This window comes from Lagopus muta, chromosome 16, assembly GCF_023343835.1.
Source record: "Lagopus muta isolate bLagMut1 chromosome 16, bLagMut1 primary, whole genome shotgun sequence".
Classification (NCBI taxonomy): Eukaryota; Metazoa; Chordata; class Aves; order Galliformes; family Phasianidae; genus Lagopus; species Lagopus muta.
The window spans coordinates 666653-879518 of NC_064448.1; the positions used below are offsets into that span (position 1 = coordinate 666653).

Consider the following 212866-nt stretch of genomic DNA (forward strand, 5'->3'; position numbering starts at 1 on the left):
GAAAGGTCCTGTCTGACCAGGTGAATGCTCTACCTGTAACTGGGTCACACAAAGTGGGAGCACGAGGGAGGGGTGTCCCTCTGCCATGAGTGGGGGAGTGGAAGGCGGTTCCTCACTGAGGTCACACAATGGCTGCGTGGGTGCCAGATGTGCCAGAGACAGGAGATTCAGTAGTTCAAAGTTTCAGCTGCCATAAAATGATGCTTCAGAGAACCCCAAAGGCTTCCTATAGTGGGAAAGACCTCCCTTATAAATGTAGTGAGTGTGGTCTTCTGCAAGGTAGTTATAACTGGAGTGACTTTTCAGAAGTGGATGTTGAAGCACGTGTCTGAATTGGCTTCCAGTAGCACCCAAAAGTCTGTGTTAGAAAAATGATTCTGCTCTGAACTGTGATGATTTTCAGGTATCATCCCTTAAAATTTTCTTCATTACTTTTCCCCATTCTTTGTTGCAGTTTTTAATTTGATCCCTGGTGGATACAACTGACTTGATTTACTATCAAAACAAGCAACAAAGGAATTCACTTTAGCAAGGAAATCAGTGCCTTAAAAAAAAAAAGGAGTAAAAAATTCTGAAGACCACAATTTTTGGAGCATAAATGACAATGGAAGTTAACATAGGCCTTTGGGTTAAACCAAAAGCCAGCTCCATTGAACCAAGCAGAGCATTCCTAATCTGATATGTTGACAGGGACACCCCTGCCTATTCCAAAAGAGAGTTTCGGATGAAGCCAGATTGATTGCATGTTCCCAACAGGGGCTGGGCTGACTCTAAAGGAAGCTATGCAGGCCAAAAATAAACAAGATACACATGAAGTAGTTTGTGCCATCAGGAAATCTTCCAGGGGATATGTGGAGAGGAGAAGGAAAGCCAGCAGAAAAGTGGCTTAAGCTGTCTTTCCCCTCTCCTCGCTATGCCCTATCTCTGTATCTTCAGAGAAGGTAAATCGAGGTTTCCTCCCCAAGAGATCTCTCGCCCTTATCTGCACTGTCTTCAGCCCTGGTTCCCCCGGAAGGTGACTCTGTGTGCTGCTCCTTCCCTACACAGCAACCCCCTCCGTGGCAGGGAAGTGCCTCCGGAGATGCTCAGTGCCGAAGTGCTGCTCCTGCAGCTGCTGGCGTTCACGCTTGGATATGGACTCCTGTGAGAGCAGGCTGGGGCTGGACAGCCATGCTTTTCCCAGGAGCATGTGTGAACGATTTGAATTATGTTTTTCTGAAAGCAAATGTAGCCTTTTCCAGCTGCGTTTACTGCAAGCAGACACACAGTCACAGTAATTTCAAATATCAGGACAAGAAACTTTTGCATTTACATTCTGGCAAACTGGAGCCAACATTTTAATCTGCTAAGAGACCCCAGGAGAGCTGTGCTGGTGGCACACGTTGTTCACTGCTCCGTGTCTGACCAAAGTCTGACTTGAACTTTGTAATTTGCTGGAGTGGAGTCACTAAATTACACACTGCTATGAGATATACAATCCCACATGAGACACAGAGCAGCTCCTTAATACGACAGCCTTCAAACAGGCATGAGCTCAAATACCACTGCAGAGAACAAAGCTTCCCAGTGTTAGATACAGCATTAGAGGTTCTACCTCGTGAAACATTATGGACTATATTGTCAAAGGAAATCCAAGTTTGTGCCCGTAATAATAGCGTGCCTGGAACTCCCTGCCAAAGAAAAAGTCTGTGCAGCTACATATAGACAAGCAACAGCGCACACAAAAAGGAAAGCTGTAGAGTGTCTGCTTCACAAATGCAGCCCTGGGATTTCAGAAGTGCAACATATACATATGCAGAATGGAGACAGTTATAGGCTGCTTGGCAGCGCAGACCGGAGTATAAAATATGGGTCTCGGAAGGTTGCTTTATGGCCTGAACCGAAGATTTTGCAGCAGCCTTAGCATTGTGTTCGCCGTAGTTTGGAAATCAGAAATCTGCAGTTCCAGGGATGTGTGCTGCCTTCCAACTCGTATTAACATTTACATTTTCTGTGAATCTCTCATCATCAGAGTGACGGCTGTCCGGCTCACCCAGCGCTGTGTTACTGGTGGTGACAGTGGGATCACAGTGCCGTGCATTGCGGTGGCTGCGCATTACCGGTGTCTCTTGCAGCAATGACAGCTTGTGCCAAAGCAAGACACAGAACACTTCTATCTTACAGAAAACTGTTAGCACATGAAATTGGCAAGAGATGATCAATAATTGTACGTGCACATTCACCACAGTCACACTGGCTTTAATAGCAGTTGCATGTACTCATCCAAGAAAGAGGTTTTCATTAGATACGTATAAACAGATATAAATAGACATATCTGTATCTATGTAGGAATAGACAGATATGTGCATGTGTGTATAAAATGTACAAAAATCACAGCTACTTGATCTTGTCCTTTTGCCATAATGTCTGACAGAGATTTGTCCCAATAGTAATTACAGTATTTGTGTACCAAATTATTTACTCATTTTTATTTTAGGCATCAGGAAGGAGCAAAGGCAAAAATCTGAGGCCAATCAGATCCAGATTTCATCCTGAGAAGTGCAAAATATACGGCCGGGTCACTCCAACAGCTCCAGTGCAATCACTGCTCTCATCTGTTTGTAAATGTCCTTTGACTTGCTCTTGATCTTGGCAAGAAGCCTCCTAGTTGAGGCTTTGGCTCTCCACCCGAGAAGGAATATTTAGGCTAATGCGGACACTCGAATCTCTCAGTCCTCAAAGAAACTGATAAATTTATGGACAAGTTCCATTAAACAATTCTGTTTTGTGCTTATTTACTTAGAACGAGGCTGTGCATGAGGCTCTTTGTCTCCAAGGGGAGTGAGAAATGTGCAGCAGGGAGCAGAGGCGCAGAGCTGGACGTGGTGTCACCACCCACCTCTCCCCAAGCCCAGGGCTGACAGCGGTACTCGCTCTGGCCAGCAGCAATGAGGCCTCTCCAGGGAGGGAGCGTGACTCAGAGGGGTGTCTGAATCATCAGGGCTTCCCCTGGGCGAGGCTGGGCTTGTGCAGACTGCCTGTCCACGTGTCTGGGCATGGAGATGGGGAAGGAGACGTGCTTGAGGGAACGGCCCGGTTAGGGACCTTCAGCTGCAGAGCAGCCACGGATGGGAAGCAGCATGGAGGTGAGATGTGGCACCAGCAAACATTGCTCCTACGACAGTTTGGTGTTTGCATTCGGGGGCTGTTTTCACTTCACTGGTGCTGCAACCCATGGCTGCTTCCCTGCTAAGTTAACAGTGATGTGAGGACAGAAATGAGGGACTGCTGCAGACGACATTGGTCTTCTGACATTTTCGGCTGTTTTCCACCCACCCTTGATAAATCATCTCAGGCCCCAAATGGATCTGTGATCTGCACCACATGCTTGGAATGAAGTGCTAATTAAATACTTCTACTTGATGCAGACAACATTTCTTTGAGAAGACGGTAATGTGCTACAGATGCCATGCATTCCCATAGGGACAGAGGAAGCGAGCAGTGCTGGTAGGTCACCCTGCTCGAGAAGAGTGGGATGTAACACGGGCAGCTCCTGGCTGGTAAGGTTCATGCTGACACTGTGCTCATCTGGGCCTAAGTCCCTCATGTGGTCCCTTACTGTGAACACAGATGTGTGTCACAGATACCCCACGTACCTGCATACTTTGACACCTGTGCAGTAATGGCGGAGCCTGAGTGTTTGAGAGGCACTCAGTGCCCGAAGTCAAGCAGGTAACAGCTGGTGGATGGTACAGAAATGGAGATGGATCTTCCTGGGTTGAGGCCTGGCCAAGTCTGTTGGGATGACAAGGATGACAAGTAGTTCCTGGCTTGGGTTGTCCTCGTGCAGGTTAGAGCTCCATAGCAAAGGAAATGAAAGGAATTGGGTTTAGCACAAGAACTGATGTCCATTCTGGCAAGAAGAGGAAGACTGACAATCAAGCTCCAGAGCAGCTGGAAGGCTCTGCTGAAATTATTGCCGTTGAAATCATGATTAATCTTTACATTTCAGGGTCAGCAGGCACCAAGCACAGAAGAGCCAGATCACCCAGCTTTTGGGTAGGCTCACGCAGTTAATGGGCCATATGTTTGAGTCCATTTCCAAGTAAAGACTTGCAGACAAGCAGCTTGCTGCAGGCTTGAGGCCAACTCTTGCTTTGTCTTGAGGGAATATTTTGAGCAAAATGGGTGTCTTTATGGAGACGCAGGCTCTTCTCAGCATAATCTGTGCGCATTAGACAAAAGTGGCGCTGTGCATGTAGTTCAGTTTCCCAGTGTGAATCCTGAGCTTGGATCAAACCACTCTCTGGGCACAAATTACCACCAGGCCAACAGCCAGCCAAGTGGACAGAGATTGTATGTCGTGGGGCTCATCTCCTGCACACAGCATTTTTCTCTAGAGAACTAGACATCCGGACTGTCCTTTTTGTGAAGGTAAACCCTTGGGTATCTGAGAGGCTATGAGAAGTGCCTGCCCCTTCTTGAGCTGTGGTGTCAGGGATGGGCAGGAGAGAGGCTGCCCTGCAGGACAGGGTGTGCTTGGGGCATGTCAGCTGCAATGGTCTGAATGCACCCCCGGCACAAACAGAGCAAGTAGGATGGAAAAAATAAACTAGAAAATGCAATTTTCATGGAATGGTGGTTACTTCCAGGGCTGGAAAAAATCTCTGATATGTCAGGGTCAGGATGGGAAGAAAAGAACAGGATTAGGCATAGATTCCAGATGGGAGTAGAAGGACCGTGGGCCAGGATTGCCAGCTTTAATTTGTTTGTGCTAATGAGCATTTTCAGTAGGCTGCCTTATGATACATCAATTTGCTCTTTGAGATGGATCATCACCCCACTGATGGAGCTCAAGTGACAGTGATGTGTTGGTGCAGGTGACATAACATTCATGTAGGGCGTCCAGATCCCCAAGTGGCAATTCCTGTAATGCCAATGCTTTGGGGGCTTAGTGGTGATGCATTAGATCTTACATTTACAGTGAATGTATGTTTGTAAGTGTAAACTGGAGAAGCAGCTGTGCACTGCAGAGTTAATAGGTGGGAGGGAAAAGCCCTGTTCTTTCTGTTTTCATTATGACACATTTTGCTTTGAATTGCAGCCAGTGTGAGCCACTTCTGCCTGCTCACAGCAAACACAGCTTCTCACCATATTCTCCCCTGGCCCCGCAGCTCTGCCCAGCAGAAATGGGCACTCGGAGATCCCAAGCTGCAAACTGAATCCTCTTCGTTTCTCTTCTGAGGGTTGCAGGCTTGTAAATATCTGAAGTGGCGTAGTAAATGGTCTCTGCAGCAAGACTGTGCTTATTGTGTAATGTCAGAGCAGTTTTTTTTGTTAAAAGAGCAAAGCCAGCATGCCTCCTTGCTCATGTTCCTGATGTAGATCACTGTACGCTGAATTTCTGCTTGCAGTGCCCAAAGTCTGCAAGCAAAACTGAGTGGAAGGGTGTGGGGAGCGATGTCTGGTCCCACCGTGCTGCACCAGCACTCCTGCAGGCACAGTTAGCACTCAGCTGGCTCCATCTGCACTGCAGCCTTCACGTTTCTACAGCCCTGCAGGGAGAGCTGCGTCCCCACGCCCATGGCAGAGGCTGCTGGCAGAGGTGTCACCCCAGCACAGCAGCACCAGGGCAGGGCAGGCTCTGCAGCCCCACGAAGGCTGGGGGGGCACACGGGTCCTTCACTGCGGATCTGGGGATGAAATGAAGCTCTACCCAAGAGACACGGGAGGTGTGACAGTAATCAGTTATTTGGAGTAGTACAGTTCATTTATCATTCATCTGTTGTGGGCTGAGAAGGAAGTTTCAAGGTAGGATTGTTCTGTCACATGGAGGTGTTCCAGGAGCCACCAGAGTCAAAAGCAGAGTTACAGGCCATTGAGTAGCGTTAACTTTGTCTTCAGCTGAGGCTGATAAAAGAGATGGCTGGATAAGATGGAGATATCTTCAAAGCTATCATCACCAGAAATATGCAGTATCTTATTGTGTAAAATGTATGAAAGCTGCTCTTGTAAACATCCAGAGACAACTTCCATGTTTCTTTCCAGGAAGTTCTGCAGTGCTGTCAGTGCTTTTGGGGAATGGGTGCTCTTGGGAGAAAAATGGAGGTAGGAATCCAAGATGATGGAGAAAAAAGAAAAAGGAGAGAGGGGTGAGGGTGGGTGGCTCAGAGGGGAGACTTCTTCAGTGAAATGTTACACACTGAGAGTGTGAACTGCACTGCCTGCTGCTGTTTACTACACACAACTCAAAGTACTTTGGCATTTAAACAGTCATAGGTTCAGAGATGAGTCATGAGCCAGAGCTGATATTTTATCCATGGCTGTTAGCAAATGGTTTTCTAATGCAAGGATCTTTATTCCACTCTCCCTGCATTGATGGTATTTCTGTTCTCAGATTCTTTTGCTGTAGAAGACCAGTGCTTCTGGGGCTGCCCATTATTGCGTATATATATGCGTATATATATACACGTATTTTTTTCAAAGCCACACTGCCAGTCAGTATTGCAAGATGTTCCAAGTTCCCACTCCCCAGAGAGAGCTAATTAAGGGAGAGAGACACCTTCTGGCTCTGCTTCTGTAGGAACCTGTGAGATGTTGAGCTGTTGGTGGTGAGCAGGTCTGAGTCAAACCTCGTTCGGTGCAGTGTTGGTCAGGAGACGACACGTGGTTTGTATGATAGGCACAGCAAGCACCGTGAGCATGGGATGGGTGTCTGGGAGCACAAATTGGGGAAAACAACAAACCTGGTGAAGTTGTGGGTGGAAATGGATATGTTTTTCAGTGCTTCATGTTAAATTCTCCAGTATTTCTGGGTATAGCGAGTCAGAATAATCTGAGATGTGCACAATAAATAGAATCATTCACATACAATTTATTTTGATACAAACTATTCTCCCCTGCCTCAAACACAGCCAGCCACCCCAGCAGCCTGTCTGCCCCTGAAGGAACTTGTAGTGGTGATACAGGAAAAAGAAGAGGTACTTTCTCCCCGGAGAGCAGTTAAGTTTGAGAGCAGACAGCCCCTTGTCCCAGGAACGTGTTGCTGATGTGAGCTATGGACCTCAGGCAGCGGCTGGTCTGGAAGGCGCAGCTGAGGATTGTTGCTGCTGGAGGGGGAACTGACTCATCACATCATCAATTCTCCTCTGCCAGCACCGCACAAAACATCTCGTATCATCACACTCTCTTTCTTCAGCATTTCTTTTTTAAAGGACCTTCAAACTCTGCAGTGCTTTTCGCTCCAGCTGCTGTCACATGTTGGGCACTGCAGACCCCCTGGCCCCACGCAGGAGGATCTCGCCCTCCAAGCACCGCCAGGGACAAACCAGGCCATGAGTTCCTTGCCTCGTGCTTTCGCTCGTAGCACTGAGCTGCTCACCACCCTTCAGCTGCAAGAAAACCAAGCTTTCCCATCTGAGCCCTTTGGTCTTGTCTGAATGCCTCCTTTCTGTGCTGCAGAAAAGTGCTGTTCATCCCAATGGGGGTGGGATGGCCGCACAGCAGCCACGAGGGCGCGGGGCGGTCCGGGCGGTCCGGGTTTGCACCAATACTCTACTGGATGTGCCAACAACGAGTGGCTGCTGGGAGAGCTGAAACTGCTGCTTTTTTCTGTTCACATCTGCATCTGATTTCCAATCAGGCCTCGGCTGGTGAAAAGCCAACTAATCTACAGCGCTTGGGCTTTTATTTTTGTTTTTGGGGGGCTGCTGTGAGCCAAGTTCAGTACCACAGAACTAGTTTCTAATAGAGCTTTTTTTCCCCTTGAATTACAAGAACTTTTGGACGCCGATTATTTTAAATGGATCTTGTGGGAAAATCGTTACCGGCCGTTATTTCTCTGCAGCATTGCCTCTGTCTGACTGCCACGAAGGACGCGGCCGTGCCGGCTGTGGGGCAGCAGAGCCGCGCAGTGGGGCTGAAGCCGGGCCAGGTGCAGCACTGGGTGCCCCGTGTGTGTGCTGCAGTGTGATCGCAGCAGGGAGCGCTGGGAGGGCAGGAGGAGCATTTCCTGCAGGCTGTGTGCGAAGCGTGGGGCTGCCTGCGCGGGTATCCTGTCCTTGCATTTGCTGCCGTTGTGGCAGATGAAGGATTGGTGCTGTGTTGAAGATAAGGGAAAAATTGTTTAATCGGAGACTGTAACGGAACTCAAAAAGGATCCATCTGTGATTCAGCCATCTCAATCTCAGGGGGCAAATAGCGTGCTAATGAGATGAAAAATTCCTAGAGTTCTCAGGCAATCTTTTCTGTGAATGACAGCTGGACTTGTGATGGCTGTCTGCCGAGGGCCTTCTGCTGCTGCTCACCATCCTTGGTGTGAAGGCTCACTGTGTGTGTGACACCTGTGCTGGAGCTGCCAGCTGACCGGGCAGCTCCTGCTGTTGAAAGGTGCTGAACTGACAGCCTCTGCAACTGCAGCTTCCCCTCAACACATGCAAATGGCTGGGGCGCAGCTGGGTGAGGAAGAGAGCAAATTGCACTTATTCACTAAGAACACAAAGGGTACAGGCAACCGACATAAGGCCATGAGAGCCCTGTGAGCCTTTGCTGCACTCCTGAGAGCTGCACAGCCACGTGTCCCTGCATGGCAGTGCTGGCAGGGAACTCACCCAGCCGGAGCAGCCCCACGTCTGCACACACTGCCATCCCTCTGCCTTCCCCAGTTCATGTGCAACTCACCTGGTATGAATGGGAGATGAGCAACTGTAGCTTTTGCCTTGAAATTTCTTTCCCTCCTCCATGCTTGGCCTTCTGAAGTGGGCTGCTTTTTTTTTATTCTGGAAGGAAGGGAAAGTGCTGAACTTCTGTTTACCTCATTTTGTTTGAACAGAGCCCTGTGTGTTAACCCTCCTCCACACAATGAAACTCTGTACAAGTGAAAATTGGCTGAGTGGGTCCTTATTCGGCATCGTTCATCGCCATGGCATGGCCCCATGCAAATGTGGCAGATTTACATCGGTAAAACTGAGGAACAAAAACAAAAGGCCCACCATATGAAGGAGGGGCCGATGTTATTTATGAAGTGCCAGGAATGTGCTGAGGATGAGATGAAGATCCAGCAGCCCGGCCCTTGGCGTGGTGGCAGGGTGACACACAGTTCAGGGCCCCCAGTGGGCATCAGCATCGTGGTGCTCTACCTCTGGGGAATGCCTGTGGGGCCTCCAGTGAGCACAGACTGTGCAACTGCTGCAAGAAATTGTGTTAAAGGAAATAGTTCTATTTTGTGATGTTGGCCCGTGATGTCAGAGGTGGGCGTTGGTGGTGTGGCAGTAGGGCTGAACCTTCCCACCAATGTCCCATTACATCTTGTTGCCGTGTGACAGCTGGCAGCAGAGGGGCAGTCTGACAGAGTGGTGTCTGACATGGAAGTGCTTATGGAGCAAAGGGAGGAAACTGAATTCCCCTATGTGGAAAAAAAAGGCACCCATTGACATTCATCAACAATTGCTGGATGTTTATGGAGACCAACCAGTGGGTGCTGGCACAGTGAGGCTGTGGTGCTGCATTTCAGCAGTGGTGACACTGACAGTGGTCACCTGCACTGGTGCAGCATGAAGGCTCCTGTTCATCGCTGGTGAAAATGCACAGCTAATGGTGATGACTACATTGAAAAATAGTGTTTTGTAGCTGAGAATTTGCTCTGTCAATTAGTGGTACTGTGCTCCTTGTATCTGTTGTAGTTTGCATGGAAATAAATAGGAGGCATTACTTGTGGAGTGACCTACAAATGTTTAAAGCCCCAGGAGCTTCACCAAACCAGGAAACCCCCACGTCAGTTCCATGTCTCTGTGTCTTACTCACTTTTGGCTGCAGTGGTGTCAGCAATGTGTCCCACTGGGGGAGCTCAGAACCGGACCTCCCTCGGTTCTGCTGAGCATCCCAGGGCTGCAGCAGCACTGCCCAGCCCTGCCAGCCCTGCCCAGGCCGTGCACTGGGTGTGTGCAGCACTGCATTGCACTGCACTCATTCACAAATTCTCAACTTCTTCATAGCAATGGCAGTTTTTGCTCAACAGCCCACTGCCTGGCCGTGAGCGTGCCTCAGCCCTTTCCCCGCATCCTGGTGGTTTTTGTTAGAGGAGGAATTGCATCTCTTGGCACCGTCTGAGAGGAGAGTTCTTCTGGTTTCTGAGGCATTGCTTTTCAGTGAGTGTCTCCAGCTGCAGCACACCCCTGCAGTCAGGGCACTGACTCATCCTTTTCGCCATCACTATAAATCTGTTTTCATAAACAAAATTAAGTGCACTGTGTTTATTCGTTAGGGAGATTTAAAGTCAGATGTCTCTCAGCAACCAAGGAAAATGCTTCACGGGATGAATCTCCCCTCCTTCCCCCCCTCCTTTTCTCTTTCTACGGCAGAACAAAACCACTGTGGGATGCTGCCCCAATGCTGTCAGCGGCTCTGTGCACACTGCGGTGCTGCTGAGAGCAGTGCTGAGTGCTCCGCTGGGGCCCATCAGAGCCACGGCTCCAGACATGGGCACTTGGAGATACACAGAGATGGGCAGGAAGAAATGGCTTTAAGCCGCTCCATGTAGGCACAGTGCAGCTGAGAGATCCCAGCTCACCAGGCAGAGCAGAGCCACCCTCAGCCTACATGTGACAGATGTAAGGTTGTCTGGGGCTGCAGCTGTAGAGGGACAAAACCTCTGAGCTCTCATAGAGGCTACGTGCAAAGGAAAGCAGGAACCAAGAGTGGTGCGAGGTGGCAGAATTCAATTAAACTAATTAATAAATATGCCCCTGTAATTCATGCAAGTTTTAACTCCAGTGCCTCGGTTCTGCATCTTGGACAGCTGTAGTGTTGCAGAGGGAGAAACGCAAAACGCTGAGGTCTGGAGCATCTTTAAGACATAAATTCTAACTGAAGCTTGTATGCGAACTGTTAAGTCCCAGCCTGAACCACTGATTGAGCACCTGGGGAAAAGCCCTGGTCAGCACTGGGAGCACAGGTGAAGGCAGTTCAGCTGAGTGGAAGGGGTGGAGCCTGGCTGCACCTCTCTTAGACCTCATTTAAGGGCTGACTGCGGTGGGGAAGGGTCTCTGGTTGAAGATCCTCCCCTTGTGGAGCACTTTCTGCAAGCTGAGATCTTTGGAGACTGGTGAGCACCTTTACTTTGCCTGTGAAATACCATCCTCTCTGTGCTGGTCCTTTTGCTGTTGTGTTCCTGTCCTGCCCTTCCACCCTGTTCATCTTTCAAATTGTGACAAAGCTGAAGGAAATGAACTGGATCAGAATGAGCAGGTCTGTACAGGGTCGTGTTCTGTTCATATCAACCTGCTCACACAGGTTGACTCCCTCATGTATGTTGCCTGTTACTGTGCTTGTCAGAGTTCTCCTTTGACAGAGTACCACTGCTCCCTTGGAAATTTGGTTTATGCTATAGAATCCAAATCAGGGATTGCAAAGCATCCCCTGTCCTGAGCTCGTGCTTCCATCTAGATTGCTTTAATCCTGCAGAGCAGAATTTGTCAGAAGAAGAAACCCCTGAAGCAGCAGTGAGCAGCAGCAGGTATAATCTCTGCATCTGGGAGAGGAAGGAACCTCATCCCTTAAAGAGTGAGATCTGGGGCTGAGCGCTCGTTGACAAGGCCACATTATCACAGAGTGGAAAACAGACCTTGAATATCTGCTCCTGACAACTCCCCAGTGCTGTCTTTTTAGCATGCAGATTTTGTGCCCGTTGAAGAGGAAATAAGCGTGGAATTTGCTGCCTTTGCAGCAAATGTAGGAGGAGGTATTTTGGCCAGTCCTGAAATCCTACTTTCTACCACATACCACAAGTGAATACCTTTTACTTTTGAGGGAGCCATAAATCAGAAACAAAGGACAGCAGAATAACAGGGTCATGTTTCTCCTTCTCTGCACCAGGTACCTGGTGCCAACAGCAACAATGTTAACGTGAGCAGTGGTTTCTGTGCCAGGCCATTGCAGGGGCCAGCAGTGCGGCAGCTGCTCACCTTTCGGTGCCTGGAACCAGCCCACGTTTGCCAGCCTCCAGTCTTCCTCTGGGACTGTTCCTCAGTACATGATGGTTGCAGCCTACCAGAACTTTGTGAATCTGTGTGTTTGCAGCCCCGAATACTGATGGCACCGGGCTGCATTGAAGGCTGGCAGTGGGCAGGGAGGGATCGTCCCCTTTAGCTCTGCTCTCCTGAGGCCCCATCTGGAGCACTGTGTCAAGGCCTGGGCCCCCAGCACAGAGAGATGTGGGGCTGCTGGAGGAGGGAGGGCACAGGGATGCTCAAAGGACTGGAGCTCTTCTGCCATGGAGACAGGCTGAGGGGACTGGGGGTGTTCAATATGCAGAAGGGAAGCTTCCAGCAGGACCTCACTGCGGCCTTCCACTGCTTGAAAGCAGGGAGACCGACTTTTTACCAGAGCTGATAGTGGCAGCACAGCAGAGCGGCCGTTGTCTGCACCCATCCTTCCCATGCCCACATTCAGCAGCCACAGTGGTGCCCAGCACTGCCCACCAGCCCAGCTGAGGCTGCCAGCTGCTCCCAGTATGGTTTTCCCATCTGTGAAGTGGGGCTGTTGGCTGACGGGGGTGTGCAGTGCTGGCAAAGCTGGGATGTCACCCACTGCCACAGCAGCTGTGCAAGCACCAGTTTAATAGAGCTGCTGCAGTTCTTAATTAATATTTTATAATAGGAGAGGCAGCACCCACTCTGATCGCTGGCTGCACAAAGTGCAGCAGCAGAGCTCAGCCCGGGGAAGCCCTCGGTTTTCTTAGCAGGGAACCGAGCGGTGCGGGGCGGCCCGAGCTGCGTGGAGGACAGAAAAACTTGGCTTTCCACACAACACAGCGGGCGCAGGCATGACTCCCTTCTGCTCTCGGCACGGCGAGAGCTGGGGAAGGAGGGCTGGGAGCCGCGGCGGGGCCACGGGAGCGGGGCGGTGCGGGAGCTGCCCTGCAGGTGGCAGCGAGGCTCCGCTCCGCACGCAGCCGCGCCGCCCCGAGCTCGCTTGTCGCTCGGAAGGAGCACCTGAAGAGCCGGTTTGGTACCGACAGCGCTTCGGCCCCAGCCCGCCGCAGAGAGAGCAGCGCTGTTTGAGGCGCAGCGTTGTGATCCCCTTTCCGTAAGGAAGAGTAGAAAATGTAAGAGGTGTGGGTATGACTCAGTTGCGTATATTCCTCCCATTTATTTCTTATGTTATGTGGCCTTTTTTAAAAGGTAAGTGAAGCCAGAATGCTTTCGTGCAATGCCGTGTGTATGCAGACAGTGAGGATCCTGATTTACAGCATTGTTTTAGAATTGGAAAACTGAAAAACAATAGGAAAGGTACTTTGCTGCTAATGCCGGTCTGAGCTGTGCGGCAGCCACTGCAACTCAAAGGAAAGGGCTCTGTCTGTGTCCTTCCCCTTCAGCAAATCCTAACATGAAAGCCAAGAAATTAAACAGCTGCCGGCCTCGGATTTCAGCGCTCCTCTGTGCCGTCCCCATCAGCCTCCCAGGGAGGTCTTCATGGCTCTCACAGCTTCCAGCGGCGTTACAAAAAGCAACCATGACAAATTTACTTGTCTGGCCCCTTCATGTCAGCAGCTTCCATCCCCAGCATGTACCTGGGGGAGGGTCACAGCGGGGACCTTGGTATCACCAAGTGCCAAAGGAACCCCTACTTCTGCCCTGCTTTTAGCTGGGCTTCTCTAGAAACTGACACGCTCTGAGTCTCAGCCCTGCTCGGTAAGCTTGGGCCTCTGAGTCTGCTTCATTCAAAAGCCATAGTAAGCTCTGGGTGTTGTGGCCATCAGGCTGCAGTGCACAAACACATCAGTGTCCGTGCATCTGCAGAGCACAGGCACTGCCTCTTCTCCATGCACTGCTGTGTGCTGCCTGGCTGAGCAGGGGCAGGGCAGGTGCATGGCTGCACACTGCTTCCGAGCAGCCACCTGAAGGAGACGGTGGGGATGCTTTTAGAAAAGAATCTGGCATGAAGCTGAAGGGCAGCTTCTAAAATTGAGTAAATTGCATCCATATTTAAAAAAAAAAAAAAAGGAACTTGTAAGATGCGTATTTACACAATTGAGCATGCGAACAAGCGAGTCCTCGTACGAAACCCAGATGTTCATTAGAAATGTGACTTGGTCTCCTTTGCTGCTACCACAAGAAGTAAAATGGGAAAAAAATCAGCTGTGCTGAAGGGGCATAAAGGAGTGAGCAAAGTCTACAAAATCCAGGAAATTTCCTGTTGAGGCTAAAAATCTGGGGTACCGTTGCAGTCTTTTCATTTGGACCAAAGTTATAAATTAAAGCCAGGCGTCAGCTCAGGTGCTCAAGTTCTCAGCCCTTAGCTGTGGAATTTCCAGGTTAAGTTACTTAAATTTTCCTGTTGCTGAATAAAGCTAAAATCCTGCGTGCTGTATATTTGCTCATCGTAAAATGTTCTCCCCCAGCCAGTAACAGCTTCTTTGCTGGCGAAGCCTTCCTGGTTTATGAGCTTCCCAGCCTTTGTATGGGGCACTGCGAGTTAAGAGCTTCCACATGGCTCTTTCTCTGAGGCTTCTGTGAATAAGCAAAGCAAAGTACTTGCTCCATGTCCAACAAATGCATCAAATATGGTTTGAAATCTCTGTTTTTAAACGCGAAGGATAATATTGATTTTGTTAAGGTAAATGTCTTTAATCCTATGCTCTGTAAACTCGACTCTTACTGAGACATAATGAGCTCTGGGCATCCTTCCAGAGGTACGAAAATGCATCTTTAAGTGTCTCCAGTAGAGAAATGCAGAACAAAGATTTAGATGACGAAAAATTAAAGAGAGCACATCCCTGTCTCCAAAAACCACGTACTGCTGGGGAAGGGCATTTACTCATTATTATGGATGAATGCAGTAATGAGAGGGAAGCCCTGCAGAGTGCCTGTTGGCGGGGGCTGTCTGCTGCTTTTTGCTGGGGTGGCAGTGAGGGGTAGGGGTTGAAATGAGGAAAAGCAGGCAATAACAGCAAATGAAGTTCACTGAGGCATCGCTGTCCGAATCAAACTCATCTACAGAAGTGGAATGGGATCTCAATTCAAGGGGATGCCAGGCATCTCATTTCCAAGGAAGCAGTGTGTGCTCTGAGAGCCTTACGTGTCATTGTATTCTGGGGGGAGATGGGGACACGTGTGTGGGATCACCCCCTGGGGATCTGATTGTCAAGGGAGAGAAAGGGGTTTAAGAATACACCAAACGCTCGTGCAGCAGATGATATCCTCTCATTTATTGCTAATCTACCACAGTACAGGCAATATATAAAAATATTTTACAGACGATAGCAAAAAAAATTACATTGGAGGTTAACCATGTTGTTGTAGGAATGTAAATGATATGAACTCTTCTTTAGTTCTTAAAGTTAGGCTTTTGAACAAACAGTTTGATTAAAAAGACATCTGCTAGAATGATCTGAGAGATGATTGCTTTCTTGCATGTGTATCTGCTAACGGGGCTTTGCACAGAGAGTGTCTGCAAGGAGACCTGCGTGTCCTGAGCCAGGGGAACACATCATCATCTCACACACACACACAGGTCCCAGCCAGGACGCAGCAGTGCCCCTGTCTGGTACCTGGCTGTGCATCCCAGCTCTCACCACACTGCTGTGTACAGGGACTGGCAGCGCTGCTACAACAGCTCTTCAGTCCTTGCAGCTTTGGAGGAATGACTGCTCATCCCACCAGCTGGTGACACGGAACATTATTCATTTGGTGACTCAGCCATTCTAGAACTTTCTGCCCCATTTGGCTGTTTTGAGCGATTGGAAAGAAACGTGAGCTTTTTCCCCAGGTGACTCGTTTGATCTGTTAGAATGTCAGCATCTTCGCTTCAATTTGCACTGCGATGTTGGTTTGGTCCCAATTTATTTATTTCTGTATATCAGGAACAAGGAAAATGGCAAAACGAATGGCTCTTAGACCAGATGGGTTAGATACTGAGTGCTGGTTAAAGACATTCCTACCGACTGGCACTGCTGCACTGATAAAAGTAGCAGACGTGAAAGACAGATGCCAGCTTCCAACAGGTGGATTACTCTTTCTGAACTGAGATGAATAAAGGATTGTCACTCCCCGTGTGTCACAGTGGGCACTGTGAGGTGCCTCACACACACACATGGAATCAGTGTGATGTAAACAGTGAGGAAAACAGTCAATTTCTGGGGAATCTGCAGTTCACCCAAATGCCATGTGAATAACCAAGAGAACTGCAGGTAAATGGGAACACCAGGTGATTTCGTGTGGTGGAAGCTTTATGAAGATGCGAATCAATTCAAAATCTGAAAATAAGATGAGAGTCGTTTTCTTGAATCCCATCTGGCAGGTAATTGTTCTCTATTAGAAAGCAGTTTGGAAAGAAATGCGGGGACAAAAAGATTGAAATATTTAGAAATGTGCTTCAAAAGTGTTTAAAGTTGTCTTTGAGGTCTTTGGAAAATGGATCAAATGTGACTCTGGGGGGCAATAACGATTCCACAACAATTGCATAGAAAATTAATGCGCATCAACAAATGAAGATCCACCCTTCATAAATACTATCCTTAATTCAAAAGCCGTTGCATATTTGGCCAGACCAAAAGCATAGACACATTTTTTGGTAAAGATACGGATTACAAAATACATTGTAAAAACATGCTAGCTAATTTGAGAACCGTTTTAGATATGTTATAAAGCAGCAGCATTTTATACAATAGAGAATAACATAGTGCTGTTTCTGGAAATATTCTACATTCAGAAAATGCCGTATCCCTACAAGAAGAATGGAAGTGATACATATTTACATGGATACAAACAAAGCAAGTGCAAAACCCATGGCTCTTCTACATTCTTTCTCCCAGGAACAACACGTACATTAGACACCTTCATCCCATCGCAGCTCAGATCTTCCACTTTGCTTATTCTCATGGAGAAAAACGAAAATGGGACTTCGTATTTCATTGCCTTCACGAGCAATTCCTCTCCTGGCAAACTGTGCTTCCGACACTCATAACTGACACAAAAACATCTCCCTGGTATCTGTCCACTCCCATTCCACTCTTAGACTGTTTACACGTCGTGAACGACGGTTTTATTTTACGCATTCATATATTTGATGCAGACGTTTATAGAAGCTCATCCTGTACTTGCAGCCAAAGCTCGGATGGAAAAAACGAAGTATAAAAATGCACACGCACAGAAAAAAAGAAAGAGATGAACTTTGAGTTCCAATGAGCCCCACGTACTTCACATGGTATAACTCTGATGGAAAATGCATTAGAGTTGTACACCCTGCACACAAGGAGGCCTTTGGTACAATGGCAGGAAGGCACTGTGGTGAAACATTCAGATAACTGAGGAAAGACAGAATTTCCTCATGTGCAAATATGGCTATCATCCAGATAAAGTGAGAACAAATTGCTCACAGAATGGCATTAACTCTTCCGAGGTTAATCTAATGCTTCTACAGAAAGAGAGCGAGGCGTGTTATGCCACAAGTATTAATACTGCAGAACACTGCTCAGCGAGAACAGGAAATAATTTAGTACTGCGTATTCTGAAGTTCTTCAGCCTAGCTATATATCTGTAACACATCAGTTTTCTTTTTAAAAAGAGACAACAACGTATGTCGCTATGTCTGAGGATACTCCTTCTCTCCAGAAATAAATATAAAGTGGTTAAAGCTGTTCTATGTAACTAACGGTGGATGTAAAAGCAGGTAAGAGTAGCACAGCCTGACCTGACGTAGCTGTAGATAAAACCACTAAAATGTAGTCTATATTATGTACATCATACGAACCCTCGCTCCAGCAGCTGGCTTTGTGTGGCAGCAGGTCTGCGCAGCTGCAGCCAGCTGTAGGACTGGTGTGTGTGGTCAGAGAGAAGCACAGATGGATGTGTACACATATATATATAACCATCTACTCTTACGTGGTTATAGTATATAGACAGACATGTATATGCCTCTACCCTAACACATGTCCAGATTAGTATCTATGCCTTTAAAAAGGAGGAGGAAATACAGCTAGTGCAAGCATGAGTAAAGCACTTGTAGCATATATTAAATATATATATATAAACCCCTCTCCTGCTCTCCAAAGCAAACTGCCCAAAAGAACAGCCCAGAGCAGCATGCATCCGACCTTCCAGTTCATGCTCAGGTGAGGGCACATCCTGCTCAGGAGCCCTGCAGGGCTTGGGGTCAGCCTGCGTGGCTTCTGCTGAGGGCTCACTGCCTTCTGCAAGGCTCCATGCCTTCTTGTCTGCTTTATACGGCTATGCCTCAGAGCAACAAGGGGAGAAAGATGTTTAAATGGTCTCTGGGGGACAAAAATTGACAAAATCAGTCAACAGCACAAACACACGTAGTGCAACTGCATGCTGCAGGGAGGGCTGCTGGGGATTCGGTGTGTGGGATCTGACGGAGGGCACTGCCATGGCCAGCTGTGTTCTGACAGCCACCAGAAAGCAGCAAGAGCTCCCGTCTTGGAAAGAAGCTCACATTCTTTGGTATTTCATTTGAGATCCAGCAAAAGAAATGTTTCTGTCAGTTACCTGGGGACTTTGGTTTGCTCTGAATGGATTTTTGTTTTTTTTTCATTTATCCTGTCTTACCCTTAGAGGTTGGATCAGGGAAAACTAGATGGCCATTTCTGGTCCTTCCAAGCCAAGAGACCCATCTGGGCTCTTTTGCTCAGCTGCGGTAAAGAATTTCTGACAGGCAACTGTTGGCATTAGCAAGTTTTCAAAATGAAAAATCCATTAAAATGCATTAAAAATACATGATGGGTGGTAGATTTCAACAATATGGCAGGTTAAAAACAATTGAAAAAGTGGCTCATCTGAGGCGTGTGAACCAGCTGAAGTGCTGTGCAGTATAAATGCTGTTTAACAATAACTAAACTATGCAGAAGGCACCGCAGCCTCAGTTTTATTCCTGCAGAAGGCTGTGGGATTGGTGCAAGCATCTTTCTTGCAGTACTGGGAACAAACCAGGCAGCTGCTCTGCTGGTCTTCAATATTCACATGACCCAGTGGCTGCTGTGAGCACGTGGGCACACTGCTGAAGTCTGCTGTGAAGCAGCTGAGAACAGGGCAGGTTTGCTGTGTTTTCTACGAGTTCAGGCTCAGCGCCCATAACAACGCAGCTTTCCTCATTCACAAACCACTGCTGCCCACAGAGCAGCAGCCTCTTACTGCAGAGATCAGTCACTCCAGGTGTGCTTTCATCCCACTGGGGTACCAGAGATGCACTGAAATCTTACAAACTTGCTAGCTGTACGGCTGCAGGCTGCAGGTAGCTCTTACTGTGATTAGCATTTGTCAGTACATTGCATTCAAACACACAAAGCAAAACCTTGCATGCTACCTCGCATGGAATTTTAACCTTTCCAGAAGCTGCTGGTAGCTTTGCAGTGCTGAAGATAGAGTATTATAAGTGTATACTTTTTCTTGAACATACACCTTCTGTGAAATGCAATTATTTTCCTCTGCAGCTTGTGTGGTTAAACATTACAGCTGCTACATGAGACAAGGCACCAGCCAACAGTGGGCTCTACATGAGAAGAAACAGCAGCAATTTATTGGGGAGAAAATACGTAAGATGTGTTCGTATGCTGCCTAAATGAGGACAGGTCATAAAATATTTGGGTTTACTGTGACTCCTGTACATTCATCTCTGTTTACGTGGGTTTCATTTACCTTGAGACAGGTGTAGCAGCTGCTGAACTGCTCTTTTTACTGGCTCTCCAGAGCATCCTTCTCCACCAAATCCCTGTTCAATCTGACAAGAAAAAATGGAGAAAATTGCCGGATTCTGTTGACGTCTACTGCTTGAAATACTGATCATGGTGCTCAGGGTGAGAAAATACAACCTCTGCTCCCAGACTGGATAAAGGCAGAGTGAGCATGAGCTGCCTCAGTTTCCTACAACAGAATTTTTCAGAAGGGCTTTGCGACCTGGAAGGCAAGTCATTGTTAGTGAGCTGCACAGCGCTGCTCTTTTACGGAATATATTACTCTTTCTTCCCTTGTTTCCCACCCCACCCAAATAAAGACTAATATATAACCTCCCTTGCTTTGTGTGGCCTTCAGGAGTGCCATCTTACTTCTCCCTTATTCTGAGATAGATGCATCGATACATAGCTAGATTTTTGCAGCAGGCTTGAAGTGTTTCCTCAGACAGATGCTCTGTTACATGAGAACAATGTGATCTTTGGACGAAAGGAAGGGTGCCCTTTTCCATGTTTACAGAGAGAGGTGGCGAGTTGCTTAGTCAAGGCTGTCAGCTTGATGCCAGTACATTGTTCCTTGCATTGAACTGGTGCCTTGAGATGAACAGCTAAGGAAGCAGGAGGTTGCAGGGGCACTGGAAGGATCTAAGAGGTCAGTTATGGAAGGATTTGGTAGAAGCTGTCTCACAAATCTTCTTCTATGTCTGATTTCTGGCAGGGAGTCCAGAAAATTCCTTCCTGATAATTTCGTTAACTGTGAAATAAAAGAAAGAGGAAGAAATGTTAAGAGCACTTCAAAGTCACGGGAAGTAAAAGCAGTCCTTGGGCAGTCTGCCGTTAATTCAGAACATCCTCTCTCTATTCTTACTGTAACTTCGTGATTAAAACTAAAAAAAACATCGGCCGAATAATCCATGCCACACACTTTTGTTAAGCAAGAGGGAAGGAGAGGAGAGAGGGGGCTGAGGTGGTGTTCAGCATGCTTCAAGTGCCACAGAAACACAACTGGCAACCTGTTCCATGTCCCCGGCACACACTGCATCCCCTGCGTAGCACAGCCCTCTGTCACAGACAGCTCCTTCATCCGGGCAAACTGAAACCAAGGTGTAAGCATCTGAACACTGTAACATTTCTGTCTAGGATGAAATGAGAATATTCTGAATAGAGAAGGGCCTGACTTGGAGGAAATAAAGTGGGTAGTGCTGAACAGACAGAGGCTGCAATTCAGCTGTTGGCTTTTTTGTGTTTCTTTTCTTTTGAAACACCACCGGTGCCTCTATTTGGTCCACACTTTTGTTCTAGTTTGTTTGCAGACTGCAGCAGAAACAAATTTCAATGCACTGCTCTAACAGTCTGAGAGGCTGGGACAGGTTTGCCAGTAAGGCTCAACAGAAGGCACCCAATCACTTCATTCTCTGTTTAAAACAACCTGAACAACAGTGCCAGGTCCCTCGTAGCACAACTTTTCTATCTAGGCAGCGACTTCGTTAGGAGAGACCTAGAAGATGAGTGCTTTGGTGCCAAACTCCGGAACTGCCTGCTTTGGGACTCTGTTTCCATGCAGCTCCTCAGTGCTGCATTCACTGGGGGGATCCTCCATTTGGAAACTGCTTATTTTCTCTAATAAATTTGTCTAAAAAAAATAAAAAATAATAATAAAAAAAAAAGGCCGAATTTTCTAAGGCTTCAGACTCCAAATCTAAATTATTTTTCCCATTGTTATTTTGATGCTAAGCCACAGACTAATTCAAAACAAAGCAACTCCTCACCCAAGCTGACTGACAGGTATGCAGCTGTAAGACTCCACAATTCTACAAATAAACAAGAAACGTTTATGAGAAGTGGCAGTTTATCGCTATTATAATACTGTGCCCAATCTCTGGGAGAGCACATGCAATAATTTTTAAGAGGTATGGCTATTAGTTTGAAATCTCTCTATAAGCAGTGGAACTTATCCCAGAAAAACATAAAATATCTGCTTAATGCGAAGCTCCACGCTGTCACTGTACAGCGCCGCTGCGGCTGCCTGCACTCCTCACGGGCTAAGAGCTGCCCTGGTCCCTGCTGCGTGCTGTGACACAAGGACGGCCCTTTCCACCCTCCGAGCTCAAAAATCCCTGTGCAAACAGCCTGGATTTCAGCTCTTCTTTCTCATTGTAGCCAGGAGACGCCTGATTCCAACCAGTCGGTGCCTGCTGCAGAGCACACGTGCCAAGAACAGCCTGCCCTCTCCTGCTGCCCAGCTTTCTGCTCCGCCCCAGCCGGCGGGGTGCAGCCGCGCGCACGAAGCACATCACAGCCGCGCTCGGTGTGCTGCAGTGCCAGCAAGCAACCAGAGGGAGGTGAGGTTGGTCTACTTTCAGGCCGAGCCCTGCTGCGGCTCAGTCAGAAGAGCTTCCTGTTTGCTCTACCCAGGAAATGAGAGGAGCAGGTCTTCAATGGAAATTTTTCAGCGTCTCAGCTAAAAATAGCAGTGAGGTAAAAGAAGTGGGCACCCACTCTCACAGGGTCATTTCCTTTCTAAAAACGAGTGGGCTGAGACTGCAGGGCAATTTATTTATTGACGTGCCAGCGTTCCAAAAATGCTGTGCAAGTTTCCTTTCTTCTAATGCAGCCACAACTAATGGAAACATCGGAGCCAACAGTCATCTTGGTCTAAGAAGGGTTAATGTCAGGTGAAGGCGCAGGTAATTAAATTGGCTTGCTACGCCTTCTGTGGGGTCCCTTCTTGGTTCTGCTTCCCAGGCTGAGCGTGATGTGAAGTGAAAGCAGCAGCAGCAGACCACGAGCCTACTGAGGGCGGTCCAGCTCACAGCCCCAGGCAGCTGGGACGGTGCAGCGATGGGCTTACCCAGCCTGCAGGCTTCACTTTCCCTCCTGCGTGCTGCACTGGAGGTCAGCAGCAGGTTTTGTGGGCTGAGGTTATAGAGGGACAGCAATCTGAAAAGAGCTCCAGTTGCAGCAGGACGGTGTGGAATGCAAACTCTGTGGAAGTGCTGCAGGACCACGCTCAAGTGCACAGCTGGGTTCCCTCTGTGTGAGCTGCTGCAAGTTGCAAATTGGATTTTTGTTGTTTCTGAATGATTATCATTCAGTCCCTGTTATCAGTTGGCCTCAATGCCCTGTAGGCACCCTGAATTCCTGCTAAATCTATGTGGCACAGGGAAGGAGGGGCGGTTAAGGCTGGGCTGTGCTAGTGCTCCAAGGGAAGGCTGTGTAAATCCAACAAGGAAAGTCCCGATTTACAACCAGAGCCCCTTAATCCAATGAATATATGCATGTTTGGAGAAATGGATTCCAAGACTGCTTGGAGTCACTACCACATAGTATGGTGGCATCACTCATCTCCAGATTTTGGGAGCACGTGGATCCAGACTGAGGTGTAATCTCAGTGACTTGGGTTTCAATAGCAGGGTAAACAAAATGAGCAAACTGAGATGTATCTACACTTCAGAGGAAGCTGAGATCATGCTATTCTGAGATCCCACAGATCTCCTTTCAGTAACATGGTTAAAATGTCTCTTAAGTGTTAGAATCACGGAATTGCTTGGGTTGGAAGGGACTTTAAAGCCCATCCATCCAGTTCCAACCTCTTGCCACAGGCTGGCAGCCACTGACTGGATCAGGCTGCCTAGGGCCCCATCCAGCCTGGCCTTGAATGCCTCCAGGGATGGGGCATCCACAGCTTCTCTGGGCAGCTGTGGCAGGGCCTCACTACCCTCTGAGTAAATAATTTCCTCTTTACACATAACCTAAACCTCCTCTCTTTTACTTAAAAACTGTTCCCCCTTGTCCTAAGCACTCAGCTTTGATGGGTTAGAGTCAGTCTCTCAGGCTCCAGTCCTCAGAGATGTTTAAGACTCTAATTTGCATCTTCTCAGATAGAAATCTGGAGAGTATTCACTTGTGGGATGATAGTGGGTTGTATTAAATCCGAGCTTCGACTAGTAGTCCAGAGACAGAGAACAGTCTCCAATTTTAGTTGGCAACGAGTCAGGCTCCTTGTAATTGATTATACATGCACACACACTCATATGCATGCGTGCACACACACACATCCACAAACACATTGCAATAACAACTTTACTGTGTCATTCCACATACGTGTCTGGAATAACACCAGTGGAGGCAACGCTGTCACTGCACTGTATCTGTGGCAGCGTCTGGGGTCTTAGGATCCTGCAGCAGTGAGGGTCCCATCAGGGGCAAAGCTGACCTCCATGGGTTCCACCCTGCACCACATTGCTGGGCAGCGATCCCAGCTATTCCACATTTGCTCTGCTAATACAGCCAGGAAGCGTTTCACACGCGTGCGGCACGAGACACGTGCAGAAGGCCTGATGGCGTTTCAGGGACCGGAAAGTTGAACCCTGAGCTTTTAGCGTGCCATGGAGACGTGAGCAGGCAAACCACGTCCTAGCTGCCACCTGGGAGCAGCAGGATGCTTCAGCCCCGCATGCGCAGCCCCATCTCTCCTTCCCTGCCCACCAAGGCCCAGCTAATTCAGGACAGCTCCGTGGTACGCATGTGGGGAAGAAAAGGAATGAGAAAAAAATTAAATCAAGTGAGATTTTAAACTCTCTAAGCCAAATAAAAAGGGGCATGACTTTTTAATTGAAAAAATAAATAAATAAAGGTTAGGAGAAACACACAGCTGGAGAAAAGGCAGAAAAATACCAATTACCTTTCTTTTTGATTGCTTGGATCAAAGATCAGTCATTCTTTTTCATATAATGTTTTGTATCCAGCTAAGGTGTGTATCTATCAGCTCTGAAAAAGATTTGCAAAACCATTTTTGAGAAAAAAAAGTAACCTTTGACCTATGTTGCAAGGCCAAATGCTAGCGTTCAGCTACTCTTTCATTCAGTGTTTTAATTTATCAAAAGGACATTTCAGCATTTACAGTACATAAGGCAGAACTTAACCGCTGACCTTTCTGTTTGCTCAGATCCAGCACGAGGTTTTACCTTTTTTCCCCTCTTTTCTCAACTGATATTATCTAAAAATAAGTATGCAAAAAAATACAGACCTGCACTGATCACAATACAGAAGAGCAATGCTGGCAGTTTGGCCCGAGGCCTCAGGAGTGCAGGAGGTCGGAGCATCTCCTAAGCCAAGTCAGAGAGCAGACACTACCTTTGGCAAAACTCACTGATGGGATCGTCCTCGTGGCCCAAATAAAACGTGACACATTTATGCCAGACCAAAAGTCATTCCCTTCTTGCAAATAAGAGATCTAAGCACAGTGGCTGTGTAAATTAGACCTTGCTTTGACTGCAAGGAGCAGGACAGATATGCCTAAAGAAGTTAGGAGAGTTATGGTCTTTCCTTCAAACACAAATAAAAGTGATTTTTTTCTCATCAAATGGCGATATTAAAAATTGCTTTTTTCTGTCTTGTCTTTTTAGATTTAAATTTATCATGAAAGCATTTGGCACTTCATCCAAAACCACGTGGAAATTTAAAAAATATTCCAATAGTAAGGAGGAAAAAGTAAATCTTAAGAAGTAAGCTAGTCTTGAGTGCAGGTCTCAGATGTGTCTTTGCTGCTGGATTTCAGGTGACTATATATAGAAGAGAAATATTTTAGTTGGCTCTCTCAGACTGTGCAGCCACGTATCAAACACTGGAACCCACCACGCAGTACACAGCCTATTTTATACTCTGCATCCTGGAAAATCAGCCTCTGCACATGTAAGAAGAGCAACTAATTAACTGGTAAATACAAACTTAGGTGTATCGGGCAAAGGAGCCCAAATCCTACAAACTGGGGAAAAAAGGAGGGTGGGGAGGTGTCTTCATAAATCAATAGCAATGAAAAGCTTTTTCTGGAAAACTGGGACATATAATGGCCAAGGGGTGCTCAGCTGTGAGGTTTAACTTTCATTACGTGTCTGCCACTCCAAAGGTTTTCATTCCTTATTAAAATAATGTCAGTAGAAGCATCCTGGAACTTTTTTGTCCTGTTTGCAATCTGATATCTGTGTAAACTATCAACTGCTTTAGCACAATCTGGCTCAACAGCAATCGTGCCATCTCTGTTACTTATGAAGATGGAAGAAGTTGGAAGAAGTTAGTGATACCAAACTAAGACGGCTCCAAATTGATTTGAGTCTTACGATGGATGCACGCTGCGAGAGTTTCAATAGACTCAAAACTCATCGGCATCTTTCCATGAATTTAACATCATGATATAGATATCTAAAAACAGAAATCTAAATAACAGAAAACAGAATCTAAATAAAATACATACTTTTGGCTGAAGCCTGTCTGAACTGAAATCAACAGCTAAACTCTCTGTGATTTGCAGGATCTAGATCGCACTCATAACATTCAAAAATCCTTCCCTTATATTTCAGTGTGGTTCTAGAGTGAGATGCTGTAGCAGAAATGCTGAGTCTCGGCCTGAAGCAGTGATGGAGCACCTGGTGGGAAGGCAGGGCCTGACCAGGGGAGCTCAGCTGCATGAAATTCACTGAGTGACGGAAGGGCTGGAGCCAGGATCCACCCCTCAGCAGCCCTCATTTAAGGGTTGGCAGTGGAGGTAAAAGGATCTCACAAGAGATCCCTGCATGCTGGAGGCTTTCCAAAGGTAAGCAGTTTTTCTTCCTTTGTTTTTGTATCTACAGCTGCTGTATTTGGGCTCGTTCTCATTTGCTGAAGCCCAGGGTTGTGCCACTTTGCTATTATTGCTTTGCTTTTCACATTATAGCATTACAGATGCAAAAAGATCAGTATCTATGATACCCTAAATCTTTAACAGGAAGTTGGGTGCAACTGCAGCAAAAGAGCATTTAGCATTTCTGCTAAAAATAACCACCCAGTGTCCTAAATGCACTGTACACCAGAAGTATCAAGAAGGAAATACTCAGTGCACAGGTCTGTCTGTGGCACCACCCCAGAGATCTTACGGACTTTGACTGCTTTCACGGTACGGTTTCTTTTCCAGAAAAGATCAAAAGCCAATTGCTGTGCTATGTCTGTGTTAAAACTGAGCAAAAAGCATGACCTAGTGGTTAGTACATGGTGGGACAGCAGGACTTTACTGCTGGGAGCGTTGTAGTGCCCCCACCTTGCTGCAGGGCCCTGGTCATTCCCAGCATACCTCCAGAGGATCAGATCTAGTCCAGGTCTACTTGAGGCTGAAGAATGCAAGAAGACTGTAAAGGTCACGCTTAGAACTTAAATACCTCATGCCTTGCTAACAGAAAAAAGAGCTTGAAGTGATGATGACCTGCACAGAATGAGCCTACACTGAGTGTGTGGACATAGCAGAGAGTGTTAAAGGATGTTCTAAAGCCCTTAGGTAGCTTGAATCCCAATCTACAAAAGGCATGAGGTGCTGAGCTCCCCGAACATCCTAGTAGGCACCAATGTAAGGCACCAACATAGCATCTTCAAACCCATAATCGTCAATCAAGGCTGGAGCGCTCAGTATCTCTAAAAAACTTAATTTTGAGTATTTCAAAGAATGATAGAACCATAGAACGGTTTGGGCTGGAAGGGACCTTTACGGTCATCTAGTTCCACCTCCCTGCCGTAGGCAGGGACACCTCCCTCTAGACCAGGCTGCTCACAGCCCTGTCCAGGCTGAATTTCTATTAGGATGATCAAAGTTGAACCAACCAAGAGCACTTCAAAAATCATTATGTGTTCTGACTTCATTTTATGGCACCCAAAGGCTGCAGAGTGAGGAGCAGCCCTCACCCTGGGGATGCTGTGTCTTGGGGATGCTGAGTACTGCTGGGAGAAGCAGGCAGCTACCACAGGACCACAGGCAGCCCGAGAGTCCTTTCAGGCAGGCATCCCTCTGTGTTTGCTTATTCACACATAACCCTGGGCAGAAATTGTTACTCTGCAAACTGCTCCCTCCAGGAAATTTTTCCTCAGCAACACAAAGCAAAGTGGGGTGCATGGGTGGAGCTAATGGGAAATCCGTGCTGCTCTCCCTGCACCACATGCCATGCATTGAGCTGTAGGGTGCCCCTCTTGTTCTGCCATGCTTCACTTCAGCTTGTTACACAAATGGTTGCAATCTTGCAAATCAGTAATAAATTGCACCTGAACCTGTAAGTGATTAGTAAAAAAAAAAATAAAAAATCACTACACTTCCCTGGCCGAAGGACTTTCACACAATTAATCAGTAAGAAGAGAACTGGGTGTTAACAGGTTGTTGAATTCCTTGCTAGACCAGTTTATGGAGACCCCTGTAATAAAGGGGCTGAAACCAGAAGTGCAAAAAGTGCACAAATGATACACTGTCCTGGAGGAACAGGTGCCAAATGTTGTATTATGGTGAGCTGAAGGAAGGGACTGTAAGGTTCATCAGGTGCCATGTTGGTTTCTGCTGTTAATTCAATGGAATCCCCGTGCCAATCTATTAGAAACCATGGAGCTGAGCTTTCTGGGCAGCGTCTCCAGGGAGCGGGTTGTGTGATATTGTAGGACATATGCACACAACGCCCCGGCTCTCTCGTTCCAGTGTTGTGGACTGGAGGAGCAAGAGAAAGAACTAATCGTGCTCCTGAGTGTGATTTCCTGTTTGCTTGATGGATTTCAGTACCCAAATATCTTTGTTTTTAATCTGAAGATAGTAAGATAGGTGCAAACCCTGTCTACATTATGGAGGAAGAATCTGTACCAGCTGGCTATGAGAAAAGTACACCTCCAGGTATTAAATCTGCTAGAAGGATGATAGATGTTCTGTTTAGTTCCTAGGTCAACCCTTTGTCTGCTCAGTCACTAAGTAAAGCACCACGGGGCTGGAGCAGGGCTGACAGCTTTGTGCAGCTCTTCTGTGTCAGCAGCCACTTTGGGAAGCATACCTTGAAAGTGGAAAACTAGATCAGCCTGGGTGTGATGAGGAACTCCAGGCCACCGTGGGTTTGGTTTGTAGTAGCTTTCCATAACAAAGTCTTTTTTTAACTGACTTTCTTTCTGCTCACATATATTTAGATATGACTTTCATTCTGCAGTACTCCAATGCCAGAGAGTTTTGGCTGAAATCATAAGGGAAGGACACGTGTTTGAGTCATGCAGTTGGCTCTCTAGTTGATAGTAAGTTACTGAGAAAAGATGAAGTTTTATTTAGTTTTAGTTAATGTGCAGTGAAACCGAGCAAAATATTCCAAGCAGAAGGCTCACATCATAAATAAATAAACAAAAACTGATACCAGAAGGAGATGAAGTTCATTTTCTTAAACAACGCTAGTTGGCAAAAGAAATACAGAAATACTGCACTGATGGACTGAGCCTTAAGCAATAGCAGGCAGCAGTCTCTGCTTGCTCACTCTGTGGCTGCTGCGGAGCTCCAGGCTGAGCTGTGCTCACATCTACTTCTGTCTGTGCACGCTGGACCTGAATTTGCTACATAACTGCTGAGGAAAGCAATGCCACTCGGTACTAACAGACATTTCTTCTAGATTAAAAACAGCAAAACCAAAGGAGCTTGGTGATGAATTTTTCCTACAGCAGCTTGCACCTCATGGTCTGAACACCAATGAAATCTTCAGATACCACAGTGCCTCTAAATAGCAACTGCTGGCAGGAAAGGCACGCAAGCAATAGCGCTGCTTATTCACATGTCACTTTGCAGTTTCATCATTCTCCTAGATTTAACCTATTTACTGAGAGGTGATGTGAGTCATTCAGTGAAATGTTTAAAAAAAAAAAAAAAAGGATGGGAGAAAGCTGTTTTTTTTTTTAACAGGAAATAAATGGGGGGGTAGGAACTGAAGAGCAGTTTCAGCGTGGTCAGGATTAGCTGAAAGTAACAGGAATAGGCAGTGCTGCTGCTTTTCATATTTCTGTCATAAAGGAACTTCCAGAACAAATATTTAATTGAAGGGAAACAAGCCATTTAACAAATATTTAATTGAGGGGAAACAAACTGCGCTACCCTTCCCTTCAGGCAGTTTTGTAGAGAACAAACAGTCAATAATGTAATTATTTTCCTCCCTTGAGCACTAGTGCTTATGTCTGTTAATCCAGAGAACTACTCACTGGCTCTGATTCTCTGGCACCTTATCTTTGGTGTGTCTTAACTTTGCAGAGTTTGTGGATTCTTGCAGAATCTGCTTCTGTCCAGCAAACCAGGTTTCCCTGTGAACGTGTCTGAATGTTGAAGCTGGTTCTAAGAAGAAAATAGCAGAAAACCACTGTCCCAAGGTAGTAGGAGAGATGCACACGTGGCCTATGAACAATTTTGAGAGGCACTAAGCTTTCCTATGCAACAAGCATGCAAATATCCTTCTGTTTGCAATTACTTTGCTTTCACCTTTCACAAACCACTTAGGAACACTAAGTGTGAAGAAGGCTTATGTTTATGTACCTTATTTTAAAGAGGGTTTTTGGGCAGTAGGAACCCTTAGTGAAAAACACTGAGAATGGGAGCATGAAATTACTTTTATGTACTACTACACATTACATATTTTTCTATCACAACTCCACATCCTTCAGCAAGTGCCTGCTTGGAGGCAGGACCTTCTCCCTTTGCATCAAGGGGTGAGTTCTGTTCAGAGCATTGCTTTGCAAGAGTTAGAATGGTGTGGGCATGGCCAGAGGTTGGGGGGTCTTTGTGACAGCACTCCAGGACAACAGAACAAATAACTTTTTAAAGCTACAAGTCCCCAGTTCACTGGGAAGACCATTCAATATATTTAAGTGGTTACTGACAGTGTTACAATTCACATAACAGTGTTAAGTAGGTGCCACACACCAGATGCTGCCTGTCTGTACACATCCATCTGTTAGCTTTTATTTTGGGCTTTGACTGCAAGCCCTGAGAGGCAGAACTTTTTCTCCTTTGGATCAAGGCAGCGAATGTCATGAGGGAGATCTCAGCCATGAGGGGTTTTTACCATACCGAAATCTAATAATAAAAATAATAGATAATACTGTGGAGTGTATGCACAGTTCAGACTGTGATGAATTGAGAGGGAGAACTAATTTTAAGAAACACCTATAACTAAAAGGAGTGCAAAAGAGTATGTGGAGCAGACGCTGTAAATGACTTTGCATCTCACCTCAAGAAGGCCAGGAGCCTCTGACAGGAAATAGCCTGAGCGCATCAGAAAAATGTGTCTGCATCATCCATAGACTTACAACTTTCAGTCTGAGTCAACAGTGTGAATGATAAAATTTTTGTTTTCAGTATGAAAAGAAAAGAAGGAGAAGAGGAGAACAGAGGGGTTATAAGTTACCAGAGAAACTCAGAGAACTGAGTTTTTCCATGTCCAAATGTTGTTGAAGTGATTATCTTCGGTTGAAGTGCAGCCAGGGCTATTCCTATTCTCATCACAATAACCTACACTTGTTCAAAAATGAGCCCTCAGTTATCTGCAGACCTCCATCCTAATTCTAGATCAAGCTGTAGGAACAATCACCCAAAGAAACTGCCCTAGGGAATCCTTCCCAGGATCTAAAGAGCCATCCCAAATTTTCCAATTGTGAGGTCTCTGAGCTGTGTGCATTCTCGCACAGCCCAGGCTGGATGCAAAATGCTTTGCTCAATGCAACATCTCAGGAGCATGCTGCAAGTACCTAGCAAGACTGCCCTAATCCCTTCCAAGTTCTCATCAGCTGTATGACAACATTCTCTATACACGAGTTTGCACAGCCAGCTCACGAGCTCTCCATCTGTAGCTCATATTGAACCTATTAGTTTGCATTTAACCACCCATTGCTACACTTCCTGGGTGAATTCCAAGCCAACGACGAAGGCTTTGGAACCACACTATGATAAAACACCCTCTTGCCTAAAATAAAGATAAAACTTTCTTATGTGCGATGTGATCTCATCAGACTACAGAACACATTCAAAAGCAATTGGCAGGCCATTCCTTCAGCTAGGAACACAGACTGAATGGGAACACTGTCTTGCAGTTGGCGAACTAGCCACAGACAGCTGGAAGACACGGCAGTAGCAAATCTGAAGGCCAAGATCACTGCATGTCTTTCTGAGTGGTCTCAGAAGGACGGTGACTGCCAACATGAATGAAATGCCCCAGCTAATACACACACAGCGTAATGAAACCATATGAAGCCACTGTTACCTTCTGAAAGGCCAGATCTGAAAAGGTATTTTGGTAGCTTACTCTCAACTAAATCCCTGTGGATGAGACATCTGCCCAATTAAAAAAAATACACAAAGACACAAAGAGACATCACCTCTCAGAATCTGGCCTGGGCTGTACTGGCATTTCCCTGGCACAGAAGGTAGAAAAAAGTTTGGCAACCAACAACAAAGGGAGTCTTACAAAAGGAATCAGGGTTTGTCTTTTGGGATACCCAGAGGTGGGAAGGTGCAAGGGCTGATTTGTTGGTGGGGTGGTCGTGCTGCCTCCTGCATCACCATGAGGAAGGCTCACAGTGCATCTGTGCAGCATCATGATGTGACCTTCCTGCTGCCATCACTCAGTGACACTGCATCATGCTGCCAGCCTGAGCCCAGCATCAGGAAAACACACAGGTACTCAGTAAAGGAGAGAGAAGATGTTATGTGCTACAAAAACACCCCCTCAAGAGACCTAAAAATGAAAATGTTCTACTCAAGAGGTTGCGTCCTCCCCCTTCGCAGCCAAGAGGATAAATCTTGTTCAAGTTTAAGCAGGAAAAGCCAAGACCACTTCAGAGCAGGCTCAGGCTGCAGTGGGTTCTGGAAGAAGGCAAAAGGAGCCTTGCAGAGCTGACAACTGCCCCAAACCTGCTGACAGCCCTGGGAGCAGTTCCAGCCCATGGCCCAGCCAGGTGCCAGCATCCCTGAGGAGCTGTGGGCATGGAGGCTGCTCCCCTGCCTTGCTGGTGACACTGTGGGCTATCTTTCCCAGGTACAGCTTCAAACAGCACTGAGAAGAAAAGCACAGCTCATACTTGGGCTGTAAATGACCACTGTATTAGCAACAGCCAGCTGAGGCTGCAGGAAGGGTTTGGTCACTGCTGACCCTGCCTGAGATTGGAAGGGGCTGAAGATACAAAGGCCTGCAGCCTTGTGTCTGCAGACAGAAGCAGTTTTCATGGTTCCAAGGGCTGGCCATCTCTAGTGGGGATTTCCCCTCCCCCAAAAGGGGCACCCCAGAAACACCCCCTGCCTGCCTTTCTTGTTCACTGCATGTGCAAGGCACTTGATCTGGCCCCACTGCTGCACAGGGGCAGCATCAGAACAGGGAGAGAATAACACGAGAGTGGTTTATTTGGTTGTGCTTTTTTCTTTTTTTTTAATTCTGTAATGTCATCTGCATCCAGCTGTTAGTATTTTGGAAATCGGATGGGTTTTGTTTTCCTTGCATGGTTCAGCATGGCTGATGCTCCAGCTGCAAAACCTCAGTGAGCCTGCTTAAAGTGGGACAGCCCATGTCCTGGCCAGAACCTTCCCCCCCTTGGCGTCCTGGGGGCAGCTTCCTCATCACCCTCCTGGGAACTCCATCATAACCTCACCAGAGGAGAGTGTGGTGGTCAAGACCTGCACAAACAGGCATCTACAGTAAATAATGTGGCAGAGAAAATATCTTAGTTGCAGCCAACTGCATCATCTTGACTCCAACATGCTCCAACTGCTTGTTCTGAAAGTATGGCAATGCCTACACCAGTGCCTTAAAGGGTAGGAGAGAGCACTGAGGCTTACCTCCAAGGGAAGAACTTTTAACAGGGTTTGGATTTTACAGTGATTAAGTGTGGTTAACAGATAGGGCTTTACTTCTTAAACCGTTCCTCCATTTGACAGCTGAATCCCAAGTCTCCAGTTCTTGTCCTCACAACTCTAATTCCATACCCAGTAAATTGGACAAAATCACCCAGGACTGAACAGTCAGACAGAACCACTGCTCAGTGCAGTAACTGGCACTGCCGAGGGAACCAATGATAGGTGATAACAACCCCAGTGAGCTATAAAAGAAAGCATGAGCTCTACAGAAGTGCATTTGTTGCAGAAGGGATGTTGAGAAGAATGCCAGGGAAGGGCTTGATGGAGGGTTTACAGCAGGGAGGGAGAAAAGGGAAGGATGGAGGGGCAGGGAACTGGGATTCTGGACACAGCTCCTTGGCCACTCACACCCACGGGGGCTACAAAAATCAGCACAATCCGACACAACAGTGTGAAATACGGGGAAAAGAGCAAAGAAAAAGACCAAAGTCTGCAGGGAAAAGGAGCGGACAAAACCCTCTTTAGAGAATCCCAGATTCCTGCAGATGATGAGTGTATAATAGCTGAAGATACACAAAGCTACAAAGTAAATGCACAAACATGCAGTGTGGGCTGCTTGGAAGGTCGCTAAACCAGAGGAGAAGGGATTAATTTCCCCTTTTACCTGGAAACAAAAATAAACCAAGAAAACAAAATAATCACACTATCTCTTTAAAGGGTTGGAAAAAAACCGTCTGAGAAGGGGGGAGACTGGGAACGCCTTGCTGAAGGCCTGTTCTTCTCCACCCCCAGCAGCAGCACCTCGTGTGTCTGTTACCAGGCTGCTGGATGCATGCACAGTGTGGGAGAGGCGGGCTGAGGAGCAAGAGGATGTGAAGTTTGCTGTGCTGTCCAGAAGACGAAAACACTAGTGCTGTTTATAGAGGGAAACCCAATTCGTCAGCCCAAATGAATTCCTGTGCTAATCCATGCAAGCTTCATGTTTTCCACCAGCCCCAGCCACTGTAAAGACTATCTTTAGGAGGCACAGTGTGTTTGGAAAGGAGCAGCTGGAAAGAGGGGACGCTTATGCCATCTTGGAAGGCTTTCTGGTATGGAAAAAGAGGAATGCTCTCTTGGGTCTCCCCACAAAATTAAAGCATCTTCATCCAGAGCAAAACGGTGCCAAGCACAACAAACAAAAGCGGCTTTCCCCAATTCTCCTGGGCAGCCTCACTGCAGCGTTCACAATGGTTTCCATAGAACTTGTTTTGCTATCAAAACAAATTCCATCCATCCAGGCATGATGGCGCGCACTGCTTTCTGAAGACGAGAAAGTTAATTTTCTCGTTTCTTTGTCTGCCAAAGCATTTTTGCTTGTGTGCCACAGCCAGGGAGTCCCCGGACCACTGTGCATCTGCCGGCTGTGCATCAGCATTGAGTCCTGAACAGAGACATGCTCGGGAGGTTTTGGTGAGGACACACAACGAGCAGAGCGACCTCTGCAGTGAGGCTGAGGCAGACACAGCCCTTGGCTGACTGCTCCCATTCCTCAGCCCAGAGCCACCTGGGTGCAGTGTGGCCGTGTGTGGCAGCAGGAGGCTCCTGCAAGAGCCCAGCCATCGGCTGCACACATCTCTCATTGCATGCGTGGGAGGAAATGAATGTCTTATACTGACCACAACTTGACAGAAGACTTGTAAGTATTATAGTCTAATTGGGATTAATGGCTACCTGGTTTGCACTGCTGGGGGACGCTGCCTATTGAGAATGCTGCACGCAGAAGAGGTTTCTTCCAGCCTTGTGCACAGCCACTCGCCCTCGATGGTGGTTTCTGAAGAGCAGAGATGCTGTTCTGCATGACAGAATTGGTCAGAGGAGCACTAAATCTGCTACTCCTCCAAGCCAGCCCTCCTCACTAACAGCCCTCTTGACTTGTCTGCTGGCTGATAGGACCTTGGTACTCATTCCAAGAAGAAAGACAGCACTCCACTCAAAGCCAACGCATATGTGTAAAGAAGAAACCAGATAAGGAAAAACTAATGTAATTTTAAAGAAAAAAGACACACAAGACATAGTGTAGTTAAAAACTATAAATCTCAGAAGTCTTCTCTGACTTGCCCTGCTCCTCGTCTGATTCGAGCCACACCAGTCTGTTCTGTGCACCTGCCCAGTGCCCACATTTTCAGACAATTTCCAGCCTGTAGCGAATATCAATTTGTACAAACACAGTTACTGCATATCCAAGGCCTTGAACTGAGGGACACACCTAAGCCAACAGGACAGCCAGACAGTGACCGTTAGCTACAGAAAAGCCTTACTTTGGGCTGGGGGGGCTGGCCTGTGACTCGTGTGACTGAAGCTCTGCACACAACATCTGAGGGCAGGAACCGCTCAGCACCAGCACCTCCATGGACACCTTCAGAGCCCACTCCCTCCACACAGGAATGGGAAACCCCAGGGGGCTGTGAGCATCCCCCAGGCAGCAGGAGGTGTCTGGCTGGACAGGAGAGCAGTGCCCGGTGCATCACTCTGCCTCCTCTGGCCCTGGGGCTACTGAGCCTCCTGGAGCTGCGCTCTGACAGCATCTCCAGTGCTGCATTGCTCATAATGACAGCTACTGAACCCAGGGGGGTTTAACTGTCACAATACTTTCACCATTGACTCCCCTTCTTTTGAAGTGGTTCCCCCCTCATTTAGTCATTCTCACTCTTTCCTAAGAAACTTAGAAACCACCTAAATAAATCAGCACCGATTGAGACACTGCAAATGTCATAAGAGTCATTCATGTGTCTCACTATTTGTCCTACGTTTGACTTGATTCATTCATGAATGATGAAGTCATTCATCATTAAGAAACTGCACCAAACCACACCACCATTTGGGAATCTTTGACTTGGCTCCCCTGGCACAGATAATCAGAGGGAATGATTGCAAGCTCATACTCCTCTAATTTAGTGCTTTTGCCCTGCTCCAGATTATCCTCTGCATGTTAAAAACAAAGGCTCAGCATCCTTGCACGAAGGAAGAGCACATCAACACAGAAGCACTGAAAAAGGATGAAGCCACACAGTGTCACCTGGTTGTCCCTGCACAGCTGTGAGATCTCCCTGCCATGCGCTGCACCCTGGTGCACACCAGGACTGCTGAGTACCTCCCTGCCACGAGCCAAAGCGTGCCCAGAGTGCAGGATGGGATGCCGTGCCCTGTTCTCCCCTGTCACACCTGCCAGTTTTCCACGTGCGAAATTCTCCCTCAGATGCAAACCTATCACTCCAGTGTCCATGGGCAGAAGCCAATAATTGTTTTCTCACTAAATCTAGTTCGATGACACTTTCACTCTAAATACATGGTGTTTGTTCAGCTGAGGGCAGGCTTTAGTCCGTTTTGGAGTGCAAACAGTTTCCAAATTAAAAAACCACAAAAAGACGTGTCTTGATTAAAATGAGAACTGTGTGGATTAAGAGAACCTGCAGGGAGATGGAGAGTATTAGACCAGTTTCTCACTTAGTGAATTAGTGCTGCTCTGCTGAGTCACATGGGCAGCACCCCCAAAGTCCTTTGATCCTCACTGCTTTTGCTCTAGCTTATAGTAGCTGAAGATTTAACTCCTTTATATCTAATGTAATCCACTGCTTAAATCTAACTCAGGTCCAAGTTTCCAAAGTCAACGTTATCGAACCATGAGTCATGTGAATATAGAGAGATCAGAGTTTTAATTGCCAAGCAGACTGTGGTATTTGTAGCAGACACGCACCTATACTGAAGAATGGGACAGTTTCCAAAGCTGGGAATACTTGGATTTAGGTTTTTGCACAGACCCCTTTAAAGAGAGGATCCATCTGTGAAATTCACAGCTGGATATACGCCCAGACTTCTGTGCTTGCAAAATTGAAGCACGGGGACTTGGAGAGATGATTCAGACACAACTGCATTGTTTACACATTTTAGGCTGGCTTTTACCTTTCTCTGGCTTCTTCTCGGCAAACACAGAAAAAGTTATGTTACAAAATGAGGGACTGTGACAGTTAGCAGCTGGCTGAACACTCACATTAGAAGCTGGTTGCTGGGAAGGGAACATTACAGTCTTCGAGCATTTGCTTTCTTTCTCCTATCTCTGACGTCCCTGCTGGCGTGACTACAGATGTGCTGCTTGTTTTTCAGATCGCAGAAGCAGGAATGACCTATTAGGTCATTTAGTGCCTCCCATAGCCAATGCAGGGTTGTCTTGTGCATTTGTCCACTCTGCTTTTACAATTCCTCGAACAGCACACTGCATCCAAGCTAGAGCATACAAGTCTCTTGGAAACTGGTGAGTAACTAGCATTACAAAGTGACTGGGTACTGTAAGGCCATACCAGCTTCTGCCGGGCCGAAAAGTTGCTCCTGCTGCTCAGAGTTTGTATAAGAACATTGCCTTTGACGGGAAATTCGGATGGTTTGTCCTTTTTATTTTGAATTGCTAGGGATCTATAAATAATGGTATTTTTTAAGAAGTGAAGTATGAAAAGCTAGTGGCAGAAAAATGAATTTTAAATTATTCACCAACAGGGTGATAATTCTTATGAGAGACAGAATAATTCTTGTGAGAGACAGAAAGCTACGTGGGCCACAAGTGCCCCAGCCACAGCAGTGCTGCCTGCCAGCAGCTGCCCTCAGCCACAGCAGTGCTGCTGGTGTGAAACATGCCGCTCTCCTGTAGCAGAAGGCTTTGCAACTGCCTTTCACTTTGCACCACAACCAGGCCGTGTATCTTCAAGATGGTTACTTTCTCCAGGCATCTCATTTCACAACAGTTAGAGTAAATGTGCAGTTGTTGTCCCAACCTTCCAATGCAATGGGGCTCTTTACACCTGCCTGCAATATTTTGGAAGCGCAGTTTGAAAACTGCCTGAGCTGCCTGCACCCTGACCCACACAGCAGGATGGGAATCCTCCATTATACAGGCATTTCAGGGGAGAAAACATCTCTACTCTTTTCTCACTTTCGTGCATTCTTAACACTAACAGCATTTGTAACAAATGAAACTGTGAAAAGCATCAACACCAAACACAGGTGCTGAAGGCTTGTGAGTCATGCACCTAATAACCATGAGATTGGTTTAAAAATCGGGCAGTCAATCCCTGCTGCATCCTTTTTGCCCGCCCGGAAGACCAAGACACGGTCATAGTTTTAATTTTTTTGTTGTTGCTTTTCTTGGGTCAAACTTGAAAAGATCACTAAGAGAAAAAAATCTCGTAGTTTGCTGCAGCTGCCCGCATAGGGACTTTAAATCACTATCAATATTCCAAGACTCACAATGAAATTACAAAGAATTAGCAAAACCTTTGAGCTGCCATGTGGACGCAATGCAGATGACTGGTTACACTTACACCAATTACAAAGAATTGATCTTAAAGGGGAGACAACAGAATACACCATGAGGACAAAGCACACCTCGCTGCTGGTGTAGCTCCCAGGGGGAACAATTCCCCCCAACAACACATCTTCATAATAAATGAATCCAGCACATTGCGTCATCTTTGCAGGAGCAATGGCATCAGGATTCATTTTGAGGTGGTAAGCATGCAAAGCTGAGCTCATGCAACCGTAACCCATGTGGGAATCCATTCTATGACATGGGCTGCAGCTACCTCTACAAGTCCAGCCAGCTGAGAGGCACTGGTGCTGCTGGTGAAACCCTTCCTGCACAGCCGTGGCCGTGCTGCTACAGAACCCTTCCGCAAAGCAGCTGGTGGTGCTTCCCACCTTGGCACCAGACGTGCTGATTGCAGCGGTTTTACACCAACAGAGCTGTGTCGATACAAGGGCTCTTACCATAATAGCTGTGTTAGCAAAAAAAAAATATCAGCCACCTCAACCAGCACAGTTATGTGGTAAGCTGCCTAAGACAAGGCTTGTGAAAGGTTTCCAGAAAGCGCTCCCCCAGTTCGATGCAAAATGGTAACTCTAGGAGTTAACCCCCTTTCTGGCTTTGCACAGTTTTGTTATAAACCATTTCCTATCTTCACATTTCTCATTTCTAACAGCCTCCGTTTCAAAAAAATGTTGTCAAAACAGTTACGATGTTGACTGAACTGAAAGACTCTCTGTGCAGAACACTCAGTGTCACTCCTAGCTGACAGGAAGACCACTGACTCATTTTTCTTACACCCTGCTCTTGCTTTACGACAGCTTTGCTCTTTCTCTGCACTTTTTAGTGCTGTGCACTAAGAAATGAAGGTGTTTCTAACAACCACACCTGTTCTCAGAGACAAGCAATGTACCCCTGCCAGCAGTCAATGATTCAGTTCTATAAAGTGGATAGTATGCTTAGATATAAACAGTAAAAAAAGAAAGTGAGTTTGCTGGAAAGAAAAAAAAGGAGAGAGCAACTCTGCCATTCCTCCTGTTGGCACAAGTGAGCTGTGCCTTCACTGTCTCACTGCTACCCCTGTGCCTGCACACGGGGTCCTGGCAGCCTGGGATCCCTCAGGCCAGCTGCCGTTTTACCAGTGGCATTCTGCATCACCTTGGGCAAATCACTCAGCAGCTCCGTGCTCCACTTCATCCGTCTGTAAGAGCAGGGAAGAAGCCTTGCCTGCTGCTTTCTGCAGTGGAATTATCTCAGTTTGTTAGTGTTCCTCTGCACTGAACGAATAATGTCACTGCACTGAAAAATGTGACTGTTGTTATCCCTTTAAACTGAAAGTGGATATAGTCTATTTTGGCAGATGTCTTCCAACAGATGGGTGTCTATGGTCTTTATAAGAGCTGTCTGCTGTCTGTGATTCAGACCGCCTAAGGAATGCCACGAGCGTGGAGCAAATGGACAGCAAGTCTGGGAAAGGACTTTATTGTGGTTTAGAAGCTCTCAACTCCTAAATGAATGAACAAGTTCTTTTTTTCAAGTGACTCTGCCAGCATTTCAAAACTATCACTGAGAATTGCTTGATGCCTTCTGAAAACTAGGGGCTTTCTGCTGATAACTGTCCACTGGTTAAGTCTTCAAACAGCAGCAAATCGTGTGGACCAGGGCTTAGAGCCTTGGTGCATCAGTTGCTGGTGGGACTCTGCCCATCGAGGCACCGAGGGAGCGTCCACACACCCATCCTGCACTGTCAGTTCTTGGCAGCTGTGCCCGTGGTCTCCTAATGGAGCCTGCATGTTCTTTTGAACAGGAAACGCTTTGTAACACAACTTGCCTGTGGGCATTTACTGCACCAATTACAGATTACTGAGCTTGAGAACAAAGAGGTGCCAGTGGAACTATGGTTTTAATCACTTGATTCATTTTCTTCCTTCCTCCGCTGCTGATTTTAGATGTATGGGTTTTTCTTTTTCTCACTTTGTTTTCTTTTGCATGTTTTTAGGCAGCAGGACAGTCACTCAGAAAGTCTACTGGGAGATGAGCGGCCTTGAAAAGGGGCTGAATTTTCAAACAGTGACACAACACAGGAGACCTGCTTCTTGATACGGCAATCTTTCTCCTTCCACCTTTTTGTTCTTTTTTCATGTCACACCCAGCAAAGCAGGACTCTGGCATGTGACTGCAAGACTTCAGTCCTAATGTGAACAAACACAACAGCAGCAATCCAAAAATGAAGCATGCAGTGTGCTCTGTGAGTGGTGTAAGGTCCCAGCAGAGAACAGAAAATCTGGAATAAAGTCAGTCAGAGCATCAGGAACGAGTCTGATGAATACACAGCTTTGCTGGTGTGTTTGAGCGAAATGCTTCGGAGAATGAACATGCTTCACATTTGGTAAAACCCTGTCTGAGCAGAAATGACCACACCTTCTATGAAAAGTAGTTCTAATTAGAAACAGAGCATGGCTTTTTATGATGTAAATTGCTGCCCTCACTGAACCACAGCTCATTTGTAACATGCAAATTCACTCCTGTCTAAAACACGGGGAAACAAGGGCATTTCCCTCTCTGCCTTGGATCACTCTTTTTCTCTGCATTTGTCGAGTGCAGACGCACGATGAAGACAACTATAAATCCTCCAACCACCTTCTGCGAAGAGAGAGAAAAGCTCAGAAAAAGATCCTCCTGTCCATGGAGGAAAGGAAAGAATTGCATTCGATTTCAGACCCTGGATTTTCTGGTAGTTGAATGACAGAACACAAAAAGAAAACGCAGAGATCTTGCACACTCCCAAGTGAGGGCAATGGTTACTGTGGTGGAGATGAACACATTGCTCACAGCAAAGGGGAAAGTGCCGGTGAATTACAGGCGTGCCATTGCACACATTGCAGACCAGTCTTCTAAGAACTTTCTTCTGCATGTGAAATTTTCTCTGGAACGCATGAGTTGACTATGAAACACCTCTGCCAATCATCATCTGACTGCACTACATAAGCATCTGCCTCGCTTCTCGCCATTAAAGATTACTGGTGCACCAAAAATCACTTAAAGATGCTATATCAAGCAGACAGCTCTGAGCATCAGATGTGGTTTGATAGTTACCATCTGAATAATGACAACCACTTTTCTTTGTAAAGCAAAAAGCACACAGTGTGACAGCTAAAGCTAAAAGAAGGACTAAATCCGGGGCAGGCAGCTTGATAAAACAACAGCTACACATCCATTTATTTGTACATGGAAAGACCTAACACCACATTTACACTGAACTTCTGCAGGACACTTTCAGATCATGTGGCATCTGAATGCTTTGCCTGTGATACATTCACCCTCCTCCTGCTCTTCTCACACCATCCCAGTATCTCTGTGTGACAGATGGGAGCTGTGGCAGGCAGCTGAGCAGCCTCCCAGGGCTGTGCAGGAAACCTCTGGTTCTGCAGCAGGAGCACAGCCAGTGCCCCAGGCCACAGCCATGCTTGCTCTCCATTCTGCTCTTGTGCAAGTCAACACCAATATGTTCTGGACGGTGTTGCAAATAATCAGTTTTTTACAACTCGTACCGCAGTGGTTGGTTTTGGTGATGAGCTTTACAAAATTGAGGCCTTGGCTGAAGCTCAATCTTCCTACTTTCTTCACCTGCATTTGAAACAAATCGCGTCTTGCCAGCATCTCCTGATGTCCCCTGAAGGTTTTCCCGACCACTTATCTTCACTCCCAATGTATTTACAAGAGGAATGAATCTGCGAGGCAAAGATTTTGCTGCTTATTTTCCACGTACAGTCCCTTCCTCTGGGGATTCGTCTTTACACTAGTTCATCAGAAAGCTGTGTGTGTGTCTGAATGTACATATATATGTGTAAAATAATTGTGTTAAAGTACTTGTGTTATCTACGAGATGTTCTTCCCTGGTCACATCCAGGAAGGCTCAAACACTGGGATTCTGTACTCCCTTCTGAGAGGCGGCAGCTTCAGGAGTGAGGACTGATGGAGCAGGGGCTGTCCCAGGGCACACAAGCAGTTCATGGCAGAGCTCAGAATAGAAGCAAAGTCCAGAACATTAAGGGTGTGTGTTAAGCATGAAGACAGAAGACAAGAGGGGAGAAGAAGGGGTCAGAGATGCAGGAAGAGTCGAAAGCTGGACTGTCAGCAGAAATATGGAGAAAGAAGAACAAAGAGGAGGGAGGAGGAAGATGGGGGAAGGGAAGAGGAGAGAAGGGAAGCAAGAGACACCAGGACAGTCATTGCCTAACATGTGAACATCAGCGACAGGGCAGCGCGCTCGTGCCAAGCCAGGCTGAGGAACCATCACCTCAGTGTGTGTCTGTGAAAGATCCCAAGACCTAACGGCTCACTTTATCTCAGAGGAGTTTTTTGGATAAAAGGGTTTTGAGGGCAAAGCCTCCATAATCCTTTGGGTTTGGTTTCTTTTAATACTATAAAGCACAAAAATAAACTTTCTAGCTAGGAAAAATATGGCTTTTGTTAAGTTCTGAGTCACTTTTCCCCAGCAGCAAAACAAAGTGGCTTTTCAATTCAAGTCCTGAACATTTCAGAATCAAATGTTTTGCAAAGTCCTGAAGTAAATCACAGTTTTCCAAGTCACACTTCTCTAACTGATGTGAACTCATTGAAGTCAGTAAGGAGCTGGATGTGACCAACATCACCTTGCTTGATTTGTGCTGATGAATTGATATATTAATCTCTAACTCTCAGACAAAAGCCTGGTATTTCATTTCTAACTTGCTGCTGTTCTGCCCAATGGCTCCTCTTAGAACAGAGGTCAAGTGCATCCCTTGTGAGCCATGCTGCATTTACATGCTTTTGGCCTGATTCAAAATTCACTGCAATTAATGTGGTCTGTTTTGGGAGTTCATTTAAGTGGACCTGGGCTCGACTAAAGTTTGCTAGCTTTAACTTCATCTTTCCTTCTTTCTGTTTCTCTTACAAGATTTATGCCAAGTATTTCTCATATAAGAGCCCCTCAGCTAGTCATATTAAAAGTGCCTTACAACACAGCATTCATTTTTATCATCAGAAAGATTATCTTGCTTTGCTATCATGCCCCACTCTCTGAACGGGAAGTGGATTTTCTTAGCTGTTTTCATGCAGGTCTAGCAAATTTCCTAAATCATATTCACTGTTACAGCCCAACTTGACTCTTCTTTTCAGACAAGGAGATTGGTAAAAACTCTACAGATTTTACTGTCACAGCACCAAAACTGTATCAATTACATTTATTTCAAACAGAGACCAATGGAGTAAACAATACACGTTCTACCTCGTCCACTAAAGCAGCAAAACTGCGTATGACACAGCCACAGAGCACTCAGTACCTCAACCTGGGAAAAAAATTCTTCCATGTGCACAATTTTACAACTCTAGGGGGCTACTGAAGGAGAAATCTCAAATCATGCATGCAATTACCCAGACTGAAAGGATAAAAGCAGTGAAAACATGCAAAAATCAAGTCTTTACTTTGTAAGAACACTCTATATTAGCAGCAATACATCAAGCAATCTCACTCTGCTCCAGTAAAATCAATGTAAGTTTCGCTAGTGGCCTTCATGATTGCAGCAGCCAGCAGCTAGTATTAACTTTGCATTGATTTCCTCTTGCAAGGAACAGTCCTACTATTTTAATAAAAGAACCAACCAACCAGTTTGCCAGTATCTGCCTACCTAAGAAAAAGCAGGATACGTTCAAAGAAGGCTTTACTCTAACTTATATTCATTCCTAAAGGCTAAATCTGCAAAGCTCATGACAAAGAAACAGCATTGTTTTACTTATCAATGTCCTACTGTTCATCTAGAACATCTGCAATAGTTTTGCCTGCAGCACAACCCTATTCATTACAGGCCTTGATAGACTGTTCAATGGGGTTTTTTTGGTACAAAATGTACAAAAGCATTTTACAGAGTGGACTTTGCCCTGATATGAATAATAAAAAATAATTTAAAAGTGCATTTTGTTTCAATTTCTCCATTTTCCAAAGTAATGCTTGGCAAACGGAAACAAAATGGCAACAGCTTGAAACCTGACAGCTCACTCCATGTCACAAAGCAAGACAGAGGGTTTCTGCTGAACGCTGCTTTCTGCACAGTAGCCACAGCACATTGCCATCTACCAAAAATGCAATTGATAAAAGACAAAAAGCATACTTATATGAGCAAACAGCAAATACACACACTCATCAGAAGGAGGCCTCGTCATCGCTGTGCCAAGGAACAGGTGGAATTTACAAGCCATGAACTTCACCCCTCCCTCCAACCATCAAACCGTACAAGAGAAGAGTGGTGCTTACCATCATCCAGGTACGCTTGGTCCAAATTCTGCTCCTGCTTAATAGTGACTCCAGCTGGTAACACTTCCTTCTGGTCGCTGACTGGTTGTCCATTTTTTGCTGCCCGCTGGCCTGAAGCTGTCTGCTGCTGGATCACGGTAGGATATGAACTCGGACTTAATCTCTGTGCTTGACTGACTTGGGGCTGGCTTGGTCTTGCAACACTGGACGTAAAATTTTCACAGCACATAATGTGCTGAAATTCCTGGTGACTTCCACACCTCAGCTGCTGGTTGGTTGGAGAGTAGTGAATCACTGGAGAAGATTGCTGGTTGCCTGGAGAGTGGTGGAGCACTGCTGAAGTTTGGCCTGGGGAACCAGCATGCACTAGCACTGACCTATGGGCATCTGAAATTGCAACCGGTGTAGCCATCAAACCGGACTGCTGGTAGCCCAGCTGGCTTGGGCTAAGGCTCTTGCTTCTTTGGTATACTACTGCAGCTGGATTCTGCTGATGGTATCGAGAATCAGGAGAAGAAAGGCCCGAGCGCAACTGCTGGCAGGGAGCCATAGTGGCCACAAGACAGGAAGGGGACTCGGTGACCATTGTGTGCTGTGAATAGTACGGCTGTGTGACTGTTCCCAGACCACTGTGTACTGTATTGCAGATTAGGGCTGGATCATAGTCATCAATGGGCTCTGTTTTGATTGATGGTACTACAATAAAGCATGCAAAGGATGTTATTCGTAACAAGCTGATGAGAAACAGAGAAGTTTTCCTTGAAGTAAAAAGAGATTTAAACCATTTATGAGATCTACACATGCAAGCTCATATCACACAGGCATTAAGTTTAACAAAACATATATATGCAATGGTGGGAGGCTCTCACTTGAATGCATTTTGAACTAAGATGTTCCAGAAAGTCTTTGATCAGTCATTTAACCACAGATTTCTGAAAATTGAAAAATACCATATTTTAATTCACTTAAGAGCCATTCTGGAACATAAGCAAAGTAAGAAGCACCACAGATAGGTGTCCCACGTAATATTTGCATCTGAAAGGAAGAGTGAATGAACAGTCATTCTGTGACACATACGGCGCTTCACTTTTCTACCAGACATTTTGCCAGTGACCAAAGGCAGTGCTGAACTACTGAAGGGCCCTCTTTCAGGTCTTTTGCTACAAGTAATATCCTCAGTACAAAGAGCACCACTTCGGAAAAGTTGCCTTAGTATGAGTAAATGATGGTCTTCTGGTCTTCTACAGACAAATTCTGACATTTCTAAGGCTTTTTTTTTTTTTTTTTTTTTTTTTTTTTTTTAATTTAAACCTTTCCCAAAGCTTAGTACAGAAATATCATACAGTGGAAACCATATAATGGTCAAGCAACAGTGTTATTTCTTTGGGAAGTGTAAGCTTTCTACTCTGAAGCAGTCTGTCTCAGAGGTTGTGTTTAAATTGTGCTTTTCAATATTATTCAATAGGTGGACAATTTAGCATTGCATTAAACCTTTGTGTCAGTGATGTCCTACACAATTCATACACCTAAGAAGAGAATCAACAACTGTTAAGTTGGAGCAGATTAAAATAAAAGCAGGATGAATGTTTGCTTGTTCTTAGAAACCAGTCAAATTAAGACGTCATTTTGAAGCTTGAAAAAATCTGGTACTGTTATTTTATGCTTTCTGGTTTCCACAAGCACAATACTCTGATTTTCTCACAACATTTTTCCCCCAGCCAAAGCTAAGAAATTATGGGAATCTCATTAGTAATCCTGTTGCGTTTATTGTGAGATTGCTCATCAATTCCCAAGAGTTAAAACATCACAAAAGCACTCATATTTTTCTCAACAACTCCATTCTGAAGAGTATATATTACTCTTCTTCCTCCTTACCAAGCCCTTTTTAATTTTCCCAGATCCGATGTTATCTTACTGTTGTACACGTCAACTGGGGAAGGCAATGCTCATTGTTTTCACAGGGTCAAATCATGTCACAAACTGAGTCTGCTCCCACTGAAGTTGTTGGCAAACTCCCATCAAGTGAATGAGGCAGAATCAGTCCATGGCCTACGTGGCTGCCCCCTTAAGTTTATGGGAAATTCTCAATCTGAAATCACACGCATCCTTTAAACCAAACAGTTGTTGAGCACTTATTTGCAATTAGCTGAATGAACTTAGTAAAATTTAGATCCTCGTATAATGGGGAAACAACATAGTGGAAAATAACATCTCGCTCATGAGAACTAGGCAACGACTCGCACTGCCCTTGAGAATTACCTGGGTGATAGGTAAAATGCTGGGGTTGGCTTCTTTTTCTTTTGCCATTGATGACATAGAAATTCACCTTCACAGGTGTGCGAATGTGCTTGTTCCGGTACTCCGGTATTTCTACAAAGAGCATGCTCTGAAACAGCGAAAGGGGACGGAGCAGCATTAGTAACTGAGGCCAGCAGCAGATTGTTGCGTGCATCTCCCCCATTACATGCCCAGGGATCGAGGAAGGGAAACCTCCCAGTTCATCCCAATAAAGAACACTATGTGAGGAAGAAAGGAAAAAAGAACAGATGGTGAAAAACAGGAAGACTTTTGGTATTAGCAAATTGGTTTTTATGCACTGTATCCTCTCTGGTACTTGATGTTATCCTCAATTTGCAGGCAGAGATCTCAGCTACAAATAAAAGACACAGAACGGGTGCTTGATAAACAAATAAGTATTGTAGATTTCCCTCTTTGTGTTAGGATAAACTTGGTTATTCTATAGGTTTCTTACTTACAGCCAGATCTTGATTCCATGGAAATTAACAGTGAGTGCCCCATTCTCTTCCACAAGGGCAGGCATGGCCCATGGCAATGCAAGTGCTAGCTCCTAAATGTGCTGACCTACTACAGTACAGTCCCAGTAGCAAAGTGAACAATGAGACTCATTCCCTTGAAAGACCAATGTTAATTTTAAATACTGTAGTGCAAATCCTGTCCTGCACAGTACAGTGCACCCAAGACTTCCACATAGGCAAAAGGAAGTCAGGACAGCCAGCATCCTGCAGAGGACTCTTTCAAAACTGGGCTGATACAATGGTGTCTTCTGCAAGAACACAAAATCTAGCAGTTATTCAATTTGCTGTGGGTTACTGCTAAATGAATAGTTTCTTTCTGCAGCACATCTACTACTGAAGCGTTTGACATTTGTGCCTCACAGCAGTCAGATAGCAGCTCTTTCTGTTGAGACGCTCTTTGGAAACTACCCCCTGAATACAAGCTGCTGTCTGAGAAGCACAAGGAGAGGACATCCAATGTTTTGCATACTTACAGGCTGGCTCTTATCTTTATCCACTGTCGCCTCCATTTCCCAGATCTGCTGCCCATCTAGAAGAACATTACAGTATTAACCTAACTGTATCTTTTTTAAATCATAAAGCTTAGGAAAAAAAAGCAACAAATTAAGGGCAAAGCTCTCAAAATGGACTTCATTTCAGCCAAAAGGCACAGTATTTAATTTAAATACATCATTGAACACTTCTCTCACCAGGAAAAGACTTACGTATTAAAATTAAATGTTTATGTAGAAATTAAGCAAACTGAGGAATGAAATAATCCACACAAGTGCAACATCTGCTTTTTAGCAGACTTGATTTCAGCCAGCTTGACTGAGGGAGGGCACCAGAAGGTCAGATACCTCCTTAATGGTCACACTGGGTCAGGGGCGCAGCAAACTTTAAGCTTAAACCACAAAGTTCCCCACCAGTGCAATAGGGACAGCGTGGGTGAGGAGGTGAAGGAAAGCCTAAGCAAAAATTCAGCTCTGGTGCACAGAGACTGTAGCATGCAAAACTGAGTGACTTCAGGCTGACTTCTAAAGATGCTGTACTGTGAAGCTGGCAGATGCTCTGAGCATAGGATTTTTTCTAGGATTAGTCCATCAGGGACAGATTCTTGATGTAACTGGGAAGTCAGCTATCGAATCGCAGAATCTCAGAAGGTGGAAGGGACCTCTGAAGATTATTGAGTCCAACATCCCTGTTAAAGCAGGTTGCCCCTGGTAGATTGCACAGGAAGTTATCCAGATGGGTTTTGAGTATCTCCACAGGAGGCTCCAGAATCTCTTAGGACAGCTGTTCCAGAGCTCTGTCACCCTCACAGTAAACATCTTATGTTCAGATGGAACTTCCCATGTTTCAGTTTGTGCCCGCCTACCCTTGTTCTGCTGCTGGGCACTGCTTGAAAGGAGACTGGTCCCATTCAATGGACTCCCACCCTGTAGATATTTATTAGCATTGGTAAGATCCCTTCTCAGTCTCTTCCAGGATGAACACTTCCAGTTCTCTCAATCTTTCCTTGTAACAGAGACACTCCAGGTTCCTAAACATCCTTGCAGCCCTCCACTGGAATCTCCCTAGAAGGTCCCCATCTTTCTCAAAGTGGAGAGTCCAGAACTGGACACAGTACTCCAGGTGTGCCCTCACCAGGGCAGAGTAGAGGGGGAGGATGATCTCCCTCACCTGCTGGCCACACTCTGTGCAATGCACCCCATTGGTACCATTCGCCTTCCCAGCCACAAGATCACACTGCTGGCTCATGGTCAGCCTGGTATGCAGGGCCTTCTCTGAAGAGCTCCTCTCCAGCAGGACAGCCCTAACCTGCATGAATGCAGGTGTAGGATCCCTACACTTGCCCTTACTGAGCTCTGCCCAGCTCTACAGTTTGTCCAGGTTTCACTGAATGGTAGCACAGCCTTCTGGTGTGTCAGCCACTTCTTCCAGCTTTGTATCATCTGCAAACTTGCAGAGGGTGCATTCTATCCCCTCATCCTGGTCACTGATGATGTTGAACAAGACCAGATGCTATGCAAGATACTTGACTTTTGTTATATATGCCTTCTTACTATATATACTTATTTCTTACACGTGCAAAATAAAGCTTCGGCACATGATCATAAGAAATAAATCTCCTCTGACAAAGGAACAAGCTTAGTACCTTCAAAAAAAGAGCCTCTTATCCTTCTGAAAGTTTCATTTTAAAATGAGTAGCGGTGGCATATACAAAATATCACGCTCTGAAATACCGCAGCCACGGAGCTGGCGTCTGCATTAGAGAGGGAGGAATTGCAGGGTCCCCTCCTGCATGCCCAGGCCTGGTAGCACAGCATAAAGTCTCATAAAAACACTTCTTCTCAGAGGACTTGTTATTTTTCCTGATTCTTGGAAATGCTGCAAAAGCTGCTTTTGTCCTCTGTTATTTAAGTACTTCTGCTTCTGGCAAAAAGGGAAATGAAAGAGTATTTTTAAATGCGTTTTGCATTTCTTCTGTTGCTTTCTCTTTGTTCTCCCCTCCACAGACATTGAGCTAACAGATGTGTCCAGCTCTCAGGGTATCATCTCCTCGGGAAGGGCTCATGCTGCTGCTCTGCACCATGGCTGCCCGTTGCTTCAGCCCCAGGGTCCCAGCACGCCCTGCGAGCCCAGCAGGACCATGCCCCCCCCCAGCACCCCCTATCCAGGAAACCTCAGCTACATTCTGGCCCCTAAACACTCACAAGGAGGAGGAGGGTTTCCCTGGGTGTCCACAATGTGCCCCTTCTTCTCTTTGACCTTGCTGGGTCCCCCTGTGTTTCCCTTGGCTTGCTGCGTTTCTTGCTCTCATGCATACACACACATCACCGCTGCAACGCAAAGTTCAAACACCTCCCTCCAGCACTTGCCACAGCATTTTGTTGCAAGGAGGAAACACAAAATGTTTCTGGCTTCTTCTCTTTTCAGCATTTCAAGTCCCTCCCCAGCAAGTCAGTTGTCTCCTCCACGCTAGCATGCGGATTAGTGACGGGTGGCGGGGAGGAGATGGCCAGAGCAAGCAGAGTAATTGGAGTAGCAAGCTCTCGTCTGGCTGCCGTTAGCCCTGCCATCCCAGAGGACCGCTGTGCAAATGAATGGAAAGTATTCTGATAGTTAATAACAAGCATTTGCTTTGGCCACTGCTCTGGGCTGTTGCAGGTTAAATCTATGCCCCTATTAACGTAGCTAATGCTTTACTATGGCTGCAATGGTAAACGCATTTGGGGAAGCGGGAGGCTGCGGGTTTAATCCCGCAGATACCAAATGCATCATCTGATGACAAGGCAGTAAATACTTAATGGGGGGATTCCCCTTTGAGGTGAAAATAAACCGTCATAATAGGTGCTAAGGAACCTTACCACAGATGCCAAAACAACTCTAAAGGAGCAATTTTTATAGCCCTCTGAGGAAAAGAGGCGGTAAAGGGAAACAGGAAGATACGAAACAAGAAGATATGACATAAAAAAAAGTCCCAGTAGAGACTTGCATTAGGAATAGTGTCTCAGCAATGCAATACGAAGATGTCCTGACAAGGCTCGCCAAGTGGGAATACTTGACACTGTTCTCCCTCCAGGCAGTGTTTTCATCTTTGTTTCTATGCTGTTAAATTTAAACAGTCTGTGCAGATGCAACATCACTGATTTTGCATAGAAGGTAGATATCAAAAGGATTTGTCAGTCCAAAATGCAAAAAATAAAAGAGAAATAATTCTGAAAGTCATCTGCCATGCTCATGAGGCCTGTGGAGCACATGTAACCACAATCACAGTTGATTTGATTCAGTAACCCAGCCACTGAAATCGCACTAAAAGCTAATGAAGCCAGCCATAAAAATCAAGTGATGTTTAGGCTGAGTCCAAAGTCTGGGGAGAATAAGAGCAAGACAAAGCCCAATTAAACAAGAAATAATTGTATCTGAGGTTATCTTTCTAACGATGATGGGTGCGCCTGTTTGGATATATTAAAGCTTGCAGCAGCTAAATAGGATCTGTCAGCAGCATCAATCCCTGTTCTTTAGGCACCACAGCCCTGTTGAAGATAAGCACTCCACAGCTCACTTGCTGACCTTAATGCTTAAATTCCAATGATATGGCTCCATCTGTCTTACACATCACTTCCATGGTTGTGAATGCATGAACTTTACTTCAAAGTAATCAGTATCTTGTTTCCTTGTGACCCCTGTGGACAGGCACACTACAATGAGCTTTTGGCATATGCTGTAGTGCAATAGTGCAAAAACCTCAACAGTGCGACGGCATCATTTTTACTGAAGCATTTTGAAGAGGCAAGGTGCAGAGCTGCGTCAGCAGCAACACACACCATGCAGAGCACTGCAGGACATCCCGGTACGAACACGGCCCCCGTGAGAGCTCAGTGTCAGCTCCACGTGTGTGGTGCATCTCAAATTCAACCTCCCCAGTGGGGAATTCAATGGGTGGCTCTGAACAGAGTGGTAGTTCCACTCAAGATGATAAAATACTTTTGGATGTAGACCCTGAGGTCTTACCAGCCATGGCTGCCTCGTGCAATATTTTTACTGTTGTGGTTCCCTCCTCATTTAATGGTTTGTCTTAGTTGGCAAGTCTTTAACACCACAGGTCAGGGAAATGTTCAGGAAATAGAGATTTTTGTGCTGCTTCAGGGTTATGAGACATAGCATTAAACCCCGATGAGAGATCCGATTGTGTCAGCACTCTTTGGAGGAATGAATGAGTTGTTGGAAGAAAGTAACTCTACCCTATCTAGCTCAAACTGTGATCATACCAAAAGTCTTGCTTCAAACTTTGGGAAAATCAAAACGTCAGTCTGCATTAGGAACATTTTGGGTGATTCTCTGCAGCCCCTTATAAGGCTTTTTATAACTAGCCAATTAAAGGTTTCTGAACCAGTTACAGCCTTTACACATTATTCACGATCCTTTACTCATGACTTTGGGGTCAGTAACTAGCAGAGAAACAAACTTACTGCTTTATTTGAACAAGCATGACTGATGGACTGAGAGGTTCAGGAAATTTTCTTTGCAGCTCTCTCCAACTGCAGACTAAGTGCACTATTGTGCCGATTCTGTACAGGATCCTGTGCCTGCATGTGATTTTATGCCTGAAAATGTACATTGCTTTTCAGTCAAGCATTACACAAATTACTTAATGAACAACCTGTTACCTTTTTCCCAGGCAGCAAACCATGCGAGTTCCCTGCAGAAATCGAGCCTGGTAGCTAGCGGGGCAGCTGCCCTCACCACGCGTTTCTGCAGTGTTCCCTTTGGGCTTGCAACAAATTGTCCCAGTTCAATGTGCTTCTGGGAAACTCTTCCAAAAACACCCAACAATTACCTCTGTCAAGTTTTATCAGTACACAACAGGCAACTCTGGAAACAGCCCAGTCTTTTAAAGCCACCTCAGGAACAAAGCTTTCCAGCAAAACAGACATTTTTGGGATGTAGAAACCTTACAGACCGGGGAAAACATGCACAAACCTCCTGCTCTTTTTGAGGATGAATTCTGCTTTTAGCTGGGAAGTTATTCTGGTTCATGTCAGAGCAGGTTTGCTCAGCACCCAGACCTAAGCAGTTGTGGCCTCCTTTTACTCCAGAACAGTTGTAAAACTTTAGAGCAAACACAGCATGAATGAAATCACAACTTGCAAAAGAAGAGCGACTGACTTCTTCACTGAGCTTGATTTCTTTTTCTTTCTGAAGCAGGACTGCCCACTGCAGTTAATGCAGCTCTGTTTTTGGGAGCTGTGGCCAGCGCCTTCATTTAACTGAGGACGTGAGTTTGAGTCACCAAGGCCAAAGATACAAGTCAAGGTCTGGGAGGTAAAAGGCCAACGGATTAGTCATCCGCCATCCAGCCCAGCCCCACATCTGACATTTTGCACAGTGAGAATGAGTCTAGAGGAGATTTCTCCCCAGCTATTGTTGAGGAATTCAATTCACACTAAAAAGAACCACACAGACAGTAGTTGAGAAGAGAAGCAGCAGAGGCAGCCTGTCATACCAGAGCTCTCCCAAACAACCCCTCATGCCAACTCATCAAAATAGATTAGTTGTTTTCTTAAGATTATATGTGTGTTTGTATGTGTGTCTGTGTGTGTGTGTGTATAAATTATTAAACAAAAGCTCCTCTCAAAATAAAACCACTGGGAACCTCCATGTAATAAAATGAGTCACACCAGGATGCGATGACTAAGTGGGAGAATAGGGAATTCCACTCCCCGTGCCAGCTTTTTATATGATCGATTTTCTGTCAACAGGTGATGGGAGCTTGTCTCTCTGCCATTTGTTTATTCCCAGAATTATTATTTTTTAATTTTCTCTTTAAACAATTAAGATTCAGAGCTGAATAACGAGGACCAGGCATGCTGCCACCAGGCGCCCCCATAGCAAACAGCGAGCCAGGGAATCCAGGCCAGTAGGGGCTGCCTGTGTTAATAAGGATTTACCAGCTGTAAAATTCCAAAATCTTGTGTCATACGGGGAAACCTTCCAAAACACTGGATTCCACCCTGTCTCGCTGAGCCTCTGACAGCTATGGCAACTCCATTTCTGCAGCCACACACTTTTTTGCATTTTTGTCTGTGTGATCCTTAGATTTTTTCCTGTTTTGCAGTGTTTTTCTGAGATCCCCAGCTTCATGTCTAACAGCCGTCCCGAGGGACTGCAAGCACACCTGGCTCCAGCAGAACATTTGGCCACGCGGTGAACCTGTGCGCAGAAAGATTTGCTGGGCTTTCAGCAGCTACGGTTGCAAGAAGCAGCAGCAGATGTCCTGTCTACCCTGAGACACCCCAATCTGCTAAACAAAAAAGGACAAACTCAAATCTGCCTGATTAATACTTGTTACTCTGCAGCGTTCACAACTGATGATACCTGCTGGATGTCTTTCTCTTTTGCTCAGAAAGAACAAACAGAACAGAAACTCAGAGAAAACAATCTCCCCCCAACCCTTACTAGTTCTGACTTTCTTTTGCAGCAACAACTACCAAGCAGTCAATACAGTGCGCTGCAAGGCATAGTAAGAAGAGGAGATTAATCTGTAAGATGATCACTTTCAGCTAACATAAAAATCAGATGGGCCTCCTGACACAGAGAGCAGTAATGTTCACCCTGTGTCATCCCATTCATCGCTCTGCAGTTGGATATGTGAATGCAGCTTTTAATGCTAAAGTCCAGCCACAAATTGAGCAGAGCAGAAAAAGTGCTAGTAGTGCTTGCGTGCTTCCTACACTATCAGGAAAAGAGCAAGAGAGCAAATTTGTTTCATATACTAGCTGCAGAACTTCACATATTGTGAACAAATGGAATTATTTCAAACTACAGTACCACTCTCAGTTTTGCTAACTCCATAAATATCCCCAAAGATTTGTGCTTTCTTCCTTAGCCTTTTCCATAACAAAATAAACAGTAGTTTGTTGGTTTGTTTTCACCATTTTGCCTCAGATTAAGATTACAAACCTACACTGTGATGGACAGTCAGCAGTGTGTGTGACTGAGTTGTGACCAGGTGCTAAAGATAGGTTCTGCTCCTCTCAGTTCTCCACTGCTTAAACCTACTATTTCAGTTCCCTGGTTTAGAAACCCAGTGAGAGAGCTGGAGCTTCCAGTTTGCACGACAGCTTTAATGTTGTTTGCTGAACCGAGATACAAAACATCTCTGTTCAATGCACATGGGGAAAAAAATGAAAGTTCCAAAATGTTTTGGGTTTCTCTTTGATTTGCTGAGTAAGTTGCATCAATAATTTTGCATCATGAAGTTCAAAGAGAAAATTGTTGGGAAGTCGTCAATGATCAAAAAGACATTTTGTGATCACTGACAAAATCGTCAGACAGATGACTGCCATCCAGTCCCTTGTCTGGGGCATGGGGAGGCGTTTCAGGCTCGTCACAACAGAAAAGGGGAACACTGCTCTAGATGATCTTATAATTTCCTTTCACATCTCCCACAAAAGATGCCAATCTTCAGCCCCAGATCCTCACTGTTATCAATACACAAGCCAACTTCTGTTCACACTTTGTGTCATAATGCCCTCCCATCACAGTTTTCTACAGCAAACTGTGCTGTCCAGAAGACTGTCTCACATTTCAAGTTGTGACTGTGAGCAGATAAACATCAACTTACACAACTACAACAAGTGTGGGCTGCAAAAGGCGCTTCCTGCATAGGGGAGCACTTGCAATAGTGTCAGCCAGTACATGCCTTGGGATTCACACATGTGAGGCAACACTGACTCCAGACTCAGCCTCCAAAGGGGCTGCAGCTCAAACAACCCTTCTTCAGGCTGCCCTACTGCTCCCTTTGGGGCCTGGCAGCACACAGCTGAGAGACCACTGCTCCAAAACCACTTCTTGAAGTCTCACCATTAGCAAAGGATTTACTCCATCTCACTGGACATTTTGGCTGCTTTTCATAAGCAAGACCCCTGATCTCTTGCTACAGCTGAATATCAGAAGGGTGGAATGTAAGAAGCTATAAATTCTTAATTTCTTATATTTGTATTCTTTTGTGCCTTTTAACTAAATATATATGTAACAAATAATCACTCTTTCCATCAGTAAGTTGTAAATGTAAAACCTTTCTAGGGAGCTGTGATTTCCTTTTAACTTTTGCAGGGAGTGGTGCAGGAAGATTGATAGCATCATTGGGTCTAACTTATTGTGCTTTATAAACAAGAACTTTTCTAGCAAGTGGAAATCTCAGAATCTGCTCCCTCGCAATACAATAGCAAAACTGAAAACTGAGTTTGAAAGCAAAATCCCTACAGATCCTGTTTGTTTGCTTTTAAAATTGAAAGTTGTCTGTTGCAAAGAAATGCAATGATTTGCTCAGAATTAAAATAAAGTACATGTCTACAGGAAGAGATGTACTGAAGAGCTGGAAATTGGAGAGAGAGCACAAGTCGTACAGATGTCATTAGAACAGTTACTGTCATTGTTATTCCAGTGATAGGCAAGTCATTGCAAGGGATGCAAATGTAGGAGACAGATAAAACAGGAACACGGCTGCTTCCGAGTACACAACCCATTGCAGTTAGTATAGCTGGATGTGCAATGAGAGCCTACACAGCCACCTCCCATGGACAGCAACACATAAATGTGCACGAGAAGCACAAAGTGCCAGCCTTAGGTCAAGCACACGCTGCAGGCCAGATGCTCACCTGGAGCTGCACATGAAGGCGTGTGCTACTGAGGTGTATGGGCACGGTGGTAACACAACAAACTGCAAACTGTGTTCTAAATGTCAGATATGACAGAGGGGGTAAAGGATGGAGCTAGAGGAGGTACATGACAGAAGAGAGAGAGGAAAGAAGAAAGCTGATGGGACTTTCCACTCCTGCTGTTCCGAGTGCTAGCACAAGCTCCCTGGCTTGTACCTGGGCTGCAGAGCTCAGTGCCTCCATTCACACACAGCAGTACAGGCACTGCACAGAAGAAAGATTCAACTCCCTGCTGTCACTGACTCCCAGCGCAGACTGGCATGCACACTGAACATAGCAGTCCTGATCCTGCCCTGCAGTCAGCTCTCCTGAAAGCAGCAGATGTTCAGGTATGCTCAGATTCATCCGCTCCAGATAACATCATCCTAAGAAACCCCCTTAGAAAAACTAAATTACTGAGACAGACACGTAGAAGAACTCAAGGGAAAACAAACCACCAACAACAAAATCCTAGAACTCTATTGCTTGAATCTGGAGGCTGGAAAGATTTATTTTTGTTAAATGGACTTTGAATGTCCATGCTTCAGAGACCTGACAGCTGCATCAGTTCAAAGGGCGCAGAGAGCACCACCTCCTCCCCCTGCACTGCGCTGCTGAACTGGAAGATTTGTGGTGGATCTCCTCCAAAGATGAACGCTTTCTGTTTGGGTTGTTCCTCCACCACCCACATTGTCCTAGCGATGATTCATGATGTCCATGTGGCCACCATAAGAGTTTGGCACAGGAAAGCCAGTCCATTTGCACTTTTCTCCTGGAGAAACACGGAACTTCTCTATCACTCACAGCAGAGCAGCAGTAACCAGTATACAAATGGGAGTAAACAACGCAACCAACAGCATCTGACTTGCAAATTATTACATGATAATTAAAACAAATACAAGGGGGGATTCCCAAACTGTTGTGTGGTTTTTTTAAACTGCATTGTAAGATGTGAGCCATAACCAAACTACAACACCCCTGAGCTTTAGCATATTCAAAGCCCTCGATAGCCACAGGATTGCTTTCCCAGCTCTCTCTTCCAGATCACAATTGAAAGAATACACACGCTTCAAAAATTTCTATCTGGATAATCCCACCCAGTAACTTCCCCTGACCTATTTTTATTCAGATAGATAGGCTCTGTTAGGTTTCTTTGAGTTCAGATCTTGAACCCAGCTCTGCTTTTGTGTGTGCTGACTGGCTCTTGCTAATGCATGAGCTTCCCTGCCCTACAGCAGCTAGAGATTACAAGCGCTCAGCAGGAAGACACAACCTTAAAAAGAGCTTAGAACTATAATGCTTGCGTGTTGGTAAACCTTAGCATTAAGAAAATGAATTATATTTAGGCATCAGCAGTTCAAACACAAGCACTTCATCCCCGCTATCACACACAAAGCACTGAGCTCCAGCCTCTTCAGTTTGTTTCCTGCTGCCATTTCCTGTGGCAAGCCTAGAATGAATCCTTTACAGACTTCTTGGTGGTGAGTTAATTGCACTAGTTTGTAGTTAGCATACAAAAAGGCAGCTAATTTCATAATGAAATCGCAAGGTAATTTTAGGAGTATTCTTTATTTTCCAGGTATTTCTAGGGAGAAAATGACATCTATTGTGCTCTGTAACAGAGATGTAAAAACTATTCATTATTGTTCTCAGAGCCATGTTTCACTGTGTCACAGTAATGAGCGAACAATTGCCTACAAAATCCAGAGGAAATTGCAGAATGCTTTAAGTATCCATCTGAAGAGTAAAACCTAACTGACAGCTGTGAGCCCCTAGAGCAGGTTACTCCAGTCTGTAGAGCTTCAACAGCGGCACCTGGCTCCCTGCAGACACCTCCATAGCCCAGGCCCTGGGAAGACCCAGGTGGTGGAATGTCTGTGAAACCCTGAGCAGCAGAACACCTCCCTGCACAGATGTACTTGCACAAAAGTTTTTGGGGAAAAAAGGGATTTGCTACTCTAATCTTAAATCCAGACAAACAAGCCAAACCAAGAACATCAGCAGAGTACAGCATGCCAAAAGCCATTAGATACTTGTCCACACTGCTGTTCTCACCCTTGCTGTTACTGGTAGAGCTAAAACTAGTGGCAAAGGTGGGAAATCAAATAGCGCTTGCTGGCACAGAGAAGGCTTGTGGCTGTTAAATGAAACTCAGAGAAAACTGTGCTTCCCCCGAGAGCTGCTGCATGTTCCTGCCTTCACAAAAGCCCCTGTTCTTACAGAGGCTCCCCGGGGCAGCATCGTGAGTTGGGAGAGGACGCGACAGGCAGGGTCACGCGAGCAGCAAGCAATCCACCCACCTTCATGTTTATTGTGGTTTACTTTGCTGCTGAGCAGCTTATCAGAGCTCCCTGCACAGTGCTGTGCAGACAGACGCTGCAGCAAGCAAGCTCTCCGGGGTGAATGCAGTATCCACCTCCTCCTTCCACCCAGCAACATTTCTAATTGAGAAACTCGGCTGCAGAACCGGCCTTTTTTACTGTGTTCATGCAGCCTAACACAATAACAACCAGGCACGGAACTGTAACAATAATTTGAATAGTCCACAGTTCATAAAGGGAGAAGCTGAAAGTCACAGGTGAGTAAGATCCTAACTTTCAGACTGGCTGGGACACTCGTTAATCTGTACAAGCTCCACAGAAAGGCTTTATTCTCCATCTACTGCATTCAGCTGAAGTTACATCAGCCCCTGAACGATTTGTATATCCAGCTCATTTTCTGAACCTTCTTCATCTTAACGGGTATCTATTAAAGAAAGAAACCTTCACACTAGAAGCACTTCAGGGCATATCTGAGAGAGTTATTGCTGAATTATAAAGCAGTGCATGGACACAGAAAGAATTACTACCAAGCTTGCAGCAGAGCGCAGTCCTCAGACACACTACAGACCACCAAACTGTGTACACACTTCTGATCCAGACAAAAGGTTTAAATTTACGCTTCCCAGACTCCAAACATCCCCTCTGCCAATGATTTCTCCAAAGTCTAGCAGCTCGAGGTTGGCTGCAGAGGTAGCGGGGGAGCAGTGCAGGATGTGGAACGCCAGCATGCAAATCTCTGCTCCAGACTGAGCGCTGCTGCTGGGCTAAGTCATGGCTCTCCACTACCAGGAGGTAAAAAAAGAAGAAAAAAAAAGTGCAGTTTCCCCAGTAGCGAAGAAAAGCTTTAGATTTAGTGTGGAAAATGTTGTTGTCCTTCTTACTTTCTAACATCTATTCCAGACAGAGTCTTCTCTACTCTCATACGGAAATAAGGGCTGGGCACTTCAGATGTTTCCTCGAAATGGCATTAAGAGCTACCTCCTTTTTAGTGTATCATCTCCTTTAGTTACTGCACAGCATTCTTGGGACAGGTACCATCGCGGGCTGCCAAGCATGTTCCCATGCACCTTCATGATTCGCTGACACGGACGGAACAGTGGCAGCATAGAGGGAAGGAATTAAAACATGGGCTCAAAAGGAAACCAAGAGTGCCAAGAAAACTGCACTGACTGCACAGGCTCTTTGGAGCCCTCACAGCTCAGAGCCCTATTGACCCTTACTGAGAAACAGCATGCCTTGCAGATGCTGTGAGAAGAAATCAGGCCCCTAGCATGCTTTTTGTCCCCCCACTTTCACCAGTAGATGCCCATATACATTAATGCTTGGTTTGATTCTTATTTTTTGCCAAAAGCATTTCCCAGTAAATCACATACATGCAATGAAATTTCTTAAATCCCTCCTTGCCAGTCACTCGATACAGTGCTTATGCCTTCTCTGCCATAGTTCACCGACAGGAAACATACGAACAGTGTTTTCTTAGCAGCACAGAGACTGCAAAGTTGACATAAAACAAACTACTGCTTTTTAGTACGGCTAATTCCTTTGTCTCACTGAAACCAACAAGAGTAAAGGATGGCAGACTCTGGCCCTTCGTACTGCTAAGTGCTTTTCTGTTCCCTGGCCGTTGTTACAATCCTCGCAGAGCACATTATTCAGAATGCAAAAATCAAGCCTAAGTTAAACAAGTCCAGACCATCTACAAATGAACAAATGTCACTTTGTAAAACAGCCTTAGAAAATCCAATAAGATACAAATACTGCTTAGTGAAGGGAGATGAAATGCCTGCCAGTGCATGATAGAAAAGAAACAATTTCTGCTCCCAGAAAACATGTTACTACAGCAGAATGCTGGATTTCTGCTGCCCACCTGAACTGCCAGAGCTCACTAAGTATACGTTCTGGGGTAAGGAATTTGAGTCAGAAATCAAGTGATGTCTATTATGGCATGCCATTAGGAAAACACAGGAACATGAACTCAGCAGAAGCAGCAGAGGTGATGCTAGGCAATTAAATAACTCCCTGTAACCACTCATTATTATTTATATTCATCCAACACCAACCAGGGCTTGGGATCATCTTGTACTGACTCTACGTAAGTCAAGCAAATAAATAGCAAAGATGAAAGGAGAAGAGAGAGAATTTAAAATCTGCAGTCCAAGAGACTAGCAACATCACCTGAAAACTTTGGCAAAGACATGATTTAAAACACACAGCTCTGCTGAAAAAGAGCTAGCAACATCACCTGAAAACTTTGGCAAAGACATGATTTAAAACACACAGCTCTGCTGAAAAAAAAAAATAGTATAGTGCTGTAACAGGTAACTTTTCTCTTTGAACTGATTTGTTTTGCTTCAGCCTGAGCAAAACAGGCTTTTGTGGGTTCCTGTCCTGAGGGTGCATTGGGCCCTGCTGCACAGGTCTGTGTGCAGAATGCAGTGCCAGCCCCCCCAGCAGGGCAGGAGCACGGATGTGCACAGCTGAGACGGCTGCGTAATTTAACCCAATGCCTCAGCTTACAACAGTAATGCTGGGGTGACTTAAACCTGCACAAGTGGAAGCAGTGCAAATTTCAACTATGTTTCAGGGGTATGTGGTAAAGTTAGAGATTCTTCAGAGAGCTCAGCAGCTGCCTGCCTGGAGATAACTGACACCTAAGAGAAAGGCCCTCACAGAAGCGATACTTGGTCAACACAGTATATTTTTATGTTTTGTGGCATTTTGGAGTATTTTCCATTTGATTTCAGCATATTTCAACAGTCTTGAACTTCATTTGCCCATGGAGGCACTGTTTCCCTTCACGCTGGGGAAATATGTGTTTCTGCTTACATTTAAAAGGGTTCTTTCTAAGGAGTGATGTGGAAGCAATCAATGTAAAAAGATCTGAAAAAAATGTAAAAATATCTGAAAAAATATAGAAGATGAAGTGATGCACTCTTGTATCTCACTACGCGTATAAAAGTATTTTGCTTTGATACCGAAATACACATCATGCACATTTTCCCCCCACAGACTTCTAAGGGCAGAAATCCCAACCTCTGACTGCAGTTCACTGCAATAAGAAATGCTCATCTCAATTATTACTTCTACAGTATTGTTCACTAAACACGAGATTGAATAAGCACAAGGAGCACGTAGCGGTCATCTCATTTCTTTGATAATGCATCCTTTTTCCACTGATTCCCAGTGTCTGTATTGTTGTGAGCCTTCCCCATGACGTGGCTTTGATTTACTTTCCAACAGCGCCTGCAAGGCCAACGATGCAGATGTTTGCTCCCAGGGCTAATTTCACTCACATGGTTAACTCAAGAGATTTGGTTTTACTTAGCGCAACCTGAAGGGGATTACTCACTGGAGTAGGGTTGAGCACAAACCATAGGACAACACCACGAGACACAATAGTACTGCAGATTTGCCTTGTTTCATTAGGGAAAGTGAGGAAAAAACTGCCTTACCTGAAGTTTTCTCTGTGAACACCACCTTGGACTCCGCTGTGAAATTCTGTCCTGTCAGGATCATCTGTTGCCCTCCATACACGAGGCAACTATCAATGTCTTGTCTTTCAACCATCGGAAGTTCATGAGCAGACCTTTGGGCTGTGGACAAAATACAGACATGAATGAAATCAACTCTGTTTTACCAGCACTTTCCAAATCTGCCCAGAACTATCCACAGATTGATCTTGTCATCGTTACCATCTGCTGACTGCCAAAGCAGCTTCTCCAGGGTGCTAAATTTAGGTTTGAGAGGGAAAAATAAACTTACTCAAGGCATTTTATTTGGAAACATTCAGGAGCTGGCTGCAGCATTCAGCTGTGCTGGCCTTACTCCTTGTCCTTGAAAAAGGACAGCTTGGATGAATGAGCTGGAACTTGCCCATGTCTGTTTCCAAATAAATGGCCAAATTTTCAAGTGCAGGCACACTACAGCACTGGAGCCCAAAAATTCCACCTGCAGCGAGGATTCCACTGAATAATACCAAATTCCTTCAGAAAAAAAAAATAAAAATAAACCTTTTCTACAAACACCCACTGCCTCCCACAGACCATGCCCAATGTCAGCCCAGCTCCGTGTGGCTGCCACAGCAGCACTGTCTCCATGGGCACTGAGAGTCCACACACAGCTGGGGGCAACCACAGAGCCGTGGGGGCACAGCAGCTCCAGCTTTTTGGGATTCTCTCTATCCCCACTCAGAAAACCCAGAAAGCACCACCTCTCCTCCTGCCTTCCGTTCCTCCCATCAAAACAGCCGTGTGCGGGGTCAGGAAAGCAGCGGAGGGTCCTGCTCACCTTCCCTGTGAGCCCACCTTAACCCACTGCTCACTCAGCAGGAGCCGAAGAAAGCAACACGAGAATCATTCCCTGCAACACAGACAGCTGGAAAACATCAGGAGCTTCCCTGTGAGCAGACCAGGTGGGCAGCAGTTTGGGGCTGGTGAACTGCGAGTTCGTGACCTGCACTCAAACTCCTCCAGATTCATCCACCCCAACTGGAAAGGCCTCCAGAGGATGCCGCTCATCTATTTAGCAGCTGCCTTGGCTGGATTTTAACTTTCTGTAACAAAAAGCAAGCTCCCAAGAGGCCCTGAGCACTTGTGTCTTGCCTTCACTGGACACCAATCAGTGCTGGGCCAGAAATAATGAAATGTTATCCTACACACTCATGTTGGGCTTCCACTCTCACATGGGCAGAGCTGTGGTGCAGGCATTCTTTTCACCATTTACTGCTCTGCAACCTTACAAGAGCCGAAAATCTGAAGCTCTTGGCTGCAGAGAGCTGCCCAAATTCTCTCACTGCAGCAAAACAAAGTTGGTATATTTGGGGGGAAAACACAAGCATTAAACCATGCAGACAGACATGCAGGGGAGAGGAGGGCAAGTTTTCTAGTAAGGACAAGCTCACTGGAAGCTCTTCTGCAGTCTGACAATTTTTGCTCTTGTTAGAAATACTAATAAGTCAATATCTGTAAGTTTCTTATGCCGTTCAAAAGGCATTTTTTAAAATCTATTTAAAACAACCTTATGACTCATTGTTCCCTTCAAATATATTACAACAGCTGGGCTAAGATGCTGCCAATTAAGACTATATATTCAGATTACTTTCACAGAAGCTGCTAATTTCTTTCACATGGCTGCATGATTAATTCCAAGCCCTAAATCCTCACACTTTTGATGAGTTCATAATTGGATTTATCACAAAGGTTTGGGACCTCAAAGACTTACGAGTTAATAGCAACAACCAAGATCGTGTCCATAACACTCAAGAGAAAATGTAGCTATGCTTCGCCCCAAACACTGTTTATTCCTATTCAATCCACAGAGTTCACTTCTTGAGTGTCCCAAATTTTCAAAATTACAGATTAATCTACATCTCCTACTGACTTCAGTGCCTCAACACAGCGCTTTGCAACCTGCCATCCCTTCGATCAGTGGTTTGCAAGGCTTTTTCAGGCTGAAGGAGAACAAATTTTAGCCTGGAAATAACCGTCTGACTCATCTTAATTACATTTGGATCCAAGCAAGTTGGAAATGGCTGCTGAAGACCAAGTCTCTGTTCAACTTCCATCCAGCACAATGTTTGTGTACGCTGCAACGACCTACCAGGGAGCCGGGGAGGCAGCAGGTACACTGGGGAACCCTGATGCCATCCTCAGCCAGGCAGGGCAGCTGAGCAATACTGCCTGAAGTCTGCATCGTGCAGAGGAGTCCCGGGGTTTCCTGACACAGCCCCATACTGGCCAGCAGCAGGCTGGGGCAAAGCTACACACAGGCACAGCTACAGGCTATGGGCATCTCCAGAAGAGCTTTTAACCAGACCCAGAATTAATAACTTATAGGTGTATGCTTATAGGTGCACAAAACCCACACCTACTTTAAACGTGCAGCAGAACAATGTCATTTAGAAATTTTCCAGTTGAGTTTCACAGTGTAGATATCATGCCAAAGGGAAAGGTGGAGGAATTCAGGTACCTACTGAGCACCAGGCTTCCTCTAGCATGTTCTGCCTGCACTGTTCTCTGGGTGGTTTGCAAACCCTTTTCTAAAAAAAAAGTTTTAATTTTCCGAGATCTTATTTTTCACCCAGGCCTGCAAGAACATCTCACCCCAATCCCCATTTTCACTAGAAGGGAGGCTCCAGGTTCGGCATGGAACTGCCTCAATAGGATTACTTTTTTTCCTCTGCAAGAAATATTAATTGCCAATAAATCCCCTTCCTCTATGGCTCATGATGGGTGGACTGTATGCAATAATTTCACACTATTCCCTCTCTTCCCCCAGGGGTTGACACTTCATAAAGTGACCTACAGCTACTGGAGTTTATGAGCTTTGAATAAACAAAACACTGTTGATTTAACCAGTTGGGGTGTTTACTTTCAATAGCAACAGTTACTGACATAAGGCAGCAAAGCAAATGCTATAGAAATGCTCACACTTGGCCTGAAGCAGTGTGTCAACCTATTAATAGGGGGCATTATTTTTCTATTTTATTTGACTGTCTGCAAATCAAGATGTCATGGATGCACAGTGCCAAGAAACACAGTGCACACAGTGACACAAGAGAGAAAGGCAGCGGCTGTCCCAGCCACTGCACCACCTCTGGGCAGCCTCAGCTGGGAGGGATGCAGTCCCTGCGCCTCCTGCCCTGCACACAGGGCCCACACGCTGCTGCCATGTCACACAACCTGTCCCCTTAGCCTCCCTTCCTGTGCCAGCTGGTGGAAGAATGGTAAAGGCTACCTAAAATAAAAATAATGGCTACCTAAACCTCTAGGCTGGTGGGCTGAATGCGGCACATGGAATGCACAAGCCTGTGGGCTGACCATAAGCAAAGTGCCGAGGCAAGGAGGTTTTTCTTCCTTCCTCACCTGCCCACAGCACCTACAATTGGTCCTTTTTTGGCAGAGAGGCTTTTGGGTTTTTAGGAAGAAAAGGGTATATTTTGAGACAGTGACTACCTGGAATCATCTATTGTGGCTCCAAATGCACCCCAGGAAAGTGTTACTCATACGAGCCCCTTAGGAAATCTCAGCTCTGCCTGTGAGCCCCTCCATCTCCCCATCAGCACGACTCCTCCATGTATCCCCTGGATGAGCAGCCCGAGCCCAGCCTGAGCATCATGTTTCCTTCCACTGCCTTGGAGGCTTTCCAGGTGCTGCCTTGTCTTGCCCAAATGCTGACTCGTTTTATGAGGAGTCTTAACTGAAGCTAAATGTATCTTAACAGCTTCCAGAGAGGAACTGTCTAGGCAATCTCTCTTCTCCATAAGCAATGAGTGAGGGCCGGATCCGGGAAGGTAGGCAGAGTGAAAACACTGCTGTGGTCTGCCTCTGGGGAGGAAAAGGCTTGCGAGCTCTGCACAGAGCAGCGCAGGTCTGACAACTGCCTGCAGGGCAGACACTCCTTAGCCTCTTTCTATCAGTGCAGGTTTTCAATGCCTTATTCTGCTGCATGGCTGAAGGCTTCCATGCAAATTTCTGTGTAGCAGAGGCCAAAGAATAGCTGCTCTGTGCTATCTTGCTGACACCTGCCGCAACTCTAGATCCAGAGCTTAAGTTGCCCCTCTGTCCTTACATCTGATCCTATAGTTGAGCACAGTTCAGAAGCAATCTTATCCTGGCTGATGAAAAGCAGGACTGAGGACCACCCACAACTCAGAGGACAAAGCTGGCATTACGTCTAGTTACCTCTGTCATCACAAGCCAAGTAAACTAAATTTGAGATACTGAAAGAGGACTCCAGACCTGCACCCCAGCACAGCAGTTGTCCCAGGCCAAATGTCCAGATCTCTCTTTGGGACCTCCTGCTCCCACCACATCCCCAGCAGCCCCAGCCTGCTGGAAGCCTTCACACCATGACTCCCAACCCCAACATGACTTTTCAAACCCCCAAAGACTCCTGGCTGAAGCCACCGGTTCCTGTTGGGTTGGAGAAGGGCAAGGAGAGCAGCCTGCCTGATGCTAAAAAGAACCCTAAATCCTAGAAGCAACAGCAGTGCCTTAGCAGCAGCGTAATTTGTTGTGGGATTAATTCTTCCACCTCAGTGCAAACCTTAATGAGCCAAAGTAAATATCTCTTTCCTCCTGTCACTCTGTGTTTATTTACTGCAAACTGCTTGCCTGTGGGAGGATTGATAGGAGCAGCACTCCTGTGCCCTCTGCTTACCCAATGCATTAATGTCCTGAGAGACTTTGATCCCATTCATCACACACTGAAGCACCCTGAGCTCTCTGGGTGGGCAGAGAGGAGAAGGCTGGGAGCTGCATGGTGGGACTGGAGAGGACCAAGGACAGCAGGGTGGGAGGATTTACCTCGTGCTAAGACCATCGGGTAGCAGAAGGCTTAAGTGAGAACCAAGTAAATAAAGCAGATTTCCAACCATTGCGATGTGAAGCCTTGAAATCTGATCTAAATGCTACCAAAAAAAGAACCCAGGATGGGATGACAACAGTTTCCAACTTGTTACCAGCACAACTTAACAGCAGTTCATACAGAGCCATCCAAGAAAAAAAAAAACCCACCAAGAATAGAGGACTTTTCCCCTTCTCTGCACATAATTTATTTTATGATGCCTATGTGAAGAAGGAGTGACAAGCACTGATGGCAGCAGTGTCAGATAAGTATGATACTTTCTATGAACTGCAGCCAGCTCAACAAACCAGCATGTGATTAATGACAGGAAAACCATGGCCTCGGTTCACTTCCCTGTCGATCATCTCTGCGGGTATGCACAGCATTTCCCTTTAATCCCTTGTGGAGGAGATCTGCTGAGCTTAAATTATGCTCAGAAATCCATGGTCTGCATAATAGGCTGGGTCGCTTACTTTTACCAACAGCAGTACTGCAAAGGCATAAAGTAAACCGAAGGCTTGCAGCCTGCAGAAAGGGTCGGCATTCTCTTTCTGACTCAGATTTTCCAGATTAAAATCTTCTGGTTGCACACTGAAAGAGGCAAAAGATGTCAGAACTAACTGTTAAATTCTGTGCTTTAGGAGAGAGACAAATTTCACTTTGGGAAAAGCAGCAGTTTTTGCATGAGCTGCATTATGGAGAACTGCACGTCTTGAAACTGAAGCGAACAGGGGAGATTCCCTGAATTCAACTGGAAACCATGCTACTCTCATAATAATCACATTTCTGATTAAAATTGCAGATGAGTATCTCTCAGGTGCAAAGAGATCATTTGCTTCTATGCCTTTGTCTCAGTAAAGCAGGGCTCCTTCTTGCCTGCCACTGTATTCCAGCCAGCACAACTCGCGGCCGAGGAAAAGCGCTCGCTGCTTTGCCAGGACAGCATTCTTTCAAATGACTAGCTCTTTCCTCTGGAGTTATTAATGTGTCAAATATCATAGGCTCAGATTGTCTAATATGGGAAAATCTACTAGAAGGAGAGAAAAATAAAGGAAACTTCCAGGGAAATTGATTGAAGGGAAATAAGATATTTGACCCGATTTAGTGGAACAAAATACTGTCAATAATAGAAACTATTTTAAATTCCTTAGCTGGACACACTGTTCTTCAGTAATAAGCTTTGTTTGTTTTGTTTTTACCACCGTGGAATATCTATTATAAGAACAAGGTTTTAGAATTTTTCTCTCTCTCGTGCCAAGTGTCATCATTTGTATTTTAAGGGATTTGTGAGCACAGCTTAGTTTCAGCAAACACAGATTATATGAAACAAGAACTGTGAGATGCTTTGGGAAGCTTTGACCACGATCCACTAGAATTAAATCCTGTGACAATGCGAGTGGGACTCCCACCCTTACATTCACATCTCACAGACGTTTGCACTGTCCATTGTCAGCAGCACGAGGAAAAGCAGGCAGTCTCTCACAGGTGCTTTTGTGGTGGCTCTGAAATGCCTTCAATGCTGCTCCTTCCCCACCCAACGGATATCTCAGCCAAGGAGCAGAGATACAACTCCAGTGATCAGCCACTCACCAAGAAACAGGCTTCAGCTCGTAGGGAGCATCAAAAGAAACAAACAGAACCAATATTACAGATATTGTTGGAATGGATTGAAAATAACAACCAGGTCTGCGAACACCAAAACTCTCTGGGGGCAATTCACTGCGTGCCTTGTTGTTGTTATGGCTGCACATGAAGGGCCAAGTTAACTGCAGGACTCTTCATGGCTGAGATTTCACCCCCTTGCGTGACAGCAGCTGTTTGCAGCTCTGTGATGGCTGCTCTGATCTCAGACGTGCTGTGGTGATGATGACAATACTGTATTTTGGCAGCAAAGGACTGCAACTGAGAGGCACTTTGCTCTAATTGTATTCTCAGTACTTTCAGAGATTAGGACTCATGCTCAGGCTCAGATTTGAGGTCAGCAAGGAGCAACGGTCAAAAGAGATTTTTCTCACCCTTCCAGCGCCACACCTCCAACACAGCAGCTTCTTTCTCCCTACCTAAGTGATAGCCTGTTACAATTATCAGAGGGCTCTCAGATGCCTTTGCCTCCTCAGAGGCTTCAGAACAAATCAACAGGCAAAAGGATAAGACCTCTGCGAGCTGCTGAATGCGCAGCATGTCTGGATCGAGGTCCATTTTGAGGCATAACTGATCATTTAACAACGTAGCACCTCTGTGTTCCTCCCACACAGCTGCCTGGGGAGGAACTTGCACCGGATGGCTCTTTGAACCTGTGAAATCCCCTCCTAAAACCTGTCAAGTGCTGAATGTGACACAGATGAGGCAGAACCAAATCGCCCCCTAGAAAAGCAGATACTTCACAGTTGTTGCTTCATTGCAGCTAATGATCTGCTGACACCGGTGGGAGTTTTTAGCCAGGATCGGCTTCTGCTGAGGAGAGCACTCAGATGTTCTGTTGGTAGCAACAGCGCTCTCCAGGGAACCCCACTGCTGGGGAAACAGCAGTTCTCTATCCTAAAGCTGCTACTTACTGAGGCTTTCCCGGTGAGACACCATTAACAGCTACCAGACAGAAGAGATCTTCCAGGGGAGGCCGTGGGGAGAAGGGCTCCCACGCGGCCACGTCAAAAAAACAAAAAGCAAACAGTGGAGAAAAAGAGAATCCCAGCAGCACAGAAAGGGGGAAATTGGGATGCAAGGAGGAAACGCCTCAGAGCCCCAGCGTGCTCCTGCTATACCACGGTGTGTCAGGTTGCCTGAGCCAATCTGAGCACTGCGACGTGAGCAGGCTGTGAGAAACTTTGACTGCCATCTCTGGTGTGATTCAGTCCATGTCAGCAGTGCTGGCTGAGCCAACCCATGGCTTTAACCATCTTCCAGAACTGGGCTGCCATCAAGAAGCGCTACTTAAATGCAAAAGCCCCGTAAACATGTAACACACTGTCAATGGAAGAGGCTTACTTCTTCAGATCACTTCACACTCTATTTCCATGAGTTCAGGAAAATGCATCTCTTGTACATGCTTTCTTATCTGCCCAACTATCATTGGTTATGATCAATTTAGTTATAATAAACTTTTTATTTAATTATAAGAAAGCTATAAATAGGCCACTTGACTAGTATCTTCACCTTTGGCTTTTTTATGCCTCTAGGACTCATCTAACTGAGCACATCTCAGCATGAATGCCTAGACATCTTAAACAAGCTGGTGCAAATAGTCATTGCACAGGCAAATTAGGCGTGCATGTATGGTTCAGAAAATGTGATCTTGTTCTGTAAACCATGACTGGATTTCTGCTTGAATGCTCATCAGTGATGGGCACAAATACAGTGTATTTGCGGAAGGGTCTCAGAACTGCTCAGCTCACTCTTCGTGAAAGTGGTGTTTGGTTTTCTGGTAGGAGGACTGGAATTACTGGGGTGTCGTTGGTGAGTTCACGCACAACCCAGGGACCATCCATCTGGACCCGTGCTATTTGTCCGCACGGCTCACCTACCTGTCACTCCCACAGTTTCCCCACCTGAGTAGGTCCCCGTTACAAGAAAAACATTTTCACTTGGAAAAGAAACCAAGGAAGAAACCAGGTGATCCTTTCCTGCAATTCCTTTCCTGCCACAGAATGTGCAGTTTACTGAATGTTTCCTCTAGCACATGGGCCTTTGTTTCAGCAGGGACACACCTGGGGCCGCTACCATTTCAGTCATTTGGTCACATAGAGAATCCCGTCTCCCCTGGAGACAGCTGGTAGTTACTCTCACTGCTCTTCACTCCCATCACAGTGCCCAAAAACTCTGCTTTGATGGTAAAACACTGATAGTTGGCATTCTCTCATAAAAATTGCCAGGAGAATGTACATACCCATCATTATCTCCTTAGCTTTCTTTTTAAAATTAATTTCTACTGGTTTATTGTTTTTTTTTGTTTGTTTGTTTGTTTTGTTTTTTTTCCAATGATTCATTAGTTATAGTTGGACCTGATTTTCCATCCAAAGTTGTCTCCTCTCCTGTTATAAGTAGCTGTTATTTAAGCAAGCCTGCCCTCAATAAACAAACAAAATGCACATGGGAAACTCTTCAATGACTTTAACATGATTTAAGGCAAGACAGGTTCTGCTAAAGGGGTGAGTCATACAGCAAAGGAAGAGAAAAACTGTTCATTTTGTATTTGTGAAATCCCCAAACCTCAGAAAAGACACCATTTACCAACAAAAAGCATCACAGGATGCATGTAAACCAGCAGAGTGGGTGGAGCCCTTCCAGAAATGACTGATCCTGGGGGCACCTTGCTGGAGGCCTCTCTTTCTCAGGATGTTTTAACAAGTGGGAGGTGCAGGTTTCTCAGCTTACACACTTATAGAATATGCCCCTAGAAATCAAAACTGTGAGTTTTCTTCTGTCTCTCAGGGAAATACCAGAATAGCCTGGGCTTTCCCTGCTTCAACTGCAGCCTAACAAGCAGCACACACCCCAGCAGCATTATTGCCCAGAAAAGACAACCACCAGGATGGGCCCAAGCCTCTAAACCCAACCTGCACTCCATTTCATCTGTGCTCCCATCACAGAGCCGGGACCCAACCCAGGTCTGGATTCCAAGCCTCCACCACCAGCTTGCAGATAACGAGTTCTGGCTGCACCTTCACTCTACAGACCACTCCTGCACAAACAGCACGATGCAAACACGACCCCGGCCGCACACGCCTGCTGCTTCCCAGCAGATCTCAGGGTACTTACAGCACTCGATGGGGTTTGATGCTGCCTGCAGAGAGATGATGCGGCCGCTGGACTCAGGGATGTGCACGCGGAAGACAAGCCGGACGCGGGTGTTCTTCCTGCCGATGTCCGTCTCACCCTTACGCAGCTCGATGTCTGCATTCCTCAGCTTCAAAATCCCCGCACAGTCAATGCTGCCAAACACACAGGCCATTTAGAGCGGGCACCACACAGTAGAAAAGAAAACTCTTCTCTGCTCCCATTCACCAAAGCACAAAGGGAGGCTGACAGGAGCAGGAGGGGGCAATGAGGGGATGAGGACCGCTGTACCCAGCGCTGCTGCTTAACACTGCGTGCTTATGTGCAGGCTGATTTCTAGCGAGCCCTGTGTAGCACAGCAAACTTGTCTGCTTACAGCAGAGCCCAGGCAAGAGGAAGTGCCAATACAGAGTTGCAGGACCTGAGTTCTTCAGCTCAGAGGGTGCAGTGAGTGCAAGTAACAATGGGCACTGCCCATTGTATCCATTTTGTATCCATTTGAAAAATAGCACACATTCCATATGAATGAAAATCACATTTTGGGAGGATAAATCCAACTCAGTTTCCTACCCCCTCACCACTGCTTATATGCAGGGGTTTATTATTCCAGGGTTACTTGTTAGAAAGAGACAGTCATGTTCCATTTAGCACTTGGCTGCTTAAATTTGAAATGCAGGCTTCTATTTACTTCTTTGCAGAGGGAAGGAGAGGCTTAGAGGAGAGGGAGAAATTAGGTATATACTCTATTAAAAAGAAGATATATAAAGAAAGAGTGCGGATTTTGCAATGACGCAGGGGGGCTTAAAAACAAAGCCTCTCTGCCAAGTTTGTCAGTATCCTCTGAAGGATGGAGACGCAGCCCTTCCCTCTGCAGAGCAATCACTCTCATGCAGTCTGGCACACATTCAAGCCCAAAGTTTCAGACTGGTGCCCACTTCATCCCTCTGCCTCCATAAAACTGCAAGGAATAATACAGAAAAGATGTGCCTGTACTTGCTTTTCTGGTAACCTATTACAACAGGAGAGTGCAATTTCATGGCCAGAGCACTTGGCTGAGCTCAGGAGAGATGTTTTCTATTCCATTAACTGTTGTAAAAATGAAATGTATGCTTTTCTTCCGCTGTCTACTGCTCCTTGTTCGCATCCCCATGGCATAAGGACTTGAGATCTGAGTCTCATTTTCCTCAGCGCCACACCGAACCATTCTGACTTTGGATACAACAGGCAATTACCAGGCTGCAGCAACTGGGGCAAATAGCAAAAACATGTGCGTGCTTAGCTGATGAATGATAACCCCGCTACCAGCTTTCTCCCAGGTACTTGTAACTGTCTGCTCAAACTTTTGTGAAAAGGGCCTTACATTCATTATCATCCAAATGCTTTGGAAAGGGGAGTCTTTCCAGGACAGACATCTTTATCCATTCAAGTTCCTGCTTTCCATGGGAGGAAGAACTTAACATCCACAACTTTGCTAATAAAAAGAAATATGCTTACGTTGCTTTCATGTTGTTTTTGGGTTCCAATGGGATCTCTAAAACTTTGGTGTTGCCAATAATTTTTTCATAGCTGGTGGTGGTGACAGTCTTTCCTGTAATGCGATGGACTTGATAGAAAGCATGAGGTTTGAGTATCCGTTCATCTGCTGTCCCGATGAAGATCTGAAGACCCAATGGTTTGTTCTCCATGTAACCGTGAAGCTGGCAAGACATTCAGAATCAGTTGTCACACACAGAGCTTGGAATACCCTCATTTCAGCAGAGGTACTGAGATGCTCACAGATATGGAGATCAGGAAGTAAGCCTCTCCAAAAGTAATGCCCCCTATTCATTTCCATGGAAACTACCACAGATACAGATAGTGCAATAACACTGCTTGATAGAGTAAATTCTCAGCTACAAAACACTGCATTTTCCAACTTGGTCATCATCATTAGCTGTGCATTTTTGCCAGTGATGAACAGGAGCCCGCAAGCTGCACTCATAAAAACCTGCATGGCCATCAGGAGTGCGGGTTGTCTTTCAACATCACTGCTGCTGAAATGCACCACCCACTGCCTCACTGTGCTCACATACACTGTTTGCTCACAGACAGACAAACACTGCGTTTTCTGCGCACCATCTTCTTCCCCTAGGGAGGATGTTCTCTGTTAATATCTACTTTTCCACCCTACAAAGCTCTCGGTCTGCAAAATTCTTTAATAGCCTTAAAAATATATATGTTCTTGTTCTTCCAAACACACTCACGTGGGGTTGATTCCCTGCTCACTGAAATTCATCCTTCCCCCAGTTGCTGGGGAAGGATGTTGCCTTCAGCCACTCTTTTTGCCTTCCACTAAATCCCATCTGTACAGACAGAGATGGTCTTTTTGTTTTGTGACACAGTGAGGACTTGGCTGAATTAGATGTAAGAGGGTAAGAACCCTCTACAGTTCAAAGACATAAAGAAACTCTTCTATAATAAATAACATGTTCCTAAACAGTATTTGCTTCAAGAGAAGCAAGAAAGCCAGAATTTCTTTGTAGGCCAGAAGACAAAGAAATATCTTCTTCTTCATTAACATTCAAAATTACAAATCAAATCATCCTAAATTTCTCACATAACCAAAAATGAAAAACAGACATTTATCTACCACATGGCTAGTGATCTAGCTGAAAGGGAACGTTATAGCCTGAGACACACCAAATTTGTTTTCAATTATTCCATCCACATACAAAAGCTTGATGAAGCTGTGCAAAGCAAACAGAACTAGAAGAACACACAAAAAAGGAAGATTAAGCTAATGGTAATTACGGCAAACCTTTCTTTTTTCTCCTCTTTTTTTTCCCTTTTTCTCTTCTCAGCAGTCAGCAGGAGGTATCTTTGCACAGAAGGACTAATCCCCCCCGGAAGGGGACCACATGCAGCATCAACACGATCCTGGCAACCTTCCTCCAGTGTGGCAAATGTAAAGCGACACTCGCTCTGCTAAGCTATCATTACTCACGTAGCACATATTTGCAAGGCACACAAAGATGATGTCCGTGCCCCAGAGACCTTACAACCTAAAGCTCCATTGAAGCCAACAGACTTAAGCACAGGTCACGCATGGAAGAACCTCAGAACCCAGCCCAGACGCAGCTCAGACATCTACAATAACTCACTCACACAAGCACTCTGCTACGTTGTTAGGGGGGAATTTAGGGTCTGAGGCTCTGCGCCAACGTGCCAATTGGCAGCTAGGCAGGAAGGAGCAGAGCTGGGCTCCAAGCACAAGAGCTGTTGGTACTGGAGGAGCAACACTGTCTAGAATGTGCTAAATATGATGGCAGCCGTGAGGAGGTTCAGAAAGAGACAGAGTGAGGCAAAAAGAAGACAAAGGGCAACAGAGGTCTGGATGACAGGTCTACTGAGAACAGAACTGCATGTGCGAATCATCCCCTGCTTACCCATGGTGAGGCCCACTAAGCCCAGGTCCTCCAGGAGCAACACTGAAATGCAGCCTAAGCACAGTTCTTTCAAAATCCAGGATTTCCTGGCCTTCAGCAAAAAGCCATTGTATGACAAAAAGCCATCTTGTCTTTACAAGGGGAGAGGGAGAAAGAGAAGAGAGGAGGTTTTTTTTAAGTACTGAGCACAGTTATCATCATGCCTGACAGCACAATCTGTGGACCCAGCAAGGACGACGAGAGGTGCTTTGGGCTGAAGAGTGGCTGCAGTGACAGCAATGCAGCATTTGCTCCACCTATGAACTTGTCGAGCAAAACCCAGAGTTATCACTGGGAGACTGGAACAGAGGAAAACAGGTAACAAATTACAAAGGAAAATTTGCCCCAGGTGAGGGCAGGCAGTAGCAGCTATCGCAGAACTGCCCCATACAGAGGTTTTAATACTGACCACCTTGAAAATTAATTGTAAAGGGTGGTTTTGCTCATGTATAGAGCACATTCCCAAGGTAAAACTACTCCTGGTCTTCTAATAACATACACACATGTAGGTGTACACCCATACAAATGCATACACGCTTAAAAAAAGAGGAGTCAATTGTCTGCTCATACGGCAAAGTTTGTGTCACCTGAGGGTCGAGAGCAGTAAAACACATTGTAAAAGACCTCGTCCTTCACAGGACCAGATTTTAAATAAACAGTTTCATCAGTGGAAGAAAGTAAAGTAATTAGTTGGTAATTTATGGCACCACGGGAATGCTTTGGGATGACATCACTGTAAATCAAAATAGCATTATATAAATCAAATACAATGAAAAAAAGATATATAAAAGTGTTCTGCAACCTAATTTAAAAATGATGCTCTTATCCTGAGCTAACTGCTTATATTTTACATTTTAAAGGATTACACAGGGGATCATTTAGCACAAGCATTTCCATCTGCCACTCATACACCAAGAGTACACCAGGATGACTTAGGAACAAAACGGGATGGACAGCTGACAGAACTGCTGTAAGCACATGAAAGTCAGAGTTTTACACCAAGATTTGCCACTTGCTGCATTGCTTTGGTTGTGCCCTATAATCTCTCTCCATCCATAACAGGGCAATGCGGATGCTAAACCTTCTTCACAGGGACAGGAAGGAATTGGTATTTTGTGCTGCCCTTTTCATACACAGAAATGCATTGTGAACTAGAATGAAAGAAGACGTTGAAGTTTTGTTTCAGGTACAGTTTTCCTCAAAATTGAGCTGGATGAGACTGTCAGCCTGCACAGACACTCACCTCTGTGCTAGGCACCTACCTCACAATTTAGCAGAAAGCTGACATTTCTTTGAGGGCACAAAGGGGGCAAAAGAGGATCTCAAAGAACCCTATGGAGAAGTGAAGTTTCTTAATAGTAACTCTGAAGTTCATTTTTCCTCCCTTAGCAACAACCAAGCTCCTGTAACGCCTCAGGATTTTCTAGTCCCACTCCTCTGCTAATCCCTCAGAAGGGCAGAGCACAGCTGGCATGGCAGAGCTGCAGCTGCCCAAGGGCAGGGCGCAATGCTGTGCTGCTCAGCTGGAGTGGGAGCACAGCAGGGATGAGGGCAGAGGAGCAGCCCTGCACCAAGGTGTTGTCCTACCGCCTTTCTCACTTCTTGCAGTGATGGAAAAAAAGAAAAAAAAAGAAAAAGAAAAAAGATCTGGATTTCAGTTTCGAGAGAGTGAGAATTAAGAAAGATTTATGAATAGAGAACTCTGGAAGGAAATATGTTTGTGTATTATAAGGTGAGCTATTCACAATAAAACTCCCCCAAACTGTATACAGATCGAGCTGGAAAAAAACCAACTCCTTTGAGTCACATTTGCCACAAGGGGAAGGAGAAGCCAGACATGATGTGTACCTTTCCATACTCTATTTTGGGATTTTAAGATCCTATTTCTTTCAGTTGAAAGATTTTTCTTAAACTTTACTTTTGCATAACTCTTATAATATTAACCTGGCCAGACACGGGCTGGTCTGTGACCTGAGGAAATGCAAAGCACTTCGGCGGATAAACAAATAACATCATCCAGAAAACAAGGAGACTTTTCTTGTTCGGTTTTCGCTGTTACGATTGGATTTCTAAACAAAATGGAAATTTGTGGTATGATTAAAATCATCAGCTCACCTCTGCACAAACAAAATTCCTTCACTCTGCACTCCATCCATAGATCAATAGCAGTCAGACTTGGGAGAAGGGGCAGTAATTGCCATTTTCAGAATGGCACATGCAATTCCACATGCAAAACACAAGCAGATGTGCCATTAGCAGCTGTGGATGGGCAGCCCAGTCACCTACTCAAACACAATTCCTGAGGCAGTGCCAGCAGCTGCAGCCACTAAGACCACGCATTGGACACCTGAGAGAAGGCATTATTTTTCCTGAATTATTCTGAATTATTTTCTGGATGTATTTCTGAATTATTTCAGAACTCGGATCTTATAAACAGAAGAGGCAGACCTGAATACATAACGCTCACAGAGCAAGTTTGAAATCCAAGTCTAAATCAGTCCCTAACTCAGTATGTTCAGATGAATCAAACCCTGCAGCTGCACAGTCTGCATAACCTCTGGCTGCAGTGATTTTAAAACACAGGTTCACCTCTGCAGCGCTGTGTAAATAGCAAATCTCTTTGCAAAGCAAAGCCTGCAGCACTGCTTGGTTACGCTGGGAGCGGAGTGATACATTGACAGCATCAGAAAGGTGAATTCCTTAAAGATTCTCTAGGTGGCCAGCCACAGGTACAACATATGCACACAAAGAGGGAATTCAGAGAAACCTTTGGAACTCAGTTTTTTGAATATTGCATGTATTTACTTGAATTTAAATATTACTGCAGTTTACATAAAACTGTATTATCAGGAAGTAGGAAGAGCAGATAGGGAGATAACTGTTCTTAAACAGGGACTCCAAAGCAGCGAGGAGCAGTGACATGCCAGTCCCTACAGGCAGTAAGCACAGCGAGAACTCATCCCTGCCACGCTGTGCCTCTCACCAGCTACAAGGTGTTGGTTTCTGCTAGCAGTGAAAGTTTCTGCATTTGCTTTTTTCATTCTTCAGGACTTCAAGTTGCACGTCTACAAGCCAAATACCTGGTCTGCAAGCAAACAGCGATGGGCTTTGCCAGACAGCAGCAGGAGCACCTGCAAGTCTTAAAGGCACCTCTGGAGAGCCCTTTGAGGACCTGTGTGATGCAGGCTGCGTGTTACAGACACTGATGGCCTTTGAGAGTAGAAGGGAATAATTTGTTTCCCACTCATCCACACAGAGCTTTGCTTGTCAAGCATTGAGGCCTTTCTCCCCCGGGAGATATAAAGCTACACATCTTTAAAGATGATTTTGCACATCTTCCTGTCTAGACAACGCAAGCTACTGCCAGGAGGAGAGTATAAAACTGGGGAATAAGGACATCGAGCCTAGCAAATTAATTTGTTTGAAATAAATCAGCTCTTCTGCTTGTTTCAGCTCAGTCTATTAACGGCTGCATTCTACTTGCTATCTCCTGGTGGAAGTCATTTCAGCTTCCCACTGAAAGGGGTGTGCATGTGTGTGGCCGTGGTGATTCAGAGGGGCCACCATCAGGCGTTGGTGGAAAATGGGAAAACAGAGCTCAACCGGCAGCGCTTAATTAGAAGCAAATAGAAAGCCGCGTGAGAAATCGCTTCCTCCTACTGCTTCCTTTTTCCTGCTGTACACGAGGAGATAAGAAAGCACTCACAGGATCGCCCCTTGGTGCACACAGGGCAGCATGCAGGCTCAGCGCCGGCTGCCTGAGGAAGGAGCCCCACTCCCCCAGCTCCCACCTTCCTCCTGAAGCAGCCAGAGGCTGCAGAGCTGAGCCTGTGCCCTGAGGGCTCTGACACCAGAAATTATTTCCCGCTCACACTACATCTGCCTGGAGGCTGCTTTCCACGCCAGCACCTTAGGACAATATGCAGCAGAGCAGAGGAAGATGTGCTTGTCGGAACGGACCCCGCTTGCCACAGCTCTTCTGCAGTGCCTGCTCAGTTCGTTTCCTGGTTGAAGGAACTTTGTGTTTTGATTTGATCATTAATTCCCATCATTAATACTCTCCGGCTGCAACACTTCCAAGGATTTTTTAGGGGAGCCTTTATTCAACAATATTCTGACCAGGATGGAAAAGTGTATTGTCTCGCGGAGAGCACCATACCATTAGCTGTCAGTAATTAACAGAAGACCTCCTCCAGACACCATACCACATAGTGGCTTGCTCGTCTGCTTTCACTGGAGCTGACACTGAGCAATAAAGTTGAAACTTGTCACGTTTCTGTTCAATTTGATGTACTTGGGACACAGCAAAAGAACAGAAATCATAAGGAAATTTCCAAGGACTGAATCTCATTTGTGCTGCTCCTCACCATAAATGACAACCAGGCTCCCAGTATCTAACTGGGCTTATTAGTTCTTCCCAGGATTTAAAATAGAGGCCCATGGCAGAAAAGACAGGAGGAAGCAACTGAGGGTCAAAGCAGGCTTTAGTTTCTTGCTGCCTCGACACAGGTCATTCTGTAACACAAGCAGGCTGTTGCTTCTCTGCACCTCAGCTTTGCTACCCCTCACTCAGCACATCACCTCTTCATGAGGGACAGAATCCCTTTCACTGGAACAGACTCAGCTTAATGTCTTTAAGCAACAGAGAATGTAGTTCATGTTCTGGTCAATTTTCTCAGTAGCTAATCATCCTCACTGTCATCGAGTAGCTCTTTTAGCATTACTGTTCGCAAATGCACAAGTCAGCTTTTCCTCTAATTTTGGCTTATTAAGTACCGTATTTGATATTCCCTATTATTCAGTCCAGTTCTGTATCTTAACAGAAGCCAATTTCAGGCTCATCCACATTTTCCTACCTCACCTCTGAATTATCTAGACCTTTCATTTCCTCAGTGGCTCCAGTGCATTCTCATCCCAAGGCAGTCACGCTACCAGTATACACCAGAACAGTGTGAGGGTACCAACTCATCTGGCCTTGCATTTGATGAGATATTCATGTTGAAGAGAGTTTCCCAGACTTATCTAATACCAAGGTCTGCATTCTCAGAACTGCACATCAATCCCCGCAATAGCACATGTAACCACAGTAAATGGATGCACGACCCGACAGCTCAGCACTCGTACAATCACCACAGTTGTGCAAACAAGCTCAGTAATCCTGCAGGTAAATTAGGCATGAAACACACAGACAATTTGTCAAACACGGTGATTTGGGGGCAGAATCCTCAAGGTCCAACAGCAGCCAGGAGCCTGTGCAAGGCTTGCCTTTGCTACAAGAAGGAAGTAAAGGGGACAAGAGCACACAGAAGCATGGCACAGCACAAGCCAGCCTTGCTGCACACACCCAGCACAGCCTGCAGAGGCCAAATTCTACGGAAGTGCAAGCACCAGCACCCAGCTTCATCCCAGAGCTCCAACTTCCCCTTCCCTGAGCAGGGGGACAGGCAGAGAAGGCCAAACTCAGCTACCTCCATGTGCCCCCAGCACAGAATCCATCCAGCCCCACTTGTGGGAGGATAAATTACGATAGCAAGCTGTGATTTGGCTTTGAGTTTCCATCAAAGGCTCTGGTTTCACTAATAAGCAAAACAATTAGTTGACTGTTGGAAGTCACACACATTTACAAGCCAGAGCCCCATGGGAAGCCTAGGCTAGAAAACAAAGTCTTCTTTGACTTGGAAACCACAAAAACACATAGGGCAAAATTCAAATATAAAAGGAAAGTGAACATACGTTTGTCATTGTAAAGCAGCTCCTGTGTGTTCCATTAACAACTCCACAATTACCGCTTCTTTTCAATAAATAAATAAAGAAAGAGGCAGTGAAAGTCACCACAGTTTTAAAAGTGACCACCCAGGGGAAGGCGGGCTGTGCTGCTGTGCCACTGCCGTGCTGGGCCAGCACTGCTGCACCTGGGCACCACGGCACCAAGCTCAGTGCTCCAGAATGCCCTTCATTCTGCTGCTACGATCAAACCCACACTGAGGATGTCGTTGTGGCAGTGGGATGGAAGCTCATACCAGGTTATCCCTCCCCTTGGCTTCTGAAACGAGGCTGACATGGACACCCCTTGCCTGTTTGCCCGGCTGGAGGCTCCTGGGGCTCAGTCAGAGAAACCACCAACAGCTTTGGATGTTCTCTGTGCTGAGAACAGTGGAGGCTGAGGACCCGATCAGCTTTAAACAACTACAGCTCCCAGGTGATTTCAGGGCATTGGCAGCAGGCAGGGGCTCTGGTGTCAGACTGCCTGAGGTTCCTTCTGCTCCAAGGAGGAAATGAAGGAACGAGGTGGCCCAGGTGCTCCAGCCTGAAGCACAGACCCCATGCAATTTTCTCTCTCTCAGCCTTCCTGCTCAGTTTAACCGACTGCCTTCAACTCAACCCTGACCCCAGCACTTAGCAGCAGGGCAAGCAGTCACAGGGAGCTTGCCTGTGTGCCCACAAGGGGTGAGGGCCCCGAGGAGGCAGAAGAAAGCCGCCTGGGGAACGTGTGCGATGTCACTGGGGTCTGCAGCACAGCAGGGCCCAAGTGTGGGGCTGCCACTTCCTGGTGAGCACCCAAACCGCTGCAATGCTGCTACAAGGCAAGGGCATGCTCCCATCCCGTCCTCTGATGCTGCCCTCACAGATAAACCACCAGCTGCTCTCCACAAAGGTTCCCGGTGCCCCTGAACACTGCGTAGGTCCAGGCCATGCTGACTGTGGCCATGGCTGTCCATACGGGTCAGGCTGTGCGCCATGAACCAGCTGCTGCCTTTATAAATCAGAGCCCAAGCAAAAGCACGCCAGGATACTTCTGCAAACTGCAGTCTCAGATTGTGCTGAATCGACTGAACTATCTGACACAAGCAATGCAAAACTACAGCTTTGTATATGAAAAACTTAATAACGTGGGGAGAGTATGAGAAACTAAATGAGAGATGCAAAGAAGTTACTGACTGCTTCTGTGCTCGTTTTCATTCAGAAGGATTTGAACCTTTTGTAAAGATAAATTAGAGAAGCAGTCTATCAGGGGAAGGCTTTGCTAAGATGGCAATAAAAAACAATGTCAGAGTTAGGCACACTCCTTTGAGAAAATTACTACAAATTACTGTGCTGAAGAGCTGTGTAAAACACAGCTTCCCCATGGACTGCTTACAGCAAGCTAAGTCCAAAACACATGGGCAACTGGGGAAAAAAAACTTAGAAACAAGTTTCTCAAACAGATTCTCAACAAAATAATCTCTCTCAGCATCTCTATGACCGTGGCAGATGCACAATGGAAACTGACGCCCTCTGTCACTACTCTCAATTGCTGTAGGTGAACGCGGCAGTAAAGCACACATTTATCTATCTGACCACCTACAAGGACCTAAGTGTTTCAGAACACAACTATTTCTAATGAAGCAAGCACAGACCCAACTATCCAGAGCGCGTGGATAATGACCTGCACAAATCAACTGCTCATCTTCCTTTAAAGCTTTTCCTTCCCCTTTCTCTTTCTCTTGCCTTGAAGGAAGGACAAGGGCTCTACTTGGAACTCCCCAAAATATCACACAATTACATATAACTTCAATCCAATTGTGAAAAAGTCTGCCTTCATGCAAAGCAATGGGACAAAAACAGAACTGCAGAGCTTTCTAAATTTTTATGGCTTTTAAGGGACCAGAGACTCTTCTTGACCACAGGGTAAAGCTCATTCATACCCAGCCTTTCCTATCAAACAGGTTATTTCTTTTCATCTCCATCTCTGCTGAAGAATTGAAAATCTGTCTCCCTGAAGCACAGAGGTTCTTACTGGCACATTTTCCCATGTGCAAAGGAGAAAAACACCTATTTGGTACTTTGGTGCATGCGTGCAAACTACGTGCTTTGTCCCTGCTACTCCGGATTTCCTTGCTGTTCTCAGTGATCTGACATCCAGGGGGACACTTAGACCAGCAAAATGTTGGCATTCAACTTACATCTCTAAAAGGCTCAAGTTTCGCTTTAGTTGACAGCAAGCTGTAGTTTCCTTCATAGTGATTCAGAACTGAACTGGGAGCCTTCACTTCTCCATGTCTCTAGATGATCTCTGAAGTTAGATGTTGTGAACATTATATGGGATTAATGCCTTCTCTCTTCCTTCCCCAGGTAAACAAAGCAAATGGCCTCTTCTGCCTGGCCCATCTAAATTGTCACTTTGATTAATCGAACTCTTCTCCCGCCAAAGTTGGAGTGCACAACTGGTGCAGAGCACAAACTCTCAGGGCTAGACATGTGAAGAGGAGGAAGCAGCATCAGAAAGATAAACCACAAGATAAGGCCTGGAGGATGTGAGATCTGCTGCTTTGTATCTTCAGAGCGCCCAAAAGAAGAAACTTGCATGCAAAATTAGTTTTCAAAAAATAAATATTGCAGACCGAGACCAAATTGTGAAAACTAGCCTGCATTTCTTCCTCCAGAAGGCTCAGTGGCATAATGAGCCACACAAAGGGTTGATTTAACAGGAAATTAGAAAAAATATATAATATATTTTAGAAAAAATAATCAAAATAGATGAATAGCAGTTTATCAAAAGCAGTGTAAAACGCAGCAACACGAGTGGGATGGATGGTCACTCTGTCTGTGAATACCACCACTGTGGTGGGGCTCAGGGACCCAGGGTACGTTTGGCTTCTCAGTGTTTAAGTCCAAAAGTTTAAGAGACAGTGCTGGACTCAAGAAGGTTGGCACGGAGGGGTCTGAGTGCTCAAAAAAATACCCCAACCAACCTGAGAGTGGTTGGTGTGCTCAATAACGACACCTCAAAAGCGTGGCCAAGCCCCAGCGCCAGGTCTAAAGGCCACAACAGTGCAGCCCTGCCATCCCCAGTCAAGCACTGCATTTCTGCAACGGGGCTGAAAGCAGACACAACTGGTTGAAAAGTCATGTAACCCAATTTCCTTGCAATCGGTTGCCTGAAACTCATATGCATTTGCACAGTGCTAGAAATCTCTTCTGTTTCATTTTGTCTGTGGCTGTAATATCAGAATCTGACTGGAACACAAAGTTAAAATGCACTGAGGGGGAAGAAGGAAAAAAGCCTTGAAGCCAAATAACTTACGACATGAAAGCTTTGGATTTTACTAGCCTTCATGAGTTTCAGATGTCATAAACTGTACAGGTGCAACTATCTCAGTGCTCTGTACCCATATGAACTCTGTTACATTCAAGTGAACAGAGATCCAACAAATACTTCCAGGTTTATAATAAACCTTCATAAAGAAACTGTCCATATTTCCCCCATATGCAGGCACAGCTGTGCAGAGGCACATCTGCTTGGGAGACTTTAACAGGGATCTTTGATTTCACAGTTTAAGATCCTTAAGCTCAACAGCAAATTATGATAAAACTAGGAATATCAGTTCCTGTCTCCAACAGAAAATATAAATCCCTCTTTGATTAATATTGATTACAGGAAGGAAACAAAACACTTGTATTTACCCATGTGACAAGAAAGCCATTCACTGCAATAAACATCCAGAGGTTAGGAGGTTTGGAAAGGTACATGATACTGCTTGTAAGCAACTGAGAAATGACCGAGCTCTGACTGCATATACAGTTCACACATCCACGGAGCTGCCAGCACACCACCGTGGGTTATGAGCTTGTCAGATTTATAAATTAAAAGGAATCTTGTCTGTTAAGTTATGGCAAACTTGATGGTGATGTGGTGATCGCTATTTATTATCACGCTGTACCCTTAAGTATCCAGTTTACATACACAAGCCCAGCTCAACCAAAGTAAACACATTCATTGATTTAACAATTTATGGCTTGATTTTAAAAGGGGCTGAGCCTGCAGGGTAATGTTTAACATATCTTTGAAGTCAAGCACAAATCAACCCTGTGAAATTACTAGTATTAATCACATGCTTAGAACTGAGCAGAAACATCAGCATTTTCCCGGCCTGGGCTTCCTGTAGCAAGTCATGAGTGCAATGGGAACAGCTGTAGAATGCACCCCAACTTTGCTTATTGGAAACTGTAACTGTGACTGAGCCAGACAGGTGCCATGCAGTTACCAGCAGTATCACACCAATACGTCGCAACCCTGACCAAAAGCCTGGCTTTCCTTCAGGATACTACCTGAAATGAGCAGGAAATGAGTGAAAAGCCTGATGTGGCCCCAAACAGCTACAGTCCAGCTACTCAGCCATTTCTTTACCACAGACTTTGTGCAGTGAAGAAGCCCTTCCATGGATCAGCTGCAGGCCAAATTTGGTTACCCTCATCCCTACCAGCCTGGATTTGGTTTGCTGATTTCAGCAGCATGAATTCCCTTCTCACAACCACAGGTAGGACCAGAACCAGAGTTTTTAATAGCACTACAAGTGCTATTAAAGTGCCCTCCTATCTCCTTATCACACCACAATTACATCTGGTACCATTTCCTATGGGTGTCACATATCCAGGACAAAAAGGAGGTAGAAAGTTACTGATAATTTTGCTCATCATCTACGGTAAGTTATGTATAAAGCAGGCGCTAGACTGAAAATAACGTAATGAGTGCTTGAATCACACACAGGTGAGGTCCTCTGACCTGCATTTCATGGGAACTCGTTCTGCAGGAACCCAGGGCATCAAGGCTCTGAAACGTTCACCCACAGCACTGCAAATCTAACACAGTCTGCTATTGATTTCAAATCTCAGCTTGGTTGGTCTCTGAGCCTGAAAGCCAGGCATGATATCTTTACATCTTGAGCATCTCAAAACACCCTAACCAACAGAGAGCCTGTTTTCAAGGTAAAATGAGCTCAATTGGAATTTAGGTCATCTAGACATCTTATGACAGAGCTGGATTACAGGAATTCAACGTTTAGCCCAAAAAAAAGTACCAGATATTTTTATTCAGTTTCTGAGTTTTCATAAGCCAGTTCAAACCAACTTCTCAAACTTCCTCGCCACCGTCCAACTTCAGACATCTCATGCACATCCACAATCACACACAGAGTCACAAGCTCCCTTTTTCCGGGTCAGCCCCCAGCACAACTTTCCACCGTAAGCCAGCCCATTTTTCCCCATGCATTTCCTCTCCAGTCCTTACCTGGACCACAGGATGGCCTCCAGTCGGGGCCTTCACAGCCCCTCGGCTCCCCTCCGTCTCGTAGTGCGCGCGGTGGTGGGGCTTGGGCTGCACCTCGATGCGCAGCTCGTAGGAGCCAGACTGGCTGGAGAGCGGCCACTCGAGGGGCGGCAGAGACTGGACGGGCAAGCTGGGCACAAGAGACAGGCAAGCTGAAGCTTCCAGCACTTTACTTCTCAAAGCCCTGATACATTTGCCCACCGAAGACCCCACCAGGGCTGCAGTTATGCAAACTAATGTGAATTTTTTGCATGGCGCAAAACTAGTGAATCACTTCAACAATGTTTCTTCCAAACCCATATCTTTCATCCCTTGCAGTCATAGGAATTGGACTCCCATTAACCTTTGCTGTCCCTAAGCACATAGCTCTGCTTTACAGCAGGATCTGCCCTAAGGATCACAGTGCATGGGACAGGGCATTATACCATCAGAGAACCCACAACCACGAGATACCTGCATACCTTACAGATACATACCTGCAGATAGGTATTGCTGGCATCAGTTGCTTTGTCCAGGACGGAGGAACCAACAGAATCGATTCTGGCGCTGAGTTTCTCCTGTCCTCCTGCTCGCAGGGCCCGTGGAAGTCAACAGTCTGAAAGACGTGGCACGGAATGCTGTTTTTGTGGGAAGGCATTGATGAAGGGTCAGGGCTGGTTTTCCAAATTTTGGTGGGAACACCACAGGAAGGATCTGTAGGAAGGCTGTTCATAGCATCCATGGAAAGAGGAGCGCTGGACAACTGCGTATAAGTAAGCGTAGAGCTGTCTTCCCTCAGGGGGATGCGTGGAGAGGACTGTGGAGAGGGGGTCCTTGACTGTCGTGGAGAGGTGGAAGGCTGCTGGGTGCAAGAGTACCTCCGTTTTGCACCTGGTGATGAAGACCTTGAGTTGGGACGTGGTGATGGTGAATGTTGTCCCAAGCAGGTTTCCTCCGTGATGCTTGTTCGTGGTGACATTATTGGAGAGGTTCTAGGAGAATAATGAGTATGGATGTTTTGAAACTGCGGACAAAGGTCATCACTAGGACCATTATTTGGTGAAACACATGGTGATGTGCAAGGAGATAAATTTGTCTCTGAAATGAAACTTGCAGAAGAGCCGCTACTAGCTGGGCTCAGACACAGTGGTTCTCTGTAGCCCTCAAAGCCAGGGACGGGCAGGGTAACCCTTGGGCTAGTGGTAGCTGAGTTTGACTGATGTTCTACCAAAAGAACATCGGTGTCTCTGCTGCGGAAGGGACCCCCTGAATTAATCAGTTCAGGATATGAAGTAATTTCAATCCTAGGACTCGGAGCAGAGGCCCCTGCGGCGCTCGCAGGGTGTGTAGGTGCTGTCCCTATGCTATCTGGCTGTCCATATCTGCCCATGGGATCTGCAGAAAGGCTAGGAAAAGGCAGGGGGCATGGCTTGAGGCCACAGTCCAGGACATCATGAGCGTATGCAACTCCAGAGGGTGGGCTGTTGGTTTTATGTGGAGTCGGTTCTTCTGGAAAAAGAAGGGTCTTTTTAAGACTGTAAATATTATTACAGAAGCTGAGCAATCGCGGATTAAAAATATGCATATTTATATACTGCTTGTGATCAGATATTAGGTAAATATTTGTTTAATTATTTTTAACTGCAATTAATACTTGTGAAAAGTACTGGATTAACAGCCAGGGAAGCTCAAGAGCAGATGAGGCACGGACAGAAGCACTGCCAGCACCTCCACGCTGCCCTGTGGGCTCCCACGACCCGAGCCCTGAGCTAGAGGGGTCACCTGAGGGGGTACACAGCACATCAGCTCTCTGCTGGCCTTCCTATTCATTTGGACAACTATAGCCATCAGCACCAATGGGGGCATGGTGATTCTGGTCAACCTTTATCAGCTATGAGCTGGAGCGAGACCGTCTCATCATGAAACCTCTTCCAAGTAAGCCTACATAAAACCAAAATGTTGAGGAACAGCTTTCAATGGAGAGAAAAATATTTCTTACGCATCAAATCCCAGTAAAAAAAAAAAAAAAAAAAAAAAAAAAAAAAGGCTTCATGAAACCAATGCTGAGTTCAAGTTCTTAATTAAAAAGCCACTTGTTTGGGTCCATATCACCCCAATGAGTTTTAGTGACAAGTTTAGCACAGGAAAGCACCAGGTGATCAGAAATCAGTACGTGTGCCACACAAGGAGTGCCTCACTGAAGTATTCAAAAAACAGCTCCAACGTCTCCACCTCCCACCCTACACAAGGGATCTTTCCCATGAGCAGTACATTGCGTGCAGAGCCTGGCCGGACACAACTGCACTTTGTGCAAAAGCAGAGAAGCTGAGAAGCCCATAGTGATGCTTCCACACACAGCAACTGTGATTTAATTTCAGGGGTTTTCTGTTAGCGTTCACTACTGAATTCCTCTGAACACAAAAGCAAAAACCTCCACAGATGGGTTTGTAGTGAATGTAAGGAAAAGTTCAAAGCCATCTTTACTTTTTGATAATGATAATGATAATTTTCTCCTCCAAAGTGACAGCATTTCCCAAGTATGGGACTCATCAGCTCTGGGAAGAACTTTTGGTAAAATTAACTCAGCCTGAAGAGCGTGCAAATGAAGACAGAGCCTCAGCACGGACTGCTGCTGCTTTTTGTGCTGAATGTTTTGCACAACCTGGAGAAAACTCTGTTTAAAGAGCAATTTCACAGGAACTGCTGAGCATAGTGTTTATTGAAAAACACCAACCAGCCAACCAACCCCAGCCACACGAAGAATCTACGCGGGACGGAACCAGAGATGACTGGGAAGCCCAGTTTGCAGAGCTTTTAAGGTTCCCTCTGGCACTTAATCCTGGCCCATCGATCTTGGGGGGTAGGGAAAAAGCAACAAGTAGCTGAACTTGGAGCAGCACACTTCTTTGCACATTATCTCACTCGTGGGAATTCCCGTGTCACTCACATCACCCAGATTCTGTTGCATCATACCCAGATATTGGTGTGGCTCACCCCCCCGTAGGGCTCAGTAGAGCAGCGCACCTCTTGGCTGTCACAAAAACATCACTCCCACTGCTTGCAGAAGAATAATTCAGATTTAAATTGCTGCAATAAAGCAAAATTAGCACCAAACAGAGCGAGGCTTGAAATGAGATTCACACCACCACCAGTACTCGCAGCTTCAGCCAAAGATCAGGGCCGCCCTGCTCCCCGCAGCTCCAGCAGCAGCTGCCCCACACATCCGCTCCTTATCTGTGCCACGGCTGCTGGGCAACACGCAGCAGGGACAGCACTGCAGCTCCTCACAGCTCGTGCCAAGCTCTGAAGCTGGTGTGTTGAGATTGGCACTGGAGGGTGTGAGGAAAGCAGCAAGATATTTGGATGTGCACGTGTAATTTTAAGGTCTTGCAAACAACTCCCCCTCTTTCTGTTCATTAAAAATCAGCCTTCAGATGACTTTAGTTTTGCCTTTCACAGAAATACTGTGTCTAAATGAGCACTTTCACCATTCATATTCACCCTCCCAAGGAAGATCCATGCTCCAGATGTCAATAACCCCACTTAAGAACAGCAACAAGCTGCAACACGACCGTGCCTCCACACGGCATTCCTCACAGCACTGCAGTGCTTCGTGGCCACGCAAAGCCAGATTGCTCACACTGCTAGCAGGGAGAGAGCACGGCAGGCACCCTGTGCCAAGCAGACAACACCCACAGCCTTCCCCAGAGCAAAAACATTTCTCTACCTCCCACCCCTGCCCCACCGTCCAGTTATCGATACAGCAGGCAGCAGCACCGGGATGGGACTGGGCTGCAGACAGTAGCAGGGCTGCATGGGGCTGAGGCTCAGCGCCGGGGCTCCAGTCCCTGCAGGATGAAGGTTTTTTGGGAGAGTCCCAGGCCCTGAGTGCCTTCATTGCTGTGGCGAAGTCACTGTCCCAGGCACTGCTGCCCACGCCTGTGATGCTACAGCGCAACACGCTGACTTCACCGGGAGGGAAAAGGGGCGGCTGGGCAAAGCAGCAAGCGCTGCATTCCAGAAATAGGATTCTGCCACTGAAATCAGTAGTTTTTGTTTGTGTCGCAGCAGGAGCAGGGCTGGCTACTCTCAGCTCACTGCCAAGGCACAGAGCAGCCTGAGCTGTGGGACCCATGTGAAAACAGCACAGGGTTTGTTCTTCCAAACAGTGTCAGGGAGAGAGAAAACAGGGTGTAGGGAAAGGTTCCCCTTCTGCTGCACCAGTAAGAATGTGCAGCAGCCCAGGGAGGCAGCAGTGCCCGTGCATCTCCATGAGGTGGGGAGGAAAAGCTGCTCCCAGGAGCAGAGGGCAGCAAACCCCTGCCCAGAGGTGGCAGGTAGCAGGAGGTGAGGGGCCACTGCATCGGATCCAAGAGGGCTGCTGGGACCAAGAGACCTAAAGGTGGTGTTTTTCAAGAACCAAAGTAGCTTTAAAATCATTATATGGAAACTCTAAAGGTGCAGCTTTGCACCCTGGGTTCTGCCATCTCCAAGGATTCATCTGTTCCTGCATCCCAGCATACACACTAGGCTCCTCCTGCAGACAACTTTTTGACCACAGTTGGACAGACGTCACAGGGAGCGACCCAGCTCCTGTGGCACCTCCACGCCACAAGCGTTATTACAGTGCTTCCCCACCTCCCCTCCCCTGGGCACTTCTCAGCCTTTGCTCTTGCTGCTGAATCACCCATTGATTCACCAACAAAACGTTCTCATTTGAAAGGGAGTTTAAAGAAAGCTTCATATCCAGGCAACACCGCACCTCTTCACACCCCGTCAGCTTCAGCAAACTCCGTCACACTCCCTCTGGACTCCCAAGGCTCAGTAAGCCCCAGCCCTGCTCGGGATGCTCCAAGCTCCGCAGCGCTGCGCCCGCGCTGACACTCCAGAGCTGCCGCTCTGCCCCGCAGTCTTTACGCACAGTTCAAAAGACGATCTTTCCTCCTCTCACAATAGCAAAAGGAAGCAGGGCTCTGCACGTCCCATGCAATACCTGAACAGCACACCAGACGCTGCAGACACACGACTGCTACCAGCAGCTCAACTACCCAGCACGTGGCCCCGCAGTCTCCCCAGGTGCTCTCATCAGATGCAATTAAGAAGGAGAGTTAAAACACGGGTGGAAAAGATCAAGGGACTGAAGTTCCACAGGATTTCACCTTTTCACACGCAGTGAAGGGACCTGCTGGCCCCGAGGCATTTCTGCGTCCCTGGGTGCATGGATTCGGGGTGGCAGTGGCCCACTCTGCTACTTTTTTAAAACAAGGCAGCAGCCTCAAAGCCATTCTGTCAGCCAAATTCGACCTTCCCAATTAGCACGAAACCAAGGATTAACAGATCATCAGAGCTCCATTAATCAGAGCAACTGCATTCCACGATGGGTTTACACAAATCATCACCTAACAAAAGCCGAGGATAGCAGCTGTGTGCGGGAGGGGGAGCTCAGGAGAGAAGCGCAGCTTTGTCCTCATTCATTTGCAGCAGCGCATCTCCTGTGATTTAAATGGAGTTAATTATTTCTAAGAGAGTCCAACAGTTTTCAAACTGCATATTGTCACTGCAAAGGGCCAGTGCCAAGCTCGTGGCGGTTTTCAAAGCTGAGCATTTTGCTATTTACACTGACTGCTTGGAAGCTTGAAGTGAAAGTCGGTTTCCTGAGTGAAATCTGGTATTCTCTGCTACATGTGCATATTTGTTTCCTTACTGTAGGGCTGCTGCAGAACACTGCGTCCTGTGTTACTGAGCCAGGTGCAGCACCGAGCTGCAAGCCCTTCTTCTCCTTCTGGTAGTTTTGTACTGGGGAGGAAAGGAAGGACTATCCGGGTTGTGACAGCTATGAGAGGTGGCAATATCCCTGGTCTGTCTATGCACAAACATTTAGAAGAACAGTAACATTTACCAACATTCCCTGCTTCCCCTCCGTACAGGATACGCACACAGCCGCTTCCTCTAAGTAGATCCTTACTGCAACATGTAACAGCAGTGCTGCTGGGCTACAGGCAGGGCTCCGTCCTGAGAGGAAAACTTCCAGCTGCTGCCCTCGCCTGTTGTCGTGGAACCTGATTATAAGGTGGGTTTTGTTTGCATTTTAAATTTCAAAACACCACTCAAAGGATCACTCCACAGTAACCTCAGGTGTAACAAATGACACCCTAGTTTAACTCTCATCCTGTGCATCATCCCATCCACGGTGAGCACAGACCAAGAATACAAGAACCGACCCAGAGTGGCAGTCTGGCTTTTCACTTCTGTGCCTCTCATAGTGGAGAGACAGCATGGGAGTGCTGCACAACAACATGAAAAAGGTCCATCAGAACATGCTCATGTGGGAACCCCGCATGCAGGAGCAAGCTCAAGCTCTCCTCAGCTCTGCTATGCCTCTCGCAGGGAGCTGGAACCTGCCTGCATGCTCTGAGGAACACTCAGCACCTCCCGAGATTGAAATAAGATAAACTTTGGGATGCCACCAGCAGTACCTCCATGTGTCTCTTGGAAGGAGGCAAATCTAACAGGTTCTCTGACAGGACAGAAAGCATCTTCCTTGTCCAAGTGAAACCACAAGTCCCTGGCAGCCAGCAGAGCCGCCCCACAATTCCAGCACCATGTCCAGCCCTGTCCCCAGCCCTGTCCCCATCCTGCCTGCCTGGGAGTGCAGCAGATGTCTAAACCACATCTGGCAAGGATGGGAAAAGGCGCATGGAAAATGGCACTGGGTACAAGGCTCCTGCTTATGGAAACAGCTGGCTTAATAAGGAATATCTAATATTAATAATATTGACCATAGGGTTTTTATTGACTCTTTTTCCCCTGTTGCTTTTATAGCAGTCCCTGTTCCTGTTGTCTCAGGCACACATAAGCACTCCTGAACGCCAGCAGCTTTCAGTAAGAATATTTCAGGCATTCCCATGACAACAAGTTGTGATACAGATCCTACTTTTAAAACACAAGCTTAAGCAAATACTATCAAATCACAGCCTTTGAAACATTCACCAGAAATGCTTTTTTCTCCCAGCCTGCTCCCAAAGCCTCGCGATTGCTGTTGTCCCTTTAAAAAAAAAAAGATGACTTTGAGCGTGTTTGCAGAGATTTGTTATTGCAGGAGCTGCGAGGTGGGTGGAGCTGCCCAGACTCGGAGGAAACCGGGGCCGCTCAGACGGGCTCTGAATGCAGACTGCAGCACTGAGATCCTCAGACACTCCTATGGTTTTGGTCCCATTTTGAATCCTCCACAGAAAGGACTTGTTTTCCCAACTGCAGTTCAGATGAGGCCAGAATCTCACATGAACAACGAGCATCATTTACCACCAGCATGTGGACAAAGCCCTTCCCCAAAATTTGAACATTTTCTGTTCTCGTGTAAACACGCTTTAATCTTTTGTACATGAAAGGTCACGGATGTACACTGGATTGCTTACAGACTTTGCCTGGTGCTTTTCAAAGCGAGAGAGAATGCTCTCCAGATTACAATGCTGGTATATATGGTTGTGATTTTTTTTTTTTTTTTAATGCTAATGATTTCCATCTTTGGAACAAACAAAATTACTATTAATTATGGTTTCCAGTCATTCAGACGGGGAGAAAGCAGGCTCGAGAAGGAAGTTACTTCTACTCTAAGCATACACTGCTCCGCATTTATGCGGTTGAGAAGATTAAAACTTTCTACCCCCCACCTACGCACTATTATGTGCTGTGGAACTTCCCACTTCATGCCCCACAGCAGGAATCTGTACTGACAGAAGAAAAAAAGTCGTGAAAAAAAAAGAAAAAAAACAACCAAAACAAGTATCTGAAGTTTTCACCGAAATTGAATGTATTTCCATTAAAATCTCTGACCTCTTCCCATTGTGGATTTCTTTCAGTATGGTTTGATCTACATCAAACCTCGAAACAACACTCAGCTTTGTACATCTGCTGCAATCACCCACCCTTCCCAGCTGCCATGCTGGCACAATCTGTGTGTGTGAACAGGTGAGCAAAGAGCACCTCCATAAGGACTCTCCATTTCACTAGGGACAGCCCAGCCAGGCCTAATGGTCTCCTTCCACAAACGCCCTCACGAAACACCTCCTCAGCTCTGCAGAGCCACAACCAACATATCTTACAGACGACCTCCTGGCAATCCATCCCCCGGGTCCTGCCTCTTTCAGCTTCATCTGCTTCTCACAGAGACCTGTATTTCATGGGATAGGAAGCACTGCTTTTTAGCACCATTTAGACAGCCAGGGAACACATCACAGTGCTGGTCGTACCACAGACCTGCATCAGCTCGGGGAAGCAGAACAGACCGACTTTTCTTGTTTTTAAGCTGAAGTGCACGGCGTTTGAACCCGGAGCAGGAGCTGACTGCCCCCCCAGGCCGCCGTGCTCCTGCCCTGCGCCAGCTCCCAACACACCCGCCAGCACGATGACGACGCTCACAAGGAGACCAACCGAGCCGAGCGCTTCTGCTTCGTCTCTCACCGCTGGGCTCAAGTTCCCACGTGCACCACTTTTGTAACTAATCAGAAATCCATCCCCCAGCTGCTCGGTCACCTAGCAGGGCTCGGGGCAGCCACCGCCCGCCGGTGCCAACCGGGCACCGCGCCGCGCTCCGGGCTCCCGTCCAGGGCTGAACCCGCGGGGGGACGGCAGCGCCTCGGGGACCTCCGAGCGGCCGCAGGCAGCGCTCGGCTCCGGCAGCGGGGCCCCGTCGGGACGAGGCGGCTCCTCACCAACCTTCGATCGGCTTCAGGTAGTCGTAGTCGAAGAGGATAGAGAAATCAAATTCCTCCTGCGGGCTGCCGTCCCGAGCAGGGCCGGGGTCGGGGCAGTGCCCGGGGGTCCCGTCCTGCGGGTCGGGCTCCGCAGACTGCGCAGCGGCGCTCATCGTGGCCACCCCCGGCGGTCAGCGGCGGGGCGGGAGGCTCGTCCGGAGCTGGCCTGCTGCGACAGGAGCCCAAGGGCGATGGGAACCTGAGGTATCCTTTCAAGTGCAAGTGGAGAGCAGTCAGGTGAAGAAGAAGAAGAAAAAAAAAAAAAAAAAAAAAAAAAGAGGGGGGAAGAAAAAAGGGGCAAAAAAGAACCGAAATAATAACGTCTTCCAGGGGTCGCTGAGGCCGGCTCCGCTGCCCCGACGGCGGTCGCACGCGAGGGGGATCGGGAGCTGAGCGGTGGCAGCTTCCTGCTCCCGTGCAGCCACCTGCCGCCCGGAGCCGCCCCCGGGGAGGAGGAGCCCTGCCCGGCCCGCACCGGCCCCGGGGAAAGGGTGGCTGCTGCGGGAGGATGCTGGAGGAGCTGGGGAAGTGAAACGAGAAAGGGAAGCGCAGGGCTGTGGGGGATGCCGATAGCCTTGCACAGTGCGGGGGGTGGCGGTGGTGTGGGGAACCTCGGGAAGTCTCATTGAGCTCCCACGGGGTGAGCCGCCCTCTGCGCTCTTACCCCACGCTGAGCACGGCTTCGTGTCGTGCATGCAGCCTCTCCCATCCCAGCATCAGGCCATGCTGGTGGAGCCTGCAGCAGCTCCAGGAGCCCAGGTGCTGCCCTTGCCTTGTCCAGGTGCATTGCATCCCATGCCTCGTACTCCCTGATCCCTGTGCAAGCACCAGCAGGCAGTTTCTGGACACACCTCCTGCACTCACAGGGACTCCTGCCTCTCTTGACTGGGACACCCATAGAAACATGAAGCTCTGCATAAGGCCTCTGTTCTTTCCCCACCCTGCTCACAAACAGCATTTCTCCAACTAGGTCCCGTCACATTCCCCACTGACCACACTGCCCCTCGGCCACCTCCACCACACTGTCTCCATTCATCTGCACCTTCTGCAGGCACTGCCCCGCATGCTGGCCCTGCCTGCCAGCAGCCTGCTGCCCTCCAACCTCTGCTGCCACCAGCAGTGACTTCACCTGGAGATCCTAAATTTGTGTGTTGACAGCATCTGTGGTCAGACGACTTTGTTCCCTCGCTTTCCTGTCCATACAGTTCCCTTTACTGGTGTGCGCACTGCTGTCATTGGATCTGTGGGTTTGAAAAATGCTCTCAGTCTGTGGGCAGAGTGGAGTGGCAAAGGCAGTGGGACCAAGATCATTAAAAAAGTGTATTAGCATTAATTTCAACCTGTTTGTATTTGCTAAGCCTGTTAGCAGGTCAACATCAATTGCATTACAAATCTGACCCCAAGCTGTTGGCTAAGCTCACTGAAAGCCCCTTACATAGCACACATCAACCGGGATCTCAGCACAGAATCACAGAATGCATCAATAGCACATAGGCTTGTAACCTGTCCCCTTTATCAGTAATATGGCAGCCAAAGAATGACCTCCTCATCACACTGTTTTTCTCCATCCTTTGCCAATTCACAGCACCGGAACTGGACTTTCCCTACTATTTAAAATCAGTTCCTCTGCTGAGCTTCTGCAGAGCGCTCAGCAAGCGCCATGGCAGCAGCTCCGGGATGCGTTAGGGGCACCTATTGGTGAGTGCAAACACTGCACGACGCTCCCTGCTGTGGAGGGAAGTAAGGGCAACTGCAAGGGCACTGCTGTGGGAAATCAGGCCTTACTGACATTAATTCTTTACTTGAATGTGGTTAGGGGTAGGGGAAGCAACCTTGCAGAGGGGCAGGTGATCCTGCAGACCTGCCACGCTGAGGTTTATTCTGAGACCTCTCCAGGAGGAGATGGTCAGCTGGAAATAGCAGGAACCCTACTGCTGTATTCTGTCTACACGCGTACAACTGGAGCGTGATTTAAATAGAGAGAAGCCCTTATTCCATATTTGCAGCCACCAGATTAACGAGGGATGTCACAGGACCACATTTAACTGAGCAGAGACTCAAAGAGCGATGGTTTTTGCTTTTCTCATGAACGTGTGATACACCCAGTCCTACAACGGCACGCTCGCATCACACTGTCTGAACTCCCCCCAGCAGCCAAGAGCAACAAGGAGCGGGGTTTCCGCATGCTCAGCGTGCAGCTGTGTGCACACACGTGTACGTGTGCAAGCAGCGTGCAAAGCCCGGGGCTGCGTGCATCTCCTGCGCCGTGTGCGGCTGCTCCCGCCCGCGTGGCTCCCTGCCTGCCGCGGGTCTGCCGGCGCTCTGCTGAAAAGGATCCAGTGTCTCTCTGTGGTTCAGCTGGAGACCACAGTTAAAGTCTACCTCATCTGCTGCGGCGATTCCTAACGCTACGCGAGGCCCTCGAGCTCTGGAGTTCCTTACTGTCTGCTTTGGCCAGAAGCGGGCTGCGCTGCCGCCGGGTGCAGCCAGGGAAGCCTGCGCAGCCGGTGATTAGCGGTCGTGGCTACTGGGACCCAGAGCTGGGCCCCCCCAGAAGGCTGCAGCTGGGCTGAGCTCCTGCCCTCAGGAACGTGCGCGGGGAGCGGCCCTGCGGGGAGCGTGGGCTGCCGCGTCTGAGGGCTCCGCTCGGTCCCCAGTGTTTAAATTTGAAGAACAAAATATATTAAATTGGCATATTTATTTATCTGCTCTGAAATGATGCTTACCATTTGCTGGAGCGCTAAGCTTTTATCATTGGCTGTTCTATGTGAAATTTGTAAGAAAAACCAAATATACTTGCTGATCTTGGCTTAGCTCTAAAGGGAGCTGTCAGCCTTCCAGCTCACAACACATGGAGCACGAGTGGATAACATCATTTATATTAGCCACAAAAAGAAAAGACACAAATGATAACATTGGCCTTTCAAATTAAGATATGGATGACTGGCAGAGAGCATGGGGAAATGACCCCCTCTTCTGCTCAGTCTTTATCCAATCCTTCATCCTGTGTTTCCTAGCTCGTCTGCAACCCATTAAGAATGTAAAGTTTCGAAGTTATCCTTAGCTACTCCTAGAATTAGTAATACTCCACAAATGGAAAATGTACCTTTTGCTTTCCAAGAGGACCATGTCATGCGAAACAGCTTCACTGCTAATTCATCGAATCATAAATTCTGACACTGGCGAGGAATTAGGGTGACAAGACAGCAATGAGAGAAGTGTTGGAGAAATGCAGGGATTAGCTCAGTTTGTAGGAGTAGGCTCTTCTGCCCAGCAGACAACCTGACAGATGTCAGGGAGCTGCAGCCACCAGGCACAGCGCTGCGTGGCTTCCCCTGCTCCCTCTGCGTGCACACAGGGCACGTGAGGACATTGGTCATATGGGAATAACAGCTCCCACAGGCTTCCAGGGCGCAGAGGTGTGAGTTATAATGCTGCACCCTGTGGGCTGTGCTGGAACTTACCCTTGTGTTATTTTGAGCAGAAGTGGTCTAAATCCACAAAGTGCAGATCTGGCCTAAGTAGAAATACACAAAACCAACCATCAGTGGGTGCAAGCAGCTGCAGCACACAGATTGAGTGACAGCCGCAGTTTTTGGAGACCTCTGAGGACTGAGTTTAACTTAAACCCCAAACACATTCTTAGGCCAACAGTTAGAAAAAGATGTTTGAGCTGTTACAGCTACATGACTTCCAAATACTACCCAGTGCACCATTAATAATTTGCAGTGAAGAAAAGGCAGGAAAACTACAAGGCTGAAGCAGTCTGCGGGCTCTTCCGCTCAATATGTGCACTCAGAAAAGGCATCCAGCCACTCCAAATCAAAGGAAAAACCCAAACAATGTGACAAATGCTTCCTAATACTTGTTTTCCATTAAGACTGGAGAGAAAGGCTAGAATGCGGCATGCAAAGACCAGAAATACTATTTGCTTTCCCTAACTCCGTCTTTTCCACATGACAAACACTTCCTCCCCACAAAGATCCTCCATCTTTGCTCCCTCCAGTTCTCTCACAAGCAGTGCAGCCCCCAGCCCCCACCAGGGCTCCCAGTGCCCGCACCGGAGCTCTGGCACTCAGCACCAGCTCCTGGTTTTCTATAACTCTGTTCTCATGAGCCAGAAAGGTGTTTCAAGGAGTTAAGCAAAATCTGTCCTTGGCAGCAGTAACAAAAATTGCAGCCACGTATACTTGCAGCAGCCTCCGCACAGAGCATAACTGGAAATACATTGTGTTGCCATTTCAGGGAACTGGAGAATAGAAGGACTCCTTTTCCACATAGTTGGATGAGAGCTTGCCCTTGGCAGCACTCTGCTTTCATAAACTTCAGAAGTATGTGAATGCTGGACTACCTGGGTACTTGGGGACGAGAAATTCAAAAACAAAGCTAAGAATACTTTTTGTGTAATACAAACTACGATTTAAAAAGCGCTTAGCGTAACTCTCAGGGTTTAAATCCGCTGCAGATCTGATACGTCGCTTCCAAGTTTCAGTTTCTCCTTACAGTGTCCCATTGTATTCCCTGCACCGTAACGCGGGGCGTCGGATGATGTTCCGAGCTGAGAAAAGATACAGACACTTCTCAGAACTGCACTGACTGCTAACTGTCGGTAGGACCACCCGACGTGTAGCCACATCTGTAAAACTGCAGCACGCTCCTATTAAACAGTTCTAAAGAAAAAGAGGTAGGGCAGGGTTTGTTAAAAATGCTGCACTTCAGCAGCTGAAACTCAGAGAAAATACAAATCTGTGCTGTCTTAAAAACCAAAGAGTCCTGACGGTCCATGTGGCAAGCATCAGAAATTTAGCAGGCAACCAGGACTCGCACGTGGACTTTATCCAAGCGCTTTCAAATGAGCTCAGACTGCAGTGGATGAGCTGCTCAGCCTGAGGTGCGGGGAGTGCTGGGAGAGAAGAAGGAACGGGAGGCGGTGGAGGGGGGAAATATTCCGGCACTTCCTGTGAGGGACGCACTTGCACACACTACCATTCAATTTTGGGGTCAGGTTGAGTCAGAGAGATTACCCCCCAATTTCAGGCTTAAAGCGGTTTGGCAAGAAAGGACAATGGAAAAATTGCTCATATCTCCACGTTCCCATTAAGTTCTGTAGTCTGCTGTGCAAACCAAAGGAATGCGCGTATCATAGTTTAAAAAAATAGATTAAGCCAGTAGTGGAAAAGAAGCTCTAGGATATTATTATCCTTGGCTGTTTCCAAAAAATGAATGATGAAACATTTCAGTTAGAATATCTATTGGAATGTTATAAAAGAGTGCTCCAATTATGTCAGTGTCCCATCTGTGAATGCGATTTCTGCCCTGTAAGAGAGACTCGGAGGTGATTCACTGGCTGTGAGCTGCTGTAACCGTCTCGCCACGCGTGCTGGCCCGCAGGAAGGGGCTGCCTCGAGAGGCAGAGCAGCAGGAATGTGGGAAAACGGGATGACAGAGGGACTCAGTCACCTGATGAAAACCTCTGCTGTGTCCGTGTCCTGCTGACATTTGCAGAAGCTCAAGGGAGCACAGCCAGAGCAGCACCATCCTTTTGCAAACAGCCACGTACAGACTTCGTTCCCCACTCTGAGCCAGCTCTAATTGTAAAATGGGGCTAGAGCCCAGAATTATTAACGCTTTCTTACACACCCTACATTAATGAAACTCCTGCACTGTTTTGTGGGTGCAGGAATCCTCCCAGACCCAGAGCAAGATCCTGAAAGTGCCACGTGCTATTTATTCCCAGCAGTTTCAAGCAGCTGTATCCTTAAGGATGGGTTGGGAACAGAAATGACACAATGGTGAGTTGCTGTCAGAATCCACTCCCACCGCCGCTGTGCCACTGACAGGAGCAGGAACTTTGCCTCAGGAGAAACAGGCACCCGGGCCCAGGACTGCAATCCCAGAGCACCTCCGGGCTCTGCTGTGTGACTGCGCTGCTGCAGCGGCTGCTGTGCTCTCAGATATTTGATCTGGAAAACAAGTCGGTGCTTTTTGCTTCGGTTTGTGACTGCAGGGCATTGCAGTACTGCTGGGGAAAGTGGGGACGCACGATAATAGCAGAAATTCGGCAGCTGCTGTCAGAGTGCTGCCTGGTAGGTGGCTACCCTATAGGTGAGAGTGTGACGTTGCTTAGGAGAAAAAGGATCCCATCTTTCACCTTCCTTCTTTCTCTGCAGCAAAATAAGTTCTCCGGGTTGTTGTGAGAGTGACTAAGAGTGGCTGAGGTGCTCGAGAGAGAGGAGTCGTGGCCGGAGAAAACCGAGGACCCAGGAGACAAAGCGATGGCCTGATCCTAAGGCGGTGCAAAGCCCGTCAGCGCCTCTCCATTGGCTCTACCGAGTTCTCGGATGAGCCCTTTTGGGTGCGTGTGTTAATGAGTGTATTTTGGCAGGTGCCTGGGGAGCTTGCTAAGGCAGGGAAAAAAAAAGAAATAGCCGCCACTGCGAGCCTTGCCAGCACAGCCCCATGGAAGCGGCCGCGTCCCTCACGCGCATCCCCGACCCCGCACGGGGCGGCCGCGGGGCTCAGCGGGCACAGCCGGCGGCGGGGAGCGGAGCGGGACGGAATCGAAAATGGAACGAGTCCGCAGAAAAGCGCTTCCATCCTCCACCTCCTGCCCCCTAGCGCAGCTCCGCTATCAAAAATAGCGACTCACCTGCGCACCCCTCCCCGCCCGGGCCTCGGGGTGAGGTGCCGAGCGGGCAGGGGGCTGCAGGGCCGGGGAAGCAGCCAGCGCCCCGCGTTCCGTCCGAGAGCGGGGCTGCGGGGCCTTTCCCAGCGCGGAGCATCCTCCGCCCGGCTCCGCTCGGAGCTCCGGGCACAGCTGCTCCCGCGGTCGCGCTCCCTGAGAGCCGCAGCCCCCGCAGGGCCGCCCCGCGTTCCTCCCCGCGTCCCCACGCACGGCCGCTCCCGGCGCCGCGCCCTCCCCCGGGGCCCGCAGCCGCCCTCGCCGCTGCGAGGGAAGCCGGAGCATGCTGCGGTGCCCCCGGCCTCCGCCCCGCCGGGAGAGGGGGGATCTCGGCGGCGGAAGCGGGCCGGCGGCTCGGGGACCGAGCGGACCCCGGCGCCGGCGCTGACAGCGGCGCAGACTCCTCCTATCGCCGTGCTTAACTCTTCCCTCCACCGGCACCGAGACGCCGCGGCGAGGGCGGGGGAGCGGAGCGCGTCCCCCCGTGAATCCCCGGAGCCCTCGGGCAGACTCGCCCCGATCGGGGCCGCCTCCGGGGAGCTCCGAGCCCGCGGCCCCCCGCGCCCCCCGCCCGCGGCGCGGCCCGGAGCCGCCCGTCTGAGCTCAGCGCCGCCCCCGCCGACGGCGGACCCGGGGAAGCCGCCTGCGGAGCCCTGAGATCCAGCCCCGGGCAGGGGGCGGAAGGGTTAAGCGGCCCGGAGGTTTGACAGCGAGCCTCCTCGGGTGATGGCTTGGAACAGGAGAGCCTCTCTGGCTGAGGTTTAAAGGAGGTTTCTCCAGACAGCTTTGTATCGCCTTCAAACCGAACCCAAACCCCGTCCGGTCCCTTCCTGCCACGACACCCCACTGCCCACCCGGCCGCGCTGCCAGTGGCAGAACGGAGCGCCGGGGCCGCGGGTGAGCGGCACAGCGCTGGGAAGGGGAAAGACACAGAGACACACAGCACACACACACAGCACCCCAGCGAGACCCTACCTTGATCCATAGACCTCATGATGTGGTGGTAACGAAGCAGCCTGCAGGCAGTTTCTCTCTGCATCGGGAATTTAAATTAAAAAAAAAAAAAAAAAAAAAAAAAAAATTATCAGTTGAAAAAAGAAGAGGAAAAAAGTCTTCTTTAAACCATGTTCGACCGGTGCTGCCCAGACAGAGGGAACCCCTCCTGCTTGCCTCCTCTGTAAGCGTTTGGAGGTGCTAAGAGGGATCCGAACTGGGCTGAGCTTGTTCCTGAAGTGAAGTCAGTTCTCTGCTCTGAGATGAGGGTTACTAGAGAGGGAAAGGCCACTTCCTTCCCTGCTCTGAGTGTTTATAGTCTTTGAATGCTGTAAAATAACGGGATTCCCTCACTGTTTCCTCCTGTTTATCCCAGTGCCATGGAAACCCCTGGATTGCCTCCATCTCCCAAACCGAGGGCTTTCCTGCAAACTTCACACTCAGGAATCCATGACGTCTCCCAGCTCCGAGCCAAGGCAGCTCTGCGGCTTTCTCAGTCTGCAGCACAAGCACTTAATTGTTGAGCAGAAAGCTAGAGAGCAAGAAAGAAAGAAATATGGATGATGTTAAAAATCCCAGTGTGTGCTTTTTAAACAAAACTCGCAGGCACTGCAAAGCCTTTCAAAGCAACGGGGCTTCTGTGCAGAAGTTTTCCTTCTTCCCAGCAGAGACGAGCTCAGGCTGCTGCTGCTTTTACCTTTGAATAAATCATTGAGAGAACTCGAGTCCCAAGCTCATATTTACGACTTTTAAATTTGCCAGCACCCTATTAATACCCATCAAGTCTTTCTTCATGCAGAAGACGAAAAGAAAAAAGAAATAAGGGTTAATTTGTTTGGTGGCGTTTCACAGAGCTCTCTGCTTCTATTTTTGGATCCATTTAGAAGAGAGAGGAGCAACCCCACAGCTTTCCATTGATACACGTGGAGCTCAGCAAGAAAGAAATAGCCAAGGAAGCCTCTGAAACCAAGACAACGCGGGTGTGTTTACACGTACTATGTATAAACAGGAAAATAAAGCAAAAGAAAACAGGAAAATAAAGTCAAAGATGTTGCGAGCCATGTGCTGCCTACAACAGATAGTTTTCACTGCCACGTTAATGAGCATCTGCCTCTTCGTTCTGTGCTGGTGCAGTGCCTGCATGCGCCTGGGCTTGCGGGTGTTTCTCCCCAGAAGCGATCCTGAGCTCCAGGAAGGACAGCAGCGCTCAGCCCCACCGCGCCGTGCTGCGAGCTGGGGTGGCTGCCGGGGTCAGCTGGAGCCCTGGGCAGCAGCGGGGAGTGAGTCACTGCAGCGGGACTTGGCCGGCGCAGCGCAGAGGGCTGCCTGGCACCCGCGCGCCGTTTCCATTTTTCACTCTCTGAGTCCCAAAATCGACTCGAAGGAGGTATCACAATCAAACTTTCTGCTTCTCTAGTTTGTTGTCTTGCAGGCTAGCAACTGCAGGCAGGCCAGGGAAACTCAGCGCACCTCACTTTCCTAGCCTTTGTCATTTTTGGATGTGCAGGGGCGGAAATACTTTCCCCAGCTCCGCACCCTGTAAATGCAGTGTGCTGCCACTGAACCCGGAGGGTGCTGGGGAGCGCCGTCCCTCTGTACAGTCACCCCACGGTGCCGAGCATCCCTCCTGCATGCACACCTGAGGGCTCCCAGGGAAACCTTTCCTCTTCCCCCTGCAGAGGATGAGCCCATCGCCCCACTGCTCTCTGAGCACCAATGTCATTTGGAGTCTCCCCTTTGGGCTGCAACCTGGAAGGTTTCCCTTCGCAGCCCACCCTGCACAGCAATGGCACTGCTGAGCACGGTGCAGGATGCAGTGCTGGAGGAAGGAGCAGCCAGCAGAGCAGCACCACAAGGCTGCCATCACACCTACAGGATTTGCCCTTTCTCAGCCCTGTGCATCCCTGGCATGGTGTGTGATGATGCACCACCGGAGTGGTGGGTGTGGGTGCACCCCAGGCCCCACACAGCTCCCCCCAGGATGGAGCTGGTCATGCTGCACCCAGCGACACTGCTCTATTTCAGACCCCACAGGTTTCAACCCCAAAGCCATCTTAGCACACTCTCCAAGCCAGTTGCAGACCAGATCCCCCATTTGCACCATTTGAAGAAAAGCCAGAGTTGCTCATTTTCTATTTCCAAATATTTAGGGGTGTCTGACAGTACTGCCCTGCTTGGACAGGAGCGCAGCATCACTAGTTCTGCAGTGTTCACCATCATACCCCTCCCTGCAGCATTGCCTGCTCAGCCCAGTGCCTCTCACTGGGGTCACATCGGCAGCTGAGGAGGAGCTGGAGGGGCTTCAGGCAGAGCACAGCCCTGCAGCAGAGGCAGGGGGGGCACAGGTTCCTGCAGCAGAGCAGGGGAGCAGGAGATGGGGGGACAGCCTGGGGGGGCCCTGCCAAAGGGTATCCCAGAGCGAGTGGAGAATGGGCGACCCCAGTGGAAAGCTTCACCTCATCCCACGCTGAGCTATAATCGGGGGAGCAGTCACGGCTCAGCAGTTATGGCACACAGGTTGGCTTCCCTAGTCTGGACCGTTTAAAAATACAATGTCTTTCTTTTAATAGCTCGGTTTGATCGGCTCCCGCTAGTTCACATGACAGGGTTTTCCTAAAATATCTTCTTCCACCAAGTTTTTTCCAACTTAAAAATGCTGAATCCTGCTACCCAAATTAAACTCAGCTCGAAGCGAAAAAAAAAAATAAATAAAGAACGAAGTGAAAGAGGGCTGGCGGCTGCCTCCGGACTGCTAGCATTCCCCAAACCAGCATATGACACAACTGTAAGATTTCCAAGTCTTTTGGAGAGTTCAGCGAGAGAATCCTGTCCTCCACTGGCTGCAGCTTCCCCGCTGAGTTAAACTTTCCTGACGGAACCTTTCTCCATCTGGCTCCACTCGCAGCGCGTTGTGAGCGGCCGCGGAGGAGAAGGGGGATATAGTTCAAGTCTTATATAACTGTGCAGGCTGGATGCGGGGGCAGAGACTTTCCCTAGAAACGAGAAATTTTTATATATATATAGTTATTTTTAGCTTCCTTTTCAAAGGAAGGCCAAATACCTCCGACTTTCCTTTGCTTTCTTATTTTGGTATCACTAAGGGATTTTATTTTTGGAGGTAAGGAACTATTAATAGCTAATATTTATAACTATTTATTCCCTCTTTAGGAGAATACTTCCTCTTCCTTTCAGGGGCATATTCCGGACCACATCCCTACCCCCCAGCGGCAGCCCCACCGCATGCACGGCACCCCGGGATTCGCAACCAGGACCTTCAGCTTTGGGGATGGAGCGGGGGGGACACACATCTCCCAGCCTTGGTCCATGGGCCAGTTTGGAAACTGCTGCAGCCCCTTTGGGCCGGGCACACAGCCGAGGAGCTGAGCAAGGAGCTCCCTGCCTGGCATGGAGAGCTGCAGTGCCGGGCAGAGCCGGCAGCCAGCTGGGGAGCGGCGTGCTGGGTGCCAGGCCAGCCACCCTCCGTCCCCAGCATCACTCCCTGCTGGGAGCCACGTGGCCTGCCTGGCTCCGTGCTGTTAATCAGCAATAAAAAAACCAAATTGCTTGTTTAAATAAAAAAATTCAGATGCTCTCCAGAAGATAAGACATCAAGGCTTCCTGAGGATGTGCTCACGGGCCATCAGGGCAGCTGCCGGAGAGTTTATCACAATAGACTTCACAGAGACATCTCTGTTTTCCACTTGCAAAGGTATTTCAGGCTCACAACAACAGCACTTTGGACAAAAGCTGATCGGCCTTCCAAGGTAAATACAGTCCTCCCCATCACGTACAGGACACACCGGCGACGTGCTGTGGGCACAGCCCTGCGTGGCCGCTGGAATCAGGCGCCCGCTGTGCCCTCACTTCTCCTCACCGCACTGAGCACAGGCCGAGCAGCACAGCACCGCAGCACAGCACCGCATCGCAGCACCGCAGCACAGCAGCGCAGCACAGCACCGCAGCACAGCCTGCCTGCTGCACACTGGCATCTCTCTCCATTTCTGTAACGGCCCCGGAGCACCGTGACACCAGCAAGCACTTAACCAACCAAAGCCTGTTCTGACAATGCACTTGTCTGAATAAAGTATTCGCGCACTTAATTAAGCTGCAAGCAGAGTGTCTGATCTCGTAATGATCTCCACGTGGCTCAGGAACGCGCGCAGCTCTCGCAGGCTGCAATCAGAGCTGCTAGGATTGTCCTCATCTGAACATTTTCTCCAAAAGAAAAAGAGCTTTTCATCTACAATGAAAACTGCTCAATTTTTTTTCTACAACATCCAGTGAGCTGAAAGGCTATTTTTTGAGTCACAATGATTTTCTTTCCTAAGAACTGGCCTTTAGCGAAAGGATTCTGTTTGTGAATATTAAAACTAATTTTTGTAAGTAAAGAGTGATTTTTATTTTTGCCCCTCAACAAAGGCAGCTTCAGCAAACAAAACCACAAATAAGAAAGATGTTGAAGAAAGTGTAGAGAACATTCTTTCTCTTCCCCCTCCCCTCAAAAATTTCCTGTAAAGGAAAAAATAAATGTCTTTCTCCTCACTCACAGAACAATAGAGCCCCACTCTCACTGCTTTTAGTCAGGCAGCTCTTGAATTAGCATCCTCTTAAGGGATGTGAGGATGTAATTATTGCAGCTGACCCCACACAATCCCATCCTAGGCTGCAGTCTTCCGTTTTCCCCATTACCACGTCTGTCGCCTACAGTTCTCAGGATTGCAGACGGAGCAAAACACGTTTGCAAAGCAGTCACACAGCGGCACAACGCCGTGTACACAGCAGTGCCACCATCCCCACATCAGGGTGCAAGCAAAAGTACCACCAGATCTGCACCTGCAGCTGCACCAAAACCTGTTCTGAACTTCAGCCTCCTGAAAAACCAACCCGGTCTTTTCCTTTTTTCTTCTTTCAGGCAAAAGCCAAACCTCTTTTCTCCAAGCAGCATCACAGGCCTCGTTCCCTGAGGCCGGCCCCATGGGCACCCCGCAGCCCCACAGCCACCGCACGGCCCGGCTGGTCGCTCTGCAATGAGCCCATGCTGGGTCTTGAATGAGGGCTTTAAGGGCATGTGTTGAGGGAAAGGGGAGTGCAGGTGGAGCAGGAGCTGTGCAAGCAGCACCCAGACACAACAGCTCGAAGATAAGAGCAATGGATGGATTTACTGTGCTGCAGATGGCTCTAGATCTTCTTCACAACCGACGTTCTCCTAGTGCACTCAATTAGCAAAATCGTACAGCGACGGATGTTTATGCACCATGATTTATGCTTCTATCCAAACATCAAACATTGCTCTCAGGGAACACTTAAGCCTTCCACATTGGCACTGCCTTACAAACCACTATCAGTGATGAGGCTAGCAGCTCCGAGGCCCTCTGCAAGCAAGCACAAAGGATAAAATTGAACTTCCTTTTAAGAGCAAGACTAAACAAGCAATTAAGAGTCCAGGATGAGACCATAAAGACACTGGTTTCGTGCCTGAGATGTTTTCTCTTTAAAATTATAAAGCCATTGGGTGTTCTTCGTTTCTGTCTCCCAAATTTTGAAGGTGAGGTTGAGAAGAGTGAGAGAGCTGAAAGGAGCGATTATGCACTGCAGTAATTGGAGGAACATCAGTCACGTCTGGGAGGTAGAGAGGTGCTTCTCCGTGCAAGGAAAGGCAGCAAACAACACGTTGCATTTACCTGCTCCTTTCAGTGCTTGTGCTGCCGGAGCTGCAGTCACCAGTTGCATTCTGAGATCCTCAGCTAACAGCTGCACAGGGAACAGCACGCCTCAAACCCCACCATGCTGCTACCTGGGAAGTTCCCTTTGCTGGCCAAATCAGGATTAGAAATGGTTCTTAACCTCCTGCCCTGCACAGTGAACACAGTGCACAGCGGAGCACAGAGATCCCATCCCAGGGCGCTGGGACCCAGCAGGACCTGGGGCAGCAATGCTGCAGAGCTGTTGGGGAAGGGAACCACTGAGGAATTCTCTCATGCAGTGTCAGAGCAAGTCGTAAATTCAAGTGACATACCTAAGGACAACCGCTTGCCATCAGGGTGCTGGCAGTAATACAGCTGTTAATAGGTGGCATTTGTTACATTAAGGCAGAAGTTGGTTCATTAATAACAACAACAAACTAATGCAGGTAGGCACCTGCATGGTGGGTTAGGGATGGAAACACTGATGCGGTCGTTTACCTTATCACATGATGGCTGAACTAAAGAATGATAATGAAGGAAGGCTACGCAGGTGGTTCTACACCTTCAGTATTGCTGCCAGCGCTGGGAATCTGATATCACATCCCAGGCACAATTTACGACTCATTACTGCAGCTCTGGCCACACCCGGCAGCTAATCTAAAATTTCACACGTTTAATGAACTTCATACTTGAAATATGTGGTCTGTAAAATCTGATTTACACCGTTGTTAAAGTGGTTGGTGTTTGAAAGAAAGTGTATTTTTAAGTGTGTATTTGTGCACAAAGATTTTTTTCCTAAAAACCCCAAACCCAGGCACTAATTTACTCCAAAGCATATAAAATGTTCCCTGCAGCGTAATTTCTAGCGCAGTATTTCTTTCAGCACCTCAGATTTACTCCCTATGTTCCTTCAGGACCAACTGCATTCAGTTACAGAAAGGAGCAGAAAGCGCTCACAGCGTCACTGCAGGTACTGGGGGCAGTAAGTTACCCTGACAGTCGGCTTGTGATGGAGTGCAGGGGCTGTAATTAGTGCTTACCTGTCACCATCATAAAAACGCTGCATTTGGTCAGTTCCTGCCTCAGCCATACAAGAGGTACCTTGCAATCCCAGTTCATTCCACCGCGTTAGCTTTTTATTGGATGTTAACACCTGATATTTCCTTCAGGCTCTGGTTTTACTGAAGGCTTTGTCACATTACGTTCTTCCAAGGCAGAGTGGGAACAGGAGCTGAAATAAAGGGGAGAGGGAGCACTTATAAATCTCTGCCCACACGCATCCTTGTGGGGAAAGATCCCAGAAGACGCAGAGGCTGCTGAAGGAAATAGCTGTCACTCAGATGTGAAATACAAGACGTTTCTTTCTGTTGAAGACTATTTATGGTGAACAGTGCACCTGTAAAAATTAGTTCCACACTTCAGTAACAAGGAGAATTAGGCTGGGACTCCAACAAAAGCTGCCGGGTTCCCTGGAGGTGCAGAGCAGCGCAGCCCCAGCAGAGCACACACTGCGTGCTTCTCTCCATCTGAGTTCAGAAGGATTTTCTCCCTGAGGCCTCAGCATTGCAAATAGCAATTTTACTTTACAAATTTGTTTCCTGGATCATTTCTCCTTGTGTATAAGAAAGATCAGATGTCAAAATGCAATCAGCAGGAGGCCTGAAGCTGCCTAGGAGCAGAAGTGGGCAGCTTTGAATAACACTTCTGCCCAGAGACAGCTGCCTGATCAATTCTGGGACAGATTTCAACCTAAAATGCAAACTGTCACATGGGTTTGGTTATCTGGATCCAGCTAAAAGGCAGCAGTGCATTCTGACAAACAAGTAAAAGGATGCTGAAGACTGGAAAGAGGCGTATCTGGAGAAGGAAAAATAGCTGGGCTCGGATAACATCTAACCCAGGTCTTTGTAAAACATCTTCATTTTACAGCCCAGCTGTCAGAGTGGAGGAGGTCCAAATTCCTGTGCCACACTGCACATCACTGATAAATGCCTCTGTGGAATGGTTCATTTGTGACCATGGTAGCAAGGGGTCCTACACAAAACCGGTCTTCTCCTCTGGGGATTTTATGTACCTTGGACACAGGCAAACAGAGAGGAGGGGAAGAACAGTGTTAAGTTTCCAGCTCAAACTTCAGTGGAAAAATTGCTTGCCCAAGTTTAATTTTATTCACCTTTGCCTTAAAATCACTTATCTGTTTGTCACTGGTTTTGAATTGCTGCAGGGTTGAGTGAAGCCAAGATGACCTATTAAATATTTAAAGCTATACTAATGAACATTGGGATGCAACTGTTCCAATTACTTTCAAAAATTAAGGAAAGAACTGCGTGTGCAGCCTGAGTGGTTTGTGACCCCCTGGGTGCTCTGTGGGACCGGAGGGCAGCGAGCACGGCTGGGTTTCCCTGGACTCACACACCACAAGAGCAGCTCCAGAAGCACAGCTCTCCTTGCTGGCTCATGCTAAGGAAGCCTTGGCAAGAGAGAAGTTAAAATGCTGGCTGCTCTTTGCTGGGACTCTGAAGCTCCACAACTTGTGGCTGCTGGATGTCAAACTTAAGAACAGGATGAAGCCTAACAGAGACATGGCTGGGGAGAGCTGTAGATGTTTCCAGCACCACCTCCGCAGTAAAGGAGGGTCGCACCTCAGCAGACACCCGCTGGCAGCAGCAGCTCCACCACCACAACTCTGCTCTCTTCTCAGAGGTCAGATCCTGCAGAGTGAGCTGGAAGGGAACACGATGTTATGAGAGCAACCTGCTCCAGCTCCCAGCTTCAGACCAACCCCAGCTGCAGGGGGAGTGGGCTAACATTGGGCCTGGCCCTGTAGGCACAGCACAGCGAGGTACTTGGGAGCACAGGATCACCATCTGCAGAGGTAACACTGATCCTTATAAAGGGGAATCCTGCATCCCCTGCCTTTTCCATGGGCTGTGTTCCTGTTCATGGCTGCTGTTGGAACAGTGAACGTGCTCCGTCAGCACCGTTCTGCAGCGCTTTATCTAATGGCTACACTAAGCCTCATTTTAAATATCTGTAGCAATTTGCATCACTTTTTGACAAGTCACACGTTGCTGAAATCCAGCACTGTACAAAATGAATCAGAAGTGACATGTCTTAAAAATGCAAGAGCCAGCACAGGACAGATCCGTGTCCAACGGCAGAGAAATGTAACGCCTACAGCAGAGCCACAGCACAGCTCGTTTGGAGCAGATGTGCAACACATGGGCAAACGTTCCGTGTGGTGGAACGATGAGCGCAGAGCTGCCCCATCCCACGTGCCCAGCAAGGTGTGTGCTGCAGGAGTGCCTCGGGATGGGGAGCAGGAGCACGCAGCACCATCAATCCACCTCTCTTCGTGCTCTTAATTTATATTGCGAGTAATTCGACTTTCGCCTTGGTAAACAAGTTTCTGGATATGGTTAAGCTACTCAGAGTGTACATTAAAATAAAATCTGGTTCACATAAAAGGACAAATGAGAATGACTATTACCCCCATCTTTAATGCGCTAAATTCTTTTGCACAGATTGTTCTTGTTACTACTTCTTTCTGTAAGAGAATCTGAGCAGCACACAATATTCTCCTTACGTGCAGTTTCAGCAAGCCCAGAGAAGGAGGCTTTAAAGTGGGAATGCAATGATTTGAAAGCCCTTTTGTGTAACCCGCTCAGCCAGTAACAGTTAGGTCCTATGCCACAAAGGGAGAAAGAGCAGAGAGGGAAGGACATTCTTCTGAAGGCCGGGTCTTGCAAGTCAGTAACCATCTGCACCTTTAGCTACAAGAAGCAGAAACTCAGAGGTTCACAGTGTGACCCAGAAAACCCCTCCAGCTCAAGATTTTGAGGCAAGGAAATGCTTGTGGCCCCAGAAAACCACAGCACCCAGCAGGCATTAGGCTGATGCCAGTTTTGGTACCGACCTCACGTAGGATGGACCAGGATTCAGTGCTGCTAATCATTGCTGAGTACAATGGAAAAATGCAGATTTTTCTTCTCATTACACCTTTTTGCAGCTACAGCAAAGCCATTCCTGCAGGTAATTGCTGCTCACATTTCTCAAACTCACCGCATTACCACAGGGTTGCAGAACATTGGTGCAGGCTCCATTCCAAGACAGAGAAACGCAGAAAAATGCAGCCATTGGATTGCGATTTATCAGAACTCCATGTAACAGAACAGCATTTTGTTTTGCTTTAAAGCCTGCAATCACATTCCTAATTTAAAAGCAACCATTTGGATACTCTGTGGAGTAAGTATCTTTCCTCTGAGATTGACTTTAAGGTGGGAAAGAAGTCTGACAATCAAAATCAGATTTGCTCTCCATGCTCCAGTGTGGGCGTTGGGTCTGGCCCAGGGAACTCCTCTGCCTGCTCCCATTTCCTACCTGTGGAACAGGAAGCTCAGCACCACCTTCCTGGTAAACAGTTGTTACAGCAGGAATATTTAATGCCACGCTAATGCAGCAGAGATGCAGAGCGCATGTGCAGATGTCACTAATTGAGCCACCAGAAGGAGATGAGGGCACACCAACACTTTTCTTCTCTAAAATGGTTGAAGGTAATGTTCTACAGGTTCTCACGCCACACACCAGGCTCGGGGCTGCACTATGATACCCAATTACCAGCCAGCACCTTTTTTTTTTTCCTCCTCCTCCCTTTAAAAGAAAAAAAAAAAAAAAAGACAAGCATATAATAATACAACCACAATTTGAAAAATCAGGCCACTGGCATCCTTTGGTGAAGCTTAGGCTGAAAACTTATCCCAGGATGCGTGATCTTCCAAAAATCTGCCAACCCCTGCAGTGTTCAAACTGCTGGTATGACCACAGCCACATGAAGAATGAAATTAAGCCCCATGGAAATCTTTGACATTTCTACTATTATGCAATGTTTGGGTGAAAAAAAAAATGGAGAAATTCTCCTTCCCTTTCCAGAGCAAGTTCAGAAAAACTATTTCTAACTTTTTTAAATTACACATTTCACCATTAAAAGAAACCATCATAAATTAAAAGAACCACTAACTAGGGCTTATGTAACCCATTTAGGGTGGGAAATTGGGAACACTTGGGAGAGAAGTCTGTTCTGTAATTTCTGGAGCCTACGACATTCATCTGATGTGCACAAACATCAGAGAAACTGCTGATTTAATATTTGCATTAGCATTGCACACAACGGGTTAATGTTGAGAGAGAGTGTGATGCTGGCGTCCGTGTCCTACAGAATCTAAAGGGAACTTTTTAACATAGATGTAATTGTCTGAGGGACAGTTTGTTGTAGATTTACTTTGTTTCTGATATGAAAGCTGCCTTTCTTTTATGCTTGAAAGAATGCTTACAGCTTGTGGAGGGCTCACACCCAGCCCGACTCGGTACCCCACACCTGGCATATATGGATGAAATAGACAAGTTGCATAAAATTTATTTTTCCACCTTGTTTTACAACATTCCCTTTTAAGTTCTTACACATCTGCAACATACAACTCCACAGAACAATAAATAATTGGCATTCATATTTCTCTTGAACAGAGAGTATATTTACACGTTGTTTAACTAGATGACAGGTACAAAACATTGGCATCACAGTAAATATCATTTTGACACCAGAATCCACCTCCCCCAATTAAAAATTAAATCAACATTTAATTTTTAACAAATTTTAACGATTAGAAATGTTCTCAAAGGCATATAAGTACACAAATTGTAGTAGGCAGTAGTAATGGACCATATTGGCAAAGCTGTAGAACCCAGGATTTCATGCAAATCAATGGGTTTATTAACTCTGAAGTAACTAATAATGAAAACAAAATAAATGAGCCCACCCAGCTCACGCTGAAGGTCCCAGCAGGCCCTGAGATGGCCCTCACTATGCAGCCATGAAGATGCACCAACCCCACCTGAAGGGCTGTGTGCAACACATGACAACGAGCTGCATGCAGGGCAGCTCACCTGCCTGGTGCTGAGCACTGCTGGTGCAAACGAAGGATTTATGATGCACCTCGTGATGCAGCAGCTCTCTTTAAAAGATAAAGCCAGAAGATGAGCTCTAAGGATTCACACATTTAACTCACCACAGCTCCCTGATCCACCATAGCAGAATTCCTTTCAAGAGTTGCAGAGGGCAAAGGAGTTTGTCACAGCATTTAATTGCAATCATGCAGCAGACCACAGACAAACAACTCCCTCGGTGCTGCTCAGTTCGATCCAGCCACAGCTGCAGCTCTCAGCACGTAGCTCTCAACGCTGACAGGACACCAGGGATGTCACTCGTCACTCAGCCCAGTTCTGATAAGGCTGTGCTCAGATTTAAACTGCCGCTGCTGAATAAAGAATGCTGCAATTCAATTGCAATATGAGCTGAGCAGAACAAGTGTTTGCAAAGATAACCTGGGGCAAACCATGGGAAATGCACGTGAGAGTAAAGGAAAAAAAATGAAAAGGGTTGCAACACACCTGGAATTACTGCAGCGACGTAAGGACAGAACAATGCGTGTCACAAAACCTGCACACCACTAAGCACAGCACGGCACAGCTTCCCCACAGCAGGAGGGGAACAGGAGCACCCAGCACTGCCATCCCACAGCAGCACTTGGGGCGCAGTCCCAAAGCTCACACATTGCACAAACTGCTGCAGCACACAAACCAGAACAACTAAAAGGGGAGGGAGAAGAACACTGATTGAATCTACGCACAAGGTACTGCACACAAGAAGGAAACAATGCTTTGCTTCCAAGAAGCACAAATTATGATCAGACTAGATGAAAGAGATTAAACTAAATTTCCAACAGAGAATGCATTTATTCACGTGTACGGTAAGCAGGAGTGTGTTTATTAAACGTTGCTTTTAAAAAGATGTTTAAATAACTTAAGAGAAATAAACTGCAGATGTAAAGTGCTAAACTTGAAAAATACAACAGTCCCTCCTCCCTCCTGCTGTTCTCTAGATGGCAGTTTTAATTTTCTGGTTACTTTAAAAAATGCAGCGTCTAACCAGAGGGAAATTTCCTCCTGGATTTACAACCCTGTGCAAAGGAACACCGCCTGCACCCCAGGACACAGCCACAGACTGCTCCCACTGCCACCCAATGGGCCTTCGGCATCACGGTTACGATGCAATAAATGTTACTGAAATCACAGGTCACTCCCTTTCTTGGTGTAAGCTAATATTTTGCAAATATGGTCCACTCAGCGTAAACTGTACTGACTTTGGGAAACAGTGAATTCTACCACAGACACAAGCCAAATATTTACAGGCGGTAGCGCAGCACTGCCGTCCCCGTGGGATGCTCACACACACAGGGATGGGGATCCTACACAGATGCGTACCACGATGTATCTTCTGAAGGACAAGAGGGACTTCTTAGTGGCAAGAAACTGCCAAAGCATTCTTGATTCTTGTTCTTCAATCTACTTAAATCGGATATTGACGGGGACTCAGAACATGTGCACGTCTGACACTATTCAGGAATTGCAGCAAGTCGCAATGAAGATAACGTGAAGCACCTTTTGGCACATGGCATCATCCACAAAATGCTGCCAGCCCAACTGTTCCAAAACGGGGCTGCACAGACACTGCTTTTTATCCTTGGAGACAAACCACTGCACGGTGTAGGACTTACAGCACCTTTCCCAAAACAACTGTGTGCCAGAGGGCTGGAAATGCATACTGTTATACTATTATTATTTTTAGGAACAATTTAGAAGAGAAGGAATGAAAGGCAACATTTTGAAAACACGCTTTTCTGAACTCAGGGTTTTCCTCACATGAAATGACAACAAGGACTGGTGCATCCTCACCCTCAGGCTACACAAATTTTTATTTCTTCTCTAATTCCTTTGGAACTTGCTTCTCTCCCCTTTGATATTTCCTCTCCATAACTGAGAGCAAGGAAGGCTGCCCAGGTTGTCCAAGGCATTCCTCAGAGCAATCACCACACAAGCCACAGCGATCTTCAACTTGAAAACCCGAGAGGCACCACTATGGATCCACAGAGACTCCAGCTCTCCTTCTGAAACAACGCTCCCATTTTCCACTGCTTTTCACACCAGAGCCTTTCATGCCGCTTGCGACAGCGGCTGTGGCAATGGCAGCAGAAGCTGGCAGTCCATGAAAGGCGCCCTGCGTGGCACAGAGACGAGCAGGAGCGTCTGCTCCGTGCAGCGCCCGGCCCGGACGGGCTGCCCCAACAGCCCGGGGTGTGCAGGCACACAGCTCTGCCATCCCCGCCACGGCGCCAGGCAGTGCCAGCCACCACCGTGGTTTTTGTGATGTGGGAACGAGACAGAAAGCAACTAATTTATCACAGACTCGACGGACATTAGATGAGGATGGCTGCCACTATACAAGCTCGGCCATGATAGATGCACAGCCCCAACAGCAAAAGGTTCCTGTAGCTGCCATTCTCCTGAGCTGTCTGTGCACGTGCAGCCATCCTCACTGCGTTACAATGGGGGCTGAACCTCACTACAAAAGCAAAACTCACCAGATTAAAGAATATATGTATTTTTTGCTTTGCATACAAGCCCAACGCCTTTGTACAGACCCTGCTCCTGCCTCTGATTCAAGTTTGGTTTTTAGAGTGAAGCACACGGAAGGTTCTCAAAAACCGCTTTCTGTAGAGACTTTGTCACGAACAACATCCATCCAGGAGTGCCTCCGCTTATTTGCAGCCCATCTTCACTGCTCCACCCTAACAGGAAACAGACCTGGTACAGCTGAGAGGAGCAGCAGCTCTGTGACCTTTCCTTTCAGTCTCCAAGGATTCAAGACAGTCTGCCACATTGTCTGTAGAACAGTACAAGACTCTTCTCACGTTGTCAACACATTTCAAGTCTGATCAACTGCAAATTTTTTTTCCAAAGGAAATTTGCTTTAGTTTAGATAATTCTCTGCTATACAAATAAATATACAGTAAAGCTATTATGTCACCAGCTCCTTCTAACAGGAAGCACAAAAGCTAAACAAAACTCCATTTCTTCATTTTGGATTACATTTTGCTGTAGTTATCGATGGCTGGATACCACCAAAATCACCAGGGTGAGCACTGACAGAAAATCTCAGACAAACTCAGATTCTCAAGCGTGTGCAGACTGGAGCCCCACAATGGGAACAGCATGCCATAAATCAGGAATCTGTTGTCAGCACTACAGCGCATCACCTACATTAAGGGATTTCCAAGATGTAAAAAGAACGTACCTACTCGAATCGAAAAGATGAATAGAAAACTACACAACACATTGCAAGGAACACCACAGATACTTAAAAAATTAAAAATCGTCAAATATAAATTCTGAGGTCAGTTAGCAGCTTTTGGATGATTTTAACCACAAGTGAGAAACCAATCATCACCATAGCTACACGCATGTGACCCCAGTTAAGTTGAACGAAAGTGACAAAAAGTGGCTGAACCAATAAGTGCCTCCACTCTCCAAAGAACTCCCTTGTATCAGTCAGTCTCCACTCATGGTAGTTGTGAAGTCTTTTTCAATGAAGCAGCATGTAATAGAGATTACCACATGATCCTTATGCAAATATCAGACGTATTTGTTTTAGTAACAACTACACGATTTTTGCCTCTCAGCCATGTGCAGCATTTGTCTCTGGTGCACAAGGAAAGCAGCCCTAGGATGTGAGCTTTGAGTAGCTTGGAGGAGAAAACCTTCGCCTCAGGTACTTCAGGACGTAGAGGGGAAGACAGCTCACCAGAGTGATGACAGTGACTTTCCACAAGAACGACAAAGTAGCAATGAAGTAAACATCTGTAAAAAGAGAAAAACTCAGCGTCAACAAAAGAGAAACATGTTCAGGGAAGAGGCACAGAGAGGCAGTGCAACCTGGCAGTGCTTCTCAAACAGCCTCACTTCCCCCACACACAGAATTTCAAAGCTCACACGATCCCTGGTACCTCACTTTTCTGCCTCTTTCACAAATGCCTGACCCGTTCCTGTGGGATTCCAGCAGGGCATGAAACTCATTGCAGGCAAATGCACGTGCATAGCCCATCTAAAGCACGGCTATCCATCCCCTGGAAATGCTGAACTCTCCTTAAATGGGCTACTTGTATGCTGACTCTGAGACTTGGCCTCTGTTACTTGGCCGTAGTCCAAACAAACACATCTCTCAACTCAGTTTGATCTCAGAGGCACTACAAAAATAGGTACAGCATTGTTCAAGACAGAGCGAGTACACCCATCTGTAAAAGACACAGATCCAGCCCATGAACAAATTACCCTCGTGGCCTTCAGTGTAAGCAAAGAGCATTATGGAAGAACTGGTGACATCTTGTGGATCCCTGAACAAACACTGGAACAAAGCCTACAGACATGATTTGTAACTAGATAACTATCGGGGGATCTGGAATTCCTCCTTTTTCCCTTTAGCCATGGAGACTAAATGGATTAACTCCCTTCCAGGCAAGGTTTTTTTTTTTTTAAAAAAAAAAAAGATAAAAAAAAGAGAAGGGCCTATGAAGAAGCAGATAAAAGTTGGGTAAGCTTTAGGAGACAGTTACTTCATCCAGCTAAAAGGCAAAAGTCTTCAAAGCAAGAGGAGGGGATCAAATTTGCACTCTCAAGTCCAGTTCACACATGGAAATAAAAGATTGCTATTCCATATGACAGCTGATACATGGTGAAGCTGTGAAAGCAAGGATGGGATTCACTGAGCAGCATACAGCCTACTGACTAACTTTATCTCCTCTAGCACTTTGCTGTGAGAAGGAACCATAAAACATCCTTCAAATCAAGAAGTGTTTATTCTGGACAGAAGCATCACCATTATAATCACGTTGACATCATCAACTTTTAAATCCAACTAATGTTCTTACAGCCCAGTTAACTATTCAAGTCGTAAAGCAACTGGATGGAGAAAAGACATTTAACCTTACCGATAAATTCATGTAAGAAGACCAGAGAAGCTATGTAGCAGGAGAGACTAAGCAACTCAGCCACTATCATGAGCCAGTGCCATGTCTGGATTGTCAGTGCCACCATCAGTAACTCTGTGAGGATCAACGATGTGAAGGAAATGGCGACAATGTGAACAAATTCAGACTCAAAGAGGAGGAGCGCTCCGTACATGATGATGCTACCTGCAGGAGAGCAGCAGACCCATTGAGTGTTTTACCCTAACACCAGTCAAAACTCTAAAAACCTACTGCTAAGTCTTGGAGAGATTGAAACACAGCTGTGTCTTGAGACTGTCATTACATTCCACAGGTTTCATGAAAAACAAGGAATCTGTTACTATTTAGGAGACAACTGATAAGACGACGGGGAAAAAAGTTACTGCACAGATGCCCAGATTGTTATATTAGTCTATCATATTCACAGACACGTGGAAATTGGAAGTGAACGCACAGTATTTTGGCAGCTGGTCACTTCTATAATCATGAAAATCCATCCTCCCTGAAAAGCAGCTGGTCACTACTCAGAAGCTGGAGGATATCAAATATTGCTAAGACCCACTGCATTGCCTCAGCGCTCAGATGGAAGCAAAGTGCACAAGTTAGCTTCTCTTTGCCTACTTCAGCCAAGTCCTCTCCTCCTTTACACGTCTCCCTAATAGAAGGGCACACCAAAGCACGATTAACGATGCATTGTTTCACGCTCCTATTCTGGCTTTAGCTGGAGAATGTTCACTGCGCCCTGCACGGCCACCTGCACAAATAACTCATGTTACCAGCATGAGTAATCTGCACCAACATCCATCACACCAGGCTCCTTTCGAAAGGAAAACCTGCAAGTGACCAGAGCTCAAGCCACGAAGTTCAAATCCAGCTGTGAACGTTCCAAAATTTAGGGCTGCTCAAGTTTTTAGTCAGTCTCATCTCTGCTAGCAACTAGTTCAGTTGTTTTCTAGATATTGAGCACAGCAGAAGTGAAGTCAATTTTGCCAAATACCATAGCAAGATAGTGGGAGAAATCTTTCCCTCACTTCATCACCCTCTGGCCTTAGCTCTCCACCACTTGTGAGCTCTCTGTAAATGCCGTGGCCTTGCCATCGCATTCACCCAGCAGCAGAAGGCGCTAGCCCTGTCACGGGGTGCTACTGCATTAGATTTCAGAAGATAACATTAACAGAGCTTTTGTATTCTTGGTTTCACTCCCTACAGAGGATGGTAACATCATTTAAATCAGTAAGAACTAGCTGCTAACTTTGGCACATTTATGCTGACTCTTGCTGATAAAGGAGTGCTGGAAAACAAGACATTTTGTCACAGGATCACGTTGCCATTTGAGCTTTGTAGCTCAACACCACCTGCGTGCTTCCTGTGATTCCCTGGTTAACACTTAAAGAAAGGATCGAGTTGGAGGTTACTTGATTTTTAAAAAGGCAGTTTGAAAGAAAAGGCCTTCTTAGACATATTCCCCAGTTAGCACATCCACTGCTGAAACGGATGTGTTGTTTTTAGGGCATTTGCTTAACTCTCTTAGCAGCTTAATTAGGACATACGCAATACGATCAAGTCATTGAGCTCTACTCCAGCCCTTAATTACAGTTGTCTACAAAGTAACCAGAACCACGGCTGCTACTAACAGACAGGGTCTAGACAAAACACGCAGATATGCAGATTCTGTGTTTTGTATACTGACTAAACAGCAAACACATAGGATTAGGAACCTGTTTGCAAACAAGGGACTCCTCCTTACAGATGGTGAAACTGTAGCACCAAAGGGAACCTGCACAAAATCACAGGGGAAATAAAGCACAATGCTTTGCACTTCTAACGTCACACAGTGTATGACAGTGATGATCAGTTGCTAATATTTATCTTTACATAATTTCTTGCTTTGGTAGCGCTGCCAAAATTTTGAGACAAAAATGTGTATGTTTATTCACCATACTAAAGATGCATTGCTAAATTCACTTAACTTCTCACAATACAAACATATTCATTAGAACTTGAAAAAGTACAAGCAAAAGTTGATTTCTCACCTTGATAGATGCTTATTAAGACCCATATCAAAAATGTTTTGTATGACAATGGTCGTCCCTAAGAGGGGGAAAGAGAAAAAAAAAAGCTGTGTTGGGGGTTTTCTGCTATGAACATTCCCTTATAGATCAATCTACCAATTAATAAAAAGAGAATTTGAAGTGATTTGGAGAGAAAAAAAGCCAGACCAACCAACCCTGAGGTACTGTCCTTCTATTCTCATTTTTCATGGTGCATGAAGGAGGCCTGGGACCATGGATGCTCACTGCTTGCACAGATCAGTACAATCTCTTCCTCACTGCACACACAATTAATTTAGTGCAAAGACGCCTCCTGAGGCCAGTCATTGTACTGGGAAATATAAGATGTGTGCATCCACAAAAGTGTAGATATTAATATTGTACTTCAATACACACAAATCACATCGTACTGAAGGCAGATAGGTTTTAAAAAACCTTCTCCAGCCAACATAGCTATACCAGTACAAAAAAAACCCTATGTTTAGACCAGGCCTAAGGATGGTTGGAGAATTAGTGGTTTATGACATCAGAGACAACATACAAGTGAAACCAGATGGAGACTTATTCAGGCTGCTGGAAAAACAGGCTTTGTTTTTAAGAGTATCTGTTTAACAGAAATCCTTGAGGGAAACGATCTGCTGAAGACTCAGTCCATCCTTTCCTTCAGTTAAGAAAGATGTTCCCAGGCCGCATACCCAGCTATTCCAAAAATGTTCCAGAAAAGAAAAAAAAAGGAACCAAGGACAAGATTCACCTTTCTGATATATCTATGGTAAGTAGCAGACAAATTTTCTTTTGTCTAAGGAGAAAGACCTTTGTCTTTCATGCCCAAGCAACAACAAAACACAGCAACCAAATTCGAGGTCCCTCTGCATGACCCCGAAGGCAAATTCCAGGAAAATGCGTGATAATCTCCTCCCTTCCCCAAATAAGATGCCGTGCTCCCACTCCCTGTCCCTGTTTCTGGCTTTAGGAGAATGCAGACTCCATGGCAATTTCTCCTCCCCCTTACTTTGAAAAAAATCAGTAATGTTATATACTTCAAATTTCCCACAGAATGCAGCCATTATTTCCCATCGGTTTTCAATAAGCTGTATTTCATGTACCGTTCAATAGCAAACTGTACAGAAATCTGGCTGTATCTGTTAATTCAAACTTCCCTTTGAAACAACTTTGCTTGAAAATGCTTATGTCCAATGATGAGTTCCATATCTACTGATAATACATTTGATTTAAAACATTTAGAGAGTTTCCAATCCAAATCCGGTTTTGCCCTAAGCCAAAACAAACTAAAATTGCTCATACCTTAAGAAGATCTTTGTAGAGCTCTGGGTACAGCATTGCAACTTCAGACTTAACGTCCTTGTCCAGGACCAGGGAAAACACTGGAAACATGGTGTAAATTGTGGAGTACCTGAGAAGGTAGAAGACTGATGAATTTTTTTTAACTCCAGATAAACAAACAGAAATGCTAACGTTGGGAATGGAAATACAGCATCCAAGTATTAAAGGATGTACTATACAACTTGCAAATGAAGCAAATGAGTTTTGCACATAGGAAAAACCTGTAGGATTTGCGTTTTGAATAGCTTGTGATTAGAAACATTCATGGACAGGTGATTGGTTCAAGTACTACAAATGATGTTATGGGTTTATTAACAAAGCCAAGGACAGACTTGTGTCCACCCTAAACTCCACTCTACAGCTCACGCTGGGTTCTGCTTGCACCAGAGCAGAGCGGGGATGAACGTGCTGGTTTGGGTTGTTTTTGTTTTGTTTTCAATCATGTACACTACAGCCTATGAAATAATGGCACTGCAGGTGCAATAGCAGTGTATTTGACTGGTATCTCTCAGCTCCCTGCAGCAACCAACTCCACCTGCTGAAGGCTTTGAGCTGTCCCCCAGCTGGCACTGCTGGGTGCTGGCTCTCCTTGCTCACAGCTCCAGCCCACAATGACCACCTCTCTGCTTCTCACCAGGAGTTCCTCCTGGAACAAGGATTGCTATTACTGTCTGACCTGAATGTGACACTCTCCTTCTAGAGTGAAAGGCTTCTAGAAGTGTCTGCACTGTGTTGGTGTCTTTACTCAGCTCAGAGGAGCAGAGAGAGAGGGGAATGGATCACACCTTTCCAAAGCAGTACTGTGAGATATGCACACCTTGCATATTAATTAACCCAAATCCATCACTATGCACATGTTTTCCACACTATTAATAAAACGTGAGCTCTCACCCAATGATGAGAAAGCCTTGGTAGAGAGGGACTGAAGCAAAGTAAAATACTGATGAAAAAACAGCCTAGAAAAAGAAAAAGAAATAAGCTTTTCAGGCATTAAATACTGCACTTCATGTAACGGCTTAAAAACACACTCTGTTCAAACTGAAAAGTACGTGGAGCTGGCTCTCCAAATTCCTGAGACAAAGAAGAATGTAACATCAACCCTTTCTATTCCCACAAACCTTGGATGAAATCTATGTTTAATAGCAAACACTGGAGAACTGGACTTGGAAAACATTTTGTGATGCAGTTCCAGAGAAGAAAACACAAAGTTTTCTCCAGAGCCCACTGCTCTGATCAAAGCTGTTCGGAGCCATAAAGGACAGGTGTGCACTTCCTCGTGCCTCTCTCCCCAGATGATGCCTTTACAGTGTAAAAAGAATTAGTGCTCGCTCATACAGGCTATAAACTCCAATGAACTGAAGATTAATTTTTTGTCAGTTAAGGAAATTATAGGTTTGTTTTCTGATATATATATATATATATATATATATATTTTTTTTTTTTTTAAGTTTTGGATACATTTCTGCTGCTGAAGCAGCTTCTTTGTCCTCTTGAGTTTCAGTCTCTCGTTTCCACTTATCCCTCTCCAACATGTTTATTCTAAAAAGATGGGAGGGAAGAATGAGCTTTCTCAAAAAGCTCAAGTATTTTATAAAACCTTTTAGTACTCTTGAGGAATGTGTTTGTACTCCATGGCACAGGAATACACATCCAGAGAGCAGCCTCCATCTAACTGTAACTTAGGCCAGACCCCGTCAGCCAGGTGCTTACCTTTGGTCCCACTGTTTGAAGACCTGACCCAAAACAAACCTGGAAATCAGTGCACGTACTCAGCAGAGGCCTTAAGAGAACTGTCCTCCCTCAGATCTTCAGTATTTCACATCATTACCAAGCCACACTGCAACACAGCAGTGTTTCCTAAGGCAAAGTATTGTTTGTCCAGTTTTGGAAAACTTACTGATGTTTGTCCAACAACAAGATCTTGTGTGCTTTCATAACAAAGTAACCGTCTCCAACCCATGAAAACTTTCGTAAGAAACAGTGGCACTCAAACTGAAAAGAACAACTTTTGCTTTTTGCCTTTTTTAGGCCACCTCTTCAAGGGAAAAGCCCCCACGACATTACCTCACCTGCATTGTGCTGATGCACAGGCTCCTGTGGATTACAAACTGACTGAGAGCTGCAGACCGTTTGTAGCTGTTCCGCCCGTGCACCATCAGTAAACGACCCAGATGTTTAAACTGAGTGATAGAGAAATCTGCCGCGAGCGATGCTTGTTTGCCTTCCTGCAGACAACAGCAAGCAAAGCATGGTCAGATCATTTCATTACTGGAAACAAAGAAATATATTACTCCTACTAAGTTACCACGACAGAATCTTCCACGACAATGTGCAATACGTTAGGTGGGGAAGAGTATTACCTCAGCATTTCTGCCTTCCACCACAGCCTTTAAGCAAAGACAAAAGTATGAAAAGAATTCCCGTTTGAGTCCTGGCCTCCAACTCTAAGCAGCCCTCTGGATTATGATTCACAACATGCACGTTACACGGCACTCATTTTGCACCACGTCAGTTCTGATCGAATGCTCAGTCTCAGCAGCTCTCTCAATGCGTTCTGGCACGCTGCAAGCAGTCTTTACCACCACCAAACCCAGTCCTTTCACTTGGAACAACGTCACATGCAGGAACTAGAGCTCTAACCTGGAGCTTTCTAAAGTAACACAATCCACGTTAATTGCATCTGTAGAGTGCATGCTATTAAAGCAATCATAACCCCAGCGTTCGGAGCACCTGCACGTGATGAAAAATCCCAAAATGAACATGGTGGTCCAAGCTCAGGGAATCTCCCAGTAATCAAATAGGAAACTTCAGCTCTGCTAAAACTGCTTGTGACTTCATTACGACTGATTATTCTTGTGGAAGCCTCTCACTTACTTGCACAGATTTCTGAGGATTCATGTAAGAGCCACTTGCTAACAAGTTTCTGAATTGCTTCAGGAAGCCTTATTAAGCAGAAGGAAATCTCACCTTTCCTTCAACTCCAACTCCACAGTCAGCCTCCTGAATCATGCTCACATCATTCCCTCCGTCACCTGCAGGACACAGCATGGATTAATTGGTAGTTTAGCTACAAAGATGACTTTCAGCCTTATCAAAGGTGCCTGGACCAGGCTGTAATACCAGAAGAAATACTGAACTCTGTTAACAAAAGCAGGATTTAAAATTAGCACTTGGGAATTTTAATTCTTTCAGAAGGTTGTCATTTGTTTCATTTACAGACCCACGTGAATTGGAGGTCAGTGATGAGTTAACTGTCTGGCAGGCGTACAACTTCACCTGCAATGCTGACATAAAGCTCACATTAACAATAACACTGTATCTGATGAAGCTCAAACTGTGTTGTGCAAAGGCACCACCCCAAACATCCGTGCATCTCTAGATGCAAATCTGCATCTTACCAATCATCCCACACACACACATAAAAAGTTCCTTATCGTAGCATTTCCAGGGTTATGGGATGACACCGTGCTACAGGTACCTGCTCACTCACCCCTGGTGAGAGTGAAAGATCTCCTACTGCAGGGTACACAGCTAAAACACTCTTCTTTCCGACTTCAACCTTCGTCTGTTGTAGCATGAAGCTGTCAGAAGTCAGATTTCTAGAGAAACCCAACAGTTTTCATGGAAGTCCAACCCGCTTAAAACACTCTTCAGCCTTTCCATACCAGCCACAGCCACAGATGCCCTTACAGACACTAAACCACAAACTCCTCGCCTAAGAGGTGAGCAGGAGGACACCAGAAGGAAAACAAAGCTGTTTTTCAGGTTCCTCTCAAGCACTTACCTACGGCACAGGTGAGCTTGCCAGTCCTTTCCTGCAGCAAACGCACGATCTGGGCTTTCTGCGTCGGAGCACACCTGCAGCACACGACGGCAGGGCACTGGCAAGCCAGCTCCATGAACTCATACTCATAGTATTTCAGACACACCTAATTTACAGAGATCAGAAGCATCACTGACGTTTGTCCCACAGACGCTCCTTTACAGAGGTGAAACACAGGCTGCTGCTGGGGCAGCGCGCAGCCCTACCTCCAGCGAGTCACCAGAAATGACCAGCGCGCAGTCGTGCTTCCGGCGGAAGGCGTTCAGCTCCAGGTGGGCCTCCCCACGATTTGTCACCTGCAGGGAAACACGGCGTGAGGGAGGGGCTGCTGTGCTGGGCTGAAAGCAACGGGACAAACAGGGGGCAAAGGGAGCAAAGGCAACCCGGACAGTCAGCACGCTGATAAACGAGAGGGGAGAGAACGCTGGGTTGAAAGAAGACAAACAGTCTGAGTCTGCTGCTGGAACAGAGCTGCGATCTCAGCCTCCCTCCTGTCCCAGAATTTGGTGTCCTGAGCAGATGCTGAGAGGGGCACGTGGTGTTACTCACTAGTCTGAATATGTGGATGTCCTGTGTGCGCGTCACCAAATGCGCGTTCTTCGCTGTACACGTGGCTGTCTCCAGCTTATCCCCCGTCAGCATCCACACCTGAAATCCAAGCATTCACTGTGTGAAGCACAGAACTTCAGAGCCACGTCTGCAGGACATCCAGATGAAAGGACTCTTAGGATACACATACACACATTTTCTTTCTATAAAGAAGCCCTATTTTAATACGCACAAGAAAATTCTCACCGATTAAAATCAAGATTTTTAGAGGCCAAAAGGCAAAAGAGGTCACCAACTACACACAGCTTGCAGTTTTTCAAGATTCTGCTGATATAACCCACAAAACATAATCTAAGGAACACGAACACATGTGTTAACATGTCCCACCCCAGCCATTTCTTCTGTGCTGAAACAAGCAGGCCCTTCTGCAGAAATATCCCTCACGGCCCTGCCTGCAATGTGGATGATGCAACTGGGGTTAGCTCACTGCTGATGTGTGCATCTGGAACAGACTGAGTTGGTTTTGTGTTAAGGTTTTTTTGTCGCTGTATTTTTTTTTTTATATATATTTTTTATTTTACATATACATAAATATACACACACTGCTTCTTTTATTTTGTGCTGGCAAGGGGGGGATGTTAGAAAGCAATGCCAACAGCCATACTCAGCAGCAATGCTCTGCTACAATCTGGCAGAGAATTCCCTCCATACTGTAAATATGTCAGTTTGCTGGTTGTTTTTCCTTTGGCTTTTGTTGCCTTTTTTACCGCATGGCTGTTTTCACAGTTTCAAGGCGAAACCCAGGAATATTTAAACCTTAAAAAGAAAAAGAAGAAGAACGAAAGAAAAGAAGAAAACATGCACAAAGACTCACTTATTTGTTTAATAATCTTAATTCGGGCAATGATTTGATCTCAGCAGAACGGTCCTTGAGGTGAATTATCAGACTGCCTCCAGCTGTGATTCACCTCCTGCGTGCCCTGTGCTCACAAACCCCCAGCAGCAGCCGGAGGCAGCGCAGGGTGCGACCCACACACAGCTCCCACCTGGAGGCACACAGCACTGCTGAGCAGCTCGGCTTTCTGCCGTGTGCCCAGCGAGCGGCTCCAGGTCCTCCTGTCTGTGGGGACGGCTCCAAACTGAAAGCACTTCTGCAAGTTGTTCCTAAGCCAGGAATTCCACTTCCAAACTAAATCCCAAGCACAGCCCTGCTGTTGGATTTACAGTACAGCTCTAGACTTTGGTACTGAAAAGTAGAGAACCCACAAACAGAACCTTTTACCTACTTTCCTTGTTCAAATCTGAACGGTTAGTCCATCTTTTTCCCCTTTTGCGAGCCCGAGATCTGAACGGCAAGTTCTCAGGGCGGAAAACTAAGCCTGGAATCCTTCACCAGCGGGCACAGCCGGGCCGTTACTGCCCGCCTCGGATGCAGGAGCCCAAAATCCTCGACGCGCTCCCAGCCCCTCATTCTCTTGGCTCAGGCTCCCCCTCGTGGCTGCTGCGCAGCACTGACACCCGCGCCCCAGCGGCAGCCCCACTTCCAGCACGTCCTGTGCCTGAAGTTGTGCACAAACATCAGCCAGACTCATTGGTCCGGCTCACAAACGGCACCCACTCAGAAATTTACTCCAGCACAGCCCCAAACCGTTCCCATTTTCTGCCTGCAGGACAGCAGACTCAGGGGCCAGGTGCTCCTCCAGGGATGGGTTAGGCAGACCTTAATGCCAGCATTCCTCAGCGTCTCCAGAGTGGGCTGGACGTCTGCCTGCAGCTGGTCCTCCACGCCGGTGAGACACAGCAGCTCCATCTCCATCTCGAGGCTCTCGATGACCGTGGCCACCTTCAGCGAGCGGTCGTGCACGCTGAGTTTTGCCTGGACGTACCGTGCCTGGGGACAGGGCAGACACAGCCACATTCAAACAGCCAGCTCAAATTGTTGTGCAATACAGGGCTAGGCAGCGCGACCCCCAAAGCTGTCTGTCTGCTGTCATTCAGAGACACCCCCTGGAGTGGCCCATTAGCACCAGGTGCTGCTACAGAATGGACTGGAAGTGTTTCAGGTAGTCTGTCTGTATCCTTCTGTCCTGGCACACCTAGAAAAGCCTGGGAATGACCCCCCAGCAGCTCAGGGCTGCAGTGACTGACCCTTCCCCAAATGAGGGTCACAGAGAATCCAAAATCTCTCTACCACCCCATTGCTGTGTTTGCCCACAGTTCCCTCTCATATCTTGCCTGCCCACAGGAGCCCATCTAACAAATCCCACACACAAAGCCTGGCTGTGCTGGATGTGGGATGTTTGTAGCTTCCCCCAGTGTCAAAATGCAACAGTGCAAATTAAAAGCCAATACACTGCCCAGACAAACACTATTTGCCTAACAAATAATGGATATTTGCAGAACATGTCACGGCAGAGGATTATAAAGCAGGAACTGGGAACTGTTGTGGAGATTCCTGGATGGGATCCAGTTTCCTACATATCACTTTTTAAAGTCACTTTGATTAAAAGAACAGCAAGACACTGAAAAATGGCAATTCTAGCAGAAGGAGTAAGGAGATGAGAGGCAGCATTATCATGAAAGGTCTGTGAGAGTCATTTCTGCGATTATTAGTTTAAGAAAAGAAACAAAAAACAAGAAACTTACTTCAAAGTCTTGATACTGCTCTTCAGTGAGAGACTTCTTGGCTACAACAAGAACCCTCAGGCCTTCCCGAGCCATGTTACCACACTGGAAAGAAGAATCACATTGTAAACCATAAACTCTATCTCAAGTAAGATGATTTATGCACAGCATTTCAGTGACTGCAATGCCAGATAGCAGGTTAAGAAAATAACTGTCCCATTTGAGCAACCCCAGTGAGTCTACAACATCTGATAAAGTGCATGATAAACTCAAAAGGAAAAAAGGAGATCTGCAATGGTTTGCAATCTATCCCAGTGATCAGAAACAAAACTGTCCCTTCTGCCATATCACTGCAGCAAAAACAGCCCCACTGATTTCGTCTGCTCTGCCTCTAAGAGCACAAAACTTTGATTTGATGACTTGGAATCTATGGCCATAAACTCAATAAAATAAGGCCAATGCATTATTTCTATGAACGTAGAGGCGTGGGGCTGGAGAGAACCAGCAACCAAAGCCACAGCTACAAACTGTGTGTTGGCATTACTGCAAATCTGATGCAAAGCTGCAAAATGGAGTTTTGAAACTAAAAGACTTTTTTCAGTCTGAAATAAATCCAGACACAGAATCAAGCTCATGACAAATGTGGCGACCTTGAATGGCAGTAAGTTTTGAGTAACATCCATTTTATTTATGGACATTACTCTGCACTAAGCATGTTGAACTTGCAACCCGATTTCCCTGTTACTGCATATATGTTTGGCCAAAGACTAACCCACTGATGCATGCATGATCTTTTGGCCTGCAGGTATTTTAGCACTTGTCTCCTTTGTGGCAGAATGACAATGGAAGCTTTGTCAGGTGCTGCCCTGGTAGGAGAAAAGCACTTACACAAGGAACCCCCGTGCTAAGAGAGACTGCCCCATACCTCCTCTTCCAGCCAGTCGTTGTACTGCACGATCCCAGCCATCACCACGTCTGCTCCCTTCATGTAGAAGGTGATCTCTCCCGTTGACTCGTCCTGAAGAAGCAGAAGAGTCAATGCTGGGGCAATATTAGCTCCCTTGGAGCGAGCTCAGCAAGGTAAGCAAGGAGTTTTTCACAAAATCACAGAATCTCAGGGGTTGGAAGGGATCTCAAGAAATCATTGAGTCCAGCTCTCCTGCTAAAGCAGTTCCCTACAATGGGTCGCACAGGTGGGGTCCAGATGGGCCTTGAATATCTCTCCATAGAAGGAGACTCCACCTGCTCTATGGGCAGCCTATGCCAGTGCTCCATCACCATACAGTAAAGAAGCTCTTCCACATACTGGTACATAACTTCCTACGTTCAAGTTTTAGGCCACTGATCCTTGTCCTATCACTATGCACAACCAAGAAGAGCCTGGCCTCATCCATTTGCCTCCCACCTCCCTTCAGATATTTATAAACATTTAACATATTTCCCTCAGTCTTTTCTCCAGGCTAAACAGACTCAGGTTACTCAGCCCTTAACCATAAGGGAGATGGCTCCAGGCTCTTCACCTTTGTGACCCTCCACTGGACTCCTTCTAGGAGATCTGTCTTTTTAGAACTGGGGAGCCCAGAACCAGACACAACATTCCAGATGTGGCTTCAGCAGAGCAGAGTAGAAGGGGAGGCTCACCTCCCTCAACCTGCTGGCCACACTCTTTTTAATGCAACTTAGAACAGCATCAGTCTTCTCGGCCACAAGGGCACCCTGCTGGCTCCTGCCCAGCTTGTTGTCCACCAGAGCACCCAGGTCCTTCTCCTCAGAGAACACAACAGTCACAAAAGTATCTTCAGCACTGGGTCAGGCTGAAAGCCCCTATGGCCCAGCACCTTGTCCTGGGGCTTGGAGATTCTACTCAATTGGAATTCAGGCACTTGCAGCAGGAATTCAGACAAGTGTGATCAGCTTCGTAATCAGCAAGATGTGATCCTGACTGTGTGTGCCTTCAGAACCACCTCTGGCCCAACCTTGAAAACCTGCTTCATACTTATCGAAACAATAAAACAGATGCACAAAGCTTAACAGACTGAAAGTCACTCTAATCTGCCCCTGTTACATTATACAGTATGGGCATAATTACAGTTTATGTTTGCTGCAGAAAGGTTAGGTTGCTGCCTGCCTTATCTGATAGAAGTAATTTGCAGGCTGCAAGCAAAGTGTATTTACATTACCACAAATTAAAAAATCCCTTCTAACCAGGCAGATACCTAAGGAGGTCACAGCTATCAGTATTACAAGCTAATGGAAACTCTGGCAATTTCCTCAAAGGAGACAAAACAATGAGTGAGGAACAAACCGCTCCATCAACCAAGATAGCCACCAGGGATAGGAAGAAAATAAACTTCACACACAAAAACAAAAAGCCCAGGAGGGTCTGGAAATACACAGCCATGAACAAAGGAGGAGAAATTAAAAAAAAAAAAAAATAGCACACAATAAATGCTGTTTCATTTTTGCACTACATAATATGGGTATCAGTTTGTTCTGCCATTACTGAAACCGGGACGACGACTCTCCCACACACCGTGCAAGTCAGCAGGTAAAAGCCTGATGTCCCATGGCACCAGTGAGACAGAATTCACTTCCACAGCAAGAAAAAGCAGCACCTGATGCTGATACTAAAAATCCAAAGAGGAAATAGAAGTGTCTTGGCTGGGAAAATTAAGTGGCCAAGGATCCTTTACTGAGCATTTTAACCAAGCTCGAAGATCTTCACAAGTATGATTCTGATGATTAAGCTTCAGAATCCTTTCCAAAGCCCTGAAGCATTCAGCCTTCATGGACCAACAGCCACACATCCCACCTCCCCAGAGCAAAATGAGTGCCGCTACCAAAACGTCCTCAAATAAAACACCACACATCTTGTTAGAGGTAAAGGTAAGGGTGTATCTATTCAATTATTTGATTTAGAAGCGTCTACCAACATCTCTGTAGGAAACTGCATAAGGACTCCACTTCCCGTGCTGCAGAACTGGCTAAGATAGCTGAGAGGTTTTGTCCAATATAAATACTGTATCAGCTATCTCCTTGCATTAGTCATTTCCTCTCAGCAAGTTCAGTAGGAGGTTACAGCGTTCTCATATTATGGTGAGATCGCACTATAAATCCACACAGAGATTTGCCAGTTACATTGTTTTGGAGAAGCATCTTTTTCCACCATGGTCTGATTCTGGCCACAGTTCAAAGGCTTCTCTCAATTCCAGATATGACAATAGCACTATCTTTGCTTTGCAACAAAGATCATTCCACGTGGGTAAGGGGAAAAAAAGCAAAGAGAAAGAAAAATGGAAAAAGTTGTGGTCAAACAAACAGGCCTCTTACAAGAAGATAAGTAAATAGCAGTGCAAAGAGCGGCTGCTCTGTTAAAACAGGACTTCTTAGAACTGAAATAAGCAGCTAAAGAAATGACAGTTGATCATACGTAACAAACAGATCTTGCAAAAATATCCCAAGCCAGGCAACATCTGCTGCTTGTTTTCACTATCGACCACGGCTTTATTTACTAAGAGCTGTGCGTTGGAGGAGACCTTTTTTGTGAGGGCCAGAGAGCAGCAGGAGAGCTGTGGTCCCTGCGAGGATTCTGTGCCACTGCCCAGCGCTGTGCATGTTTCTCTTACTGAAATCCCAGACCCAGGTCGTGCAGGAAGCCTGGCGAGGCGCTGACAATGGCTCCTGCTGCCTGAAAAATGGCAGTTTCTCTGCGCGGGCAATAGCTGCATGGATAAGCAGAAAATACCATCACCTGACTCCTACTTGGTGCAATTCTGAGTGCAGTTTGGCTCTGCAGCTGCTCTCTCCCCCCTCCCAGCACATTGCTTCTGTTGTCTCCTTGATATTTCATGCTACTTTCCCTTTTTTCCAGCTTTTAGACACACAGCACAGCAGTAAAAGATCTACTGAAAAGGTAACCATCTTGCAAGCCATGGATCAAAACCAACGTGACTGCCCACACATGTAAATACATACATTCAATAGTTTTATTTGTTTGTTTAACTATTCTTAATGCAGACTGCCTTAAGACAGTGTTTTAGAGCAAGGTAACACACAGGCAGCCAACACCTGGTCCTCAAACCCTGGTTCTGCATGGGCTGCTATACCAGCACAGCAGTAGCTCACAGCTGCAAAATGAAGACATTTAACGAGCACAAAGGGTGGGCACTGCTTCTGCTAACAGCACAAACCTGTCCTACAGACACCAGCTCTGGCCCTGACATTGCTCCTGCTGACCAGCAGTGGGAGTTGTGCTGTTTTCTTCAGCAGTGCCATGTTAAATACAGCAACACACAGTAGGCAACCTTTTCTTCCTAAATGAGAGGAATGCAGCTAACAGTTATTTCAAAAGGCATAAACTTCAAATCACTGCTTTGTATCTTATTGTTTTACTACACATAAAGGAGGGAGGATAAAAGGGAACCTTTCCACTTAGACAAGAAAGAATTTCAGATATTCCATTTCTCCGTTGAGCACACAAACAAAATTTAATGAAACGTTCTCTGGTTTCTTACACTTCTGACACAAGAACAAAAGTCTGTGCTTTATTACAAGCAGTGGTGGAGGAAAGAGTATTTATAGCTCATCTTTTTCTTCTAGGACTTGGAAAGGCCACCTGAAATCTCTGCGCAGCTTTCACTGTAAGATACAATCCAGCTGAAGACGCTGTGCTTGCTGCTCGTGGCAGCTGTCCCATGCAGCACAGCACAGCTGTGTGTCCAAGCACATTCAGCTGGGGCTGTACACTGAAACATTTAACACACTGATTGCTTTGCATGAGCTCAGCCCATCAGCCCATTTCAACAAGCATTCCTGCCCCCAGGCAGGCTTTAATATTCCCAAGCCTGGAACAACTTGAAATATGTACTCGTGCCACCATACTGAGGCCTGTGATCCAGCATTTGAATGACGTTCTTTGGGTGACAGAAGATCCCAGTCCAAAATACTCAGGTGACATAAAGCAAACATCCATTCACACGAGCTTTTGGGAATTTCAATCTGTGCAGAACACAGATCGCCACACATGGCTTTGCAAAGGTCACTGTGTGCACATACTACAGCTCCATCCTAATCACAGAATCTCTCAGTAATGGGAAAATTGAAGTTCTCTGTGGCATCTACTGTTGTTGAATACAACCGTAGTGTTGCACAACACGACAACATCATCCCCTCACGGTGCAGTTTCTGACAGGGGCTGAGCTCCTGAGTTCAGGTCTGTGAAGCTAACAAATGCAAACAAACCACATAAATCTGCTGCAGAGGAGGCCCACGTGTAGATATTGGTCACAGCTGCTTGCAACAACAACAAAGGCGATTCCTGTTACTGCTGTACCCTAAACATGAGGCAGAAGATATTTTACACCCTGTTCCCAGATACCCCAAAATAAATAGGAAGCAATCCAAAAGGAGGCAAATATCAGTCTTACCCATTCCCCACCTTAAATAACAAGGCTGCAAATCATATGAAATGATACAGCAAATTATTTCTTGTCCTGGATTATAGGTTTACTACTCATACTTTAAATTCCTGATACCAATTATCCGTCAGTACTTTCAGTAAAAATAACAAGGATGTTTTAATTATCTGCAAAAGAAATATTTAAATTGCCTCCTCTCATTTGCTTTGCAGGAAAATGGAAGCGGCTCACTTCAGCTGGGCTTGTTCATTTTCCTAGCTTCAATTCTCTAGCACTATCTTGAAAATTAATGGCAATAGTGGCACCAATTCATTCCTAGTGTTTTTGAAACACCTACACTTTCTTCTTTCTTTCCAAGATAATTAACTTCTGAGAGTCTTATCTCCTACTGTGTTTGCAGACAGACTCACAAAGGTACGTGCACCATTTCAGCTGGGCGCACTCAGCCTCCGCAGTGCCTGCCTGCTGATAAACTTACCCATTTGCACTGATGCACCCTTTTGCCTGCACTCAGCTATTTTCAAACTCTGCTCACAATATAGCATTCTCAGCATGGTTTTTAGCTGCCAGCTCAGGAAAAAAACCCACCATATTCCCTGCAGCTACATCAAATGCCTCCTCTGGAGTCCTGTGCTTCCACGGGACCCAGCAGAGGCGTGGGCAATGCTTCCCCACCACCAGGAGCAACACGCTGACGTTGTGTGCAGTGGCACCAATCCATGATCCCTCTGCTCCTCTCCAGTTGCTGTCTCCATCCCCCTGTTACATGCCAACATCTGTGACTATGGCACAGATGGGACAGAGCAGGACCTTTTGCAGAGGAACATTGCAGAGATTGCCCAAGGGATGCAGAGCAAAACTTCAGAGTCAACTGGAGCTGCCCTGAGGCTGGTGGGGCCTCACCCCTAGGAGAGCAGTCCTGCACTTGCTGAGCTCCTCTTCCTCTGTGCCAGCCGCCACAGGAGGGAACACTGAGTTCAGGTCCCAGGGCAGGGGATGGCTGTGTCTGTTTCATTTGCTGGCAGTGCTGGCTTCTAGCTTTCTAGGAAGAGGCTTATTTGAGAAAAAACGTGGCACCTCTGTTTATCATCAGAACTGCCGAGGTTCATTGCACAGCCAGCCAAAACATTCTGATTTTCGTTCCTTATTGCCCAGCCAGCCCCTCCTATTTCCATGGCCATACCTGACCAAGGAAAAGGACGTATCACCAAATTACCCAGCACTGAGATGCTGCTGGCTCCAACCACAGAACCAGCCTGTAGCCTGAGGAGCCACACTGCTCCAAGAGCAAAAGCACTGTGCCTCCCACGCTGCATTCGCAGGACAGCCACAAAGACAGAAGAGCGTTGCTGAACCACCTACCCGGACGATTATTCCCATGCGTTTGCTCTCGTAAGTGAAGGGGAAGATCTGGAGGATGGTGAAGTTCAGGATGTGGCCACCCGGTGTCCTCAGCTGCATGGAGGACTGGTCTCTGCCCACCAGCGTCAAGCCCACACTCTCGGTCCACTGCACCAGGGCCACCTGAGAGGGAAGGCACAGCAGGCTGTAATCTAGCTCTGAAATTATGCTTCATGAATTAAAACCGTTCCCATTCATTGAGCCAGAAAGTGAAAAAAAGCTGCCTAACTGGCACTTCCTAGCAAAGCCCTTCCCTCCACACATCAATCTCTTCTTACTTTTTCAGGATGGCAGCACAGCTGACACCAGCCCATACATCAGCAGCCTTCAGAAAGGATCAAGGGACACTTCATCCAAACAGACACAAAATATTACAAGTATTACATATTACAGTGACATTTTCAAAGCTTGAGAGCATTGGGCACGGGGCTGCTGCTGATTGAAGGTTAATTATTCCTTGGGCCTTTGGGGCTCTGATTTTACTTAATTATTACCCAAAATTTCTTAGCAGGAAATGGCATTTATTGTGGGAAATCACTGGATACAGGAAGAAATTAAATCTACAAATACTTGCATCGACTCAACATTTTACTAAGGAAGTTAATGCAGCTGGTCTAATTGGACAACCCTTTGTGTTCTCAGCTCCTTTTTCATCTACTGTTAAGATTTAAAAGTGACCTAAAATTTCTCTAGTCTTAAACAATCATGAAAAAACACAAGCTGATTTGGCTTTGTTCTTAAAGGCCTTTATGTCATTTTGAGTCGGTATTTGTTTTTATGCTAGTCAGTTTTTGTAGGCTTATTCACAACGTCTACAACAAATCAAAGGATCTTCTGAGATTCTTTTTCAACTTTCCTTGAGACATCCTCCATGCATTACAGCGTGCAGCTGCATAATCCTTCTCACCGCCTCCCAGAGCAGAAACTGAGCTCAGGTTTCTAATACTCTGGTTAATAAGCAATGACTGGAATTTGTTGCAGGGTGATGTTACACGAGCGCTCTCAGTGTACATGGCACTAAATGTTCATCAGACATTTGCAGCTCACCAGTGTGGGCAGAAGACATAAATCTCAGACTATCTCCATTGCTACTTCCTTCTAGGTGCCCATTTCCTCCCTTCTGCCAGCATCTCATCCCAATCCTATATTAGGAAGCATTTGAACCTTCAGAAAGAAAAGCAATGGGAAGAGCAGCATGGAATCTGGAATCCCTGCTACGCTGCGCACATCATACTTCTAACTAACTGCATTTCGTAGAGCAACGTTACTCATTTTGGTCTGCCCTGGGACCACAAAAAGGTGTGACAACAAAGGGGAGGGATAATGAAGGACGTTGCCCCTCCTCCTTGCTGCAGTGTCCAGGGGCACTTCTTTCAGCCCTCAATGGCCCCCCAGATGAAGCACGTCCAACTGGAGAAGTGATGCTGACCCCTTGTAAGTCACCACCTCCCAGTCTGTGCACTGCTTTGTGAGTAACCTGAGAGGAAAAATGATACAGTTTTGAAGTGTCCCCATCAGATCCGCTACAAGCATTGAAGTTGCCATTCCCATTCACCCCACAGCACGATGTGCTTGGCCCTGAACACCAGGGCACAACACCAACCGAACGGAACTGGCTGCTCTCCAGCAGGGCCAGGAACTTTATGCTTCCAGAGCAGCGTAAAGGAGGTCTGCTCTGCACCCATAAACGAGTAGCTGGTGGGGCTCCCAGTCACGCTGAAAAGATGAGAAACATCCAAGATATGCTGACACCTTCTACCAAGATGGAAACCCCTCATACACCTTCAGGAGAGCCCATGTTGACAGATGAGGAGAAATGAATAGGTTTCTGAGCTCACTCCAGGAGTTTGCAGCTCTGCCCTGGCCGGGTCAGGTACAGATCTGTGCGCTACAGACCAGAGCAGCTACAGCAGCACAGCGCAGAGCCCCCCAACTCTGCTCTTTCTGGGAATTAAATTATCCAAGCCACCAAAGCAAATATCGACTAATAAGCTTCATTCTAAAGAGACAAATTGATCCTTCTGCGCTATGAGTCTCTCTACAAACGTCCCATTTAGGGTTGCCTAGGCACACAGGCAATGGGCAGAAGCCCATTGATCAGAGCACCCTTTCATGTCTTGGCAGCTGTGGCGGGTTGTCAGGGTTAAAGACTGTTTGCCCAGGAATCTCAGGCACTCTTATCTCTGATCAGATTATATCTATTTCATTTCCCCTGTTAGTTACTGTATGGCTACAACTGACACGCTTGCAGAGCCCCAAGGCTGTAACTGATATCTGAATAAAGATACTTCAAGACTTCTAAATGGCAGTGTGCACAGGAAACAAATTTAGGAAATCCTGCTTTCTGTTACAGGAAATGAATCCTATGCCAACTGGTAGAAATTACCCTCGCTGTTAAAGTAAAGAGAATGCAAGTTTTTGTACTCATTTCATAAACTGACCTTCCCTGCCATGGTAATATTTTATTGATATAGGATTTCAAAGGCTGCCTTTAACCGGAGCCCAAAGTCATTCCCCTACAGGGAATGTTATTTAACAGCATCACTCTCTTCTCAAGGACTTGACTTGTGCTGATCCTGCATTTTGTACCATCTAGAGCGACATGCACAGAGGATGTCTGAACAATATTTGTATATCTAAGACCCACAGAAAAGATTTCTTCAGTGCAACAAAGCATATCTGATTGTAATTCTCCACTGAAGACATTTGGAGAAAGGAAAAATAGAAATTAAATACTGGAAGGATTAGTCATCATGCTATAGTAAAATAAACAAACAAACAATAATTCCTTTGGTATTTGAGACAAATTGCTGCATAAATATTTTAAAGACAGAATAACGCAATAAAAAAAATCACTGACATATATATACCATAGTATAAATGTAAATAAACTGAGGATCTGTGAGAAAGCAGCCAGCGAATGCTTTAGGAAAAAGAAACAAAAACCCTCAAATACAGAAATTACCATCTGGAAATCATTCAGATCTCATTTCAATCCAGAGGCAGTTGCTTTCTGTAAAGCTGCCTTCATGGGGGAGAGCAACACAGTAGAGGAGAAAAGCAGGTAAGCAAAACAGACCTAGATTGTGGGTGTGATGATCTCGCCAGCTCCCAGGCCAGAGAGGGCCAAGCGCTTGCTGTTACGACAGGCACTTCAATGGAACAGGGGAAAGCAAAGATGCAGCTTTTGTATAATACAGACAAGATACACAACCTGAAATGAATGAACTGCCTACCCGGGAAGAAAAAAAAAATCTACAGGGAACGTTTTGAACGGCACAAAATGTGGAAGCTCTATGCCAATCTTACAATAATACTGCACACACATTTCTGAAAAGTGGCAATTTGAGGACTTCAGCCAATACATTCCTTTATTTGCAAACAAGTTCTCACTGCTAACTATGAGGAAAGCTAGTTTCTCTTCTGATGCCAGAGGAGGAATGTTTATTATCAGAGGCAAGTCTGTTTGACAGTAAATGGAAGGATCCATCAAATGGGTGATCTCAGTAGGATTCTTATGGAAAGTGTAAGACTTTAGCCTTCCAAAAGTACAGAGCATGTATAATTATACGAATGAATAGAAAGCTTTTTTTAAACTGTGAGACATCAAAGAAGGTATGTCCACAAAGCACCAGTAAAAGGCTCAGCAACAAGCTGCAAAGTTCGCCTCCACTGCAGCACCACGCACAGCCCTGGTTGGACATGGGGCTGGAGGAAGATGGCACAGCACAGCCCAAAGGCTGTGAGCCTCTGGCTCACGTGGGTCATCCTGCAGAGCTGCCCCAGATCCATCTCACCCACACAGGAAGGGATGCCTCCTCAGACAGAAGGGCCACCCGGCACAACTTCCACCTTTGTCGGGGGAACTGAATTTATTACCTACAAAATACACCCCGGACGAAACACGAGTGTGGGAACACGAGCTGAACTCTACCAACTGACCTCATCGGGGCTGGAGGCCTGGTACACCCTGCACGAGTCCTCGTAGTGCCTTTCAGCTTCAGCCTGGTCCGTCACCCCGTTGGATTCGTACACCGGCGTCACGTTGTGGCACAGCGCGATCGCCTTCACTGCCTCGTGCACGCGGCTGCTCATGGTTTTACGCACCTTGGTGGCCAAGGCCAGGCCTTTCACAGCGGGCGGCTCCTGAGATTGCTTATGGGGAAGGAGAAGAGAGTCTCACTGCAGAGAAAACGACTCTGATTGAGACTTCACTCAGTGAAAACCACGTAATATGTAATCCATGCAAACTCTCATGTTCCTCAGGACGAAACGTGCTCGTTGTGCACTGTGATTCTGATCACCGCTGGGAGCACCGCGCAACTCATTTATCAGTGTCATTGATGGAGGAAGGTATGCAGGACTAAATCACCTCTGCTGTTAGAAAACACATGAGAAAAGGGCGCACGGACACAGGTCTGCCCAGCACTGATGGGTGCCAGGCCAGGGTCACAGGACTTGGTGAAACTGCTGTGCCCCCACACAACATCAGTGCCTCGGCCAGGTTCCACGTGCAAGAGCACTGCTGGAAACAGAAAACAGATGGGTTGTATGGACCTAGAAAATCTTAATTGCATTCATTTAATTTTTAATACTATTTTTAGTACCAGAATGGGACTCGTCAGATAATTGCACAATTACTAAATTATCCTGATGGAAGAGGGGACACGCAGCAATTCAGTTTCCTGCTCTGTTAACCTTTAGTGTCAAGAGGACAAAAGCTTCGCTTCCAGGTCAAAGGCCACAACGTGGTAAAAATAAGAGCAAAGAATAAGGACTACATTTCCAAATGAATCGCTGGCTGCCAATGCTTCTCGTTACCGGGGATCTCACTTCACAGCCATAACTGCTAAGTGAGATACGTCCTTCAGTGCAATGCCAAGTGCTACTTCACACACTGTAGTGATTACGACACGCAAGGTTTTGATTTACTACCCAGCTCATCAGCACTGTTGCGACAGGCTTCAACCAAACCAACCACAGTAAAGCCCTGAAGGTGCTGAAGGGCATTTGGACCGACGTGCAGCACTATCCTCATAGCAGGACAGGCAGCCATCAAAACATTCTTGATAAGTATTGAAAATGTTGGCAAATAATTAACTGATAGTCAAGTTTTCTCTGGAGATTGAGTATGAATTGACAGAACATAAATCTGGAGCCTGGGTTTTTTTTGTGTTTTGGTTGTTGTTTTTTTCAGTTTCTTTAAGTACAGTTCTGTGTTACTGCTTACTCAGTACTGAGGGCTCCTCTTCCTATATTAATTCCCCAGTACACAGCATTTCAAACAGCAACTTAACCCAGTAAACGTTACCTGGTGTTAATTTCCCAGTGAAGCAAATGCTGTGGTTTCTGTAAGTGGTGAATAACTAAATAAAAGTACCCTATTTTACAACCTGAACTCAGGACACAGCACATGCACTTGCAGGCCCATGCAAGTACTATGGCACTTGGAATCTAAAGAATAATGGATGAGAAACAAGCTATGAGTGAATGTAAAATGCAATCAGGTTGTATGTATTAGGTATCTAATCACCTTTTGATTTTTCCAAAAACTGACCTACAAGAGGCAGATCCCTGTCAGATTAATTCATCATTAGTCTGGTAACCTGGAAAGCTGATGTGAATAAAGAGTTAAGCAATCCAATTTAATTCTACCTGTGTGTATATACTGAATATGTGGCTCTGCACTTCGTCCATGGAGTCAAGGCCGTACGCCACTGTGCCCAGATGAAGTCGCTTGAAGACCATCTCATTCTGTGTAAGCGTTCCTGTAACAGAAGCAGCATCAACATGGAACGTGGACCAACATTCCTATTCTGCAAGGCGTGATCTTGTCCTTGCTGTATCCCAAATACAAGAGAAACTGGTCCAGAACTTGGACTGATCACTGCACCAGGCTCTCAGCACAGGCTGAGGCTAAAGGTGACAATATTAGAAATCTCAGGGCAAATTCCCCTGGGAAGTTGTGGTGCACATTCCTGTACCAGTAAGAATGAGATCATTCACCCAAAAGTCACTGCCAGGATAAGGTGCAGGCATAGCTCTGGTCCTGCTGCAACCAAAAACAACTTCTGGGAACAACTGGAACAGCACCAGGATTTTATGTGGGACAAAGCTTTTGATTACAGCTTAGTCCTCTGAATCAGCCCAACTGTAAGCAGTGAGGAAGGCAGCGGGCAGACTGACGGCATGTTTCTGCCCGTACACCTAGGCTACCTTCATCCAGCTGTAAAACCGAACTCTAAAAGTGGTTTTTACGTTTACCTTCAACCTTGGGTTTAATAGCATTCTTCAGAAGCCGAACAACAACAACATGCCATGACTCAAAGCTGTATTTTCTACACAGATACCTGTTTTATCTGTAAGCAAGTAGGATATCCTCCCCAGCTGCTCAGGAATAGTGCTGGATCGAACCACGGTCCCAGGGATTTTGGAGTCTCTGCGGATCACCCAGCTGTAGACAATTTTTCCCATGTCCAGATTCACACGTAAACTATGGAGGAGCAAAGGGAGAAAAAGTGTATCTGAAGTAAAACTGGAAAAAAATCACTATGCATTGCCACAGTGTGATGAAAGCACAGGGCTTCTCTACTGCATTTGAGCAGCCAAAGAGAAGTATGTTCAAAATGAGTGGTTGGGCAGCAGATGGGGAGAACTGCACACTGCTGCACTGGTAATGTAATTCAAAAAGATATATGGCAGAACTACGTGGAGAAGAGCAGATGAATCTGTGAGGATGATGAACGTAGACAAGTAAGGATACTGTGATTGATAAGGGGACAGCAGGTTAGAAATGGAACCGAAATGAATCCCAGGCCTACGCTGAGAATAACAATCTGCTTATTGATACCGTGCAATTAAATATGAAAATTTCAGTCCCTTTAAAGGCATTTGGGTCCTATGTTATATAAATATCTCTCCTCTGCGTTTTCCTCTGTTCTTATCAGAGTAACCAGGCAGTCCAAACACAGAGGCAGGGACTTAAATCACTGACCTGCAGCCTATACCAGGGTGCTCAGACAGTGGGCAGATGAAAACACTGAAACTCAGCAGGAACAACAAAGCAACTCCTATATTCAAACAGCAATTCTATTTATATTCTATATATAGAATTTCTATTTCTAAATTTGTTCAGTTGTCAAACAAGGAATACATAAGACTTTACGTGTCTGTTCACATTAGAAGCAGGGAGGAAGATGCAAAGGAAGCAGTATCTCACTGGGAAGAATTAGTAGTTGACTCACCTAATTGGAATGATGTTTGAGAACAGGAGGAGGAACCTTATGATCTGAAGATACCAACGGCCAGCAAAATGCTGAAGGGCCACCATGACAAGTGAGACCACCACCAGGGCTCCAAACAGGATCTTGGTGAGACAGTTCACTTCTAAATCAAAGAGACCAATCTAAAGAAATAAAATCAAGACGTTTCCATCACACCATTGGAGCTGTCAGCTCAATTTAATATTCACAAAAGGAACGAGCCCCTGTATTCAAAGAGCCATTCCTCACCAGTCAATGTTTATTTTTCATTTAAAACGCTACAAACATATTTGAATTTATGAACAATATTGTTGCAATTATTAAGTTACTAAATACTAAATGAATACTAAATTACTAGATACTAAAACACTAGATTACTGAATAGGAGTCCCTACTAAATAGGATTTCCATCCTTTGGAAGCTGAGAAATGCATGAAGAGGTGAGAAAAGACTCATGCTGTCAAAAGCTGCAGACTGTATAAACACCCCCACTCCCTGCCTTAGCTTTGCTACAGCAGAACACAGCAAAATAAGCTTTCCCATTCTACCTGGGACTGTTTAATTATAACCATGTAAGTCATCAGCATTAGTTATGAAGCACCAGCAGTGTTAAAAAAGCAAGCAGGTACATGTACAACAGGCTCAAAGAAAAGAAAGATGGCAACAGGCTCTGATATGGTAGCTGTCTTAAACAGGAGGCTGAAAGATATAAATCCCTGTTCATCTGATGTTGTCCCTAAAGTCTGTCTTTGGATGGACCTATCTTTGTTTAGTGGTAAATTACTGCCAAGTTTAGTTATTGCAATACTGCTTTCTTTCCCTACCTTACTTCTTGGGTTTGAAGTGTTCATCACACTGCGCAGTTCCCTTCCAGTGTAGAGGACAACTCCCACAACAGTACCTAAAAAAAGCAGAATATGCATCAGCCTAAGAAGTACAACCTCTGCTTGCCTTCTCTGAAAGATGCTCGCCAGATCCATAGCCTTCAGTTTTGAAAAGACTTTTAGCAGGTTAACTCCTAAAGCAATGGTAACAAGGACTAGAAAGGTGAGTTATCTGAAATGTAGAATCCATACAAACACAGATGCTGAACAGAAGACAGCCTACTAGGAGTCAGCAAGTCTCCACCACACTGCCCTTATGGCTGGACTCACAGCATCATAAGCTGCTCCAGCTGAGGAGCATGCAGAGAGAAGCCGCATGCTTTGCTGGCTTGTCTCTTCCTGACCCCCATCCCTTTTGAAGTTATTTGTCACTACTGACTATAAATAAACAAAAGCAGAGAAGGAGGAGGGATTGTTTGCTCCCACCACCCCAAATCCCACTCAGGGGTGCTAAACATGCCTTACTTCAACACGAAATGGGTGCTCTGGGATATGATTGCTCCTTCTTGGTGAATTTTGCCACAATCAGAGTAAAACCAACAAATTCCAAATGCTTTAAAGACAGAATTAACTTATTTTAAAATCTGTGTCTTAGCTGAGTATTTCTTTAATTGCTGTTCCTCCTGAAAGGTGAATCATACCAACTCCCACCTTACTGCAACAGATGGAGCTGCTGGGAGCCCATGTATTTTAATGCTATGTCCTGCAGTTTCTAGAGATCTGAGAGAAGCATTTTTCTCCCTTTTTGCAGAAATATTGTACCAAACTGTGTTATAAATCCCTGGTTTTCTACAGCTTTCTCATAAAGACTTTGCAAAAAGTGGCTGCAGTCACGAGTTTAAAAGCTGCTATTGCCAACGCTGGTTGCTACAAGAAAATTTTACAGGTCTATAAAAATGGATAAAAACACCACTGAGGGAAAAAAAAAGAAGAGTGCTGTTGCTGATACATTGCCATTTTATGCACCACTATTCTGCTGCTGCCACTAATGACCAAAATTTTAACAATTGCATTAAATTGAAAGTGTATTATTTCTAAATAAGATTAACTCAAAAGAGGCAGTTACTAAAAATGCTGAGAAACATTCCTTTGGAGATAATAATAACAAAATTAAAAAGTAAAACACATCACTGTAGCCAGATGGCAGGAGGGGTAAGATCACCTCTATTAAATGAGCAGATGGCACAGCTACTCCAAATCAGCTGCGAACAGTCAGAGTCGGGCCCTCCGACCACAGCAGCAGATGGAGAAAGTCACATAGCTCTGCTCCATCCTACAGGCAAGGGCTGCTGCCCCAGCGATGGCAGCACCACGACTTCACAGTGTTAGCTTACAGAAGAGGAAAAACGACATTCACGTTTTCTTCTTGCAGAAGCAAACTGCAACATGCTATTTATTACTGCCATAGGAGAAACAAAAATGGATGTTCTATCAGTCGAGTCAGTCAAACTGAGGGATAAAATCTACCAGGTCTGGAAAACAACTTGAAGACAAGCTGGTGCGTGTAAACAGAACATTTCTGATTGTTTTATGGCTATCCAAGACAGACTGTTGTACTCACCAGCTGGAATGGCAAAAATACCTGCAAATGGTATTCTTTCTAGCTGAACTCTCAAACGTATCTGTACAAATAGCTTTGCTCTTACTCAGGAAGGAGGGTGGGCTTTGCCCCAGAGCAGGATGGACTGAAGCAGTGCATTACACAGCCTGTGGGTGTTGGAAGCCGCCCAGCCCCAGGCAAGGTGTTTGCAAGCAGAAAGCACGAAGGCAGAAACCTTCTGCATAGTAATTACTAATCTATAAATACTATTTACTTGGCCCAACTGTATGCAGATGACCAGGTTTTTAGCTCCCTTTGGTTACACTGCTGCAACAATACTGTAATATGTGTCAAAGAAGATCCTGAGCAGGGACAGATGGAAACATAAAGGAATAAAATCTATTCATATGTCCTGCTTTTAAAAGGGAAAATGAAAATCTCTCCAGTACTTCACAAAAATCTTTCAGAGTTCACGTTCCTTCCCATTATCACCAATCCCAGGCACACTGTGGTACTGCACTGCAAAGCCCCTCCTCTCTGCAGCTACAACTCCAGCACTGCTTACAGAACTTCACTCTCCTGCAGTGAGTGCTGTCCTGTAGTCCTGACAGGCATACTAGGCAGGAGAGGAGCAAGGCTTTTACTTTGACAAGCCTCTGCAGGAGGGCACTGATTAATTTCAGGCCTCCAAGCTTATCGTACACATGCACTAAAATGTGTCAAAGATCGTATTTTTTTCCTCCTTTAAAATTATGTAAGATGAACTCAGTGGAAGCAGTTACCTGGAAATCTTTCATCTTAGCTTCTGTTACCAGAATCTATTTGACACCATTTCTGTTACAGATTAGGATGTCAATGCGAAGAGCAATTAAGTGCTATTCTGGTCCTAGATGCTAGAGAAGTGCCCAAAGGCCACTCCAATTCTTTCTCATCTAGGAATGTCCAAGAGGCAATTAGCCGCCAGTCCAGCTCCCCAGAGGTGTTAGGACAAGTGGGAAACCTCACTCCCACTGCTAATTTCTCCAACTGACAGATATTATTATTCTATTACAAAAAGACCTTTAAAAATTGTTAACATATTCCCTTAAAAATAATTTACACGTGCCTCCACCTTACCTGATGCAATCACTGTGCTGGCCCACAGGGTGTTTTCTATGCTTAAGCTTTCATTCACAGAAGGGTCGCTGTCCTCCTACAATAGGGGGAAAATAAGACACCGTGTCAGTAATTTAAAAGGCAATAGGCTGTTGGAGTTACACATGGGTGCTTGGAGAGTGATGCTCTGTCAGCAGAGGGCTTCTAGGAGAGATGGAGGATTTTCATTAACCCAGCGAGATCTCTGCCTAGGTTGAAAAGCATCACTTGATTTCAGTACAGAAAGTAGAGTTGGACGAAAATGTATAAAGACAGACTTCCTCCTGAAAGCCTCTATGCATTAAAAAAGAAAAAGGGATTAGTGGGAAGCTCACCAGGAACCCCTGCTTTTTCATAGGCAAAGGGTTTTAACCCTACAGAGACTGCAGCGGTGCCGATTTCCTTCTGAGCACCATGCATACATAACTACCAACCTCAGTCCAAATGTTCAGACCTAATGCCAGCAGTGGAAGGTCCCATGTCACAAACAGCCCATGACACTGTTGCCAAGTCAAAGCTTCGAAAACAACATTCTTGTTTCAGATTTATTTCATGTATTTTACGGAGGGGAAAAAAAAATAAGAAAAGAGAGTGAGAGAAAAGGCACGAGGAAGAGCATGACCTCACATTTCTCCTGAAAGAAGTCTGGCATCCTGCTGGTGTTCAGCAGGTTGGCACAGAAGACAGTACATTCATTATTTTGAGCAGATGTAAGTAGGACTTACCCTTGTGAAGGTTCCCACAAAATTGTGTATATCAATGTTGGGCTCTTCTGCATATACGTACGACCGGATTTGCAGCAGGTCCTAAACACAGATGTGTTTGGGGCATTTAGACAAGCACGTTTTAAGAATATACAAATGGTTCTAACAAAACACTTCAAGTCATTTAAATCATACTATTTTCTTGAGCCCAACTACCTAACAGAAAATATAACCATTATACCAGCATGTTGAAGGCATTTACCTGCTCGTATTCATTGGACTGAAACCAAAGAGACTCCTGGGAGTTACTTGGTTGTTAGTGCCCCATAAAAACAAATGCAGCCTGAAAAAAATTCAAGAGAGCCTAACAAACACATCGCTTCCTAGCAAAGAAGGTCTGGACCTTCCAAGGTAACCAAGGAACATCCTAACTCTCAACATTTAGCTTGAGATGCCAGTGGCACTGGGAGCAGTTCCATGGCGACAAGGAGATATGTCACTTCTGAACAGTGTTTCCAATGCTGACTCCAGGTGAACTATTCACTTCACAGATTGAATGTTTTGCTTCTAAGCTTTGGTATAAAATAATCTTCCTGCAACTATACAGACAACATCAATAAAACGGGTACCCAGATTTTCTTTCTTTTCTTTTTTTTTAATTTTTGAAGACAAACTACTTTAGCTAGAGAGTACTGAGCCAGAGGAACCTACTTTAGCTAAAGAGCAGTTTAGCTGGGAAACAGCACATGTAGTGGAGGCTGAACGCTTGTTTCAGATCATACAGGGAAGCACCACTGGTCACTCCTCCTTTCACAAAGGTGAGCCATGAACTTCCAGAGCCGTTTCATGAAAACGCATGAGTTGTGTCTCTGAGCATACTGCAATCCAGGAGGAAAGGGAGCATTTCAGGTGTACCAGCAGCAAGGCACCTGTCCTGCAACAATACCTGTCCTGCGCTGAGTTACTGCAGTGGTCTCTGGAGGGGAGAGCAGCATTCCCCCATGAGCCATGTCCTGCTGCAGGGTCAGCACAGCCTCACTGTGCAGCTCTGCCCGACAGCCACAGACACCCAGCCTCACCCTGCCCCAAATCTTCTCCTTGTTGCCACACCGAACCTGCACTGCGCACCCGGTCCTGTGCAAAACAGTGTTCACTTGTTGCTCTGCTTCAGTTAATGGCTTTGAGAAACATTTGCAGCTGGCTGACCGAAACCTCTCCCCCCACGTGAGTTTAGCAGGCAGCTTACAGAGGCGGTCGGCAGTCTCTGGGTGCAGGTAACCGGCAGCCGCAGTTTCCAGTCTGTCTCACCATCCAGCTGGTCAGTGCGAAGGAAGCAAGACCCTGGGGAGCATCCACAGCCATGAGTGCCCTCACGTAGGTACACCTACAGCTTACAGAATGGTTTTGTTTCTAGGACATCTTTCTTTCTTTGGAAACAGTATCTGATTTAAAGTAATACTTGTTAATACGGTAAGAATAGATGAATTATACTCCTGCACCACACATTTGTTTCCTCCCACCAGTTCAAAGTACAGTGAGATTCTGCTCTGTATCTTTAAGACATTTGAAATTAGTCATCATGCTCTGTAAACCTGCAGATCAAGCGTTTCCTTATTCCACACTTAACAAAACAAACCTGACCAGCGCGTAAAATGATTTACATTTACAATGCATGGCATTTTGTGACCTCATTCACCCTGGATTCAACTACCTACGTTCTTGGACTAGCAAGCAAAGCCAGAGTGTAACATCCTGAGAACTGGTGGTCCCTGAAAGCCTTTGAATTCCCCATTTCTTCAAAATTTTACTATTATCTATTTCTTTCACGTTTTCAAAAGATAATTTTCTCTAAACAACCAGTGAAAGGTTAATGGCTATTTTGACAATTGGTTCCAGATGTTTACCATTCTTCTCCGACGTCCTCAGGAAGATCATGTCAGCAGGGACCCGCTGGTTCTGTTACAAGAAGAAAGGCCATTATTGTGCACACACCCCACACGCGTGCACAGCTCCTTCACAGCCCCGGCCACAAGCAAAGGCTACGGAGGAGAAAGAGCATTTCTTTGTCAAACCGAAGCTTGGTATTCATTTTGCTTGGAATCCTAAGCTCACTTCCCTGCAGAATCCCGAGTGCAGAATAACAACCGGAGCCAGCTCCCACTGACCAGACTGGCCAACGTCTAGCTTTACAAAAGAGCTAGTGATAATTCTGGAGGTCAGAAGAAATGTTAAACCAATGCCAGTTTCCTCTCAAGGAAGCTCTATGCTGGAGGAAGGCACGCACCTGGGGCCTACAGGTACCAGGGTTTGGGTATACTTTTTTTTTTTACTGAATATTTTCAGACTAACAGTTTTAGAGGACACAGCTGCTTGCATGGAGAAAGTGTGAAGAAAATAACTGGAGGAAAAAAAAGGAGAAAATGTACATCCCAATGCCCACAAACGGATCTGTCCCTCCACCTTTGTGTTGGTTATACCAAACACATTTTGGTGTTGTACGCTGTATTTGTATCAGACATTTAACCTGTGTGCAGCAGTCAAAGATAGGGTCAGGGAGCCTTTTTGTCTTGCTATGGGGAGATCAGAAAACATTGCTGATAGGCTCTTATTCTGAGATCTGGTTTGTAAAGGCAGTGATGCTATTTCCAGGGCCAGGGGGAAAAAGGGAGACCCTAGAAAGTAACTAAATACTGTGTTATCCAACACTCAATACTGTAAGCCTATCATAAATCAAATACCTCAGTTTCCAAGAAAAGCACTTTACAAAGAAGACGCACATAAAGGCTCACCTTTTCAACAATGATGAGGTCTCCTACTTGTATGTTAGAGCTCTTCACCTTCACAGTCCCTGCAGAGGGAAGACAGCAGTGTCACAGCCCCGTGCAGCAGGGCAGAGCTGCTGCCCATCACCCCAGTGACAGCTCTGACACCGCAGCCATTACACTCGGGAAAACACTTTCAACACGTGCCAGGCATTGGTGCAAAACCAGGAAAACTGCAACACTGATCCACCTGCTGCTTCCCCAGGTGGCTGAAAATCCAAAGCTCAGCTCCCCAAGCCGGGACCTGAAAGCCACAACTAAAATGGGCACACGTTCAAAAGCAGGCTCGCTCCATCCTGCAGCACAGCGCTGTCTCTGGTCACCTCAGCTTCCTCTCCTTCACCTCCGCAGGGACACAGCCCAAACCACCCCTGCAGAGAGCAGGCGCTACAGAACACATCTGTGTACTCCTTTCTTTGCAGTTGCTCCAAACAGAGGGTTAATTTAACAACTGGCTAGTAATTTCAGATCGCTAGCCAGCTCCTATCTGCCTTCTCAAACTAGCTAGCGATTTAAAAATCCATTAAATTGAACCTTGCCTCTCTGTGCCTGTTCTACTTCAACAAAAGCCTCTGTAAGGTGCTGTGATTTGGGTAGAAGTGGGGAAGGCACGTGGCAGCTCGCCCTGGCACAGACAGCACTCCTGTACCTCCACATTCAGGGCTAACTGGCCAGATAGCAGTGCAGGGGTGAAGAGAAGGGGGAGGGGAGGGGGAGCAGAAATTAGCACAAAGCACAAAGGTCACTGGGATTTTACTACTGGCAGTCCCTTCATTAGCATCCTTCTCAGGATATGCTTCAGTGTTTCTGCTCCAAATTAACAATGAAAGCCTTTCTGGGCTCCTGGCAGCCTGCTGCTTTGGTGACACACTGTGTGCTTAACAACATGCTTCATCACTGCTGCTAATAAATGCAGACTTCCTTGCATGCTGTAATTATTCCTACAAATTATAAGCAGTCATGGCCCATTTCACAAATATCTCATAGGTCTTCGGCAGATTCTGGGTTTTGCCACGGGGGAGATTTAGATTTTGGGCTGTTTGTTTATTTTAAAAAAAGGTAAACAAAATGAATGCTGGGCTAAAAACATCCCTGCCAGGCAGGAAAAGCACCAGGGATTAAGAGTCCATTACGCAGAGGCTCGAAAAGAAAAGCTGTGCTCCAAGAGGATGCAAAAAAGCATCCTTGGCAGCCTTCTGCACGGCCATCCAAAGCTAGGTGCTCTGACACTAAAAGGGTCTGACAGATAACATCTCTTCCTCCCCTTTTAGGACGGTTATTCATGGAACAACAAAAAGTGCTTTGGAATATTCCTCTGTGCAAAGAAGGTTGGAATCCCACACAGCACAGCACAGCAACCCCTGTGCAGAGCAGCCCACGGGAGGAGAGGTGCCCTGCTTTGACCCTACAGGGGACTCCCTCCTAAAGATCGCATGGATGCTGTTGGTGGTTGGCAGTATAGAAATGCTTCCTGCAGGGCTCAGGGATGGAAGTTTGGTTTTGTATCACTTTTCCTTCATGAAATAAAGTTGTGCTGGAAGAAAAAAAAAATGCTCTGGCAAAGCTACAACACAATTATTTCATATCATTATGTGCATTAAAGGGCTTTTTGCATCACTACTCTGAAAACAGCATTACCTGCTCCAAAATGTTTTCTAAAAAGCAACTGGAACAGATTTGTCTTGCTCAATAGCCCTCCCGACATCAGCTGTTTTAAAGCAAAAGGAGCTCTGTAAGCACTGCATGCTTTCACAACTCCTGTATACATATGCGAGATGCCCTTTTTAGGTAGCAGAGCCAATTCTGCTTCCCAGCTTAGCCCCGGCCTCTCGTGGATGACATCCCTGCAGTCTGCACCATATGTCCCACCACGAAGGCGCAGGACCAGATGTTTCCTTTGACTCAGGACTCCCATAAAGCAACTTACTCAAATCGGTTTTATTTTGATCTTGGGAATTCTGCAATACCTCTCTCCTTCTGCGGGGAAACGAGCTCCTACACGTTAGATGCTTCCTCACACATTTGAGAAACTAGCTAATAACACAACAGCTTCATTTCCCAGTATTGCTTTGTTATTAAAGTATGCCTGTAATAAGAAATAGCTGCTTTTATAAAGGCACTCAGAAGGGCTTTCTAGGAACACCCAGGTCTGTTAGCACAATCACAGAAAAGCAGCTAGTTCTGATCTCTTCTGGTAAGGAAAAAAAAAGTGATTCTTGTTTCATTCTGAATTGTTTGGTTTTGATAAAAGCCAGAAAGGAGATCTTTGCTGCAACTTTATCTATGGCCTTTGGAATCATCACCAAATTTGCAGTGCGAGGATACACCACAAAGCAGATTATTTAAAGTATTCAGCCAGGAGAAATGCCTTTTTCTGTCACATGAGCACTTAAGATCTCACCATAGACGTGCACAGCTAAGGCAGAGTTCAAAATAGTTCATCTGGCATTGAAGATTACAGAGCAGTTTATTGACACAAGTTGAATGCATGCCAAGAAATGAAAGGTGGTTCGGATGCACTGCACCCAACTTTGGGCTTCTTTGGCTTTTATGCTGTATAAACTGCAGATCGGGGCTCAGAGGGGTTGGGAAAATATTGTTTTTGTATGGCTGGTAAATGCCAATGATCTGTATCTTTAGGAGCACCCCTCGGTAGGAGGTCTCCTCCCATTCCTTTCTGTGGAGTCTCTCTCTGTTATGCAGTGTTACCCAGGGAGGGCAAGAGAGAGAGAGAAGAAAAACAAACCAAGAATTTGTGAGCACGGTTCTAAGCTTTCTATCATGCAGAAAGTCAGCACACAGCCTTCTGAACACAAGGAGGTTTGTAGGTTTATGAATAGGGGATTGAAATTTGATTATTTTTTATTACAATCCAAACAACTGTCTTTTAAAGAAAGAGCTTTCTATTTAAGAAAAAAAAAAAGCTACAAGCCACTGGTTCATCATTTTGGAACGTAAACAGATCGTAATGGTGGAGGAGAAAAAAGGTTCAGAGCGATTTGTCTTATGATGTTAAAACAACACAGAAAATACCTGCCTGCCCTGCATCACACTGCCCTCCAAGAACACTACAGACACTGCAATTCAGCAACCATGTTCAAAATAAAACGCGATCCAAAGAGGATTCTCATCTTTTCTCTACAAAGAAAGCAGCTTGGCAAGGCTTACAAAGGTGAGCAACCCCAGCACCCAACAAACTCTGCACACAGGAGCAGGGCTGGGCTGCAAGGGGACTGGAGCCCTCATATCTGTGCTCACTGCACCCTCACTCAGAACAGCACACGAGCAGTTTTGTTGATTGATTCTTCAGTATGTTTATGCACATCTGTGCTTCAGTCACCCTGACTTCATTTACACCAGAGAATGTACTCTCAGCCTTGATGTTGCTGTGGGGGAGTAAGGCTGAAGATGGGAAAACTATTCTCCAGTCACCTTAATGGCAGCTTAGTGCAATTACTCGGGGGAAATAAAAATAGCTCGGAGAAAGCTACAGAGCCATTAGATCCATTATTGCCGATCTCCAAGAGCAGCAGTGCTCAGCATCATGCCTCACCTAATCTCCCCCTCCTAAGCACTGGCTTTAGCGGTGGAACTATTGTCAGCCTTCAACCAGCCAGCAACAATCCAGAGGGCTTTTGAGCAGCGCCCCTCTGCACCGCAGGGCTGTGCCAGTATCCCGAAGCACAAACTGTGCTGCGAAACAAGAACAAAACAAGTCCTACCCAGAGTTTCCCAGCCGCACTGAAAATTAACAGTTACGTTCAGCTGCTCTCAACTTAACTCCAACTTTGCCATTTGCTGCTTTTACCTCTGACCTAAAGAAGCTCCTGCTGGAAAGTTAGCCACCTTTTCCTGCTGCTCACAGACACATGCACTCAGAAAGCCACCATCGACCCCCAGCCATGCTGGCATCACACACTGCTGCTGCGGTCAGAAACGCCTCTCAGCTGTGGTGGCCTTTTCAAAAGTGGATGCTCACGTCCTCTGAAAGGCTCAACTACTGACAGACGCTGAACTTCGCACGAGACAGAAAATGGCTTTGCTCCCCCACCAACTTGATAATCACAATTTTCTGTGCTTTTCCTGCTCTCACCTACGCTGCTCGAGGGTTTCATTGCTGATTCTACACCAACTGTGTGCTAATAACAAACAAAGTGGCTTAGGATTTCCAACCACTGCCCAGCTGCCAATCCTCCTTGGGTTCTTTCACAAAATTAGAGAAGTTAAAGGATTGGGGGAAGGGAAATCATTCATGGGAAACGTAATAGCAATATGAAAAGAACTGAAGGAGAGGTCAGGCCCCTTATAGATCACTGAATAGAATCCAGAAGGCAACTCTTTTATATTTTTAAATAGATGTAGTATACCCCTCTCGGGTGAGGCTTTTGTTGGTTGCCAAGCATTTTAAGTGTTGTAGTAAGAACATGTTATTAAAAGAGGATTTAATATTCAGGAACTCAGATTCCCCAGTTTGGAGATGTCTCATAATTCCCAGCATGTGAAACATACACAGCCCTAAGCAATCACTTTTTAAAAAGCAAGCTTTTTAAAAGTGTAGAAGCGCAATTGTTGGAAGCTGTGCACTTCTAACACCTCGTGCACTGCATCTTATTTCAGGGCTGTAAACTTTTATAGCAAAGACACTTGAAAATAAAAAAGTTGCTTAAATTCAGCTAATTCCCTTCTTAAAAACAAAGCCATGGCGTCACCAACACTGTCACAGTATTAGCAGCCACTATAGCAAGGCAGCATTCAATGTTTCAAATGAGAATTTAAATGCCTTTGTTATGTGTGACAGAGTCCTAAACAAGAGGCAGAGGCAGCAAGCAGCACCAGAGCTGCAGCCTGCGCTCATGGAAGTGAGGGCTCTGCATTCCTCACTGCTGGAAGAAGGGGCTAAAGAAGATGCAAACAAAAATAAGAGAAGATATTATCAATACTGAGGAACTGCATCTGTCACTGCTTACAGAAACATACAGAAGGTATGGTAAAAAGCTTGCATGACGCATGTCACAGAAGAACTATGAAACTCAACCAGTATTGCATTTCAACAAGGGATGGAGTGTGTCAGTACGTCAAGCAATTCGCCTGAAACATAACATGTGCACATCCAAGCTCCATCAGGACAGAGTGCTTGCACTGAACTCTGGTTTGCAGTAGGCATGCTGGAAGGGTTCCCAGACCTGGGCACGGCCACACGGCCCACCTCCACCCTCACACATTGAATCTCCTTTTGCAGAAAGGACAGTTTTCTGACAGTTTCACAGACTGAGGTTTGATTTCTTGGTAAAATGCTTGTGCAAATAATCTGACACTGTGGATCCTCCTCACTTCCCTTGGCACATGGTTGTTGTTGCCATCAAGGAATATGAACTGCAAGTTTATAGGAATTGTTTGTATATCTGCTTCTCTCACCCACACTGTGACCAAGCAAGAAGTGCAGGCAGGAAGGACAGGAGAAAATGAGGAGAACAGCAGCAACACAAAGAGCACGCATCTGTTACAGCCCGCTTCATCCTACTTTGTGCTTGCAGTGTTTGCCTCCCTCCTCTCATTCCTGCACCGCTTCTCTCTGCAGAAAGGAAAACATGTTTCCCTCCTGGGAAAAGCCACCTCTGAACCCCAAGGTGATTCACATCCGATTTCATTTCCTTTGCTTACTCAAATCTACCAAGAAGGAACAGTAACCTGGAGAAAAGGTTTGGCCCATGCCAGAATTGAGAACATTGAGAGTATGCAGCTTCCATCAGCTGCGTGGAACCCAATGGAAGCAGCTGCAGGCTGCACGGTGAGCCCCAGGGCAGCTCCTGCAGGCAGCCAAGCAGTGCCTGGGCCGTGCAGCTCCCAGCACAGCCCCACACAGCCCACCCAGCACTCACCTCTCCCCGTGAGCTTGCTGTAGATCTGTGAGTTCACCTCCTTGTCGCGCATGTAACACCTGATCTCCTCCGCAGCCTCTCGGATGACGGTAACAGCGAGCACAAATCCCTGAAAGGGAACAGGGCAAAGAGTGGATGGAAAGGCAGCAGAAAAGCATCTGCCTCTAACAGGTGCCGTGCAAAGTATTCATCAGTAGTGATGCCATCCATTAACTGAGAATGAAGGTTCCTGCCACAAATAAAAGCAACGTTTCTGGCACATGGAGAATGATGAGGATCACCTGTACAGGTCAGACTTTACAACACACCTGTCTGATTCCCTTAACTAAAATTGTACATGCAGAGTCCTTAGGAAAGGCTATTTATTTTTATTTTTATTTTCTTTAATGCATTCAATGCTGCTTTTGCAAATGCTGAAACTGGGAAGCCATCAGGTAACCTTTTCAGAGAAGCATTGCACCCCACAGTGCTGTTTTACACCACCATGGAAGTTTTCATTCTGGTAACCAACAAATTGAGAAAGCAGTGAACATTTCTCTCCTATGTGCAATCTGCATCTGTGTGCTTAGCTAGAAAGTCCTACCTGCTTCTCAAAAAGGAAAAAGAAAAAGAAAAAAAAAAAAGCATTGGAATTTTCAGCTTATGTTTTAGCTGCTTGAAGAGTCTTCAAATAATGACCTCAAAATATTCCCACATGTGCAGTCTTACCATGCCATCACACAGGTCATCCTATCCCCAGCCCTGGGACTAGCAGCCAGTGGTGAACAAAAACCTTTCTTATGCTGTTTTCTGGCCACTCCTGAGCCAAACCCCAGTTGCTCACCTGGCACAGACAAGTCACAACTGCCTGCACAAACCCAGAAAGGGAGTTCCTGTGTACTTATAGAATAGGATCTGGTGAAATTCTTGTTGGATTCGCACTGCAAACGGAATTAAAAGTACTAATTTGAGAGAGAGAGCAGTGCGATCCAGGCATTGGCACAAACAGAGCCTTGGCAGCCGTGTCCTCAAGTTGCACTTTTACTTCTTTTGGATTTACGCCAAGGATTTCACTGTACTGGAAGCCTGAAAGGCAGGAAAAATTCCCTCTGCCCCTCCTCAGCCCAGCCCCTCTTAATAGAGCCATGGACTTTTTATCACAACCATTTCACAAAACAGCAAACAAACAGCGCCTGAGAGCACTGTGCTGCCATAATCAAATCTCAGTTGATTTTTTTAAAATGCTTCTTTAAAGCAAAAAGGATTTATTTCTAAGCTCAAAGTTTTCAAAGCTCAGGAAGGTGAGTGAACCCAACCTGAGTTGGTTTCTGCTCAGAGCAGCAGTCGGATCAGAATCAAAGTTATCCTGCAACACTATAGGCTGAAGTGCAGCAGGAAAGATATTTGCATAAAGAGAGAAATAACAGTTGTACTTGGATAAAAGCTGGGGAAAAAATACAGCTACCTATATGAAAGCATTTGCCAGTTTTGGCTGGTTCATGCAGTGCAGTTCAGAGATCTAACAGCCCCACACAACTATTCTTCATTACATCCTTTGACAGCATATGAGTTTCTGCTTCAAAACTGATTATTATTGATTTCCTTTGATCAGATGAAACATGTGGCTATCAAAAGAAAAGGGCAAACGTTTAGAGGAAGGAAAGAGTATCTGCACCTTGAACAGGTACGAGGCTACACAAGTTTGTCTCTCTATATTTATATATATGGTTTTTATATTAAAAAATGGCAGTTATTTTACACGCAGGGCTGTTTCTCAGGTTTCTCTCATTTGTTTTGCACAATGTGGTTAAACCATGAATCAGTCTGTTGACCTACGCCTAAACTGCAGGTCAAACTGTTTGGCAGGAGAGCATAATTTGCCTCCGTTGCGCATATGGCCACTCTTTAAGGTCACTTCAGAGAGGTGCCCTTTTGTCCCTCGCTGCAGTAACCAGGCTGGTCTGGGCTCGCAGTGCTTGGGCTCCTTGGGAGGGCCAGATGCCCTCACAGACCCTCCACCAGCACACCCTGCCTTCGGAGAAGCTGTGAGCAACACACAAATCAGCAGGGCAATGTATTTATTCTGATCCCCACTTACTTCACCACTTTATACACAAAGTCCTGATGCCTCTGCAGTCACCACGCGCAGTGCTTGAGAGCTCTGTCTCTGCTGGCATCCCACTGAATGAACAAGGTAGAGGCAGAGACCTCTCACACCCCAGGGGCAGCTGTATAAAACAGAGCCCAAAGCCAGAGCAGCTATCTGTGTGACATGTACAGAGCAGGGCCTGAAACAGCCAGCTAACTAAATGATTTAAGGTACAAACTTACAGCCTGGAGAAAGGGCAGCAAAAGAAATTGTGTCAAGAAATGAAAGTTTCTTAAGTAAACAAACCTCAAATCACCTACCAGAGGAACCCAGTATGTGTAGAGCGCACCAAGCCTCATTTCAACAACAAATTGAGAGCAGGCCAAGAGCAAGAAGTAAAGGTTGAAGAAGTATTTGAACTGGTTAAATAACACCTAGCAAAAACACAAAAAAAGAGAAAAGAGGTCAATAACAGAGTTTGGAAGTCATACAGGTTGCACTAATGCTCTGAAACATTTCTGCTCATACATACACGGCCACTTAGGGTAGTCTTAAAGTATTCCTGGAAACTCTTTTCTAAAGATCAACCTACTCTTCCTGGCTGATGGTATCCTGGTTGGATAACACTGCCATGCAGCCAGGCCCAAGTATTAACACAAATAAGTCGTTTTGTTTTGGTTTTAAACTTCTGACTATCTTCACTCTGCAAAGAGACACTCGTAGCAAACAGCAACATCATTAGCTGCAGGATTTGGTTTGCAAAAAATCACACCATCAGAAGAAGCCAATGAACTCAGAAAGCTTGGCTCAACCAGAGACCGCTTTCTGACTTTAAAAGTGGGCAGAATTGGACTTGTTTCTGCTGCTGCTACCAGAAGTGTCGGATGGATGATCCAGCTGCTCCAGCAGGGATGATGGAGCTGCTCCAGCAAGGAGCTGCTGCCCATCCACACAGCAGGCTGCTCCCCCAGCAGTGGCAGGTGAGAGGCACCAAATCCCCTTAACCCCTTAAATGCAGATGGCACTCGTTTGCTTCTGTGCTCACCTACCGTAACAGCGCTGGAACTGGGCACAGTGTTGGGTAGGATGACAGGAAGCACCTTTCCTCACACTTACCCCAGGGAGAAACGTAAAAAAGTTGTATTTCTGGTTGTTGATAACATTGCGGGGGTATCTCTGGTCTCTCTTCTCTGGATGGCCAAGCCAAACCGTACGAGGCCTTGGGTCTCTTCTCCCACAGCATCGTAAGCACTCACAGCACCTGTGAGAGGAACATCTGATTTTAAATAAGAAGTTACTCTTTAACCATGATTCTCACACACACCCCAGGCCCTCTGAACCTGCCAGGACAAACAGCCTAGGATCCTCCATCAGCCACCTCTCATCTGCTACTGTTTTCCACCACATTAAACCACCTGTAAACCAGGAGCTCTCCTCCTCACCAACCAGCAGGTCAGATCTACAAACTTACCTTTGTCTTACTAACAAAACTCAAGAGAGAAAAATCTTTCTCCCACCCATGACTGTGTACAATACCCACATCACAAAAGCTGTCTGCAACATGAAGCAAACAGTATGGTGGTGTGAGACACTCAAATTCACAAACTTTACATACATTTTATTTCATTATATTTTCATATTTTATATATTTTATTAAGTCGGTATCTTTTAATTGGGAGTTCTCTTTTTCCTTTGCAGATGAAGAACTAAGATAAATAGTCATTTTACCAGTTACTTGCCTCTCAAGTAAGTTTGAAAGGATAACAGATGAAACGGTGATGTTCAGATTGAATAAAAAAATAGAAAGGTCTATAGAAAAAAAAAATCCCTTTTTTCTGTAATGGAGGAAATCACACAAGATTAGCCTACATCTCATGTTTTAACTACAGTGAACTCAGAATGATAGAAATCCAAACAAGAGGCTTTGCCCACAGGAACAAGGCTGGTATTCACAGCTTCATTCAGACGTGCTTCCAGCTATGGTGGGAACCACTCAGCCCTTCCAGCCATCTGAAACCAGTTACCTTTGTTTATTCTGTAGGCTGGGCCTCTCTTAGGGATCCTAGTCATCAGCAACAGGAGCAAGGTACCTACATCCAAATATTTACAATAGGACGAAGCTTGAACAGCCTACTACTGTCATTTAACAGATATTTTACTTGGGCTGGTAGTTTTTACAGTGTGATTTACACCAGTGTGCTCCGGAGAAATTTCCAGCCGTCTGGGCAGATTGACAAGCCAATATCTAAACCTCCAGAGCAGACTTCCAGTCACGTTAAGTTCAGTAACTTACAGAATATTTAGTCTAGAATGTGCATGAAAACAGTGAGAGAACAAGCCCAGGTAAGCAGGACATTCCACCTTCAGAGCAGTGTGCTCCACCCGGCTGTTCACACCATTACAGTGCTGTCAACCTAGAAGGAAGTTAACAGCTAGCACTGCAAAACCCTTACAACTGCTCCTTCCTGAAGGGCACTGCAAGCTCCAGTACTGACAGCAACTCTGAAGGGAGGGAAGTGCAACGTAACTTCTCAAAAGTGAAACGACCCGAATTTTCACATGTGTTCTGCAATAGAAGCCACAACCGCCTTGAGCATTCCCACCACAGAGACACTCGGTGCTGTAGGAATTTTAATGTACAAACGATGTGTTACTATAAGGCTTGAGAATGCACCTAAAAATACCAGCTCTAAGTACAGACACAAAGGCCATGGAAGGATCTGCCATGAAAAGTCGCAGGTTTGTGAAATTCCTGCCCTGCCACACTCACAGCTTTCGCAATGTCCTGAATTACAGGGAAAGCAAACCTAAGACCTCATCAGGCAAACAAAGGAAAAACTTCCTGCTCAGCAAGTTTGCAAAGGCAAGTACCAGAAGTATCAACATTTGAATTAAGAATACCCAGCATTTCTCCTACAAAGTCTCCTACACAGCCTTCCAATACATGGCTTCTAAGCAACATAAAGGCATTTGTCAGAAAGAAAACAAAACAACTTTCAACCAGTGAAATAATACCAACAATACTACAACCAGCAATGACCAAGCTGTGTGCTGTGACAGCATTCAGCTGCAGAGCCAGGAATCCCACCAGGCACCGCCCCACTGCTCTGAGCTGGAAAGCATGCAGGGCAATGAAGGCTGATCTTTATCTCACATATGTCCAGGGAAATCCCCAAAGAGAACGTTTTTAATTCTTACTTTTCTAAACCAAAGCACGTCCCCAGGATGGCATTTAACCCTCTCTTTTTCCCCAATCTTGTTTCCCTTCTGTCCCGCAGACTGCCCGCACTGCTGCGCCTTGCTGGGCATGCAGAGCAGAAGGGTGCAGCATGTCAGAGGCAACAGTTATTCCTGCACACCAATAGTGCCAGTGAATGCATGGCCTGGCACATTGCTAGCAACAGAGCTGCTGGTAGGAACACAGACATCCCTTAAGCACAGAATGACCACAGAATCCTAGAATCACCAAGGCTGGAAAAGACCTACAAGTTCATCCACTCCAACCATCCAGCTGTCACCAATAATTCTCACTAAACCACGTCCTTCAACACAATGTCTAAATGTTTCTTGAACATCTCCATGGTTGGTGACTCCGCCACCTCCCTGGGCAGCCCACTGCAGCGCCTGACCACTCTTTCAGATGTCTTCCCCAGAAAAGAAAAAAAAAATTCAAGTGTCATTGTACTTATTTCAACTCTGATGCTGTCATTAATGAGGAATGCATACCTAAGCCCACAAGTTCTGTTTGAAAACCCTTCGTATGCCATCCTCAGTCCTTACAGGGTGCCTTACGCAAACAGGAGTGGCTGCAGCAGCACTCAGTGCTTCCACAGACCAATGGCACATCCCACAAACCGCCCAGGGTCACGTGCAGGCAGGATGACTTCACTACCTGACTCCTTCTGTATTACACTGCCAACGTTGCAAGCTGAGTAAACGCCACTTGTTACCTCCCATGTGCACCCCAGAGGCATGGAGTGCTTGCACAGAGCAGGGACAGCCATGTCTGTGTGCACCCTCCTGCGCTGCAGTGCTACGTGTCAGACTTGGGACACCCATGTGCAAGGATGGCAAACTTTTACAAACATGAAAATGTTTACAAAGACAGCTTAAACGAAGAAGTTCCCCTTGTGTTACGTTGTTCACATTCTAAATCACAGCTTGACAAACAAAAAAACCCCAGACTCAGAAATCACCCTAAAGGACAATCGCTCAGGAGCATCTCTTCTGAAATGAACTGCCTCCCAGACTCCAAGTCCTATAGGCAGTGTAGCTCTTCACCTGCACTGGGAGCTAAATGAACAGGAGCTGCTGAAGGTCACGGGGGCTCACTGTGCAATCACAGGGAGCACTACAGAAATGCACTCTCAGCAATGATGCAAGCAGCAGTAATACAACAGACTGACTGTCAGATGCGTGATGAACAGCCATCACCAAGCAGCATGTTGGACAGAGAAACATTTTAGAGAGAAAATGAAAAAAAAGCTTACGAATGCACAACAAAACTAATGGAAAAGTGCCACATTTTCCTAAAACTGGAGTACATTTAGTCCAAACAGTGCTGAAGCTCATCCATATATTTAATCACTCCTCCAACAATCCCATTTCTCAGATGACATTTCCATGTTTCTCACAGGTGACACTGTTAAGGATCTGCAACCTACAAACCAGCCTCCTGCATATCAGAATTTTAAATGCATATAAACAGTTTCCTACTGGTATTAAAAACAAATGAACCAAGCCAAGCCAGGCAGGCACACTGCCCAGCTCCGCCAGCACCCCAGCCCAGCCCTGCACACCCGTCTGCAGGTGGCCAGGAGCTCCCATCTCCCTCTGCTGACTTTGAAATGGAATTTGCCATTTTAAGCAGACCCATAGAGCACAAACACGGACTGTAAACTCCTCCTCCCCAGTCTCATTCCCTGTTCTCCCTCCCGCATTCCTGGATCAAGGCCTCTTCACATTGCAGAGGCATGGTGAGCACAGCAGCTCGCTGGGTTCAAAAAAAGCCTTGCAGGATTGCAGACTGAGACCATAAGCTATTTAGGGAAAAACTTCTGCTGTGCACTGAAAGGAGTGCCTGGAGGGCTTCGGGAGCTTGCAGCTCACTCCCATCAGTGCTCACCCCGGGAAGCTCCCATGCCACACCGCCATCCTCCACCACTTTGTGCCATCCTCCCTTCCCAACTGGCACACATCTGAGTGGTCCTCAGAGTGCTGCAAGGCCATTGGGAAACGTGGCTGAATTCATGGAGTACAGCTGCAAAGCACAGAGAGCACACGCTCTCTGACAACAGCCAGGAAGGCCCACATGAAAGTTATGCTGCGGAACAGATAACCACTACTCCCATTGGTTTATTAAGCACATGCTTTCTCTCACTAACACAGATCTCAGCTGTCTGGACCATTATTCATCTCTGCAAAGCTACTGTACGAGTTCCTCCTTGGCTGCTCTTCAAAGCACACTACAAGCTGAGGCTGTAATCAAAGCAGCATTGAGATGACACCTGTCCTTTGCTGCCTGTATGAGAATTAGGTATGAGAATTGGGCATTTATTCCTTTTTTATTTTTTTCTATGAAGTCATTCAGTCCATGAAATTAAATCTATTTCTCACTCCAGAAGACACCAAGCCAGCAAAATCTGTCTAAGAACTTGCCCCCACTGGGGAAAAAGGCAGACATGCTAGAAACTGCAGTCAGTCTATGTTAAAATGAAGCCTTTCACAGCTTGGTTACCAGCAGATTTTCACATGTATAAACAAAGATGACTTGCAAATGCCTTTGTTTGTGTTTTTCTCAGAGGAAACAGGAGGAAGGTCCTGATGACAGCGCAGGGCTCCCCAGACTCCATCCCAGACCTGACCCCAGGACCTGCCCTGGCCTGCTGACTGACTCCTCCTGCAGTTGCTCATAATACTTTGGATTCCTCCACCTCAGTGCTTTGCTACCCACACTGTCATTTGACTGAATTACAGCCTAATAATCAGACAAACAAGACATAAGCTCCCAGGAAGCAATCAAATACCCAAACAGAAAACCTACAGCCAAGTTATTCAGACTGCCATTAAGAAAAACCCCACGTAATCTTCCTTCAGAACTTCAGGCTGCCAGCATTTCTTGATGGCACAGAAGCAGCTTCTGCGTGTCTGCTGACACCAGCTGAGGTCTGATGCCACTGAGCTGCAGCTTGGGTTAGGTGGAGGTTATTACTGCCAGCCACTATCAACCACTTCATAGTAGAGATGTGCCAGAGATTTTCTGACAAAAAAAAAGATTCAAGAAGCTTTGAGAAATTTCTCTGGCTGCCGCTGCCTCCTCTCTCTGAGCCTTTTCAATCACATCACTGAATTCAATGCCATGGTGGCTGCACCCTGTGGAACCTGTCCAGCAGCGCATGTCATGCAGGGGCTGGGAGTTCTGTGCTGCATCACACGTACCTTCCAGCTCAGCCTTAACTGCCACAGACACTGCTACATCAGCTCACAGAAACTGTGCTGATAGTTTAGTATTCATTATATTGCTCCCTATTAAGTACAATAACTTCAATTAGAGGAACCTGAATGAAGGCCATCAACCCAAACCATAACAAACAATGGGAAAATAACAATTTCCTCTCGTTCTAGCAGGCATTATTTCCTTCGAGGCTTTGCTTTCTTTTGCTAGCATCACTCACCGCGCCTACAAACACATCCAATGCAGAGCCAAGTTCTGCACGGCAACCTGACAGCCGGGTAACCCGGGTGCCCCGCGCACACCAAGCCGTCTGCAGGCAGTGTCATTTCCCACCGAAATTCATTCTTACTCAGCTTCCTGTCTGGAAGCACCGGCAGAACACATCCACTGCAACATCCAGCATAAGGATATTGTATTGCTTTCGCTGATACAGTTACAGAGCGTTCAGCCGGAGACCTTCGGCACAGCCCCGCACACCGTTCCCAGGCAGAGCCGCTCCCACGGACCATCCCGCAGCTCCCGGCTCTCACACGGCTGTTCCGGCAGCGCTGCTCCGTGCCCGCCGACCCCCAGCGGTGGGTTCGTGGGTTCGATAATCGCAGGCCCCGTTCTGCCCCAGCCCCGGCTCCGCAGGGCCGCCCGGCAGGATCCTTCCCAGCGCCGGGCGTGCCACGGCAATGGCGCCGGGAACGACCTGTCAGCGGCCGCCAGCTCCGTCCTCGTCCTCCTCCTTTTTCTCCTCTTCCTCCTCCTCCTCCTCCTCCTCCCAGTTCGCTCCCTCAACCGCTGCCCAGCGGCGACCCCCGCCCCGCAGAGGCCCCGAGCAGAACCGCGACACGGGCAGCAGCACGGCGAGGCAGCGGAGCCCCGGCCTCGCGCAGCCGCCCCGCGGAGCGCTCACCCGCTGCGGTGCTTGCTGTCCATCCGCTTCTTCTGCCGGACCGGCTGCAGCGGGATGTTGTCGGTCATGGCCGCGGCGGCCGGGGCGGAGCGGGGCGGGATGCGCTTCCCAGCAGCGCCTCGGCTCGGCGCGGCTCCGCCGACGGGGCCGCGCTCCCAGCACGCAGGTGCCGCGCCCGCCCCGCCCGGTTCGCCCCGCCCCGGCTCGGTTCTGACCCGCGGGCGGCACCGGCTCGGAACCCGCTGGCGGGGTACCGCGCTGCAGGCACCCGTGCCCGCCCGCATCCCGCATCCCACCTGCCGCTTCCCCTTGGTGCCCCCAGCTCTTCTTTCCAGCCGAGCTCAGCATCCTCATACTGGCATCGCTGGTCTCCTGCACGCACAGCCTCTGCACGCGTGGCCACCTGGGCTTTCCCGGAGCAACAGGCCCGTGGCACGACCTGTGCGTCCTCTGCCTCCTTCAGCCGGCACATGTGGACGGGTAGAGGTGCTGCTTGTGTCTCCCGTTACACCACCCCTCCACCCACATCACAGGACCAGGATCCCAGGGCTGCCCCTCGCATCATTCTTGCCTGATGACCATCACCCACACCCAGCCACGACTCACTTTCAGGTCTGATTCAGATTTCAACTGTAAATTCAGACAGGAGTCGTCCCAACATTTCTGTTCTGTTTAAGACTCAAAGCTTTTCTTTGCAAAGCTTTTCTTTCCCCATTCCTGCAGCCACTCCCCATAAGACTTGTGCTCCAGACCCTGTTCAGCTTTGCTGCCCATCTCTGGGTGTGCTCCAAGGGCCTCAGTGACCTTCCTGTAGTGAGGGGCCCAACACTGAGCACAGCACTTGGGGCAGCCTCACCGGTGGCAGTATGGAGGGGCGATCACCTCCTGCTGACCACCTCCTTCCTGCCTGAAACTACCAGATTCACACCTGTGCCCCCCACGGATGGAGGAAATGCGCAATGCTGATAAGGATCAAACAAAACAGAGCTACATGTCCATCTCAGCATCTTCTGCTGCAGTCTTGGTCACCACAGGATCTACATCTCTTTCTAGTTCAAGGCCTGCTTTTACTCATCCACTTGCAGACTGCTGGCAAAACCTTTCCCTTACCAAATAACCTGCCCACAATCGGTCACCAGGCAAGGAGATCTGTGTCCTTGTACCTGCTGGCAGTGCCGCTGCAGCTCCTTGCCCTGCCTGCACTTTGTCTTGTAGCTCATCGTCCTGCTGAGCTAAAATACCACAGTGACAGTGACCAAGAGCAGGGAATAAGTGAGCCATAGTGTAAGTCCAACAGCTCTGTCTGTGTGACATATTAAAGCACACGAGGCATTCCCATTTAAAACATACATTACCTGCAGAGTGCTTTCCTGCCAAGTTTCACCGTGGGATTCTGGGCAAGTAAAATGCATGATAAAAATGATGAATCATTATTCAGTAACACCACACAAGCATGCTGTGTATTGTAATATACAAACCATGGCATTCAAATGACAGGCTTTAAAATACCCATTGGGTGCAAAATACATGTGTCCTGATGGGACGGCAAACACTGCTCTGCAGTCCTTCAGAGACTGCTCACACTGAAATGAAAACTGATGAGCATCATCCTAGTGCTCTAATTGCAGCCACAAACTCCATTTTTTGGCATATCAAATTCTGAATGGATGGAACATTTTTTTTTTTAAGATTAAGTTTAATGTAATCTTAATTAACAGTCATAACTTTCCCAGTGAAAAGGGAAAAAAGGAAAAGAAAAAGAAAAAGAAGGAAAGAACAAAAGAACAAGTCCTGTCAAATTTTGTGGGGAGCTCTGTTTGCTCTCCAGCCCTCCCAGAGCATCAGCTCAGGTTGCACTGTGGGTTACAAATGAACAACAACTGCGATCGTCAGTTCTTTTCTGTGCAGTTGCAGCCTCCCTGCCTCACCCTTCTGCCTTTCTCCCCAGGTCTCCATCACCCATCAGGCCCCTCCTCTCCCTCCCTGCACCCACTGCCTGTGGCACAGCTGCTCACCCATGGGCAGAGTTTTCAGAGCGCCTCACAGATCCTCACACTGACCTGGATCTCTGCCTCACACCAATTAAAGGTAGGTAAACCATACAATCATACCATCATACAATCATAGAATCGTAGAATCATAGAATGCCCTGGGTTGAAAAGGACCATAATGATCATCTGATTCCAACCCCCTGCTGTGTGCAGGTCGCCAACCACCAGTCCAGGCTGCCCAGGGCCACATCCAGCTGGCTTCAAATGCCTGCAGGGATGGGGCATCCACAGCCTCCTTGGGCAGCCTGTTCCAGTGCCTCACCACTAAGCTATTATGGGGTGGTGCCAACCTTCCTCCAAGAAACAAGACCAGTGCTGGTTACCCACTCAAACAAGAGATGTTTGCTTTGACAGCATGTTTGCAATGTTTGTCCATTACTTATTTAGCACAGTATGCCATAAATTTTATTCTACTCTAGTTATGCACTTAAATAAATGATTGAGTCTGTCACGCACAGGATTCCTGTGATTTCACCTGATGAACACTATTGAAGGTGACAACACCAATACTCTGCTTGGCTTTTTATATGCTGGAAGAGCAATAAAGTTTTGGGGCTGCATTGGCTTTTGCTTACCATGTTTGTTGCTTTTTCCCACTGTCCCCAAATATGAGTACCAAATTATAGGCCATTATAACATCTAAGAGAACGGCTCAGATGCAGGTGTGTAACTGGTTGCACAGACAGCTCCCAACTGTGGCATTTTGCCTGTACCTGTCATTACCTTGTTTCATAACTGCAAGCTTTACAAAGGCCAGGGTTCACCTTCTTTATCTGAAAATGCTGCCCTGCACACACAGTGCAGCTCCATCTGCAAGGCACACAGCATGCAGGCGCAGGGAGCCGGTTGCTAAGGGCTTGCAAACCTGCAGGCATGCGTGCATGATTTCCCCACACACAGACTCACTCACACAGATGACACGGAAACAGAAGCTCAGGGGAGGAGAAACGTCACTGTCTCAAGGCACTGCTGGGACAGACCTGGGCTGTGGCACTCACTCAAAACAAGGGCAGCGTGCAGAAGATGCCCGCTCCCAGAGCTCAGCAGCCACACACGTCGTTGCCAGGAAGGAGCATTTTGGTAAGAGAAACACAAAACAAACAGGGATGTCGGAGCAGGAACTGTCAGCACCGCGCTGTCCTCGCTTGTGTGCCCCGAGCCTACGTGGGATGCATTCAGCTCTTAAATTTATCTTCCAAGCGTCTGAGCTCAGACAAGAGCACTGCAATTAATGGGCGAGCTAAACACTACCAGATCACAATGCCCTGTTAACACCTGCATCTCTGATCCGCGCAGACGGCTTTGATATTATTTTTTTTCTTTTGACAAGTGGGCGATAGCGGATATCCTTTAAGCCCATATTTAATGAAGCCCATAAATCCATCAACACTTGCTAAAGGAAACTACAATAAAGCTCATTCTGCCATAGGCTTTGCTACGGAGGGAACATTTGGCGTTCTCATAATGAAGCTGCAGAGCAGAGACTTCTCACGCTGATCTGAGGAAGTGCAGTATTTGTATGGGATCTTTTCCCTCCTCACTCAATTATGTGTTGCAGATCAAGAGGAGGACAATCCCTCAATATCGAATTTTCACAACAAGAATATCGTCAAGCTGTCATTCCTTTAGGACAGCTGTCAGATATAAGGAACAAAGACAGAAAAAGGTGCTGATTTCAAGAAAAATAAACACCCATTTCATTCTATTTATTCTTGAGATGATTTTGCTATTAGCTTCAGCTGTTTTCTAAGCTGTTCCCATGCTGATTTTTACTGTTGTTACACATCCTGTGGGTGGGATCAAAGAAATGAAAACCTTCAAACTGAGAACAAATGGTTTACAAATTTGTCATACATTTTACGTTTGTGAACTTTTCAAAAACCATCTCTAGACATTGGTCATTGTGTCAGACCGACAAAACCGATGGGGGAACAGAGGAAGGGATAATGAAGAAATGACACTTTTCCAAATCTGGACACGGTGAGCTGAGAATACATCTGGAGATGTAGATATGAAAGCAGCCGATCGAGTGACCGCCTGCCAAACGTTAAGGACCTGAGTAACCGAGCTGGCTTCCCCAAAACAGCCAATGTGCCAGCAAATGACTGTTTGCTGCTCTGAACATACAGACTGCACAGGGACAATTTTTATCCTGAAACAAACATGCAGAGAAAGGTCTTCAGGAGTGTAAGGGCCGTTAAGCCAACTCTGTGAGCCTGATTAAGCCATCTAAGTCGACATGCACGCGATTGCACAGCCACTGAGGGCCCGGGAAGGTATCACACATGGAGGGTTGCAGCACAGATCCTGCCTTACTGCAGCAGCAGTGCAGGACAGCCTGCAGTGTTTTGCTCCATGCAGCCCTGGGGCAGGCACAGCTGGCCCTCACATTCCTGTAGCCCCCAGCATTGGTGCTGGTCTGAAAGCTGAGATGAGCTAACTGGAGAATGGACAAATGGCCGAGAGCAGTTATAATTAAATGGTACCTTATTTGTACTGCGGGTCATATTTGTTCTTACATCTATCTAAGCAAAAGCATAGAAACTTTTCTATACAACAGTTAGCGAACTGTTTTCTAAAATTATTTCTTTTGTTGTTTTTTTGCTGCTCTCTGCATCCTGCTGGACCAGATAGGGAGGGAATCCAGAAGCACCCCCTGTATCACCATCCCAAGGGCAAGCAGGCTGCAGATCCCCCCCACCCCTCCACAGCCCCTCAGTGAGCTGCCCCTGTCAGAAGTTACATGTGACAAGAGTGAGACTCATAAGGAGCTCTGAAAGGAGAGGGATGCTGCGCTGGACTGGCTGGGAAGGCCAGCACATAATTTAGGTACAACAAGCTCTAAAAATCACACCAATAAATCAGCATCTGTCAGACACCTTCTCAAGTATCAGTGGCATTAACAGAAGAAGGCTGCAAAGAAATACCACTCTTCATAAGCAACTAAGTTCCGTTACTGTAAGTTGCTTTTTAAGTTCAGAAAATAGAAAATATAGGATAATGTAATACAATGTAATTTACAGCAGTGTACAACTGATGGTTTGGGTTTTTTTGCTCCCAAGTTACGTTTCCTGCCCTGCTGGGTGTGCAGAGACTTTTCTAGGTCAGTGATGAATGCGAGACAGAGTTGAGTGCACGGCCAGTGCTCACCCACAGCCCAGCACAGGATGGGACCCCCAGAGCTCAGCACCAGGGGCTGAGCACCACTGAAAGCACCAACCGTGTGCCATCACCCAGCTGCTATGAAAGCTCTCTGCCTCAACTGCTGTCTCACAAACACAGGCAGCCACTTCTTCTAATCCCAAATGTACCTACAACCACAAACTGCTGCAAACACAGTGCTTTTCATCAGGAGAACATCACAGACAGACATGTTGTTTATCCCTGCTCCGCTATCTCAGCCTCTCTGCCTTCCCATTGCTGCAGGCCCTTTCCACCTGGACCACGGCCACCCATGCTTTGCTCCAGCCTGCGCCCATCAGCCTCACCTGGGGAGCTGCTACCCAACTCACTGAGGGAGCCTCACCCCCTGAAGTCCCTGCTTACTTTTTGAAACACTTTGGACTAAAAGGGGAAGTCAAGAGAAATGTTTCTTTAGAATACAGCTAATATATTACAGACTTATCATTTTCTTAAAAATCAAGCCAATTTTCAAGTTAAAATTTAACATTTTTAGCCTTATGTCTTCACCTTCGCTTGAACAGTGAGCATGCTGCATTCACAACTGCAAAGAGGCCCCTGTTGAGTGAGCTAATAGCAAAGAGGAACAGGGAAGTCCTTCAGGTGAGAGGAGAGGCTGATGAGCAGAGACCACAGGCGTGCTGTGCTCACACTGCTCTCACATCAACACAGCTGGTTTGACTTCAGTGAACTTGTTCCTGCTTCACCAGAAAAACTTAAGCACTGTGTGTGAAAAAGCCATCCCAAAATTTATTCTCAAAATGCCAACAGAAACTCGTCAGTAGATACTCAAAACTACAGAGTTCTTACATAAAAGTCATACATTCACAATGCAGAAAACTTGACAACAGGGATGCCTTTTGCATGTTCCATGTAACAATATCCATCTTACAGTGTAAACAGGTACTGGTATGTTCTCACGTACAAGTCCAGCAGGAAAGGCACAACTCGGCATACAGAGATCATAAGCAAGAATCAGGTGCAACAACATTACACAAACTTTTGGTAATCTGTACTTTTGGAGCCTTCCACAACAGAGACTGGACTTGATTTCCTGTGGTCCCAAAGACTTCTTTCCATCGCTCAGTCCTTCTTTACCAAACGCTCAGTTTCCAGTCTGCTTTAGAGCCCACTACACACGGCTCCAGCAGACATCAGAGGAATAGTGAAAGGTCAGTCCAGTAAGTCTTCAGGTGCTTCCACTAATACATCAGGTTTTGGTTTCAGATAGTGCATGGAAGCATCTGCTTGAATCTCAGTTTATTACAGTGGTCATTAATAGAAAAATAGACACTACATCTACAAAAAGAAAAAAATGAGGTAGATAACTTAGAATCCAGATGACCATCCCAGCAACCTTCATACAATATGCACGGATCATTAATTACCATTTTGGCAGAATGCAACTTCACAGACCACCAAGAAACTTAATGACCAGAGTAGGAATGCCATCCAAAACCCAAAAAAAAAAACATTTAACCTAAGCATGAATACTTCATATTTAAATACAGGTTTACACAGACTGATCTTCTAAATTACTCAAATTAAAACAATAAAACTAAAAAAAAAAAAAAAAAAAGTCTCTTGCTAAGGAAACTAGTTCCCATGCCTAATTGCAACAGTCACCTGAGATTCCTTGCAGAGCTTTTAGACCTGACTTCCCAAGGCAAGTCTTCCCTTTCAAGAAAGAAAAAAGTATATACATACCCACCCACATTTGTTTTGGGCTCTTGGTACTGAAATAAAACATCTAGGAAAAACTGCACATCTTTGGAAGTAGGGGTTTTGGCACTATACGTGGAGGACTGTTCTAGTAGTACTATTAAATAAGCAGCAGTCAATGAAACAGAATTCCTTAGAAGCAGTGATTGAAGAAAAACAGCAACTTCCTTTCATAGAACTTCTGAGGCAAAAAGGAATTAAAAAAAAGTCATTTTTATCGCCATTATAGTAAAAAAAAAAAAAAGTACATTCAGAAATCACACAGAGCCAAAAATTCAAACAGAAAAACTACTTCTAAGAGGGCGGCAGACATTCTAGGATATTTACCCGCATTAACAGCTTTCATTTCTTATCAGCAAATACAAGCTTCTCCACCAACAGTAGGCTGTTTCCACTCTATTTAAAACCCCCAAGTATTTCACTCTAAATGAAGAGGTAAATAATCTAAACCTTTGGAATTTCAAGTTGTAGAAATTTCTGTAAGGCTGTACACATTAAAGTCACACATAAGAACTACTTTGCAAGACCCGCATCTTTCCAAATAAAAGGAAAACCTATTCTTTATTATTTACTATTTGCAAAGCAATACCATGATTGTACTCTGGGCAACGTAATCTTACAAAGACAACCATAAAATCATTTGCACGTCAATAGGAAAATAGGAGGCTGAAGTGGAATCTCTTAAAAATATATGTTTGTATATATATATTTGTTCTTTCTGCACGTCATCTTCACTAGAGCTCTTAGCTAACAGCAATTTTGTTCTCCTCCATGAAGTGAGGGAACTGATGTTTTGGCACGTTGTCTGCAGCAGCTCCGCCGGCCTTTTCCGTGTCAGAAGCAGCCCCAGACTGGGTCCCATCCGCTTTGGAAACCGTAGCAGTGTTTATTGCTGAAGCACCCGCAGCACTGCCCGGAAGGGTCGGTAAGCCGCCGCTCTGGATCACTGAGATCTCGTTGGTCTTCATTGCTATGCCATTGCTGAGTACCGCCGTGTACTGATTCCACACTGTGGGGTCAATGCTCACCGAAGGAGCCATGATATCCTTGGGAAACATTTCGGATACCTTCTTGGGGTCATTCCCCAGTAGAGCCATGGGGTTATCGATCGAAAGCCTCCTTCCCCGCCTGGCAGAATTATTCCACATGTGAGTTCCCACATGGACCTTTCCAGGAAGGGAAACAGAGGATCATTAATGCCACAATTCTTTTACGACAAACTCACATTCTGCTTTGCTTGCAACTAGAAGAAGCTATGAGTGCATTCACAGTCAGTGTGCCTTCAGGTAGGTGTTTAAGCCAGTTAGTTCTCGCCTGCCTTTATCCTCACCCTTCCACCTGCATGACAGTCACTCAGCAGCCTTTTGTAACTACGGCTCCTCAGCTTACTACTGGAGAGCTTGTAGCAGTGTGTTCTTACACTTATTTGGAATGACATCAGCATGGTTGCTCCCCTACCTTTCAAAAAAGAAAAGCCACATTATCTGCCACCAACAGACTGCACTGAAGCAGTACTACTCAATGCAAGATAAGAAAAAAGGCCTCGCCAAGCAATTTGGAAGAGATGTTACACCTAAGCTAAAATCTTCCGTGCCGCACACAAGGTGCTGCTGCTTCCCACAAGCGATTGCTCACAAATTGCACAGTTTAACGTCTTCCCTCCCCAAATGCATTTATGCAAGCAAACTGAACATTTCTCACAGGACTGCACCAAGGAGCTGCGAGTCCCCTGTAGGGCAAATGGACTAATCTGAAGACAAACAGACAGGAGTCAAAGCAACCATTTGAAGAGCCAAAAGAAAGCCCAAGCTGTTCCCAACAGCAATAGTTCTTCCCTCCTTGCTAAGGCCTTCCCCAGCAAAGGGGACCACAGTGCAGCAGGCAGCTTACCTTCAGGTTCCCTTTCGTTGTAAAGGCTCTCCCACAGATGGTGCAGGCAAATGGCTTTTCCCCTGTATGCGTCCGCTCGTGAATCTGCAGGGCGCTGGCGGAGGAGAAGTTCTTCCCACACGTAGTGCAGATGTGCTGTTTGGCTGGACGGCAGAACTTCGGTCGTGGCACCAGAAGAGGGGCAACACCAGGGGAGAGAGCTGGTGGGCCAATGAAATGGCCAGTGCTAATGGGACGTTCACTTGGTATTTCCATTTTTATGAGGGCTGGTGGGGCTCTAACAAAAGTAGCTGGAATACTATTTCGACCTTGAGAGAAAAAAGGAATATATATATATATGTATATATATACATATATACACACACACACACACACATATATGTATACACAGACATTTATCTACACACACCTGCACCCACAGTATTTATCCCACCTACACCTCCATTCAAGGAAAAGTCTGTCTGGGATACAGAAGTCCCCACCTTTAGAGATACATGCTTGCAGAGCCCTGTAGAGCCCTATGGTAGGGCTGTTACAAACAAACAAATCTTCTCATTCCTGTCTTTTCTAATGAACTTAAGACTTCAACATTCTCACTTCCTCACCAGATTTAGATAAACATCATTCTTGGTGCTAAAGAGCTCCAAAAAACCCCATAAAATGCTCCAGTGTTTTAATGCCACATTCTTGGGTTAAATGGTTTTCCACAGAATATCAACATGTATACTTTAAATAGCTACAGGGAAATATCAGGTATGTCCAGGAAACAGAGCAAGCGCACAGCCTCTGCTTATTTTAAGGGGCTGTGCTCCCCTTGCATGAGATGTCTTTTTTTTTTTTTTTTTTTTTAAGCCTTGAACTTTCTTTCTAAAATTTTGAGTCTGAGGCAGGAAAGCACGGTCAAAATGGAGAAGGGGGAACTGAACAGGTTTTTCCTCCTGTTTGTCCTGCTAGAAAAGGCTTTCTTCCATCCTACTCCCCCACCCCAATTTATTGCAGCATTTCACATTACTCACCATACTCTCCATTTGCAAAGTGTAGCCCAGGTTCTTCTTTAATGACTTTCCGACCAATGTTGCCATAAGTTAAATCCAAAGCAACGACCCCTTCCATCTCTCCAGCAGCACCCTCAGGGCCCTCTGATTTACTTCCCGTGCCTACATCTTCTTGGCTGGTGAAGCTCGGGGACTTTGACCTCACGCTCTCAGTTTGGCTGTTGGCAGGGGACAGAGCCTGCAGCGAGGTGGACTCGGAGGCAGCAGGACTTCGGCCATTCTGATAGTCTGGATCTCCAGCCACAGAAGACGAATCGTTCGTCATGCCATCACTTTCTGTAGAGCCATTGTCACTAGACTTCAAGCTGCTTTGCCGTTGCAGGTTCAGAGCAGAGTTGACAATCTTCATTTGATTCTCCAGTGCTGCAATGCCAGAGAAGCCAGCGGCTGCGGCCGGCAATTCTGACTGTGCATCGAATGGGGTAGAAGGTTTGGAGGAACTCCTGGGGCCATCCTGAGACTCCAGGTCCTCTTCCATCTCCATGCTTTCCATGCTCTCATCTGGGCGGCTGATGTCACCGTTCTTCTCAGCTGCAGCAGGATCCACTTCAGCACTGTCACAGGTATTTTCCGGCAGGGGTGTGTTAGGTATCTGTCCCCCCATATGCATGCGGATGTGCTGCTGCAACACAACCGCATTTGTGAACTTCTTCTGGCAGATAGGACACGAGTGTTGCATCTTCAGAGGAGTATTGGCCCGATGGACACCATAATGAGTTTTGAGATTCCCTTTGGTGGAGAAGGCACGGCCACAGATTTTACACTTGAACGGCCTCTCCCCGGTGTGGGTACGATAATGCATTTTGAGGGAGCTCTGGCAGCTCAGCACTCTGTGACAGATCAGACACTCGTTGGGGTCCGCAGTGGACTTATCGATGTTCTCAACCAGCTGCTGAAGCTTGGATGTTTCTGAGCCTTGCTCGTTCGACCCGGCCACGTGGAAGATGCTCACACTGCAGGCAGCTTGCGGAGAGCTCAAGCTCTGCTCCGTTCCTGATTCATGACCGACTGCCCCAGATGAGGAAGAGCCGCCTTCACTGTCTGGAGAAGGCCGAGAGGGCAGCTCTGCTGAGAAGGCGGCCGGCTCCTTGGTGCCCGTGAGGCTGGGGGCATTCGGAGGAGCGCTGGAGGCTGCAGAGGTAGGCAGGGTTGTCAGCAGGGGTTTGCTATCCACAATCAGGTTAGACTCATCCAGTGGCACAGACATCCCGTACGGGATCCCACTGCTTGTGGGAACATTGTCCAGGTGCTCAGGGACCGGGTAAGGGTTCATCTTGATGTGGGGGTATTTGTCTTTATGACGCTGAAAATGCACTTTAAGGTTTCCTTTGGTTGTGAAGCGGTTACCACAAATGTTACACTTGTAGGGTCTCTCCCCGGTGTGGGAGCGGAGGTGGATCTGCAGGGCGCTGTCGTTGCCGAAGACCTTGCCGCAGAATTTACACTTGTGTTTGAAGAACGGCTCCTCCGCATTCGATTTGCTTTCAGACACACAAATATTGGGAGGTTTCCCTTTCACCCTCTTTGAGGAATCTATGACAGAAGAAACGGCCGAAAGGGGATTCTGGAAGATGACGGAGTGGGAGGACTGAGGTAGCAAAGGATTCGGGAACCGAGAAATGGAGCCAGCAAAGGTTCTGCTCGCCTCTGGCTTCAGGGGGAAGGAGGAGGAGAGGCCGGCAGCCAGCGAGCCGGCGGCCGCAACACCAGTGTTAGCATGAGGTAGTTTGCCTTGCTTCAAGGATTCCAGCGATAGGCTCTGGCTCCCCGCCTTCTGCCCGATCAGCGCCACGGCGGCCGACAGCTGCTGGGACATGTGAGCACCCAGCGCCTTCAGCGGGTCGGCGGCAGCGGCTATGGAGGGGTGCAGGGCGTGAGGGGCCATCATGGCGATCTGGATGCGGATCTGCTCCGTCAGCTGGATCTGCTGGAGCTGCTGCTGCTGCAAGCACACGAGCTGCTCCAGGATCATTGGAATAGCGTTAAAGCTGGCGGCTGAAGAAGCGATGGCGTCGGTGGTACGCTGGTTCACAGCCACTTTAGTGCCACGTATCGTCTGCAAAGTCACGTTAGTGTTTGGTACTTTGGATTTTGGTAGATAGCTCAGCCCAGGAGTGGCGGGTGCAGCCGGGGGCTCTATTTTGAGGTACATCCCTCCTACCGATTCCGCGTCGATTTTTCCTTCTCTCTTTTCCGCAGAACCAGCGCAGCCCTTCGCCTGAGTGTCCTTGCGTGCCCTGCTATCCCCTCGGTCACTCGAGAAGCTCCCGACAGCAGCTTCAGAGAAGCCTTCAGGAGGGACTGCTCCCTCGCTGTCATTCATGATTAGGACAGGCGGATTTTTAGTGCAATTTTTCTTATGCTCAAGGAATTCAGAGAGATCGAAGAATTCTGCACAGCATTTCTCACAGATCTTTGTCTCCTCTGTTCGGCACCTTTTGGAGCTCATTTCGCCATCTCCATCACCTGGGACGTCTCGTGGACTCCCTTGAAACAAAGAAGTCACATTGTTAATTGCTGGATTTAGACTGGCCCCACCAGAACTGCAAGCCAAAGACACAGGATGTTCTGAGAGTCCCACAGTCCAGTTTGCGGATTGAAATCCTACTCCTTTGCCACGAGCGCACTGGCAATGTTAAGAAATTACACATCTCAGTTCTGTTTTCCATAAAACCAAAACAGAGGAAGTCTCATGAGGCTTGACAGAAGTTTATCGCAAATCCCTTCATACAGATAGAAATGGAACAGAACAAGCCAGCTAGTCCCTGCAAAATGGCTTGGAGTATGACCCAGGTGAGAAAAAACAGGCACCCTAACAGAGGAAAAACCTGATTACTGTAAGCTAACTTTGTGTTCAGTTGTTTTTGTTCATTTGAACTTCAAAATTCTTAGTTAATGGCCTCACAGAAATTGTTAGCACAAAGTTCAGAGCAGTTCATTCTTCACTGTACACCAATACAGTAAATGACATTCATCCCTCCATTATGGAGGTAATTACTACCTAAGAGGGCTGACAGAAGCAAAATTAACTCTAATATTAGCTCTGAAATATTTCAGAAGCAAACTCACATGAAAAGGCCTCTAGAAAGTCACAGCAATAACAAGACAACAATTAACTCACAAGAACCCCAGAGGCAGAAATGAACCTACACTGATGCTGACAACTACTGGAATGCCGAGCTGTAGCCCTGCTTGTGACACACATGAAGTTTCAGACCCAGTGAGGATGCAGTGCTTAGCTGCACCTGTAAATTATTCCTTCTTTCACTAAAAGAAGACAAAACCCGCAGGTCCACCCCTGCCCTCCACCTGCTGCCACCCCACAAACCAAGCACTATTTGCAAGAGGACACATACAAAATATGACTCAGGGAAGTACCAGAATGGGAAGAGAGGTTGAGAAATTCTAAACCAAAACAGGATGTTTTTGCTCAACCCAACCATCCTTCAAGCACCAAGCTCCTGCCAGCTCAAGGTGGGTGAGCATGCAGGAGATGAAGCTCCAGGCCCCTGTACTGCAGTGAGGAGGATGGGCACAGCTCTGGACAGCCCAGCACCACACAGCATCCTGCAACCTGCAGTAAGCGCTCCCAGCCTTATGGGTGCCAGGGTACAACAAGCAAGTCCCCCACTCGCCTCCCACACGCAGCAGGGGCACGTTGCAAGTCCCACCACCACAACATCTGAATCAAAAGTCCCCTTGGATTCAGGTCCCACATCTCCAGTGCTTCACCCCAGGGCTGAGCTCCGATTCCACAATACCAACCCACACTGTCCTGAAATGGAACCAAGCACTCTGCAAGCACCAGAGCGATCTGTGGCTTTCATTTTAAAGGTGTAACTGAACCACACATCCGATACGTGTATATCCTGTACATGGCAGGGTGGAGGTGTCTGGGCAGCAGCCCCAGCACGTTCACCATCTGCTCTGGGGCAGCGTAAGAGCTCTGTGGGGGGTGATATTGTAAACCTTGACATTTGTCCAGGTAAAACAGTATTATATATACATATATATTCAACTAATCAAAACTTTAACTGCTTAACGTGTTCAGTGATGGAAATACACATGAAAGCTTTTTTAAAAAACTAGTTCAACTCCAGCCTCTGTGCATTGGAGACCTGCTGTACTGCAGTCTGCGGTACAAATCTGGGCACACACAATTCTACTAAACACACTTCAGGTTACATTTCAAAACGAGGTGTTCTTAGCTGTGATCAACATGGTTTCAAATCCTCATATCTAAACAGCAAGACAGGGAGAATGACACATTTTTTTTCACCCCTCCCCCCCAAACAACTTTCACAAATGAAGGAAATGAAAAAACAAAAATAAGAGTTTTGTTGACATACCTCCCACTGCAAGCGAGAAACTGATGTGTCTAAATTCAATTTAACTGCGAAAAAACAAATCTGGTCTGTAGAGTGCTTAAGTAGAAGAAGTACATGATGCAGAACTCGGTCAATAATTAGTGTCAGCTGAGGTCAAGAATGGATGTCTTCCAGCTCCCATGTCTGGGACAGTCCGAGCAGTTTCAATGGAAAAGAAAGCACTCAACAGTGGAAGAAGTGCCTTCTCTAACTGTGCTGCACAGACTCTGGGTTTTTCCTTGACTACATGAGTAACTATTCCCACCCAACAGGTACTTCACAGAACCACAGCCGTAAACATCAAAACCTCTTTTCCAAGTCCTTTAGTATTTGGAGCTTTATCTTCCCCTGAGTTGCAAAATACCCCCAGGTTTTGCTTCAGGAAGAGCAACACTTTCTGCCCACGTCTCCTGTGAGCACACACACATCACACCACTGAGTTTGCGTCTCCATGGAGGCCTCATGAAATGCTTCAGGTGGAGCAGAGATGCCCGCACAACAGACTATAGCCCACCCCAAGGAGGTGCTCCAGCATAATCGTGTCTAGACAAGTTCTCAAGCTACTTCCAAGCATACCATCATAACTCCGTCCCATTGACAGCTCCTTCTTCTTTTGCCACCAATAAGACTGTGCTATATCCAAAGACTGTCATTCCCCTCCAGCTCCAACAAAATCCACATCCCCCATTTCCAGAACTCTGAGGAGTTCCAGAAGAGACTTTTCTGGTCTCACACACCCCTGCCACTGCTCAGATGGAGCAGCAGATCCCCAGGCCCAGGAGCAGCAGGTGGGGCTGCCCCGTGCAGCTGCCAGCACTGCTACCATCACATTTTGGTTGCCAGTTCCCCCATCAGCAAGGCACTAGCTGAGCACTCCAAATGAACTGAATTCCCAGCTTGCATTGCCCTGCTGTATGACACAGAAGGGAAAGAAAGGCATAACGCTTCCCTACAACTCAGGGAAATGAAGTACAGCGCTTAATTTATCTCAAAACACTTCGTTGGTGGTGGTTTAGAAGATACACAGCAGGAATACGGCGCTCAGTCACCCCACAGCAGCTGGGACACAGAGGAGCACTCCAACACCCCACTGACACCAACACCACACCTGCACCCAGCTGAGCCCCAGCTCTGAGCACTTCCCGAGCAGCCCAAGCCAGCCACAGCACTCTGCTCTGCCCTCTCCAAAGGCTTCTCAGGAGCAGGGCTTCTCCTGGCCTTGGTGCTGTGGGTTTTGGTTTGGTTTTTTTTTTTGTTGTTGTTTCTTTTTTAAATCTCCCCACCCCCGAAATTCAGGAATGTTATCTCCCAGCATCTAGTTATCCAATAAGTTAGAAGAATGCAGTAAACCCAGCAGGGGGGTTAGATTGAATCACTGGCAAATGGATGGAAAAAATCCACTATTGTGTAGGACAAGGCGGTCATCGACAAGAAGGGCTGATAAAATCCACACTGCTCGAATTAAGGGAGGTGGTTTTTTGAGAGAGAAAGAGCCAGTAAAAGAGGAGAGAAGTAAATCTTATCTGGTTTGATTTCATTCCAAGCAGGGCGCTGCTGGCCCTCTGCTCAGCTCAGCAATTAGCAGCCTCCTTTTTTTTCAACTGTGAGAAAGTTTTCTTGGATGTGATTTAGAAGGAATCGCTCAGGGCTAAAACTGTTTTCTTTATCCTCCTTTGGGCAGTTTAATGCCTTCGGTGAGCACTTTTCCCTCTGACCAGGTATGATCAGCTTCTAATACTGGAACATGATTTCGGCTGCGGACACACGTGCCCGTTTCCTGCAGGCTGGGAGCAGTCAGCCTTGAGGTGCCCTCTGTGCCCCCCAGCACTGCCCTGCTGCCCCTCACGCCTCCAGCTGACAAGTCTGGCCACTTCCAGAACTGTCTGAACTTTCCCCTCTGCCCTAATGCAAAATAACACCTTTTTTTTTTTTAATATATTTATAGTTAAAAAGTTTTTAAAAAAAGTCATTCATTTGAGTACGCCAAGCCTTGGACTGACTTCTTACAGGAGTAATTCCAAAGGCCTCTGTGCTTTCTCTGCCGAATTTATCTGCAGCATTTGTTATCCAAGCCATCCACGTGTTACCCCGACTGCAACTCCTCGTGCTTTCAGGTTTCCTCAAGGCCTTTTTCTAAACCATCTGACCACCTAACTATCTAACGACTTGCTTTTTGGTCGTCTCTCTACCAAAGAGAAAGATCCGCCCAAGGTCACCGCGAGCCACGGCAACACCGCACCCGAGGGGCAAAGCAGCGTTCAGCCGCACGTGGAAGAAGAAAAAAGTTCGCAGGTCTCGAACCCAGCACACCGCTCACAGCCCCCCCTCTCCCCCAGAGAGGCCCGGAGCCCCGCTCCCGCCCCAGCAGCCTCCGGAGGTCGTTCCGAAGTGCTTTACAGCCCGGACCCGCCGCAGTGCCCCCCGCCCGCGGTTATCCGCGCCGCGCGGAGCCCGGCAGACAGCGGAGGGCTCTCACGGCCCGCGGGGTGGGGGGAGCGGGGCCCGCGAACCCACGGGCCACCCATGCACTGGTATTACTTTTCTTATTATTATTATTTAAAGCAAAGGGGCTCCCCCCGTCCTGCTACAAAGCAAAAGTGCTGTAACAAAAATAGAGCTTTCCCCCCCGCACGAGCAGCCCGGCCCGGCCCTACCTGCTCTGCGCGGAGCTCCGCGGTGCGCTCCTCCCGCTGCTGTGAGCGCGGCGGCCCCGGACCGCACTTAACACGAGTACAGTGTTTAAGACCGAGCTAAACGGCACAAACCCCGCTGCCAAGGTCAATTGCATGAGAGTCCTAATTGTAAGCCTGACATCAACTTACCACCCACAGCAAGCGGGAGGAGGCAAAGGTTAGAGCAGCAGCTCTGTCAAAACGTCACATGCCGCCGAGCCCAGCGAAGGGCTCCATCACTACAACCAATATAATGTTTCACTTACGTAAAAGGAAAAACAAGCGGGCATCGCCCAGCCCCGGGCCCCTCCGGCCGCGCAGCCCCGGCGTCCCAGCCTCTCCCACCCCCCTCCCCGCTCTGCGCCCATTTCGGACGAATCCAAACGAATAATAATAAAACCCACCGCTACCAAACTCGTCACTTTCCTCGTCGAACACCTCGCCAACATCAGCACAACTCCACGCACAGAGCGCGGGACTGAAGAAACGAAGTCCAGAACCACCCCGAGAAAAGCTGCAGTTTGATACTGTATTTTTAAGAATAAATCAGATGGTTTTTTATATATATATTTTTAGTGGCGGCTACGGGGCACAATGGCCATTTTCATCCCCTTTGTGGAAATGCTAATTTCTCTCTATCGCATGATCCCCCGATGCCCACCTGCTGATTTTTTGACCTGTTAATTGATCACCGCGTTGGCCGCGCCGCAGCTTAACGCGCCGCATTGTTCGCAGAGGTGGGTCCGCATCGCTTCGGGAAACAAAACACAAAAAAAAAGGGCATTTGCAAACTAGGAGATAAGGGCTTGATTTTATTATTTCGATTATGTATATACTGTCGATAACGTCCCAGCCAAATCCCTGCGGTATTTCCACTTTGTTACGTGCCCTCAGCACTCCGACACACCTGAAGCGGGGAATACGGGTACCGCTTAAGAGATCAGACACTCGGAACCCACGTGTTTTAATTTGGGAAGGCACGGAGCTCCCGCAGAGCTCGGGGCCGCGCCGCCGGGACGTGTCCCGACCGAGGCCAGCCCGAGGGGTCCCGGCAGAGCGCGGCCGCGGGGCGGCGCCCGGCAGCTCCATCCCGGCTCCATCCCGGCGGCGCTCCGGTGCCTCCGCTCCGACCCACAAAGGCGGCCCCGGCCCCATCCCGGCGGGAGCAAAACCCCCCGGAGGGGTGCGAACTTCGCCAGGTTCCCCCTGGCCCGTGCTGCTCCGGCTCTCATGGGGGGCGGAGGGTTTCATAGAGGGATATGTAAAAAGAAGGGCGAGGAAAAAAGAAAAGGGGAAAGAAAAAAAAAAAAAAAAAAAAAAAAAGGTCGACCAACACAAAAGCAGCTGCCCATTGCCCCAAGTGCGCGGTGCGGAGCGATCCTCCCCTCGCACACCTCCCCCGCCCCGATGGGCCGCATCAGGAGTTATTAACCCTTTTGTTTCAGCGCAGCCCCGGAGGTGGCTTTCCAGCAGCGGGCAGAGATTTACATGTGGAAACATCACCTCCATCCCCCAACCTAACCATATGCACAAAGGAAAACAGTCATGCATTAAACATGGGATTTATTGCCTTCTGGCCAGCTTGCCGATTCTTAAGTCACCATTAACCGGACCCAACAATTGCACATTTCGACTCAAAGAAGAGAGAAGGGGGAGGAGGAAAAAAATTAAGAGCCCTAACCTCCTGCGGTTTGGGAATCAACAGCTCCCGTAACGTGCATTGGTATCGATCAATTCCAGGACTGGAATCCTCCCTCACCTCCCCCCTCCCCCCCCCCCCCCCCCCCCCCCGAAAAGCAGCCCTTTGGGAAGGCAAAGAATCCCCCAAAGCTTTAGAGCTGACCTACAGAAGTGCTTGACCACAACACCCACAGTTCTAAGGAAGCGGCCGGGGCCGCTCCGGCAGTTCTTCCCGCACCGCTACGGACCCCGGGGCCACCGCCGCCTCTCCGGGAGCTGCCCCCGCTCCTCCGTACTGCCCGGGGTGCGGAGAGCGGGGAGAGCCTGCAACGCAGAGGAGCCCCGCGGGGAGATGCGGCTCCGCCGGGGGAAGCCAGGCACGGAGACAGCCCCGAGCTTTTCTCTCTCCTGCGGGGAAACGCCGGCAAACAGCCACTTCTCTGCACGCCCACCCAGGGCTCTGGGCTAATTGAAGTTCAAATATATCCTTTCCTCTTCCCTTCGCAAGGCAAAGAGCTGCGAGCTCACCGAAAAGGAGGCAGAGTGATTTGCGGGAGAGAAATCCCCCGCACCACCCAAATACAAAGCGCTCCCGCACACCCCGCGTTAGCTCACCGGAGTTATTTTAGGAAGTCGGAAATCAAAGATGGCTGGAGGTCAAGCTACAAAAGGTCCAGGGCGATTGTGATCTCCAACAAAAATAGTCCGAGCGCTTCCCCCCCCCCCCCCCCACCTCTTTTTTCTCCTTTTAAAAGCCCCACAAAGTCTTCATCTAACTACCGAGAAATAGGCAAATCGGGCAACCGAACGAGTTATTTCCTACCCCCGAGAAGATGGTTCACAATTCCTTTCGTCCCCCCCCCCCCTCCCCCCTCCCGTCCCCCCCCACCCAAAATCCTTTCCGCCCCAGGGAAGGTTTGGGGGTCCCCTCCCACGGGGCCGCACCCTGAGCGCACGGGGCCGCCGCACCCCGCGCCCCCCAGTCGGGATCCGGCGCTGCTCCGCGGGACGGGGGGGGGGAAGCGGGGCACCGGAGGCCGCCACGGCGAGGGCCCCTGGGGCCGTGCTGCGGGCAGCACCAACCCGCAACACCCCCGTGCGGGCAGCCCCGTGGAGCAACTCCGCGGTGGGCCCCCGAAGGGGAGCGGAGCGCCCCCAGAAAGCCAGCGGGGAACAGGGGTCGGAGCCCGACGGGGGAAGGAGCAGAGGGCGAAGCACGAGGGTGAAGAAAAGCCCCCCCCCCCGAGATCGCCCCGTTGCCTCCGCCGCGCATCAGCCGGGCTGCAAAGCACCGCGGCCCCCCCTTACCACTTGCAGCATCTGGGGGCTGCTCCTCGGAGTTGATGTGCTGGGGCTTCGCCTGCTTCCGTCGCGACATGGTGCACCAGCATCGGGAGCAAAATAGTAGCAATTATTTTCCTCTTCACAACAAATTCCTAGAGTTGGGAAATTACCCCCATTGGGCGGAATGCGCATGTCAGAGTAATTATGATTATCAATAATGCATTGCGATTTATCATGGGTCCCTGACAGCTGATTGGCCTGAGTCCAAGGGCTCACAGATTATTCAAATAAGGTCCATTGATCAGGGCGCACCGGGGCACGCTGGGCGATGTAGTCCCGGCTCGGCCCCGCGCGGCGACAAAGGCGGTGCGGCCCGGGGGGGGAGCAGATCCCGCTCGGGGAGTAAACAAACACGCGGCCGCCAGGGCCGATGGCTTCCTTATCTCACCTGCGCTTTTTATATTGCACTTCTGAGATTTTTTTTTTTTTTTTTAACCTGCCTAAAGAAAGCAAGCAAACAGAAGCAAAGGACAATACTAATTTCCCTCTTGTCGTTAGATAAGGTGGAAACGAGATTGTCCGAAGCGGGGTCTGCTGGTGCTGCAGCACGTTGAGGGGCTTTACGAGCGGATCCAGACGGCGTGTAATTACGCTTGGCGTTGCTTCATTTGTTTAAAGCCTTCTTTTAAGTCTCACTTTCTGGGAAGCGACAAAATCGGGCCAGTCGCGTTTTTTTTTAAAAACAAACAAACAAACAAACAAAAACCCAACACGTTGCACGCGTGAAGGATTCATGTGAAAATCTCGAAGCAAGAACGATGGCGCGCACCACGTTAATTGCGTCAGTGCAGAGCGGAATCCGTTTCATATTTTCCCTCCTGTTTGATCACACGTGAAAAAAACGCATCACCGTTACCCCCTCCCCCCTTCACCCCCCCCCCCAGCCCCAACCGGGTCACCGCCCCGCCGCCGGCCGCTCCGCCCGCCCCCAGCGCAGCAGCGGAGCCCACCGGGATACGGGGACGGGCGTGCGGCTCCGGGACGGTTTGGAAGAGCGAGCTGCAAAACGGGCGTGGGAGTCCTGAGCTCCTCTGCTTTCGTGCTGAATCCCTTCCAGGGACTGTGAAAAAATGGAGCAGGGTGACGAGGCACCGGGGAGTGTTTGATTTGGCCGAGGGGTGATTGAATCATAGAGTGGCCTGGGTTGAAAAGGCCCACAGCGATCAATCGGTTCCACCCCCTGTTGTGTGCAGGGTCGCCAACCACCAGAGCAGGCTGCCCAGAGCCACATCCAGCCTGGCCTCGAATGCCTCCAGCGATGGGATTGCATTTATTTGGGTTCAGAAGATGGAGGTTTGGTCTGTTGGACCCCATGTTTGCTTACCATTGTGCCCCTCAGCAAACTGCTTGCCAGGGTCTGTGCCTCAGTTTCCCACTTGTAAAATGAGGACAGCATTTCCCCAGCTGCGAAGCTGCGGGACTGCAGACATGAATCCATAGAGCTGTGGGTGGAGGGGGTGGGGGGATGACTCAGGAGGGTGATTTAGAGAGAAAAAGCCAAATCTTGCTAAAAGGTGGGGGGAGGAAACAATGGTAGATGACTGGGCCGTGCTGTTGCCACAGCCCATTGCACAATGCCACAGTCTCCTTTTACTGGTGACTTTTTCAGCATTTTTATCAGCAAAATTTGGGATCTGTACCATTATTTTAAAGTTTGAGCTGTGGACGCAGCCATGTCAGGTGCCCATAGGACTGCAGGACTGACTGCTTTGTGGGTTGTGTGGGCCAGCCATGAAAGGACCTCAGCACTGCAGACCCGGGGGAGCCATGCACCGTGATCTTGTTGGCTGTATGTTCTCTTGGAGTTTTGTTTTCCTTTTGTAGTGTCTCCTGAGGGGTTTTATTTAGGGAAGGATAATACAAATCTTAGAGAAAACGCGGTGGAGCAGAAGGTATCACCTTCCTCCTTGGGCAGCTGTTGGAGGTTGGGGAACAAATTCTGTTTTTCACACCACTTTTCTTGCCCTTTCCTCAGTCCACAAATATCACAAATATCACTGCCTCACAAAGCCCTCCTCTTGGTGGGGTATGCTTAACACGCAGGAGAAACTCTATTTAGTCATATGGAATAGCACAGATTAACAGGTATTTAAAATCATTTTTATCTGGTGTTACTCCACCCTCATGCTCCCCGAAGAACTCTCTGTATCTGTTTGTTTAGCCAGCAGTTTGAAATGCTCTTTGTCTCCAAAGTGTGTCCTGGGGAAATAGACTGTTAAACGAGATTGATAGCAATTGATCCACAGATAGGTATTTACATTGATGAATTTTCTCCTTTTACACTTGATATGTTCAGAATAACCAACAGATTTTCATTTATTACACATAATGCTGCCAGCCCACACCAGTCTATTTATTAAATACAGCGCTTTAGATATTATGCTGAGAGCCAGACAGCCCTGTACAGTAGATCCATATTTAAAATGGGGATCTCACATGGAGCATTTGTACTGAATTTGAAAGAATATATTATATGAAATCAATGGAAGTTTTGGTATTGATTTCAGAGGACGGGGGTTTCAGTCGGTACGGCTCTATCAGTGAGAGAACCAAAGGGGAGTTGGGAAGCATTAAATTAAGGAAGAAAAAAACAAGATGCTGTATTAGGGGATGGGAAGGCAGCAAGAGAAAGAGAGAGCACAACGGGCTGGGAAATACGGGCAGAGGAGAAAGGTGCCCAAAAAACTGCCCAGAAGCTGTTCCCTTTGTGATTGTGAATAGGCAGAGCTGAATGATTGCGTCGTGTGCAGAAGGCTCGGCTTCAGCCCGGTCCTATGGATTAACATGATTTCAGCTTCTGGACTTGAGAAATAGCAGGCTTCCTTTTCTGCCTTGACGTTTATTTATTTTTTTAGGAACAGTCTGGAAGGACAACCTCCTGCCAGCCCCACCAGCGCTGGGCATCCCTGGTGACGGTGCCCTGCCAGCACTGTGCAGCCCCATGCTGGGGCCATGAATGGCAGCTCGCAGTGCTGTGCTGTGTGAGCCCTGCACCCACTGCACCCTCACAGCAGCACTCTGCTCTGCTGCTCAGCAGGTCCCTCTGTGCAGGAGTGTCACTGCCAAATGAGTGGGGCTGTGGTTGTCGCTTTGTCACATTCCCAATAACCATGCTCCACCAGCTGGGATTTCTGTGAAGAGATTACATTATTTTGCGTTTTTGAAGCAGTATCTGAGCATCATCAACTGTGGGGCTGAGGAGAGGATGAGTTTGGAGGTGGCACTATCTTCACACCTCCGTCGAAGTGTGGGAAGGTGAAGGAGAAAGAAGCTGTTGGGGCTGTAAGAAGTACCCACTGGGGTTCCCTCCTTCTTCATCCCATACACAGCCTGTCCCACTCAGGTTGACCGCACTGCCATTCCTAAGACGCTTTACAATACTACAGAAATACCACCTTCTTAACGTTAGCACTCCTGATGGGGCACCAATCCCTGTGCGTTCCGTGCCATCACAAGCAGAATGTATTTTGCCACAGATGCCTCTAACTGAAGGTGCAGGAAGCGGCTCCGAGGGAGCTGAGGGGTAACATTGGAACTGTAACCCTGTGAAAGAGCCACAACTGGCTCCAGCCGGAGGAATGAGAGGCATGTGGGCCCGGCAGGTAAACAAACAAACCGGGGATGTTTGTTAAAATGCCCCAGCGTTTCATCTAGGCGAGAGTAAACACCATCAGCTCTATTTCTCACAGCATGAGAAGCATCCTAATGTAATATCTTGTATTAAGTGGCAGAAATGAGGGATCTGCCTTTGCCCAAGTATACAAACCACGTATTTTAAGGAATGGATTAACTTTGCTTAGTGAATAGCTTGCACTCTGCTCTGCAACATTTATTCATTTTCAAACACTTGTTTGCTTTTGAATAAACACTGCGATCAGAGGTAAGTGTAACTTATCGTTGTGGTGCTGCCTTCATTGAATTTCATGTCCCAGTGGTACATCCCAGATAGTAACAGGAATCCTGTGAGATCGTTTCCTTCCAGACAAGGTACACAAACTTTTTTTAACACTAAGCTGTAATGGAGCCTTCAGAGATGTCTCAGTATTGACTTTTTTGCAGGGGAGAGCCCAGCAGTGCTTTTAGGAGTCCACGTTAACCTTGTGCCCGGGGCATCAGGGTGGGCATTTTCCCATTTCTCCTTCAAAACTAGGAATGAAGCCAATGGGATATGTATTTTTGTAATGAGTGCCAAACCATACCTGAATGTGATGGCAAAATCTTTAATCAAGTGGCTATGCTGAATCCGGTTCGGTAGGTAACTAACTGGGATGCCCTCCCCCAGTGCTTATTGTCTTGGATAATGATGAGAGACTTGCACGTATTATTGCTTCATTATGGTCAATACTTTGTGCCATTGTGCTCTGCCAAAATGCAGCTCCTTGCACTTGGGGAAGAGCACATGGAACACATTGCCTGTCGTGGTACAGAGCTGACTTTGTTTCAAGAGATCTCCTCCCAGGTTGCAAGGAAAGTCGGCTGAGTTCATGCAGGGAAGATTCAAAGCAGCTCAGAGGATGCTGTGTTTCCTTCTTCATGTCAGTGAAGCACCAAGATCGAAATTGAATTATGTCAAAATTCCACTCAGCAGGGTTTTCTACTTAGTGAGATTGGCTTTCACTCTGCTTTTATGACTTACGATTACTAATGTATGTATTTGATGTTGGAGATCTATTTCTTTTGCTACAGCAGTTTCTCCGTTACTTATATCAGTTCTGTCCTGGTCCTGACTCTGGCTGGTTCCGTGGGGGTGAGTTTGGTTCGTGCCATTCCTAATGGAGGGCTGACAGCCCATCCTTAGTGGGGATTCAGAGCATGAGCAAGTTTTGGAGATGCCATCTGGTCTTTGACAGCTCAGCTGTTATTAAAAACAAAACAAAACATAAAACAACAGCAAGCCACAGCAGCAACTAAAGCCAAACCAAACCAAACAAACCCAAACCCGAGCCCTCCGGCTTCGTCTGGCTGGAACAACAACGGGGAGGGAAAACACCCAGAACTAAACATTATCACTTAAACCGTACATGGAACAAAGTGAACACAAAGTTGTCTGAATGGGGGCCTGAAAGCAGAAAAAGGACATACACACGTTGCATGGCTTGAAGCATTGGCTCGTATCAGAATGGTGAGCTAGATGTTGGAAGGATCAAGCTTAGTACTGTTGGGTTTTATTAATGCTGTGAATAAGGTGGAAAATTTATGGAATGTAACAATGTGGTAACTTTTGCATCTGAATTATTTACTGTTTTTACAATGTATGGATCATGTTCTGAGTGTAAAGTTTGGGAAAATGTCACCCATTCTCCGCATTCCAACTTCCCTGCATTGATTGTTGACCAAGCCTTGAAGACAGCAGTATGTTCTCTCTGCTGCAAGTAACCTTCTTTCAAAAAACTTGATTTAAATGTATTTACCTGGTTTTGCTGAAATGTCCAATGCTACTATTTTAAATGAATGATTCTGGAGGTTCTGTCTGATTCATGCAGTGAGCTGTGAGCTCACCAAATGTAAAACTACACATTTAACTACAGGCAGGAAATTATTTTTTAGTGCTAGGTCATACATTGTTCATGTACCACCTCTCTGGATGGCTGAAACTTTCAGCCACTGGGAGATGAAGTATGAACTCTTCATTGGGACTGATGAAGTAAAGTCCTTAGAACTGAAAGAGAGGACCCGGCGTTGGTGGATAAACACTGAAACTGAGCCATTGAGATATGGGGCAGGACTAATTAAGTTTAATAGCAACTCCTGAGATTAAACACAATAGGACATCTTTGCTGTTTGCCAGCCGGGTCACTTCAGGCAGTGCATTCCGGTATGAATTAAAACCAAAAAGCTGCAAAGTATTCCCTGCTATGAAGATGAGTTGTTTCATTGTAACCCCGTTCACACTGGCTGGTCAGACTGGTTTAGGACTTGGTTCTTTTGACACCGGTTAGCTGTATTTTCTGATGTCACACTGACTCAGCAGGAGCAGCCAGCAGAGCCATTTCCGTCTGTCTGGCTCCCCTCACAGCTCTTTCACACCGCCTGCTTCTGTACCTACCGAACCCTTGATGCGTGTGCAGCAATGCAGTGGTGCTCCATGGCCTTGCACTTCGTGTGTGTCAGCTGGTCTGTCCCTTCATGTGCACTGCTGAAATACTCGATGGATCTGGCTTAGCCCAAAAGTCCTTATTGAGCTCGTTTGTAATTAGAAGCTGGCAGATAGCTAGATGCAAGTAAAACGGATGTGATGTTTGGCTGTTAGATGAAGAGAGGTCCTGTGCAAACCTCCCACGTCTCTGCTGGTTCCAGCTGTAGCCTGGTTATTCCCGATTACAAGTGTTCAACAGCCTGAATTTTAGTTTTGTCCTGATAGCTGAAGTGCACTGTACCCTACAGACCTTAACTAGATTAAAAGACAGATCAGCTGTAACTGGAGTCTCTGATTGAATTAGATTTGGATTACAAATATAATTGGATACTACCCTATGGGAGGCCCTTCAGAGGAGTTATATCTTCAGAGCATGGAAGTCGAAAAATAAGAGACTTTGGGAAAGCCTTGATGCTGTTTCCTGTGTGAACGTAGCTAGTCCTGTACTGTTCCTGTGCCTTCAGCAGAAGGACTAAAAAACAAGAGGCAAAACAACCTTTCGACATACATTCCCAAGTAAAGGCAACATAACCTTGCAGTTTCATAACCTTGCTAGTGATCCGGCCAGATTAGGCAAAAACTGTGCCTGAAAGGAGCTTTAAAACCCAGTAACAAGTCCTAAGTATGGACTAATAGTCCTCAGGTTTTATTGTAGGATATAAGCTAGGAGCCACATGAATTCCTTTTGCTGACATGGCTTTTGCAGACATTTCCATTTGAAAAGAGCAGTTGGTTGAACAATGGTCTGAGCGCTGGTTCAGTGCTTGACACCTTGCAGCATGTAAAGGACAAAGGCTTGGAAACTTTTTTTTCCCCATATGATATCTTTTCCTGTTTGGGGCCTTTGGCCTTTGCGCTGCTGCGAGCTCGAGCCACCAGAGCTGTGGTTAAGTAGGTCACACCATAAACAGGCTTATCAGCATAACAGCGGGTTCATAATTCAAGCAGGAATACATTTGTGAGAGCGGGAAACAAATCCAGCAGCCCTTTCACTGCCCATCCTTTCACAAAAACAAAATCAAAATGTGACCCTCAGAGCATCCAGTCCTGCATCAGTCTGAGTCTCCACAAAGATATCAGCTTTGGGTGGAGGGTGGCCGTGGTGCTCCTCCATGGCTTTGGGTCTCTTGAATCTTCTGCATCTTGGCCTCGTTCAGTCTCCTTTCCTAACCCTCAAAAACCTCCAAATATTCAAGCTGATATGGAAATAAATTGTGTGAGATATTTAGGGGAGAAAGCACCCACCCCAGGTGCTTCTTGGTGGGTCTGTGGATGCCCCGCTGGCACCTTCTGCTTTAGGTTTCAACGTGAAGCTGCGCTTTGTGTAAGGGCTGCTGACCCCAGGAGGCTCCAAGTGCCTTTCCACACATGAAATGTTGTTTAGAAGATAAAAGTGACCTCAGCAGTTCTATAATCCCCTGAGCCATTCCTTGTAGTGCTCTCCATCCCAGCTCCCTCCACAAACATGCCAGAGCAGCAGAGCCCCTTGGCAGGATGCTCACTCCATAGACAGCCCACAAGCCCGTGTTCACCCTGTTTGTTGACTGTTAGTGGCACCAGTGCTCAGAGGAACTCCGGGACAAACTGCACCTCATTTGGTTGGGGTTTTTTTGATGCTCCACAATTGGGTATTTTCAGGGACAAGGACAAATGCTTTAAAGCAATGCCATGCCCAAAAAGAAAGCCTACAATCATGAAAAACAAAAAGAAGCTATGGGACTCCTGGCTCCTTTGTAACACCGAACATGAACAGCTAGGAGAGGTTTTGTTTGTGTCATACGTATACACAAGATTTATGCTTGCAATTAAGTTTCAGTGTAAATTAGACTAGCCTGCATGTCTGTTTAATTGCAGGTGCAAAACAACTTGTTAAAATATCTTTTTTCCCTCTTGGGTCTGTAAGGAGTTCACATCTGAGCTGCACGTACTTTGCAGATGCCAGTTGTGCCTTGCAAAAGCAGCAGACTCAAACTCTGAAGTGTTCAGGCAGTAAATGGTGTCTTCTACATTTTAATTAACACGGTAATTCAACAAAAAGTCCTTTTCTGTTGTTTCTGTATATAATTCCCTCAGTTTTGCACATCAAGACAGAATAAACCAAATCCAAATATTGATACACGCTGAAACTACAGATACAAGTGAAAAGGTATCTCTCTTGTGCTTGAGATTTTCCAATTTCTAAGCCCGGTGTTGTGTGACAACTTTAGCATGAGCAATCTTTATCTCTGTGCCAGTTAATTGAGAGAGCTCAGATTACCTCGAGGAGCCAATCGCTCGGGGTGGGGGTTGCTGTAATTTAGGACACCAGGAATTTTGACTCCAAGAACAATTCTTTTCAAACTTTTCTTTTCATCTCCGAGATTAGCTTTTAAATTTTCAGAGAGGAACAAACCAGAAGCACGGGGAGCTGGGCAGTCGCCTTGGGTGCACTAAAGGCCAGCCAAAGAGAGGGAAACATTGCAATTCCCTTTATTTTCTGAGCTTGCACCATTCCTGATTGTGCATGACTTGACAACGATATATTGATTTTTCAGGAGTTTCTTCTTACATTTACAAAAGAAAAAGAAATTACTGATTGGAAAGAAAAACCGCTTTGTTCTGTTTTGTAAAGGAAATGTTTGGGTTTTTTGGTTTGTTTTTTTTTTTTCTTCCCATCTTTTTTTTTATTTCTTTCCTGTGTGTGGAAGAAATAGAAATGCACTAGAAGAAGAAAAAGAGAAAGAAGATGATGCCACAGGGATCAATACAGAGAATTAGGTGAAGGAACATTCTGCGTGCTTTTCAGAAGATCATTTTTCATACACTAAGTTTCCTCCAAGGTTTCTCTGGTTGCGGTTTGATTTCGGAGGTTTGCTGGTAGGCTTTAGGATGCTGAAACCCTGTTTGCATTATTCTTTTGAGAAAAATAAAACATGAGAAAACTTGGGCTTTCGGGGGCCACGTGAGGCAGCCCTGAGAAATGCAATTATTTATCAGCCCTGCAGCTGTGTCAACGAGGTGTAACACTGTTGCCCGAGGGCTGAAAGACTCGATCAGGCATCATTAATTTGCAGGGCGTTCCCTCCCCATCCTACAATCACCCAACATCCCAAGTGGGAGCCCAACCCCCGGCCCCACACAGAACCACCCCAAAGCCCAACCCAACATCCCTGCTGTGTCCCCGCACTCTTCGAGCTCTGCTATGGCTGAACCCACCGCTCTCTGGGGTGCAGCTTTCCCCCCCCTGCCCAGCCCTCCCCATTACCACCCCCCAGGCCCCGTTGCCCCATGAGGAACTGCAGCCATTGCTGGGCCTCCCTTCAGTCTCTGCTCCGGGCTGAACAAACTCAGGGAGCTCAGCTGCTCATCAAACACCCTGTGTGCCAGATCCCCATCTTTGTGGCCTCCGTTAGATGCTGTCTGACCAGCAAGCAGGCTGTCACTCTCATTTCCCCTTCTATCTCGGGCAATCAGTATTTGCAGTGCTTTATGAAGGCAGAAGATGACAAAGATGCAATCAGGAGAAGCGGTGTTTTCTCTCAGGGTGAAGTTACTGTGTAAAGATGGGAGAAGGCTTTAGTTTGGGTGGTGTAAGACTTTGGATGGGTTTCCATGTTCATGGAGCCAGCTTTAGCTTGAGGACATTTAGGATCAGCACTGAACAGCATCACAGCTACGTGCTCCCACCTTTCTCCTGTGCTTTTTATGTTGTAGTCACTGCAGCAAAGAAGTTGCTAACTCAGCCGGATCATTTCCTCAGACCATGGCCACAAAGAAATAGTTTGTGGGTGCAGGGGATGGGCATGGGGCTGGAGCAGGCGTGGGTGGCTCTGGGGGCACCTGGCCAATACCTGCTCCAAGTTGCCCTTCTTGTGCCAAACCTCACCAGCACGGCTCATCAGGGCAGCATCTCGGCCTCAGAGCACTTTCGAGCTTGAAGAAAGCTGTGCTTTTTGTTTGCTTTCTTCTCTTTTGTCACCACTGTAAATTCACATCTAGGAAAGGGGAAATTAGTCTGCAATTATGTACTTATTAGGCATTCTGAAGCTCAGTTAATGCATTCTGTAACCCTTTGAGATATGGGGGAGGTCTGCTGGATGCACGGCATTGACAAACACAGGCAGTTTCTCCCTCCAGCTTTGTTTCTCCGTGTTTCCAATTCAAAAGATTGTGCTGTGTGTAAAGATGACTGAACTCGGATCAGTCGGGCTGTAACTGCAGCTATCCGTGTTTGGCTGGCAGTCAGCCTGGCTGTGCGTTATTTCAGGTCCTGCCTGTATGAATGGAGTTGCTTCAGCACGAGGAATTTTGCAGCAATAGCCCGGGGCAGCCATACACAAACAAGCAGCCTCTCAGGGAGGAATACTCTGAATGAGTAACCCAGGATACAGTTTCCTGGGCTAGGGTTGGTTTACCTCAAGTCGCGGAATTCTATAACAGGGACATCACTTTTTTGTTTGCTTTAAGATACCCTACTCCATCTTTTTCTAATGAGGTACTGGGGTGTTCCCCAGGGCTAAGCAGCTTTTCACATATTTCGGTATCTATAGGGATTTATCAGGAACAGTTATGCTAAAATAAGGCATTATATTGCTAAAGGCCTGCAAGGAGCTTGAAATTTCAGGAAACAAAGAAAGGATTGACAGTGTCTGAAGCCCACATGCATTCCACAGTGCAAACCCCAGTTTGCTCATCCCGGGGGTGTTGCAGGTTCTGCCCCAATTTCTGCACAGCTCTGCACTGAATTTGTGTCAGTGAAGACTACGAACGTGTTTAGTTCACCTGATGCTCAGCCTAGAAAAAACATGCTACTGATAATACAAAATTAGAAGGACAAAAATCATCCATAAATTCACCTGTGTAGCCTAAGGAATGGGCTTCCAGCTTTTCCCCTGGGATGCTCCTTCACAGCCAGAGGACATCTCACTGTCCCACCCCTTGGGCTCCGGCCCAGCACTGACAGCCCAGCAGCTGCTCTCCCACCTCGCTCCCTATCAACATTCATTCAAGAAGCACTGATTTTATTTATTCTGGCTTTACATGGAATTATGTGATCTCTGCAAAACGCTATGGAAATTTCACCTGTGCATTTGTGAGAAAAGAGAGAAAAAGGTCTAATGCAGTAGAGCCTGTTTGAGGATGCATGTCTGCAAACTTCCCGAGTTCTGGGGACGTACCAATACAAGGCCAGCTGATGGCACTTCTGGAAATGAATGCCTGCTTTCAGAGCACTCACTGTTGTATTGAGCAGTTTCTTGATACAAACTGTTGGGTTTCAGGTTACCAACTCCCACGATATTTGATGTTTCATTTAGAACTGAAGTTCTTAGAGAAACAAATGGTTGTATGAGAAGCTTTTCTTCCCTGGACCTGTAAAGTAATCTTAAAAGACGTGATAACAAAGAACATCTTGACAACGTGGGGTCTCCATGGGGTTCACCCCAAGGTCGCAATCCCCAGAAAGTAAACAGAACATTTCCAGAATATATATATGGATGGATGGATGGATGGATGGATGGATGGATAGATAGATAGATAGATAGATAGATAGATAGATAGATAGATAGACAGACAGACAGACAGACAGAAAAATCTCAGGGAATTTATTCTAGAGCTTTTAGGGAAATCTAAGCTAATACCTTCTTTCTTTTTTTTTTCCCTTTTTTTCCCCCCAAGTACCTGTGGGGCAGAATCCTCTGTTTATTTCACTCATATGTGAAATTTATTCATTCAAACCCAGTGCACGTTCAGTTCTCCAGATACCATCAATGATATGTGAATAAAAAGGGATGCAGGTAATCAGATTTTGGCCCAATGGCTTCAGCCTCTTTCTGGTTTTAGTCTGATGATCACAGTGGGTAAATAGATGGCAGCGATACAATTTGGCACAGGTATTAAAAATAAGGAAAAGAGATCTCAAGGGAGATGGATGGCAGGAAATGAAGTAATGGATGAACGAAGAGAAAGAAGTGTTCTGAGCGGCGTGTCACTGTGATAGATTGGCTGCAGGTGACATATTCCTTGGAGGTAGGAAGACGTGTCAGCATGACCACAGGAGCAGGTCCAAGGTGGCCACCAGCCATAAGGCAGGTTTGCCAAATTGCCTCGGGTTCGTTATATTTATGAGCTTTAAAAGCGCGTAAACTATTTGTTGTTTTGTTGTTGTTGTTTGTTTTCTTTCCCAAAGAGAATAACCATAAATAATGCAGGACAAGGCTGAGTGCAGCAAGCTGTGCTCTTCTGCGTTGTGATGAGTCTGAGATCTGTGTGTGTTGGATTGGGTCTGTGCAGAATGTAACTTTGGGGCTGCATCGTAGCATCGAGGAAGAAAACTTCTACATAAGTAGCCTGTTCTTGCTGCCCTTGTAGGTCTCGTGTTCTCTTGTCCTCTATGGGCAGAACTCCTTTGCAGGGCATTTGCACAGTACCTCCTACTGAGGCGTCTGAGCACCAATGCTTGATGGGGTGCTCAGGGCAGGCAGTGAGAAGGAGCCTGCATTAAGCTGATGTGAGATAACCAGCCACCACATTAGGTTTCATCTTGACCTGAAAACCAGAGTATAGATTAGACCCCAAAGCCTGAGGTTAAACAACCCTTGCAGATACGCTATTAGCAATTACAGTTAAACAAAGATAGTTCTGTCATCCAGTCTGCGCCTGAAACTTTTAAAGCCTTGTCTCCGTGGCCGTGAGTCCCTCAGCCCATAAATCACTCCACAGAAAAAGCATTTCCTATGAATTTGCTGTCTAACATAATAAAATATCTCTCAAATGTCACGTCCCCTTTTTATGTGTCTCTCTTCAAAATTTAAATGATTTTATTTCCTGCTGGAGTCGGGCTATTGTTTAATCTTTAAAAGCTTCTTGCCTGATTTTCAGAAGTGCTGAGCACTCACAAATGGCGTCAATGGGTTCAGTAAATGCTCAAAATCCTTTTCGGACCAAGGTGTGTTTGGTCAGTTCAATGATGCCGTTGATTTGAGCCCGTCTGACGTTTCAGATTTCCCAATTCGTGGGCAGTGGAGAATCACACCGAGGGAATGTGTGCTGCACGAAGGGTTGGGGGTCTGCTCTGAAGAGGTGCTTCAAGAATCAAACCAAAAAATGGATCCAGAGTCTCACTGCTGGCTGTCCAGCTAACAACTCACCTTCAGCAGCCCTAGGTAGTATTTAATCTTCTGAAGAATGATTACTGCTTGCAAACATGTTAGCAAGAACAAAACAAGATTGGCCGAGGATCCACATGTTACGATTATTGGCTCTTGCTGCGGTGATGTGGGTGGGCTGGAGGCTGAATTTTTCAGGAAAAGATGCACAGGGAGAGAGGGCAGGAGCACGGTGGGACCGCAGCGCTGAGGCTGCTCTGTATCTGAACTTCCTCCATGGAAGTAAAATATTTTGCTTATAAAGAATTTTCATAAACATGTCTTCGGATGTGTATTAGAGGTACGCCTTAGGATGTGCATTAGGAGTAAGCTAAACAAGATGATATAAACACAGGGATGGCTTGTAATAGGAGAATGGATGGCCTGCCCCGCTCCCCCTGCTGCCCCCTCCTCCTGGCGGCCCCCCCGCACACAGCTCCCATTGCCCACATGGGCACTCCCACCCGGGGAAGCCTCACCCAGGAGCACAGAGCTCAAGGGAGGAGCCCTTTCTCAGGTGCCCTAAAGCTGCTACTACGCCTCAGTCATCTTCAGCCAAAGCTACATTGGGCAGATCGACCCAGATCGACCTCAGAGGTGCATCCATGCCAAAGATTCGCAGCTGACGCAGAGAACAAATCAAGGGAGCACGGAGGTTTTTTAATGGATTTGCTGTTATGTGATTAAGCATTAAAAACAAAAAAAATCAGCATCGTGCCTGATTTTTAAAGGTGTTTGAGTGTTGGCAGTTGGAGATAAGCACGTAAAGGGCCTCTCATTCAGCCAGGGCAGGTGTCTCCTTCTCACTGAAATTCAGAAATTCCTCAGAAACATTTTCCCTTTCCTTTTATCTCCCAGTCCCGATGCCCATTAAACCCTGACTTAGGCAAACCTCAGCTACAGAAATCAGACGGTAGATGCTAAACAGAGCAAATGCCTAATTAGAGACGTTCCCACTAAGCCCTGTGTTAGAACTGCCACCACATGCGACCTATGGAAAGGTACCGGTGTGGTCTGAATGGTGATGGCTGAACTGAACTGCTTTCATTCAGAGAGAGGGCAGCAACTGAATGAAAATCTGCGAGGATTTTTGGAGCCAGGGTGGACAGTGTAAGTTATAATCAAGTTTACTGTATATAGCACTAATTACACGTCTGTGGTACTCATCAGACTAAAATGCTTCCTGCATGATGTAAAACAAAATATGGTAAAGATTAAATTAATCATGCATTTTATAGACGAAACTATGTTTCTAATATTTTGTGACTAACAATAACTTCAAATAGCGACTGTAAAAACAGAGTGTTTAGGAGCCGTAAGAGACTAAAATAAGGAACACATGGACCACAATCATCTCGGAGGCCTGGGCTGCAGTTAGCATCACCTTCAGAAGTACAATACTTGACTGCTGAATGAGGCAAGCAAAAAAGCCAGCCCAGTGTAAGCTCAGCAATGCTGGCCAGGAAAGAGCCTTTTACCTCTGAAACCAGGGATGGCTTTAAGGTAAGCTGACAAGAAGCCAACACAGTCTGTGCTCCCAAGGCCTGACAGTGCCTGGCATTGCTGTTATTGGCAGAACTGAGAGGAATAAGTGACGGTGCACAGCTCAGCAGTGCCCAGGAGCACTGCGAACCGGGTCCTGTTCTCCTGCCTTCACCCCCCGCCCCGCACTGCAGCACAGGCAGCACAGCCGTTGATGTCACTCCTCCTCACACCCTGAGCAACATGCAAGTAACGCATTACAGAAGGGAAGCAAAACAACAGCAGTTTGCTTTCTCGGCAAAGTAATTAATTCTGATTATTATTTTTTGGAACGGCGGCTCCGCGCTGCTCCCTGCCCATGGACAGGAGCTAAATCATTGCTGTGAGAATGCTGACGGATGGCAACAGCAGCTGGGGAAATCTTCCCACCCGTAGCACTGCTGTGCTGTCCCAGCGCAGCCAGCAGAGCCAATTTCCACCTGGTAGCAAACAAACAGCATCTGCATGGAGATACGGGACGTGGAGGCTCTCTAGCACAAGGGCTTTTTTGACCCATTCCCTTGTTTGTTCTGTGGCCCCAGCTGGATTCGTCCCCCTTTTTGTCTTTCTGCTCCGTCTCATAGGCTGCATCACTAACAACTTGGTGCTATTCAGTTTTATTTGCTCTTAAAACGAACAAGGCATTCTTAGGATGTGTTACGTGATACTACTGCTTTGTTACTTCCCCCGGATAATAAACAGTCTGGAAATTAATGATTTATAAAGGGTTGGTGCCTGTGTGACAGAGACTAGAAGTGGTGACTCTGATCCCGCTTCTGCCTGTAGCTCCGAATGCTTTAATGAGTCGCTGCTGATGGACATTTGTTCAGAACCCTGCCCAATGCACTTCTTTACACCTGAAGAAGTCAAATGAGCAATTAGCATTAATGCAATGGCCACTGATGAAGGAAGCTCATGGAAGTCATTGCTCTATTTTCTTTGCAATGAAATACGCACGCAGCTGAATTATATTAGAGAGGCACAATTCTGCATGGTAAACTCCAGTCAAGCCTTGTTTGTTGTACAAATAAGCTTGGGCTCTGCAGGATTTAGGAAGGGGGAGGGGCGCACCACGCCGGCCCTGCAAAGCACTGCTAGGCAGCCCCACTGCCGTGGCCTGGCAGCACGGTGGGCTCCCAGAAATCTGCAGCTGCACTGCACAGACACCGGTGGGGCAGCGGCGGCTGCCAGCAGCACAGAAACCCCTCCACCTTTTTTTTTCCCACAGTCCTTTTAGTGCTGATCCCCCGACCTGTGATCCACTTCTGGATCTGTCACCAGTCCCTTCTGTCACGGAAGCATGGTCACTCCTGCCACTTACACCCTCAGCTCTTATCAAGTTATATCAAACACAGTCAGGAACACACTGCATGACACAAAGGGTCTGATCTTGCAATAAAACTTAATTGTCTACTAATGTGAAGCAGCACTGTGCTGAAAAGACGAGCTTATTCATGTCTGCACACATCCTCCCTTGCAGTTGCCCTGGACTTGATTTAGCTTTCATGGACTGGCACAAGCCTTCCCCCAGCCACGCACAGACATACCCTATTTACTGGAAATACACTCGAGCACATCCTTAGCAAATATAAAGGAGTAAAACTAAGTGATGCAGCAACAATTCTGGAGGCTGCTACTAAAAATCCAGCTCTGCTAGGAATGGCTGCTACAGCTGAATTGAAAAAGATTCCTTTTATAAGCTGTGCACCTGCACAAATGTCATTAAAGTCCAAGCAGAAATACTAGAAAGCAGTTCTCATGCAAGATCCCCAGTACTTTCATGAGACACGTATAGGTCCCGGGCTGAGCACGTGGGGTGTAACACCCTCACACAATGGGCTTTTGTTAATAAGCTCAGGAGAGGCTCCAGTGTAACTTACCATACAATGGTGCCGTATGAGAGATGTGCAAATTCACAAACACCCCCACAGTGTTCTGTGGTTTTGAAGCAGCACGGTAAGATCACATAAGCTACACTGCAGATGTAGGAACAGACCGGGCGTTTCCACCACCCCCTGCTCCATTTCTGAGACTCTGGGTCAATGTCTTTAAAATCCTTGCAGCGTCATGAAAAGGAATAACGTGGCGGTGTTACGTGTGGGGCTTTGCTCTGACACGCTGTATGAGGCCTGGTGTCTTTCTCAAACTTTCTGAGGTCAGCACACGAATGGGGGTCCCTCTCTCGTTGCTGTTTTCTGCAGAGAACAGAAGGGAGGGCTCAGCAGACATGGGAGGCTGGGTAGCAAAGCACTTGGGAACTGAGAGAAAGAGAAGTGCAGGGAAAATTGTAAGAGGTTGCTGTATTTTTCTGAAAGATTAATATCAGCTCTGCAAGAAAAAGGCATGTCTACAGGCTACTAATTTACTACCAGTAAAGCTTGGTTTAATAAACTTGTGGTAAATATTTTCTGCTTTTAAGGCCCTTTAATGCTTCAGAGGCTCCCATTTGCTTAGGGTCCCTAGGGATGCTGGTGCCAATGAGACATGTTTCATTAATTATGTTGCACAAATAAGCCAAATATTGCACAAACACGTGTAGCAACATCGTGAGGAATGCAGCAAGGACTCCTGACTCCACAATGAGCAGGGCTGCCCAGCTGGGTATTCCTCTGAAGGACAGCTAGAGCCTGAAGCACACGCCTGGGATCTGTCCACACTCCAAAACTGTGCTGTTACCGTTTGGGCCAGCACAAAACTGCCAATAGTTTTCCCTGTGGAAATCCCAAATGTGCCTCTCCCAGCACATGACACTATTAAAATGGGCATAGAGAGGAAAAAAAGAGTGTTGTGGAGGCATTGCGGATTCCTTACACACAATTTGGTTGGAGACTACGCAAATATCATGAGATACCAGAGGATGCTGAAGTCTGAGGCCGTGTTCCACATCTGTCTTGTGGCTCCACCTGGACGCAGCAGCACTCTGCTGTGAGGAGCTGGAGGTGGGCAGTCCTGGGCCGTGCTCACAGCCATGGCTCTTGGTGCTGGAGAAGGAAAATATCAGAGTGGCTACACTGCAGGAACACAAAACATAGCAGGGAAAGGGAATAACCGGGGACATTTCACAGCCATTAGAGAAAGGTCACTGAAGGCACAAAATGATCGCACCTCTCAGAACGAAAGCCGTTGGTAGAGCTATTACAAAGGTGGTTATCCCAGAGGAGCACACTGAGATAGAAATTCTTGTTTTGATTTTCACCTTACCTTTTTCCTTCCATAATACATACATATACCCCAGCAAAAAGCAGATCTCCTCTGGGCAAGTGAAAACTCCCATTAAACGGGCAGTTGAATAAAAGCTGGAGATAAACTCTCAGCCAGTCTTTCACTAAACCAACTATTCCAATAATCTGTGTTTTTAAGGTAACCAAGAGGCAAAATTAACCAAAACTCTGTGGTGGCTGGGAAATGGGAAGATGCTGTTTGACTGGCTGGCCACAGGAACAATTGCAAAAGCACACTGCAGTACAGCCGAGGGAGACCTTAAGAGCACACGCTGATGGTGTGCCATATGTCAGGGCACGTGCTGCTTTATATTACTTGGTGCAGCTTTGGGAAGGAACTGTACTTGGCTTCTATATGAATTTTAAGTGAATTGTTAACACATTTTATGAATCTGGTAAAGGGGTGCTGATGCAGGAGAAAGCACATGTCGGTTCTGCAAGATGGAGTAAATAAATCATGACTTTCACAAGATAAAACTTTATTGAGCAGCAATAAACAACAGAAGTACTTCTAACAGCATTTAAAGCCATGTAAAAGAAAGCACAAAGGGTTGACTGCCCCAGATATGTGTTCTTGTAACAGCTCACATAGAACTGATGGAGAGAAGGTGCGTTGCTGGAGCAGGGAGGGACAGAGTGCTGTGTAGGATTGCACACTGGCTGCTGTGCTGCAGTTCCCATGGTCTTTGGTCCCTGCTTCCTCTCAGCATCTACACTTGTTGCTCATATCACCTACAACACTTTGGTGCCTTTCCCTAGATGTAATTCTCTCACTCTGCCTTTCCCCACCACAAACTCCTCAGCTCTTTTGTCCCAAGGACAGTTTTGGAGCAAAGAACATGCCGTCAGTGCCTGGTGCACGCTCCCAGTAAGTGCCCCAAAACCTGAGGAACCACCAGATGGGCCCCGGCCTCCAACAGGCTCCTCATCTGAGCACACCCCTGAGGCCCCTGCCTTCCTAGGAGCACAGCAGCTGTAGGATCAGTCGTGAGACAGAAGTGCCCACCGAGTTGCCCAGTCCCACCCTTCTACACGTCGGCTCCCCCCTCTGTGCTGCACACCATCCTTTGTGCTCCTCCAGCTGTCCCTGCAAACTTGTTTCCTCCATGTGCTCAGGATACCCAGGACGGCTGGTCCTGCCCTAGGTGGAATCTTTGGTTTGATTTCACTCCAAAACTACATTTGATTCGTTATTTCTTTGCATCTCATGGACACTGGATGATCACATTGATCAAAACTGAGAAATGAAAAACAATATGAAGTTTTCTTATATAAAGACACAGGCAACAACGCTTCATGTTCCCAGGAGAACTGGCGTATTGTGCGGACCCAGTTTCATGCAACTGTTCCACTCAGTGAAGACAAGAGTAACTTTCTTCATCCCAGTAGTTTCTGGGTTCCTGGGAAAATCCCCTTAAACGTTGGTCTTCCAGAGGTACCCCAGAAGGTGTACAAGAAGAGAGATGAATCACTCCTTTCAGGAAAAGTGTTTTGCAGAGTAATAAGTATCAAAGAGAAAAAAGTCACTTGCCTGAACAATTCCTTTTGGTTCAGCATGAAGTAGAATGAATCCTCTTGCAATGGGACAGTCTTACTTCTCCTCTGGTGTGCTCACTGCAGACAGCAGCCCAATAAATCTGTTCTTCAACGTGTCCTTAATGCCAGCAGCTGACAAAGGCTCAGCTGAGCACCGTGTGCCCAGTGATGATATAACTGAGGTCTGAGATAGGTAACTTTATACGTGCACAACAGTAATCTCCCCTCCATAAGGATATTTTTAAAACATCCTGATAAAGAATTAAAACAGAGAGATGCAGAAAGAGGTGAAATTATTCAGGATATACAATAGAGGAATTTTACTACCAAACTGACTGCATTATAAATCAAGTGCTCTGTAAATGCAATAAAACAATTGTTTAGTCTGCATGATTCATACCCCAAACCTCAGTATTCTGTGTTTTGATCTTATTGCAGCAATAAACTGTCTAGACAGCAATTAACAAACTGTTTTTTCTTCAGATGTTTGGAGTGCCTTTGCTGCCTGATCAGCACTCAGAAATACAGGGCTTTTTCTTCTATTCCGATTAATTATCAGGTTGATCAAGAGGCATGGTTAGCCACCCTCTGTAATTGCACAGCAGTCCTCTTTAAGTGAATTGCTATAGGAGAAATACCAATAATATTGTTTTTCATTAGTACTAAGTGGCAAAGATAATGATTTATTTTACCACGGTGGTCCAGAATAAGTGTTAAAGTAGAATTTATACTGACAAATAGCACGTCATTTTAGGCCACCATTCGACAAGCTACTTGTGTGCATGCCCAACATTGTGCATTTCTGCAATCCTGGTAGAAGGAGTTTGAATTTTGGTGTGTGACACAATACTTTGCTGAATCCCATCACGTATAGCTTCCTCCAATCTCTGACTGCACAAATGGAGGAGCAGTTGTGTTGCTTTTTGGTCTTCAGCTTAATGGTTTACCAGTAGGAGGTGAAATTGGAAGGGTCCCAAAACACAGGTGGGAAAAAAGATACTCGAGAAAGCCCTGCAGGAAAGGAATAAAGAGTGCTCCTACAGATACTCCTTTATGAAAGGGATACGATGTAGCCTTGAACAAACCCCTATAGGATCAGTTTCATGTTTCCCATCGCGACCTGTGCAGGTGGGTGCTTCCATTCCAGCAGGGATGGAGGGCTGCCACAGCTGTGCCAAGCTTGTTTGGCACCAACAGCGGCACCACAAACTGTGTGTGTGTGCTCATAAAGAAGGGAGGACTCACTGCACAGCGTTTCTCTTGCTTTTACAGGAGATGGAACCAACCCCTGGTGTTTGCCTGGTGCAGCACAGCAGAGCCGATGGCTCCTAGGATGTGAGGCGGAGAAGCAGCTGGGACCTCTGCAGCTCCAGGCCCTGCTGGACAACTCCCACCTGCACCCAGAAACCTGGCGTGTCGTGATGACGGCCCATCCTCGTGTCATGACAGCCCATCCTCGTGTCACGACAGCCCATCCTCGTGCCATGCAGTTCCACATGTTCTCCTGCTGGCTGCTGCAAATGAACAGAAACAGAGCGAAACATTAGAGAGGACACTCACCAGCAGTGCAAGCTTACATCACTTCTCTGTACAACTTATGAATCTGGACAAGTAAGAATATTTATCCATGTGAGTAAGTGTGCGTCCTTCTTTCACTTCTGAAGTAAAGACGCAACACCAGAACGATGAATAAAACACAAAGCTGTAAAAGAAAATGTTGTAGAAAAACATTTGCTACTGGCTTTAGGGAACTTCAGAACTGATAGAGGTAAGACTGCCTCTTTAATTCAACCCCGTGAATGTATTTTGGGAAGTGATGCCCTAGAAATAGGTATTTACCTTCAAGATGAAGTTATCTGCATCTGATGCTATGATAAGTCACAGTTCAAGAGCAGATCACCTCATCCTTAGCAAGTCTCCAGGGCTTGTATTGAATGGGACATTCTGTTATTCCCACTGGGCCATTTCTGCAATCAGCTAACAGCCACAACCCCACAGCCAGTACAATATTTGAATGAGACATATTTCCAGAGCTAAAGGTGGCATGTGACAACATTTGTGCCTGTGTATTTGAGGCAAGGCCACAAAGAACCCAAAAGCATCACTGCCTTGTTTTATCAAGCAAGGTCATGGTGACGGGGAAAGGAAGATTCTGCAACTGCAGAGGAGGATACACATCTTACAGGATATCGACTGAATAACTGATAAATCCAGCAATTACAGTGGAGAAGTGCAGCTGTGGGGATTAGTTGGTTGCATCTCGAAGGGTTGAAGCAGATGTTGGGAGAGTGCGGGCCCGAGAAGTGTGGGAGCTGCTGCAGGAGTCATTGAGTGCCCCATAATCCACCAACAAACACTGCTACGTTCGTTTGGTTTCTAAATTTCAAACAGTGCTGCTTAAGGGGCTGCACAGCACTCCTGGTTCAACTCCTTTTTCTGTTTAAAATAAACTCATTTCTTTGGAAAGCTGAAAGAGAAGCTTTCTTTCTTTCTAATTTGCTTTCCCTCTGTTACGTATGAGCACCAGGTAGATTTAGTAGGAGTGCCCATGAAGCCAGACCTGCAGCCTTTATACATTTTCCCTGGAGAAATATATTTGTCTTGAGAAAAAAGTACAATAAAATGAAGGAGTGTTCATGTTAAGATCTGTGCAGACTTTACAAAGTCATTGGGAAACACACAGTCACTCAAATCAAATTCTGATCTTGCTAACCTTGGCAGTGTCCTTTTAAATTAATTTTGCAGCCTGGAAACACACAAACAAAATATTTTAAAGAATTTCTTATCTGAAAGAAGTCGCTGAAAGATCCAACATCAGTTAATAAAAGAATGAGTGAAGAAATAAACTTGCAAAGGCTGCATGTGATTTGGAAGAGTTGCATCAAGCAAAGAGGGGTTGGCATCTCCCTCTTCCAAGAGCTCTTCTGCGCTTCTACAACAAAAGCCTTGAAAAGCAGGTAGGAAAAGCTGGAATTTGTTACCCAGCGTGACTGGTGCATGTGTGAGGAGGGCCCTTCCCAGGACACTTGTGGCTGAGGCTGCCCCAAAGATATTGGTAGTGGCCCAGGTGCCCAGAGCTACAGGTGGCCACGTGTCCCCTTCCTTCTGCGGGCACCGCTGTGCCTGGGGGCTCCATCTGCCCCACAGTGCTCCGAAAGTGCAAGTCACAGCTGGCTGATGGCTGGCTGCAGGGCTGGAGCTTAGCTGAGTGCAGCCGGAGTAGGCACTGTGTGGGATTCAGGACTGCTTGGCTGCAATTTCACAGCATGAAACAAATAAACAAACAAGCAATAATTCGAATCCAGTTATCAGGTTTTCATGCAGAAAAAAATAGCTACAAAATTTTATTTTTGTTTTAAATAATAATAACACTGGACATGGAAATATGTAAATGTGCTTTCCCTGCTCTCTTGTAAATTTTCTTTTGTCTACAGTGAGTGCAGAGGGTGAGGGCTGTGTTGATGATCTTGGGAAGGTGGATGGGAGGCAGAGCAGAAACAAAAGATCCGATGTGACTTTGGTGCTGCTTATGGGCAGTGCAGGCTGTACCACCACGGCCAGCTGTGCTCTGCACAGCCCAGCTGCAAACCAGTGGCACAGTTACACTGCAATGCTGCATTTCGTCAGTGGTTGGGACATTTTTTTCCTCTTTTTATGTTTTTATTTTCTTATACACAGAGGTAAAGCCATCTGATATGGCTCTCACAGAAGACAAAAAGACGGAGGAGCAGAGCCGTTTGCCTGCTTTTCAAGGCTTTTGTTGTAGAAGCACAGAAGAGCTCTTGGAAGAGGGAGATGCCAACCCCTCTTTGCTTGATGCAACTCTTCCAAATCACATGCAGCCTTTGCAAGTTTATTTCTTCACTCATTCTTTTATTAACTGATGTTGGATCTTTCAGATGAATAGAACTCCTGGCACCAGCTGTGCAACCCAGGAAATCTTTAGGAAAAGAAGTAAAAGAAGAAAAGGACACCTTTTCCACAGAAAAACTGCTAAGAGCACAGGAGCCATTTCATGCAGAAATAGGGCATTCCAAACCCCTGTCTTACTGCTTGATTCCAGGCTCTGAACTCAGATCAGCCCCTTCCAGGTTCCCGTGCCCCTGTCCAAACCGAGCGGGAGCTCAGTGGAAAGCAAACCTTGCAGCAAGAGTCCTGACAGTGCAGAGCCGCAGCCGAACAACGCCAAAACCCCCCGGTTTGGGCTCAGCAATGAGGTGATCGTCCCGCACTTCAGAGAACCGTGAGAATTAGCTGCGGGGATTTAAATGGTTAACGCTCCTCATTCATCAGGCCGGGCAGAGGGGGCAATGAATGCCAATCGCTCAATATCAAGTTTTACATAGCTCAGTACAGCCTGAAAGAAAGAAAGGCAAAACAAAGGCTTAACATTTAAATATTCCAAATACGTTTTGTTGCATTTTCTTCAAGCTAATGCTGCCAAACAGTGAATCTAATTAACTGGACACAGGAGGGCCTTTATGAATGGAATGTAACATAACCATACAAAGTAATCTCGTTACATTGTAACAAGAGGTTAAATACCACTTCCTGCTATGTAGTAGCTGTTAAGTATAGTATTGATGAAAAATATGCTAATAACACCTTCTGAAAAGAATAACTTAGTTCTTGTTAGCTAATCTCTGCAAGCTGTTTGGTAAGCTGCTTTGTAGCGTGGTTCTATCACATGCACATCAGGCTGCACGACGCTGTTATGTCTATCAGCGATTTAAGCTGCAGGAGTGGATTTTTCCACGGGGAAGATTCACATGTATATGTGTATAAATGTATTTGCACACAAATTGGCAGAGTTCTGCCCTGTGCTCAGCAGCCTGCCCTGCTCTCCTGCAGTAGCTTGGGGTGCACGCAGCTGTGATTGGTGCAGGGCAGGGTGCAGCTGGGCACGATGCAATGGGACAGGGAAGGTGCAGCTGGGCACGATGCTCTGAGGTTGGAATGCAGCTTGTGCCAAAACTCTTCCCCCAATGGTTCAATTAGGGCTACGCCAGGATTTGTACAGACTTTTGCAGAGAAATGAGAATCTATCCTGTCCTATCCTTTCACTTGCGAGTTGGGAGAAATCTGCTTATAAATTACTGCTGTTTGCATCTGGGGGATAATTACTGGTCAGAGCTCACAGATAAACCCGAAATTTTAACTTGATAATGTCAAAAACGTTAACAGTTTTAAATCACAGCAGCTGTCCTGGGCCTTCCCAGTCACTGAGCTGATTTGCAGTTGTATCAGTGTGTCAGCATCCTTCCTGAGGTGCCCGCAGTGCAGGGGGGGACTGGCACTGAGCCCCTGCCTTCCTTCTGTGCATGGGCCGTCTTATCTGCAGAGCAACTTTCTGTTTTCTTTTCTCTCTTCATTTCCATAAACAATATGCACCGTTCTCGGAGCCATTCAGTCAGCAAATAAAGGCAGAGGGCTAAGTAAATTTGCTTCACACCAATTATTTTTGTGAGGTCACCGAGTTAAGCATTAAAGAATACTGCTGCGGATGAGCACTCGGGAACAGTGTGACTGTGGTATGAAGTGCACAAAGCACCCAGTGCCCGGCAGAACACGACATTTATTGGGAAGCTTTGTTCCACGAGCTAACAGAACAATAATCCTTTTCATTTAACAACTCCGCATTACTCATTTCCCCACGTAACCCAGCTGCACTGTAAGCCACTTTTGTAAGTCACACCATAGGAGAGAAAGCGAGAGATGTGTGATTTCAGGGGGAAAAGAAGGGATTGCTCAGCTCCATCGCGAGCCGTTTTGTTTCGGCGCACAGCGTGAGGGTGAGTAGTCGTCAAATTATTGTGCTGTGTTTTTATGCAAATAAAATTACAGAAGGAGAGAACATTTTTAAATAATCAGAAGCCAAGTGAGGAGCCAAGAATCCAGCTGCTGCAAATTTGCATGGCTGTATTGTCACACTCCTTACAGCTGCTTGCAGCAGCGAGAGTCTGGCCCTGTTTGCTATGTATAACTGGCTTGTAAGCAGTAAGTAACTGTGACAAAATGCTCAGCACATGAGTAATTGCTGATGAGTACATTGCAGACAAAGCGCCCTGGGTTTAACAAAACAACAAGGCTATTTCCCCAATGGGGAAAAATTATACTGCAGTTATAGTGCTATTAATGGAAGAAGGAACGAGTCTTAAAGTCACTCTACTGATTTTAAGATGTGAGGTCAGAATCAGACTCCAACATTTCAGGGGATTTCAAATATCAAGCAGAAAAATATGACTGAAAAGGATAGATATGTGAGGCCGTGCTTTTCTTCCTAAGAGCAAAAAGCAGCACCTGGGCTGGCACCTTCAGGAGGGCAAAGTTGCTTTATTTTTGGAAAGTTTATTCTGTTGCAGGAGAACAGAAGTGACTATTATGTGTACCAACAAAAGGAAGGCAATCAAATTACAGACATTTCATTGTTTAGTCAAGAACAGCTTGAAAATTATACATCGAAATGCAAATCAGGAACACGGCGTAAGCTTCCAAACCGGATGAAAAGCTGAATGTAACTGTGGCCCAAATTCTCACTGCCTGCACCCACGAGTGCCTGCTGCCAGGCTGTGACCCGCAGGACCCAAGCAGGGAAGGCACAGGGCTGCT

General features: G+C 46.7%; 3 protein-coding genes across 13 annotated transcripts; all 3 read right to left on the reverse strand.

Annotated features, from left to right (window-relative positions):
* Positions 1–15166: 15166 nt before the first annotated feature.
* On the reverse strand, positions 15167–103401 carry NFATC2 (nuclear factor of activated T cells 2). 7 transcript variants are annotated; one of them, XM_048963427.1, is made up of 11 exons: positions 95956–98253; positions 95609–95855; positions 87391–88402; positions 86876–87044; positions 73859–74061; positions 72347–72519; positions 62698–62838; positions 48213–48268; positions 47183–47309; positions 44924–45619; positions 15167–20414 (listed from the first exon to the last, which is right to left on the reverse strand). In XM_048963427.1, exons 2-11 carry the CDS (start codon positions 95757–95759, stop codon positions 20359–20361), a joined length of 2784 nt encoding a protein of 927 aa, XP_048819384.1. In that variant the 5' UTR covers positions 95760–95855; positions 95956–98253; the 3' UTR covers positions 15167–20358. The 7 variants fall into 7 exon arrangements, with proteins under 7 accessions (XP_048819384.1, XP_048819386.1, XP_048819388.1 ...); XM_048963429.1 differs by adding an exon at positions 24345–24430 and having other exon boundaries at positions 95609–98253; XM_048963431.1 differs by lacking the exons at positions 95609–95855; positions 95956–98253 and adding an exon at positions 103304–103401.
* Positions 103402–114393: 10992 nt separating this feature from the next.
* On the reverse strand, positions 114394–166904 carry ATP9A (ATPase phospholipid transporting 9A (putative)). Its single transcript, XM_048963426.1, has 28 exons — positions 166759–166904; positions 160520–160664; positions 159724–159837; positions 157336–157444; positions 151424–151482; positions 150539–150590; positions 149881–149975; positions 148656–148736; positions 147913–147988; positions 145197–145273; positions 144355–144515; positions 143461–143603; positions 142766–142878; positions 141053–141265; positions 137072–137233; positions 131218–131310; positions 130314–130397; positions 129388–129558; positions 127668–127766; positions 127325–127414; positions 127080–127224; positions 126263–126327; positions 125365–125520; positions 124187–124251; positions 123257–123365; positions 121934–121991; positions 119883–120086; positions 114394–118755 (listed from the first exon to the last, which is right to left on the reverse strand). The coding sequence occupies exons 1-28, from the start codon at positions 166824–166826 to the stop codon at positions 118619–118621; spliced, it is 3144 nt and encodes a 1047-aa protein (XP_048819383.1). The 5' UTR covers positions 166827–166904; the 3' UTR covers positions 114394–118618.
* A 6043-nt stretch (positions 166905–172947) lies between these two features.
* On the reverse strand, positions 172948–187556 carry SALL4 (spalt like transcription factor 4). 5 transcript variants are annotated; one of them, XM_048963289.1, is made up of 4 exons: positions 186684–187556; positions 176618–179143; positions 175602–175909; positions 172948–174877 (listed from the first exon to the last, which is right to left on the reverse strand). In XM_048963289.1, the coding sequence occupies exons 1-4, from the start codon at positions 186751–186753 to the stop codon at positions 174455–174457; spliced, it is 3327 nt and encodes a 1108-aa protein (XP_048819246.1). In that variant the 5' UTR covers positions 186754–187556; the 3' UTR covers positions 172948–174454. The 5 variants fall into 5 exon arrangements, with proteins under 5 accessions (XP_048819246.1, XP_048819249.1, XP_048819251.1 ...); XM_048963292.1 differs by lacking the exon at positions 186684–187556 and adding an exon at positions 185991–186206; XM_048963294.1 differs by lacking the exon at positions 186684–187556 and adding an exon at positions 184357–185010.
* Between the last annotated feature and the right edge of the window lie 25310 nt (positions 187557–212866).

Excerpts from the sequence above, each read along its gene's own strand:
- NFATC2 (XM_048963427.1), bottom strand. The coding sequence starts at position 95,759 with ATGAGCGCCGCTGCGCAGTCTGCGGAGCCCGACCCGCAGGACGGGACC. Across the intron at positions 72,520-73,858 it reads AAAAACAACATGAAAGCAAC|CATTGACTGTGCGGGGATTT; the intron begins GTAAGCATATTT and ends TGTGTTTGGCAG. Across the intron at positions 48,269-62,697 it reads GTTCACAGAGAAAACTTCAG|ATGGGCAGCAGATCTGGGAA; the intron begins GTAAGGCAGTTT and ends ATGTTCTTCTAG.
- ATP9A (XM_048963426.1), bottom strand. The coding sequence starts at position 166,826 with ATGACCGACAACATCCCGCTGCAGCCGGTCCGGCAGAAGAAGCGGATG. Across the intron at positions 124,252-125,364 it reads TGTGCATCAGCACAATGCAG|GCTGTTTTTTCATCAGTATT; the intron begins GTGAGGTAATGT and ends TTCTTTTTCTAG. Across the intron at positions 121,992-123,256 it reads TCTACAAAGATCTTCTTAAG|GGACGACCATTGTCATACAA; the intron begins GTATGAGCAATT and ends TCCCCCTCTTAG.
- SALL4 (XM_048963289.1), bottom strand. The coding sequence starts at position 186,753 with ATGTCGCGACGGAAGCAGGCGAAGCCCCAGCACATCAACTCCGAGGAG. Across the intron at positions 179,144-186,683 it reads GCCCCCAGATGCTGCAAGTG|GGAGTCCACGAGACGTCCCA; the intron begins GTAAGGGGGGGC and ends CTTTGTTTCAAG. Across the intron at positions 175,910-176,617 it reads CTTTGCAAATGGAGAGTATG|GTCGAAATAGTATTCCAGCT; the intron begins GTGAGTAATGTG and ends TTTTCTCTCAAG.